Source organism: Amphiura filiformis, chromosome 13 (assembly GCF_039555335.1).
Source record: "Amphiura filiformis chromosome 13, Afil_fr2py, whole genome shotgun sequence".
Lineage (NCBI taxonomy): Eukaryota > Metazoa > Echinodermata > Ophiuroidea > Amphilepidida > Amphiuridae > Amphiura > Amphiura filiformis.
Genome location: NC_092640.1, coordinates 34682329 through 34970686, shown reverse-complemented (window position 1 = coordinate 34970686; position 288358 = coordinate 34682329). Strand labels below are relative to the sequence as shown.

The window sequence follows — 288358 nt, the reverse complement described above, 5'->3', positions numbered from 1 at the left end:
TGTGCGTATGTTGAAATATAATTCTCAAGTGCTATCAGCAGACTCAAGCTGGACATTGTAGCTGCTTTCTTTATTGAATAACGACCGGCCCTATGTTTTAGCTTTTGGGGCCCTGGGGCCCATATTATGTGACGCATGGGGTCTCATATATACATATAATGCTAAAGACCTATTAGTGTACCAAATCTGAACTCTGTAGCTCCTTTATTTGCTGAGAAACGACCGGCCCTTTGTTTTAACATTTGGGCCTCTGGGGCCCCTAGACTTAATTAAACATCTGGGGCCAAAATGGGCAAAAGGCAATTTTCAACTTAGGGCCCATACATGTGCCACATATGAGATCTAGTGCCCTTGTAGTTTTATAGCTAGCCTTGTCAATCTGTTGCCCCTTATTTTAACATTTGGGGCCCTGGGGCCCATAATATATAACATGTGAGGCTTATGTATACTTGTATATATAGAGTACCACTGGATCTATCAGTGAACCAACTCAGGGCCCTGAGGCTGCTTCATTTAATGAGAAACAGCATGCTTTGTATTTTTACATTTGGGCCCCTGGGGCCCGTGACCTTTGACCTCTGGGGCCAAGATGTGCAAATGATAAATCTACGGGGTAGGGCCCATAAGTGTACCACATATGGGCCTTGGGGCCCTTGTAGTTTTAGCGCTAGCCCTGTCAATCTGTTGCCCCTTATTTTACCATTTGGGGCCCTGGGGCCCATAATATATGACATGTGGGGCTCATGTATACTTGTATATATAGAGTACCCCTGGGGCTATCATTGTACCAACTCAGGGCCCTGAGGCTGCTTCATTTGATGAGAAACGGCAAGCTTTGTATTTTTACATTTGGGCCCCTGGGGCCCGTGACCTTTGACCTCTGGGGCCAAGATGGGCAAAGGATAAATCTATGGGGTAGGGCCCATAAGTGTGCCACATATGGGCCCTGTGGCCCTAGTAGTTTTAGCGCTAGCCTTGACAGAATGATGTGTTTGATGGAGGAGGAAAAGGAGAAGGAGAAGAAACCATAGAATGGCAATATACCCGTTCATGCTTCGCATGCGGGTATAAGGAGGAGAACTAGAAGGCTATATATTTGTACACAAATACGGCTATACCCGCATGTACCCAAACTTACAGTCCTTATTTGCTGAGGACTTAAAATAAAGAAATTGTAAAAAGTCGCCCAATTGGGCAGAAAATGTGTAAAAAGTGAAAGTCCAAGTCACAAGCTTTAATTGAATGTAGGTTGCACTGTCGTAGCACTTAAATAAAGAAATTGTAAAAATAGGAGTCGTCTCTCTTATTCTCCATAGGGTGCTGTTGTCAGTCTCTCTTACTCACAGTGAGGCTATGCAATATGATTCAGGGAAACTATTCCAGAGGGAGTATGTAAATTAAATGGAACAGCCATTTCAGAGGGAGTATGTAAATTATACGGAACAGCCTTTTGGGGGCCATTTCAGAGGGAGTATGTAAATTAAATGGAACAGCCAATGGGTATGTAATTTAACTGGAACAGCCTCAACGCTTCACGCTGGTATTTCCAATTATGATAATACGATCTGTCTGTTTAGTCCTACGTGTGTGGGGTGGATGGGCGTGTGGGTGTTAGTAACAATATACTTCTCAGGTGCTATCTGTGTACATATTCTGAGCCCGGAAGCTGCTTTCTTTGATGAGAAACGGCCGGCCCTTTGTTTTAACATTTGGGGCCCTGGGGCCCAATATATATGACTTATGGGGCTCATGTACATATGTTAAAGTATGATTCTCAAGTGCTATCAGTAGACTCAAGCTGGGCATTGTAGCTGCTTTATTTACTGAGTAACGGCTGGCCCTATGTTTTAGCGTTTGGGGCCCTGGGGCCCATATTATGTGACATATGGGGATTATATATACATATGACAATATAATACTAAAGACCTATCTGTGTACCAAATCTGAACCCTGTAGCTGCTTTATTTACTGAGTAATGGCTGGCCCTATGTTTTAGCATTTGGGGCCCTGGGGCCCATATTATGTGGTATATGGGGCGCATATGTACATATAACAATGAAATTCTCAGGTGCAATCTGTGTACAAACTCTGAGCCCTAAAGCTGCTTTAACTGATGAGAAACGGCCGGCCCTTTGTTTTAACATGTGGGGCCCTGGGGCCCATATTTTTTTACTTATGAGGCTCATGTACATATGTTGAAGTATAATTCTCAAGTGCTATCAGTAAACTCAAGCTGGGCATTGTAGCTGCTTTATTTACTGAGTAACGGCCGGCCCTATGTTTTAGCGTTTGGGGCCTTGGGGCCCATATTATGTGACATATGGGTTATACATACATTTGACAATACAATACTAAAGACCTACCTGTGTACCAAATCTGAACCCTGTAGCTACTTTATTTGCTGAGAAACGGCCGGCCCTTTGTTTTAACATTTTGGCCCCTGGGGCCCCTAGCCTTGTAAATCTGGGGCCAAAACGGGCAAAAGGCACATCTACAACTTAGGGCCCATACATATGCCATGTATGAGCCCTAGTGATCTTGTACTTTTAGAGCTAGGCTTGTCAATCTGTTGCACCATATTGTAACATTTGGGCCCCTGGGGCCCATAATATATAACATATGGGGCTCTTGTATATTTGTAAATATAGAGTGCCCCTAGGGCTATCAGTGTACCAACTGAGGGCCCTGAGGCTGCTTCATTTGATGAGAAACGGCGTGCTTTGTATTTTCACATTTGGGCCCCTGGGGCCCGTGACCTTTGACCTCTGGGGCCAAGATGGGCAAAAGGCACTTCTACGGGGTAGGGCCCATAAGTGTACCACATATGGGCCCCAGGGCCTTTGTAGTTTTAGCGCTAGCCTTGACAGAATGATGTGTTTGATGGAGAAGGAGAAGGAGAAGGAGAAGGAGAAGAAACCAAACTAGAAGGCTATATATTTGTACACAAATACGGCTATACCCGCATGTTATCGGTGTACCCAAACTTACAGTCCTTATTTGCTGAGGACTTAAAATAAAGAAATTGTAAAAAGTCGTCCAATTGGGCAGAAAATGTGTAAAAATGAAAGTCCAAGTCACAAGCTTTAGTTGAATGTAGGTCGCACTGTCGTAGCACTTAAAATAAAGAAATTGTAAAAAGTCCCCTCCCAGGGAGTCGTCTCTCTTACTCTCCATAGGTTGCTGTTGTCAGTCTCTCTTACTCGCAGTGAGGACATGCAATATGATTAGGGGAAACTATTCCAGAGGGAGTATGTAAATTAAATGGAACAGCCCTTTCAGAGGGAGTATGTAAATTAAACGGAACAGCCTTTTTTGGGGACATTTCAGAGGGAGTATGTAAATTAAATGGAACAGTCAATGGGTATGTAATTTAACTGGAACAGCCTTAACGCTTCACGCTGGTATTTCCAATTGTGATATAATACGATCTGTCTGTTTAGTCCTACGTGTGTGGGGTGGATGGGTGTGTGGGTGTTAGTAACAATTATTCTCAGATGCTATCTGTGTACAAATTCTGAGCCCGGAAGCTGCTTTCTTTGATGAGAAACGGCCCGCCCTTTGTTTTAACATTTGAGGCCCTGGGGCCCATAATATTTGACTTATTAGGCCCATGTACATAATTATGTTGAAGTATAATTCTCAAGTGCTATCAGTAGACTCAAGCTGGGCACTGTAGCTGCTTTATTTACTGAGTAACAGCCGGCCCTATGTTTTAGCGTTTGGGGCCCTGGGCCCAGATTATGTGACATATGGGGCTTATATGTACATATAACTATATAATTCTCAGGTGCAATCTGTGTACAAACTCTGAGCCCTGAAGCTGCTTTTTATTTGATGAGAAACTGCCGGCCCTTTGTTTTGACATTTGGGGCCCTAGGGCCCATAATATTTGACTTATGGGGCTCATGTTCATATGTTAAAGTATAATTCTCAAGTACTATCAGAAAACTCAAGCTGGGCATTGTAGCTGCTTTATTTACTGAGTAACGGCCGGCCCTATGTTTTAGCTTTTGGGGCCCTGGGGCCCATATTATGTGACATATGGGGGTTATATATACATATGACAAGATAAAATACTAAAGACCTATCTGTGTACCAAATCTGAACCCTGTAGCTACTTTATTTGCTGAGAAACGGCCGGCCCTTTGTTTTAACATTTAGGCCCCTGAGGCCCCTAGCCTTGTACATATGTGGCCAAAGGCACATCTACAACTTAGGGCCCATACATATGCCACATATGAGCCCTAGTCATCTTATACTTATAGAGCTGGGCTTGTCAATCTGTTGCACCATATTTTAACATTTGGGCCCCTGGGGCCCATAATATATAACATATGGGGCTCTTGTATATTTGTAAATATAGAGTACCCCTAGGGCTACCAGTGTATAAAATCAGGGCCCTGAGGCTGTTTCATTTGATGAGAAACGGCGTGCTTTGTATTTTCACATTTGGGCCCCTGGGGCCCGTGACCTTTGACCTCTGGGGCCAAGATGGGCAAAAGGCACTTCTACGGGGTAGGGCCCATAAGTGTACCACATATGGGACCTGGGGCCCTTGTAGTTTTAGCGCTAGCCTTGACAGAATGTTGTGTTTGATGGGAGAAGGAGGAGGAGGAGGAGGAGGAGGAGAAGAAACCATAGGATGGCAATATACCCGTCCATGCTTCGCATGCGGGTATAAGGATAACAATATACCCGTCCATGCTTCGCATGCGGGTATAAGAAACCATAGGATGGCAATATACCCGTCCATGCTTCGCATGCGGGTATAAGAAGCAAATAAAGCCGATTCCAGCAAGCAAATTAAGCAAAGATTTAAAATCTTGTCACTTTACCCCAAAGAATTTTTATTAGGTTTTTATTTTTTTACTTCAATACTTACAGGATCCCCATGGATTTCAATTTCCCAAAAGTTCCGTCCAAGAATGCTTCCAATTTGTTAAATGACAAATCGCTGAAATAATATTGTTAAACCACGTTCGTCAAAAACAATAAATGATCTAACCCTGTAGATATCATTTTTCATTTTATGAAGTACTACCCTTTCTCCTACCCTAGCTGCATAGACGGTCAATACAAACACTTCCAACTGCAATCGCAGGTCCCGGGTTCAACCATCTCCAAATTCTACCAACTGATCGATCTTTCAAACTCTGATACTTCCATTTCGCCTTTATAGACGAGTCAATTTAAGTACCAAAATGGGCGCACCTTCAGTCTCAACCACACCCATTACGCCTGTTGGATGTCAATTCACGTGAGAGATATATGTAGCATTGATAACAGCCATCCTGATGTTGCTTGGGAATTCCAGCGTGGCAAGTTCGTCATGGCCAAGCCCCAGCGAAAATTCTCCCTGATCGCCATTCATGGGTCATCAGCAGGGGGACAATTGGATTGATACAGAACGCCGATGCTCTTTTGGGAAGTAACAGGGCAGAACTTGTCCGTGTCATTTCTGAATGTGAGTCATCTATGGTCGGGAAAATAGAACGATATCCAAACAAACCATCATGAGCAAACTGCTACCCAGAATCTATTTACTAAACTGCTGAATGCACTGACAAATGTAATCGAGGGCATGGTTGAAGAAGAAAGCAAGGACCTACTGAGATTGCATTCAAAGGACATAATAGACCAGGAGTTGATCGCGTGCCTCACCACTATACAATCCAAGGGTCAATAGCAGTATGCAACGTTTGTTGACGAGCATCTCAGGGCAATCATAAAGCTAATAACAGCCACCATTACCAGCTAGGAACGACTGAGGTAGTACTGTTTAATGAACAAGCAAAAAGTTCAAAAGCAGGGCAAAGATCAATCTTGTCAAAAGTGAATCCATCCTCTTCGCAAGGCTATATGTTGCATGTCAGGTAAGAGACGGTGACTTGGACATTTTTGTAGCCATGAAAATCACCCAGTTCCACCATCTCTCTTTTTCCATGGGCAAATACGCTAACCAGGACTCCGGTGACTCCCATACGACGACTAAACATTCCAAGTGGGACCCCAATATAAGGGCCCTAAAGGGTGACGGACTGTCTCTACTGGGTGAGGGCTCTCGTCATCCATACGTATACTTAGAGACAGCCCGTCACCCATTTCACACTTTTAACGTTTTCACTCTATACCCCATAATTTCCCTCATCCGTGTTTTTTTTCTGGTGGTGGTGGTGGGGGGGGGGAGGCAAGAGTTTCTGACTAGGGGCTTGCCCCCATGCCCCCACCCCCGCGCCGCCACTGTGTATGAGGAATAAAACTTACAGGAAACGAAGCTGTTCCAAACCAGTAAAGGTATCTACAGGTATTTCTGTCAGTTGGTTGTTCCTCAAAGACCTGAAATGAGTGATAAATTAAAAACAACATAAATGAATGATACTATGTAGCAGTCGTTTTGAGTGCTTCTGTATCAAGTTGCTGACTAATATTAACACGATTTATTATTTGAGAAGAGAGTCTTATTATTCGTCAACCTTGCACATCTGAGGATCCAAAAAAAATTAATAATGAGGACTCGGGAAAATAATAATATAAATATGACAAATGTACAATATATAATAAGATAGGAAGTTAATCTACATGACCAAATTACTACTCACAACCACTGTAGATTATCAAGTCCATAGAATGATTCATTAGCAATATTAGACACATCGTTATCGCTGAGAGACCTGTTGTTGAATAATTTAGAAACGTAAATATGTAACAAGTGGGACCCAGTTACATAAACATCATGTAATGATTTTGTCATTTTGTAGGAGACGCAAAAAACAACAACACACCAACAAACAAACAAACAAACAAACAAACAAACAAAACAAACGGTCAAAATTAAACAGGATTTACATCGAAAATTCTGAAGTAGAGAAATTACATTTTCATGTAAAATGTCCAATTTTGTCTTTGTAATACACGGTTTCGGCTCAACCATTTGCAGGCTATCATGCTACTAACAAAGGTGCATAAAACTGAATTTTGATGATTTTTATGATTTTCTGAATGAGTAAATCACTGAATGGCCAACTGAATTAACCCTTATTTAGCAAAGGGGAAGGGATAAATCACATACAACACCCGTAGACGGTTAAAGCGCTTGAAATGTCCATCATCAATTCTTGGTAGTCGTCCGTTTGTAAGTTTCCTGCAATAAAGAAGAGTAATAAGCCCAATCGTCATTGTAACTTCCAGTGTTTGAGAGCAGTTTGGGACACTTTGACCTCTGACATATCGGGGATATTGCTGCAATTATTAATAATCAACTTATTATTGTAATAATGTTATCATTACCAATAGTAAAATAACTAATTTATACAATAAACAAGTTTTTTGTGTTCATTTGTATTCTTGTAAAACATTTTTAAATTATATTTTGTACGCACAAAAAACAATTTTTCTGAATTTTTCCGATAGATCAGAGGACAAAGTGTCCCAAAACAGCAAAAACTGTCCCACAATGCATTGCAAACTTCCAATGCCGATTTGGCTTATTATATAGTGTAAATCACCCCACTCCACGCCATACATAAATTCTCCCAGTCACATTTCCCCAATATGAAATTTAAAAAAAGTTAAATTTTAATTTTACTTCTTTTAAAGTTTTGCAGAGGCGGGGTTCGAACTCACGGCGCACCACGCCGCTTTGGATATGCTCTATGAGCCTAGCGCCTTAGACCACTCGGCCACTTGTCTTGATGGAATCTATTATGAAACTTATTTGAAGATATAATCGCAACTTCAATATAGACCTACCACGTGACAAGCAAAAGCAGAAAACGTATCATATTTTGGAATTTTATTTGCCTAAAAACATTAATAGCGCTCAATTGTTGTTAATCCGACAATAAACATGATAAATACGCGTCTGTATGGACAATACATTATATCGATTTTGACATGTGCTCGCACGGTGTCAGTACATTTCCATGGTCAGTAAAATACTATAGCATGATAGAGGAACCTACCATTTTTCTTGTATACACGTTCGATGTTTTTATCAATTACATAAAAAATCCATTTTAGACCCCAAATGTTTCTTCAGGAAATAGAAGATTAAACGAAACAGTAATCTTTTGCCGGGTCTAATGTTATTTATACATAGAATTTTCAACGTTTTTTCTATCCTTATTCTTGCTCAATTAAAAAATATTTTGGCGTATATAAAATTGAAATAAAATTCTCTGCCTCATAAACGACCTCAAATGTGCCACAATTGGGTATCACGAATCGTTATATATGATGTGCAGTTAATATTCACATTTTCTTTTATACAGAGGATGCTTCAGTTTTGACAGGAAAAATATTTTCTTGAAAACCCTCTCACTCGGTTATTTCAAAACGGTAACCACGCTTCCCTAGAATAATTTAGCATTAAAATTTTTCTTATTCTAACAGCAAGCGTTTCTAGAATGCAGTATGGCGAAATGTGGTGTATGTTCTCAGGGGATAACATGTTCAAAAGAAAATTATACTGGCACGTCTTCTGCCATTTCTTCAACCGATTTTGTTACTGTTTGCAATATAAGGACCTCCAGAAGTACCCACACTTTTATACACTGACCTCTATACATGGATAGCGGACTCGCACGTAATAGGAGAGTCGCCGATTGAAAACCACTGACTATGGCTTCTTGCCCTCACCAATATGGTAGAAGGTCAGTGAGTACAATCACCTGGTATTTGTTCTTTTGTATTCCATGCATTTGCTGGGCGGGGAATTATTTTTACTCATCAATGAATTGATTTTTTTTCCCGGGGGGTTCTTCCTGGTTGAAGGTATACGGGGATGTGCCACGGTTTTGGGGTACCTTTTCGGCGATTTTGGTATATCGATGGGTGGGTTTTCAGTGGATACCAATGCGCCCAATTGGGCGCATTTGGGCAAAAATGCCATTAAAGCGCCCAATTATGGCAAATTTGTGTGCTTTTTGGGTGCTTTTTCTTGAAAATTGGTATACTGATGGGTAGCAAAAACAGCAAAAAGTAGGTATAGAGAAAGTCGGCATCCGAAAGTCTGCGTGGCACACCCCGTACAAAATTTTTCGAAGAACCCCCCCGGGTTTTTTTGCCCACACCAATATGGCGGACAAGTGGTTTCACTTTTTCGGCCACCGCTCGCTATCCATGTATAGAGGACAGTGCTTTAATACAGTGAAATGTATTATACATAACGGTGGTGTTTAAATTTTAAACTGCTTTTAATGTTTGGATATCTGTAATTGTATCTTACAGGGTGTGAGATTTGTAAGCCATGTGTGTCAAAACCAAATTCCAGTTTCCATTGCATATCGTGACGAGATTGATTCCGTCATACTCGCAGTTAGACACGTCTGGACACCGTCTTGTCTCTAGAAATTTAATAAGATTATAAAATAAGGTTAGCAACTATTTTAAACTGTTGGATTTGGTAGTTCACAGCATCGTGTGAATGGTAGTGCGCTTTGGAAAAAATTGCACTGATCATTTCATAGCGAGTGTGTAGAATAATTCAAATATCACAGACATACTTTAGGTCCTGTGGTTCATGAGTTATGTTGTAAAGAGGGCTGAAACAACAACACTAGAGAGAATGCGATTTCCAAACGTAGACATCGGACGTACGTTGATCTATTCAAAACCACTCTCCTGTATCGAAGCGAGGTCACGTATTTAGCTATTTTTGAAGATATTCCACGTGCGAAATCGACGTAGATACATCGTTGAAAATGCACAAAATTTGTCCATTTCACAATATGTTAAAGACAGTCAAAGATAATGAACATACGAAGGAAAGTCTAATTATTATTATGATTCTTGTTGTGTGTAACAAATCATTATAATAAAGGTACAGCGATGTGTTAAAAATGGACTAAATTTAAACGCAATATTAATACGCAGAGATTGTCCATTGAAATGTGTGTGATACTTTGCGTATAAAAAATTAGCTTGCGATTTGACATTTTGGACTCAACGTAGCATTAAAACGTACGTTCCACCATGGTTCCACGTGGAAATAGGCTGATTTTACCTCGAGTCTAGGTAAATGAAACGTAGAGAACGAGTGTTTCTCTACGAATGTTATAGTCAAAATATCATGTGTTTTTGTACAGTTGAGGGCTGGTGAAATAAGTTTGTGTATCCCCGAGGTGGTGAAGTATTATAGGGGTGGGGTGGGTCAAATATTGGTTGGCGGGTCAAAGGGGGAAGCATTTTTTCGCAGGTCGAAAGCTGGGTGGGGGAGGATACGGAAATTTTGGCTCAGATATTTTAGGACATTAGGAGCACGTTCAAATATGCACAATTCCTGATCGGTTATTTATGTATTTATTTATTTATTTATTTATTTATTTATTTATTTATTATTTATTTATTTATTTATTTATTTATTTACATATTATTAATATTATTATTATTATTATTATTATTATTATTATTATTATTATTATTATTATTATTATTATTATTATTATTATTATTATTTTATCGCCCTGCACTACAACGTTCACGCGGTACCTGTGCATTGAACCATAGATGTCAAAGAAAGGGTGTTCACTCGCACCTATAAGATTAGTATTTTTGAAAAGAGCTGTATTGTATTCAATCTATGTTTGCAGACATACACAGGTGATTAGTGCAACCTGCTTGTGTTGGCATGGTTGGGCGATCTATTCAAACATTGTATTAATCTATTGCCATTATTACGTCACTTCTTAACCTGCATTCTTTTATCGATAGGCTCCAAACAAAGGATTTGAACCGGTGTCCTTCACCGTAGTTATGGCGGAGTGCAGTTCAACAAAAGCATGATTGCAATCTACCACGACATTTCGGCTCACACACATAAGAAATGCACTACGATAAAATAGGTTGATGAAAACAGAGCAACAGAGCATTTATGCCCAAAATTGAAAAGCTGTATAATTTATAAACAATATACACTACACATAAAAAATACTACTACAAGAGATTTTCAACATATACGAATCCAAACAATCAAGTACCAACATGCACAGTTGTGTCCTTATATCACTTTTGGGTTTATAGCAAAATGTTTTCAAGCCTCTATCGTGATTGGCAGCTGCATAAGACATCTCTTTGATAGCTGATAATGCCCATCTATTCATGGAGCTATTCAGTATCGAAGTTACGTAATGTTACTATGTCAACCAAAATAGCGTGATCCGGTAACCAAGAGAATTACGTAACCACTTCGATGCTGAATTAAATAGATGGAGTAGAAATAGATTACGTAACGCATTGAAACCTTGTGCCGATTTGAAATCTGACAAGCTATTCATCGAAAGGTACCTTTTGTTTGGGACAAAGGGCTTCCGCTATTAAATCGGTAAGCTGACCCGACAGTGTATTAACGCTTTACCTAGCAGGCTACTGTCAATAAGTGACCAAACGAAAGGCGCGTGAAAGCGACGTCTGGAACGAAAAGTACCTTTTGTTATAATAACACACAAGGATGTGATTGAGTAGCCGTAAGCACAAAAAGCACACATTGGCCGCTGAGTACAGTTCGTGATCACCCCACTGACTTCAGGTGCTTCATTTAAATAAATTGAATGCGCTTGCTGAATGATTACACATCAAGCATTCAAGGCTGCCATTTATGTCTATAGTACTGTATAATGGTAATAGCTATACGTATACATGTAACAAATAATAAGTATACCGGTATAGGCCTATATAAAAGTTGTTTCACAAATTGACATTTTATTTTATTTAAGAAGGAGAATGTCATAAACAGTGGCGTACTGAAGGGGGGGCTCTTCTGTGAGAGGTCTTGGGAAGGGATGAGGAGGAAGAGGTGAAAGAGGGGATATGAAGAACGAGAGGGGGGGATGGAGGAAGAGAGAAAGAGGAAGAAATGAAGAGAAATAAATAAATAGAAGTAAATAAATAGAAAGGTAAGGTAAGAAAAATGATAGGAATGAGAGGGGACAAAAAGTAAGAGGGGATGGAGAAGGGAAGGGAGATAAGAAGAGGGAGTGATACTTCAAGGAAAGATTAAATACAGAGAAAAGAAAAAGGAATGACAAAATGTAGGCATTATAATAATTATTATAGAAACTAAACACAGCCCCCCCCCCCCATAGGCCTAACGCTAACAGCACTATAGGCAGCCATTCGATGATGTCAATGCCTTTATGCGTTACGTATTTAAAACGCCCAGTCAGATGTATTTTACACCTGCCAAGCACAAGTCACCCAATTTCGAAAATTGGACGTTGAATGTACACTCTCATGAATATTGATTGGCAACATTTTCCAATATGTCAGCGCTCAAATCGGACACAATAGAACAATAGACCATTCAGTGCGTTGCATCTATTCACCAAGTGGCTATTAACTGATGAGTACTGTCATTATGCTAATATGAAATCATTGTTTATCAAAAAAGGCGAGGGACTCGTCTGTCGATATGCTCAAACAAACCGCTACACTGTTCAATGGCTTTCTTGTACTATATGAAATATGGTGGGCGATTTGAAATGCACGTGCTCTGAGCAAACTACGATGCGTAAGCACACTGCAGGGCAAAGAAAAATGGAAAATATCATAATTCGCGCGCATACTGCCGGGCAATGACGTCACATGTCAAGTGGTCTATACCCGATCAATGTTGGAGTTGCCTATAGCCTATATGTTTAAAATTCAATATGGCTACCGAACTGTCATGTGGTCCAGTGGATTAGTGCGCTGGACTTGAGTATTCTGTATAGCAGCGGCGTGGGTTTTTTTTTTAAATTTAATATTAGGGAAATGAGACTGGGCGAATTTATGTATGACGTAGAGAGGATTAAGATCCCTTTATTGATCCCTGAACCCACCGACTACCCCTGGCTGATTTCATGCAAAACAAATCACCAGATGACTGACTATAGGACATAGCGCCACAACACGAGCGTTGGTAAAGTATGTGGCCTCACTGCAATACATAGCTACGTAAAAACGTACGTGTTAACGTACGTAAGAACGTACGTCCTACGTCTACGTTTGGAAAATCGCATTCTCTCTACTACTTTTGTAAAACGTACATAACTCATTAACAACAATAAATCAAGAAAGTATATGATTTGTAGAATGAACTTTTATTGCAAAACATGAAAGTGTTATTTTTCAAAAATATATTGATTTAATAAGGAAAATCGATTTTTTTTTTGGCTGCTTCGACCAACAATACGTCGTGTTAGCTAGATTAGCTAGGTGTTACAAACGAATTTTTTAATCATTTAAATTTCCTACCACATTCCGATTCATCGTCTCCATAGATACAATCATCATGACCATCACATACCATTTCCATAGCAACACAAGATGGTTGAACTTGTACTGACCGCCTCTTACACAAATGCATCCCTGGACACACTATATAAGCTAAAAGCAAAACATACACAGGATTTTGAGACCTTTAAACACTAAAATTTAAGTTTTTTTTCCGAAGGAAGATTATTTCGAAATTGATATTTTAAAGTTAGGAAGCGTGAGACTCTAGTTTAGTCGCTTGCAAGAAATGTGTATGTCAAGCTCTTAAATAGTGTGTACTGTGTGTATGCAGTGTTAGTAGTGAAGACTCACTGATTGTACAACCGAGAACTTGAATTATTCGAGTCAGCGATTGGTTGCTTTATATTATAAGCAGCTTAAAAATTGCAGGTTCTTTGTAATGTTGATGAAAAATGTGTAAATGTCATAGGCGTAGATCACGGGGGATGGGGGGGGGGGGTAAATCCCACAATATTTGCGTTGCCATTGGGGTTGGTCCATACAATCATCCCCCCAGTGTTGACGCCTGTATGTGGGTTTCTGACCAAATTTACCTCATATTTTGGCCATTTAAGCCCCAAAAGTGAAAACTTTTGCGCGCCGAATCCTTTTGCACCATATTTCATCATTTTAGCTTCAATATGCCAATTTTTTTTCACACGCTTCGCGCGCATTTGTACCATATACTTATTTGGTCGCAAAAAGGTGATTGATTCACTATACGTCAAGAAATATTTTCCAACCCCATCCTCCCAATGTCAAAAAGAAATCTACGCCACTGGTAAATGTATTGAAAAACACTAAATGAATCAAGTTATGTCTGTTTAAAGCGATTAACATGGCTATCATTTAGTGGATTTAATCGAACTACTTGAGGTCTCAGGATATAATTATACAGTAGTTTTAAAAACGTCCCTACGAATCTATAATTTTCGCGTTATAATTTATATGCCCCTCTGAACACCTTGTGTATGTCATATCCCGGCACTGTCCAGGATAAACAGTGTCCGGGATTATACTAAACCACTATGACATGCATTAGCTCGAGATACTGTATCTGAAATTCAGGTTTAAATTTACTACCTGACATCTTCTTACTGTCTTTCAGCTAGAGCACCATGTGTCGAAAATCGTGGGACAAAACAGAACAAAAGACAGTTCGTATTGCGTAAGCTGTCGATTCATGACTTCGTCAACGCAACATCGATGTCCAACGTTTTTATTCATCATGCAACCTCATTATTTAATAATTTGTGGCCGTATACTACGAATGAGCCGTAAAGTCGGCAAATTGTATTCTGACTTACAGTGTAATATATGCGTGAAGGTCGTATTCATAGGTGCCTCAATATGGTGCGACAAGTATCTCATTTGAACACTGTGTAAACCAATCAATAATCCTATTGCTGAAGAGGATAATAAGCTTCTACCTATTTCTATAGAATCCTTAAATAACTCTAGTATTTGTTTGCTTTGGCTAAATCCTGTTCAAGTGGTGGGTTACAAAGAATTGTATTTTGTCTAGGTGTGTATAACCAACAATTAACAATGAAAGGATATTGGGGATGATTTGGAATAAAACAAAATTGACCAGGCCGACTTTACGGCTGATTCGTCGTGTCCGGTCACATTTGGCCTGAAAACCTCCTTCACTGAAGCATGTCCTTTTCAAGGACTGTTCTTGTTTAACAGTCGGGAAGGATAAGTGGCAGATACACACACTACACAAAAGTATTGTAACAAAAGTATTGCAACATTGCTGAAAAAAGTAGAATTCCGCAAACTGTAGTTGAACATTGATCCAATATCCTGTTGATTTCACATGACGTACTGGATAGAAATGTTCTTTGCTGAAATAAGTAAAATTAGCCTAATATAAATGAGATGGAAGGTGTCATTTATGGTTACATCATGCGCCTAATCCAATGCATACAATGGCGGAAAGACGGAAATCCATTTGAATGCAGAGACGAAGAAACTTTAGTCCACAAAATGTCCCGATGCCTTTACAATTGTCTCTAAATCTAAATAGTTTAATTAGTTTCTGCAAGGTATCATGGGAAAATTGTGGTGGGAATGACCTTGAATCGCACCAAAAATATTGTCTTGTGTATTAATTACGTGTTTAAATTCCATTATGTCCTTTATGGAGTAACCACGTGACCTTATTATTGCGATTGTTGACATTCCTGAGTCTCACAATCCTTGCAAGACGTCAGCCATCTTTGAATTTAATTTTCATCCAATCACTACTTCCGTGCAAGTTTCTTTGTTCTTTGTCTCTGCCGTCAATTGATTCCCATCTTTCCGCCATTGCAAGCACCGGAATAGGCACATGATGTCACGGCAAGTGACACCTTCTACCCCATTCAATAGCCTAACTTTACTTATTTCATGCAAAGAACATTTCTATCCAGTACGTCATGTGAAATCGTCATGATATTGGATCAATGTTCAACTATAGTTTGCGGAATTCTCAGTTTTTTCAGCAATGTTGCAAAACCTTTGTGTAGTGAGTGGGTGTAGGTAAAGCGAGGCCTATACAGTGTTTGAATCTGTGCTTTCCCACAAGATCTGACCAGTTTATGTTTTCAACCCTATGTAAAATTTGAGTTACCAATTGGTTACAATTTTACACCTACCGGAATCTATTTTGTAGCAACCAAAGTAAACTACATTAATCAAAGAAACGTACTTTACCTGGCGAAAATATCGAAAATGATTCTGCTGTCTAGCCATAATGTTTTTTTAATGTAAAGCTTATAACGTTTCAATTACCATGAAACCTTTAAAAAAAAAACAATTTTTGAACCGAAGAAAGGGTGGATAAATAATATTAATCAAACGAATCTTGAAGACAGGGAGGGAATACATAAAGTACCAGAGACCAGAATACCTTTGTCAGCACCTGCAATTATTTGCAAAGAAGCAGTATTTAAACGTACTGTTTCTGGTGCTGGAGTTCCCATTGGGTGGGTGCTCATTATTGCCAACTTGCTTGTCAGCAATTTTTTACACCATATGTTGCTATTTAGTGCGCAGGTTGGCTTTGACATTAATAAAGAAACAACAATTATTGCAATAGACCTTTTCATATCGTGTGAATCGGGATCGGAAATATTCGCAAAATAATAACATGGACGCGAGCATCTTTACACGCCCGCGTAAATACACATAAACGCTCCTCAACTGCGTGCATTGACGCAGCGCACAACTGGCGTAAGTGCGCCCCCAAGAACTGCGGATGATGACCCGTTTTTAAAAACTGGGTGATCATTTCGGGAATATCTTTAACATTTATTTGAAAAAAAAAACCAACCCCCAAAAAAAACAGGATACCACAATGTCGTTCGTCTTCTTCGGTAAATGTACACTGTATAATGCCATCACACAGTCCGTCCCTTTGAATGCAAAATTGTCCTTTGCCACCACAACTATGTTCATCATTCATGCACTCATCTGTCAATAAACATGATAAATCCATTTAAGTGAATGAATAAGCAAGCGAAAGAAACTAATTTATGAAATATATTCTAATAATACTGCCCCACACTATAAGCAAGCTGCACCACTGACCTCTAATATGGAAAGTGGGCGGCGACCGAAAAGGTGAAACCACTTGGCCGCCACTTTTTCATTTCACGTCAAAAATTCCCCACCCAACTCTGTATAAAGGTATATATTGAAATTGAAATTAAAACTACCTAGGTAACGAAACATCCAAGATAGTGCAATCCTACCCTTATTCGAATTGTTTTATGAAAACAAACATTTTGACACCTCTTTTGGCAAAATCGGAGCAATTTGATGTTTTTGACCCTCATAGAGAACAAAAACGTGACCTTTGACCTTTTCGGTTATAACTCAAGAACGGTACATCCTACAGTTTAAACACAATTTGAGCAAGTTTGAAATTTGACCCTGTGTAAAGTTCGATGACCTTTTCCCGCCAAAGGCTACTCCGGTTCAATTGTTATCAGACATTTTTATGTAGCCCATGATGCCAACTACCTATGGTAAAAGTGCAGCTTTTCCCCCACCAAGTGGTACCTCCCAACCCTCCGAGCTCACACATTTATATGTCAGCGCTCTAATCGGACACAACAGAACAATAAACCATGCAGTCCGTTGGACTCAGCATAATGTGAATTTTCTATAGAACTACGATCCAGATCTTGATGCCTATTCTTCGATACTCTGTGGTGCGATTGCAACGTACGTTTAGTTAAAAATAGTTTTGACCCATCGCTATGGTAATTTCTACTTCTACAGTGAATTCGAATTTAATTTAATATTTCCGAGTTCCGACTGATTTTCCTTGATTGCATCACAAACGTGAAAAGAGTCAGTAACATTATTAGGCTTGTGTGCAACTCTGTGATAGATGCTATGGTTTCTCCCACAAAATACATCAATAAAATGCAGTAGGTGCTCTGTTAATGCCGGTCAGTAATCAATCTGCCTTCAAAACTGCATTCTTATTCAGTGGGCGTTGCCTAACTTGTAAACAAACAATCTAATTATAATTGGACAATCATCGTCTATCAGGCCGTAGACAACCCTAACTGTAAGTTGGATATCCACCACAATAGAATAGCTTCTGGCATTTATTTATCTTTTTAACTCCTAAAAAATGGTCACTGACCTTAGTCAATGGACTAAATCTACAGAACTTATCCATGGCAAATCATGGCAAACTCTTTGAGCTGTGTGAAGGAACAAGAATATTTATTAGAAAGTTATTGTTGGGCCACTCGAGTGACCACCGAGTAATGGGTTATTCCAGTTGAAATCCACACTACCCCTGTGGAAGATTTTGTAAATATCTTCCACAGGGGGAGTATGTTTTTCAAATGTAATTGGTCAGAGTTAATCATTTTGAAACCCATACTCCCCCTGTATTATGGCTTTACCTATATCTTCCACAACTGGAATGAGTATTTCAAATAGAAGTTACCCAACTGTCTATTCTATTCAAAACTCATACTCCCTCTATGGAAGACTTTAGCTAAATCTTCCACAGGGGTAGTGTGGATTTTAAATGGAATAGCCCAATGCTCTAAATCAACGTATCATTTCCGCAAGTAAAAAGGCATGGAAAAAAATAATAGCAAAACTTACATTCTAAATGATGTGTTTGGAAATGCAGAACAAAACCGCCATAATTTCCAGAAAGGTCGGTTTGAAAGAAGAGCCACACTTTTCTTGATAATGACGTCATTGACAACAACATCCTTTCTCCAGTAAGACGAGCAAGTAGAGAATCTGTATGTATCGGTGAATGATGTTCTCCGATCTCCAGATAATCGACATTATTTTCTAACTGTAATTCAATTATCAGTATTGTGATGTAACTGCTGAATCCATTATAAATATAAGTACATCGAGTATCATCATAATAGTTAGGTAATGGAAGGAGAATGTTTGCATGTGATGTTAAGTTGTAGATTTGAGTCGAGGTAAGGTCGTGATCTTCTGACCACACGTCTCCACATTTATCAACTGCCAATTCGAATACAAATACAGTGTAAGTATTTTATACGCCGGATAGAACTACATTGACAGAAACAATCACTAATACAACAAGAAAACCAGGTTTTAAACAAGCAAAAGTGACAATGAATTGATGATTATACCAAACAAGGTCTTCAAAAAAAAAAAAAAAAACACCCAACACTGCCCTCGCTGGCTAAAAGCTGACATTTTTACCCCTGTACAACTAAAAATGTGTTGTTTTACCCAAAAATGAGGTTTTTGTATAATAACTCGGTAACGATAGGTCGTAGATTGCACAAACTATTCATTTTTGAAATCCGCCGGTGGCGGCGCTAGAAGTTGGTCGAAAATATTCGGTAAGAAATAGTTCCCCTCGTCTCTGTTCATGGTGTTTCGCCCTCATTTCCTGATGCCCAATATTTTCGACCAGCTTCCAGCGCCGTCACCGGCAGCAACTTCAGGAAAGAAGAAGAAGCAAGGTTGCCAATCTGATGAAGTGCTGCGTAGCAGCATGAAACTGTAACAAGGTATGTCACCAAAAATTGGATTTGATAGTATGAATTTCCACCAAATAGTATTTATGAACAATCCAGATGAACCTAATGTAACATACTGGAATAGCCTTCCTGGCAACATGAAATGCATTGCTAGCAAAAACTAAGGGTATTTCAGATGTAAGGTAGCTACTAGCAGATCAGGTAGTTCAATCGGTAATAGCTTCGGAGAGGATGCAAAAAATCTTCATGTGACTCCGTTTATCTATGAATTTTTAACATTATATTGTTACCTCCAGTGTTAACGATAAAATGAACTTGTACTATAAACCTTGAATATAATATATCTGCGTTCCTGAATGATGCTAAATTGTTTTTAAAGGGTGTCTTTAGCAATCACAACATTATGCCTTATATGTTAGAAAAATAATCATCAAGCACGAATCACATGGTTTTATTTAAAACAAACTCTTTCAAATTTCTTGACGTCACTACAGCACAAGTATCGATACAGCCGAGTGGGCAATTCTAACAAAAGGAGCTGGTTCCCGTAGTATTCCTCATTCAAACCAATTCAATGCATGACCTCGGAGTTACCTGCATGACTTTGGCGGGCAATTTTGAAACAGTCATGGTTGCACGTGTACGTTGTTTTCGATTTTCTTGTTCCGTTTCGCGCTGATTTTCGTGTTGCCAATATCGCTTATCATGCGAATTATTAGCCCGCCCAATGGGTGCAATGTGACATTACTCAAGTATCGAAACATGGCGACTTCCACTGATGACTTTAATTAATTAATTACACTAATTAGCAAATGTGTTTGATTCTAACAACACCGTCAATGTAACTAGAAAGGCAAGTACTACAATATGTCCTTTTAAAAGATCGTCCGGCTGTTTCCTTTAAGTAAGAGTTAATAATAATGGCAATAAATCCGTCGTATGAAACTGAACACAGCGCAATCCAGCCTCATATACTAAAGTATATCATGTAAATGTATTATGTGATGCAAATGTTGACCAGTAAAAAAATCCCAGACCGTACGATCCGTTTATAGGCTCCTCCGCTGTTACATTGTAAATCAATATTCGCTTCGAACGCTGAAAAGACCCGCATGAGCCAGAATTTTACCAACATAATTTGTCTTTCTCAGGAAGAACACGAATAAAAAAATTGCAACCAGTATCAACTTGTAATGTATTAATTATTTTCTTTCCATGGAGTTAAACTTGTTCGAACAATATGCCCTTTAAGGTGTGTCTTGGGCCTAAGTGGTCACTAATATTCTGTAAATCCTAAATATATTATGTATTGCGCTGTATGTGATTTTCTGTGGCTTAGGGGAATCGGGTGATATATTTTTGCCTTTTCTATTCCTGCTCCCTTCTCCTCTTCTCTCCTCTCCTATCCCCTTATACTGGTTTCATACTTTCTGCTGCTTGCCGCTGAGTGGCGTGATGCTTCATTGTGCCGCTTGTACTTTTCTGCAACTGAGCGGTAGCGGCATGACTATGAAAGCCAATGTTGACGCTCAGCACCGCCAAAAATCGTTTCCTGTTCTCATACGTCAGAGCGGCGCCGCTCCCGAATTGACTTGAATTCAACTTCAAGTGAACGATATATGAGTTTGCCGCTGGTCACCGCTAGCGTATCTGGTGCGACTGCGCATCCTCCTGAGAGTTGCCAAGCTGTAACCGGCAGGAGAGTATGAAACCAGTGTTATGTTCTTTAACATGTGTAAACTTATTTTTGAACTCACGTTCTCTAAGTTTTACTTTTATTATTAAACTGTCAGGTCCACTGCTCAGTGCCAGAAGTGGGCAAGTGCAATAGCTGCCATGTGTAACTGCTATGTGTAGATTAGTACAATGTACTGTGTGTAAATTGCCAAATGTTCACAGCGCAGCTAGTTCACTTACATTTTAGTCACCATTTTTAACCAATATTTTTTGGTCATTCCGAAATTAGAAGTAACTCAGAAAATTGCTTACAACATGCATTGCGATTATCCTTGAAATTAGCACATTTGAAACTGGTCATGTATGGATCGCATAATTGTTGATGATGTAAACACACATATGACATTGACGTGTTGTCCGGGGACGACCACATATTGCACGGCTTCGGATATGAAGGACACACATATTTGTCTCTGTCAAAATCTATTAAAGAAACGAAAACAAATATGATTCGACTGCTTAGTGCCAAAGTGGGTAATTGCAATAGCTGCCATGTGTAGATAAATACAATATACTGTGTGTAAATTGTCAGGTGTTCACAGGGCAGCTATTACACTTAAACTCGTCTTGTACTGAAAAATCGTTCTTATCATGCACTGCGCACAGAAATAATCCGAACACTTGAAAAAACTTTGGCCTATACAAGGAGAAAGAATTCCAAAAAAGCGCAACAAAGCTAAAGAGACAACAATTTTTCTTTATTTGAACAAATAAGATTGTCTTCTCTGTACTTTTCACAACTTTTATTTTATTTTACATTTCTTTCAGTTTTCTCTAGTTTTTTTTGTTTCAGTTCGTTTGATTCCATCTTTTGCTGACCACCGTTATTGTCTACAACGGCTGTGCAACAACGTCGCATGCTCTCGATTAGAATCGCATTGTATTCAATCAGTACAGCAGTACAGTGTCATAATGTACAGGATGAGACTGAACTATATGAAGTTTTGATAGTAGAAAACAGCTCAAAATAGGTCAAGATCAATCATTTGTCAGTTATAGTGGTCAAAATGTTTCCGAAATAACGAAGCATACTAAAAGGTGAGAACGAATCGAACCCACGACCTTCCTTCCGATCTCTAGACGGACGCCTTATCCATTAGGCCACCAGCTCCCACTGACAAATGATGGTTAAAACTGGGTCTAATGTAAGTAGTCGAGGTATATACAATAAACACAAACAAATATTACGCAAGTACACAAGTGAAGGAGATAATTACTGATGCTTAATCGTTTCCCCAGTATAATGTAAGTAAAGTAGGTAATGGGGATACGCATCATTTACAAGAACAAATAAACACAATCATGACAATGGGGAACGATTTCTCGATACAAGAGGAAACTGAATATAAATTATTTAATAAGAAAGAATGAACAGTTTACCAACCCAAAGTGTTGCAATTAAACATGACAACAAATGAACACAAATCCCGACCGGCACACAATCCAACTTGAAAAAAAAGCAAGGGAATGTACCGGCATGGGAAACGAACCCACGACCTTCCGATCTCTAGACGGACGCCTTATCCATTAGGCTACCAGCTCCTACTGGTAAATGGTGGTTAAAACTGGGTCTAATGTAAGCAGTCGAGGTATACAATACACAAAAACAAATATTACGCAAGTGCACAAGTGAAGGAGATCATTACTGATGCTTAATCGTTTCCCCAGTATAATATAAGTAAAGTAAGTAATGGGGATACACATCCTGCACAAGAACAAATAAACACAATGAAGAACGATTGATCGCTACGAGAGGAAACTGCATATATTTAATAAGAAAGAATGAACAATTTATCAACCCAAAGTGTTGCAATTAAACATGACAACAAATGAACACAGATCCCGACCGGGACAGCCCAAAAAAAAAAAAAAAAAGCAAGGTTTTAAGGTCCATCAAAATATCTGTTGTCACCACAGCTTACTTACCTGACAAATTGATCTGTATCCAAAATGACATTTCAACAGGTTGTATTTCTCCGACCGTTTGGAATGCAGAATCTGAATCTTTATAATTATATACACCTATTAAGACACTGGATGATTCCATTAGATGAACAGAATGGGGTAGTATTGCATCGTGGAACATATGTATAGCATCTAAGATTGTACCATAGCCCGGTAACGAAAGTCCAAGTTTCAGCCATTCAGGACCACGATATCCAAGAAAATAAAGGTTAATTGTATTATTCGAAAACACATTTTCAGCATAAATTGTCCATGTGCAAAGTCCTGAAATATGTTCCAGATATATTTTTGGATAAAATGGAGAAGTGAGGTTTAATGTTTCTTCAACTTCGATGTACGTGCTGACAGGAGTGTGTGCACATACTTGCCAGACCTCTGGAAAAAAGAATATAAAATAAAATATGTATCAAAGCCTCTTTAAGGTTTTATGAATGTTGATGTTTGATAATAATACATGGGACCAGTGTTGTTAGCGCGCGTCTACAGTATTAGAGTCACGCGGTAGCCATGTTCAGTAAGTTTTAAAAATAAACGACTGGTAAAGAATACTAAACAGATGCTCCACGAGAATATATTTACACGAAACACTAGGTACGCTGGGTACAAAATATATCCAAAACTATGTTAAATGTTATTTACTGTCCCAAGTGTAATCATTAACAACTTAATTCAAAAAGTGACACCACAATTTTTTCACAATTCTTTTGTTCTTTCCGGACGACGCATCCATTCATATAATAAACACTGCACTGTCTAATTTGTATGACCGCTGATTAGTAATAATATTGGTTACAACGGGTTACACATTTTCAAAATCGCTTAAACATAATTGTAAGTAGAAATCTCATTCTCGATTTGCCTGAAGATTCAGGCTTAAAGATTCAAGTGTCCTCATTCGTCACGATATAGGCCCCAATTTCAATTTCAAAACGTACGTGGAATCTATTCAAAATCACTCTCTTGTTTTTGAATCTTGAATAGATTCCACGTACGTTCGATGCTATGTTTGGAAATCGCAATCTCTCTATTGTGATTTCCAAACGTACGTATCGAACGCCTGTGCAATCTATTCACAGGAGAGTGATTTTGAATAGATTACACGGGCGTTCGATGCGTACGTTTGGAAATTGCAATTTCTCTTATATTGTTTTCTGACGTATGCCCATAAGGCCGATGTACTCTCTGCGTCCACTATCGTCCTCATCTGCTAACACTCTGTCCCCACTCCCTAGTTTGTCCCCTCACTGCGTCATCATCCCTATATCTTTGTGTCAAAACTTGCCGTGATAGTACCATTAATCCTCTCATTTTTCAAAAGCTACGCATGGCGATTTTGTTCGAGATAGGCCGAGCGACTCAGGCTAAGCATACCATTTACACGATATGAGATACCATAGCCCTCCCTGCCATAGAGCCTGCCGCTATTCTACGATTTGCGCATGATCAGTACCACATATTGTGTTACTATTATAGAAAATTCGATTTGTTTTCAGGTAAAACGCAGGTTTTGTTTCCAGTACACTAACTCGAAAAGCAATTCACTAATTAGCGGGCCTTGCTGTTTGCTGTGGATATCTTTAACTGCATTTTATAAGTAAAGATTTTGAAATCCAAAGTAAAAATTGTGATATTTTCAACTGTTTGAGAAATGAATTATACAAAGGAACCCGTGTAAGATCCAGCTGCTGTATCTATAATACAATGTACATTTATCGACTTTCTTTATCTGCGTCAATAATAGAATATCGATTCAATCGAATTGAATACATGTCTCCATTTTGAGTTTGTACTACACCTCTGAGCGACAAAGCGATCGATTTCTAGCCAATCAGATACGGTAGGCCTCCTTTTCTTGCGTTCGGTGAAATACCAATCGCCCGTCGCGTCGCTCACTAACGGAGTATTAAGTTTATATTTATAACACTGGCTGTTGACACTGTGCCCCTCTCCCTAGCCATGTCAACCTACCAGTGCAATTGGCTTCATCTGACGCATCTATGCATAGTTGATATCCATCACAAAGTTGTGACTTATCCAGACAGCCGTAGCTATTGACACAGTTGAATTCGTCTGCCACACACAAGACTAAAAATAAAAAAGAACTCAATCAGCAAGAATAATTATTCGGGAACAAAGAGGTCTGTTCATTTTTTCCAATATCTTTTATTTACAAATCAGCCCACAACAGCAGATTTGCTTGGCTGGAAAATATACGATAGCGCTTCTTCCATGCAATAGTTGAGCCACTTTCTTAACTAAGGGGCTGTGCAATAATTATGAGTCGGGAATAGGTCAAATGTTCAAATGGCGTTGCAAACATTGCATGCCCCCTCTCGGGCTGCCAAAAAATCTCTGCCCCTCAATTGTATCTTCCTGCATGGGCTCATCCAAAGTCCCTAATGCGGAGGTAAACATTGTGTGGATACATGCCTTTTCCGGCTACAAGGATGGTAAAATTTCATAAGGCAAATATCAAAATGACAGATCATAAAAGATTTGCGATCGGGCCGACGATTTAGATTTAATGTATTTTCTACTACTTACCACACAAAGTACATGAATATTACAGCACAAGAACTTATATTTAAAAAAAAGTGCCTTAACTACATATTCTACATAACACCTGAACACAATACATCTTTTGCACCTCTTGTAAGATTAGGGTTAAACATACCGTAAAATACACTGGCTGTTAGTTGAACCAAGAATCCATAACCATTCTTCTGGTCATTTGTTTCCATGTTTAACCATGCTGATTTAGTATTCAAAGTAATAGAATTTGGCCTTACGTTGTATCCGGTAATCTCCATCATCATTGACTCTGTTGTAGTGAAATTACCTTGTCCTATTCTTATAAAGTCATCGTTTATATCCAAGAATACGAATGTCATCACTAAGTAATTTTCGGTGGAATGCACCATCCAAACACAGCCCAAATTATTTGGATATTGATTCGGAAAAAATGGAGAGGAAATAGTGGCAATCATTCCATTCATAAGATAAGTTGGTAAGTCTGTATCACAGAATTCTAAAACACAATAATAATGTATAAAAATAGACGTAGTATAATTATGACAAGAGCACGTGTTTCATACTGCCACGCCGCCGGCTTGCCGCTCTGACGACGATTTTACGTCAAACGCAATACAAACGCCAGCGGTGAGCCGCAGCGGCAAGCCGCATCACTCCTCAAGTCAGTTCGGGAGCGTTACCGCTCTACGTATTATATAACAGGACACGATTTGTGACCAAGGAACACAGAGCTGCAACATTTCAGGGTCATGCCGCACAGTGTCATCGCCCCGATATCTCCATGGCAGAAATTGCCATGATGGTAGGCTGAATCCACTAAATTCTTCAACAGCCACGCATGACCATTTTGTTCCGCCCTGTTTAATAGCTTTGAGACTATGGGCCGAGGGATCTCCGACTTAAGCTATTGACAATAGCCTGGTCACTAACCTATGTAGATATCAGTGAGTCTGCTACTTCATCTGCTTTAGACTACCTCCTACTTTAGTCTGCACTGGTCTAGTACCGTGTTATGGTCTATAACCCTGCAGGGTTGACTGACACTGACAAATGCGGGCAGCGGTTTTTTTTTTGTTCTGCACACATAAAATTCGAATTGTTGTCAGTTTTTGATTTCAAAACGCACGGATGTTCAATACGAACGCTTACGGCTATCATGTTCTTTCAACACATATATTCAAGTGCAAGCCTTAAAATTGGTTTCTTTAGAAACCAAAAATAACGGGAGATATTCATCATTTTCTACCCCGGTATCCACAGATTTATCATCTGAATATCAAATAGCAGATACACCACCCTACGCTAGTGCGCAACTCGGCTACCCAATTGCCCTAGCCCACCTGAAAAGGACAAGAGCGCGAGCAGTTACTTCAAATTATCTCATTTCAATCGTTCAGGAATTCTATAGAGACGGCGAGACACTGCTTATTTTATTGTCTCCTCAACAATGTAGAATTTTGTTCTGTTTGGTCATTACTAACAATAGGGTAGTTATCATTGAATAGGAGAGAATAGAAATGCCAACTCTATTAGTATTATTGTTATCGGCGGCGTTATAATAGATACACATGTATTGATTTAGTTTTCCTGCCTGTATAATATTTACCTGATGACACTCAGCGGTATACCATTTGGTGACTGCCGCTTGCAAAAAATGCAAGCGTCGATGAACATGATGAAAGTGCCACTCAACGGTAAGCATTATGCAGTATGAACCAGCATGACACTAATTGCGCATGCGTTTCACTGGCTGTAAATCGTTTTTTAAAAGTAAATCCGGATGTGCTTTTTAAAGGATCATCACTGATTTGCTTAACCAGAATAACGTTCATATTTTGTCATTTTGATAGCAAAATATATATGGGCTACTAATAAGCCATGCATATGGCAAATATGAAAGAAATCTGATGAAGAAAAATTGTAATATTAAAGGTGAACCTCATTGAAAATAAAGTTATATATCAATGGAAAGCTTATGATGTCAGGAAGCAGAAAAGAATATTTTTTATTTGCATAGCGTACTAGGCTAGACATAATCTCCATGCAAAGATTGGATATTGGCACCCCCCCCTAAATTACAAAACGAAATCGTTCAAATTGGGCGCTTTCGTTGATGACGTCAGCCCAGGGACACACAGTTACTTCCGGGTTTGATTGTAAACACAATGTCCGTGTATTACTGTGGCATGCATCGGGCCAATGCACGAATTCAGTCATTGTCAACTTACTTTACATGAAAACTATCTTCAATAAAATAAGAATAACATGAAGGAAATATCATGATCAAATTAAGAATGAAGTTCCTGAATAAAGTGTGTGGATTTAAAAATGGGAAAAGTGCTGGCCGGGGTGATTTTCAAGCCATCCACGATATGCATAGGGAATATTACAGTAAAGCACGAAGAGCGAAGATTCGCCGAAGAACCGGAATGAAAACAGATTACAAAAAATAACTGCTAGTGCTACCAGTACAGATCGTCACACCAAGTTGAGATGAACTTATCACAATGAGAAAATGAAGGAATAGAATAAGGTACATGTACAGGATTTTTAATTATTTCTTAGCTTTACAACCAGTCATGGCCGGTCATGTATGATAGGCGAACTCGTATAGATACATACGGGATGAGCTCAGTGACTGCACTGAGTCTCACTACGCCGAGTGTTCAGTATCCGCGACTGTACTGAACTTGCAGACAAAATGACCGATTTGATATTCACATTCTGATATTTCCAACTTATTGCTACTTCATCAGCAAAATTTATTCCTGTAAATGTTCCAAATATAAGGGAACGATTGATCAAATCTGCTGAAACACCGTGCATATCCGTCCCTGCAATTCAGCAGGAATTTACGCATCGTGTTCGGTAATCCATAAAACATGAATGTTTCACTTTTTCAGTACCGTACACTGATTGTACTGAATTATCATTAAAGAATCATGACACAAGTGACAATATTTTAATTTTATTCAGATTTCAGAATTCCATCAAATACTAAGCCTAAATTGTATTTATTTTATAATAAAGTATCTGCCCGAGTATCTGTTTCTTTCAATCGCGATGCGATTGTGTGGAAAGAATGTATTACCGCAATACGCTAAATATGAAAACCTTTTATGGGCTGGATTTGATGAAATCGGAGGTTTTTTTATTAATTTTTTAATTACTGCAAGACGATATTTTTTAAATCAGACATTTTAAAATGAATCAAGAATATATAGGGAATGTCACAAACAACTATTTAATTTGTTATTCGATCATGTTTATTCAGTCCATGACATGAACGGTAGTAGCATTTGCGCATGGGATTGATCCCAGCGCGAAATTCAAACTCAATTACCCAGTTATACCCAGCCAGTTATGACTGATTTTGTCAAAAATGTACGGACAATTTATGTGTTGACAATAATTTTATTATTTCTAATATATACTCGTATAGAAGGAACCAGCAATTTGAAGATTCCTCTAATTTCAAGCTTTATTGTGAAAATCAGACTTGCCGGGCAGCTTGCAAAGTACAGGAAGCAAGTCTTGTTTACATGTTTCCGAGTAGGATCACGTGACTGCGAACCCTGAGCTTACGTCACGAGCATTCCCAAGGTCATAGACGATTGATTTGGGTGCTTTTTGAGAGAAAAAAAAAAGACCAAAAATTCAATCATTTTTTTAATTTTTTAGCTTTATTAGCCATCAACAAAATCGGAAAAAATAATTTTTAATATCCTGACATCATAAGCTTTCCATTGATATATAACTTTATTTTCAATGAGGTTCACCTTTAAACAGGAATGTAGTGATAAAAGTTTTTTTAACGCTGTATGAAAAATATACGGTTGACGAATTGTGCATAACCACATTGTTGTTAAATTCGGAAAGAAGTAGATGCCAAGGTTTATGTACGGGTCCACTTGATCGAACATAAAGACACTTGATGTAGGGTTTAAGTGCTAATCATGTTGGAGAAGGAGGAAACTTAGAGGGCCATGGACTATGCTAATCTTTTGCCCACCGCCTTAATCGTTGCCCAGTACACTCATGGGTCTGCTTACCACACTCTCTCTCGTCAGAAATATGAACACATTGGCGGAATCCATCACACATGAAATCAGAACTCATATAAGCGACGTCACGAAAACATTCGAAGGATAGTGGTGGTGCATTATCTATATCAGATTATAAAACACCATAATAAACGCATACCAAAAAGTAATAACCCCCTTTATTAAGAAATAAAACTCAAAATCTATGCATCAATTTAAAAACTGAAATAGCAACAACAAACCCAGGTTAATTCTGCAAATTTTGATACCCAATTTGTAGCCATGGTGACTCCTTGAATGAAAAAGATGCATTTTCAAAAGTTGCACTAAAAAGCTACTCAAGTCAGTGTACCATTACCTTCTACATGACTGGTCAATGATAACTCGCAGTGACCAGTGACGACCAGGCACTCTGGCAACAAAAGCAACATTTTCAATGGGTTTAGGTGCAACTTTTGAATAGGGATCTTTTTCATTCAAAGGGTCACCATGTCAACAAATTGTGGGCAACTAAGACAAATGTGGCATCAAAATTTGCAAAACAAAACTGGGTTTCTTTTGACTATTTCAATTTTGATGCATAGATTTTGAGTTATTGTTTCATAATAAAGGGGGGAGTAGATGTTTATATTGCTATAAGGAGTTAGATGCCGTTGCATTTGTCACAGATTCCTGGTCACTTAGAAAAGAATAGTCATGTTACCATGGTTACCTGTCACTCTAAGTTGCCAGTAATTTCTCTTGACAGCTTATAAATTCCCAAAGAAATCGTACCCCTGTCCCTGATATTACCAGGTTATCAGTATTTACAACCACTTTATAAGAGCTGAATTTATAGGCCTACTCGATCGCTTTTGCATTTTTGAACTAAAAACAAATAAACAAACAAACAAACAAACAAACAAACAAGCATAGTAATAAAAACGTACTTTTTGCATATCTGATAATCGTAAAAGCAAAATTGTCGGCAGTGTTGGCCCAACATGTAATACAATGCCACATGATCCACATATTAGAACTAAGCAGATTCATTTCCTTTGATACGTGGTCATCAGATTGGAGTACAAAAACACTGGTTTTGTCAGCCACCCTATCTCCCATTCCTACAGTTAACGAGCTATTTATCTTGAGAAAAACATGGGAGAGTTGAATGGAATAGTAACCATCAGATGAAGACGCAAAATACCAGGAACATTTCCACCAGTTGTTTTCCATTTGTAGTCCAAAGCTGGTAATATTGGCAGATTGACCCGGAAACATTTCAATTGACCTGTTACACAATTCTAACAATACTTATATTAGTAAATACCTGAAACACGTATAAGTAACCCCTCCTTAATGAGCGACCATTGTTGATTATTCCAAAACGGTTGACCGTATGCCAAGTTTTATGATATGCATTCGAAGCGTAATTGAATTCTAAGCATTATGACACCTCATTTGTTGCAATGATCCCTATATTGATGTCACATTGCCTTGTATTCAGTATCCATGGAAGGAAATGTTTTCGTTGGATTATTCTCCTTGTTTCGTGAATTTAGAGGAGGTCAAAACATGTGATAGTCAATGAAAATGTTATTATGCACATCAGTGGTCATTGTTTACTTTTATATATTAGGGACCGTTCACAAACACTTGTGGGGGGGCCTCATGCAAAAAAATTTCATCGTGAAAATTTTTGCCCCCCCCCCTTTACAGATCTCAAAAATTTCAGGGTCAACCCCATAGAAAAGCATTTAAACTCAATTTTCCCATGAAAATTGTGGTCATTTTTCAGCCTCCCACCTTTGTTTCCAATGGACGTTTTATTGTGAAATGTCAATGTACTAGGAATACATTCCACATAGCCCCCGCATGAAAAGTATTTGATTATCTTTGTAATCATTCAAAAAGCATTGTGTGTGTGAATCCGAACTAGGTGCTATTACATTTGTATGAGCCTTTTTATTTCAAATGTAAAGTCTATGGGGGTGACGATTAGATATGGACGGCAATATTGAAAAACCCTCATTTTGGGCCATTTTAGACACTAAAATGCCCACAAAAAAGAATAACACTTAGTTCGGATGTAAAATTCACACACAATGCTACCTGAGTGAGTACAAACAAAATGAAATACATTTCATTCGGGGGCTATAGCAAAAACAAAAAATGTCCTATGCCTTAATGGGTATGGAACAAATTCAATTGACCTGTTACACAATTCTAACAATACTTATATTAGTAAATACCTGAAACACGTATAAGTAACCCCCCCCCCCCCTTAATGAGCGACCATTGTTGATTATTCCAAAACGGTTGACCGTATGCCAAGTTTTATGATATGCATTCGAAGCGTAATTGAATTCTAAGCATTATGACACCTCATTTGTTGCAATGATCCCTATATTGATGTCACATTGCCTTGTATTCAGTATCCATGGAAGGAAATGTTTTCGTTGGATTATTCTCCTTGTTTCGTGAATTTAGAGGAGGTCAAAACATGTGATAGTCAATGAAAATGTTATTATGCACATCAGTGGTCATTGTTTACTTTTACATATTAGGGACCGTTCACAAACACTTGTGGGGGGGGGCCTCATGCAAAAAAATTTCATCGTGAAAAGTTTTGCCCCCCCCCCTTTACAGATCTCAAACATTTCAGGGTCAACCCCATAGAAAAGCATTTAAACTCAATTTTCCCATGAAAATTGTGGTCATTTTTCAGCCCCCCCACCTTTGTTTCCAATGGACATTTTATTGTGAAATTTCAATGTACTAGGAATACATTCCACATAGCCCCCGCATGAAAAGTATTTGATTATCTTTGTAATCATTCAAAAAGCATTGTGTGTGTGAATCCGAACTAGGTGCTATTACATTTGTATGAGCCTTTTTATTTCAAATGTAAAGTCTATGGGGGTGACGATTAGATAAGGACGGCAATATTGAAAAACCCTTATTTTGGGCCATTTTAGACACTAAAATGCCCACAAAAAAGAATAACACTTAGTTCGGATGTAAAATTCACACACAATGCTACCTGAGTGAGTACAAACAAAATGAAATACATTTCATTCGGGGGCTATAGCAAAAACAAAAAATGTCCTATACCTTAATGGGTATGGAACAAAGGTGCCTAGCAAACACAAAACGTTTTCGACATCATTCGCAAAAGGTTATAAAAGGTTGTCAGAAAATGTTTAAATGTCGGGTTATATAAAGGGTATATTAAGGATATAATACGTTTTCATAACATTTAAAAACATTCTAAACAGAATGTTATTTTGGGGTTGAAAACATATTTTGCGAAAAATGTTTGCCCAAAATATTTGCAATAACGTTTTAAAAACGTTTTCATGACCTTTATATAACCCGACATTGAAATGTTATTAAAACGTTTTGAATAAAACATTTTAAGAACATTTCTGTGTTTGCTGAGTGCAAATATTTTAACATAATGTTATTTAAGTGTTGAGAAAATATTTGGCAAAAATGGTTTGCGAAAATAGTTTAGAATTTTTAAAAACATTAAAACAATATTGTTGTAGTGTGTTTTCATATAAAACGTTTTAAAACGTTTTCATGACCTTTATATAACCCGACATTTTAATGTTAATAAAACGTTTTTACCTAAACCAAAAGCCAAAATATAACTTATTTATAACGTTTTTAAAACGTTTTTGTGTTTGCTGGGTGCCCCCTAAGAGGGTCAAAACTTTTAAGGCCCCCTTTTTTTGCATCAGGCCCCCTAACAAGTGTTTGTGAACGGTCCCTTAAAACATGACAAGTTCCATTTTTTTGGGATCAAGAAGGTAACAAGAAGTGGAAAACCAAGGGTTACATTGTACATCTGTTGCAATTGTAGGCCATTTAGAACCTTGTTGGTTAGACAAAAATATTGAAATCTCAATGTTTCAATTTGACATTACGTGAATATTGATCACTGATGTGAATAATGACAATTGTTATTGATTATCACATGTTTTGATCCCTCTAAATGCATGACAGAAAAAAGGATAATCCAATGAGAGCTGAACAGAATACAAGACAATAAGATTTTACTGCAAATTGCAAATCTTGGACTATGTTCATTTAAATATACGCTGCCACATCAATCAGGGAATTTTGATTATTATCGGGAATTGCCTGTCACACATGATCGCACACAAGGTCGTAGGCAAACGGTCGGACCTCATCTGCCCAGAACATATTGACCCATGTCAGCATACCGCCATATCCTTCCCGACATGCTTAGTAGCCAAGTCTGTAGAAGAGTGGATCCACACACTAGGTACACATATATACATTTGGCTACATTTTATTAAATTTATTAAACATGGTAACAAATATTCTCTAGCAAATCGGTTATACGATGGAACTGGTAGACCTATTACAAATTCGGGATATTAAATATCTTCCTGACCAGCCAGATCTGCGCATGGTCAAAGACGAGGATAGACGAGTATCAGACCGACGCAAACTGACGATTGTGACCTATAATCCCCGACATTGCCCTTATGAACTCACATCCTCCTGCATCAATATTGGGACCATTCCAACGAATGAGATGTCATAATGCGAAGAAATAAATTCTGCATCGACTGCATATCCCAAATTTGGCATACAATCAACCGTTTTAGAAAAATGATCATTTATTACGGGGGCAGGTAATTAATTATTAGTAATTAGGTGTGTATAAAGAAACATATTTATTCGTAGTATAGTAAATAAAATAAAAAGAAACATACTAATTAAATAAATAAATGATAAATAAATAAATAAATAAATAAACAAAAAAATAAATATCAAATATCAAATAAATTAATATAAATAAACGAATTTAGGATTACAAGAAAGTTAAAAGTTTAAATATTATTATTTATTTTATTTAGTGCTATAAATAATAAAAAGAGAATAACGGGTGTCGAATTGGTCAAGGCTTTTGCAGGGGTCAAGAATTCATAATTACTTAAATGCCAAACGCAGGTCAGACACTTTAATATTGTGCATCACATATAAAAGTTGACGATATTAAGTGAGTAAGATATTTACCATTAAGAACTGCTTGATGAATTTCACAGAAAAACTCGGATGGATCCGGACTTTTACATCCTATTAAATGCAACTTGGATGAATACTGATAAAACTTACGATAGGCAAGACATATCTCATCAAACCTTTCCAACAAAATTTGTGGATATATCAATTTGTTGTTAACAGAAGACGAATCTGATAAAAAAACAACAACAGAAAAAAGCTAAAAGCTGAGTTATTCAATCAGTCTAAGAAGAACATATCAACCCAGGTCACGAGCTGGAAAACCAAACTTAGGTGTAAGGTTTGACAAGGCAATATATAAAAATAAAATTGATGCATGCAATGTGGAAGCCCTGTCAGAGGAACCTATTATTTGATGTAATGGCACTCTCCCTACAAGGGTTCATGTCCAGTTCTATAAGCCAACGGGAAAAACCCGACTTAAAACCCGAGAATTTAAAAAAAATAAATTTGCTAAAATCATGTAAAATCAGCCGTTTTCAAAAATTTATACATTTTGGCTGAACATTTCTTCAGATATTGGTAACATTTTAGGGTAATTTTAGCCTCCACAAAAACAATAAAACAAAAGAAAAACAAGCAAGAAAACAAACGAAACAAACAAAAAAACACACACAACAAAACAAAACAAAAAAAGCCCACCCATCCGACCAACCCTATTTGAAAGGTCCGACCACCCGTGGAACAGGGTTTTTGTTCGTCGCCTCATGCCGGAGCTGCTTAAAAGCGCAGTTTTTTGGATTTGTTGCTTTTGGCACAGACAAATTTAAGTATGGAACGTAAAGTAAAAAAAAAAGTGTGTTTCCTGTAGCGCGCGCATTACGTTTTTGACGGCTTATTTTGCGCATTAGAATTTCTTACAAAGAGAAAAAAACCCACAACCGGGGAAATCGCAAAAAATAATATAAAACACTACTGGAGTAAAACATTTACGCATCACATAACAAACGAGCGTAGTGAAAAACTACGGGAGAAAACATCACACGTTTTTTTAAAATACCCTTTTTAATCTGCAGCAGGTTGAAAAGGGAAAAGGGATCATAAATATTCTTGAATATGAAGAAATATGGCACAGGTCGGAAGGGAGTGTCTGGCTTGTGGATTTTAGGAAGGAAATACATTTGTGGAGTTTCAGCAGATTAATTTTTTAAGAATGGTTTGATTTCAGGATCAATGTCAGACTGATCAACTGCTAAATCAGTTTAAATAATACAGAAAGTGTCGTTAAAATTTACAATAAGTATCATAATTATTATATTCTCACCCAATCCGCATGTTGTCCATCGAACATTTAAGTTACTATCCGATGATGTATATGACGCAACTGCAATATACCTTATATTTCTATTAAGGCACGAATGAGCAGGGGAAGTCACTACAAGGTATTGTTGGTAGAAAACCGAAATCTTTGTTTCATTCCAGGATATTGAAACAGTTCGGACATCCGTATGGCTGATATTATATACATTTCCAACGGTCATCAACCAGCCGCAAGCGATTAAAACAGTTATATTATCATAAGAAGGGGGAATACCTTAATGTTAAAAAACCAAACCAAACCAAAAAAAATGGAGTTATAATCAAGGACATAATTTAAAAGATTAGTTCAATTTGCCGTTAGTTGCGTCTGAAACATTAAACTAATTCCCTTTTTGGGAATGATAAGACCTTTCGGCGTTCCCAAATCTTCTTCTTTCTAGCAATTTCGTTACATAAAATAATAGATTGGTTTCGAAGTGCCATTCTTTAAGAACTCTTAAGCTACACAATCCTATAGCTGATACTTGGACCACCCTCCAAAGTCTGCCATTACATGTTTATAATTAACAACAAACCGGGAAGTTCCTCATTCAATTAATAGAATTCCCTCATATTCACTTGGCCTTTTCAACATTACCTTTTTACATTAACACTGTCTGGGGCAGTAGCGAGCGAGCGGGGTCAGAGGGGGGGGGTAAAGATAAAACCATTTTCATCCTAATAATGGCCGAAAATAGTGTAAAATATCAACTTTTTGCGCGCTACGCGGGCACTTAGTACTCCCAATAAAGCCATTTTTGAAGCTCGAAGACATACAGTCTCTATGTATTGTATGATGCAAGTGTAATTTATTTCGTCTGTGCCCCCACCTAAAAAGCTGGCTACGCCCCTGGTCTGAGGAATTTGTCTAAAATTCCCAAAATTATCTCTTTTCCATTTAGATACTGGGGAATTCCTAATCCATAGGTAGTCCTGGCTGACTTTAATTGAAAAAGGGGTTCCCATCTTTCATGAAATGTAAACAAAGATCAAATTTCGTACGCGTTCGACTATTAAATATTTCCATCGTAATAATTATACGTCGTTTCGTTCAAAATCTCGGATTTTGTCACACATGCAGCACCTAAAGCCATGACTTTTGCAGGTTATATTAGTTTACTATATGTGACCGTTCACGGCGAATGAGCCGTAAATTCCTCCCCGGTCAATTTTGTTTTATTTCGTGTTTAAAAATAAACATCATAAACTTAAAAATGGTATATCAGTTGACTTCAAATGATATCCAGCAGCTGGGCTATGATTTATTTCACTTTGCTCCTTCAACAAAATTCTAGCTTTTTTCGTTTCTACATGTGTCTCTTTTTCCACATTGCTGGCATTAAATATCAAACATAATTCAGAATTGGCGATCATTTCAAATCATCCCCAAGTCAACGAGGTTTAAGAAAGTTCTCTCATTGTTAATTGTTGGTTATGCATACCTATACAAAATACAGTGCCTGGTAAGCCACCACTTGAACAGGATTTCAGCCAAAGCAAACAAAGACCAGAGCTATTAAAAGTTCTATAGCCATCTAAGGTAGAAGCTTATTATCCACTTCAACAATATGATTATTGATTAGTATTTGACTATCGAAATAAGACGGATGTCGGGCCAGCTTAAGTGACCGATGAATACGAACTTCGTACACATTTTACACCGTAGCTCAGAATACAATTTACGGAATTTACGGCTCATTTGAGCTGCCGGGTCACATATAGCAGTATATAGTACATTACAATCGTGTACAAAACAGAGTTTTGAAAAACATTGAGGGCGTCTTCCTTAGCATGGCTTTAAGTGTACGGATACTTTTTGTGCGCAGTAAATTATATTATCTACTTGATATTCTTACTTATTAGGCCTATTGGTAGCAGATCAGAGAAACCATTATCAGTTCCAGGGAGTTCAATTGGTGACAAAGCTATGTATGCCTCAGAGTTTCCTTGAATGCTAAATGTAATACTTCTAGTTCCATTTTCTAGGGTCAAAAATGGCACATATGCCTTTAACAATGGTGTAATATTCCACAGTGCAAAATAATAACCGTCCATCAGATCCACGCTTTGCGTAGTTATGTCGTTACAATTATCATATGCTGGGGAGTAATGATAGTTATATTAATGATGATGATAATAATAATAATAATAATAATAATAATAATACAAAGTACTTTATAGCGCATTACAACAAGAAAGCTCTCAATGCGCTTTACAAACATCTTTTAAAAACATCTTAAAAATACAACAAAAAGCATGCAAGGGAATATATACTTGATAACAACAACTTTAAAAAAACCACAAACTTACTCAAAATGCAAAGTATAATATTTAAGCATGAAAGGCAAAATATATACGTATAATCATATAACACGAAATGAGAATTATTAAGCATGCAAGGCAAAATATACATAGCATGCCTAACAATAAAATATTGATAAAACACATACAGTAAAAAGCAACATAAAAGCAAGTAACTATTTCAAAATCAGTTTCAACAACATAATATACATAAAGAAACGGTAGAAGCAGACGACAAGGAAACTACAATCAGTCTGTGGTGAACAAATGTGTTTTCAGCGTGGATTTGAACCGGTCGATGGAATTAGAGTCCCGAATGTGTAATGGCAGACTGTTCCAGAGTCTGGGGCTGCAACCGAAAACGCCCGATCACCGTAAGTCTTAGTATTACACTTAGGAACGACAAGAAGTTTTTACGAGCTTGAGCGAAGATTGATCTTTGGTTGATATGGCACAAGAAGTTCGAGTAAATAAACAAGTGCGTGAATGAGATGTTTGGCGGAGGCACGATCCAAGTACTTTCTAATTTGTCCAATGGAGCAAAGAGAGTATGATGCCGACTTGCAAACATTGTTCACGTGTTCACAAATTGTAAGATGTTTGTCAAACGTGACACCAAGTCTACGAACCGAATCTGCCAGGGCGATATGACTATGCCCTACTTTCACATTCTCAAGAGGAACACTAGAGGTAAATCTCGAACTAATGTGCAAAACCTTAGTTTTCGAATCGTTTAGCTTGAGCGTGTTTACTAGATTCCACGCTTTGACATCCTGAAGACAACATTCTAGATTTGAAACAGTTTGAGATCTCTGCGGAGAATGGAAGGAGCAGTACAGTTGTGTGTCATCCGCATACGACAAACAGTTGATACCGAGATTTGTGATAACGTCTTCTAATAGGGCTGTATACATAATGAATATTGACGCCCCCCATAACAGATCCCTGGGGCACCCCATACTATAAACTGTGCCTACGCGATATGTGCGAATCTACCACGGCCTGCTCGCGTTCAAATATATAAGACTCGAACCATTTGACAGCACTTCCTGTGATACCATATCTACTTTGCAAGCGATTAAGCAAAATACCATGGTCTTTAAGTATCAAATGCGACTGACAGATCTAGCAGCACCAGGATCGCTTCTTTATGACAGTCAAGTGCACACAACAAGTCATTCTGGGTTCGCAGGAGTGTGGTTTCTGTACTGCAATGTGGTCTGTATGCAGACTGATGTTTCGCGTAGCGACGGTTATCATTCATGTACTTATGAGTTGTTCAGCGGCAGCACGTTCAACTAGACAAGAAAGACAAGTTGGAACTCGGTCTATAGTGCGACAGCACCTCGGAATCCGGCACATTCCCCTGTTTCAACGAAAGGTTGATGATCCTTGTAATAGCAAGCAACAGTTCATCAATGCAGCGTTTGAGTAGCCAAGTAGACAATGGGTCCAACGAGAAGGATTTCGTAATATACATTTCATCTTGTCAAAACCAAAAGTTATTTACTGACCTGACAGTTTCGACCATCTTGGACGATGATCATCTTCAGAGTGATGTTTTCTCTCCCCCTTCTGTTTACCAACAGAGGGCGCACCAGCGCCCAGAAGTGGGTCGTATACGTGGCTAAGATAATGGGCCCCCTTGTCTCTGTTCATTGTGTTCGGTGCTCTCTTCCGTATCCAGATGGCTTCTCTTATACGGCGGGCTCCCGAATTACATTCCTTTTCAAGTACTTGAGCATCTTTCCAGTTAATCACATGATTTTGTTGAACGGCATGGTCCGCGATAGCAGATTTGGACTGTTCGCTAGCCGACTGTTTTCTTGATTGACGAGTAAATGTTCCTTTACTATGGGCTACTTTCTCAGTTTCTTTTTTATGCTCTTTCAATCTTGTTTCAAAACGCCGCCCAGTTTCTCCTACATAAGTATTATCACAGTTTGCACAAGGAATTTCATATATGCAGTCCGTGGTACTCATGGGGTCTCTTTTGTCCTTTGGATGCACCAACATTTTTCGTAAAGTGGTGTGTGGACGTACTGCAGTGGCTATGCCGTGTTTTCTGAAAATGTGAGTGTCTGTTTCTGTCATTTTTTCAACATAAGGTATGATCACAAGTCCTGTGCTTCTTTCCGTGGAATTTTTGTTCTTACTTTGCTTTTTAGCTTGTTTACATTCCATCTTGCGCTTGACATGGTTAAAAGTCCACTCGGGATAGCCACATTGCTTGAGTGCGTGCTTGATTTTTCCTTCTTCTTGTTCTTTGTCCTCCTTTTCTGATACAACACTGTTCATCCTGTCCAAAAGTGTGCGGACCACGCCCAGTTTATGATGAACGGGGTGATGAGAAGCAAAATTTAAATACTGGTCTGTATGTGTGGCTTTCCTGTAGACCAGTAGCTTAACAGAACCATCAGGTTTGCGCACAATCAACGTGTCTAAAAACGGTATGGATCTTTCTTGCTCTTTCTCGAATGTGAATTTGATACTGTCCGTGGGGTCCGTTTGATTGAGGTGTGTGGTGAGATTTTCAACTTGATCTTCCTTGACAATTTCTAAAATATCATCCACGTAACGTTTCCAGAGGCGCGGCTTACAGTCTAAAGGCGCTGTGGCTATCGCTTGCTGCTCCAGAAATTCCAAATACCAAGTTCGCGACCACTGGGGAAACCGGGCTACCCATAGCCGCACCAAATCGCTGCTTTCCACGAAACAGAAAATATGTGGTGGCAAGTACAAACTTCAGAAGATCAATAATGTCATCCTCCGCGAGTAGAGTCCGTTTGTGCAGAGTCTTATCCTGTTGTAATCTAGCTTTGATGACATTAAGCGATTCGTCGATAGGCGAATTGGTAAAAAGGGAGACGACGTCATGCGAGTTGAAAATTTCTCCTTCCTCTATCATGACTTCTGCTAGACTTTCCGCTAAACCCTTTGAATTGGTGACATGATGTTCAGTTCCTCCCACCAAAGGCGACAGAATGTCCGCTAAGGCTCTCGATGTTTGATAGCCTATGGTCCCTGTATAGTCTACTATCGGTCTCACTTTATTACCGTGTTTGTGTATTTTTGGCGTGCCATAGATACGCGGTATATTCTCCGCCATAGGAAACAGAAGATCATACTGATATTTTTCAATCTTCTTTTCTTTTTTTAACTTAGTAAGTATGGCTACCAGTTCATTTTTGTAGCGTTGAGTGGGATCAGAAGGCAACAGTTCGTATGTGCGCTCATCCGATAACATTGAATGAATTTTGTCCTCATATTCAGCTGTATCCATAAGCACCGTAGCCTTGCCTTTGTCTGCTGGCAGTACAAGTATGGATTCTTCCTTCTTAAGATCTTGGATTGCACGCCTTTCCTCTGCTGAAATGTTCGATTTCGGGGGGCGAGCATTGCGTAAAACACCAGCAATTTCGGATCTGAGAACCGTGGCTTCATTGTTGGAAAGCTTATGACACGCTTGTTCAGTCGCTACAATGTATTCCTCGTATGGGATCTTGTTCGGCGCCGGCGAGAAATTCAATCCTTTCGCCAATACACTTTCCTGTGGTTTGGTAAGCTTATGCTTCGATAAATTAATTACCCATTTCTTGAGCTGTTCGCCGTTTAATTCAACATTGTCTGGTGTATTTCGCCGTCCTTTCGAAGTCGGAGTAAGTTGTAATTTTTCCAACTTTTGTTGATGCCGCCATTTTGTTTTGCAAAACTCAGTTTCTGTTTTGCGAGTCACGTGATCGGTCACCTGACCAAACAATGTTTCCGGAAACCGGGAATTTAATTTGGTCTCAAATTTCGTTTTCTGATCTTTAAAACTGTTAATTTTATTGGTGGTGACTCTGATTCTTTCGCGAACAAGCTGTTGTCGTGCGTTGTTTACTATATCTCGTGCTCTAGCGGTGTTGATGGGACATTTTAATCGTAGGCTCGGCGGTGTGATATTCAATTCCTTGCATCGTAATGTAAAGACGAGATGGTTACGATGTTTGGCGATTTTCATGCCAATATTTTCATAATCACGTACAGTCTTGACATAGTTCTGTCCATAATTTCACGTATATTCTTGAAGAGGTTCATTAAAAAATTTTGATTTTGTGATGATTTTTCAGAGTGATGTTTTTTCCACCTTCTGTTTACCAACATCTCTGTTGGTAAACAGAAGGTGGAGAGAAAACATCACTCTGAAGGTGATCATCGTCCAAGATGGTCGAAACTGTCAGGTCAGTAAATAACTTTTGGTTTTGACAAGATGAAATGTATATTATGAGTTTCAACAAACCTAATGAACCTCTTCAAGAAGAGAAGGATTTCGGTTACATGTCAAATATCAGCTTTCTGATATCATCAGAGAGCTCGTCATATTCATACAACTTTGTGGCGCACATAGCTTCTGGAGATGATGGAAGAATATCAGAGCAAGGAGTGTCCAAATCAGACCTGATCTTTGCGATCTTAATGGTGAAATAATCACCAAAGTCATTAGCAACTGCAACTCGATCACCCGAAGGTAAGACTGCGTTGGTCTTGAAGGCGCATATCTTATCAATGGTGCGGAAGAGCAGGGGCGTAGCCAGCTTTCTTGGACAGAGGGGCAAAAAAAATTTCAGGGGCACAGCTGAAAAAAATTGCAGTTGCAACATGAAATGTTTGTTTTTAGAGAGACTGTATATGTTTTCAAGCTTCCAAAAAGGCTTTATTGGGGCGATATGATCGAGACGAAAATTGCTTTATTGTGACAATATATTTGTATTTTACACTATTTTGCCTCATGACATTTTTTGTCAGGGGGGCAGTCTTCCAGCAAATAATAATAATACTAATAATAATAGTAATAATAATAGTAATAATAATAGTCGTGATCAATTTTCATCACGATGATGATGATGATGATGATTATGATGATGATGATTTATAGCGACTGATAGATCGGGAATGCAAAACAGCACATACATAACTTGACATTGCTTACATAAATTGACCAAGCTCCATTCTATGTCCATAACTACATTGCTCATTGTTGACCTCCTCGCTGAAAATTGGTTTTAAGAAAATACAATAGTAAATTAGTCAGCCAGTTTGGTTCCACTCGGTTTGGTTTGTAGTACTTCCACACAAACAGTATGCCAATGGCAATTTATAGTCTTGTCAACGAAGTTTGAGAAGTTGCGTCCGGAAAATGACTGATTCTGGGTTAAGCGTTTAGCGTTGTTGTACACCACAACAATATTATTATTACAATGTGACTATTTTTTATCACACACAAGCGGCATTTAATAATGAGGAAATTTTTCTGGGCAAATTTGGATGATCTAGTCCGGCTGCAAACTATTGTTTTATTTGGTTAGATGGTTTTGCCAGTTAAAGTGTTCAAGCATCATTAATTGATCTCGTACACTGGTATGTAATGTGTTGTTTGTACTATTTACGACTTGAGTGCTGTTTATCAGGGACAGTCTGTATAGCTTAGTGGTAGAGCGCTCGCCCGACATGCGACAAGTCCCCGCACAGACAGGTATGTCCGGAGTTTTTACTCTGGTATATCTGCCTATGCATGTTATGTTTCCATTTGTAAATTCATGTTTAAATGTGCTAGTGTGCGATGCGTAATTCTTCTTTCCCCTGTATATTGATATATTAAGAATAACGATTAAGCATCATTAATTTGATCTCGTGCGCTAGTTTGTATTGTTTGAATGTTTCCATGTTCCAGTGTATGGTGCGTAAGCCTCTTTTCAGTTTGTTTTTCTTCACTGATTATTAATCTATAGGTGGTACAAAATGAGATTATGGGGGGGGGGGGGGTAGAATTGTAACACCCGGGCAATTCAAGATTTCCAAGGTCAAAGATTATACAGGGGTCCTCTGTTCCTCTGATCCCAAGGATTCAGAAAAAGTATAGTTTCCCGTATAGTTTGCCCACCTCCGAGTTATTGTTTCGGAGTTATAAGCCAAAAGGTCGAATGTTAACTTTGAAGAGGCACATGGGGCTGAAAGAGATAAAAATGTTCCAATTTTGATGATAATTGTTGGCACTGTTATCTCAATCGAATAAAGAATATTTATAACCAACTATAATGACTCGTTACCTCGGTAACCATTCAGAGAAGTACCAGTAGGTCAACATCAGTACGACTCCATTCACAATGACCTATTTTGATGTGTTACCTGTCCACAAGTCACTCCAGGTAGTTCAAGCTATTCTTTGTTCGAGCTGATGTACAGAAAGACTCATTTGAGACCATTTTCATCAAAATTGGAGCATTTTTCTATTTTACCCCTGTGGAGTTTTCTATTTAACCTTCGACCTATTTGCTCATAACTCTACAACGATAAATCGTAGGTGTATAATGTGAAACTATATATTTTCTGAATCCTTATGACAAGAGGTATAATTTGACATAATGTTTGAACCAAATTGGACAAGATTTTAATTTTGATCCCTGTATAAACTTTGACCTTGGATATCTCGAATTGCCCAGTGTGACAATTTGTTACCCCCCGTAATCTGATTTTGTTCCACCCGTAGAACAATAATCCAGAAACAAAAACACTTTAACTGGCAAAACCAACCTACCTTGGTCTGCCACCGGACTAATCATGATGATACATGTAGCCACGATAAAGGTATGCCACCTAAATTTACATCCGGGTTAAAATTGTTCATGAATATGAAGTAGCCGATTTCATTAACCAATTGAAAGCCTTGTTTGAAGTCTTGCTGGATGGAAGTGTTAGATAATCAAAAAGACCTGATTCGTTATCATTGGCAGACTATTTCTGTTAGGGAGTGGAACCAAACTGGCTGTTGAGGAGACTTGATAGTCATTATACACTAAATAGCGAGAACCAGTCAGCGCATCGGCAAAACATAGTAAAAACCACGGGATCGTTTACTTAGAGAATAAACGATAGGAATTTTTATTTTGACTATCCTCTACCGTGTGATAGACGACAGGCAGGTCCAATATTTTTATCGTAATGGATACCGGCGCAGCTCATTCTTAGTCAGTTAAATATTATTTTAATAATAGTATTACTGTAAACTATTTTTTAAAGCAAAAATTAAGTTACCGTCATAAAAACTCCCCTTTTTCTAATATGAACGAAACTTGTTTACAACTTCACATCTTTTGTTTCGCGTACTGCTATCGCGTGTGAGTATTCCGCACTGCGTCTACGCATACAACGAGATACATTCGCGCACCTCTACGAGCGTGTTACGCGTTATCAACACTCATGATGACGTGGGGTCGTCTACAGCCTGATAGACGACACCCAAAATCATGCGATTGTCCAATCAGATTATGCGTCTACGTAAAAGACCACTCCCACTGACTAAGAATGGCTGGTTTACTCGACATGAAATAGGTTAAGTACGTGACCATAATCTGGATTTATTCTTGCAGAAGTTCACATTCCAGCTTTAGCTCTAGCTCTAGCCAGTGTGTGCAGCAATCCCAACAATTCTCCATTTCTGTTGGTGGAATCATGGTATATGGACTTGCAGTGTGTTATTCTTTCATTAATACACTGGAATGTAACCACCATAGTGACTTATATATATGTTTATGTTTGTAATATGACATGGAAATAAATTTGATTTCATTTGATTTCTTTTGATCTTTGCTGACTCTTGTATTGACGTCATCCCTTACTATAAGGCAGTTATGAGCTGGAACTTACTTGATGGTATTGTACAGTAGCATATTGTGTTTTTCTGACTCTTTCGCATCAGACACATTAAGTTGGGCTAAGAGAGTACTAACAGCTGTAACATTTTCAAATAAGGCTTAGTATTAATTGAAATGGTCAATTTGTAACCCGAGTTCAAGTTTAGGACTCTTTTTTTTGTATAAGATCGTATATTACTAGATGCTACGTCGTCATGGAGAAACGCGTGAAAGAAGTGTACTGAGATTTTCCTTACTTTTTCATTTATTTATTCCAGTTAACGTTGCATAAAACATTCAAATCACATAATCCCTCCCAAGCCAAAAAAATAAAAAAATAAAAAAATCGAATGTGTATTTAGTTGGTATATGTTTATAATAGTTATAATAATAATATTAATGTTGTAAATTTATAATGCGCAAACACCAAATTAATAGCGGTCAAGCCGCTACACAAATTTTCCTTACACTAGAAAATATAATAAACAACAAAAATCAATATAGGTGAATAAAAATATGGTGATGCACATCAAGAGTAGTAATATGCTGATTGAATATTTTAGTCGGCTTCTTAACGTGTATCTGCCTCTTGTTCACTTTCTTCAATCCTTTTACTTCCAGGGACAACTGCACGTATTGTTATGGGGGAATTTGATATTGTGTCCCCACCCATCCCAAAATGAGAAGGAGACATGGCCCCCTTTCCACCGGGATTGACGCCATGCAATGGCGAATGAAGTAGAATTTATTTCATCAATTCTTCTTACCCGTTCTTTTATTTAAATCTTCGCACTCCAGTGTCTTATTTAAAACATTGACACGGCAACCAACGCCAAATCCAGGACATTCAATATTACATTTTGTATCGAGGAATTGTATTTCATCGTAACTATTCGGCACAGAAAGATAGGCTTTGTTGTGTAGATTTTGACACGTGATGGCTGCATTATGCCAGGAATTTTGACTTCGAGCAATCCAATAATCATTTTTCAGATTTCTATTCATCCAAATATAACAACTTTTGTTGAGGCATAAAGGCATGCGAGCTATAAAAGGTATAATAAAAGTAATGTTAGCAGCATGTAGACTGATATTGGACTCTGTCATATGGACATAAGCTTTAAAAAGTTACCTTTTCAGAGTCTGAATAGAGCAGCGACGTAGCTTGCGACCCGGCTTGCGACGCCATTACGGCGTCTTCATTCAGTCTGCTGCAGCGATTCACTTTGCTTTCAGGCCCTGCGGGGCTCTTTTAAATTGAAACTCCGTTAGTTGCAAGTCTTTATTATGGACTTGCGGACTTGATCTTTTTAAAGCCCGTACTGAGGTGAACCCCCATGAATATTTTATTTTTTATAAAACTTGACACCCCAGCCCGTCAGGGTTTATACAGTTTAGCAAGCCCGCCAGGGCTGAGGCCAGAGACGTACATTTCTTATTATATGTGACCCGGCAGCACAAACGAGCCGTAAATTCCCTAAATTGTATTCTGTGTTACGGTGTAAAATGTGTACGAAGGTCGTATTCATCGATAACTTAAGCTGGCCCGACATCCGTCTTATTTTGATAGTCAACAACTAATCAATAATCCTATTGTTGAAGTGGATAATAAGCTTCTACCTTAGATGGCCGGCTATAGAACTTTTAATAGCTCTGGTCTTTGTTTGCTTTTGCTAAATCCTGTTCAAGTGGTGGGTTACCAGGCATTGTATTTTGTACAGGTATGCATAACCAACAATTAACAATGAGAGAACTTTCTTAAACCTCGTTGACTTGGGGATGATTTGAAATGACCGCCAATTATGACTGTTTGATATATATTGCCAGCAATGTGGAAAAAGAGACACATGTAAAAACGTAAAAAGCTATAATTTTGTTGAAGGAGCAAAGTTTAACAAACCATAACCCCGCTTCTGGATATCGTTTGAAGTCAAATGATATACCATTTTAAGTTTATGATGTTTATTTTTAAACACGAAATAAAACAAAATTGACCGGGGAGGAATTTACGGCTCATTCGCCGTGGACGGTCACATATTTGAATCATAATTGTTATTATCTTACAATTATTGAAATAGCAGCGTGTAAAATTCTCGTCTGATGTATCCATACATGTTGGGAAGCCATCGCATTGCTGATGTTTGCTAATACACATTGTACCGTCATCACAAAATATCCCATCTGAACAATGATGACTAGAAATATGATGATCTGAAAAAGAAGGGAAAAACATTTATAGTTTGTTTTCATTTTCATGAAGGCAAAACTGAAAAGCAGTGAATACAGCAGATGCTAATTTCTTCAAATTGCAGATTTTTGGGGTCATTTTCCAAAGCGCCCTCCGTTTTTATTCGCCGCGTAACAGTTAATTGTTAATAGCATAATGATGTAATGTATCAATTCTTTGGAGATATTCAGGGCCTGGTTTTAGGGGAAGAGACAGCAGATATGGTTTGGATATATCTCGACCATCTTATTTTGCGTGTGAAAGGGGCAGGTTCATGAAAAATTCAAACCGATATAGGGGTCATAATAATATATCCATGATACCCCTCCCGAATTTAATGACACCCCTTATAACAGTGCAACCCCGAATGATCGTATTAAGACACTCCGCGGGTTAACATGGGGACGGTACGACGGATTGTATTTAATCAATCTTACCTTCAAATTGAGAAGCGTTGAATATATTGATCAAAAGATAGAATCGATGGTGTTTTCTCTGGTATCCTGAGCTAAATCCCATCCACATTGATGTCGTAGTTAAACTAATCGTCTTTGGTGCTAAATCAATGTGCTTTGGAAATTTATATGTGGTATTAGTAGTAGCATTGGAAAAATTTCCCAAGATAAATGTGTCAAATTCGTCAAGAAATAGGTCAACAATCGTAAGAAGAAAAACGTTTTTGTCAGTAGAATCCTGAGATGTAAAGACCCAAGAGCAATGCGTAGTGTATGATGCATAGTGTCGCGGAAAGTGCGGAGATGATAGTACATATACGCCATTCTTTGGCATTGCTATTTTCCTCTGAAAGCATGAAACTAAATTAAACACACGGCATTCGGTAAAGAATCGAGAGCTAAAGGAAGGAAGAAAGACTAAATAGAATGTGACCATTCAGAATAATTATTTCAAAAGTAAAGATAGCTTAATATTGATATTTACCTATATCACAGTCCATTTCATCTGTGTAATCTTTACAAGATTTGTGACCATCGCATAACATTCTCTCACCTAATCTTATCTTTCCCATCTGACAAGAAAATGCTGGTGATACTTCTAAAAATAGAAAGAAAGTTGTTCATAGTTGTCATGTTGATGTTTTCCCCATTCTTTTTCATTTTTAACTTTGATGTCATCTCTTCATCTTCATGTTTTCTTCATGTGTATCAGGCCTCCTTGAAACAGTATTACATGTTCAGGGTTTTGCTATAGTACAGTGTATGCATCGTAAATTTCGGTTTTGTTTTCAAGCATTCATGTACGCTATCCACCAAAAATATTTGAGTATCTAACACTTCACTAAAGAAAATCTGGTGAAAATAGATCCCAGAACGATTGAATTACTTGATGTTACATTATCATTTCTTTTCAATAGATTCATCCCATTCTCTTGAATTGGCCTATTGAAATATGTTATTCTTTTAACGATTGATGATAGAAATCAATCTAAATAGATTGAAAAATAGATTGAAATGTTTTTGTTTTCACTCTAACTCTCTTTGTAAACTGATTTCACTATCTAATCAAGTGTTACTCCTAATGTACTGCCAAATGACATGTGTTGCATTGTTTGTAATGAGATTTCAAACTGTTTTATAATGAACATTTTCAATCTTTTTTCAACTGCAGAAGATTGAAAAACAATGAAAATCAATCCTTTCTACTGAAAATTCAATCGAAAAAGATTTGCCCCTAACTTTAATCACTAATAGATTGTAAAAGATTTATAATCACTCCTTTTGATTGAAAAAAAAATTGCACAAATGTTTCCCCGAAATATTTTCCAATCACGTTTTTAAAACGTAGTCATGATCTTTATACGTATAACCCAACATTTAAAGCCCTATTATAACATTTTCATACAAAATAGATTTGCATTTCTTTGCCATTAGTTTTTACTGTCAGATATATTTTCCTTTTTTTTTTGAGCCGAACAACTACAGTAAAGCAAAGAAAATTGGAATTTACTACCAGCACATATGTCGCCAATACGTACCACTCCTTCGGTCACGTTATGGTACGACCCTTTGTTGTGTAGATCACCGTCCCGCACTCTGTGTACGTACTGTGTGTTATGAACATCGTGTATGTGTTCGACTAATAATTCCATCGCAAATTATTCAAAATCTCGGATTTTGACAAAACTACAGCACCTAGAGTCTTGATTTTTGCAGGGTATATTGGTTTAGTAAAGTACAATATAATCGTGTAAAAAATGAATTTTAAAAAATCAGTGAGGGCGTCCCTCCTCAGCAAATGTTATAATATGGCTTTAAGTTGAAGAACATTGTTGTGTTTGCTGGGATGTTTCTATCACCAATTCGTGTTTGTTCCGTTCTATATTTTGAATACCCACTTATCTAAAAGGCCCATGCAAAGTTTCTATTGAAGACGTTACTTCATGCATAAATATTGAAATCATTACAACCTGGACACACAAAACCTATACAGAACACAAGACACTCATCACGAGAAACATCAACTCAATAGAGAGATTGCCATTTCCAAACGTAGGTATCGGACGTACGTCGTTCTATTCAAACACTCTCCTGTATCTAAGCAAGGTCACGTATTTAACCAGTTTTGAAGATTTCCCACGTGCGAAATCAACGTAGATACATCGTTGAAAATGCACAAAATTTGTCCATTTCACAATATTTAAAAAAAGACAGTCAAGGATAATCAACATACGAAGGAAAGTCTAATTATTATTATTATCCTTTTTGTTTGTAACAAATCATTATAATAAAGGTACAGCGATGTGTTAAAAATTGACTAAATTTATACGCGATGTCCATACGCAGAGATTGCCCGTTGAAATGTGTGTGATACTTTGCGTATAAAAAATGACATTGCGAATTCACATTTTGGTCACCAACGTCGTATAAAACGCAGGTGTTACGGAGAAATAAGCTGATTTTACGACATGTCAAAGTTCATGCAACGCGCTTAATTTTCAGGATGAAAAAGTCTCATTTGAAAGTAAAGTCATGATATATGGATGTAGTGATCCTTAATCTACCAAAACATAAAATGACAAATATCGTCCCCTTTATGCATCTATGTGAGAAAACGGGAACAATTTCAGCGTAAATGTGAATAATTAGCAAATTAGCAAGCCAATACGTTGGTACGCGTGAATTGCATTCTGTCCCGACGGAAACAGGAAGTGTTTCGCCGTGGTACTGACAACCAGCTCGCCCCTGTACCCTTTTATACCGGTCATTCATACTAATTAATCTTAAATAACATTACATATCACTGCGCTCATTATCATTCTTGACAAGATAGCTCATGCTGTATTTATTTCGCTTAATTATTTCTTTATTTTTAGGAATATCATGCACATTTTCACATATTTATGATTTGTCTTTGTTTTATTTTTATGTACTGGGATGAAGTCTTCCGAATTTTATCCCGATTTCGTTCTATGACTACCTAAAACTCCCGTGTCGTGTAAAATATCGATCAAGTTATATCAAAAATTCATCAACAATGAGAAAACTCGGGGGGATGATGCTGTTGATCGGGTTACGGACCTTTAAGTCAAAATTTTAGTCAAAATCAAAAGCGTGTTGTTTGAATTAGGCAGAGACTCGGTAGCCTGCGGTTACTTTTCAATCACTATGTCCTCTATCGACCTAGATAAGATATTATAGTCTTTGTTCCAGCCGCCTTGTTCTCCTTCGTGACGAATGAGCACAATCCAGTTTGGAACCGAGACTAGCAATATTTAACACCGTATTAACGTACATAAAAACGTACGTTAAAACGTACGGTCCACGTGCTGCGCATGGAACATCGCAATCTCTCTAATGACTCGATGAGAACCTGCGAAATCAGTGCTATTATATTGAAAACCATGTACCACTGAGGCATACCATGCGCGTATTTTTTTTTTTTTTGGGGGGGGCTTTGGGGCGCCATTTCGGGGTCAAAGTAGGGGCGGCAAAAATGAAGGGGCGGCGGAAGAAGAAGGGGCAGCAAAAACAGGGGCGGCAAAAACGAAGGGGCGGCAAAACGAATTATCAAAGAAAAAAGGGCGCCAAAAATTGAAAAAGCATAAAAATTTTGAAAAAAGGTTGCTTTTGGGACGCTAGCGCCTAAAATCTTTTTTTTTTTTTTTTTTTTTTTACTTTTTCAAACGACCGTGAAAAAAATTGGGTCAACCTTTTCGGGCTGTTAAGGAAGGGGCGCAAAATTGTTTCTTCTTCAGCCCCCCGGGGGTGGGGCGGCCACGGTACGCCACTGCATACTGTCCATTTGTCTGCATCATATCAGTGCATGAAGCATCTTTCTGATATTAGAAAGTTTGTGGAAAAGTCACTTTATGGAGGTAAAAGAATAAGAAATAGTAATTCCATAGTATTCCTTTTAATATAAACAAACCCAAGGAAACTAATAGTAATCGTTGTAAGTTATTGAAAGTTTCATTCAACTTTATGGCTTCTATACCCTTACTTGTCACAATCAAGTAATAACACATGAGTTCAATGGGTCCCCAGTCAACTTGCTATGTGCGTATTCCCAAATACTTTTAGCGGAGAGTGCAAGTATAGAGTTTTCTTATAATTGGCTCCTTCCAACCGTTGATGGCGTTTTAGCTCAGTTAACTCCGATTAGGACAGAATTAGCGAAGCGGCAATATGACAGCGAGGACGATTGTGTAACTAAAAACTGAAAGCGAGGACGATTGTATAGTCTGGCTTCGCTAATTCCGGTCTGATTGGAGATAATCGAGTCAAAACGCCATCAATGTCTAGAAGGGGTCAACCTACAACATTATGACAGTGATATAGTACCTTGTGTAATTCGTTCAATTTTCATCCAAATGCCATCTACAATTGGGTGCGTACGAAACAACAACTCGACTTTTTCTTCAATCAGTTGCTGATCTTCATTCGGGTCGGATCTAGTTTTAAACCATATCCAGATTTGTGACGCATTCAGTGATAAAGGTTGGTTATAAGAAAAGTCAACATCTCGACTAGCTATTTCTGCCAGATAGGACAGTTTTGAAAAGCTGGATCCACTACCGAATATTAACGACACTCCAAAAGTGATGCTGAATTTGATGGGAGATACAAGAAACACCCCGTCATCTGAGGATGTTATTATCCACTTCGCATCTGCTCTTGTTGTCCTAGGAAATAGATGCGTAGTCAAATTATGCGTAGTTCCTTTTGGTACTGTCAAGACTTGTATGTCGGTATAAGCTGAATTAAATGTAACCATGGTTTATAGAAAATCGTGACATCACGTAAATTACACATTAAGATAACGTAACGGAGGGGGAAATGTCCGAAGAAGTGATTAAGTGAATTGATATGCAATAATCAACTACTGTCAAGGGGAGCACAATTTTGCGAAGACAATTTAATTTTCTTAAAAAATAATAAACATTATACAATTTCTGTAGAACAGAAACAGTGCGAGGCATCAATTCCAATTTTTTTAAAGAAAAGTTAGAGTGAATAAAATACTCATCCGTGTGCAACGTCGTTTTTGGTGTTTATTCTAAGAATAAACTTTTCTTTAAAACTATTAGAGGTAAAGACATGATTTATTCACCAATAATAGGAAACATATTGTCCTATTACAGCCTGCAATAAGAAATGATTTAAATGTCTCCAAGTATTTTTTTATATTTAAAGTTGGCTCCATGATGAAGAATTCATCTAGAAGTATTAGAGTACCTCTTAAATTAAACACTTTGAAAGAACAATCTGAAGTCACGGTCGGTTATTTTTGTTTTCTGTTTGTTTCCGCTATGATGGAGGTTTCCTGACTGACTTACCACAGTCCCTTTCATCGGATTCGTCAAAACAATTGTTAAAAGTATCACACACTTGATGTGGATATAAGCATACTTGTCCTTTTACAACTTTTTCACACTGGAAATCTTCCCCACAAATATCTATCATAAATAAAGAAGATGATGATTGAATAATAATAATAATAATAATAATAATAATAGTAATAATAATAATAATAATAATAATAATAATAATAATAATAATAATAATAATAATAATAATAACACTTATAATATAATAATAATAATAATAATAACACTTATAATATAAGAATAATAATAATAATAATAATAACACTGCCATCAGCCCAGACCTCAACCCGATTGAACACTTGTGGGACCAGCTTGGTCATGCTGTGCATGCCAGAGTAGCCAATGCAACCACATTGAATGACCTGCGACGAATCCTGGTTGAAGAATGGAATGCCATCCCACAGGAATGTGTAACAAGGCTGATGAACAGCACGAGGAGTAGGTGCCTGGCTGTTGTGGCTGCGTATGGTTTTTCCACCCGCTATTGAGGTTACTGACTGGTGTTGTTAGAAAGCACAGAATAATGGTCAATTTGGCACATTCTGTTTGAGACAAAGAGCTTTCAATAGTCGTAGAGTAGCAATAGATGATGTAATGCTTTGTTCCTTTGATGCCGATTAGAAATTGCGACAGGCTATTCATAAAAGTGGTACCATTGTTTCAAACAAAGAGTTCCGCCATTAAATTGGTCACTGATCCGGCATCATATTAACGCTTTACACAACAGGCGAGTATAAATAAAGTGACCACAATACAGTCGTGTGTAAGGGCAGTCATGTGTAAAGTGGTACCATTGTACTCACGTATCCCAAAATGTGCGCTTGTGCGGGCCTGAAGTCTATAAAGGAGGCTTAAGTTGTCGATATAATTTTTTTTTTATCACCCACCTGACTTCAGGCGCTTTATTTAAATAAATTGAATGCTCCAGCTGATCGATTACACATCAGAATGTGAAGGCTGCCGGGTCCACATTTCTATAGTACTCTATATTAAATGGTAATCGCTGCATATATGTAAGTATAAGTATAGGCCTATAAAGGTTTTTTTCAAATGTCCATTTAATTTTATTTTAAGAATGAGATTGGCATAGAAATATCGGCGTACCCAAAGGGGGTGGGGGAGGGGCAGCTTCTCCCTGTGAGAAGTCTTGAGAGGGGATGAGGGAGGAAGAGGGTATAGGAGGGATATGGAGAATGAACAGGGAGAGTGAGAGAGGACAAAAAGAAAGAAAGAGAGAGAATGAGAGCGAGGGAGTGATAAAGTTAGTGTAGGCCTGGTAAAGAATAAGTACAGAGAAAGAAAAGAAATGAAAATAAATGTAATAATAATTATTATAGAAACTTAACACATAACAGCACTAAGCAGCCATTCGATGACATCAATGCCGTTGTGCGTTACGTAATTAAAGAGCCCAGTCAGATGTATTTCGCACCTGCCAAGCACAAGTCACCCAATTTCGAAAACTGGACGTTGAATGTACACTCTCATGAATATTGATTGGCAACATTTTCCAATATGTCAGCGCTCTAATAAGACACAATAGAACAATGAACGTTGCAGCCCGTTGGTTTGAGACCCCACTACATTCACAAGACGCGTACTCAGCCGTAAAAAGGGGAATTGTTTGAAATGTGGTGTCATTGTAAAGGGGAATAAGGTAGCTATCCATTGATATGCAACACGATATGAACATATCACAAATAATTCAAGATATAGATGCTTGAAAACACTTTCCAAACTTTCGTTGAGGAGTTTATAAAAAACAAAAGGAACTGTTTTGGGGTCACTATGTTTGAAAAAAATCATTGTAATTAACGAAAGCTGTAGCTTCGGAAATGCTCAAAAATATCATTTTGCCGGATTTAAGGAATAATTCATAATTAAAAGAGTAAATGAGATATTTCAATTTTTCTTTTTGTTACATACTGTAGCTGCAAACAAATGGGCTCAAATTTGTTTGCAAAGGTGGTTTCTAGAAAAGGATAAATTTATTTTGTTGCAAGAACCCTTAAATCCACAAAAGGCACGATATAATAAAATAATAAAATAAATAGGAAGGCTTGAAAATTGTACCAAAACTATTCTTTTAGTTTCTATTCATCAACACTTTATCCAAACCCAAATTGAATTAAATCGAATAAGTAATACTTGCACATTTAAAAAAACTGTTTTTGTCAAAAAGTCAAAAAGTGGTTTTGCAACAAAGCTCTTCATATATCGTCAGTCTGCTACGCTAATTGCCTAAGACATTTTTTGTAATTTTGAGAACAAAGTACAAAATATGGTTCAAACATCTACAAATATCTATTCACCAATCTTTGCACAAGAACAAATGATAATGATACAAACGAAAGGGAATAATCCAAAACGATTAGGGTGATTACGTAACTGATGCATGTTTGAACCACATTTTGTTCTTTGTTCTCAAATTTAAAAAAATTACATAGGCAATTAGGGACCGTTCACAAACACTTGTTAGGGGGGCTGATGCAAAAAGGGAGGCCCTTAAAAGTTTTGACCCTCCTAAGGGGGCCCCTGAAAAATAAAACCACAAATTTTCCTGGGAAAATTGAGTTTATATGCTTTTCTATGGGGTTGACCCATAATTTTCATGTCAAAAAAGGGGGGCTTTAATTTTTGAGGTCTGAAAAGGGGAGGGGCCCGACAAATTTTCGAGATGAATTTTTGTTGCACCAGGCCCCCTCTAACAAGTGTTTGTGAACGGTCCTTTAGCGTAGCAGGCTGACGATATACCTTCCATCATTGCTCTTCGAATGGCTAACACGAATCCGTTGTCAACTGTCTCATGTTGAAATATGCCATAGCGACTCGATGCAATTACAAACATTATCCACATGCTCTCACTGCTACCCGTTATACCAATACCAACTGCTTTTGGATAATCACCACGTATAGGTGTTCCAAATTGTCCAGTAATACCGTACGCAACTGTAGAAAATGCTGGCAATGTCCCATAACCTATTCCTATAGTGTCCTCGTATGATATGTTAGTTACTATTGGATGCACAATAAACATGCCACCATCATTTGAAGAAATTATTTGATAGCACAAAGGAAGGCGAACATCATTCAAGTCATCGATGGAATACACATTTGGAAAGTTTGGTGATGACATGGAAAGCTTATCATCTTCGACAATTGTTAGTGACCCATACGACTGGCAGATATCTAAAGATAAGTAAGAGAAGTCCCGGAGAGAAGTCAAACACATTTTTTGTTAGGGGTACAGACTTGATTTTTGAGCTTGGTGCTCATTGTTAAAGGTCACTTCGAGACTTACTGTCTACAAGCTGTTATGGCAGCGCGGAGGTTGTCACGTGCGTATTTATAAATACGTATTTATAATATAGTCGAAGCATACTGATTACAAACACATGTATTTTGTAAGTTACAAATTTATTGTCCGATTAAGTCAGAGCGGTGACAACCCACTGACAAACGCCCCCAAAAAGACACGAAAAGGCTAGGTTCAATACATATAATTCTCCATAACACAGGTTTTAGTGAGGAAAAGGTCATTTCAAGAACGATTTTCATACACGGAACTGTCACAGTGAAAAGATATAATCAATTACTAGAAGAAGGATGAATCTCCAAATGACCAAAATTTCAATATATGACATGAGACTTTTTTCTTTTAAAGCACTGAAGTGTAAGTATAATTTTATAGGGCGCCCTTCTTTTTTAAGAACGAGTTGGAGCCCACTGGTTGGGTGGCAAAATCGATATGTGCAGCGGGTGAATTTGGGGGAACTTTTCATCAAAACTGTAAAATAATGGTAGAAAACATGTCATTTCTGCATGTTATTCTGAAATTTGTATATTTCTGACTATACAGCTTGGTACTTTTCAGTGATTTTTAAGCACCTCTTTCAGATACTATGCAGGAAAACAGTCCCTCTCTTTTTTTCAAGCACTGCCCAGCTCAATTTAGTAGTATTTAAACCCCCCAGGGGAGGGGACAATTACGGAAAGACGCCTCTTTTTGGATTTCGCAGCTCCGAAAGACCCCATATATTTGACCAAAATAGAGCTCCGAAAGACCCTTGATTTTGATAATTTCAGCTCTAAAAGACTCCAAAATTGCTTATTCTTTATATTTCTGGGTTTTTTTCCCATGCGATTTTCAACCAGGAAACCAAGAAAGACCCTTGATTTTGACTGTTCGCAGTTCTAGAAGTCCACATTTTGCCTGTTCGCAGCTCCAAAAGACCCCTTTTTACCGGTACGCCGTCAGCTCTCAAAGATCTACCACCTCAAAATTCGGGGGAACATACCCACGGAATTGTTTTGATGTGCCCCCCCCCCAGGATTTAACCACTAAGACTAACCATGGGACTATTTTCTTGTATTTTATCATGACACATATTATTATAAATACAAACTATGTGGAGAGCAACTCATCAAGTACCGTTTGTGTCCCTTATCCCCTGAATTTGCCTCTTTTTGATGGCGTCTCTTGTTGTGTATCAGGTTTGATATTTAGAGTGCTATTTTGTGATATTTTATAACTTTTGTATACTCAATTTCACAACCTCCAGTCAGAGGCACTATTATTGAAGACCGAATTAAAAAGACTAGTTTGCGTCTGACGTCAGTGCAAAGGCGCGACGTGATTGGTCGCTGACCTGCGCAGTACGGCATTTTTGGTCTGGTTGACAGAACGTCATACGCAAACTGGTGTTTTTAATTCGGTCTTCAATTATAACTATGCAGTATTCTGCGTTGACCATTATGTAGACCGCAATAATAATAATAATAATAATAATAATAATAATAATAATAATAATAATAATAATAATAATAATAATAATAATAATAATAATAATAATAAATAATAATAATAATAATAATAATAATAATAATAATAATAATAATAATAATACAGATTTAATATAGCGCCTAATACAATGCCTCTAGGCGCTTTACACAACCAGAAAGAGATTAAAATATCTTTAACTACAAACAAAGAAAATTTCAGGGCCTAACCAACACATTTAAAAAAAATAATAAACAAAATTTAAAAAACAAATACAATATAAACAAACTGAAAAATCTTAATCCACGCCGCTCCCCATGTGCCAAATAAAGAAAACGAATATCAAAGAGCACATAAGCAATTACAATTGTAAAATACACAATTTAAAATTATAGAATTGCACAACAACCCCAAAACAGCACATCTAGCACACCTCCGCATGAAAACAATCAATTGGAAGCAATTTTAACACAGATTTAAAAAAAAATCTTTTTCAACAGTAAGATAACAAAGCAGGCTTGAACAGGCTAAAGAATATTATTGTAACATGTAAGAAATCGCAATTGTGTCATTTGATGTCAATGCTTGTAGAATGCAATTGACACATTTGGATTGTTTATTAACACAAAAATATTTGCCATTTAGATTGAGGAAAAAATGATCTTACCGAGGATGTCACAATTTTTCTCATAGGTTCCACCGAACGGACAGGAGCAGTTATAACCCATAATTTCCATACGTAAGGCCACTGTATCACCATCCTCAATAGGGTAAATACGCAGAAAGCGCGTAACAATAGTGTAAGGTAAGGCGATGTCGGCTGTAAAATGATTACGATTGTCCTCCAATATCTATATCACATATCAATCAAATAAGTTTTGTTATTGGCACGTAATTATTCAAGCAAACATAAAGGGCATATCTATTGCAAAAACAAGTTTAACTCCACTCGAAGAGAATAATTATTACATTACAAGTTGACACTCGTTGCAATTATTTTATTCGTATTTCTCCTGAAAAAGAGAAATTGTGTTTGTAAAATGCTGCCTCGTACACAAATGTACGGTCCTTCCCCCGTTCGAAGCAAAATTGATTTCCATGGCAGGATACTGGTGACGTCACAGTAAATGAAGAGTCATGTTACATAAACATGAGCCCTGGATATGAGCTCTTTTGACATTCAGTCATGTGTATAATATGCGACCTTGTACCACAAGAAATCGGGAAGGTTCAAACAAAAGGCCATTGAAATTGTTTATTTGCATAATAAATACAATATGGATATACATCACGCTCAAATTCTAAGCTCGCCCGGTAAAATTGGTCTAAAATATTTTTTATTGTTTAGTCCAAATATTTCTCAACAACTCGATATACATATGAACTGTACTATCACAATTTACTAATATATATAAAAAGAAGCGGCCGATTTTATCCGTATGTTTAAAAACCATTAAATTTGTAACACTTTATTAGACTTTTTTTCTGAGAACAACAACAGTATGCATTGAGAGCATTAACAGTCCCTTCTCTCAATGCAGGCACATCTCATTTCATGATGTCAACTTTTTTCTAGGTCAAATCTGTCTCGTTCGAAGGAACTCACCGCTTAAGTTGGTTTTTGCCGAAATATCAATTTTAAACGTCTTATTTTCTCAAAAAAAGGAGTCATTTTCATTGTCATCATGATATTAGCTTGCCAATGACATGATGTCGTCCGAGCAATATATATTTGATTTGACACTAATTTGACATGTTGTGTGGGTGTCTATTTTACCTTGATTGAGCTGTTTTCCATGATCGGTTCCAAGAAACTGTTATTTGATCCAAAATACACTTGATGTCGTTTACTAATTTGTGTTTGGATCCCAGTAACTATTACATCAGAAGCAAGGTCTACCTGTATCCACTGATCTGTATTTGTCTGATTAGCTTCCCAATAGCTCCGATTACCAAGCCTACAGTACTGAGGACGCTTATTTTTCATATAACTTGAAGCGGTTATTTGGTCATCTTGTATCCGTCCATCTGCGAGTCCAAGTGGGACGCTTCTTCCAGACTTAACTACACAAAAGAAGTAAACACAACATAAACAAGAAAGTCCTCACTCGAATGACCCGTCATGAATCTAAACCTGGTAATGGTATGACAATGGTCGATATTAACGTGTGCATTAACTTGTCAGTTTCAACTTAATACCACACTTGCACAATGCACCCACAAGCTATAAATTGACACAGATTTATACCAATAGATGAAATTTGGTGCAAGGCCGTGTGTCCTGACCTCGCCACCCTTAGCTTTACATGACAAATATTAGGAATTTTTACACCAATCGAGTTTCTAATTGGATTATCTCGACAATCATCAACCCTAAACTAGCAAAAGTATACATTTTTGGAAAGCTGAAGGCATAAGCAATTCAAATATACACATTACAACTCATTTTACAGGGTGACCTGTAAGTTATACAGGGTGGAATAAAAAAGATTTTGATAAAAAATGGGACACTTAATGCATTGCTTATTACCAACTTACAGTAATAAACTGGAAGTAAACAACATTCATTTGGTTAGAGGATATGGAGAGCCAACTGACTTCGGAAGGAACCAAAATCACAGCTGTTTGGTAATCTCGTAATATATGGTGTCCCAAAGTATGTTAGATTGTTTTACAATTCATTAGAATTCAACATATTTTGAACTGAAACATTTTGCCCCTAACCCATACAGAAAATATAAGTCCATATTTAGATTTCTCATCAAATTTCCCTTCAGAAAATCTATACTTTTACTATGATAGGATAAGTAATTAAAATTTTACAGTAACTTTTAGATTTTGAAGACATCTGCATTACTTACTACAGTGTTTAATATGACAACGGGTAGTTTTGTATGGAAAAGTTTGTATTTTCTAGACTAAACCAATCATAAATGATTAAAAACAATTAGTAGAATTGTTTAGCTGTAAGGTCATGAGTCTTTTAGATGCTAAATAGAGTCCAAATCCATTTTACAGCCTTTATAGAAGCAGATTATGCACTAAAATATCAATCCCATAGAGTTTGTGTGTATCACATCCCCCACCTCCACATCCCCCACCTCCGCCACCCTGCCCATTCTTAATTCTATGAAGCACAGTGCCAGTATTAAAAAAGCTTAAGGGGGTACTACACCCATTGCATTTTTTTTTGCATTTTTTGCATTTTGTGAAGAAATGAGAAAAAGAAATTGGACAAAGTGGTATGCAAAATGAAGGGGCAAATCTTCTCGTTCAGTTGGTGGCATCAGTATCAATGAAGCGTACATGCTTCTAATGATATAAGCCAAAAGGTGGTACATCACTGATGTTTTAAATTCACTTCATTTTGGAAAGCTTACTATCAACGGATTTCGTTAAAATTTTGGATATGTGTTGCTAACACATTAGGGAAATAATGTTGATATGTAAAATGGGAATAAGTGGTCCCTGATTTCTTTTATGACTTCATGAACTTGGTGCTCCACAACTATCACAAAACGAACCGGTTAAAATGCTTCTATTTTCAATGTTGAGCTATATTTTGTATTTTGAACTTGCGACACTATTTCACTGAAACTTAATTAAGCCATAGGTAACAGGTTACCACAACCACACTACAGCAATGTTGAAAAAGATTGTATTTTTTGTCACCTATACCACCATATTAGGTAGTTTTCCGTAAGCTTCATTTTTGTGATTTTGGTAACTATTTTATATTTATTTGCCCAATCCATCTCAACTAGGCAATCTAAATTGTACTCACCATTTACATCCCAAGGTATTTTAGTATATCCACCTCACACATTTCCATTATATATCCAGTAACAGACAAAATATCAAAATTGATGCCTCATTATGACATGTATGATATCACAGACTATCACATGTATTCAAAATTGATGCCTGAATTTGACCTGAACCAATTGACCTATAACCTGACCTTTGATGACCTTGTAGCCTTTTTTAATCTCTTTTCCTAACAACACATTATAGAAGATAAATACATGGTGTAGTATTAAATTGTCTATGTGGAAGAGATTAGGCCTATTTAATTTATTCAGTGTTATAATCAGTGAGTACATTTCTATAGATGGTATAATAAAGGATTTAATGTATTCTATTCATGTACCCTACTTGAACATGTTGAAAAGAATAAATTATGGTTTGTTATGAAACACGCATCTGAGTTACTAGGATACATGTAAACAAAAAATATATAGGGCTAAAATGACTTACTATACAATGGTTTAAAAGCACCTTTCTTTTTCTTTTTTTTCTTCTTTTTTTTATTTCACATGATCCGTGCATATATCGCCTAGCTATAAATGAAAAAATATTTTTTTAGACCAATCAAACCAATATACGGGTGTAGTACGCCCTTAAGTATTTCTTTTTACAGGGTTGAAAGTTCATTTTATTTAGAAATAAAATGAGACCACAAGCATGACAATAACTTGACAGAGTTATCATCATTTAATTTAGGTGGCGAGTTCAAGACACACGACCGCAAATCAAAAGTTGCAAATTGAAAGGATCCCGCTGAGGTACATTTCAGAGCATAACCACGTCATTACCCAAAACGATCGCTAAATAATATCGATCGTACCAGTCAAGACGATCTATCCTTTTGCTAAGAATATTGTGGTTACTCGTGCGTCTCAAATGAACAATTACATAAACCGCGCTCTGCACATGCTGTACGGGCACTTGGGATAGTCGACAGGGGCTCATAACGAGCAAGCAAGCTGGCAATTTTGCGCGATTGTTTTGATTTGGATTTTGAAAATTTTAAATACTGGTATCATTCTTTGTCAATTTAGAACTTTTGGTAGCAAATGTGGTATAAAACTGGAGCTAACAAGATCTGCATACGACCGCATCAATCAATTTTTTTAAGTTATCATAATGATCACGTTTAGCTCTATGACGTATCATTGGCGTAATTGGAGTGAGGAATTTGTGCTGTGTTTACTAAAGACAGTAAAGAACTTCGTAAAATCATACACATCAACCACTATACAGTCATCAAGAAAAAGCGCAAGACTCTATCCAGTAGCGTAGCCAGCGGGGTGGCAGGAGGGCAGAGTGCCCCCCTGACAAAAAATGAAAGACATAGGGCCTGCACTTTGGCTCGACATTTGAAAGGGGTGTGAATTCATTTTTGGATACGCCCCTATTATAATTAGGTAATACTCGAACACATTCCCTATATGTATATACATGTACCACATGTAGTAAATCTGTCTGCTTTATCTGTATTGTGCCTTTCTTAAGCAAATAGTTAAACACGATTTCATCAAACATTATAACAATAGCTCTTTTACAGTGTGCAATCATCCCGGGCAATAATTGGGCAATAATAGAGGATGTGCGTGAAATTATTGATTAGCTCCATACAAAGAATTTGAACCGGTGTCCTTCACCGTAATCATGGCGCAATGCAGTGCATTCAATCAAACGTTGTCGTCAACCTATTTGATCCTATACGCTGGCGAAGTTACGTAATAATCGGATTAACTACCATAGCAATAGGTGAAAACAATTTTTGAATATACCGCGCTGCACTGATACGTTCACGCGGTACCTCTGCATTGAACCATATCATGCTGATCACTTGCACCTGTAAGATTAGTAACTTTGAAAAGACCAGTATTGTATTCAATCTATGATTGCAGACATACACAGGTGATGAGTGTAAACGTGGTGTAAACTGCTTGTAGTGCAGCGCGGTATGTTCAAATTTGTTTTCACCTATTGCTATGGTAGTTAATCCGATTAATTACGTAACTTCGCCAGCGTATAGTGCATTTGTTATGTGTGTGAGACGAGCTGTCGCGGTAGATTGCAATAGCTTGTAATCATGCTTTTGTTGAATGAATTTGAGTACTCCGCCATATTTACGGTATGAACGTCATAATCTAGGTGATTATTTGCATTGGATGTCTTGAATACGCTGGCGAAGTTGTGTAATAATCGGATTAATGCTATAACAGTAGGTGAATACAAGTTTTGAATATCTCGCGTTGCAAAGCCCCATTCAGTGATCCCAGCGAAAGTGAAAAAAAAATCAAATTGTTACTTTTATAAATTTTTTTAATGAAAAAAATGGCAAAAAACCCAAGAAAACGGCAGTATCGACGAAGTTGAAGCCCCATTCAAATAGGCCTACATGTAGCTAATTTATATATACTGTCAGTATATAAATTAAATCAGTTCAATTCACGCCGAGTGTCCATGACTGGTTTGACTCTGCTTCAGCGGTCATGAAAGAATTCAAAAGATAACCTCTGCCCCAACAATCCCAAGCAATTGTCTGAAACTGCTCTTCGGATGATGATAGTCATATAATGATCAAAAGATTATTACTGACTATATCATTGTACAAAATCTGAATTTTGATGATTTTTACGATCGTCCAGATGAAAAAATCACTGAATGGGCCGTTAGTTCCCTCCACTCCTTACCCTGGCAATATGAATCAAAGAAAAATAAAGAAAAATTAAATAAAACAAGAAAAGAAAAAAAGACAAAGAAAAAGAAACAATAAAAGAAAAACAAATATGAAAAGTTCGAACAATATTTGGTTTATAAAATTAATGTGACCGTGATGAGGCTCGAACTCACCACCTTCCGATTTAAAGTTCGAAGCGCTCGTGTACCAAATTCTGACGCCTTACCAAGTGAGCTGTGCTCCTGAGATACGAAATAAAAATAAAATAATACACTGTATACCTGCTTGTGTCGGTAATTGATTTGCTCAAATTCCATAATGGTACAGTGCAACAGAGCAAAAATGCCCAAAATTTAAAAGCTATATAATTTATGAACAATATACACTACACATAAAAATACTAATACAAGGGAATTTCAACATAAGAATCCAAACAATTAAGTACCAACATGCACAGCTTTGTCCTTATATCACATTTGGGTTTTAACAAAATGTTATCAAACCTCTACTGTGATTGGCAGCTGCACAAGGCATCTCTTTGATAGCTGATAATGGCCATCCATTCAGCAAGTGGCTACTAACTGACCTTGACAGGCTTGAATGAGCACTGTCATCTGCTACAAAACCATCACACTCTAGGACCTGGTCGCCTATATTAATTTACTAGTCAACATTTGCATAGGAACCGCATAGTCGGAGGCAAGGTTCATTATTGATTGGAGATTATATACGTATTTATTACTAATAGACAAGTAATATATATATATCGTGTGTTTGCGATTTATTCCGTAATCAATAAGTATGATGAACAAACGCATTTCTGGCAGAAGCACTCACAGCGTAGTGGTATTCGATCTCGACTATTAAATAAAAGGTTGTGGGTTCGAACCCTGGTAGAATTTTAATTGGAATAAATTTGTTTTTCTTTTGTTAAGGGCTGGGGTATGAACGTTTGGACAGTATTTATTTTGGGACATCAGAGCACATCAGACATATCGAATTGCATTCTGAATACGAAGAATGTCATTCTGATATCAAATAATTTTGATTTTTGAAATTCGCAATTTAATACACATTTTATGGCAAATCATTAAAATTGATATTTTGATATTTAACAGTACTTGAAGTAAACTTTATAAATCTGATGATTTATACTTAAAGTGTATGTAGGTGGGATGAAAAGCCGACGATCAATTGAAAATTTTGACCTTTCGTATTGAAGATATGGATTTTTTTCCCAAAACACCAAACTTTTGGGAAAAAATCCATATCTTCAATATGAAAGGTCAAAATTTTCAATTGACCGTCGGCTTTTCCTCCTGCTACATACACTTTAAGAATATATCATTAGATTTATATAATTTACTTCGAGGACTGTTATATATCAAAAATTTGAAAAATATCAATTTTTTATAATTTGTCATAAAATTTGTATTATATTGTGATTTTCAAAAAATGAAAATTATTTGATATCATAAAGACATGCTTCGTATTCAGAATGCAATTCGATAGGTCTGAGGTGCTCTCATGTCTACAAAAAATACTGTCGAAACGCAATAAACGCTCATTTTAGATCCCTTAAGTAAGAGGTAATAATTATGGCAATAAATCCGCCGTATAAAACTGAACACAGCTCAATCCAGCCTCATATAGGCCTGTATCATGTAAATGTATTATGTGATGCAAATGTTGACTAGGAAAAAAAATATCGCGACCTGGTCACTATTCGCTACTTGCACGGTTCCGCCATTATGCACTATGTGCGGGGAGAGCCTCGAACTGGCAGCATACATGAAAGGAAGAATTATGTAACCTTACACAGAACGTTATGACTAGTTCAATTCCCATTCATGTATGCTGCCAGTTCGAGGCTCTCCCCGCACATAGTGCATAATGGCGGAACCGTGCAAGTAGCGAATAATGCTACAGGGAGCACAGTACTTTGACAATGGAGTGAAAGACTATTATTATTGATTAGGCGCGGATTCTAAAAGTACAGCTCCTATGCGTGTGTAGCAAAAAATTGGAATAGAATGTTTGGAATCATGTAACTAAAATACTAAATGCATTCTGCAAAATGTGCTCTTACCAATTTATAAAGCATTTCATTAGCTTTAATTTGACATATTGTTTGACATGTTTGGAATTGTGGTAAATCATTAAATAAAATATTTATTAATTAATCAATTATGTCAATTAATAAAAATTTAATGCAAATATGCATATTTTCTCTGACAGAATTGTAGGATTTGACAAGAGCCATCTTTCTTGTAAGTTTGATTCTTATAACATACCGGTATCGTATTGCGTCCCGTTATAGTTGCAGAAAAATACGCGTGCAGGACACACATACGCACCCCCCCCCCCCCACACACACACCCAGAGGATCGTACCGCTTTACAATCGTATAACATTCATTGGCGCTAGTAGTAGTAAATTCCAATTTTCTTTGCTTTACCTCACTTGTTCTGCTCAAAATTAAAAGGGGACATATCTGACAGTAAAAGCTTACATTTTATGGAAATTATGTTTAAATTTGCTTAAACAGCACAAAACAGATAAAGCAGACTAATGTACTATACATAGGCCTATACATGTATGGTATGCCTAGAACTGTTTAAGAATATATCATTAGATTTATGATATTTACTTCGAGGACTGTTATATATCAAAAATGTGAAAAATATCAAATTTTATTAATAATTTGTCATAAAATTTGTATTATATCGTGAATTCCAAACAATGAAATTTATTTGATATCAGAAAGACATTCTTCGTATTCAGAATGCGTTTTCTTTGTCTTTTTTTTTTTTTTTCTTGTTTTTTTTTTTTTCTTTATTTTTCTTTGATTTATATTGCCAGGGTAAGGAGAGTAGGGAACTAAAGGCCCATTCAGTGATTTTTTGATTTTTTTTTCATCCCGACGATCGTAAAAATCATCAAAATTCAGATTTTGGATACTATACTGCGGAACTCAGTCTTCAATGATAGTTAGTAATTTTTATATTTTGGACATTATTATGACTATCATTTGAGGACTGAGTTCTTATGATCCGAGGAGCAGTTTCAGATAATTGCCTGGGATTATTGGGGCAGAGGTTATCTTCTGAATTCCTTCATGACCACTGAAGCATAGTCGAACCTGTCAAGGACACTCGGCGTGAATTGAAAGACCATGTCACTCGCCACAAAAGAATGTCAAAGGTCATAAAAGGCCTATGGCTGATTTTGTACGTTTCGTCATTGTCATAGATGTGCTAACATAGCTTGCTAGTGTAGTGGTTCAGCCGAAAGCCGTGTGTCTAAGACAAAAAAAATAATGCATTTACGTGAGTCTGTAATTTATATACCGGTACTGACAGTATATAAATTAGCTACATGTATTTGAATGGGGCTTCAACTTCGTCAATACTGTCGTTTTCCTGTTTTGTTTTTTGCCATTTGTTTTCATTAAAAATTTATACACGTAACAATTTGATTTTTTTTTTTCACTTTCGCTGGGATCACTGAATGGGACTTTGTAGCGCGGATTATTCAAAACTTGTTTTTACCTACTGCTATATAGTATTAATCCGATTATTACATAACTTTGCCAGCGTATTCAAGACATAGGTTATGTAAGGGATAAACTGTACATGGGTATAGGGTATAGAGGCCCTGCATGCTTTTATCGATTGGCTCCAAACAAAGGATTTGAACCGGTGTCCTTCACCGTAATCACGGCGCAGTCCATTCAATCAAATGTCGTCAGTGTGCGAGACGAACGATGTATAAATCTGGAGGTCACATCATCACTTATCATGCTTATTGTAAAAAGTTTGTCCAATGCATATACTGTGTGTATTGTTCCCAGGTATTGTCAATGCAGTCAAGCAAACAGGTATTATATTTTGAAAAGGCCGCTATAGTATATTCACAGGGGTGTCTTGAATGGCCAATCATATGGGACATAATCAAATTGCAGTGACTGCTTCCTTTGTTACCACATGTCAGTCATCTTGTGATTATTGGACCATGTAAACCTGCAAAAAACGAGCCAAAGTGCAGGCCCTATGAAAAAAGTGCCCCTCTGACAAAAAATGAAAGAGAAAATCTGAAGGGAAAAGAAAAAGAAAAGGGGCAAGGAGCCCCTTTTCCACAAAACATCACCCCAAAACTAGTGTAAAATACAATTTTTTGCACGCTGCGCTCGCACATTGTCACTACAAAGCCCTTTTTATCCCGATCATGGGCGAAAATAGTGCAAAATACAATTTTGTCGCGCTACGCGCGCACATCGTCACGATAAGCCTTATTTGGAAGCTCGAAGAGTACAGTCTCTCCAAAAAACAAAAACGGTATATGTATTGTATGATGCAACTGCAATTTATTTTCGTCTGTGCCCCAAAAATTATTTTGCCACCTCTGACCAAGAAAGCTGGCTACGCTCCTGCAAGACTCACTATTTCCCGCGTTATTATTAATATTATTATTATTCATGGCCTCATGAAGACCTCAAAGTGTCCCACAGCTAAGATCGTACCGAGATGCAAACATGAAACTTGATCCACTTTTAAATATGCTAAGGAGCTCTTAGGCCAGTTAGAATAGTTATGATTGTAAATAGGTCAAATCGTGGTATCCTGTGAATAGTAACGACATCTTGCGAAAATTGTTGCAATGATTTTGATACGGGCTTGACGAAGAATTGAATTATAATTTACATTTTTGAAGGTCTTGTGGTTCTTAAAGGGCAGGTCTATTGCAAAAACATAATTATTACATTACAAGTTGACACTCGTTGCAATTTTTTTATGCGTATTTCTCCTGAAAAAAGAGAAAATGTGTGGGTAAAGCGAAATTAATTTTCACGGCAGCGGGCTATGACGTAAGTAAATGAAGCGGACAATATATCATGCTCTCATCATACAATCACAATCACTTTGACAAGTTTGACATTAGCAACAATGAGTTGTACTATTATTTACCATATTAAACAATGCTGCATAACAATATGTAGACTATTGTTCTCATTTGGGAAACAAAGCGCACACAGTATTGTTACTATACGTTTGCTTTGTAATATTTCATCCAACTGAAACTATAATAACTATAGCATTGCAATATCGCAAAGGGAAATCAGATACATGAGTTTGTGGACTTTTAATTTAAAACACGGTTTATATGCTAGTCTCAGATTGATCACGGTGAAATTCTAAACTCAAATTATTTTTTTATTTTTTAGCCCAAATATTTCTCATATTGATATACATATGAATTCTAATATCACAATTTACTAATGTATAAAAAAAGAAGCGGCTGATTGTATCCATATGTTTAAAAACCATTAAATTTGTAATACTTAATTCAGAGGTTTTTTTTTCTGTGAACAACAACAGTATACGTTCTGTCCATTGAGAATGTTTATAGTTCCTTCTCGCAAGGCAGGCACAGCCATTTCATGACGTCAACTTTTTTCTAGGTCAAATCTGTCTCGTTCGAAGGAACTCATTGCTTCAGTTGGTTTTTGCGGAATATCAATTTTAAACGTCTTATTTTCTCAAAAAAAAGAGTCATTTTCATTGTTCTCATAATATTACCTTGCCAATGATATGATTTTGTCCGAGCAATATACCTGACCTTTAAGTTATGATTTAAAGAAACATCTTCATAAAACAACACATAGGGCCTATGTCAAGAGCCACAATACATTAAGCAAGTTTTGAAAGTCCATGTTTTGCATTCCGTTCAAATCGTCAAGGTGTAACTTTTCATTAATCCCCAATCTAGACATCAAAAATTTATTATGACTACTCGACACGCCTTATACATCCAATTTAATTAATTTTATACATTTACCAAATTCGCACGTAGGTCCTCTGTAGCATGATGTACAAATACAAGCATTATCATCAACACAAGTTCCTCCGTTATTACAAGATGATGTACACACGCCTAATGTAGCCAGAAAAAAAAGAGAAAAATTACATGTCAAGTAAAAAAACCCACTGAACTCCAAAATTGGTGTTCTGTTAGAAAATAACTAAAGTCAGCTTGTAAGAAAATTTACAGTTTTTGTCAGAGAAGAACAGCAGTTGTTTACATTTTGAGAGCGTGCAGAGCGTGCAGAGCGTAAACACGGAAGTCCGGTTCTGATTGGCTGATTCAATTGTCTGACAATCATAACAACAGACTGACAAACTGATTGGCCGCTCTTGAAGGGAACACAAAGCTCCGCGTAGGTCACTCATTACGGGACTACCGTTCTTCTCTGAAACCCAGTGTAGTTGCCTACAGCTAGTCACATATTAAAATGTTGTCTATGAAAACATCTTGCGCGTGACTGATATGTCACGCGATAACGTGTAACTAAGCATGTTCTTATAATCTGAGGCAGAATTAAAAAGACTATTTTGCGCCTGACGTCACTGTCAATCAAACTCCCCACGGCCCTTCATTTTGTAGATTTTCTACGGTGCGCACGCGTCCCGGGCACGCGTCCCGGGCACGCGTTCATTCATACGTGCAGAATCTTCAATACTAGCTAAATAATCGACCTCGCTCCTTCATTGGAGAGTGAATTTGAATAGATAGGCGGTGCATCGTATTGTGAATAGCAAGAATTGTACAAATAATAGGCTCGCAAAATATACTTTACCTTCGGTTGTAACGTTTAGATGAAGAAGACTAACGACACACAGCAATAACTGGTCCTTCATGACTGATGCATGTGAAGAAACCGAATACTAAATCTATATGCTTACAGAAAATAAATTGAAAAAGCACAGAACAAATTAGGTATGGGTGGGAGCACAAATAGGCTGCGATCTTGCGGGCGGCTCCGCCTTAATCGTGCTATCCTTTTTTAAATTATGCTGCGCTATTGGGCTGCGACAGTTCCTAGATTGGCTGCAACCTGGGCGGTAAATGTATTTTGAAAGCCGCAGCTCAAAGCCAGAGCAGGGCCAGGCATTTGGTGTTAAGTCGCATGAGGCACAGTGTCATGGCTCCGATATCTTCGTGGCAGAAATTGCCATGATGATATGTTGAATCCACAGCCACGCATGGCCATTTTGTTCCGACCTGTTTAATAGAAGACGCATAATGGGCCGAGGGACATCCGACTGAGGCTATTGACAATAGCCTGGTGACTGACCTGATGTCAGTGAGCATGGTATACGTCATGACGTTATCTGCTTTTAGACTGCCTCCACCAGTGGCCTACGCTGCGCTATAGTACCGTGTATCTTCTGTGACCCGAGTGTTTACGAATGAGGGTAGCTGTAATTTTTTTCGGCACATATAAAATCAGAATTTTTGTCAGTTTTTGAGTTCAAAACGCACGGTTCTTTCTCAATACGCAACCTAACGACTATCATATTCTTTCAACACATATATTCAAGTGCATGCCTTGAAATTGGCTTCTTTGCAATCATCATTTTCTACGCCGGTATCCAAAGATTTATAGTCTGAATATCAAATCGTGCATAGCACATACACGTGTATCGATCTCGGGTATTGATTTTAGTTTCTCTGCTGTACAATGTAATTATTTACTAGGCGATGTCGGTGTGCGAGGAGAGCTGCTCAAGCAAGCACTTATATTCACGCTCTACAAAACTAGAGGATTACAGGGTCGTCCGGGTGACCTGCTCCCTATATTGGCTGCTGCGTCACACTGAGCACTTACCTCGGGTGTTTTTTCCTCTTCAGGCACTTCGGAATTTTCACGTGGAATTTCGGAACGTGGCTTGTTAGAAGTACTGCAAAAAAACTTGAGGAAAAAAATGCTAAAAAATACATCTATTGCAGAAAAGGAAAAAATGTTTCCGTTGTTCTGCGGGAAAGCTAGGGACGCACATACGTTAGTAAAAATATCTTTCACGTTGGCTCACACTGAATTCCGTATGTATATCCTAACTCGTCGCATCACTGCAAGCTACTAATATTCACAAGACTATAATTTTGGGTATAATTTATCTTATAACGCTATTTTGTTTGCTTATTTCTAAAAATACTTCCATTACCATGATTACCATGATGCTTTGTCCCATGTTATATAAATAAACTCCTCCGAGTGAATATCTACATTATTATCGACTTGCGAATACACGCTATTGACGGCAACAGAAAATAATTGCAGCATGTCATCCTTCAATTTCTACATCCGCGATCATATATCTTGAAAATTGTTTTATCAAATGAGCTGTTTTTTTTTTCCAATTTGTTGTTGCAAATGATAACTGGGTCAAAACTGATAAATCGGCAGTACTTGGCAAAAATCCTGTCGCACACATTGAATTCTAATTTTCATGAATTCTTCGATTGTATAATCAAACAGCTAGACTACACTCAGAAAAACGGTAATGTTTTTTTCTTAATTTTTTATAAACCACGGCAGGTTGAGGGATTTATTGTCAAATCACTGTGTCCCAGATGAAATATTTTTGATATTTAATGTTGCTCATTCTTAACCAGACGTGCATTCAGTTGAAATATGGCTCGTATTTGAAGTAACGATCTATAGTTTGATCAGCTCGTAATAGGCGGGAAATATTAGCAGATTAGGCTTTTACCACTACGCCCAAAAGTAGACCCATTAAGAGTGCTATTAGTTGACCTGTCTAGCCTAAATTTTGTGTGTTAAAGAAAGTAAACAAAGTATAGGACTTGAATTAATAATTCGTGATGCTTCTGGCGAGATGTCACAAGAAAATTCTCAAAATAAAATATTCTGCTATTAATCAGCGATGTTATAAGGCCTGTCGATTACGAGCTGATCAAAGTATACTGATACAAAGCAGCGAAAATTTAAATGCCATGTCCTACTTTGAATTATTAAAAATATCAGGCCTAGGCCTGACCCTAGACTTTTTTCTTATTTTTTTGCAAAAAAATTCAAAAAATTCAAAAAGAAATTCATAAACAAAAAAGTTCCAAGGCCTTTATCAAAATGCAATTTATAGCTTAAAATGTGTGTCAAACAATCGCCGACCGACCTACCCTAATTTTTTTATGTTACGCCAATCAAACAATTTTTTAGGCCATAGTGGTGGTAAACACTGACATTGAATCAATGTGTCCTTAAATATACGGTTTATCATGCAAGTTATATGATAGTAATGTTTTCAGGTCCATATGATTTATGTATTTGAGAAAGAATCCTAGGAAATCAGACCGAATGGTTAAGAAATGTAACATACGTTACCATAAAGTGTAGAATTAAAACAAAAAAGTGACTATAAACTGTTAAGCAAGTTATAGCTGCAGGTGTACTTGATCAACTTTATTAATATTATTTCGTTAATGCATTTCCAACATACTTGTCGGGCATTTTGAAGTTAAAATGTAACCTACGAGACAGAAACATACTTTACCATTAATTTTAACACCCTATCAAAATTTACTAAAACCGCGCCCGATTACCCGTGTATTGTTTTCTTATAACGTCACCATGCATTATAAGTACTTAGGAAAGCGGCATTACAGAAAATAGGTTCAATGAAAAGTATCCTAATTGTAACGTAAGTTTCATCGAAATTTTCAATTCTTTTTCAACTCTTTTTTAAGGCAGTCGAATCCCCATTTACAAAAATTTCTTTTTGAACTAAAGGGCGACATTGCATTGTTATATGCCAAAACAATTAGTTTACATTGTATGCATTGTCAACAAAAGAGCTCGCAGTTTTCCATTCAATCTAATGGTAACGTATGTTTCGTGACTTACTTCTTTGAAGTTTGTTTGAATTTTGCATATTAAATAAAGGCATCAAAACAGTAATATGTTTTATAACCTTTCGTAATGTAATTTACATATATAGAAAACACATGGACATTATTGAAATTGATGTAAAAATACAATTCACAAGATTTGATATTTCATATTCATTCACATTTTAGTTCGTGAATCAAGAACATTACATTACATCAAGAAAATATACAAACACAATACATATGGAGGAAAAGGCTGGAAAACCAAAAAGGCCTAAAAGTAAGCCTTTCCCTAAAATCAAATGAAATTAGCAAAACAATGCAACTTTACAAAACATTTTCCAGAATGAAACTTTGAAGGACTGGCTTTGATTTCTGAATAAAAAGGAGTAGTTTAGAGATACTTTATTTTTGCCGATTTTTCAATTCCAAGTATTGCCAATTTATCGGTTTTGACCCAACTAAGAGATTGTAGGATTCTGAAATCTAAGGGTATTTCAGCGTCAACCCTGGAAAACGCGGACATAAGGGACGCATTATTTGATTCTCAGCGGGATTTTGTTTGTAAAATGTTTTAATATATTATCGAAAATGTCATAGATTTTCAAAATTGTTTTTTTTTTTTTGTTTTTTCTTTGAAGTTTTGCAGGCATGCAGTTTTCATTTTGTTAAGAAAAAAATAACAGTTTTGAAGTTATGATTCATTCTCAGGTGGGCATGGGAGTTTGGATTTATTTTTTGGCCGACGAAGGCGGCAATTGTTTTTAATCCTTTTCTTTTCTTTTCAATTTTAATGTATACCTTTATACAGATACAGAGTTGGATAGGGGAATTGTTTTCTTTTTACTCATAAGTGGACGAAATTTTAATCTTCAACCCCCGGAAATCAAATGGTGCGCCTCTAACCGACCCGCAATTGCAGATCATATTTGCAAGTTCGAAAAGTATCCTTCAAGAAATAAAAAGGCATCAATACGAGACAAAACAATATCGATGAGAGGCAGGATTTTAGGCATGTTTGTAGACGAATGCCATGTTGTTCCTGTATGGTTAGGTTTCATTTACTCTTTTGTTAAGCAGGCTTGTACCCTCTCCTCATTGACAAAAGAGTCCAGTTATAACATATTTCAGAGAAAGAAATAAGAATGTACCCAAGAAAATCCCAATTAATTATATAAGAAAATAACAACGGGACCACTTTTTCGTTTTGAATCGTACAAATTAGCCCACCAAAAAGCAATTTTAGTTGGTTAAGTCCACTTTTCCTGTAAGCGAATATATTTAGGAAAAGATCTACCCCCCCCCGCAAAAAATCTGGACTACGAGTCAAGATTAAATTGTTTCTTAAATTGTAGGCTTACTCATATAATGAGTAAACATTTAATCAATATTGAGCTCCATTTGACTCATTTGTCGCTCTCTTCCCTTTTTACTCAGCATTGAGTAATTTTTACTATTTTTATTTAGAGTGTAGTCAAATACTATATTAACAATTAAAAACATTTTATTTTAAGGGGTTGTTTGGAATGACAGGTGAGTCAGGGGTCAAAAACAAAATTTTTACCTTTTTGACCTCAGCACATGTGTATGTATGATCTGCCATACAAAAATTAAAAAACAATACCTCAAAGTATCATTTTTTAATGTTTTTTGTCATAATCACGCTTTTCTACAAATTTCATCTGTTTGTACCGGGGGCGTGTCTGTTGCCAGGTAGGCCTACATGACAGCATAGACACACGTTACAACCTTGAATAATAATACAGAATTGTGACGTTATATTCTTCTTAACCTTAGAACCTTAATCTTAGAACTGCCTATTATTTCAATTGTTATACTGTTCTGGTTGGTTTATTGCATATACTGTATAGAAATTATTCAATATGACGTCGAGCATGACAGAGTCATCTGCATTCAAATAAAATTCAGGTACCCGTAAGGTACCACGGAGCAATTCGCACGATAATACAATAAAACAGATGAAAGGTATGAATGGTTGTGGAATCGAATTGCAGACCTGTCCCTCTGTCACCTTAGAACTGCATCTCGTAGGCAATGGTAGGTAATAAACCAACCGGAACGGTATAACAATTGAAATAACAGCATGTCTTGGTCTCAATTCAAGATGTGCAATTTGGACACACCTACTCGTTGGCTGATTTATACTTCAACAGTTCCTCAAAGCTATATCAGAAAAGCCACTATCTCATTGTTCATTGGCCCGCAGTATGCGCTCGCCCCAGGGCACTCTACTTTAGAATTGATGGGTATATGTGCCTACAAGCGTCGCGAAGTAGGCGCATATCAGTACAAAACGTTGGGGTTTTTTTTTAAAAAAAAAGGGTCATTATGTACAATCAAAATGAAAAAGGGGTCATTGGGTATAATATTTTGAAAACTGAAGGTGCCTGGTCATCGGGTATAGTCGGCTTCAAAAGAGGGGCATATATTGACAGGCACATACCGTCACCTCTAAAGTTGATGCCCCCCCCGGGTGCTGGCATTATATTTTGTTCATGGCTCGGCTTTTAAAACTCCCACACGTCACAATAAGGCTATTGAAAAGTGTATAGAATAGCTAATGATAGACCGGTCCCTGCGATTAGTCGCGGACCCGAGCGACAATATAGTAAACACATCGAGTTTATAACACAAGTGACAGAAGTCGTGAATTTCATTGAACTTCTACCAGCAAAATATGGAATAATACTAACACAAGACACCAATCGAGATGATGATACCAGCCATAATGGAAGGCTTGTATTTGACCTTCTTATGAATCCAATTTCGTGGCGAGAAAAAAAAAGGTAATGTATATTTCAAGAAATTTGGGTTCAAAAATTCCGTATCAGCTCGTATCATCAATTCCGTAAATATGGCGTATAGAGGCACAACTTGACAATAAACTGAACTATTTAAACGTAAAGGACGCACTGTATACACATAAATTTGTGTTTCCTTGCTGGCGGAATAGTTGCAAAACTCTTGATTTTGTCAAAAAAGTTGGACAATTTATGAATTATGATTGGCAAAATAGCGAAAGGAAATAGACTTTTCCAACCATGTAAAACTACACTGGGTTGTTGACATGGTCGACATACATTAAGGCATATGCATGTTCCTAAAGTAGGAGGTAAATACTATAATTAATTGTTTAAAGTGCTCAACATACCAGCAAAAGGTCATAGGGTCATCAGAGTACAGGGACTTTGTGAAATACTGGGTAAAAAAAAAAGTGCGTGAGCCGATAGGCAACATCAAATATAAAAGCCGATTTACATAATTTCCCATGACCTTACAGAAGTGATCGTGCTCAAATATAAAACTATAGAGTTTGGTCCTTGATATGCACCATCAATTGTGTACTTGTGATCAATATTGCTAGGCAAACAATCACAGCAAACATGCCAAAATCCTCCCATTTCTCCTCCATTTACACACATATAAACCCATCCCTTAACACATTGTTTTGATGTCAACATTATTGAAATTATTGAATTAAATAATATTGTAAAATGGACTTAAATCAATAATTACACAAAAGTTGGGCCCTTATGTTATGTACCCCCAAATATTATTCCATAATAATCATTAAAAGTTATATATTTTGTCATCAAACATTAATTTTCACTTGTTTTGATATTTATCTCCATTAGTTTGTGCATGGAATATTCTAGAAGGCTAATGATTAAAGTGATCAAGAAATTCATATATCTAGTAATGTGGAGAAAGTTCTAGACCATTTGGAGAACACTAGCAGAGTAGCTAGGGTAGTGAAAGTATAGTCATCAGGACTTTGGACTGAGATTGTGGTAAACCAGGGGTTTACCTTGGATAGACAGGATCGTGGACATTGCAGGATCTTGGATCAGGAACTGAGACCATCAACGGAATCTCATCAGAAAGTCAGCCAATCAAGATCTCCAGGCTTAGCTAAGTATCCATAGCATAAAGAAAGCTTTATTGTAAATTAAGTAATTGTTGTAATATTGTATAACACTTACACTTACACTTAGATTTGATGGGTTAAAATTATAGGTTTAAGCCTTTTAGTTCCCCATATCCATTCTTGCTCCAAAACTTGTCAATTTTGCCCTTGAATTGGTTTGTTGTCTTAACATTCACTACTTCTTTAGGAAGTTTATTCCATGTATCTTCCACTCTCTGGGAGAAGAAAAACTTCCTCAGGTTCAGGCCTTTGTGCAGCTGCTTCTTGAAGAGCTTAAAGTTGTGTCCTCTGGTGTCTGTGTTGTGTGACTTGGTGAAGAGCTCCTCTGGTCTGATATCTTCTAGGCCGTTCAAGATTTTGAATACCTCTATCAGGTCTACTCTTAATCTTCTGACCTCTAGCGGGTAAAGATTAAATTCTTCAAGCATTTCTTGATATGGTTTGTCTCTTAAACTTGGTACAAGTTTAGTAGCTCTTCTTTGCACCTTTTCGATTTCTTTGATATCATTGATTTGGTAAGGACTCCATGCCTGGACACAATACTCTACATGTGGACGAACATAAGCTCTATACAGGATGGAGAAACTCTCTTTATCAATGTACTTGAATGTTCTCTTGATGATTCTCAGACTCGTCATGGCCTTGTTGGCAGCCTTTGTACACTGCATTGATGGTTTGCAGTCATCTGTGATGTAAACACCCAGATCCTTCTCCTCTTTGGCCACCACAATTTCATCATTTCCAAGGACATAGGATCTCTCAGGGTTATCATTTCCCAGGTGCATGCATTTACATTTTGATGCATTGAAACGAAGGAGCCATGTATCTGACCAGTCCTTGAGTTGGTTGTATAGCATCACTTCCTTCAAAGCTGTCTTTCTTTACCCTGTTGTACAGCTTGGTGTCGTCAGCAAACATTTTAGTTGTTGACGTAACTACCTCTGGCAAATCATTGACGTACAATACAAAGAATATTGGCCCTAACACTGACATTTGCGGTACGCCACTCATGACATCAGCCCAGTCTGACAATTCTTTTCTCACTCCAACCTGTTGTTTCCAGTCTAAGATCTTGCCAGAAATCCCATAAGCTCTCAGTTTGGAGATAAGCCGTCTATGAGGAACTGTGTCGAATCCCTTTGCGTAGTCAAGATATATGACATGTAGTCCAAATCCTTCATCCAAGCTTCCTGTGATGTCTTCTAGAGTGGTGAGTAAGTTGGTCATGCATGATCTTCCACTTCTGAACCCGTGCTGATCTTCTTAGAGCAGATTGTGTTGGTTGACATGGTTGAGAATGGCATCTCTCAGTAGCGACTCCATGATTTTGCAAGGAACGCTGGTAAGGCTCACTGGTCTGTAGTTGCAAGCCTGGTTTTTTTTACCCTTTCTTGAATATTGGTGAAACTCTTGCCAGTTTCCAGTCGTCTGGGATACAGCCTTCCTCAAGCGATTTCTTAAAGATCCTGAACAGAGGGACAGCCATTTCATTCTTGCATTCTTTGAGAACGTTAGCATGTACTTGATCTATACCTGGTGACTTATCTTGCTTCAACTTATCCAGCTTCTTCACTACATCATCAAGAGAAACTCTGCTCCACTGAGCTCTTCCATGTCTGGCTTACGGTCTGATAGAGTTGGTGGTTCCCCATCAGGTTCTTGTGTGAAGACACTCTGAAAGAAGTTGTTCAAAACATCAGCTGTTTCTTTGTCAGTCTTTGTAAGATTACCCTGCTCGTTCTTCAATTGGGAGACTCCTGACTTGACCTTTTGTTTAGCACGAACATAGCTGTAGAAGGCTTTCGGTTTCTTCTTAAAATCTCTCATGATTTTCTTCTCATAATCTACCTGGGCTCTTCTAACTTTCTCCTTGGTTATGTTACTCTGCTTCCTATACGCCTCATAATCTTTGCACTGCTGTGTCTTTCTGTATCGCTGATACATGTTGTATTTCTTCCGAATTTACCGCTTTACTCCAGACTTCAACCATTGCGGCTTCTTGCTTTTCTTCTTCTTTAGGGGAACATGTTCTTGTATGGTTGTTTCATACACTTCTTTGAAGATGTTCCATGCTTCATTGCAATTCTTATCATTAAACTCTTCTTCCCAATTCACATTCTTGAAGTGGTTCTTGACCTTAACATTTTGGGTAGTTAAATGACGTGGTCTCATTGTCAACTCCTTGGAAGTTAGACTTTGTTTCATACTCCCAGAATAGGCCATCATGATCGCTGTTTCCGAGCGGTGTAGATGCTCAATGTTGTTTACCATCTGCTCGTCTCTGGAGAAGACAAGATCAAGCATTGATGGTTTCTGGGTACCTCTATTTCTTGTAGGCTTTTCGACATGTTGCACTAGATATAGATCTTGTGTTGTGTCAAAGAACTTCTGTGCCTCTTCAGTGTCCCCACCACTCTCTATCTTGCCTTGCTTCCAGTTAATTTCAGAGAAATTGTAGTCACCCATGAGTAGAAGGTGAGTAGCATTCTTAACTTTTGCAGCATGTTCAAGTTGCTCGCATAGCTTGCGGTTGTTCTCATCTGTACTGTTAGGACTTCTGTAGTATAGCCCAACTAACACTTTCTCATTCTTCTCTAACTCAATCAAACACCACACTGAGCTGTTGAAGTCATTGGAATTGTTGATCTCGTGACAAGCAACCGCTGACAGTGACTCATGGATGTACAGAATGACACCGCCTCCTCTACCGCTTGGTGAATCTTTGTCAAGTCTAAACATAACATAGCTGTCAAAGGCAACTTCGCTGTCCCTTATTGTGCTGTTACACCAGGACCCTGTTACACCAATCACATCTGGTTTTAGATCATCAATGGTTGCCTCAAGCTCAGTTCTCTTATTCATCACGCTCTGGGTATTGGTACAGTAGCAAGTAATCTTCCTGGTACTCCTTGAAGCATTACAAGGTGTTCCGTCTTCATTACCATTCACTTTCTTTGTAGGTCTGTTATCTTCTTGTCTACCGTTAGCAGCTATCTCTTCATCTCTTGATGTGTCACATCTTTTGTCATGTCTCTTATTTTGATTTTCATGTCTATTGTTAGCAGCTGTCATCTCCTCTCCAGATGTATGTCTCTTGTTGGCTTCTTGTATTCTTTTGGCATCCCGGGGGGGCACTTCAATATGAAATGGATATAGGTGTAGGGCTGGCGCTTTCGCACTAAGGGGCATTCGGTGAGAGCAAAATGTAAAAAATATGGGGTCATTGGGTGAGAGCATGATTTTTGGCATTCAGTGAGAGCAAAATGTGAAAAATATGGGGTCATTGGGTGAGAACATGACCTTTTTTTTAAATGGAATCTTTGGGTGAGAGCCGAAAAAGCGCCACAGAAACCTCGAAAATCGAGTATCTAGGTCTAAATGGCTTCAAATTTCTTTGTTTTTTTCAAAATAAGTAACAAAATCAGTGATTAAATGAAAGTTGCTGTTCAAATTGGACTTGTAAGGGTCTTTGGGTGACAGATCAAATGGAAAAATAGGGGGTCTTCGGGTGACAGAGCATGTGTTCGTAAAAAATATGGGGTCTTTGGGTGACAGCGACGCTGAAAAGGGGGTCTTAACAGCCCTACATACGCGTCACCTCCAAAGTTGGAGTGCCCCCCCCCCCCGGGTTGGCATCCTCCTCCTCGTCTCCAGTTGTGCTGTGTCTCTTGTAATCTTCTTGCCTAGTGTTAGCAGCTTTCTCTTCATCTCCAGTTGTTTTATGTCTCTTATGAATTTCTTGTCTCCTGTTGGCTGCTTCTTCTTTTTCTCCAATTGTATCATGTCTTTGGTCTTTCTGTTTACTCACATGTCTCTTGTAAACATCATGTCTATTACTGGCGGCTTCATCTTCGTCTCCAGTTGTGTTGAGTCTCTGGTGGTCTTTTTGTCTACTGTGACTGTCTACTCCTTTCTCCTCCTCTCCAGTTTTGCTGTGTCTCTTGTCAAGTTGCTTATCTACTTCACATGATCCATAATTTGTAGACTTATCCACTACCTCATCTCTTGGTCTATGACCTATAGACACACTATCGACTTCCTCTTCGTCCGGTCCACATTTTAAAGACCTATCATCTACTTCCTCACTTGATCTACAACTTGCAGACTCACTAGCACTCTCATGTCTATAACTAGACAATTCATCTTCGCATGGTCTATGAATAGACCCATCATCTACTTCCTCACTTGATCTACAACTTGCAGACTCACTAGCACTCTCATGTCTATAACTAGACAATTCATCTTCACATGGTCTATGAATAGACCCATCATCTACTTCCTCACTTGATCTACAACTTGCAGACTCACTAGCACTCTCATGTCTATATAAGGATTGATTGATAGCCATACTGCACTAATTGATGTGCTATGTAATAAACAGTGTGTTTGGTGTTGCGTGAACCCGAAGCAGGTGATTTTGGCCTGGGTGATTTTAGTGACCATAACATTAGTCAAGTTCATTGTTTATTATTATTTTTGTTGTTGATGCTATTCTTATTGCTATTGTCATTTCAAAATCGGAATATGTTAATTTACTGTGTAATTCGTTCAATTTATCGCCAGGAAGTTGATAAATTTCTGAAATTCGCGATATACGGTAATACAAATTTTATTGCAGATGATTAAAAATTGATATTTTGACACTTAACAACCCTTTATTATTGATGTTAATGGTGTTCTCTAACAATTTTGAGGGATTTCCCCTAGCCAACATCACCCTGAATTTTGCGGACCAAGTTGAACATGGTGAACTGCTGTAGAATCGTCATAACAAATTGAAATGGCATGGTATATAAGATATGAGTGTGTTGGTTTTTAATTAATTAGAAAGAAATAGAAGTGTCCATAAGAATGCAGGTGGTCAGATTACATTTATTGCACATATTATAACCATTTTATTCATTAAATATCGATACCAGTGGGACCAAAATATATAATATATACAGACATTTTATTATATTGTATATCATTGATATGCCTAAATATTGAAGCCAGTAAAAAGGATATAATGTACATGTACATGAACAATTATACCTAAGCCAATTTAAACAATCTATCCTTCATCAAAATCATCATACTAACCAATGTGTGTAAATATGTTTTTATATAAAAGTAAAGAAAAAAGACTTGAGAATTCTGATTCTTTACAACTCTGTCTATTGGATTGTCACTGACAAGCAGATCCAAGCTAGTCTTGCACATGACCAGGCAATCCAGGGATACATTATTTCCCAGCCAAAAATGCAGATATATATGGCAAATAATCTATGAGAGAGACTATTTTCCAATCCATGAACATCTCACAAACATGGCAGAATCAGAGATCTCCTTGTCTAATCTCTTTGCTTAAAATTACCAGTTAAAATATTGTGCCAAGGAAACAAAACCATCTTAAAATATATGTACAAGGTGTCCCATAAAAAGGTTACATGTAGAAAATGAACCGCATTTTGTGATGGCTCAACATAACAATGTCATCTTGTCAGATATTATTTGTTTATCCTTCTTCTAATTTTCTGCCAAGTTTCAACTCTGTATCAAAAAAGCAATTCAACTTATGAACGCAAGATGACAGGGGTGTCAAGAGTAGCTAACCATTAAAATATCGTACAACGAAAGTTGAACATAAGCACACCTTTGTTTTCATATTTTTTCTTTATTACTTTTTAAAATATTTTTCTCTTATTTTTTCATGGTTCACGTTATTGCACAAAAGAAACATATTGAAAAAATAAATATCGCACATATCAGTTTGCGACCTTCTAGACTTTTGGTAGGAAGATGGTCATTAGAGAAGAACCCGTTTTTGCTTAATGTGTTTCTGCACGCTGCATCTTCTTTCATCAACATTACATATAGTGAAATTAATAACAATCTTTTGCATTTAGGATTTGTTGAGGTGAAATCGCTGCTGTGTTTTATGGTGTAAGAATATTGTACATTTCTGACTGAACTCTTGCATTAAAACTGAACGAGTTTTATTCTCTGTTCATTAGAATAAAACACTGCATGCATCAGCCATGCTATGGCGGGGCCTACTCAAATGCCCCGCTAAAAGCACAGTGGCTGTGATGGTGGTAACGAACCTCGTGTTGCATTATGTCACGTAAACAGCTTGCTCAGGAATGCGTGGATTGCGGCTAAATACACAAGTTGTGAGCTTGACATTCTCAGGGGTACTAGTAGAGGGTACATTGATTATGTCATGAAAAGAACATTTATATTTGTTAACATTAACTTAGATTATTTTCAAAAATCTACATGTAACCTTTTGTTGGGACACCCGGTATATTATGACAATAGGCATTCCACTAATAATAAACATTCTTAAAGATCAGGGCAAGCAATATGAACCTTCACAATTCAGACAATTATTGAATACATGAATTCAAAACTCACCCAAGTCCATGGGAAGTGATTTTGAGAAAAAAACCTGTGTATCATTTTAATTCCTTCAGTTAGATTCACCTGGTCAATATGGTAAGTTATACGTGCAGATGAGTGGGTTAAACTGTATTAGGTATGACGATTAGCATTTCAGGGACTTCGTGGGGGTTCATTTGAAATGCTGGACTTGGGTGGTTTTTTTAATCATATACAAAGACAACAATGGTGGAATGAGATTACCACTAGTAAGATAATACAAAATAAAGCACACATGTATGTATAATGTTGATAAGCATACTGCCATCTAATATAAACCACAAACTTTCCTTGATTAAACCCATTTTTTTCAAAAGTCACTCTCCAGCAATGAATGTGTTATAAGTGGACTTTTATACATACTGGATTTCAATCAATGTGTTACAAGACTCAAATCGTGGACTTGGGTGGTTCTTTTCATGCTATTTTTCACATGCTCAATAGACACAGAGGATGCATTTTAGTTGACCTTTCCTACATATACCAGGCCTATGTATAGCAACAAGTTCCCATGCTTAACTCAATTTGGCCAAAGTATGGACTTGGGTGGGTTTTGTATTCATATATTCAATTTAAATTTCTACTTGTTACCTACCCTCTAATATTAAAGGGTGTATCAAGCATTATGTTTGTCCACTTTATGTTATATTTGTGCCAATATGACTCGCAAAATAGTTTCTAGTACATAAGTACCAAACTTTGATATTTATTTTAGAATTCTATTGTCATATATCAAAATAATGTATGTTCAGTCTTTATTCCTTTTCATTTCATTTCAATGTGTTCTTCTTTTTATCCTGCATTCCTTGATATATGTAACTATACCGTGTGTCGAAAGTCCGTTCCGCCTATATTCCGACTTCCCATGGAGCGTATCATCAATATGGAAGTACCCCCTCTGTTTATTTGCCTTTGGGCTACTAGCTACAATGAATCCAAAGGCGCATTGCAAAGAAAAAAAATTGCATATTTAAGCGTTTCCGTACTGTTTTCCTAAGCCTTTTTAGAGCGTTTTATTAAAAAGGCGCCCCATGAATTCGTGCCAAAAATTGCTTGCCCCCCCTTTCGGCTCGCCAAAAATTTCTTGCCCCCCCCCCAATTTTACCCTCCCAGGGCTCATAATTATTGCACAGCCCCTAATAGTACAAGCCTTAGGGGGCAAAGAAAATGATTGATGAAGATAAACGGGAGATAAGGGCAATTCCAATTTAAATATATACACCACCTATGGAAGACATGACCATAATCTTCCACACAGGGGGTGTTGATTTCAAATGGAGTTACCCATTCAGGTAACCCTATTTTAATGTCACACTCCTTGTGTGGGAGATTAAATTGATGTCTCTCATAGGGGTGCATGGATTTTAACTGAAACAGCCCAATTGTCTATTACATTTCTTGCATTATGTTTTTAGACTATCATTGTTAATTTGCCCCACTTCTGGTTTTGTTACATATAATGTAGTGGAAAGGGTAAATCCCATAACAAAAATACAGTCCAACCGCTTTTATCCGGCCATGATGGGATCAAGCATTGGCCGGATAAGTAAAAAATCCAGATAAGTAAATTATGTCGTCGTTGGGCACGAAAAACCTATGTGCTTGTGGCCCCTAAAACAAAACTGCCAATAGGTTACATAGGTTTTGCTTTAAACATGTTCCGGGGCCAATGACACATGAGGTTTTTCTTGCCCAACGACACTGTGTAATTCTGCATGGAATATCTGAAGTGCTCAAAGATAAATCTCTATATAGGGTAATAAATTAACAATGAAAGAGTGAGTTATGCAACATAGATATACTTCTTCAGAGCATTAAGTTAAGAAGTTTGTTAAGCATAAAATGTTTTCCTATGAAGATCACACCACCAGATTACAGAGAGATCCATATATATAAATGAAAAATAACTGAAAGATATCCGGATAGAGGAGGTTGGACTGTAGTTAGGGCTTTATCAAGGGTACTATGTTCGCTTAAATAAATAATATAGTTAGAGAATAAACGATAGAATTTTTATTTTGCCTATCCTCTACCGTGTGATAGACGACAGGCAGGTCCAATATTTTGAGTAGTGGATGCCGGCGCAGCCGGTATCCACTACGATAAAAATATTGGACCTGCCTGTCGTCTATCATAGGTAGAGGATAGGCAAAATAAAAATTCCTATCGTTTATTCTCATTCTTAGTCAGTTAAATATTATTTTAATAACTGTAAACAAATTTTTAAAGCAAAAACTAAGTTACCGTCATAAAACTCCCTCATTATAAAATGAACGAAACTTGTTTACAGCTTCACGTATTCTGTTGCGCGTATTGCTGGCGCGTTCGCGTATTCCGCACTAGTCTACGCATCTCAACACGCGTGTTACGCATTATCAAGACGCATGATGACGTGGGGTCGTCTACGGCCCGATAGACGGCACCCGAAATCATGCGATTGTCCAATCAGAAATGTGTCTACGAACTAGACCACTCCCACTGACTAAGAATTTCTCATATAAAGCAAAATAACTTCATTATATTGTTAATTATAATGAAGTATGAATCGAACCTTTTTGTTTAGCCCTATAAATGTAGCTTTAAACAAAACTATTTATGATAAACCCAAAGTTGACCCAGATTGTCTTCTTCTGGATTGACATGTGGTCACCATTGCATACATGGGCAAATATAACCACAGACGTCCCTGAGTTTTAATAGTAGCTGGTGAATAAAAGGTGTAGCGGGCAGATCAAAAGAAAATATGTGAAATGGTTGCCCCAAAAATGTTTTTGTCCTCGCCAAAACTAGTGGTGAAACAGCACGCATTGCCAAAAAGAGAAATTGATAGCAACACTTTGCTTTCATATTGTGTGTGTGTTGTTTTTATATTTACACTAAAAATTATTCGGCACTAGCGGGTTCAGTAGTCGGCGTATTAACGGTTTTTCGCTGGCTGCCATGGCTTCTGGACCTCTCTGATTACACGTGGTAGATTCAAACCAACCCACAAGTAGATGTAGGGAATGATGATTCTTGACCAATAAAATAGGGCATGTATAGTCGCTACTGCTCTGCATGGGAAACAAGTTTGTAACTTGTAAAAATTACCTCATGTTTTCACCGAGCCCAGATATTTGAAGTGGTCGATCTGTTCTACTTCTTCTCCATCTATTGTGATGTTGTACTCTTTTTCTACTGCCTCTGCGGCAAGAAGTTTTGTTTTCTTCACGTTGAGTTTGAGATTCATGTCTTTGCCAGTTACATCTATTGCTGTTGCCAATTATTCTATGTCCTCTACTGATGTTTCAAGGAATGCGGTGTCGTCTGCATAACGAAGGTTTGAGATTGGTATGCCTCCTACTCATGTCTCTGGTTCCTCGTCCTTTCCTGTAAGCAGCTTGTTCTTCTGGTAGTTCTTGCTCCTGTTTTGCTTTCAGACGATGTATAATGATCATAAAGAGAACTTTGCTGGTATGACTGATGAGTGCGATGGTCCTGTAGTTGGAACATTGATCGGGGTCCCCAGACTTGAATAACATCACAAACTCTTGTTTTTCCAGTCTTCTGGCCATTCACAGCTTGTCATTATGCGTGTGCATAGTTGGTGTAAAGCTTCTAGTTCATACCGCCCTGTGGATTTTATTAGCTCGGCAGGTACTCCGTCAAGACCTGGTGATCTCCCAGTCTTGAGTTGGCTGACTGCATGCTCAACTTCAGATATGAGAGGTGGTTTCTCTACCTCTTCAACCGGTGTTTTTGGCATGGAAAGTGGTACTTCTTTATCTGGTTTTTCAAACAGTTTTCCACCATATTCTTTCCATCTGTTCATGATATCCTCTGACTCACTGAGGACTTTCCCTTCTATATCCTTGATGCATGCTTGCTGTGTTGGAGTGGACTTGACTTGGTTTTGTATGTTACCCAGACGGATTCAGGTTTAGTTTCACTTGATGTGTTTTGGTTCATCGCTTCATTTCTGAATTGTTGTTCGGATTCATGCTTGAACTTGGCCTTGATGGTGGGGTCATTCAGCCTCTTAACATTCAGTTTGCCTGATCTTCTCTTTGGTTTGGAGCATGTTGGCTTCACTCGCATCTTTGCTGCTAGTAGTATGTGATCTGTATCACAGTCAGCCCAGGGCATGTCTTTGCATCCAAGACATTCGATTTCCACCTTCTTTTCATCATGACGTAGTCAATCTGATTTCTGTAACGGTCGCTAGGTGATTTCCATGTGTACAGGTTTCTTTTGTGATGTTTGAAGCAGGTATTCATGATGGCTAGGTTGTTGACGCAGCAGAATTCAGCAAGCCTTTCCCCTCGTTTCTGTCTCCTATGCCAAACTTTCCAATTCCACATTTCTTGTCCTCGCCTTCTCCAACCTTTCTTAATCTTGTCCAAAACCGATTGCATCTGTTCATAAAACTCTTCAATGCTTGCATCTCCATGACTGGATGTTGGGGCATAAGCCCGCAGGATGGTTATTGGTTTGGGCTTAGCAAGAAGTCTTACAGTGATGAGTCGATCGGAGATGGGATTGTAGCTCGCAAATGCCTTGCATGCCGCTCCTTTGAAGATTATAGCAACTCCATTTTCTTTCTTCCCACTTGGTTTTCCCGAGAACAAGATTTTTGTGTTTTTGTCTGGTTGAAAAGATCCGTCACCTTTCTATTTAGTCTCACTAAGGCCAAGAACATCTAGATGTAGTCTATCTGCCTCTTCAAGTAGCAGCTCCAGTTTTCCATCCTGATTCATATTTCTTACATTCCATGTTCCAATTTGGAAAACCTTTCCCTTCTTCCCCATCAGGTTGACATGAGACCGATTGGTAATGCTGCCGTCAAGCGCTACCCTTTCCGTTGAATTTGGGGTAACGCCGTCATCATTCGCACTCCTCTCAGGGTCAGCAACCTCTTCCTCAGTAGCATCTCGGATAGATGCCCTAAGGGTCCCAACACCCATCTGTTTAACACGTATTCTTTCTGATCTGCGATTCATAATGGTATTCTCGGGAAGATATTAAGACAGTGGGCTCCCGTTACCTTCTGCCTCAGTGCTGTCCGCTGACCGGGATTCCTATCCTGCCGATCTTGCCTTTGTTGGTGCTTTGAAACCATCTCCTTCAAGTAATATTGTCATGGCACTGTCATGTACAACTTGTGCTGCAGATAGAAACTCATAGTCTTTCCAGTCCCTGGATAGCCTCACAAAATAAACTCGTAGACATTACTGTGCATTGTGAAGTGTAACAACTAGGTTGTCTTTCCAGTCCCTGGATATCCACAAAATAAACTCGCAGATATCACTGTGCATTGTGAAGTATAACAACAAGGTAGTCTTTCCAGTCTCTCGATATCCTCACAAAATAAACTCATAGACATCACTTTGCATTTGTAAGTGTAACAACAAGGTACTCTTCCCAGTCTTTGAATATCCTTACAAAATAAATTCGTAGACATTACTTACCATTTTGAATTTTAACAACAAGGTAGTCTTTTCAGTCCCTGGATATCCGCACTAAATAAAACTCGTAGACATCACTGTGCATTGTGAAGTATAACAACAAGATAGTCTTTCCAGTCCCTGGATATCCTCACAAAATAAACTCGCAGACATCACTTTGCAATGTGAAGTATAATAACAAGGTAGTCTTTCCAGTCCTTAGATATCCTCACAAAATAAACTCATAGACATATCTGTGCTTTTTCAGTCCCTGGATATCCGCACTAAATAAAACTCGTAGACATCATTGTGCATTGTGAAGTATAACAACAAGGTAGTCTTTCGAGTCCCTGGATATCCTCACAAAATATATTCGTAGATTTTACTTTGCATTTTGAAGTTTAACAACAAGGTAGTCTTTCTAGTCCCTGGATATCCTCACAACATAAACTCGTAGACATCAATGTGCATTATTAAGTATAACAACAAGGTTGTCTTTCAGTCCATCGATATCCTCACAAAATAAACTCTTAGATATCTCTCGAAAACATATCCGAAATATATTTTATTATTTTTATATATCACTCTGCATTGTGAAGTGTGACAATAAGGTATCTTTCCAGTTCCTGGATATCCTCATAAAATAAACTTGGAGGACATCACTGTGCATTGTGAAGTACAACAACAAGTTAGTTTTTCTAATCTTTGGATATCCTCACAAAATAAACTCGTAGACATCACTGTGCATTGTGAATCTAACAACAAGGTAGTCAGTCACTGGATATCCTCACAAAATAAGATTCGTAGATATCAATGTTCATTGTGAAGTATAACAACAAGGTAGTCTTCCAGTCCTTGGATATCCTCACAAAATAAGCTCATAGACATTACTGTGCATTATTAAGTATAACAACAAGTTAGTCTTTCCAGTCCCTCGATATCCTCACAAAATAAACTCACAGATATCACTGTGCATTGTGAAGTATAACAACAAGGTATTCTTTCCAGTCTTTGGATATTCTCACAAAGTGTAACAACAAGGTAGTCAGTCTTTCCAGTCCCTGGATATCCTCACAAAATAAACTTGTAGACATCACTGTGCATTATGAAGGTAGTCAGTCCCTGAATATCCTCACAAAATAAATTCGTAGATATCACTCTGCATTGTGAAGTATAACAACAAGGTACTCCTTCCAGTCTTTGGATATCCTTACAAATTTGTTTTGTAGACATCACTGTGCATTGTGAAGTGTAACAACAAGGTAGTCCTTCCAGTCCCTGGATAGCCTCACAAAATAAACTCGTAGACATTACTGTGCATTGTGAAGTATAACAACAAGGTCGTCTTTCCAGTCCATGGATATCCTCACAAAATTAATTAGTAGACAGTACTGTGCATCATGAAGTTTGACAACAAGGTAGTCTTTCCAGTCCCTGGATAGCCTCACAAAATAAACTCGTAGACATTACTGTGCATTGTGAAGTATAACAACAAGATTGTCTTTCCAGTCCCCAGATATCTCGCAACATAAACTCGTAGACATTACTTCTCAATTTGAAGTGTAACAACAAGGTACTATTTCCAGTCTTTGGATATCCGTACAAATTTGTAGACATTACTGTGCATTGTGAAGTATAACAACAAGGTTGTCTTTCCAGTCCATGGATATCCTCACAAAATAAATTTGAATACATCACCCTGCATTGTGAAGTGTAACAACCAGGTAGTCTTTCCAGTCCATGGATATCCTCACAAAATTAACTAGTAGACAGTACAGTGCATCATGAAGTTTGACAACAAGGTAGTCTTTTCAGTCCTTGGATATCCTCACAAAATAAACTCGTTCGTGACATCACTGTGCGTTGTGAAGTATAACAAGGTAGTCCTTCCAGTCCCTGGATATCATCATCAGCATCAGTCTTCCGTGGATGGAATGGAGGAAGCATCTGAAGTATGCTGGGCCCAAACTTTTCAGGGTTTTATCAGTTGTTGAATCTCTGATGGTTGTATGCCAATATCTTGATGGTATCAGGGTAATGAAGTGGCCTAATGCCCCCATTTGGTTTCCCATCAGGAGGATTCCAGAAAATCAGTCGAGAGACAGTCGAGTAAATTGTGCGAATGCAGTGACCAGCAAAACACAAGCGACGTTGTTTGATTAGTGGTGACACAGTGGGGATGTCGCCATAGTGTCAGGAGGGTGAAAGTGCATAGGAACAATGCCGGAAACTACGTCACGCTATTGTTCGACCTAGGCTACATCATTTTTAACGCATGCCTGTTCGTCAATACAGCTTTAGTCTCCTCCGCCTTCGCAACACGGTACGTGGAGTGACTGGAATCACGCTGACGGCGGAGGAGAATACTAGCTGGTCAGACAGTTTAATTTTATCAAGCATATGATACCTGAAAAATCACCGTCATTTGATCGATTTACTACAGAATATATTGTATATTCAAAATATAATTTTAATATTGTAAACCTGTTAACTTATATATTTGTGTACTAAAGTATAAGGACACGTGAATAAAATCATGTCGAAGACAAAATGGCCGCTAATCCGCCTATTGTCTAGACCTAGGATACATCTTCCGGTTTGGTTATGTAACCTAGGATGCTTATCCCTTCGTATAGATCCCTGACAGTGTATGCTATGTTCAGCTTCAAATACTAAGTGTAATCAATTACGGTGTACATAATCGGATTTATAAAGGCATTTATAGGTAATATAAAAACTACCGTCCATGTGTACACACCTAATGGGATTCGAACCCCTATTGGAGATATAATTGACATCACAATGATGGGCATCCAACACATCAAATTTATACCAACGATGATACACATGCGAATCGCCATTTTGATATTTTTTTGTATGCTTAGAGAATTAGCGGCTTTTCCAGATTTCCATGCAGCTACAAAAATAGCAATGTATGCTATAGCGATTATCATACATGTGATAAAATTGACCACCGCATAAAGGCTTAAAGAAAAATACCACGACGGTTCTGAACCAGAGGAGATTTCTATTTCAAACGTTAGTACAAATATTTGGTTTGATGAAATTGTTTGTATGTTTTCGCTAAAATTTGAAGGGCTCATTGTAAATGGTAACCCAATACACACATCGGTAAGACCATAAAACTTACTGTCTGATGTACCAGCTAGCAATGATGACACTGAAGCTAATGCAATGGTAACCACCCAAATACAAAGGATCATCAATACACATTTTTTGCGTTTCATGTGATTGATACTAAAAGGGTACACGCACCGGTGATATCGATCAAATGTTATGGCAGAGAGCAGAAGTAAAGAGGTTTCACTAGATATTACAACTAAGAAATTTGCAAATCTGCACAAAGAACTTGAGCGCCATTTGTCTGAATAAACAAAAAATGTTTCACCATAGTATTTATCTACCCCACCCAAAAATATCATGTACACGCCCATAAGAAAGTCAGCTATGGCTAAATTAGAAATCAAAAGATTTCCGATTGTTCTCGTGTTGTTTTTCTGTTTTGATTTTAAACGTAAAACACACACGGTGACATTGCCTACAATAGTTGATATTCCAAATAGCCACAGAAATAGCCGTAGAGTAATATTTTTCATCAATCGTCCGCACATGAACAGCGGTTGTGTTGCAACGGAGACACACTTATCGACAGTCTTGTGGCAACATAATCTGTGGTCGTCGACGTACCTGCAAATAGAACATGTGTGCTGGATAATTCAACAAGAAAGGCCTACAAATCTTTATATCATGGTGGCCAGCATCCGACGGGGCAGTATACTCTTTTATTTCTCATAATCAATAATTCTTCTCATGTAAACTTTCAGTTTACGGTACTAAATATATTCTAAGTATGCAAGAAATGAATCTTTTGACAATTCTAGACCCTCGTCTTTCAATAAAAATATAATACTATTTTGGTATGCCTCATTTCCACAGTATAAAAAGTTGGTTTCGCTTTGAGGAGATAAATGCCACAGAGTTCTTTGGTGTCAATCAGGCCCGTACGCAGGTGGGAGGGGGGGATGCGGGGGGGATGCGACCCCACCTCCCCAAATTTGCAAAAGTATACAAAAAATCGGGTTTTTTACGGTATTTTGGTCAAAAAAGGTCCTAATTTGGGGGGAAAGTCCACTTTTCATAAAATCGCCCCTATGGAAAAAAAAGTCCACTTTTTCAAAACCAGCACCCCCCAAAAAAAAAATCCTGCGTACGGGCCTGGTGTCAATGATAAAAGTATGCGCATTTAGTAGTAAGTTGACAGGTAAGCTCGTCATTTGATTGATTTCAACCCATCTCCATTGCAACTATTCGGCGTAAAGACCATCCTCTTTAATAAGCCAAAGAATTAAGGTACCAGTTATGTTCACCCCTGTATAATTTATCCTAAACAAAGACATATAGTCATAATTCGAACCAGCAGCCACTAGCAGCATCTTTTAGCTGAAATTTAAGACCTCATTCGTTGAAATCGTTCAAGAAATAGAGACACGACGATCCAAAAGCCCAAGAAAGATGCAAATTCAAAAGTTGCAGTTTGCTCCATTGCATGCCTATTGAGTTGTACACAAAGCGTTGTCGAACAACCAATTTCAACAATTAAGGTCTTAAATAAGAGCCCAAGTATTGGCTGCTTGTTTTAATTTTGACATATTTGTCTTTGTTTAGGATATGCAGGGGTAAACATAACTGGTACCTTATATTTTTGGCTTACTGTATAGCAGCTTACGCTCTGGTAGTTCTGGGTGCAATGCTGAGTATAGCTGCGTGTGATTGACCATTTGCCTACTTTCACTAAACTACTGAACTGAAAAACTGTGGAATGTGTCCCATAGAATAAGATTCTTATAGTGTCTTACAGTGTATTGAGGTTAATTAAACCATCAAATCCTCCATCATCTACACGCACGTCGCGACTGTCATTGCCGTTGTCTTGCATAAGCAACCTGAAAACAGTCAAACAAAATAAATAAACAGGACAATATCATACACATTCAGAAAAATATGTTTTCTTTAACAAGTGATATAGGCTTGTCAGCATCGCTGATTGTTATGGCAATTATTTCGCTTCGTCAACAAACCCAACCTTTTTCGCAAGCATTCCGTACACGAGTGTGAATAGGATTGAGGCAATACATGTGTTACCTATGATCAGTGATAAATGATTAACACTCTCAACAAAATTGACTAAGCTCAGTGTCGTGTGCTGATCTGGTTACATAATATATACGAGATTTACGGCAATATCCTCTTTAAATAAATAAGAATGACTTTAGGCACTATTTACTTACATTAAGTGAAGGTTTGAGAGTCCTTGAAATGTATCTTCCGTGATATAATGTAGACCTGCGTTCTCCAGCAAACTAAATTACACATAAGACAAGGAAAACGTACTTACATGAATGTTCTTAAACAAATCCAAATAAAGGTGATGTTAACATACCTCAATGGCGTTTCGTGCTGTATCACAGCACTTTCTCAAATTGAATAACCAGCTTTTGACCGTTGACGTCGTCTGCTTCCTATTGGGAGCTGACGTAGATGTCAATTGTCAATAACTGATCATAGATATGCGGACGGAAGTAGTTGCCACAATCCCTGTTGAGTGTATTAGCCTGCCCCCTCTTAACTATCCATATTGATTCCTTTACATGTCTCCTTTTTTTTTATTTGTTCGGGTTTTGACAACCCTGGATAACCCAAGAAAGCCTCTATTGAAGCTTATTTCCATTGGGGTCCATTTGAACACCGGGACGGGTTGGGAACAGTCAGGGGTTAACACCCTACTCTTTTCGAAACTGGCTGCGAGATACATGTACAGGTATGGCTCTCTGTACACGGGACCGACGGTTTAACGTCCCCTCCGAAGGACGGAGTACTTTCATGATTCATTTACCCAATTCTAAATGAACCATGGGGAGAGCGGAAGTCTGAAATTAATCTACAGAAGTTGCCAATTAATTTCAGACTTTTTTTCCGAGTCAATATCCCAGCAAATCGCCACCGCCGGGAATCGAACCCAGGACCTCATGCACTAAAGGCAAGTACCCTAACCATTGCGCCACGCTCTCCCTTTTTTTGGTTTCAACAGATAAAGGACTCGATATCGATAAGAAAGATGGGGCAGGCTAATGCACTCAACAGGTATATTAACATCACCTTTATTTGGATCTGTTTATATATTTTCATATAATTTCAATGGACAATCCTGATGAATCTATTTGCGGAAGGAAAACGTACGTTTAATAAATAGTTACATTTGATTACAAAGGGGTGGGAAAACTATAACGCTGAGATTGAATGAATCAAACTGCGTCTGACGTCTTTGTCAATCAAACTCTCCACGACCTTTAATTGGTTAATAGCGCGTAAAAGGAAGGTTGGTATCCCTTCATCGGAGAAAAGGAATCGCATGAAATGGGGAAAAATTAATGGTACTTTGACATGGTAAAATCAACTTTTCTAGGCATTGTCGACATTATGCCTTCAGGAAAGAACATTTTACCGCCACGTACAGAAGTCCCTTAAAAAGCATGTTGGCATTTATAATTGCCATTAAGATGGAAGAGGAAGAACAAGAAAGAAGCAAATAAAGCAAGCCAATTTTTTTACTCGGACTTAAAATCAGAGTTCTTGTCACTTTACCCCCCCAAAGAGTTGACGTCTTTGCTATATGATTACAATGAACATGTATAGGATTTTTTTACTTTAATACTTACAGGATTCCCAAGGATTTCAATTTCCCGAAAGTTCCGTCTAAGAATGCTTCCAATTTGTTGAATGACAAATCACTGAAATAATATTGTTAAACCACTTTGTCAAAAACAATAAATTAATTATAAGATATAACCCTACAGAACCCTGCAGATCTCATTTTATAAAGTACTACCCTTTCTCGATCTCCTACCCTTGCTGCATAGACGATCAATACAAACACTTCCAACAGCAATCGCAGGTCCCGGATTCAACCATCTCCAAATTCTACCAACTGATCGATTTTTCAAACTCTTAAACTTCCATCACCCCTTAAATTTAAGTACCAAAATGGGCGCACCTTCAGTCTCAACCACACCCATTACGCCTGTTGGATGTAAATTCACGTGAGAGATATGTGTCGCCTTGACACCCATCCTGATGCTGCTTGGGAATCCAGCGTGGCAAGTTCGTCATGGCCAAGTCCCAGCGAAAATTCTCCCTGATCGCCATTGACCATGGTCATAAGCAGAATAACAGCGTGATTGGATTGATACAAAATGCCGATGCTCTTTTGGGAAGTAACAGGGCAGAACTTGTCCGTGTCATTTCTGAATGTGAGTCATCCATGGTCGGGAAAATAGATCAAACCATCATTTGCTAAACTGCTGAATGCACTGACAAATGTAATCGAGGGCATGGTTAGCCTGTTTGAAGAAGAAAGCAAGGACCTACTGAGATTGCATTGAAAGTACATAGACCAGGAGTTGATTACGTGCCTCACCACTATACAATCCAAGGGTCAAGAGCAGTATGCAACGTTTGTTGACGAGAATCTCAGGCCAATAACAGCCACCATTTCCAGCTAGGAACAAGATAGTACAGTTTAATGAACAAGCAAAAATTTCAAAAGCAGGGGCACAGACAATCTTCTCAAAAGTGAATCCATCCTCTTCGCAAGGCTATATGTTGCATGTCAGATAAGAGACGGTGACTTGGACATTTTTTCATCCATGAAAATCGCCAATAACCACCATCTCTCTTTTCATATGAGCAAATACGCTTACCAGGACTCCTGTGACTCCCATACGACGACTAAACATTCCAAGTGGGACCCCAATATAAGGGCCCCACAGGGCAAGAAAGAGCAACCTTAAGGGTGACGAATTGTCTCTATTATGTGACTGGATCTCGTCATCCATACTTATACTTAGAGACAACCCGTCACCCATTTCACACTTTTTAATGTTTTTACTCTTTACCCCATAATTTCCCTCATCCTTGTTTTTTTTCTTTTGGTGGTGGTGGTTGTGGGGGGGCAAGAGTTCTGACTGGGAGCATACCAACATGCCCCCCCCCCCCCGTGGCGCCGCCACTGTGTATGAGTAATAAAACTTACAGGAGACGGAGCTGTTCCAAACCAGTAAAGGTATCTACAGGTATTTCTGTCAGTTGGTTGTTCCTCAAAGACCTAAAATGAGTGATAAATTAAAAACAACATGAATGAATGTTAATACGTATCAAGTCTGTATCAAGTTGCTGACTAATATTAACACGATTTATTATTTGAGAAGAGAGTCTTATTATTCGTCAACCTTGCACATCTGAGGAACCAAAAAAATAATACTGAGGACTCGGGAAAATAATATATAGGCTAAACATGACAAATGTAAAATATATAATAAGATTGGAAGCTAATCTACATGATCAAATGCCTACTCACAACCACTGTAGATTATCAAGTCCATAGAATGATTCATTAGCAATATTAGTGACATCATTATCGCTGAGAGACCTGTTTTTGAATAATTTAAAAATGTAAAAATGTAACAAGTGGGGCCCAGTTACATAAACCTCTTATACGATTTGTCATTTTGTAGGAGAAGCAAAAAAAAAACAAAACAAAAAAAACAACAACACACCAACAAACAAACAAACCAAAGAAACGGTCAAAATTAAACAGGATTTACATCAAAAATTCTTAAATTCTTAATGTCCTATTTTGTCTTTGTAATACACGGTTTCGGCTCAACCATTTGCAGGCTATGTTAGCATATCTATGCTACTAACAAAGGTGCAATAAAACTGAATCTTTATGATTTTTATGATTTTCTGAATGAGCAAATCACTGAATGGTCAACTGAATTAACCCTTATTTAGCAAAGGGGAAGGGATAAATCACATACAACACCCGTAGACGGTTAAAGCGCTTGAAATATCCATCATCAATTCTTGGTAGTCGTCCGTTTGTAAGTTTCCTGTAATAAAGAAGATTAATAAGCCCAATCGCCATTGTAACTTCCGGTTTTTGAGAGCAGTTTGGGACACTTTGACCTCTGACATATCGGGGAAATTGCTGCAATTATTATTAATAAACTTATACACCGGTACAGCGTACAGACCTGGCGACATCTTACGCGCGAAGTTTCTTTTGTGTACGCTCGCGCTGTTTGCGCTATTTTTGAGTTTGCTCACGCGGTACCTGACTTAGCGTCGATCCCCTGAGGCAACATGCCATGTTTCCGCGGTGTTATTGTAATATTGTTATCATTACCAATATTAAAATAATTAATATATACAACAAACAAGTTTTTTTGGTTCATATTTATTCTTGTAAAACATTTTTAAATTATATTTTGTACGCACAAAAACCAATTTTTCTGAATTTTCCCAATAGGTCAGAGGGCAAAGTGTCTCAAACAGCAAAAACTGTCCCACAATGCATTGTAAACTTCCGATTTGGCTAGTGTAAATAAAACGCTTAATCTTTGTCTGCAAAGTGTCAGTGTGTTTATTATTTTGATTTGTCCAAACATACCTCTCCACCCACGTGTCGACTGATGAAGACAAATTTCAAATTGTCTTTAAAAATTATCATGACCATAATATTTGGAATCAGCATGAAAATTCATTTTAATGAGTACAAACAAGCCTAGTAGGCCTATTCTTTGAACAAGTTCATTTGGAATGTTGGATTGAACTGTAAACATGGTTCGTTTTGAACAATTCCAGTGCAAAATGATGTTGATCTACTCACATTTTCAGTGACGTTTCACCACTACACTAGTGGTTTCTTCAGACTGCAACTCATCACATCTTGACTGCTTCCTTTTATAGTCAACAGTAGACGTTGAGGGCGTGATGAGTTGGTCAAAAATGTTAGATCGGAGCGATGCTTTAGTTACTGAGGAAGCGGACAAGGAAAACGAGGAGAAAAATATTCGTGAAGCCTTGTCGTGCTGCGGATACCCCGATTGGTCAATAAAGAAAGTAAAACAAGACAGAGCTACTCCTAAAACAAAGCCTACCTCTAAGCAAAAAGATGACGGTTAAAAGTCAAAAGGCATGGTGGTAGTTCCTTATATAGAGGGCCTTACTGAGCGAGTCTCGCGAGTTTTTAAAAAACATAGCTTCGCAACTGCTATGAAACCACACCATACAATACGTAGCATGCTCGTTCATCCCAAGGACAAACTCCTACCTCAACAAAAAGCGGAGGCGATTTACAAAATCCCCTGCGGAGACTGTGCTAGTTCATTGGAGAAACCGGCCGTCCCTTCGGAGTCCGCTTGAAGAGGTGGAGAAGCTTGAAAGCAAACCATATACTCGAGCTAGCCGAAAATCATCTATCACAGACATTCACAAGTCAGCTATCACCGACCACGTAGCTTCTTCTAATCATTCCATCAATTGGGAGGACTCAAAAGTTATCGACAGGGAAGACCACCAGATGGCTCAAAGAGGCTATCTGGAAAAGGAAAAGACACTCTAAACAAGGACGAGGGGGCCTATTCACTCAACAACATCTTTGACCAACTCATCACGCCCTCAACGGCTACTGTTGACTATAAAAGGAAGCAGTCAAGATGTGATGAGTTGCAGTCTGAAGAAACCACTAGTGTAGTGGTGAAACATCACTGAAAATGTGAGTAGATCAACATCATTTTGCACTGGAATTGTTCAAAACGAACCATGTTTACAAGCCTAGTATCGTTTCAGTGATTCCTGAGATACCTCTTGATATTCTGAGAAAATATCTCAAAACTTGGGATGTTTTTCTTTTTAACGATTGATTATTGACCATTATAACGCCTTAATATTCATCATGCTTATACGAATGTAGTAATATAAATGATTCCCCGAGATTTCCTAATCTATACTTCCGTTATGTTGACATTGTTTTATTTTCTACTATTTCACCTGCCAAATATTCATTTTTATTATGAGCTTGCCTCAAAAAGTTCATAACACTCGGATATTGAATAATTAAAGAAATTGTTAACTTATGGGCAGTAATGGACTTTTACATACGCCCCACGCCAATGGCGTGTACTTTTTGCTGTCAGGCCTGTAACTTAATAAAAGCATGGAAGCAAGGGGGTGACACTAAATTCACGGTTGTTCTATCAAACACGCAAACGAATGACAAATCCCGTTGGTTTGCTATATGGAAAATGAGGCCAGTTATCGATCCATTATGAACCATTATGAATAATTCATATTCGACCCCATGATCAAGTTGGCGAATACTGACGCCGTTAGTTTTACGAACTTTGTCTGTTCAATGAGAGTATAGCGCGCCCCAATACATCTGGGCACAAAACACTCGAAAACGATCCGGTTTAATGAAATGGCGGACAGGCATTTCCCATCAGGCATCGTGATATGTTTTTCAAAGAAAGTCTACTAAATTAATTTGGAAATGACTGTTTGCAATAGTAATGTCGAAATAAGGAATTGCTGTCGGTAATACGAAGGAAATGCGTGACAGGTGTAAGGTATGAAGTACATGTAGAATTTAGAAGTATAGAAAATATTTGACATCACATCTGACCTTCCAGTTTGGCGCCATTTTGAATGTGTGTTTCTATTCGTTTCCTTGCCTGATAATAATTATCAATCTGCAATTATCAGACATATTGGTACTTGGCTTCCGGAGTGCATAAGTATTTTTAAATGTATATAAAGAATTTCACATCATAGTGCCATTTCAGCTATGCATACACAACACCAAAATGAACCAACTTCTGATTGGTCACAGTCTGCGTGTTCCGGAAATCGAATAAATCAATGTCCTTGAACATTTTAAGATCCATTGTTCAGTCTAAACGCAGGACAACCGATCTTTTGTTCTGCTTAGTCGCGCTAAAAGTCGATCGATACATGTTAAAATCAACACAATTCCGAGATACACCTTTTTGCTATGAAATTTATTTTCTCGGTCAAATATAAAGCAAAATTTTTTTTCTTCAGTAATGTCAAATAAAAACATAGTGCTTGGATGAACATTTTTTTTAAAATCCTGGTGTTAAAATTAAGCATCAAATTGTGTCTTTTAGTGTGATATTTTTGATTTTTATAGGCCTTTAGTTCGCCCGTGAGCTTTTTACAGAATTCATTTTTAGCGTCTCAAACTAATATAGTTTGCTAAAGAAAGATATTTCCCACCTCTGTAAAGCACATCGTGTGGGTCTATATATTATAGTTTTGTCAGAATTTCCGTTTTTATTTTACCCTTTTCCCCTTCATGCTTCGAAAATGTCAAACTTAGTACTTTACCTCGAGAGCAACCAGCAGAAATAATCGATATTTCAATTGTTGTCAACCCAGGTCCCTTTTCCATTGAAAACCAGGATTGCCTGACCAGCGATTTGGTAGCCCAAATCCCCAATTCTGGTAAATGAGGTGGATTTTGGAAATTTGCTCCCATGATAGCCTGCAATTTCAATTTATAGGGGCTATGGATTCCATGATTATGAAAACCATTTTGTCTGTTTGTTTGTTTGTTTATTTATTTACCTAGGATGAGGTCCATGGGAAAATCCACTGTCCAAACCTAGAAAAATTCGCGTGTTATTAGAGGGGATTTTAATTTTCTGTCCCTCCTATCTCCGGTGAATTTTGAATGACCCCCCCCATCGCGGGTTGGCATTTTCATTACACCCTTCAGACTTGCGTTCGGGTTTGTGTAGGCCTATTTGTCATAATTTAGCGCTATAGGACCTACTTTCTAAATGTATAGCTATAGCCGTGCTATATAAATATTATAAGGTACCGATATGTAATATTATGTAGGCCTATGGGGGTGGGTGGGTACTCAACACATTTTAACCATGACTTACAATGCAAGGCTCATTGTTACCATAAATGATTTTTCCTTTAGGTCATTATAATAGGTTGTTATAAACTTCCGTGTTTAACCTTGTATTGTTTTGCCTGCTTCATTATGACTTTCGGTGGGTTTAAGCAATTTCAAACAAACACAAACAAAAGGCACTATACCGAAACACCAGGTAATTTCTTTGCTATATTGAAGTTCTGGCAAAACTGTATCCAGGCCGGGCACCCAGAGATATCGATTCACAATGCTAGTATTTCACGCGTGGATTTGAAATTTTCTCAGCTGGTAGTCAAAAAGTATGGAATCAAAACGGAAATTCTGACAAAACTGTGATATATCGCTCACGGTGATGTGCGTTAGAAAGTTGGGAAAAATCATTCTTTAGCGAACTATATTACTTTGAAAAGCTAAAAGGTTGATCCAAAAAAAAGGCTCGCGGGCAGAGTTGAAGCCTATCAAAATCGAAAATCTTACACTAAATGACTGAATTTCACGACTAAGTTTAACACTAAGATTTGAAAAAAAATACAGTATCAAGCATTACAGTTTTCCTGACATTTACTGAAAAAATGAAAATTATTGCTTTTCATTTGGCCGAGAAAAAAAATTTTACACTGAAAAGGTGTAACTCAAAATTTTGTTCATTTGAATACCAAATTCGATCGTTTGTATTGCCTTATTAAATGACTGAGTGAGCCTTGCAGAACAATAACAATCGGTTGTCCTGCGTTTAGACTGTGTTGCTTTGACATAGCTGGATGACAGTGTGTACATGCAATTATATATCATTGTGAATTAACATGTCTTTTAAATGCAGACGAACTGTGTTTGCTTCAAATGTATTCGATAAAATTCCATATTATTGGGATAGGATTCTATGATGCAGCCGGGTGCGGCCACGCGTTGCCACCAACTAGCTTTAGCTGTAGTTTCAGTCGCTGGAGCTCCGCACTTCAGACGATAAAAAGGCATGTAAATCTCAAAGTGTATACACTTGATATATTTAATATTTGGCCTTTCTTTTATAACGAAACGGTATACGAAATATACCAGCTTATAGTTAATAAAGAAAGGTGATTATACGTATTCACTTATCAAATTGGCATGGATGCATGCCCCGTCTGCATAACATGACTACCGCCCACAATAAGCCAGGGCACAAATTTGAATAACAATACGCTATTTACATATCAATGCGCCTCATGCTAATGAGTTCCCTTTACCGACATTTAATTGACATTGTTATTCATGAGGATTTACTTTGACCCGTCTCCTCTGCAGCCAATTTGGTTTCGCTCCATCGAAATCAAGCTGGTCACGGAGGAGACTACCCTCCTTTGTGTTTGTTCATTTGTGTATGGAGAGCCCTTCTTGGAGTCCGTTTGGACTTAGGCTACACTCTCAGCTAGAGTCCGACGCTGCATTGCACTAGAAATACCTTTTCTATGAAATCGCTATAGAGCCAACCGGGAACACGTATTCGTTTTGAAAATATAGCATTAAAATTAGTATCACCCTTGTGGCCCCCGTGCAGTGGAAACCTCAATTCTTTCATTAAGGGGTACTACACCCCTGGCCAATTTTGTGCCTATTTTTGCATTTTTCTCAAAAATTATAGCGCATTGGTGACAATTAAGATATGCATGTTGTAGGGCAAGGACTACAACTATTGCTCTGAAAATTCAGCAACTCAAGTCAAGTAGTTATTGATTTATTGATCAAATACTGGTTTTCCCTCATTTTTGACTGCAACTCCACAACTGCTATATGTGCCGAAATAAAATTTCCAGTGCAGTAGTTGTAGTCCTTGCCCCTATAATATACATATCTTACTTGTCACCAATGCACTATAATTTTTGAGAAAAATGCAAAAATAGGCACAAAATTGGACAGGGGTGTAGTACCCCCTTAAAAGAAAATGAAAATTAAAAAAAACACGGATCTACCTGTGCACCTATAAAATGGGCACAGCAATTTGTCTCAAATATGAATGAATTTTAAGAAACATACGGGATATGATGAACATTGACCTGACGCCATGATAGTAGGATCTATTAGTCGTTTTATATACAATGTATATACCGTGTTGTCATAATACCAATATTTGTCATAATATATAACGAGTAATATTTAGTATTGTAAATATGCAGTTCATATGCACAAACGAACACTGATCTTTATGATATTCAGGTTGTTGTACATCTCATATAACATGTCATGTAGAAGGTCATATGTGTTGACCTTCTCCTATTGTATTTGTTCATCTGTGTATGGAGAGGATTAACGCCATTAAAACTCCATTAGTATTAGGGCGTAGTTCAGTGAACTCACCAGATTGCTATTCCAAGTACTTTGATAATACAGATAATATGTATTAATGGGTCGAGGCGATTGCATTGAAAAACCTAATAAATTATTCATAACAGTTACGTAATCGATCGATAGTGCGGACACTTTTCATTTGCAAACCACCAAAATTCGTGAAACCACGTGAATAGAGTGCCCTCTCAAGAATAGGTTCTCTGTGTAATGACCTTCCGTGCAAGCACCCTATAGGATTTTCTCTGGTGACGTGATCATCGGTCATTGATGGCCTACATCTTTTTCTTCCATTTTGCCCAATTTGCCCAACTTTGATGACTTTTTTCTCAGAGTTGGCAGTCTTTGGCACTGAAACGAGTTAACTAGTTACGATTATACACATATAAACTATTAAATTAAACAGGTTTTATGTACGGGACTCAACCGGAACATTGTGCATTATTAAAGAACATTTTACATCTATTTTTCATCGAAAAAGTCACCAAAATCTTACCTTATTTGCTAAAGCTGAAACTCAGCAAAAAACCGGCCGATTTTGACGACCTTTTCGATGTTTTAAAGGACATTTTCTACACAATACGATCAAGAAAACAGTTTGACTGTAGATCCCAAAACAAAGCTACTATACATGTTCAGAGCATCAGTAAAATTCCAGAATCTTACTTCCGGGTAGCGTTTGTTTGTTCGTGGGTGGGTTTGTTATATTTTTTTTTCCAGTAATGATTTCGCCAAGCATCGATCGCGGTAAATGGATTATACATGAAAGGAGGTACCATTGATAGCTTTTCTTTTCATGCGTAAATAGATAAGCGGATTAAAACTTGGCCGATCGAAGTCGTTGTGGTTCCTTCTCATCTCTTTCTTCCATGATAAAAGTACACGCTCGACTAGCGTGTGGCATTTGGACGCTCATAGATCACTCTATTTTGCAATTTTGGCCTAAAAAGTGCCATTTTTTGCGCTCTTCACGCAACTTTGTTCCGTTTTTGTAGCATACAGTATATGTATTATATTAAATTTGAAACTGGTTTTTCATGTTTGAATTTTCGTTATTGCATCTTACAGGGTGTGTGATTTGTAAGCCACGTGTGTCAAAACCACATTCCAGTTTCCATTGCATATCGTGATGAGATTGATTCCGTCATACTCGCAGTTACATACGTCTGGACACCGTCTTGTCTCTAGAAATTTAATAAGATTATAAAATTAAGAACGATACAAAAATTTAACAAATTATACCTACAAAGAAAGGCTAAATTATCTAGTTGGGTCTATTGCCATTTGGTCTTATACCATTTCGTCTAATTCCCGTTTAGTCTATATTCAATTGGTCTATTACCAAAAAGGCTAATTGCCACTTAGTCTAATAATCATAGTCTAATGTCCATTCAGTCTAATAGTGTTTGGTCTAATAATCGGTATGTCTACTAACCATATAGTCTAATAACCATGTGGTCTTATATTTCTTTAATAACAATTTGGTCTAATAACAGTTTGGTCTAATAACCATTCGGTCTAATACTCTTATGGTCTAATAACCAGTTAGTCTAATACCATTTCGTATATTTATTACCAAACTAAATGCTTGTAAGACTAAATGGTTTGTAGACCAAATGAGTATTAGACCAACTGGCTATTAGACCTATTGGTTATAGACCAAATGGGTATTAGACTAAGTGGTTTTAGACTTATTGGTTATTAGACTAAATGGATATCGGACCAAATGGTTATCGGACCAAATGCTTAAAGGACGAAATGATTATTGGACGTAGTGGATATAGACCTAATGGGTTTAAACGAAATGGATGTAGACGAAATGGATATGATACCAAATGGTATTAGACCAAATGGCAAATCCCCGCTAGTTGTAACAAAAGGTTTTTTAATCATTTAAAATTCCTACCACATTCCGATTCATCGTCTCCATAGATACAGTCATCATGACCATCACATACCATTTCCATAGCAACACAAGATGGTTGAACTTGTACTGACAGCCTCTTACACAAATGTATCCCTGGACACACGACATAAGCTAAAAGCAAAACATACCAAAATTTAAGTTCTTCTTCCGAAGGAAGATTATTTCGAAATTGATACTACCGTCCTAAAGCTCCTAAAAGCGTGAGATAATAATTTGTGGCCGTACACTACGAATGAGCCTCAATTTGGTGCGACAAGTATCTCATTTGAACCCTGGTTAAACCAATCAATAACCGTATTGCTGAAGAGGATAATAAGCTTCTACCTATTTCTATAGAATCCTTAAATAACTCTAGTCTTTGTTTGCTTTGGCTAAATCCTGTTCAAGTGGTGGGTTACAAAAAATTGTATTTTGTCTAGGTATGTATAACCAACAATTAACAATGAGAGGATATTGGGGATGATTTGATATGACCGCCAATTATGACTGTTTGATATTTATTACACATGACTTGTATAGAACCGAAAAAAGGTACAATTTTCTTGATATCGTTTGAAGTCAAATGATATGCCATCTTAAAGCTTATGATATTTTTTTTCTAAACACGGATTAAAACAAAATTGACCGGAGCCGACTTTACGGCCGAATCGTCGTGTCCGGTCACATTTGGCCTGAAAACCTCCTTCACTGAATCATGTCCTTTTTAAGAACTTATTTAACACGGGAAGGATAAGTGGTAGATACACACACTACACAACAGTATTGTAACATATTGCTATGTAGAATTCCGCAAACTGTAGATGATCATTGATCCAATATCCTGCCGATTTCACATGACGTACTGGATAGAAATAAGTAAGTGCGCGCCCAAGAACTGCGTATGATGACCCGTTTTTAAAACTGGGTGATCACTTCGGAAAACTTGGACATGAAAAGGTCTATAGAATATCTTTAACATTTATTGGAAAAAACAAACAAACAAAAAACACACAAAAAAAACCAACAGGATACCACAATGTCGTTCGTCTTCTTCGGTAAATGTACACTGTATAATGCCATCACACAGTCCATCCCTTTGAATGCAAAATTGTCCTTTGCCACGACAACTATGTTCATCATTCATACACTCATCTGTCAGTAAACATGATAAATCCATTTAAGTGAATGAATAAGCAAGCGAAAGAAAATATTTTATGAAATATATTCTAATAATAAGCCTCGTATTAATTATTATCATATAATTCATGCTTAAATATGATTGGAATTACTTTGTGCTTTACTGTCTCAGCATAAATCTACAGAACTTATCCATGGCAAATCACGGCAAACTCTTTGAGCTGTGTGAAGGATCAAGAATATTTATTAGAAAGTTATTGTTGGGCCACTCGAGTGACCACCGAGTAATGCTCTAAATCAACGTATCATTTTCGCAAGTAAAAAGGCATGGAACAAATAATTGCAAAACTTACATTCAAAATAATGTGCTTGTAAATGCAGAACAAAACCGCCATAATTTCCAGAAAGGTCCGTTTGAAAGAAGAGCCACATTTTCCTTGATAATGACGTCATTGACAACAACATCCTTTCTCCAGTAAGACGAGCAAGTAGAGAATCTGTATGTATCGGTGAATGATGTTCTCCGATCTCCAGATAATCGACATTATTTTCTAATTGTAATTCAATTATAAGTATTGTGATGTACCTGCTGAATCCATAATAAATATAAGTGCATCGAGTATCATCATAATAGTTAGGTAATGGTAGGAGTATGTTTGCATTTGATGTTAAGTTGAAGATTTGATTCGAGGTAAGATCAACGCCTTTATTATCACTGCGAGACAACCCGTCCGCTTGTCTACATTTATCCCCTGCCAATTCGAATACAAATACAGTGTAAGTATTCTATACGCCGGAAGAAAACCAGGTTTTAAACAAGCAAAAGCGACAATGAATTGATGTCCAAACAAGACAAAGTCTTCGTAAAAAAACTGCCCTCGCTGGCTTCTATGGGACATTTTTACCCCTGTACAACTAAAAATGTGTTGTTTTTACCCACAAATGAGGTTTTTGTATAATAACTCGGTCACTATAGGTCGTAGATAGCACAAATTATTCATCTTTGAAATCCGCCGGTGGCGGCGCTGGAAGCTGGTCGAAAATATTCGGTAAGAAAAAGTTCCCCTCGTCACTGTTCATGGTGTTTCACCCTCATTTCCTGATACAAATATTTTCGACGACCAGCTTCCAGCCCGCCACCGGCAGCAACATCAGGAAAGAAGAAGAAGCAAGGTTGCCAGTCTTGCCGGTATTTATGAACAATCCAGATGAACCTAATACAACATACTGGAATAGCCATCCTGGCAACATGAAAGGCATTGCTAGCAACAAATAAGGGTATTTCAGATGTAAGGTAGCACTAGCAGATCAAGTAGTTCAATCTCCATGTGACTCCGTTTATCTAGGAAATTTTAACATTATATTGTTACCTCCAGTGTTAACGATAAAATGAATTTTTCTATAAACCTTGAATATAATATATCTGCGTTCCTGAATGATGATAAATTGTTTTTAAAGGTCATATATATTGCTCGGACAACATCATATCATTGGCAAGCTAATATTTTGAGGACAATGAAAATGACTCCTTTTTGAGAAAATAAGACGTTTAAAATTGATATTCCGCATAAATCAACTGTAAGCGGTGAGTTCCTTCGAACGAGGCAGATTTGACCTGGAAAAAAGTTGACGTCATGAAATGAAATGTGCCCGCTTTTAAAGAATGGACTGTAAACACTCTTAATGTACAGAACGTATACTGTTGTTGGTCTCAGAAAAAAACTCTAATTAAGTATTACAAATTTCATGGTTTTTAAACATATGGATAACATCAGCTGCTTCTTTATTATATATTAGTAAATTGTGATATTACAATTCATATGTGTATCAACATCATGAAAAATATTTGGACTAAAAAATAAAAAAATATTTTGAGCTTAGAATTTGAGCGTGATCAATCTGAGACTAGCATATTCAGGTCTCAGTGATCAATATTGTATTTATTATGCAAATAATCAATTTTAATGGGCCAGTAGCTAACCCTTTGTTGACCATTGAAGGTCGCGCATTTATACATGAATCATAGATCATCTGGATGATCTATACATGAATGAACATGAAAAGATATCTAGGCCATTATATTATCGTGAACATAGGGGAACGGCGGGTAATGTCTTACGTTGTTTTAATTTGTAGTAATAGGTTTAAATGAAAAAATGTTCGGGATTACCCCACTCTCCCCTATAGTGTCCGCTTCATTTACTTACGTCATTCAGTCCGCTGCCTTGAAAATACGTTTCGAACGGGGAAAGCAACCGTACGAGGTCGAACTATACCAACACAATTTCTCTTTGTCCAGGAGAAATACGCCTAAAAGTGGCAACGAGTGCCAACTTGTAATGTAATAATTATTCTCTTCGAATGGAGTTAAACTTGTTTTTGCAATAGATATGCCCTTTAAAGGGTACCTTTGGCAATCACAACATTATGCCTTATATGTTAGAAAAATAATCATCAAGCACGAATCACATGGTTTTATTTAAAAATATATATTGTGCTGTATGTGATTTTGTATGTTTTAGGGGAATCGGGTAATATATTTTTGCCTTTCCTATTCCTGCGCCGTTCTCCTCTTCTCTCCTCTCCTATCCCCTTATACTGGTTTCATACTTTCTGCTGCTTGCCGCTGAGTGGCGTGACGCTTCGTTGTGCCGCTTGTACTTTTCTGCAACTGAGCGACACGCAGCTGATCAGCAGCGGCATGACTATGAAAGCTTATGTTGACGCTCAGCACCGCCAAAAATCGTGTCCTCCAAGTGATCGATATATGACTGTTTGACGTTGGTCACCGCTAGCCTTTCTGGTGAGACTGCGCAGTGAATAAAAATCCTCTTGAGAGTTTAAAATGTGCAAACCTATTTTTGAACTCAGGTTCTCTAAGTTTTACTTTTATATTTAAACTGTCAGGTCCACTGCTCAGTGCCAGAAGTGGGCAAGTGCAATAGCTGCCATATGTAACTGCCATGTGTAGATGATGTAAATTACCAAATGTTCACAGCGCAGCTATTTCACTTACATTTTAGTCATCATTTTTAACCAATATTTTTTGGTCATTCCGAAATTAGAAAAATGCTTACAACATGCATTGTGAAGATCCTTGAGATTAACACATTTGTAACCGGTCAAGTATGGATCGCATACTTGTTGATGATGTAAACACACATATGACATTGTCGTGTTGTCCCAGGACATCACATTACACAGCTTCGGATATGAAGGACACACATATCGGTCTCTGTCAAAATCTATTAAAGAAACGAAAACAAATATGATTCGATTGCTCAGTACCAGAAGTGGGTAATTGCAATAGCTGCCATGTGTAGATAAATATACTGTGTGTAAATTGCCAAGGGTTCACAGGACAGCTATTGCACTTAAACACTTCTGGTACTGAACAATCGAATTGGTCTAATCATACACTGCGCACAAAAAGTATCCTTTATGAATTGTATCATTACTCGTTGACTGCCGATAAAGCGCCGGCCAGTTAAAGTACATGCCCTGTCACACCACTCCACACCATACATAAATTCTCCCAGTCACATTTCCCAAATATGAAATTAAAAAAAGTCAAATTTTAATTTACTTCTTTTAAAGTTTGGCAGAGGCGGGGTTCGAACTCACGGCGCAACGCTTAGTACTCTATGAGCCTAGCGCCTTAGACCACTCGCCCACTTGTCTTGTTGTTATTCATTTGAAACTTATTTAAAAATATAATCGCTACCACGTGACAAGCAAAGACAGAAAACGTATTATATTTTGGAATTTTATCATTAATGTGTATTATAATAGAGCTACCATTATTTATATTATATTGTTGAATTCTCAAGCGCATCATTTCGAATTGGGTTTTTATTCCTAAAGCCCGATACTGACTCCACCTGTACATTTTAATTTCATCGCGGGATGCTGAGATGTTTGAAAAGCATCGCAGCATCGCATACCGCTGCGAAGTGGAGTCAGGATCGGGCTTAATTCGAACCACCAGCATCCATGGTTCGATGTAGAGAGTCTTTCCTATTCAGAGGAAATATTGCAATTACACACTTTATTGCCTTTTAACAATAACCAATGACACTAGCACGTAATTCCAGTCAAGCACCAATCTTTAATCCTATTGTTGAAGAGGATAATAAGCTTATACTTATGTATAGCATTCGTAAAAAAGCTTAAGTCTTTGTTTGCTTTGGTTAAGTACTGTTCAAGTGGTGGATTAACCAACAATTAACAATGAGAGGACATTCCTGAACCTCGTTCAGTTGGCGATGATTTGAAGTGACCGCCAATTATGACCATTTGATATTTAATAGGGGCCTACCAGCAATGTGGAAAAATAAGATATAATGTAGTGCCAAAATAATGTACCCTTTTACGGAAGGAGCAAAGTTTAACAAGTTACAACTCCGCTTCTGCAGTACGAATGTCAGCGGCGAATGTCAGGTTATTATTTCCCAGTCTTGAAAAAAAAATTGCAGGCAGAGGTGGGAATCGATCTCGGTACCTCCCGGTTAAAAAGCAGTGTGCAAAACCACTAAGCCAACTAAATATCTGTCGTGAGATGCTTGACATTAATTTTTGATATTGCTGAATGGAACAAATCGCGGAATTAAATCAGTAATAAAAGAAGTAGATTCTTATTTAGCGGCCAAATTGGATAAAAGGGGAAATATTTGTCCGTGCTCTAAAGAAAATATAGGTTATAAAATTATCAAATAAATTTAAATTAAAAATTGAGACTTTGTATTTATTTATTTCACAAGGCGGCATTTTCACAAACAAACACTGTATACGCTAAAAACTCGACCCTCATTACTAGATGATGGCATAGCTCAGTGTTAGAGCATCAGACTGGTAATGTCAATATCGTTGGTTCGAATCCGCCTGCCAGCAATGGTTATTATGATTTTAATGCTACGCTACAATTTGTTCAATTTTTTTTCATTTATTTATTTATTTATTCATTCATTCATTCATTCATTCATTCATTCATTCATTCATTCATTCATTCATTCATTCATTCATTCATTCATTTATTTATTTAAATAATTTGATATATTTGAAAGGGGTATTTGAGCAATTTGAAATTTTTACCCCCGTATAATCCTATGGGGTCATTTTGAACCCACCCCCTCCCAAATTGTTTAAATCATACATAATGATCAGTACGTCAATCATGAGTGAACACTGGTTGGTCACTGCATTTATTTGGGAATGGGTAGGCACTGCAGCTTGATTCACCATCCACAACATGATAATGTGTGCACATGCTACATTATATACACTTGTATGCCTATGTTGTTGTTGGTGTATAAGTAATGGGCCTTGCAATTGAAATGCCTCAAGCTTTTAATCCGATATGCAGATTATTTATTTGTTTTCATGAATTGGAAGACATTCTTTGATGTATTACTGAGCTCAATGATCTGAAATTACTGGAGTGTGAGGTCAGCATAGTATTTTATTAACAGAAAGTATAGAGGCCCTGCATGAAATTATCGATTGGCTCCAAACAAAGGATTTGAGGCGGTGTCCTTCACCGTAGTTATGGCGGAGTGCAGTCCATTCAATCAAATGTTGTCATCAACCTATTTGATTGCAATCATGCTTTTGTTGAATGCATTTGAGTAGTCCGCCATATTTACGGGATGATATGTCACATGCAAGGTCTCTATTCTCCAAATTTCCTAATGTATGTGAGAATGATACAATAATGACATGATGAACATAGTCATTGATGCATCAGTTTTAAAATAGACTAGGCGGTTACCATATTTGGCGGTTCTCGGCTGGGCGCGATTACCAGGCTGATGGTGACATGTCCATATGACAGTTTTACTAATTTGACCTCAGATGACCCCTAGATGCCTTGAAAAGTCGGTCCTAAATTTATCGCTAGAGCGTCGCGGTGCGCGCCACGGTACATGCCCATACGCGGCGTATTAGTAGATGACCCCTGGGTGACATTGGATGACCCCAAAATGATCTAAACTTATAACTCTAAATGTTGACTGTACCCACCAAGTTTCATGCCCATATATGAGTTTTTACTAATTTGACCTCAGATGACCCGTGGTGACCTTGGATGACCCCAAAATGACCTTCAAAAAATGTTGTTTTAAATGTTGACTGTACCTACCAAGTTTCATGCCCATACGACACTTTTTAGTAATTTGACCTCAGATGACCCCTGGGAGCGGACCCCGGTGTCAGATGACTTTAAAACGAACATAAACATCTTCTTGACAGGACAGAACTACACCCACCCACCGAGTTTGAGCCCCTGTACGACCTAGTTTCATGCCCATGACAGTTTTAGTCATTTTACCTCAAATGACCCCTGGGGGGGGCCCAGGATCGGATGACTTAACGAACATGAACATCTTCTTGCCAGGACAGAACTACACCCACCCACCGAGTTTGAGTCCCGTAGGACCTAGTTTCATGCCCATATGGCAGTTTTTAGTCATTTGACCTCAAATGACCCCTTGGAGGGGGCCCCGGGGTCGGATGACTTAACGAACATAAACTTCTTCTTGCCAGGACAGAACTACACCCAACCACCGAGTTTGAGCCCCGTACGACCTACGACGGCCTCACATTAGCAGTCACAGACAAAACCTAAATCTACAGAATATATCCATTACTCGTCTCGAAAGAGCTCAAAATAAATAACTTAGAAAATTTTCTTGATGTCCTTTAACATGTTTCCATAGTTAACCATCGTTAGCCATGGATATCTATGCTGTAGAACTGACCGGTGACTAAGTCCGATTTATTGGGACGTTTATCGACCATCAACGAGTAATGTGAATGTATTGAATTTAATGCGATCTCTATACTAGAAGCAAATATTAATGCAAGCATTTTAATGAACGAAGGGCCAATTTTAAAACCAACAATTTGGCCTGTACAAGGAGAAAAAAAATAAAAAAGCGCAACAAAGAGACAACACATTTTCTTTTTTTAAAAAGTAAGTTTTTCCTCTCTGTACTTTTCACTCTAGTTCCTTTTGTTTCAGTTCGTTTGCTTCCATCTTTTGCTGACCACCATGCGCGTATTTTTTTTTTTGGGGGGGGGGGCTTTGGGGGCGCCAGTCTCCCGGGGTCAATGCAGGGGGCGGCCAAATCGAAGGGGCGGCGGAAAAAAGAAGGGGCGGCAAAAAGAGGGGCGGCGGAAGAAGAAGGGGCGGCAACGGTACGCCACTGACCACCATTACGTCGTCGCATGCTATCGATTAGAATCGCATTGTATTCAATACAGCACAAATGTGCAAGATGAGACTGGACTATAAGTTTTGATAGTAGAAAACAGCCAAGAATAGGTCAAGGTCAATTATAGTGATCAAAATGTTTCCTAAATAACGAAGCATCCCAAAAGGTGAGAACTATTCCTTATTTGAGTTCACTTTACATGACGAACAATTCGAGACCATTTTCACTGAAATCGGAGCACTTTTTGTTTTTGATTCCTGTGTGCCTCCCCCAAATGAGTACCCTCATCCATTTTGACCTTTCTGTTTATAACTAAAATGTACATATAACTACAAATAGGTCGAACTATACTATTTCTGAATCGTTATGACCAGAGGAAATCTGAGCAATTTTGAAATTTCAACCCTAATGTATGAAATTTGAGCCCTGTTGACCCCTAGGGACGCTTTTTGAATTTGTTTACATATTTAAGTGAAAGTAATACATTTATAATTGAAAGGGAGACACTGCTGCAGTGTCGGGGAGCTGAAAATTACCTTTGCCAACACCTGCAACCCCGGTTGCAAAGAATCAGTGATGTTTCTAGTGTTGGATTTCCCTTTGGGTGCTCTCAGGAGGATACATGTTTACTGCTGAATATTGTATAAAGAGCATAGGAGGTGTTTCATGGCTTTGATAGGTTAGGGTTAATACTGGTCTCTCTCTCAAGAGCACCTTGTGAGTTATGTGCCGGCTGGACTTGTTCCTTAAACTGCTGGAGAACAGTGCGGTTAGACCATGTGTTGTATTCTGGTAGGTTTAGTCTTAGTTCCAAGGTGATCTGCCATGTCTCACTTTACTATAGCCTTTATTCAGTGTCCACTCAGTATCCTTCATCTAATCCAGCTATGGTTCAAATAGTTTGGAACCACCTATTCCAATGGCGGATGAAGAGTACAACTCTCAACGGCTAAAGAGCGGATGAGAATGATTATGTTTATTCCAACGGTCAACAGGATGGTGTTGAACATGTCACCATAGGTCAAACAACTTCACCAACGTGTTCCGGGCCAGGGGCGTGCAACTATATATGTGGATGTCGGCTGCTGTTGCCTCCAGAAATGTGTTGTTCAGGGCTGATCACCCGTTCAGTTGCCAGACACGGACTAAAATAAGTCTGGCAAACTAATGGTTACGAAAACTACAAACAAATATCCAAATACTAGATGGAAGGTAGCTGGGCAGACGTCTTCTTCTGACTCTATGACGGACCAGCGAGAACCTGGTACACCATCACGGACTGTTGGTCCCGATATGTCTCGTCTATCTACCTTCAAACCACTTTTATATAGTATCCACCTACAATTGTCGGTGTGCAAGAACATCGTCTTATTACATCATCCCCCACTGACGAATTATGGTCAGACGACAAGAACTGGGTACTTATTTACAGATCTACCACAGACCAGAGGCAGGGAGGTGTTGGACTTGATGTCAAGGCACATCCACAGATGTCTTCAGAGCGTGCAGACCATCAATCAAAGAATACTAACAGCTTCTTTTAACGGGAACCCCCAGCTTACGGTTACAATTATTTATGCCCCAACTGAATCAGCAACCTCAGGAGAAAAGGACAGTTTCTATGATCCTCTCGAAGACCATCTTGAAAAGATGAAGAGGCACAACATCCACCTCGTCATTGGTGATTTCAATGCCAGAATTGGCCAAGATAGCCATGTATCTCATCCAGCTGTGGTTGGTCCTCATTGTTTTTACGACACAACAAATGACAATGGAGAGAGACTAGTGAATTTATGCCAGGAATTCAAGCTCCGTCCTTCACAATCAAGATTTCCCCAACCCAAAAGTCCTTGTCAACAGCAAGTGGGTTAATTCCTTGCAATTGCATAGCTTTTAACTCTGTAGAGCTGGATTCAGACCATCGAATACTCAGCATACGACTGCACAACAGTCTCCGAACCACCAAAGGTAAACCTTGTAAGAGGCCTAAGTACAACTGGAAGAAGTTGCTTCATGCTCCTACTAAGAACCGTTTCCAGATTGAACTTTCAAACAGATTCCAGGTCCTCCAGTGTGACGACAACAACAACGAGTCACCAATTTCTGAGAGGTATGTTTGAGAAAGTAGTAGAAGAAGTCGCGGAAAAGGTTGTTGGAAAATGTAGCCCTTGTGGAATGCTAAGCTGGGTGACAGATAAGACCCTCAAGTTGAGATCAGAAAGAGATGCAGCCAAGAAGACATATCTACTTGTTAGAACTCACCACGCCAGAGAAGTGTGGGAAAGCTCAACACCCAGCTCAATGAGTCATATAGTGCTGATGAACTTGCCTCTACACACATGGAAGACCTGCAAGTAGCAAATGAAAATGACAATTGCAACACCACATGGAAAATAATCCATGACATCTCGGGGAAGAAGAAGAGATCAAATCCCAAAGTGAAGAAGAGAGATGGGACAATCCCCTCAAGTGACAAAGAACTACTTGCTGAGTGGAAGGACTACTTCTGTGCCTTGCTGAACAATGACAATGGACCACCAACATCTGATCTCCCACCACCCGTCGACCAGGACTTGCCTATTTGTGCTGATCCCCCTACCCTGGAAGAGACAAGAAAAGCCATTCAAGCAATGAAAACAAACAAAGCTGCTGGACTGGACTGTGCGATTACCACTGAGGCACTCCAGGGTGGTGGTGAAGCTATGTTATACATCATCCATAAATTATGCGTAGAAGTTTTTACAAAGCTTACGCCACCGGAACAGTGGATTACCAATGTTATTGTTCCCCTTCCAAAGAAAGGAGACCTCAGCCTCATGAACAACTATAGAGGAATTACACTGATGTCAGTTGCAGCTAAGGTGTACAATAGGATCCTACTGAATAGAATTAGGGACCATGTTGATACTGTAATAAGAAGTAACCAGGCCGGATTTAGACCAGGCAGAAGCAAACAGTGCACAGCAAACGCATATCCACCGTAGAATCATGGAGGCTTTCCATAGTTACCAACTTCCACTAACTATAACATTCATTGACTTCAAGAAAGCCTTTGATTCAATCAACAGGAAGATGATGTTTTCTGTTTTGCGGCACTATGGTATCCAGAGAGCATCGTAAAGGAAATACGTGTACTGCATACAAACTCGCAAAGTGCCGTATTGGTAGATGGCAACATCTCGGATGCTGCTTCCTAGTGACTACTGGAGTATTGCAGGGGGATGTTCTAGCCCCATTCCTATTCATTGTTCTCATCGACCATTTTAATGACGATGGCTACCGAGGGGACTAACAGTGGTGTTGAAACACACCCGCGTCGCTCCAGGCGTTATCCTGCCATGGTTTTGAACGACTTGGATTTCGCTGATGATATTGCCTTACTTGAATCTTCCATCCCGTGCGCACAGGCACAGCTGAACAGAACAGCGGCTGCAGCAGAAAGCCTGGGTCTCATCATCAGTGTTCCCAAAACTGAGTACATGTTAATCAACTTCAATCCTCAGCCACCACTCCAAGTATACGGAGAACCCATCAAGTATATCACCGATTTTAAATATCTTGGTTCCATGATGGGCTCTAGCACCAGTGACCTCTGCCGACGGAAGGCGCTTGCTTGGTATGCATTTTGGAAACTGGAGCATCTGTGGAGAAGTCCAACAATCACTGTTGCAACAAAAGTCAAGCTGTTTCACACCACTTGTATTACAATATTGCTCTATGGCTGCGAGTCCTGGGTGATATCTACTGACATGGAAAATAAGATCAACGCTTTTGGTACATCATGTTACAGGATAATGCTGAACATCAAGCGCACTGACCATGTTAGTAATGGGGCGAAAAACACTTTTTTTCTCGGATCGACTTGAAAGTCTCGGAGAATTTTACTGGGGTACATACTAGTATTGTGCTGAAATATCAGTAAGATCGAAGCATGTTTCACCCAGGCAGTAGATTTTCACAAAATCCGTACTTTTTTGCTATTTCGTACTGTATAACTCTACATGTATATAGAGAAATCAGCAAAAACAATCTAGGAAAAGTAGGCATTCAGATGTCATCCTAACCATTATTAAACACTTCGGGTAGTTTGTTTGGACCCTCTAGAACATCACCAAATAGCAAGCAGTCTCCAATTGTTTACCATTTTTACTAAAGACACGTATGTAAGTTAAATATTAATGAGTTGCTATATTAAGGGGTAGGGGTAGCATTATTGAGCATTTCCCCAGTTCTACTCAGTCAGATTTCCCAGATGTGGTATTGTTGCATAGATATGAACTGCAGCATTGCCAAAAATAAATGATATATGATTTTCGGCTATCCATGTTTTGACCAGAGGTCAAAAGGTCTCACAGCCTTGAAAATTACTACAAATTAGGCGTCACATGACCCTTTAACCCCCTGGTCAAGTCAGAGCTGCACTCATAGAAATTGTTCGTTGGCATTACTCAGTAAGTTGGTGTAAGTCGTTGCGTCAACTTTCCGAGCAATGCCAACGCGTACAACGATATCATTATGTTGGTCGCACTCATTTGCACTTACTTTATTGAGTTGTTACAACTCAGAAAATGAAACTAGGTTAGCATAATTTTCTAGAGGTGTGCTATAGTATACAAAATTTTGCACTGATTACAAAAATAAATATTTGAATACTGCTAATTGTGCAGAAAATGATCCAATTACGTGAATTAAGTAACAAAGTACCAAATTGGAATAACTCAAAACAATAAGTACCAGTAACTTAATATGAACGAGTTACACCAACTTACATGTTGAGTTACAATAACTCACCTAATTGGTTCTTTGAACCTTGTTTATATTTCTAAGTTCCTTGAACTTGCATTCAGAAGTTGGCATTACTTAAAAAGTAGACGCAACGACTTACATCAACTTTTTAAGTAATGCCAACAAAGTTGATTAGTTGACGGAACTTTTGAGCTTTTCAGCATTTTTAAGTTCGGATAACTAAAATGAATTTGTTTTGGCAACTTTTACACTATTTTTGAGTTGTCCAAACTTACTCCTTTTGAATTGCGCCAACAAGGCGAACAAGTCATTTCTATGAGTGGGCTCTAAAATCATATCTCATGTATTGTTTGTACTTTTGCAGTTCATATCTACCCAACAAGACCAATATTGTGAAATTTGACTCATTTAACTGGGGAAATGCTCCATAATGCTATCCCTACCCCTTAATTTAGCAACTCAAATATCATCAATATTTAACTAAATACATGTCTTTAGCAAAAATAATGGAGACTGCTTGCTATTTGGTGATGTTCTGGAGGGTCTAAACAAACTACCCAAATTGTTTAATATTGGCTATGATGTCATCTCAACGCCTACTTTTCTCAGGTTGTTTCTACTGATTTCTCTAAATAGAGTTATACAGTAAGAAATAGCAAATAAGTAGGGATTTTGTGAAAATCTACTGCCTGGGCGAAACATGCTCTGATCTTACTGATATTTGAGCACAATAGTAGTATGTAAACTAGTAAAATTCTCCGAGAGCTCCAAGTCGATCCGAGAAAAAAGGTGTTTTTCGCCCACCCTAGTCTATACCATCACCAACACTGTGCCTCTTATCAACTTTGTCAGATCACGACAACTACGATTCCTGGGACATATCCTGAGGATGCAGGAAGATCAACCATGCAGAAGATATGCTCTCTACACCCCATTACATGGTAAAGGAAGACCTGGAAAGCAAAGAACATCCTACTTGCAAAAACTGTTGGGAGAATTCGACAATTTTCTACTGCCAGATGCCATTGCCACTTTGGCTTCAGATCATAGTACATGGATAAACATTCGCCTGCTTCGGAGCCGAATGAAATGAATGGGTTAGGTCAAATGATATGCAAAGGTCATTAAAATCAGAAGCCGCCGCCTAACAGTTCTAGTTCTTCTTCTGCTTGTTTGCACAAAAAAGTCAATAAGATTATTTTTACCAAGTTTAAGCCCAATTGGACAATCTTAAACACTTGACCACGGTATGACCTTTGACTTTGATTGATTGTTTTATGTTCCCTTCATTGAGATTGATTTGCACCAAATTAAACCTCAATCGGACCAACTTTAAACCTTGATGCACATTTTACCTTTGACCTCGGATGACCGCAGATTGATTTTTGTCTTGTCGAGGATAGTTTGCACCACATTAAACCACAATCGACCAAATTTAGACCCCATAATATAACCTTTGATCTCGGATGACCTCGGATTGATTGTTTCATGTTCCCTTCGTATCAAGGATTATTTGCACCAAAATAAGCCTAATTGAACTCATTCCTGCTACTGACCCTTGTGTGACCTTTGACCCCAAGCTCTAAACTTAGATAGGAGTAACACTTTAAAGAATTTCACAACATGGCCTCTAATAACCCCTACATGTCGTTTGAACCCAAGTTGTGTATAACTTGCATGAAGCTTGGGCCAACGGTTATTCTGACCAAGTTGGATGGTCATAGCATGTAAGTTAGAGTAGGAATAGCATTTTGGAGAATTCCACAAAAATGAGCCTTTCCTACCTTTTGACCCCATATCTGGGGATAAGGTATATTAAGCTAGGGTCAGTGCTTCTTGTGACCAAGTTTGATATTAAATTGGACCGATTTAGCCCATGTTTATTGGTCGATCTATGAGTTTTAAAATATTGGACGAGACGTAGTTGAGTCTAATATTTAAAACTCATAGCGAGACCAATAAATATTGGGCGTAAAGCATCAATTTTATTTAAAAAATGTTTTGGATCCAATATTTTCACACACTTGGATTCATCAAAACGTAATAATGGTAAAAATCTGATACTAGTAGCATTTTAAAAGAAGTTTGACAAGAATCGGAAGAAGAAAAGGCAAATGCTACCCGTTTCACGAGGTACACGACGGACCAAAAAATAAATTGAACTGTTTTAAGTTCCATTAAAATATCTGTTGTCACCACAACCAGGGCCGTAGCTAGAGGGGGGGGGGGGTACGGCAAATGTAGTAAATGGTATGTGTTATTGTCGGCAAATTGCAAGAGTTATTTAATATATTAATGTGTTACGAAATTGTGCTGTTGTTACGTAATAGACCTATGACCTATTGTTAATGTTATAGTAGTTAGTAGTTTAAAAATTGTGTCGAAAAAATTTATGACTCCTTTCCGTATCCCCCCACAAACCCCCCATCCCCCACCCCCACCCCACCCACTTTTTAGATTTTCAAGGCCGTCCTCGCCAAAAAAAATTGGGGTCTACAACCGAATCAGATTGGTCTGGCGACGCCCCTGACCACAGCTTACTTACCTGACAAATTGGACTGTTTTAAGGTCCATTTACCCACTGAGCACTATCTGCCGATGTAACATTGCGTCTGATTGGTCAATTACATGTTATCTTCACTTTAATCACCAATCAGAATGGACCTTTGCAAATAATTCACCCCATTTTTTTGTGTGGTGAAATTATTCTAACAATGTTGCTGATTGGTCCAGTTGATAATGAAAACTTCTTTTTGACCAATCGGCAGGTAGTTCTCATGGGGTTAAAATATCTGTTGTCACCACAATACTTACCTGACAAATTGATCTGTATCCAAAATGACATTTCAACAGGTTGTATTTCTCCGACCGTTTGGAATACAGAATCTGTATCTTTATGATCATATAGACCTATTACGACACTGGATGATTCCATTAGATGAACAGAATTGGGCAGTGTTCCACCGTGGAACATATGTATAGCATCTAGGACCGTGGTACCATAGGCCGGTAACGAAAGTCCAATTTTCAGCCATTCAGGACCACGATATCCAAGAAAATAAAGGTTAATAGTTTTATTCAAAAACGTATTTTCAGCATAAATTGTCCATGTGCAAAGTCCTGAAATATGTTCCAGATATTTTTTTGGATAAAATGGAGAAGTGAGGTTTAATGTTTCATCAACTTCGATGTACGCGCTGACAGGAGTGTGCGCACATACTTGCCAGACACCTGAAAAAAGAATAAAAAACAAAATACGTATTAAAGCATCTTTAAGCACATTTACAAATGTTAATGTTTGATATATCCGGTGTTGTACAGTATTAGAGTCATGCGGTAGCAAGTTTTAAAAATAAACGACTGGTAAAGAAGACTAAACAGATGCTCCGAGAGAATAATACACGAAACACTAAAACACTTGATTTCTATTGTTCTGTGATATTTTTCACTGATGTCAATATTTTTGATTATTATTGATAACGATATTAATATTTTTTTTAAATTATTGTTGAAATTGATATAAATATTTTTGATTATTATTGATGTTGATAATAACATTTTTTTTAAATTATTAATTGATATTGAATTATTAAGGCTTTGAAAGTTACCAGTATCTGTAGGCCTATTGGCAAAATAAGATGGCAAAATTAAATAGAAAACAGAGAACAAAATTGATAGTCATAATTACCCTGGCCATAATTTTGCACTGGATAATACTATAACCGTGGGTTTTTGGGCGCCCTCTACGGAGGGGGCACCATATAGGCATGACTTTGTGAAAAGTTTCTAATTTCACTCTTGCTAGATTTACTCCGCAATTGTTTTGCTAAAATTATGCCCGGCTCAGAAATAAAAACACAATATGCTTGGATTTTATTTTATTATTGTTTTCTGATATGCACGGGATAAAATGGTGTGCGTATATTCTTTGTTTAAAATTAATGGACTTCTAAAAACACCAAATAAACCGTGACCTTTGTACGGCGTAAACCAGTTTACCGCCTCTTTAAACCCGATAGACGGTGAAATTTGACCATTCTAATTATGTATGTTTTGAACATGTTTGCACATGAACTAGTTGTTTACAGTGTGAAGAATCTACAACATGCTCATCTGTCAAGGCACAGTTCTTTAACCCCAATACATTTGTACATTCATTGAATGACCTTTGAAAATGTGAGTACAAAAACTCATACTCTGCAACTTAAGGTCAAATTTTGCACTATGATTGTTTAATTGAGGTTATTGATTATATGCCACTCGATGAGGCCATTGTGGTCCATAGTGATTGCAGTAGCAACAGGACCGTGACCTTTGCACACCTAATCCTTAAACCAACCCCAATCAATTATAATTGACCAACACAACCAACACAACCACTGACCAATCATGAAATCACTAATTGGTTTATGTGCTTGACTGCTAACTGATTGTGACCAAAGATATTAGAACACAGCTCAGTATCTTTGTGGTGACTATCTCTGATAAAAAACATTAATTAACGAAGTTCAATTCTGGTCGGCAGAGAAAGGAATAAATTCAGAAGACATGATTGTGTGGACCATGCTTGAAGGCCACGAGTGTACCAGATTTGCCAACCCCGCGATATGGTAGCACAATTAGGCGACCTTTGACTTGTGGTTCACCGTTGTTCACCCAGGTGGGTGTCGGGCAGCTTAAAGCAATAATGTACGATTTAGGCCTACGTCATTTTGTAAGTGTTTACCCAAAATGCTAAATGAAATAATATTTATAGTAATATGCCTAACTGCTGTGAAGGGTTCCTAGCATAAAAATGGGCTGTGCCCGTTTCATGAAGAATAACGATCGATCTTACCCTTGATTTAACAGGCCTGTCAATTTCTTGGAATTGTTTGATATGAAAGGGTATGATTTTTTTGTATTAGTTTAAGTATTTCCTAGCCTCTCTTAGCCACATGGTTGGTGGGCTACAAAAGACACAGAGTATACCTTAGGATAAACTGGCATGAGTGCGCCGACCCCAAGTTTTCAACATTTCAGGATTGTTTCTGGACGGAGGTCGGGTGAAAAACGAAATTACGTTTACATGACTTTGTCGAAATTCGTCGTGTGACAAGAATGAGTGTATAGATTACTAGGGGGGAAGCTTACTTATTTGTGTCTTGTATACTATCCATCATAATTTACCCTAGGTCCTGCATAACGAAATTCAACAATATTCAATATCCAAAGCAATACCCTCACTACAATAGGCCCCCAAAACAGAACTCCCACCCATCATAATCGCAAATTGACACGAACGCTTCATTCCATAAAGTATTTCTCTTGTATTTGATCATCTTCTACTCTTCCCTAGAAAAAATCATTATAATACCAAATCTAATCACCATGGAATTCACCATATCACGTCCAGCTCACATTGGGCGCCCATTCCTTTTTTAAAGGAATTTTTATTTAACATTTGAAAACGCTTTTTAGGACAAGCTATTGATGATAGTAAACCAAATTGTTTTCTCTGCGTTCACTATCGTCCACGTCTGCTAACACGCTGTCCCCTCTCCCTAGCCATGTCAACCTACCAGTGCAATTGGCTTCATCTGACGCATCTATGCATAGTTGATATCCATCACAAAGTTGTGACTTATCCAGACAACCGTAGCTATTGACACAGTTGAATTCGTCTGCCACACACATGACTAAAAATGAAAAGAACTCAATCAGCAAGAATAATTACTGGGAAACAAAGAGGTCTGTTCACATTTTCTAATATATTTTATTTACAGTCCACAACAGCAGATTTGCTTGGCTTAAAAATAATACGATATAGCGCCTTTTCCAGCCAATAGCGCTTTTACCCTCCCGCCAAGACTCATAATTATTACATAGCCCCTAATAGTTAGGTCAAAAACTTCAATTTGGTGACCACTCTCTGGCTAGTAAGGTTTGACAATTGATTCGACTTCTATGGACCATTTAGAAAAAAAATAGCCCCATGTCCCTCGCGAAAATCCCGGCATTTTTTGCCAGAGGCCAAAATCCAAAATGGCCGCCGCCACCATTTTCAAAATTTAAGTTTTGAACAAGAACACTTATAATCATGCACAAAGACACTTTTTAGGATATGTCGAGTACAAGGATCCTGATTCTGAGATTAGTTTGACATTACGGCATCATTTTCACCGGGAAATGCCGGGATTTTCGAGAGGGACATGGGGGGCTATTTTTTGTTCTAAATGGTCCATAGCTTACTATCCAGAGAGTGGTCACCAAATTGAGGTTTTTGACCTAACTACTAATGCGGAGGTAAACATTGTGTGGTCACATCTTGTTTTGCCTTGTCGGGCTACAAGGATTGTAAAAATTCATAAGGCAAATGTCAAAATGACGTATCATAAAAGGTGTGCGATCGGGCCGACGTTTAGATTTAGATTTAATGTGTTTTTTCTAGCACTTACAACATAAAGTACATGAACATAAATATCATAATTTATAACATGACAGCACAACGACTTATATTTAAAATGAGTGCCTTAACTACATATTCTACATAACACCTGGTCACAATACATCTTTTACACAGTCGCGTTGCCAACGGGGGGGGGCAGGGGGAAGAGTGCCCCCTGACAAAAATGAAAGAAAAAAGTGCCCCTCTGATCACCCCGATCATGGGCCAAAATATTGTAAAATACCAAATTTACAGAGCATATATTTATATACATGCATCTTGAATAGCATTATATTATATATAGTTTAAGCCTGTTGAAGTTACACATATATGTGGCCGATTGGTAATAATACCTGGTTGAAAATGCTCATTCAGTTCTCTTTTATTCATCATTTACATTACAAGCAATTCGATGTGATACTGCATTTAAAAATTATTCTTTCTTTTTGACCAAAACGTTCTCGCGAGTAATTCAGACCCAATGACGCAAACCCAGGCATTAACGATGTTTTTAATAACCACACCCTAAATAAACAAATACATTTTTCTATTTTTTTACTCATCGTAAAGCCCTATATCTTACATGTTTTTATGTGAAATATAAAGTTAATACAACATTCCGTTCCAGAGTTATTGAGTAAAAACGGAAAACAGACGCAATATTTAGGATAAGACAATCCAGGAAAAAACTAATTTGCCTGTATTTTGGTATATCTCTGCCCCCGCTCCCCCAATTCAATGTTAGACCAAGCCATGATGTCAACAGGTCCGTGAGACCCTCCAAAGATGGGGAGTGGGGAAGGGTGAGATATAGGAGGGCGTCTGTACTGCCCATATTTTGCATGTATGTTTCACTCGCCTCTCCAAGTTTGATAGGGCACGGATTTCAATTGTTTAGTTCAAGTGTACCAACTATTTTTTTCCTGGATTGTAGAAGACATTTACGTATGTATGACGCAACTGCATTTTTTTTCATATGTGCCCCTAAAATTGTATTTTCCCCCTCCTGACCATGCTGACCAAGAAAGCTGGCTACGCCCCTGCTTTTACACCTCTTGTAAGATTAGGGTTAAGCATACCGTGAAATTCACTGGTTGTTAGTTGAACCAAGAATCCATAATCATTCTTCTGGTCATTTGTTTCCATGTTTAACCATGCTGTTTTCGCATTCAAAGTAATTGAATTTGGCCTTACTTTGTAGCCGGTAATCTCCATTATCATTGACTCTGTTGTGGTAAAATTACCTTGTCCTATTCTTATAAAGTCATCGTTTATATCCAAGAATACGAATGTCATCACTAAGTAATTTTCGGCGGAATGTACCATCCAAACACAGTCCAAATTATTTGGATATTGATTCGGATAGAATGGAGAGGAAATATTGGTAAGAATTCCATTCATAAGAAAAGTTGGTAAGTCTGAATCACAGAAATCTAAAACACAATAATAACGCATAAAAGTAAAACGATAACATAGTATAATTGAAGACCTGAGCGCAAGAAGACCGTAAGTCCACTTGGCCCCTCAACATGTATGTCACACTAAAGTTGCGTACAGTTTTGTATAGTTTGGTAATGTTTTATACATGTTCAGGGGCCAAAACAAATCTTTCACAACCTTTCATGATGTTTTCACAGTGGAACATGTATTAAACATTATAAAACCATAAGAAACTATACGTAATTTTAGTGTATACATGTTGAGGGGCCAAGTGGACTCGTAAAATTCTTATATTTCAAAAACGGTGTGATCAATTGTTAAAATTCAAAATGTATAATTATGATAGTTGAATTTTTCTTCAACTACGCCAGTTATTTAGCTATGTTTAGTTATGGCGTTAAAATACCCAAACAATTAAGTTTCCGACGATACAGTTCCATATGAAAAGGTTTGACTACAAAACAGATTCTCTTATAAATGCATCTACGCACAGTTTCCACCTCGATACACCCGAATCATAGACCAATTAAAGGTCTATGCCCGAATACACAGATATGTCCAGCAAAGCGAATCTAGTCTCCACGCAGTCTGTGTTATACTACACGGTTGAGTACATAGCATCATAGGATCTGTGATAGATCTACTGGAAAATAGACATCTGTGATTGGTTTTAGCCAAAACCTCAATTGTTCCCTTTATCCAATCAGAAATATTTTTGTATCGAAAGAAAGCTAACACTTCCACCTAAAAACACCTTTTTTAGATTAGGTCAACAGATAACCCAATTCAATGTTATAGCAAGGCGAATGTGGTAAATCTGTTACAAACTACCTATCCAAGCAAATTTTTGACCAAAATGTAGTCAAAACCCTAAGTGTTCCTTACAATATTTTTCAAATTTTATGTCATTAAATGAAATAGCACATTTCCATTGGCAATATACTAGCTTCATTTGAATGAACAATGGCCAATTCTCTTTAAATTGCAAATCTTGTGCAAACAGTTACTGATTTCGCCTGTTTTGTCATACGGTTGTAAATTCAACGAACTATGACTTTGCTAAAGAGCGCTTACAAATTAACATGTTTCAGGGATACTCTGTATACTGTAACGCAGTGGCAAGCCGATTACTCCTCAAGTCCACTCGGGAGCGTTGCCGCTCGCTCTGACTTATTATAGAACAGGACATGATTTTGTGGCCAAGGAGCACAGAGCGACAACATTTCAGAGTCATGCCGCTGCAGAGGCATGACTGCCGCTGCAGCTGCAGCAAAATATGGTTCAAGCATGCATTAAAACATATTTATTCACCAATCTTTGTACAAGAATAAATGATAATGATACAAATGAAAGGGACTAATCCGAAATAATTAGGGTGATTACGTAACTGATGCATGCTTGAACCACATTTTGTTCTTTGTTCTCAAAATTAGAAAAAATTAATTAGGCAATTAGCGTAGCAGGCTGGCGATATGGCAAATATGAAAGAAATCTGATTAAGAAAAAGTCCAATATTTTGATAAAAGTTTACTTGCACTGTATGAAAAGTATGGCTGACGAATTCGGCAACTGTGGTTGCTGTTGAATTCGGAAACCGTGGTCAGTATCAGAACAAAAGCATCTATACTAAGCATTGTGTACGAGTCCGCTCGATCGAACATGAACGAGACACTCGAGGTAGTATTATTTTTTCGTATTCAGACACGTGATAACCATGCAAATGCGTAAGTTGCAATCCAATATCCCCTTCATCCTTTTTCAAGACTTGAGTTATGACTTGCAATGCAACCTGAAGTGCTTAATGTTTCATTTTGATTCTTCCATTAACTGTAATACGTCTCTTTTGTTACCCCCACCTCATTCCGGGACCTCATTGTGATCAGCACCTCAACCATATCACCAAGGAAGTGTTACTCCCTGGACAGTACCTATAGGGTCTGTGCTCCCTGCTATCACTACTGTACTTTCGGGCTCGCCAAGTCCGAGGACCACAGACACACGCACAGACTGTGGCTACCAAAGACCGTGCGTATCATGTTGACCGACCAGCCGTTCAACATACGCATAGTCTGGGCAGTGGCCATGATGGAATTGCCGAGCCTAAAGTGTAGTGATGGAGTTCAATCTTGTTTAAGAGGGAGGAAACATAGAGGACCGTGGACAATGCCTAGTCCACCCATGCGTCTGCTTACCACACTCTCTCTCGTCAGAAATATGAACACATTGTCGGAAGCCATCGCACATGAAATTAGAACTCATATAAGCGACGTCACGAAAACACTCGAAGGATAGTGGTGGTGCATTATCTATATCAGATTATAAAACACCATAATCAATAACCATAATATATTGCTATAAGGTGTTGTTAAAATGTTAGATGCAATTGCATTTTTCACAGATTCCTGGTCAATAGTCATGTTACCATGGTTACCTGTCACTCTATTAAAATTGTCGTAGATTCCTCTTGGCAGCTTATAAATTCCCAAAGGAATTCTACCCTTGTCCATGATATAACCAGGTTATCAATATTTACAACCACTAAATAAAAGATGATTTAAAAACAAACAAACAAACAAACAACATAGTAACAAAAACATACTTTTTGCGTATCTGATAATCATAAAAGCAAAATTGTCGTCAGTGTTGGTCCAACATGAAACACAATGCCACATGAGCCACATATTAGAATTACGCAGAGTCATTTCCTTTGATACGTGGTAATCAGATTGGAGTACAAAAACACTGGTTTTGTCAGCCACCCTATCTCCCATGCCTACAGTTAACGAGCTATTTTTCTTGAGAAAAACACTGGCGAGTTGAATGGAATAGTAACCATCAGATGAAGACGCAAAATACCAGGAACATTTCCACCAGTTGTTTTCCATTTGTAGAACAAAGCTGGTAATATTGGCAGATTGACCCGGAAACATTTCAATTGACCTGTGACACAATTCTAACAATACTTATATTAGTAAATACCTGAAACATCTACCTACATGTAATCCCCCCTTAATGAGCGCCCCATTGTTAATTATTCCAAAACGGTTGATCATTTGCCAAATTTGGGATATGCATTCGAAGCATAATCGAATTCTAAGCATTATGACACATCATTTCTTGCAATGATCCCAATATTGATGTCACAGCATACATTTAAATGAAAGTAACCCAAGATGTGAAAATCCTATTGCCTTGTATTCAAATTTGGCATACGTTTTGGAATAATGATCATTTATTAAGGGGGGGGGTAAATACTTATTGGTAGGTGTTTATAAAGAAACATATTTATTCGTAGCATAGTATATAAAATAAAAAGAAACATACTAAATAAATAAATAAAAAGATAAATAAATAAATAAACAAATAAATGAACAATAAATAAATAAATAAATAAATAAATAAATAAATAAATAAATAAATAAATAAATAAATAAATAAATAAATAATTATAAACAAATTTAGGATTACAGGAAATTTACAAAATATTTAGTGCTGTAAATGATAAAAAGACAATAACGGATGTCGAATTGGTCAAAACTTTTGCAGGGGTCAAGAATTCAAAATTACTTAAACGCCAAAATCAGGTCAGATACTTTAATATGTGCACCACATAAGTTGACGATATCCAGAGTGTAAGATCTTTACCATTAAGAACTGCTTCATGTATTTCACAGAAAAACTCGGATGGATCCGGATTTTTACATCCTATTAAATGCAATTTCGATGAATACTGATAAAACTTGCGATAGGCAAGACATAGCTCATCAAACCTTTCCAACAAAATTTGTGGATATATCAATTGGTTGTTACCAGAAGACGAATCTGATAAAAAACACAAAAAAAAACACACAAAAAACAAACAGATAAAATCTAAAGGAAATCAAGAACCCGCAAAATATAATTAAGAGTTATTTTATTAAACCAATCTATGAAGAAGGAACATATAAACCCAGGTCACGAGCTAGGAATCCCAACTCAGGTGTAGGGTTTGACAAGACAACATCAAAAAGGCAAAAATAAATTACACAAAAACATGGCAATATATAAAAAATAAAATTGATGCATGCAACGTGGACACCCAGTCAGAGGCACCTAAATTTTTAATATAAGGACACTTGCTTTTTTTAGCTTAAGTCATGTAAAATCAGCCGTTTTCCAAAATTTATAAATTTTGCCTGAATATTTTTGGAAAACCTGTTTGCATTTTTTTTTTCAGATTTTGGTAACATTTTAGCCTCCACAAAAACAAAAAAACAACGGCCCTAATTGAAAGGTCCGCCCGCCCGTAGAACAGGGTTGTTTTCGTTGCCTCATGCATAAAGCATAAATACATAAAGCACATTTTTTTGGATAGGTTACTTTTGGCACCGACACATTTAAATATTATTTTCAATAATTATTTTATTTATTTTTCAACCGACTTACCCGGGTGGAAAATTAATAAAATAATTAAATGGCCGAAGCTAACGTTAAATACGGCGCCTCTGCCTAATGTGTTTTCAGGAGTGGCGGAAAAAACATTGCCTAAAATTGGACAATTCTCCCCTAAAATAACGGAATTGCCAGGGACTTTTTATTTTAACTGGGACAGTTATGTTATTTTGAATGATGTAATTGGTTTCAGAAAATAGATACGTTATATATACTAGTTTATATAATACAGAGAGTGTCGCCAAAGTTTACAATAAGTATCATAATTATTATAATTATTCAGGTTGCTCACCAAATCCACATGTTGTCCATCGAACATTTAAGTTACCATCCGATAATATAGGCTTATATGATGCAACTGCAATATACTTTATAGTTCTATTAAAACTACATATCTGAGAAAATAGTACATAAACAAAATCGAGGAAAAGAGAGTCAGCATTTTGTACTCATATTTTGAAGTTTCATGAAAATGAAAATGGTGATGAAAAATTATCATATCTCCCCCCTGAGCAAGATACAAGACCCCCTTCCTAAAATTGGCTTCTGCTAACCCCTGACAAATTTGAAAATATTGAATTTTGCACACGTTTCAATATATAATAGACAGAGATAAAAAAGAGTTTATCGCGTCTGATGTCACTGTCAATTACGATCCTTGATTGGTTAACACAGGTTAATAGCGCGTAAAAGGAAGACCGATCTATCTGGTGCTGATCGGAGAAAAGGAATAGCAGCAAATGGCGAAAAATTACGTACTTTTACAAGGCAAAAAGCAGCTTTTCTAGGCATTGTTGACATGGTGCCTTCGCGAAAGAAAGTTTCCTACTATAAAGACTTAACTTTTGAGATGGTTTGCATGACTGTTTGAAGGTGCAAAATTAACAATAGGGCGCCCGGTTACACCGCCTCTTTCAGCAAGTCATCATCACGACACTTGTAAACAAACCGTGCTCAAGTTTGATTGACAGATATGACGTCAGACGCGATAAATTCTTTTTATCTCTGTCTTTCATTATAACACAATGGTTTATCTCTTTTTCTGTTATGTAATGTTACCTATATTACATATTTTCACAATATAAAAATGGAAGAAAACTTTTGGAATGTTCCATTTTCAGCATGAGGGGTGAGACTATTTTCTTGTATTTTTAAAATGTTGAAAATGCCCAATTTTCTTCAATTTTTGAGGGAAAATAAAAGCTTTATCTTTTTTTTCTTTTCTTTTTTGTCATAACCTACCTCGCTATTGATGTTTGCAAAAATGTATTGTAAATCATGGAGCCTTCTTTAGTATTTTACTTACATGTCCACCAATTTTGGGCACTTTTGACAATTAGTCAGATGAAGCATTTCTGTTACTTACACTTCTACTTGGTCACACAAACATGTGATATTTGCAAGGGTTAGTCCATTATTTCAAAGGGGTGTATCAAGGTTTTTGCTATATTCCACTGTGTAAAATGGCTGATATTGAGCAGATAATAGCTGTAAAGGGCTGGCTAAATGGCCATATCTCTACAGTATGATGCTAATTTGGAGAGTTGCATTAACTATATAGGTCAAATCTGACAAATATGGATAATAATAAGCAACGAATGACCTAAAAAATGTTTTTGTTTTTTTAATATCCAGGTATCCATGTTCAAAATGTTCAAAATGCCTTAGTTCCTAATTTAAATTTGTGTGTTTTAGGAAAATAATTAATTTTTTTATTAAACATTATCACTATTTATTGCTGTTTGCACAAATATGCGGTCCAAATCATTGAGACTACCATGGCATCTGACTTACATGGCCACCAATTCAGTGCATTTTTAACAGTTAGTCAAATAAAGCATTTGTGTTTCTCCATGTGTTACTTACATTTACTGTCACTGCATGGTAATGATTTCAACTAAAATACTTTTAACACTCGATAACATATGTCTACCCAGCAAACACAAAAACGTTTTAAAAACGTTTTTAATAAGTTATACAGGGTGAGTCAAAAAAAGTGCAATAGAGCAAAGAATCGATATTTATGTAAGAACCACGTTGAACTTTCCAATTATTGAAAGTTTCTATAAATGCCACACTCAATACGCACCCGTTGTGAAAAAATAAAGTCAATCACATCTACCGTTTAATTTTTATGAGCCCTTTTGCTACGATACCCAATTTCATTATTTGTCCACGAGGTACCATGTATTTTGAATGAGAGCACATAATCATGATAATGCACGATAATGCACGATAAAGGCACCAGCTCTGAAACTGACTTTAACTTAAATAAGGTTGATTTTTGCGTATTTCAATTTCTTTTTTCTGTTCAAACAAACTTTCTAACATTGCTTTAAGTCCTTCATACCTCACTCGACTTCAACTCCAGTTTTTTTTTAAATCCCAACTTCCTGGATATTTTATAATTCACTCCACATTTCATTTCGACATTGAAAAAATCCGCCTACAAATGTGTATGTTTTTGATAGAGAATAAACATCTTTAAAGTAAAGGTAAAATGAAAATAACAATAAATAATGTTTCTTTTCCTTAAACAAGACCAAGGAAAATAACAATTTGGGTGCTCCATTTTATTTCAATGCCAATGAGGTTAAGAAAATAGCAATTGTTCCAAATCTACCTTACACAGAGTGGGCTGACATTCAAATTTTAGATGCTTCTTGGACAAATATTAAAATTGGGTATCGCTATAAAATGTGTCATTAAAACCAAACGGTAAATGCTAATTCCTTGGTTTTTTCACACAAGGTCACTAATGGATGTATCATTTATAAAATGTTTTAAAACCTAAAAGGTTCAAGTCGGTTCTTAAATAAAAATGGATTCTTTTCTCTATTGCACTTTTTTTGACTCACCCTGTACTTTGGCTTTTGGTTTACATAAAAACGTTTTAATAACATTAAAATGTCGGGTTATATAAAGGTCATGAAAACGTTTTAAAACGTTTTGTATGAAAACACACTACAACAATATTTTTAAAATGTTTTCAAAAATGTTATTGTAAACTATTTGTGCAAACATTTTTTGCCAAATATTTTGTCAACACTTAAATAACATTATGTTAAAATATTTGCACTCAGCAAACACAAAAATGTGCTTAAAATGTTCTTTTCAAAACGTTTTAATAACATTTAAATCTCGGGTTATATAAAGGTTATGAAAACGTTTTTAAAACGTTATTGCAAATATTTTGGGCAAACTTTTTTCGCAAAATATTTTTTCAACCCCACAATAACATTCTGTTTAGAATGTTTTGTATCAAGTTTTTAAAAATGTTTTTGAAATGTTATTAAAACGTTTTATACCCTTTATATAACCCGACATTTAAACGTTTTCTCTAAAACATTTTTTGTTTCCTGAGCAGTAGATTATCAAAATATGATTTTTAATGTTATGAAAACGTTTTATACCCTTAATATACCCTTTATATAACCCGACATTTAAACGTTTTCTGACAACCTTTTATAACCTTTTGCGAATGATGTCGAAAACGTTTTGTGTTTGCTGGGTAGCCTATATAGTGACACGGGCAGGTGATCTTTGCCAAGATTGTTCCATTGGGGTGTTTGTAGAAAACTTGCCATATTTTACTGTTTCATTAACATTGAAGGGATAATACATACATGGTCTACCAAAATACTTACTAAAATGTTTAAACAAAACACGATCTAGATACCTTGCAAGAACTCCATTAGCCACATTATGGCTTATGGAGTTATGCTCCACACTGAGAAATGCCAACTTCTTTGCATTACCAAATGCCGCAAGCCAGTGAAGTTCAATGCTACATTGCTTTGAAGCAGGTACGTTGCTTAATGAAAGTATATAAAGGTATCTTCATTCATATTGCCTTGTATCTATGGTGAGTGGAAAATCGCTCACTAGCATTTGAGTTTAGGCCAGCTGTGGTGAGCGAGAATGATCGCTCTCCTCAAACAAAATTTACCATTTGCACCTTGTGACTGTGACTAAGGATTGTGAAGTTTGAAATTAAATCAAAATGCTGGCCTTACTATATTTAGCAATGCTACGTTGCGTGTGATACCATCACACTTCATCAGGCAACTGACCCGCTGGACTGGTCATGTGACAGACGGTTATGAATCGGATTGATGGCTCTGTCCCATGCGGTGCCACTGTTCCTCCCTGTCTAAAATGGTTGCATCCTCGATGTTCGGCGGTGCTACTGTTCCTCCCTGTCTAAAATGGTTGCATCCTCGATGTTTATGGAATTACTATTTTCTTTGAGTTGTAAATAAACAGCGGCGTTTTGTGCTTGTTTGGTTTCACCCACATAGGATTCAGTGCAGTCTGAATACATAAGCCTGCACACACAAGTCCATACACAAGATTAGAGGATTTCTCTTTGGGTTGTTTTCAGCTAGTCCCTATAGCCGTCTGTCACATGACCAGTCCAGCGGGTCAGTTGCCTGATGAAGTGTGGTGGTAGCACACGCAACGTAGCATTGCTAAAATAGTAAGTCCAGTATTTGGATTTAATTCCAAACTTCATGTTAATTCAACTGGATGACTGAAAACATTCATCAATTTGTGACTAAAGGATTATTACTGATTTGGAGTTCGGAATCTTTGTATTCATCTGTGTGAATATTTCTGTTGTGTAAATTTTCTCCATTTTTAGTTTCTAGAATGACCACCATCTATAAAAATGGAATAACTTAGATGTCAAAATACATTTGATTGTCATACAAAGCATTTGTAAAGGAGACACAAACAGTGGCGACGCTAGTCTTTAGGGGCGAGGCAACTGGGGCACAGTGTCATCGCCCCGATATCGTCATGGTAGAAATCGCCATGGTAGGTTGAATCCACAGCCACCCATGGCCATTTTATTCGGACCTTATGAGATGCATAATTAGCGAAGTGACCTGACTAAGGCTACTGATAATAGCCGGGGTAATTGATTTCTCGCTGTGTGAGTAAGCTTGTATACGACATTGCGGTCAATAGTCATACTGCCTCCACTTGAGTAGTGAGTGCAGCTATAGCCTGCTGCGCGCTGTAGTCCATACAGGACCAACTCAATATGGTCAGATTTTGAGTTCAAAGCGCACGGCCAATTTTCAAAGGGCACGCTAACGACTATCATATCTGTTCAACACGTATTTTCAAGTGTATGAGACCACATCTGGTTTCTTGAGACGAAATCATTTACGGGAGATATTCATCATTTTCTAACCCGGTATCCGAAGATTTTCGTCTAAATATCAAATCGTGCATAGCACATTCACGTGTATCGATCCCGGGTATTGATTTTAGTATCTCTGCAGTACCAAGTAATTATTAGCCAGGCGATGTCGGTGTGTGGTGATATTTAAAAAATCTCACGACCGCTCTGGTAAAATGACCCCCTGCCTCCCTAGGCCTTTCCAACAACAATAAAGCTAGAAAATTGGTATTTTCAAGATGATCAAAAAACCATTCACAGTCTCACAAATATACTATGCAGGTGTTATGTTGATATATTATTCTTAAGAAAGAAAAAATACAAAAAATCTAACTGGTTTATTCCATTTTTAGGAGGGGTGTTTTCCTACAAATCAAAATTATTTGATATCAGAAGGACATTCCTTGTATTCAAAATGCAATTCGATGTGCTCTCAGGTCCCACAAAAATTATGTGAAACCGTCTCTATCCAAGCCTAAAATTAGTTTACCTGTGAAAATTTAAAATAAAAAGATATGGAAGTTTTTATTATTAGGATATAAAAACACATTATTCACTTCTTCTCAAAAAAGTTAAAAGTAGGAAAACACCCCTCCCCAAAATGGAACAAACCAATCAGATTTGTTACTTGTTCTCTCATATTCGTTAAGAGTAATAATCAATTGTTAACACATGCAGAGTATATTTTTGATTGAGAATGGTTTTCTATATCTTTGATCATCGTGAAAAGACCAACTTTTGATGTTATTTGTCCATCACATGCAAACTTCAAGATGTTCTAGAGTGACACCCCTGTATAATGGAGTAACCCGCACATCAAAATACCTTTGATGCTCATATTAGACATTATAAAGGAGAAACAAATTATTTTTTTTTATTAAACCAAAATATGTGAAAATAAGGTATGAAGGTTTTTATTTTTTGTATCAAAGAGTGGGTAAAAAACGCATTTTCACTTTTTTTTCACTTTTTTTTTTATGTGAAAGCGTCTCTATCCGAGTCTTAAACTAGTTTACCTGTGAAAATTAAATATAAAAAGATATGGAAGTTTTTATTATTAGGGTATAAAAACACATTATTCACTTTTTCTCAAAAAAGTGAAAAGTAGGAAAACACCCCTCCTAAAAATGGAACAAACCAGTTAGATTTGTATTTTTTCTTTCATAACCGTTAAGAATAATATATCAACATAACACCTGCAGAGTATATTTTTGACTGTGAATGGTTTTCTTTGATCATCTTGAAAATACCAATTTTCTAGCTTCTTTGTTGTTGGAAAGGGGAGGCAGGGGGTCATTTTAGGGGGGTCTTGTATCTCGTACCAGAGCGGTCGTGAGGTTTTTTAAATATCACCACACACCAACATCGCCTGGCTAATAATTACTTGGTAATGCAGAGATACTAAAATCAATACCCGGGATCGATACACGTGAATGTGCTATGCACTATTTTATATTTAGACGAAAATCTTTGCATACCTGGGTAGATAATGATGAATATCTCCCGTAAATGATTTCGTCTAGAGAAACCAGATTTGGTTCCTTGCACTTGAATACATATGTTCAGCGGATATGACAGTCGTTAGCTAGCGTCTTGAGAAAGAAGCTTGCGTCTTGAACTCAAAAATTCTGATTTTATACGTGCCGAACTATAGTGCAGTGTAGGCAATCGTGGAGGTAGTCTAAAAGCAGATGAACTATGGCGTATACCATGCTCACTTACACACAGCGAGGTCAGTCACCGGGCTATTGTCAGTAGCCTTAGTCAGATGTCGGAACAAAATGGCCATGTGTGGCGGTGGATTCAACCTACCATGACGATTTCTGCCATGAAGATATCGGAGTGATGACACTGTGCAGCAGTGTGCATAACTTGGGACACTTACCGTCCTCGGTATGTCTAGATCTAGCTCTTCTTCTACAATGCTCGGATGAGCGGGTGAAGTGACTACAAGGTATTGCTGGTAGAAAACCGAAATCATTGTTTCATTCCAGGATATTGAAACAGTTCGGACATCCGTATGGCTGATATTATATACATTTCCAATGTAGATCGACGTGCCACAAACGATATCAGCAGATATATTATCATAAGAAGGGGGAATATCTTAATGTTAAAAAACAAAACCAAACCAAATAAATGGAGTTATAATCAAACACATGATTAAAAAGATTAGTTCAAGTTGCGTCTGAAACGTTAAACAAATTCCCTTTTTAGGAATGATCAGACCTTTCTAGCACTTTCGATACGTAAAATAAGTAATTGGTGTCGAAGTGCCCTTCTTGTGAACAGTTATGTAGCTACACAATTCTATAGCTCATATTTGGACCACCCTCAAAAGTCTGCCCCAAATAATATGTTTACGTTTACTTATTCGCCATAGAAGTGATGTAATAATCGGATTAACTACCATAGCAATAGATGAATACAATTTTTGAATATATCGCCCTGATGGTGCTCCTATAGAAAGGAGGGATTTATGACCGGTAATAGGCTTATCGGACACGTCGGACCAAAGTATGGTCGGACATAGCGCTATTGCCGACTAATGTGGACGCGCTAAGGGATTAGCGGAAAATTATTATTATTATTATTATTATTATTATTAGTGTTATTATTATTATTATTATTATTATTATTATTTTAGTTTGACAAAGTAGTCCCATGTTACATTTGACTTATTTTATTCATGTCTGCCCTATATGATGGACATCTTTAAAAAAAAAAAGGAAAAAAATCACAAAAAATAATAATGACTGCCCTCATTATGCTATCATTTTCTTCGGAGGGGGTCCAAAATTTACAAAAAGCCGGCTTCAATAAAATTGCGACTTCTCCTATTATTGACCCCCCCCCCCAACCCACCGTTTACACCTCCCCCGGACAGGCATCAGTCTTTTCGAATAAAATAAACACACTATCTGTAGTCATCTTGTGACTCCCTACATTTTTGTCATCACATTTTATTTATGACACCCCATATTTTCCTTTCCGTATATTTGGGACCCCCTCTTAATCATCTTATAAAATCCAATTGCATGCTTATCTCATCTACATCCAGGGCTATACTGCCAAACTGCCCCACCCCTGAACCCTCTGGAGGGTTTACATTTGCCCTCCCCTAGAAACTCGTGTAGGTCGTCCCAATAAGGATGGTAAATTGTTCCAGCGCTGTTCCTGTCAATCCAATTGACCCCCCTGTTGCGTTTATTTATATTAACATTTGCCGCTGCAGCAATGATGATATCACGCAGTAAATTACTCTCCTAAACATTTTGCGCGAGTGATATACTCACAGTTATATCCGACAGCCCAATAGTGCTGTCCACACGTAATTACTATTACAGGACGCAACGTTCTGATCGGTCTTAACCCTGCTCATCTTCGGCTTTAAATAGTCGGATTTAAGGCACATTATGTCCGATAGAGTTATATCCGATGCTCGTTCACACTGCCACTTATATCCGATACTATTACCGACGTAAGTCCTGTAATAAGTGATTTAACTCCGACTGTGTGAACACGACTATATGCATAGGTACCGCGTGAACGTTGTAGTGCGGGGCTATATTCAAAAATTATATTCATCTATTGCTATGGTAATTAATCCTGTTACATCATTATATTAAGAGCTCATACCCTAATATTCACATTTGGCAAGATATGATGCAATTTGAGCATATATTACTTTTTAACATTAGCACTGCCTTGGGGATTTTTCTAAGATTCCCAAAATTATGTCATTTCCATTTAGATTCTGGGGAATTTCCAATTCATAAGTAGTCCGGGCTGACTTTGTTGAGAGGAAATTCCCATCTTTCATGAATGGATTTCTTTTATCCCCCTTTTTATGGTCTAAATTTTTTTATCCCCCTTCCATGGGGGGGGAAATTTCTTGAAGTCTAGTAAATCCAGCACCTTTTGGCGACAAAATAGGTTTATGGTACAAATGCGCGCGAAAAAATTTGCCATATTGAAGCTAAACTGGTGAAATATGGTACAAAACTGGAATGAATTCGCGTGAAGCGCAAAAAAATTTGGCACTTTTCACGCTGAAATTGCCAAATTTGGTTAATTTGGTCAGAAAAGGGTTAATTTGGTCAGAAACCCATATAAAGGCATCAACATGGGGGGATTTTATGGACCATCCTCCCTATCAAAATATTGGGGGGGGGAGATTTATCCCCCCCCATCCCCCGAGATCTACGCCTATGGTCATTAACTCATTAGCTAAAAATTACCGTTTGGAGTTATTACTCATTGTAGTCATAGTGTTACACCAAAATTGTAAAGCGCGCACATTTTGTTGATTTGAAGCTTGAGAGTACACAATAATGAATACTTAACATTCATGCGCGCGGAGCGAGCAAAAAGTTTGGAATGTGCATGCCTTCTCATACATTTTACCCCGGACTTTTACCCTCAAATTTGTTTGATTCAGCCCCCCTATTAAGGACTGATTTTTTGATCCCCCATATTTTCCAACCCCCTCACCAAAGTATTTATGAACACTCCCTAATATTTCCATCGTAATAGTTAAGCGTCGTTTCACACGATTTATTCAAAATTTCGGATTTTGTCACAACTATATCACCTAAAGCCTTGTTTTTGGCAAGTTATATTAGGTTCATATTTGTACATTACAATCGTGAACAAAAACAGAATTTTGAAAAACATTGAGGGCGTCCTCCTCAGCATGGCTTTAAGTGTACGGATACTTTTTGGGCGCAGTAAATTATCTAAGTTTGACATTCTTACGTATTATTGCTAGCGGATCAGAGAAATCAGTTAGAGGGAGTTCAATGGGCGACAAAGCTATGTATGCATCGGCAATTCCTTGAATGCTAAATGTAATACTTCTAGTTCCACTTTCAAGGGTCAAAAATGGCACATACGCCTTTAACAATGGTCCAGTATTCCAGAATAAAGAATGTATAGATGCTGTAGAAGTAGTCCACAGTGATGCAAGATAATAATCCCGCAGCTGATCCACGCTTTGCGTAGTTATGTCGTTACAATTATCATATGCTGGAGAATAATGATAGTAATATTAATGATGACGATAAAATAATAATAATGATGATGATGATGATGATGATGATGATGATGATGATGATGATGATGATGCTACTACTACTACTACTAATAATAATAATAATACTAATAATATCAATTCAGATGATTTTCACCACACATGCACATATAGACCATGTTAAACTGAGCTAAGTACCACTTGGAGAACCAGAAATTCTCATATATTGTATCTGGACCAGTTTGCATGGGGAACAAGAATTTGTTGGGTAAAAAGCCCGTAACCTGAGAACTTTTCCGTTAGGGCGCTTTTTTCAAAATGGCCGCCAAAATCCAATATATATGGTTAAATTAGTCACTTTAGGGGCATATTTAACCAGATTTTGGATTTTTATTGATAGCAATAATGTACTACTAAGTCAGGTTATTAATATGAAGGTAACAGGAGGTCTCAGCTGGGGCGCTTTTTTCAAAATGGCCGCCAAAATCAATGAAAAGCATATATATTGTTAAATTAGTCACTTAAATGGTATACTTCATCAGATTTTGGATGTTGTTTTTGATAGCGGTAAAGCGTTACTAGGTCAGATTATTAATGCGAAGGTAATAGGATGTCACAGGCAGGGGTCCTTTTTTCAAAATGGCCGACAAAATTGAAGAAAAGTATGATATCAACGAAAAAGCGTTAATGTTACTTCAGTTGAAAAAAAGTAATAGCTGTCTTTGACTTTTTGAATTTATAATGAAGTACGTCAGGGTGGTAAAGGTAGATTCTGATATAAAATGGCGGCAATGATGACTACCAGAATTGCCTTTATGTATTAAATTGTTGACAATGGGTGGAACGAAAACATGGAACCTAAGTGGGTTGAAACGGTAATGCCTGAGGACGTCCAAGAACTATTGGTAGGGAATGACTATGAAGATTTTTCAGAAAAATAGCGATTTGAGTGATCTTGAGGATTAAAACAAAAAGAAATGCATCAGTAAAATACGGACAATTTATAACACTGTAAGCAACACTTTTGCGGCATTCTAGTGTACAAGTTGCTTTTTGGGGTCTTCTTTAATACATAAAGGTAATTCTGGTAGTCATCATTGCAGCCATTTTAGAATCAATCAGAATCTATCTTTACCACCCTGAAGTACTTCATTATAAGTTCAAAAAGTTAAACACAACTATTACTTTTTTTCAACTTAAGTAACTTTTCATAACGCTTTTTGTTGATATCATACTTTCCTGTTCAATTTTGTCGGCCATTTTGAAAAAAGCACCTTCGCCTGTGACATCCTATTACCTCCACATTAATAATCTGACCTAGTAATGCTTTACCGCTATCAATAACAACATCCAAAATCTGATGAAGTATACCATTTAAGCGACTAATTTAACAATATATGCTTTTCATTGATTTTGGCGGCCATTTTGAAAAAAGCGCCCACAGCTGTGACCTCCTGTTACCTTCATATTAATAACCTGATTTAGTAGTACATTATTGCTATCAATAAAAATCCAAAATCTGGTTAAATATGCCCCTAAAGTGACTAATTTAACCATATATATGTTTTCCATTGATTTTGGCGGCCATTTAAAAAAAAGCGCCCTCAGCTGTGACCTCCTGTTACCTTCGTATTAATAACCTGACTTAGTAGTACATTATTGCTATCAATAAAAATCCAAAATCTGGTTAAATATGCCCTAAAGTAACCAATTTAACCATATATATTGGATTTGGGCGACCATTTTGAAAAAAGCGCCCTTACGGAAAAGTTCTCAGGTTACGGGCTTTTTACCCAACAAATTATTGTTCCCCATGCAAAACTGGTCCAGATAAACCATATGAGAATTTCTGGTTCTCCAAGTGGTACTTAGCTCAGTTTTAACCTGGTCTAATACATAACTTGACACTGCTTACATAAATTGACCAAACTCCATTCTATGTCCATAACCACATTGCTCATTATCGACCTCATCGCTGAAAATTGGTTTAAGAAAATACAATAGTAAACTAGACTTAGCTGTGGTCTAAGACCACAAACACAGCCGTGTTGTAACCCCTTAATGACCTTTGACCCCAAAATCTACGAAAACCCCACAGGCATTGCCTTGTGTCAATGCATGTGTGCACATAGTATCATTCTGCCATGTATTTGTGACAGAAGGGACATTTTGAATGTTTTTCGTCTTGGACCGGAAGTGACCCCTTAATGACCTTTGACCCAAATAAAAAAACAAACCACATATACATTAGGTAAGCATAATTCATGTGTGTAAATACCGTCAATCTCCTATGTTTTTCTTAGCTAATAAAATTTTTTGAAGGAATTTGGTTTTATACCGGAAGTGGCCCCTTAATGACCTTTGACCTCAAATCTTTGTATGATTCATAGACACTGGGTAATAACAATGTATGTGTGCAAGTTGTGTCACCGTCCTACGTAATTTGTGGGAGAAGTAGCATTTTAAATCTATTTCGTTTTATACCGGAAGTGACCCCTTAATGACCTTTGACTTCAAACAAAAAAATACCACATATACATAAGGTAAACATAATTCATGTGTGCACATACCGCCACTCTCCTATGTTTTTCGTAGCTTATAAATTTTTTTGAAGAAATTTGGTTTTATACCGGAAGTGACCCCTTAATGACCTTTGACCTCAAATCTGTGTATGATTCATAGACACTGGGTAACAACAATGCATGTGTGCAAGTTGTGTCACCGTCCTATGTAATTTGTGGGAGAAGTAGCATTTTGAAGGTATTTCGTTTTATACCGGAAGTGACCCCTTAATGACATTTGACCCCAAATAAAAAAATACCACATATACATTAGATTAACATAATTCATGTGTGCACATACCGTCACTCTCCTATTTTTTTTCTTAGCTAATAAATTGTTTTGAAGGAATTTGATTTTATACCGGAAATGGCCCCTTAATGACCTTTGACCTCAAATCTGTGTATGATTTATAGACACTAGGTAATAACAATGCATGTGTGCAAGTGGCGTTACTGTCCTGCGAAATTTGTGGGAGAAGTAGCATTTTGAGTTGAAATCACGTTTTTGACCTCTGTGACCCCAAGTGACTTTTGACCCCACGAGTTTCATGTGACATGTAGGGGCATGGTCAGTGATGGTTCTGACCGAGTTAGGTCAAAATCGGTGTAAGCATGTCAGTGCTAGAGCAAATGTAATTGTCGACAGAAGAAGAAGAAGAAACTAGACTTAGCTGTGGTCTAAGACCACGAACACAGCCGTGTTGTGACCCCTTAATGACCTTTGACCTTAAAATCTACGAAAACCCCATAGGCAGTGGCTTATGTCAATGCATGTGTGCACATAATATCACTCTGCCATGTTATTTGTGAGGGGACATTTTGAATGTTTTTCTTCATGGACCGGAAGTGACCCTTAATGACCTTTGACCACAAATAAAAAATACCACATATACATTAGGTAAATTTAATTCATGTGTGCACATAACGTCACTCTCCTATGCGTTTCTTAGCTTATAAAATTGTTTGAAGATACTTGGTTTTATACCAGAAGTGACCCCTTAATGACCTTTGACCCAATCAAAAAACTACGTCATTTACATTAGGTAAATATAATTCATGTGTGCATATACCCTCATCCTCCAATGTTTTTCTAAGCTAATAATTTTTTTTAAAGGAATTTGGTTTTATACCGGAAATGACCCCTTAATGACCTTTGACATCAAATCTGTGTATGATTTATAGACACTGGGTAATAACAATCCATGTGTGCAAGTAGCGTTACTGTCCTACGAAATTTGTGGGAGAAGTAGCATTTTGAGTTGAAATCACGTTTTTGACCTCTGTGACCCCTACGTGACCTTTGACCCCACCAGTTTCATGTGACATGTACACGTCAACGGCTGTGTAATTATTTGATATTTATAGTCTCCTCAGCAGCCAGTTTGGTTCCACTACGTCCACACAGACAGTCTGCCAATGGCAACTTATAACGCCGTTTCTAATTGGCTAAAAAGGCGACTTAAAAAGTCTATTCAACGAAGATAAAGAAGTTGCGTCCGGAAACTTGACTGACTCTAGGTTGCACTTCCGGCCTCAATCATCTGTGCGAGCAGCAAGCTCTGAGCATAATCAATTGCCAAAAAACCACCGGTAGGCCTATAGCGTTGTTGTACAGCACAATAATATCAGTTTTACCACGCACAAGCAGCATTTTTATATAAAAAAACTGGTTCTGGCCCATTTGGATGATACATGTAGCCATGAAGTTTAAAAGGTATGCCCCCTAAGCTTACGTCCGCTTAAAATTGCTCATGAATATGAAGCAGCCGATTTCATTAACCAATTGAAAGCCTTGTTTGAAGTCTTGCTGGATGACTTCATGGGAAATGTGTTAGATAATCAAAAAGACCTCGTTCGTTATCAGACTGTTTGTGTGGACAGTATGCTTCGACGACTATATTTATAAATACGTATTTATAAATACGCACGTGACCACGTCCGCGCTGCTATAACAGCTTGTAGACAGTAAGTCTCGAAGTGACCTTCTACATAGCGGGTGGTCTTCCTTTATATTTGAATGCAAAGGCGACAAACAACGCGAGACAAAATTGTCTATTTTGTTTAACTTTGTGATTATATTGCAAATGTTTCCGTCGATGAATATTTTTTAACTTCGGCAAATACTTTCAAAATGTTGTTTTTTATAATCCCCCATGTGTAATAATTTTGCTATTCAATTAATACTTAAATTTGATGATATTTATCTAAAGAGTTCCTATGGCATGAGGATTTGGTCACGCTTGCTGGTCTTTGTATGTCGTGCCCATAGGTCACGTGCGTATTTATAAATACGTATTTAAAAATATAGTTGGCTGATGATTATAGTCTTAAAGCTGCTTTATTTACAGATAAAACGGACGGCCCTTTGTTTTACAATTTAGGGCCCTGTGCCTATAATGCACTTTTCTCCTTCATTTTTTGTCGGTGGGACTCTGTCCCCTGGTTACGCTACTACCTGGGGCCATACTAATTGCCCTAGTGAGCTCATATACATACAATATGGTACAATACCCAAGTGCTATAAGTATACCAATTTAGAGCGCTGCTTTATTTACTGACAAACGGTTGGCCTTTTGTTTTAACATTTGTGCCCCTGAGGCTCCTAGTATTAAACATCTGTGGCCAAAATGAGCAAAAGGTACATCTACGGGTGAGGAACATACATGTGCCACATATATGCCCTAGCCATAGCCATAGATAAATGTAGATAAGATCGCTAACCATTAAAAAGCCCACACTGAACAAACACTTTACTAAATGAGGGGACCTAACTAAAACATCACCGGAATACCACGAAAATGGTAATTTACTTTATCATGTACGGATAAATAAAGTTAAATAAATTACATATTTTAGCACATTCAACATAATTGTGTACCACCGTTTTAGCATGATAGTATTGCTGAATAATAAAGACAAGCACATATTATCTAAATCTACTGTCTGTCCAATTAACTTGAAGACCCGGGTTTTATGATTTATTTCGAAAAGCTATAGAAAAGACACCACAATTGCGAATAAAGTAGAATTTATTTCATCAAATCTTTTTACCTGTTCTTTGATTTAAATCTTCGCACTCCAGTGTCTTATTTAAAACATTGACTCGGCAACCAAAACCAAATCCAGGACATTCAATATTACATTTTGTATCGAGGAATTGTATTTCATCGTAACTATTCGGCACAGAAAGATAGGCTTTGTTGTGTAGATCTTGACACATGACTGCTGCATTATGCCAGGAAAGCGCGGTGTCATCGTTGTTTTGATTTCGATCCATCCAAAAATACAAATCGTTTTTTAGATTTCTATTCATCCAAATATAACAACTTGTGTTGAGGCATAAAGGCATGCGAGCTATAAAAGATATAATGAAAATAATGTTCAGTAATTTCAGTCATTACTATTGATTTAATTTTTCTTATTTAGCTATATGTTCAGTCTGTTAGTTATCTATTCAGTGGACCTGTGTTAACTTAACTCAGAGCGTGTTTATAGTGAGCCAGATTATCCGGTATTTAGCGTATAAGTACATCTTATACGGTATTGGTCGCCACTATAAACAGACCAATAGCGCTATTTGCCGCACATATTATACGGAACTGATATCCTTCGATATCGATGGATATTGCAGTATATTTATTCCGTATACGGCCACTATAAACAGACAGGGTTTAACGATACCGTTATTCAAGGAAGTGGAGCAGGGTTATATAACTCTCCGAGCTCAAATTTGTCACTGTAATAACATATCACCTATAAAATATGGTACGGTACTGTGGCAAAATGTTAAAAAATAGGCCGGTATCGTTTCGACGGCAAACTGTTTGAAATTGGCACCATATCCGTGTCTCCCACATTGCATTGCGGTGACCTCGAACACGCTGAGTTCAACCACCTCGGATTCAGAATAGCGCTATTGGTTGCCACTATAAACAGCCGAGATAACGGATAAGTCACATTCCATCCTAATCCCATATGCGTATAAGGATACCGTATAAATACCGTACACCACTATAAACACGCTCTATGAGACCAACCAAACCAGCGAAACACAGAAAGTGGCCCAATCACATTTTGAAAAAAATTTACCCCTGGTATGAAAGCAAGGTGAATCGCAGTCGCCTCCTCACGCTTGCTGGTCTACTGCAGCGATTCACCTTGCTTTCAGGCCTTGCGGGGCTCTTCTAAACTAGAACTGTATTAGTTGCAAGTCTATACTATGATAATGCCAATAATCTTTTTTAAGCACTTACTGAGGTGATCCCTATACAATTTAAACAAAACGTGACATCCAAGCCGCAGGATTTATAAAGTTTAGCAAGCCCCGCAGGGCAGATGCCAGAGACGTCAATTTCTTATTATATTTGAATTATAATTATAACTGTTATTATCTTACAGTTATCGAAATAGCAGCGTGTAATATTTTCGTCTGATTTATCCATACATGTCGGGAAGCCATCGCATTGCTGATGTTTGCTAATACACTTTGTACCGTCATCACAAAATATCCCATCTGAACAATGATGACTAGAAATATGTTGATCTGAAAAGAAGAAGAGAAAAACATTTATAGTTTGTTTTCATTTTCATGACGGTAAAACCGAAAAACAGTGAATATACGATCAGAGGTTAGTAACCTTACTGAATGTTTGACAGCAGATGCTAATCACGGCTGTTTGATGGGATCATTTATTAGTTTTTCAAACAAAACATCATGTACAACCAAAGTGTGGGCTTAAACAGCTAAAGTGATATCATGCTAATGTATTCAGATGATTTTGAGTCATTCTCAACTTTAATTTCCCCTCTTTTGCAAAATTATTCACTTTTATAGTATTTTTTAAAGCTGTTTTTGATATAAAATGTATCTATTAATGACAAAATTGGTGGCGCTATTTAGTTACTGGAAATTACTTTTTAAAGTTTTTAATACAAATAATTCCTTTTATTGTTGATAGAATATGTTTATAAAATTTCCTTGTTGCTTGTTTCACATATTCCAACTGTTTTAATGGCAATATTAATCACCAAGCCCTCGCAAATAAAGAAATATGATTTGGGATAAATAGCGCCATCTATAGTTTGCATTTAGTTAATAATGAAGCCAATTCTATATACATCAAACAACCGTGTAATTGCTCCAAATTACAGATGTTTGGGATCATTTTGCAAAGGTTCCTCCGCCCGTAGAACAAGGGTTTTTTTCGTCGCGTAACGGTTAATTGTTAATAGCATAATAATGCAATGTATCAATTCTTTGGAGATATTCAGGCCCTGGTTTTAGGGGAAGAGACAGCAGAAATGGTTTGGATATATCTCGGCCATCTTATTTTGCGTGTGAAAGGGGCGGGTACATAAAAATCCGAGATAAAGATATCCCATGAGAACCCTTCCGAATTTAATGACACCCCTTATTACAGTGCAACCTCGAATGATCGTATTAAGACACTCCACGGGTTTACATGGGGATGGTACGACGGGTTGTATTTAGTCAACCTTACGGGAGCACACCACTAAATCAATGCGCCATTTGTGCAACCCTACTGAGTTCCGGTAAAATACAGAAAGTTTTTGAGGTATAATGGGCTGCTCTTTGGACTAATAATCAGAAAGAGTAGCAAATTATAGCTTAAATAAAAGTGTAAAAGCCTGTGCATGAATTTGAATCACTAAAAAGTCGCATTTTATAATTATCGAGAAAATAGGTCCGCGTATTAAAAATGGGCAGAAACGGGTTTACAGTCATGAGAGCATGTCAAAAACAATGAGGGCGCTGTTTAGCGGCTCCTACCGGGAAAACGAGACGGAAGACTACCCATACATTGAAACATATGTTAAACTTTCATCGATTTGCAATCGACTGGTTATCCTTAAATTTCTCAGAAAGCGCCGAAAAGGCAATTATTTAGTGGTGTGCGCCCTTCGAAGGGCCTAGGAGTAAAACCGTGCTTTTCAGAGATTCAGCCAAAATTGAAATGGCTTTTGATTAAATTGCAGTTTTTCGATTTAAATAGATAGTTTATATGTTAGTGAATATATTTAATGCGTTTTAGATGCAAGTCGCGCTAAGATTATTCCCCCAGAGGCCTTCAAAGTTCAAGAAATTGCCACAAATTGTGTGAAAACAAGATTTCTTGGATTTAAAGCAATTTGAGCTTAAGGTGACAAATCGGTGCGTGCCTTTTAAATTTGCCAAATCTTGGTTTTATATGGGCGGGGGGGGGGGTGATTGTTATAAATCATTAACAGTAGACTCATGCAATTGTGAAACGTGATTTAGTCTCATTTAAAACCGAATTTCATCAGATGGAAGGTCAAAAACTATCTAGAGAATTGGAATTTAATGCAAATATAGAAGAGTAAGCATGAATGGTCAAAATGTTGAAAATTTGCCTATTTTCGGAATCCACCATGTAACTTTGAAAGGGAATTTCTCTTGAAGTGAATGTCACAGAGCAATTCTGTTTCGAGCGTTTTACTCAAAACATTTTATATTTCAAGAAAAAGATAAAAGAATTAAATTTTATGAACATCAGAAACCCTTGAAGGAGCACACCACTAAATCAATGCGCCATTTGTGCAACCCTACTGAGTTCGGTAAAATACAGAAAGTTTTTGAGGTATAATGGGCTGCTCTTTGGACTAATAATCAGAAAGAGTAGCAAATTATAGCTTAAATAAAAGTGTAAAGCCTGTGCATGAATTTGAATCACTAAAAAAAGTCGCATTTTTATAATTATCGAGAAAATAGGTCCGGGTATTAAAAATGGGCAGAAACGGGTTTACAGTCATGAGGGCATGTCAAAAACAGTGAGGGCGCTGTTTAGCGGCTCCTACCGGGAAAACGAGACGGAAGACTACCCATACATTGAAACATATGTTAAACTTTCATCGATTTGCAATCGACTGGTTATCCTTAAATTTCTCAGAAAGCGCCGAAAAGGCCTCAAAACGAGCAAATAAAACTGGTGTTTTTACACGTATTTCAATGGGGCAATTATTTAGTGGTGTGCGCCCTTACCTTGAAATTGAGAAGCGTTGAATATGTTGATCAAAAGATAGAATCTATGGTGTTTTCTCTGGTATCCTGAACTAAATCCCAACCACATTGATGTCGAAGTTAAACTAATCGTCTTTGGTGCTAAATCAATGTGCTTTGGAAATTTATATGTGATATTAGTTGTAGCATTGGCAAAAATTCCCAAGATAAATGTATCAAATTCGTCAAGCAATAGGTCAACAATCGTAAGAAGAAAAACGTTTTTGTCAGTAGAATCCTGAGATGTAAAGACCCAAGAGCAATGCGTAGTGTATGATGCATAGTGTTGCGGAAAGTGCGGAGATGAAAGTACATAAACACCATTCTTTGGCATTACTATTCTCCTCTGAAAGCATGAAACTGAATTAAACATACGGCATTAGGTAAAGGCAACACTTTGGAGTGATTGCTACAATAAGCTATACATATTCAGTAATATTTCTTATGGCTATTATTTTTCATGAAGTTGGGCAGCTGTGGCGGAATAATTATAATTGGTAGTGAGTGAGCAGATTACAAATAAGAATTTCAAGGGTTATACATGTTTATAGGGGGACTGTATTCAATTTTCCCCCTCCTCCGCTGATTATGATGGCCAGTGGTTAAGGGTAGACTAACCGATTTCATTATCTTAATCAATATATTATTGAAAAATAACACTGATGTTTCGCGAAAGTTCATTCTACAAATCATATGCTTTAAAAACTTGCTTGATTTATTGTTTTAATGAGTTTGACAAAATTGTTGTTGTTTCAGCCCTCTTTACAGCATAACTCAAGATCCACAGAACCTTTAAGGGATCTGGAATGAGCGCTTTGAGAGTCTAGACCGTATTTTTTATGAGAGCATATCAGACATATCGAATTGCATTGATTTCTGAATATGAAGAATGTCTTTGTGATATCAAATAATTTTCATTTTTTGAAATTCATGATATAATACAAATTTTATGACAAATTATTAAAATTTGATATTTTTCACATGTCCTCGAAGTAAATTATATAAATCTAATGATATATTCTTAAAGTGCATGTAGCTGGGAGGAAAAGCCGACATCAATTGAAATTTTAGACCTTTCATATTGAAGATATGGATTTTTTTCTCAAAAAGACCTAATTTGTTTTGGTGTTTTGGGAAAAAAAATCCATATCTTCAATACGAAAGGTCAACATTTTCAATTGATCGTCGGCTTTTCATCCCACCTTCATACACTTTAAGTATAAATCATCAGATTTATAAAGTTTACTTCGAGTGTTGTTATTTTATTTTAAGAAAGAAAGAAAAACACAGAAAGAAAAACACAGAAGACACGTAGAAAGAAAAAACGAAAGCAAGAAACATTAAAAAAATCGAGAGTTAAATGAAGGAAGAAAGACTAAATAAAATGTACCCATTCAGGATAATAATTGCAAAAGTGAAGACAGCTTAATTCTGATATTTACTTATATCACAGTCCATTTCATCTGTGTAATCTTTACAAGATTTGTGACCATCGCATAACATTCTCTCACTTAACCTTATCTTTCCCATCTGACAAGAAAAGACTGGTAACAAATCTAAAAAATAAGAAAGTTACTCATAGTTTTCTATAATGTTGATGTTTTTTTTTCTTTTTCATTTAATCTTTGTTGTCATTTCATCATCTTCAATGTTTTCTTTATTTGTATCAGTCCGCCTACAAATAGTATTACATGTTCAGGGTTTTGTTATGTACAGCGTATGCATGCTTGCAAATTTCAATTTTGTTTTCGGGTATTCATATATTATATCCACCAAAAGTACAGCCTATCTTAACAAAAATGTGCAAGTAAAAGCGCCCTCTTTGGCAATTAGAAAATACTGTTGTGACACGATGCTTACATCCACGTCAAAGGCGAAGTCTTAGCCTGCAAATGCTGTTTGTTCTGTTCAATTCGCTTGTTTAAATCTCGAGATATGTTTAGTTAACAAAAAAAGGGTAAAATCAAAACTATGCTACATTTACTAGGGAATAGGTCATATTTAAGGTTTGGCCTAGCCCAGTGGTCATTTGGGTGAAGTATAGTTAGAATCTGTCAATGCCTGGCGGAGCTAGAGCATTTTGAAAAGAAATTGGTTGCCAGAAGAAGAAGAAGAACTGTCAAAAGACAGAACAAGCCGACGTTAGACGCCGGCTTGTAAAAAGTAAATATTTCACATTCTGCTGTAAAATTAAATACATGTACATGTCAATGATTTTTTCATGATAAATACTGTTCTCTTTGTCACTCGAGGCATGTTAAAAGGCAAACAAATATTACACACTCTGTGTAAAATTAAAATCATGTCAACGAAATATTACATATCCTATACATTTGAAATTTTACTAAGCAATTGACACACAATCATTCCTAATCATACAAATGAAAATTCTTTTATGAACTGTACTGTACAGATAGATGTAAGAATCATGTCACAACAATATTTTCTAATTGCCAAAGATGGCGCTTTCCACTTGCACTTTTTTGGAGACAGGCTGCATTTGGGTATCTCACACTTCTAATCTCAACTTGATAAAGAAAATCTGGTAAAAAAGATCACAGAACAATTATATTACTTGATGTTACTTTATTCTTTCCTTTCAATACATTCATTCCAGCAAACACACAACGTTTTACAGAAAATTGGAAGTGTCATCCAACTTTATGACTTCTATACCCTTACTTGTCACAATCAATAACATGTCAGTTCAACGTTTTCCCCAGCTAGTCAACTTGCTAATGTGCATATCCCCATATACTTTTAGCGGAGTGTGAAAGTACAGAGTTTTCTTGTAATTGGCTCCATCCAGCCGTTGATGGCGTTTTGGCTCAGTTATCTTCAATCAGGACGGAATTAGCGACGCGGAAAAGTGAAATCGAAGACCATTACGTAGCTACAAACTGAAAGCGATGACGATTGCGTAGTCTGGCTTCGCCAATTCTGGTTGTATTGGAGTTAGACGAGTCAAAATGCCATCAACGGCTTGGAGGGGCCAATTACCCATAACATTATGACAGTTATATATAGTACCTTGTGTAATTCGTTCAATTTTCATCCAAATGCCATCTACAATTGGGTGCGTACGAAACAACAACTCGACTTTTTCTTCAACAAGTTGCTGATCTTCATTCGGGTCGGATCTAGTTTTAAACCATATCCAGATTTGTGACGCATTCAGTGATAAAGGTTGGTTATAAGAAAAGTCAACATCTTGACTAGCTATTTCTGCCAGATAGGACAGTTTTGAAAAGCTGGATCCACTACCGAATATTAACGACACGCCAAAAGTGATGCTGAATTTGATGGGAGATACAAGAAACGCCCCGTCATCTGAGGATGTTATTATCCACTTTGCATCTGCTCTCGTTGTCCTAGGAAATAGGTGCGTAGTCAAATTGTGTGTAGTTCCTTTTGGTACTGTCAAGACTTGTATGTCGGTATAAGCTGAATCAAATGTAATTACGGTTAGATAATCGTGATATCACATAAATTACATATAAATATAACGGAAAAGAGAGTGCAAGGAGAGGGGAAATGTGTGGAAAAGGGATTACGTGAATTGAAATGCAATAATCAGCGACTTTCAAGGGAGCACAATTTTGCGACGGTAATATTATTTTCATAATAATAAACATTGTACAATGTCTGTTGAACAGAAACCGTGCGAGACATCAGTTCCAAAATTTTGTTTTGCGAAGATAATTTTATTTCACAATTTCTGTTGAACAGAAACCGTACGAGGCATCAGTTCCAAATTTTGTAGAAAAGATAGGGTGAATAAAATACTCATCCGTGTGCAACGTCGTTTTTGGTGTGTAATCTAAGAATATATATTTTCTTTTAGAGGTAAAGACATGTTTTTCACCAATAATAGGAAACATATTGTCATATTGCAGTCTATAATATGAAAAAATACTTTCCTACATTTAAAAATGCCAGCAAGTAGTTTTTATTTTTATTTTCTATATTTTGAAGTTGGCTCCATGATTTCATCAAGAAGTATTAGAGTAGCTTTTAAATTAAACACATAGACAGAACATTCTTAACTTAGGGTCGGTTATTTTTGTATTCTGTTTGTTTCCGCTATGATAGAAGTTTCCTGACTGACTTACCACAATCCCTTTCGTCGGATTCGTCAAAACAATTGTTAAAAGTATCACACACTTGATGTGGATATAAGCATACTTGTCCTTTTACAACTTTTTCACACTGGAAATCTTCCCCACAAATATCTATCATAAACAAAGAAGAAGATGATGATTGAATAATAATAATAATAATAATAATAATAATAATAATAATAATAATAATAATAATAATAATAATAATAAAATATTAACATCAATATCATCAACAACAATAATGAAATATATAAGAAATCAATTTTCATCACAAAAGAAACCAATACATAAGAAATTAAATCTACCTAATACAGCCTGTCTAAAAAAAATTGTGCAAGTAAAAACGCCCTCTTTGGCAATTAGAAAATACTGTTATGCCATGATGCTTATATCAACGTTAAGGGCGCAGTCTTAGCTCTTAAATGCCATTTGTTCTGTTCAATTTGCTTGTTTTAATCCCGAGATATGTTTAGTTAACAACGAAAGGGTAAAACCACAATTGTGCCACTTTTACTAGGGAAGAGGGCTCTACATGTAAATCAATGATAGCTGATGTTGATGCGTCTAATGCACTCCCCCTTTGGGCTCGTGAATTAGACGCATCAACATCAGCGTCTGATTTCTCTCCCAACAAGTAATACGCGTTCATTAACCTATAAGTGTGCAATATTTGCCTGTCTTTTAACATGTCTTGAGTGACAAAGAGAACAGTATTTACCATGATAAAATCATTAACCATGTTAACATACAGATGTATTTAATTTTACAGCAGGATGTGAAATATTTATTTATCTTTTTAATATGTTTTAAGTGGAAAAAGAGAATCATTTATACCTGTATCATGATAAGAGACCGATCGTTATTTACGGCAGGGGGGGGGGGAAATGGGCGTTTTGGAAAAAATATCGACAAAAAAATTCGCGTTCCCCCCTCGCGTCCGTTCAAAATTTACGGATTCCCCCCTTGTTTTCCCGAATTTCTCCATTTAAAACTTAACAATACCCCCTGCTGGTTCAACAAAAAAAATTCGCATTCCCCCTCAATACCCCAAAAAAATTCGGGTTCCTCCCTCAAAATGCCCATTCCTCCCTGTCGTAAATAACGATCGCTCCCTAAAGCATTCCTATGACTTCACTCTGAATGAAGGAACTCTTGATCAATTTGATGCTATCATTGATTTACATGTAGGCCTACAGCCCTCTTCCCTAATAAAAGTGGCACAATTGTGATTTTACCCTTTCGTTGTTAACTAAACATACCCCGAGATTAAGGTTACACGAAGAAACGTATAAAAAACGTATAAATACGTATAAAGTTGTTCTCTAAAACAGAGTTTTCTCAGTAATCAAATATCGCAGCAAGTGAAATGTTGGTGCATTGGATGTAGCTTAACATTTTTCTTGTGTGTTTATACAAATTTTTAGAATAAATTTGAAAATAATTCGTTTAAAACCGTTTTACGCACCATGTTCACAAGCTCAAAAACGCGTTCCATGACGTTTTTTTCAAATGTGCGCCCCGTATAAAACTACGCCGAGTGATCGTTTTCCTCTTTTTTGTATTGTACTACAAATCGATTAAAGAAATAATGTTGCCATGGGGAAGAACCAAATACAGTACCGATTAAATTTTAAAAGCCCGTTTTTGGGGAACATTTTCGAGAATCTTGCCTGAGAAAAAACTGTTTTGTGAAATTATCGATATCTTGATTACGGGACGTTAAAGGCTTAATGTACGATTTCCTTCAAATTTTAAATTTGTCATTATATACTCAAAATGCTGAAATAATACTAGTAATAATGATCGGGAATGGTTTCTGTCCATTTTAAGCTGAAATAACGAGGTAACGTGAAAGAAACACTGCTTGTTATTTTGGCCGTTTAACACGCAGTTCTACGGGCGGACATAAAGTCATAATTTCTTGAATTTCTTGAATTATGACTTTATGTCGAACTTTGCTCTGTTTACCTACAAACACAACAAATTTGGCTGATTCCATTTAGGTGCAAGTTGTGACATGTGTAAACATGACAAATATGCCAAAAAATCAGGTTTGAAAAAAATTAACCAAATTCATATTATAAGATCGTACATTATGACTTTAATTTAGACATCTGAATACCTACATTATTTCTCAACATTCTGCCAATTGCTATCCCATTTGATTTTCACTCCAAATTGAAGCTAGTATTGCAAAAAACGAGTTTTTCCTCCATCAGTTCGTTCAAAATTTCAGCGCCGACATGCGTGCTTATTCTAAGAGCCATTGTGCGGACGCGATTGTAATCAAGTAATTGCATCCAATTATAGTTACATATCCCCTTCGAGAATGAGTAATTGCGTAAGCCGATGTATGGCCGAGTGGATAGAGCGTTGGACTGGGAATCTGTTATGAACCATTTTTGTGGGTTCGAGTCCCCGTGTGGCTGAATTTATTATTCTTTTTTATTCTCTTTTCCCATTTTTACTTCCTTTCTTTCCTCTTTTCTTTCTCCTTTTCTTTTTTCATTTTTTTTTTTCATTTCTTTCTTTCTTTCTTTTTTTCGTTCTTTTCTTTCTCTCTCTTTCTTGCTCTTTTTCTCTATTTCTTTATTCTTTCTTGCTCCTTTCTTTTTAGTTTTATTTGTTTGATTCGCTGACTGTAGTGAATCGTGATTAATTGTTTTTCACTTTATGTAATTCAAAAATTTGTAGGCATGCTAAGTATTTGTTGTTGAATATTCTTCCCAAATTCGATTTGTAAATAATTGCTTTTTGATATTGTTGTTGATGTTATTGTTGTACCGTATTACATTGTAATCAGGGGAATAGTAGCATTGATTTATTTCATCAAAGATATCAAGGCTATAAATTCAAAATCAACACATTTTCCAGGGCGTAGCTTGACGAAGTGCCCCAATCAATTTTCAAATTTATAAAATCCTTATGAAAATTGCCGAAAACGGCTTGTGCCCCCCGGCATCCGACCCGGCATGTCGCCTCTCATGACCCCCCCCCCCCACCCCGACTCACGAGCTCCGAGCACGAGCTAAGCCAAGTTTCATAGCCTTTTCATGTCTTGACCGTGGATCGATATTCTATTGTAAGTAGGCCTACGTCCCGGTACGCTTGTTCATTTTCTGCATGGCTGTTTCTGTTATGAACTTCCGCCCATCTGAAATCCAGCGCATGAAAAACTGTCGGCTAACCTTAATCTACCAAAAAACGTTTCAAAACGTAAAAAGCGGCCAAAGTTTAAAAAATCTTTCCTGTGTGGCTTTTCACCCTTTTTTAAACTTGGTCCCATTTAGTAAAGTAGTATTAACATGAAGAATGAGTCCTAATTTTTACATGCAACAATGTACTCTTATAGGTTTAAGACTGTTCGAAAGCGGTGCAATATGACGTAGGCTACCGTATGTATTATCAAAAACATTTCAAGGTTTATGTTTTATTATATTGCGTGATCATAAAGAGTAGTAGAGTATTATATATACTTAGCAAATTGACTGTGTGTCAACCTGCTACATATAGGCCCTACATCTGTACATAAGGCGCAGAATCGCACATGACGATGAAGAATTTAACAAAGTGAGTATTTGCTACAAAATACATTATAACGTCTATACGGAAAAAAACTTCAATTACGCACGAACATTAATTCATTTGCTCTACAAAATAAACATTGACAACTAAGAAAACCAACAAGTAGCCTATACGAAGTCATCTATTGTGCACCCCGGCATCCGACCCGGCATGTCGCCTCTCATGACACCCCCCCCACCCCGACTCACGAGCTCCGAGCACGAGCTAAGCCAAGTTTCATAGCCTTAGATGACTTCGTATGGGTCTTTAAAAACTTTCATAAATGGGACCAAGTTTAAAAAAGGGTGAAAAGCCACACAGGAAAGATTTTTAAACTTTGGCCGCTTTTTACGTTTTGAAACGTTTTTGGTAGATATTAATTCTTTTTTGAGGTAAAAAATATTGCGCGCTAAGTGGTTCTTTGTAGCCATGCGAGGTGAACTAGTTGGATATCCATGTTTCGCGGTTAATGGTGCTTGTAGCCCTGCGGGGCAAACTAGTTGGATATCCATATTTCGGGGTGAGTGGTTTTTGAAGCTCCGAGGGCAAACTAGTTGGATATCCATATTTCGCGGTTAGCGGTTCTTTGTAGACCCTGCGGGGCAAACTAGTTGGATATCCATATTTCGCGGTTAGCGGTTCTTTGGAGCTTTGCGGGGCAAACTAGTTGGATATCCATATTTCGCGGTTTGTGGTTCTAGTGGTTTTAACGACCCGTAACCACCCCAGTCAGCTGCATACCGCATCCAGCTATTTTAATTATCAAAATACTAGTTTTTTAATGCTATGGGGTAACAGAATTATTAAAAAAATTAATAGCTGAACCCAATAGTTCAGCCAAGGACTGGAAACGACATATTGATGACTTTATATAGAGTGTATTCAATAAACCCAAGGCGGAACGAGAGTTGCTAAGTAACCGCTATCCGAACCATAAACACACGCATGATCAGACAACGAGTATTCAATTTCCTCATAGCATCCCACGTTGTACACACGTCAGTCGAATTTGGCGGTGTTGGTTTGTTAGCCCTCCAAGTTATAACATCGTTCACTTTGTGTTGAACATTGTATGTGGGCCTCGCTGTAATAACATAAAGATCAGTATGATCAGTGTGGTATCACAGAGCAGACCCTTGAGAGGGTCTGCTCATTTGGCTCATTTGCATGGCAGTCGGACCCGTCATTGTATTGCTAAGTAACCGCTATCCGAACCATAAACACACGCATGATCAGACAACGAGTATTCAATTTCCTCATAGCATCCCACGTTGTACACACGTCAGTCGAATTTGGCGGTGTTGGAGTGTTAGCCCTCCAAGTTATAACATCGTTCACTTTGTGTTGAACATTGTATGTGGGCCTCGCTGTAATAACATAAAGATCAGTATGATCAGTGTGGTATCACAGAGCAGACCCTTGAGAGGGTCTGCTCATTTGGCTCATTTGCATGGCAGTCGGACCCGTCATTGTATTTGTTCATGTGTGTATGGAGAGCCACTCTTGGAGCCCATGGGACTTAGGCTAGGTCCTCAGGTAGAGTCAGACGCTGTATGTACTAGAAACGCCCATTCTTGATTCTGCGTTCATTCAATGTTAAAGTCATAATGTACGATCTTATAATATGAATTTGGTTATTTTTTTTCAAACCTGATTTTATGGCATATTTGTAATGTATACACATGTCACAACTTGCATTTAAATGGAATCAGCCAAATTTGTTGTGTTTGTAGGTAAACAGAGCAAAGTTCGACATAAAGTCATAATTCAAGAATTATGACTTTATATCCTCCTATAGAACTGCGTGTTAAACGGCCAAAATAACAAACAGTATTTACCTCGTTATTTCAGTTCAAAATGGACAGAAGCCATTCCCGATAATTAGGGCCTATTACTGGTATTATTTCAGCATTTTGAATATATAATGACAAATTAAAAATTTGAAGAAATCGTACATTAACCCTTTAACATTAAATTTGTATTGCCCGGCGGCCCCGCGTAATGGAAAAACCTGAATTTGTTACATAAAAAGAAATGAAAATTAAAAAAAGCAAGGTTCCACCTGAGTACATATTAAATTGGTGTAGAAATTGTTTTCAAATATATATATGAATTTAGACAAACATACGGGATATAATGAACCTTTGCATGACGCCATGATGACATGATTTTATTAGTCGTTTTGTATATCATAATACCAGTATTTGTAATTTTATATTATATAGAACTAATATTTTGCATCATAAATGCGCAGTTCATATGCACAGACGATTACTAATCTTCAAGACTTCAAAATAACATGTTACTAAGCAGGTAATAGGTGCTGGCCTTGTCCTATTGTACTTGTTCATTTGTGTATGGAGAGCTCACTGACCTGTTAATAGAGGTCAATGGGATAGCTTCTTTATGGGGCACTTCTCCATCGGTTTCAGGGCGCAATTCATTGAACTCAGCGGGATTCTATTGCAAGTGCTTTTATATTATTACAAAACGGATCGTGGTTATTGCCTTGACAAATCTAATACATAATTCATACCAGGGATTAATAAATCCAGGGGTGCGGACATTTCATTGGTCGCAAACCACCGGGATTCGATACAAGTTTGCGTTGTAAATGAATGCGTGAATAAGAGTGTCATCCCTTGGCGCGATATTTGATTTCTGAAAATACTCAAGTTGCCGTTCAAAATGCCTAAAATCATCAAGATATTGCAATACTGTCTAAAGTGATGTAAAATTGTGGCAAATTTGTATGATTTATCGCACATAATTTCTGCGTAGCGTGGAGAATCATTTACATAGGATTTTGGAGAAAAAATGTGATAATTTTAGGGAAATATAGAATGGCGGAAGAAACAAATAAAACATTTTCCTGGAATGTGTAGACCATACTCTTTCTGTTCCTATTGATTTGGATACTGAAATAATTCTTAAAATGAAGCTGTTGGGTGATTTATGTTGGCGTTTCTAGAGTGTGTCATTATTGGCAAACATCTAGGGATATTGTTGAGAGGGCACTCGATTCACGAGATTTCTTTTGCAAGAACGCCAAAATAGCACGAATTTTGTTGATTTGCGACTGAAGAGTGTCCGCACTATAGATTTCTGCCATGCAAATTAGCTAGTGTCAGTGGGTAAGAAAGTGGCATCTTTTGAATCGTTAAGACAAGCCACATAATCTTATGTAAAACTCTGCTGGGTGTTTCGATCATGTATTATGCGTGTTTGGTCAAGTGAGGGTAATTTGTAAAGCATCAACTTGTGAACAAGTCATAGAGGGTTTGATCATGCTGATGATGTTGCCATTTTGGACGACTTCTGAGTGTTTAAAGCCCAAAATGAATGAATAAAATCGTGTATGAGATATTTGCGGGGATATTTGGGTGCATTGGGCACTTATGGGTTGGGTATAATAGATTTCTATGTATACAATTAACTCTGATATATTTTCGATGGAATATATATTTTCACTTGAAAAGTTAGTAGTTTTCCGAATTGCAATTTCTGAATATTATATAAAAGGTGAGAATAAGACTATAAATGTAAGAGTATGTGATAATTTTGATTGTTAATAAATGCGAAACGCCGGCGGTAGACATCAGCAATATCAGGGATTGCCGCGATTCTTGCAGTAGCTTTTATGAATAGAATACAATAGTGGATACAATAGCGGATACAATAGCGGAACAATAGAGCTCTCTTACGGGCAAATAAACCTCGTCGCGTTTTGCTAAATTTCACTTCTTCTATTTCATGAACTAACCGTTATTTTTTAAACTTGTGGCAAAACTTCGACCGAAGTTTTTAATACAAGCAAATTGAACAGAACAAACGGCCCCGGGGGGCACTTCAATATGAAATGGATATAGGTGTAGGGCTGGCACTTTCGCACTAGGGGCATTCGGTGAGAGCAAAATGTAACAAATATGGGGTCATTGGGTGAGAGCATTATTTTTGGTATTCGGTCAGAGCAAAATGTAAATAATATGGGGTCATTGGGTGAGAACATGACTTTTTTTTAATTGAAATTTTTGTGTGAGAGCCGAAACAGCGCCACAAAAACCTCGAAAATCGCGTTTCTAGTTCGAAATGGCTTCAAATTTCATTGTTTTTCAAAATAAGTAACAAAATCAGTGATAAATGAAAGTTGCTGTTCAAATTGAACTTGTAAGGGTCTTTGGGTGACAGATCAAATGGAAAAATAGGGGTCTTCGGGTGACAGAGCATGTGTTCGTAAAAATATGGGGTCTTTGGGTGACAGCGATGCTGAAAAAGGGGTATTAACAGCCCTACATACGCGTCACCTCCAAAGTTGAGTACCCACCCCCCCGGGGCAAACGGCATTTCAGATGTAAGACTTCGCCCTTGACGTTGAGGGCGCTTTTCCCTTGCACAATTTGTTTGAGACATGAAAATAAAATTATCGTTAAGTGGCGGTCTTTTCAAATCATAAGCTCTTGCATGTATTTTATGAATTAAACTGTGTGTGGTCTGTGGCTGTTATTCTATAGACACAATGGGAGAATGCAAGCTTCAATTATCCTAGTCAATAGGACTATGACTCTTTTCATTAAATGCAATGGAAAGATATCTCTAGAGGTGAATTTTATTGTATTAATTTAGTTTATTTGTAATCCAGTGCTTGATGGTGCGTTTACATTTCCACGTGATTCCCTCTGTACAAATGTAATCTACCAAAAAACGTTTCAAAACGTAAAAAGTTAAAAAAGTCTTTCCTGCGTGGCTTTTCACCCTTTTTAAAACTTGGTCCCATTTAGTTGAGTCGTAATAATATTCAGAACGGGTCATAATTTTTACATTCAACAATTTGCACTTATCGTGTTAAGACTGTTCGAAAGCGGTGCAATATGCAGTAGGTTATGTATTTATATCAAAAACATTTGAAGGTTTATGTTGCATTATATTGTGTGCTGAGTTCACATAGAAGTATACGGTATACGGTATTCGCTATACGAAATACGCTCATTCGTTCAGGCTGAGTTCATATAGGAGTATACTATGTGAACTCAGCCTGATTGAATGAGCGTATTTCGTATAGCGAATAGCGAGTATATCAGTTTACCCATTTTCTTCGTCTTATCAAATGCTTGTAACTTTACTTCTTGAGGTCACATTGCATTCAATGAGGTGTCATAATGTGCAGAATTAGATAGTGCATCTATTAAAAAAATGAATTTGCCCACATATGGTATAGGTTTTTAAAATTTGGACGGTATACGCTGCACTAAAATCGAACACGCGCGATTCCCACTACACTATACTATACGCAGGTATACGGCCTTTTCGAATAGCTCTTATGTGACCCGGTACTATGAAATTACCTTGCTCGATTTAATCTATACGCGTGCACCTGCAAAACGTGCATCGTATACCCGAATAGTATACTTCTATGCGATCGTAGCCTTATGTGACCCGGTACTATGAAATTGCCTTGCTCGATTTAACTATATACGCGTGTACCTGCAAAACGTGCACCGTATACCCGAATAGTATACTTCTATGTGAACGCAGCCTAAAGAGTAGTAGAGTATTATATGTACTTAGCATATCGACTGTCTGTCAACCTGCTGCGTGTAGGCCCTACATCTGTACATAAGGCTGAGTTCACATAGAAGTATACGGTATACTGATATTCGCTATACGAAATACGCTCATTCGATCAGGCTGAGTTCATATAGGAGTATACTATGTGAACTCAGCCTGATCGAATGAGCGTATTTCGTATAGCGAATAGCCAGTATGTCAGTTACCCATTTTCTTCGTCTTATCAAATGCTTGTAACTTTACTTCTTGAGGTCACATTGCATTCAATGAGGTGTCATAATGTGCAGAATTAGATAGTGCATCTATTAAAAAAATTAATTTACCCACATATGGTTTAGGTTTTTAAAATTAGGACGGTATACGCTGCACTAAAATCGAACACGCACGATTCCCACTATACTATACTATACGCAGGTATACGGCCTTTTCGAATAGCTCTTATGTGACCCGGTACTATGAAATTACCTTGCTCGATTTAAGCTATACGCGTGCACCTACAAAACGTGCATCGTATACCCGAATAGTATACTTCTATGCGATCGTAGCCTTATGTGACCCGGTACTATGAAATTGCCTTGCTCGATTTAAGCTATACGGGTGCAGGCTGCAAAACGTGCACCGTATACCCGAATAGTATACTTCTATGTGAACGCAGCCTAAGGCGCAGAATCCCACATGACGATGAAGAATTTAACAAAGTGAGTATATGCTATTTTTTCTTAAATCAAAATACATTATAACGTCTATACGGAAAAACTCCAATCACGCACGAACATTAAGGGCTGGGGTATGAACGTTTGGACAGTATTTATTTTGGGACATTAGAGCACATCAGACATATCGAATTGCATTCTGAATACGAAGAATGTCATTCTGATATCAAATAATTTTGATTTTTTGAAATTCGCAATTTAATACACATTTTATGGCAAATCATTAAAATTGATATTTTTGATATTTAACAGTACTTGAAGTAAATTTTATAAATCTGATGATTTATACTTAAAGTGTATGTAGGTGGGATGAAAAGCCGACGATCAATTGAAAATTTTGACCTTTCGTATTGAAGATATGGATTTTTTTCCCAAAACACCAAAAAAAATTAGGTCTTTTGGGAAAAAATCCATATCTTCAATATGAAAGGTCAAAATTTTCAACTGACCGTCGGCTTTTCCTCCCTGCTACATACACTTTAAGAATATATCAGTAGATTTATATAATTTACTTCGAGGACTGTTATATATCAAAAATTTGAAAAATATCAAATTTTTATAATTTGTCATAAAATTTGTATTATATTGTGATTTTAAAACTGAAAATTATTTGATATCAGAAAGACATGTTTCTGAGGTGCTCTCATGTCCCACAAAAAATACTGTCGAAACGCCATAAACGCTCATTTTGGATCCCTTAATTCATTACTCTACGAAATAAACACTGACAACTAAGAAAACCAACAAGTATATATGATTTTGTATGGGTCTTTAGAAACTTTCATCAATGGGACCAAGTTTAAAAAAGGATGAAAAGCCACACAGGAATGATTTCTTAAACTTTGGCTCCTTTTTACGTTTTGAAACGTTTTTTTGTAAATATTGATGCTTTTCTGAGTTGGATATCCATATTGCGGGGTTAGTGGTTCTTTATAGCCATACGGGGCGAACTAGTTGGATATCCATATTTCACGGTTAGTGGTTCTTTGAAGCCCTGCGGGGTAAACTAGTTCGATATCCACATTTCGCGGGGGGGGGGGCGTTGTAAAACAATTTAGCCCGCGAAAGGGGGTCATAAAAATTGACTCCGGTCACCGACATATTCAAGAAAAAACCCCTTCCAAAGAAAATGATAGCCCATAATGCAAAATGGCCGCTACAGTAGCAATATACGGTAGAAATATGGGTCGTTACTAGGGATGCCGCGTCGACGACGATGAAATATTGAAAAGCCCAACAACACAAGCCGTATATACCTTCCATCATTGCTTCTCTTTGAATGGCTAACACGAATCCGTTGTCAACTGTCTCATGCTGAAATATACCATAGCGACTCGATGCAATTACAAATATTATCCACATGCTCTCACTGTTACCCGTTATACCAATACCAACTGCTTTTGGATAATCACCACGTATAGGTGTTCCAAATTGTCCAGTAATACCGTACGCAACTGTAGAAAATGCTGGCAATGTCCCATAACCTATTCCTATAGTGTCCTCGTATGATATGTTAGTTACTATTGGATGCACAATAAACATGCCACCATCATTTGACGAAATTATTTGATAACAGAAAGGAAGGCGAACATCATTCAAGTCATCGATGGAATACACATTTGGATAGATTGGTGATGACATGGAAAACTTATCATCTTCGACAATTGTTAGTAACCCATACGAATGGCAGATATCTAAAGGTAAGTAAGAGAAGTCCCAGAGAGAAGTTAAACACATTTTTGTTGACACATTTGGATTGTTTATTAACACAAAAATATTTGCCAAGTTTACTCCTATGTAAATATGAGCATTTAGATTGAAGAAAAACTGATCTTACCGAGGATGTCACAATTGTTCTCATAGGTTCCACCGAACGGACAGGAGCAGTTATAACCCATAATTTCCATACGTAATGCCACTATATCACCATCCTCAATAGGGTAAATACGCAGAAATCGCGTGACAATAGCATAAGGTAATGCAATGTCGGCTGTAAAATGATCACGATTGTCCTCCAATATCTATATCACAATATCAATCAAATAAGTTGTTTTATTGTCACGTAATTATTCAAGCAAACTTAACAATTGTATTACAAGCTCATTTGTGAAACAGTCGCGAACCGCTTACATTTGGTTTTATGTGCCATCACTTCACTTACTATGTTACTAAGTTATAAAAACCTAAAATGTCGAATGACAACACTCCTACGTAACTATTATGCCATTTTGAATGAGACACACAAAACACTGTTGTTTGATAGCATGTAAAACTGAGTCTTTTTTAAGAAAAGTTGAACAATGATGGCGCTATTCATCTGAAATCTTGTTTGCATCTTTACAAGGGGTAGACACTTGTAAAATGGTATTAGAACATCAGCAAATAGACCAATAAATGACAACGAATTTAAAAAAAAACCTTTTTATCACGAAATGTAAGGTACAACTCATATTATTTGGCTAATTTAAATTTAAAATATATGAAAATAACGCTCTCAATTTGCACACAAATGTACAGTTTATAGAATTAAATTTACCACAAAAAATCAGAAAAAGATGAATAATTTGATATAGAAACGAAAATCTATGTTAAAAAATGCTACAAAATATATGTGTGTATATATATAGTTTATTAGTGTGATAGATGTTGGTATTATTCAGGTGTAGAATTGAACATTATAATAATGTTTTGTTATAAAAATTAATAAATGATCACATCAAACAACCGTGAAAAAAACCCAGTTCAAAATGAACCGGGAAATGTATTAGAGAAACAGAACATTACGAGGCTCCCCTATGTTTCAGATGGACATTTTATTTTTGAAAAAAAAAAACACATACGTTTTAATGACATACAATACAGAAAAAAGTATTTTGTATAGCCCCTCGTGAAAAATTAGTGCATTGTATATAATGTACTTGCTCAATTAGCATTTTGTGAAATTTAAAATTTTATTACAAACTTGAATGGGGCTCTTTCTAACGGATCTTTCATTTTGCGTATGGAAAGTCTATGGAGATTTACCACATACAATTGTGTCACAAAATTTGCATCGAATGGTACTTAAGGGATGGGGATATGAACGTTTGGACAGTATTTATTGTGGGATATTAGAGCACACCAGACATATTGAATTGCATTCTGAATACGAAGAATGTCTTTCTGATATCAAATAATTTTTATTTTTTGAAATTCACGATATAATACAAATTTTATGACAAATAATCAAAATTTGATATTTTTCACATTATTCTTATATTCTTAAAGTGTATGTAGCTGGGAGGAAAAGCCGACGATCAATTGAAAATTTTCACCTTTCATATTGAAGATACGGATTTTTTTCCTCAAAAGACCTAATTTTTTCTGGTGTTTTGGGACAAAATCCACATCTTCAATACGAAAGGTCAAAATTTGCAATTAATCGTCGGATTTTCATCCCACCTACACACACTTTAAGTATATATCATCATATAAGTTTACTTCGAGTACTTTTGTATCATTTGCCATAAAATGTGTATTACATCGGCAATTTCAAAGAATCAAAATTATTTGATAATAGAAGGACATTCTTCGTATTCAGAATGCATTTCGATATGTCTGATGTGGTCCAATGTCCCACAATAAATACTGTCCAAACGTTCATTCCAAAGCAAGTATGAATATAATTAATACTTCTGAAGGGGAGGCTATAGCCAAACAGGATATGTCCTATAGCTTAGTAATTTCGAAACAAAGATGATATATTGGCTTAAAGGGTGCGATGCTGAGGATTGGTGAGATACAACTCGGTGTCTCTACTAAGATACTAGTAAAGTAGTATTTTAGAGAAAACTTAAGGGCTGGGGTATGAACGTTTGGACAGTATTTATTGTGGGATATTAGAGCACATCAGATATATCGAATTGCATTCTGAATATGAAGAATGTCATTCTGATATCAAATAATTTTGATTTTTTGAAATTCGCAATTTAATACACATTTTATGGCAAATCATTAAAATTGATATTTTTGATATTTAACAGTACTTGAAGTAAACTTTATAAATCTGATGATTTATACTTAAAGTGTATGTAGGGATGAAAAGCCTACGATCAATTGAAAATTTTGACCTTTCGTATTAAAGATATGGATTTTTTTCAAAAAAAAAACAAAAAAAAAGGTAAAAAAAAAAAAAAAATCCATATCTTCAATATAAAAGGTCAAAATTTTCAATTGATCGTCGGCTTTTCCTCCCAGCTACATACACTTTAAGAATATATCATTAGATTTACAAAATTTATTTCGAGGACTGTTATATATCAAAAATTTGAAAAATATAAAATTTTGATAATTTGTCATAAAATTTGTATTATATCGTGAATTTCAAAAAATGAAAATTATTTGATATCAGAAAGACATGCTGCGTATTCAGAATGCAATTCGATACGTCTGAGGTGCTCTCATGTCCCACAAAAAATACTGTCAAAACGCAATAAACGCTCATTTTAGATCCCTTAAAAGCATTCTGCAAATGATTTTAAAATGCTCATATTGAGCCCTTTTGTGTAATTTTGTATAGCGACATAATAATTGATATTTAACAGTACTTGAAGTAAACTTTATAAATCTGATGATTTATACCTAAAGTGTATGTAGGGATGAAAAGCCTACGATCAATTGAAAATTTTGACCTTTCGTATTAAAGATATGGATTTTTTTCCCAAAAACCAAAAAAAAAAGGTCTTTTTGGGAAAAAATCCATATCTTCAATATGAAAGGTCAAAATTTTCAATTGACCGTCGGCTTTTCCTCCCTGCTACATACACTTTAAAAATATGTCATTAGATTTATATAATTTACTTCGAGGACTGTTATATATCACAAATTTGAAAAATATCAAATTTTTATAATTTGTCATAAAATTTGTATTATATTGTGATTTTCAAAAAATGAAAATTATTTGATATCAGAAAGACATGTTTCGTATTCAGAATGCAATTCGATAGGTCTGAGGTGCTCTCATGTCCCACAAAAAATACTGTCGAAACGCAATAAACGCTCATTTTAGATCCCTTAAAAGCATTCTGCAAATGATTTTAAAATGCTCATATTGAGCCCTTTTGTGTAATTTTGTGTAGCGACATCTATAAATTGATGAATGGACGCTAAAGAGAGGGAGAGATAATTGACTACGCAAACAATTGGACACTAATTTGACATGTTGTGTGGGTGTCTATTTTACCTTGATTGAGCTGTTTTCCATGATCGGTTCCAGGAAACTGTTATTTGATCCAAAATACACTCGAAGGCGTTTACCGATTTGTGTTTGGATCCCAGTAACAATTACATCAGAAGCAAGGTCTATCTGTATCCACTGATCTGTATCTGTCTGATTAGCTTCCCAATAGCTCTGATTATCGAGCCTACAGTACTGAGGAGGCCTATTTTCCATGTAACTTGATGCGGTTATTTGGTCATCTTGTATCCGTCCATCTGCGAGTCCAAGTGGGACACTTCTTCCAGACTTAACTACACAAATGAAGTAAACACAACAGAAAAAAGGAAGTCCTCCATTGACCCGTCATAAATCTAAACCGGGTAATGGTATGACAATATGATTGATATTATCGTGCGCATTATATAACTTGTTAGCTTCAACTTGATACCACATTTGCTACTAAATGCTTTAAATTGACAAAGATTTATACCAATACAATAAGGTGATTGCACGGAAAGTCATTAGTTCAAATCGTCCTCCAGAAGAGATGCATATCTATGTAGTACAATACCAATCACCTGTTAAAGTGGTATTGATTCTTTTGTACTCCATGCATTTGCATGTCTTCAGGAGGACGATTTGAACTAATAACCTTTCGTGCAATTGAATACCTTAGTGGAAGAAGGGCCCAACTCCAAAAATATACAAAAATGAGTTTGACCCAGCATTTTATTGCCAGCAGACTGTTCTCCTTGTGTGTGAAAGATGAGCCAAAATACACCCTCTAAATAGGCTTCCACATACACTTAATCATGGTTTTCATGGAACAAAGGCCCAAGTCCATGGAGTTGGGCCCTTCTTCCACAAATATTGGGTTAAAGAGGAATTTTGTTCATCTATGAAATCTGCCTTTCACTACAATAAACTTGCTAACATATTACATACTTCTATTTCGTCGGGTGTATTACATAGTGACGTATGTTGATTTTTGTCATTTTTATGAAAATTGGCCAATGTATTTTAAATAGTGAGTAGTATAATATTACCAAGATTTGAAGCTCAAGTTTGCATAATTAATTAGATAATTAATTATGCAAATGACGGATGTTGATATATTACATTACCCGACGTTTTACATAGTGGCGTATCTAAACATCCGTCACTATGTAAAAACATTATTTTTCAATTTGAACGTACGTAATTCAATATTGTTCATTGAAACCTACATGATTTCTTGACGGATGTTGATAACTGGGTATAAACCAAAAACTTTTACGTAGAGCAGATATTCAATGGATCATTATTTTAGTAAAATATCACTTTTAATACATTTTTAATGGTTCGAGTTGATTCGACAATTATTTAGAGACATTATTTTAAAGCTTTACAATATAAAAGGGATGATTAAGTAATAAAAAATGAAAATATGATCCTTTTTAATGAGTAGGTTATTAAAAGATGATCAAAATATGTTCAGGGGCGTTTAGGGGCGGCTCCAAATTTACAGATAATACAGTGTAAATTGGTAAAAACTGAATACAATCATTGGCGTTTTGTAAAAAGAAGTTACAGCTTGTGTGATTAGCTATATCATGAGAGTGAGTACTAGTAAGATCAGGAGTAAATACTCAAATACAATATGCCATGTATGTCGTGGGCACTCGTGACGAGTCGGTTTTATCATGAAAAAAGCGTTTAATAATAAGCGTAAAAAACCGACGGATGCTTCGAAGTCCTTCCTTGATCCGAAGTGTATGCGCAAGACATAGTGACGGATGTGTGACGGATGTCCATAGATCAACACGAGAGACAGATTAGCGTGCGCGATATTAGCTGATATTGGCGCAAGACATAGTGACGGATGTGTGACGGATGTTAGGGTGCAACGTTTTCACGTTTTTACATACTGACGTATAACTTTGTAATCATTAACTGATTTAATAGCGAATAATTCTTCATGTGATAGATGTTTCAAGATACTCTAGATACTAGTTTTTTAAAATACAGCAACTTTTGGAGGATTTAACTTGACAGTGTTCTGCTATGGTTGATCACAAATCGGCGTACTCTTTGATCGCGTCTAACTCAAAAACTTTTTCCTGGCGAAGTTTAACATCCGTCACTATGTAATACACCCGACGATTTGTGCAATTAATGGATAATTACCAAATTTCTGTAGCTATTTATAACAAATCTGCTTACAGAAATGGCACTTGCAGTATATTAGTGGAAGAAGGGCCCAACTCCATCTCATATTAAGACCTGTACTGTTGCCATGGAAACATCATATATAATTTCGAATGTTTTAATACTGTATGTTCATATATTTAAGGTCCCCTGAAGATGAAAACATTCTGTCTATAAAACTTTTCAGGAGGAGGAGGGGCGACAAAACCATGAATCTAGACATTGGGATGTATTTTCTAGATCACGTCTACGACTCGCTGCTAAACCAATCAAGAACCTGAGGGAATGATACTACCAAGTCCCACGGCGGGAAGTGCAGTGAGCCTGGACATCTGTGATCAAGATGACATAACCTGTCATCGAAAGCTCAGAAAGTGAGTACTATTTTACTGGATATGCCTACCAAAAAATCATTAATAAACTTTTCCAAATATTAAGTTTTTTCTTAATATCTCAAAAACAGTTTTGATGGAGTTGGGCCCTTCTTCCACTCAGGTATTCAATTGCCCTATAAATATGATAAACGAAATTTGGTGCAAATTAAAAGTTACAAATTAAAAGGAGCACGCAGAGGTACATTGCAGAGCGTGAGCACGTCATTACCCAAGACGACCGCTAGATTAGACTGATAATATCGATCGTACTAGTCAAGACGATCTATCGCTTCTGCTTCTAAGAATATTTTGGTTACTCATGCGTCTCAAATGAACAATTTAATAAACCGCGCTCTGTATATGCTGCACAGTGTCGACATCCAGTATTATAAATATAAACTTAATACTCCGTTGGTGAGAGACGGGCGATTGGTATTTCACCGAACGCAAGAAAAGGAGTCCTATCTGATTGGATAGAAATCGATCGCTAGATCGCTCAGTGCTGGAGTACAAACTCAAAATGGAGAGATGTATTCAATTCGATTGAAATCAATATTCTATTATTGACGCAGAAAAGGAAAGTGGTAGAGTGTGTCGATAACGTACATTGTATTATAGATACAGCACCTGGATCTTACACGGCTTCCTTTATATAATTCATTTCTCAAACAGTTGAATATATCACAATTTTGACTTTTGATTTCAAAATCGTTACTTATAAAATGCAGTAAAATATATCCACAGCAAACAGCATTCCCCGCTAATTAGTGTATTGCATTTCGAGTTAGTGTATTAGAAACAAAACCTGTGTTTTACCTGACAACAAATCGAATTTTCTTGAATGGCAACACCATATGTGGTACTGATCATGCGCAAATCGTAGAATAGAAACTCTGCGGCAGGCTCTGTGGTATCTCATATCGTGTAAATGGTATGCTTAGCCTGAGTCGCTCGGCCTATCTCGAACAAAATCGCCATGTGTAGCTTTTGAAAAACGAGAGGATTCGCCGTACTATCACGGCAATTTTTATCAAGAAAAAGCGCAAGACTCACTATTTCCCGAGTTATTATTATTATTCATGGCCCTCATGAAGACCTCAAAGTGGCACACAGCTAAGATCGTAATGAGATGCAAACATGAAACTTTAACCACTTTTTATTAATGCTAAGGAGCTCTTAGGCCAGTTAGAAAAGTGAATAGTAACGAGCTCTGACGAAAATTGTTGCAACGATTTTGATACGGGCTTGACGAAAATTGAATTATAATTAACATTTTTGAAGGTCTTGTTGTTCTTAAGTTATGATTCAAAGAAACATCTTCATAAAACGACACATATCTTAAGAGCCACAATACATTAAGCAATGTTTGAAAGTCCATGTGTGGCATTCCGTTCCAATCGGACAAGAGGTGTAACTTTTCATTAATCCCCAATCCAGACATCAAAAATTGACCATGACTAATCGACACGCTTTATAATTATATACAATCAATTTGATTAATTTCATATATTTACCCAATTCGCACGAAGGTCCTCTGTAGCATGATGTGCAAATACAAGCATTATCATCAACACAAGTTCCTCCGTTATTACAAGATAATGTACACACGCCTAATGTAGCCAGAAAAATGAGACAAATTACATGTCAAGAAAAAAAACCCACTGAACTCCAAAATTGGTGTCCTGCTAGAAAATAACTAATGTCAGCTTGTATGAAGCGAGAATGGTACAATAAGGTTTGACTGCAAAAGCGATTTTCTTAAAAATGCAAATGCAAATGATATTCAATTATGTAATCATTTCTACCACTTCGAATACCCTCATTGTTTAAAACTACCTACATGTATCATAAGAGCACCGTCCAACTGGTCCATGGTTCAACTCTATTCAATCACTTTTGTAACACCTAGACAAAAGTGGCCCAAGCGGTTTTAAGACTAGGTTACACAATTGGCCATATCTGCACTTGTATACCATCGATTTTATTGCAACAAAGCTTATCTGGTGGCGAAAGAAATTATCTTGATAGACATATAAATATCAAACCAAAAAATAAGCGGCATACCTGTGTCATTCTATTTTCAAAATTTTATTGTTACACCCTGTATGACTTTGCTAAAGAGCGCTTACAAATTGATAAGTAGGCGCCCAAAATATACTTTACCTTCGGTTTTAATGTTTAGATGAAGAAGACAAACAACACACAGCAATAACTGGTCCTTCATGACTAATGCATGTGAAGAAACCGAATACTAAATCTATACAGAAAATAAATTTAAAAAGCATAGAACTATTTAGGTATGGCTGCACAAATAGGCTTCCGCTTTAGTCGTGCTACCTTTTTTTTAAAATTATGGCTGCGCTATTGGGCTGCGATAGTTCCTATAGGTTGGCTGAAACCTGACCAGTTAATGTAAAGTCTGCACAAAAAGTAACCCAGCTGTTATAAATACGCCAATAGATTCAGAACTGATAATTGTTTTCACAATATTTCAACATAGCGAGAAGGATGATTTATTTACACGCATTTTGATACCCCCATTCGTCAAATGTCGTTCAATATTAACAACACAGTAGTGCTTTTACAGAAAAATACCCGAATTTAAAAGTTGCAGTTTACAGCGATCAATGGTTATAATGCCAGCACTGTAAACACGTAAAGCCCGCCATTATCTTCGCGCTTACTTCAAATCAATACAAATAACTGCAACTTTTAAATTGGGTTATTTTTCTTTCAAAACACTGCCGTATTGTTAATATTGATAGCTTTGATAAACAAAGCAAGAAATGGAAGAAAATAGCAAGGAAAGGAGAGAAGGGCACTCCCAAACACATTTTTACTCTTCGCTCTTACTTCGTGTGAAAGGAAACTGGAATTCCAATCTCAAGATTATATGTGACCCGGCAGCACAAATGAGCCGTAAATTCCCTAAATTGTATTCTGAGTTACGGTGTAAAATGTGTACGAAGGTCGTATGCATCGGTAACTTAAGCTAACCCGACATCGATCTCATTTTGATCGTGAAACATAAATCAATTATCCTATTGTTGAAGTGGATAATAAGCTGCTACCTTAGATGGCTATAGAACTTTTAATAGCTCTGGTCTTTGTTTGCTTTTGCTAAATCCTGTTCAAGTGGTGGGTTACCAGGCATTGTATTTTGTATAGGTTGACTTAGGGTTGATTTGAAATGACCGCCAATTTTGACTGTTTGATATTTATTGCCAGCAATGTGGCAAAAGAGACACATGTAGAAACGAAAAAAGCTATAATTTTGTTGAAGGAACAAACCATAACCCCGCTTCTGGATATCGTTTGAAGTCAAATGATATACCATTTTTAATTTTATAATGTTTATTTGTTAAACACGAAATAAAACAAAATTGACCGGGGGAGGAATTTACGGCTCATTCGCCGTTAACGGTCACATATCTGCTTAGGTAAGCAATGTGGTTTGCATAACAAAATAATACCCACCAATGTCACCCGTAGTGATCAACCGTTATAACCATTATTCCTATGGTTTGTGCCCGGGGTTTGTGGTTTCTCTGGGTTTAACTATCTGCACAATAAGGCGTTGATCCAATTCATTGGGTGTTGAATATAGGTCGCCAGGTAAGGTGGTAAGTTTGCGCAGCCGAACGCAGGTAGTAGGGCCAATCTGAGCCAGAGCGGGTGGTCTTACTTGAGCAGCGAAATGGCTTTCGTGCCTTATTCAGCTTGTCACTTTCTTTACATTATCTCGTTCCGAATGCACCACACATTCCAATTAGACGGTAAGTTTATTCCATTTATCTTTTTAGTTTTCGTTTTTGATTTCGGATCTCATTGTTAATTTGAAGTGACCAAGCTTTGAAGTGATTCCAGTCTTTGGTGGCTCACTGAAAAGTTGGAGGAAGTGTCAGACGATGGTGACCGACGCACACCGTCATCATCCCTATATCTTCGTGTTAAAAATTGCCGTGGTAGTACGATGAATCCTCACGTTTTTCAACAACTACGCATGGTGATTTTGTTCGAGATAGGCCATGCGACTCAGGCTATGCATACAATTTGAGATTTTGAGAGCCGGCCACACTGTTTCTATTCTATGTTTTACGATTTTCGCATGATCAGTATATGGCTGGCCGTAACCGCCACAACGTGGAGCTGCTACGCGTAGCTTACTTTTCGCTTCGCGGAGCTAAATTGACCAATCATGTTAGATCTTTTCATTACGGGGAGCCAGTTGATGCATCATCGTTCCAGAGAGAGAAAACTCTTGCCAAAATTAATGTTTACTATGTGGATTTTAAATGAATCGAATGTAAATAAACCACAAACAGTTGTACAGGATCAATACCATTGTTTGATTAGTGTATAGTCAATGTTACCTTGCATGCATGTGTCATGTGTGTGGCGTGTTTGTTTGTTTGTCTACTGTGTCAGGCCAGGATCACTGACACCCACGGTACTGGTACTGTCATACTATCACGGTGATCATATTGTTGAATGTTGTTGACTTTAAAATAATCATGATGCAGTCATGTCTACAGTAGAATTCACCACGACCTTTGAAGGACTTAAACCCCATTAAAAGCTATTAAACCAAGATAACACTCAATGAAAACAGCTCAACTATGTTACATCAGATCTTCTCTGGTTAAATACACACTGCACTTGTGTCTGTTTTACCTGTGCAATGAACAATGAGCTGGTATTATAGTTTCAGTTGGGTGAATGATTATAAAGCGAACGCAAGGTAACAATACTGTCTGGGCTTTTGTTTACGAAATGAGACAATAGTCTGCTTATTGTTAACCAGCGTTCTTGAAAATGAGAAGCATAATGGTTTGCAGACTTAACACGGTTTAGAAATAATTTGTTCATATTTTTGGTGTTATCTGTCGTTTACATATCCTTCCTAAAACACAAAAGTACCAATATATCCAAACACCTAAATTAGCTAAAACTTTAGGAAATGTTACAAAACTATATTTTCTAGAATTTCAGAGAATACTTTAAATATTGGCTGGTTATTTTTTACACAGTGACGTCATATAGGCAATGGCATAATACTTCTAACATACACTAGGTCACGCGTCAATGGTGAGCGCACCGAGTATTGTGTATAGGAAAACGGGCAGTACCGTAACTACAGTATGTATGGCCTACTACTAGTATATAAAGTAAATCCGAACTGGTTTGCTGAAGGTCGAATTCCGCAGGCCACGCCGCGCAAGATGTACAAATCAGCTCCCGGCGATACACTGCAGATCGCAGAATTGTGTGCATGGTTTACCACCACTCTGCCTAGCTATATAGTTGTGTACAATACTGTATGAGTTTCTTGTGAGTGCATGTCCATCTTAATAATAAGTCGGTTCGTACTTTTCATAAATTACTTTTTGAATCATAACTATCGTGACCGAGGATATCTTGCAACTACGTGAAGCTCGTCTGGCAAATTCTTAATGACTAAATTCGCTTCACGTAATGAGTAAGTCGTACTTGATTGGTCAGTTTTACCTCCGAGTAATGAAAACTCTAACATGATTGGTCAATTTGGCTCCACGGAGCAAAAAGTCAGCTACGCGTAGCAGCTCCACGTTGTGGCGGTTGCGGCCTACCATATCAGTATCCCATATGATATTTCTATTGTAAGAAAATTTTATTTGTTGTCACGTAAATCACAGGTTTCGTTTAAATTAACTACCTGGAAATTAAATTAACTAATTAGTGAGGACCGGTATTTTGCTGTGGATATGTTTAACTGCAATTTTGATGTAAAACATTTGAAATCCGCTGTAAAAATTTTGATAATATTCAACTCTTTGAGAAAATTATTTTATAAAGGAATGCTGGCAAAACCAATGTACATTATTGACACACTATTACTCTCTTTATCTTCGTCAATAATAGAATAATCGATTTCAATCGAATTGAATACATGAGTTTGTAGTTGACTACTGAGCGACCTAAGCGATCGATTGCTAGCCAATCAGATAGAAATACCACTCGCCTGTCGCTCACTACCACTCGCCCGTCGCTCACCAACGGAGTATTAAATTTATATTTATCGTATAGGACGTCGACACTGTGCGACGTCATTTTAATGCGGTAATAGCCAATATCGTAAGCAAAACAGACAATATGACGGCAACACTGCCTGGACGTCGGACGCAATTTATTTTTCCCCGACCCGAGGTGCGTTTTTAGCTCTATTGGTCCAGTTACAGAAAAAAGTGCACAAAATATATTTCCCAGTGCAATATATACATTTTCAAATGAAAATTTAATTTTGAATTCAAAATGAATGTGACAAAAATTGACTACGCCGGGCATTGAACTGGGACCGCGTGGATCCCAGGCGAGCCTGCAGACCAGCACACCCCGTATACCCATTGTACACACACGTGAATTTTTAGTATATATCATAACAAAGTGCGTTATTCATGCAAAAAATTCAAAAACAGTACTTACAATGAGGTTCACTGTCGAACCTCAACGGATTTAGACTGATAGAATATTGCTTGATAACATACATACACTTTTGGAATTATTTAAGACATTTTCGTGTTTACGTGTTAAACGAATGACGACGTCAAAATTCAGTCAATAGAGAGATTGCGAAATTTACGTGAAACGTGATACGGGAACACGCACCCCATGCTACATTAGTCGAAAATCAGTTAGTATGCCCTCTAGAGGGTGAAATCCATTGTGAATTGGTCATATGATTATTTACGGGGATGAAACGGGCGATGGATTGATGTCCCCCGAAAGAGCTATATAACTTAGTCGCGCGTGTGGTGGTATGCGAAGGAGATACTATCGTTCACGAAACTGAACAGGTGGTGCATGCTTAACCTCTCTTCGAATATTGAGAAATTAAAACCAAATACGCGAGGACAGCTGCCCAAGCACGCACTTATATTCGCGGGGTCTCCCTGTCAGTCCGAAACACCGTCCGTCAATCCGATCCACCGTCAGTCCGAAAATCGATTCAGAAGATATGTGTATTTTGGAAAAATAATTCAAAAAAATCTTTGAAATAACTCACACAATATCAGAAAGACCAAAATTCCACACGTTTCCAATATTTTTACATTATTTTGTGTGAACGTAACCAGACCCAGTTAACAAGTGTAGCACAACCCCCCCCCCTTTGTGTTTGAAATTTGCTGGGTTTAGATATTTTATTGCTATGGTAAAAAGTGCTTCTCTCTCACTGACAAACATCTGTCTTTGTGCAATTTTCTGTGAATATCTTGAGAACATATTTGAACCTTAATCTGAAATTTGGAGGTTGATAATGAAATAAAAAGGTATTAGCAGGTATAGGCGTTCATTGTGTGTCCCATTGCGATCGAATTTAGAATAAAAGGAGCCGGGGAAAAGTGCTTCTCATTCGCCTACAAATACCTGTTGACCTCCAATTTTCTGTGAAGTTGTTGTTGTGAACATATTTGAACCTAAATCTGAAATATGGAGGTTTATAGTTAAATAAAAAAGGTATTGTTTTCGACTTGGTTTCTGTGACGAATTGAACAGGTTTTGTGTACAAAACGTATAGCATGCATCTAGTGTTGAGTGCCCCATTGCATTAAGGGGTCGAGCTGTATTGTTTCAAATATCTCCGATATGAGAGAAATTTGCCATGTTTGATGTGAATTTTTGCCTAGCAATATTGATCATAGGTTCAAATTTGATGGTACATATCGTCGGTCGCAACACATAGTGGCGTACGTGCAGGAGAAACGCAAAATACATTTCCGAGAAAAACGCGTTTGAATGATAGGCTACTAATAACATAGTCAGTACTCCTTCAATATCATCTCTCAGTGGACCGATTACATTTGAAATTGAAGTTAAAGGATTAAACTATTATACTGTAACTTAAATAGTTAAAAAGGAATAACTTTTACATGATATATTTAGCTTTAAACTTATACGCCACTATGTGAAACGGAAGATTTGGGGGTTTCGGCGGATTTTTGAAGCGTAAGTCGCACGTACGCCATTATGTGAAACGGAAGATTTGGGGGTTTCAGCAGGTTTTTGAAGCGTAAGTCGCACGTACGCCACTATGTGAAACGGAAGATTTTGGGTTCTCGGCTGGTTTCTGAAGCGTACGCCACATTATTGACGGATGATGTGCCTAAATGTCATCAAATCCGATTTTCGCTGTTTCACATAATGGCGTATGTTGATCGTACGTCAGTTTGTGAAACGGAAGATATTGGATTCTTACGGGATTGTTAACGTAAGTCAATTAAGTAATTAATGTTATTTATTAATTAAGTATTGTTGAGCTTTCTTACTTGGTATACTTGAAGAACTTGATATATAAAACCGTTGGGCCAAATTTCATAAAATTGACCAAAATCACCGTACGCCACTATGTGTTGCGACCGACGATATCAATGACCAAACTCTCTAGTTTTATATTTGAGCCTGATCACTTGTGTAAGGTCTTAGGAAATTATGTAAACAGGCGTGTATATTTGATGTTACATTATTGCTCACGCACTTTCTAGTGGCAACGAAGATTTCATGAATTGACTTTGCATCGATTTCGCCAGAAGTTCGCCTTAATATGTTGCACACTCTATATAAATAATTACGGTACTTACTTTCAACTTGAGGGTAAGGCATGTGTCTTAATTGGTATCGTTTGTGCACACAATTCATCGTAATTTTGCAACCTTGTAAACGCCTATTTCTTATTGCAATTTTGTCCATCAAAATTTTAAAAATGTCCCACTTTTTTAACGAAAAAGACTTCTACACCCATTCCGTTAGCGAAGAAACCCAAATTTGTGTGTATTTAGTAATGCATCCTATTCAAAACGTCCACTTTAGTGCTGAGTTTTGCCTTTATATGTCATATCTACAGAATTGATGTTATGGAATTTTTAGCATAAATTCATTGATTTTATTTTTTTACTCACCGCCTTGCCTCGAAATTTCACACATAAGAAGGCCAAACACAAGCGTTGCACAGTGGTTACTATGTTTCTTCCGATTGGTGTCTTGAATTAGTATAAATCCACATTTTCCTGGTAACAGTCCATTGCAATACTTCATAACTAAAAACATGTGTCACTCTGAGCAGCTCTGGATTCAGTGTCGATATATTTATCATCATTTCAAGGGGTCTCAATGTAGGTTGTCAATATACGCTTAATGTATAAAACCGAACTTAGTCTCTGGTCGCGATACTGCCCAGATCATTTTTCTACTGCCAAAATATGTTCTAAAAGCCTTCTAAACATTGATCGCTTCGGCTAACGACTAAAATTTACAGGGACCGGCTTATTCTATACACTGTTCAATAGCCTTATTGTGATCTGGAGCTAGCATTTTTTCATAAATATCGCTTTCAGCCTCTATTGGACTATAAACCATTCGATAAAGTAGGCGGGGCATACATCGGAAAAAACGACAACCAATTTTTTATATTCCAACATGTATAATTATTTCTAGAGTAATTTAGTGAGAGTTATTAGTAGAATTTAGTGTCGAGTTATTAGTAGAATTAGAGTTAGACCCGAATGGGGTAGGCCTATTTGGGGTAGCCGGGGTATGTGTGTGTTTTAAGTCGACGGAGTGTGGATTTATTGATGTGGGTGCTGTAGGGGTGTGTGGGATGTGCGTGTGTGAGTATTAAGGGTTGCAAGGTGGAATGTGTGCATAGGTGAGGAGTTGGAAGTCAGAATTGGGATTCAGAGAGTCAGGGGTTAGATAAGGTTTGGGGCTAGGTTTAGGTTTAGGATTAAAACTTAGGTTACAGGTTAAGGCGACGTTTAGGGTTATGGTTGGGGTTAGGTTTAGGATATATTTGTGTCTTATCATTAATTGTGAACAAAAAGAAAGAAAGAAAAACAATAAAAGATGCATTTCAGCATATACCTTCATATTACATAAATGTCTCATTCAGTCAAACATTTTACCTCAATCACCCTAAGAAAATAATACCACAAGGCAAGAGCAAAAATTAGGAAAATGTACATTTTCGGCAGGCATAATTGATGACGTTTTAACGTGAAATGTGTACAATATTTCAAAACCAAATTGTTTTTGTATAGGACAACGGATCAAGTTTTAATATGCCACAAATGGCCATATTAAAAGATAAGCGCACCCTAAAACAAGCAACCTGCCCTACACACCATCACATGTTACCACACACTATAGGCCTACATGCTACCACACAGAGAATGCTGCAGTATTTTAAAACGTAGTTTATAAACTCTGCAAAGTAAATCACAACTCGCCAATACTATATTCCACAAATATGGACATTAATGTATTCGGATCACTGAGGTGTGTCCAATTTAAACATTGGAACTGATTTCTATAAAGCTTAACAATATCAATTGTGACGTGTCATGTCAAAAGGAGACACTTTTGGGCAGGATCGTAATGGAGATATAGCCAAAAATCTTCCTGGGGTGATTTTTTCCCAATTTGGGTTTGTTGCGAATTTGTGATGTTATTAATGTTAAAAATATTGTCTGATAGTTTCAGACCAGAATATAACTGTCATCTTGTAATTTTTGAGACAATTTTCAAGGTAATTCCTACTCTCAACATTGTCAATAATATTTTTAAAGGCCGATATCTCAATTTCCAATTTTATAATACCATAACTTACAAACTCAATATCTTCGCTTAGGAATGTCCGATTTCATTGGGGAAAACGGTATTGTGGAGCAAAATATCTCTATATTTCAGATATGTAAAAACCTCAAAATTGATAACCTGCCCAAAAGTGTCTCCTTTTGACATGACACGTCACAATTGTTATACCTTTACGGTTAAGCTCGGTTGGTTTATTCAGGGATGAGACATGGGACAGCTTTAAGGTGATAGAGGCACAGGTGTGTAGTTCGATTCCAAAACCACTAACTACCATTCATACCCATCACCTGTTTTTATCTGTATTATCATTCGAATTGCCCGTGGTACCTTATACGATGTCAATATTTTATATTGATGATGAGGTTGACATGAGTGACATTATATTGTATACCCTCTGTTGCTTTAGACTTGACCAAGTCTTTTGACATGGTTAGAACAGTAAAATTAATTTGCAGAGAAAATTCATGATGTAATAGGCTGTATATGCCTAAGCCTAAATTACTAAGTTATAAGAGGTGTGCGACATATTATCATTATCATTATCAAGATATCATAGGCCTATTATTTTGTATTTAACATAGGCCCTACTTTACAGTTAACATGGTACTTTATGAAGTAGTATTAATGAATCATCAAAATTCAAAATTAAATTCATGTAGGCCTATATACCAAAATTATTAACTTCAAAATCTTCCAAACAGGACATAAAAGGTATAATTTACGAGGATACTATTTTGGTGCCACACTCTACATGCATGTAATCTAAGACCAATTGTAGGATATTGAGTTTGGATCTATGATTTGTTCAGTTTCTTGTGAGTACACAATTTTTGGTCCTACATGTATGTAATCTAACAGTATGGAAAATGGTGCCAGGTGCAATGCTAGCCATTTACATGTAAACATTAAAGAAACCACCATGAGTTAATATCAGCACATTTATATTTTTTGCAAGCTGGATTTGACCAGGGATATGAGACAACACAAGGGGGGGGGCATATAAAGCAATTATTGAATAGGCCTATATTGTATGCTTTCCCACATGTGACTTATAGAACCAAAGCCTTGGGCCAAGGCTACTATAATTGCTTTAAGCAATGCATTATGTAAAGCCACAAAATTTATTATTCAAGGTCTGACCGTCTGTTAATGACCTGGCAACAAACACGCCCACGGTACAAATAGTTGTAGCTTGTAAACATGGTAAAAGATACTGTTTATCGCAAAAAACATTAAAAATGATACTTTAAGGTATTGTTTTGTTAATTGTTGTATGGCACATCATACATACACATGTGCTGAGGTCAAAAAGGTATCAATTTTGTTTTTGACCCCTGACTCACCTGTCATTCAAAACAACCCCTTAAGATAGCTTGCCGTCGTTTTATCTTTTCAGTTTCTGTTTCCGTATCCGTAATAGTTTTTGTAAGTCATTGTTATTCTGAAGTGGTAGTCTCCCAGGTATGACCAATCTTTTATTCTAGCCTTTTGTTAGTTACTGAAAATTTGAAGCTCGTGAATTTCAGTTTTCGTTTTGGTAAGTTATATTGATTTTTTACATAAAGCCTTGAGATGTGCGGTTGGGTGCCAATCTAGACAAAAAGAAGAGTCTAAATTTTACGGTCCTAAATTCGCGGTAAATTGTACGGCTTCAATTGCCTTGTGTTTGGTGTATATTCACTTACGCCTGGACGTAAGTGCCTCGTAAAAAAAGTCTTGCATTGAAATATATACTAACCATGTTGCCAAGTTATAAGCAAAAGTCTTTCATATTGGCGATGAAACGAGCGTCTAAAATATCCCAATGAGGCGCGTACAAGTGGTGATTTGGTAATCATGTTTTATATTGAAATGCAATACAAAAGAATTTGCATTGGAGCAAAGATAATGTATTCTATTCATGGCAAGCTAATCTGATAATTGGTTGGGCCTATATGCAAGACTCGGGTTTATTTTAAATGTTTATTTTTGCAGAGCTTATTTTCAGTCATGGATCATACTGATAAATTTCGCGAGGGGGAGGGAGGGAGGGGGAGATACTTAAGTTGAGACTGAACAAGCGAGAGTAGGAGGGGGTGAGGAAGAAAGAGAGGAGAGGGAGAGACGGAAATACTAGAAAGAGAAGAACTCGAGAGGAGAGAGTAGGGACCGGGGGACGGGGAGGGAGTGGGGAGACTGATCATGGGGGGGCAGGAGGAAGCAAAATAGGGAGATAGACATTGATACGAGGGAAGAGCGACACTGTGGCCCTGCACAAGTGCATTGGGGTGCGATATGCTCATAAGCGGGCCTTTTGTGATTTTAGGGCTTATTTGCAACGTTTTTACAGAAAAAGTGGACTTTGTCATTCGGATTGGCATGCATTTTGTCAAATCAATGTAGATCAATTTACCAAGAGGGCGCTAGGCCATTAAAACACTGGTGTTAACATAATTTTTTTCTCTCCCGATTTTATTGACATAAGCAATCACCTCTATTGAACTTAAGCTGATTGGTACTTCAGAGTTAATAATGAAATCAGATTACAGTAACTTACTGAATCCCTTGCGTTTTCGTATCTGAACAAAAGACTTACGGAAACTGAAAAGATAAAAAGACCCTTGATATCGATAATTTTACTGGGCTAGGATTTTCCGTAGCTTCTGCTTCTGCTTCATGCACAATAAAACCTGGCCTTGTAATTTTCTCTGAATGTCTCAAAAACTTTTAAAATCTGGAAGGGCACCTTTCAAGAAAAAGTGAGTTTAGAGATCTGTTTTCGCCACCGTTTTCATACCGAATTGAATAGGTTTGTGTATGGAGCGTATTCCATTACGTTTGGGAATTGGAAAGAACCTTCTGATAAATCATGCATGACTCAATTACAAATCTCTACATCCCTTTCTTCTTGTCTATTGATATTTGAATAGTGTTTATCCAGGGTGTGTTTATCTTTCCCTAATAGATAGCGCCCTGATCGATTCTTCCTGCATATCAATATGCTTCATTTACATTACATTACAGAGATCGGACACTAATCCCTACCATAACAAACCATGTATAGACTCTACATGCAAATACAGGTGATATAACAGGTCTATATTACAGGATTAGATTAGTAAACTATGATCTATTTGCAAGTATTATATTGATTGAGCAGGAAAGATTTGATACTATTTTTTTGTATAGTAGTCTAGTTGCCGGCGTGCGTTATTTCTTTCTGCAACCATAATGGGCCACAATGCGATAACACATACCGTCGTTTTATCTTTTCAGTTTCTGTTTCCGTAACCGTAATAGTTTTTGTAAGTCATTATTATTCTGAAGTGGTAGTCTCCCAGGTGTGGCCAATCTTTTATTCTAGCCTTTTGTTAGTTACTGAAAATTTGAAGCTCGTGAATTTCAGTTTTCGTTTTGGTAAGTTATATAGATTTTTTACATAAAACCTTGAGATGTGCGGTTGGGTGCTAATCTAGACAAAAGAAGAGTCTAAATTTTACGGTCCTAAATTCGCGGTAAATTGTACGGCTTCAATTGACTTGTGTTTAGGTATATGCACTTACGCCTAGACGTAAGTGGCTCGTAAAAATTGTCTTGCATTGAAATAATAAACTAACCATTTGCCAAGTTATAAGCAAAGGTTTTTCATATTGGCGATGAAACGAACGTCTAAAATAGTCAAATATCTCCCAATGAGGCGCGTACAAGTGGTGATTTGGTAATCATGTTTTATATTGAAATACAACAAAAGAATTGCATTGGAGCAAAGATAATGTATTCTATTCATTCGTATCACTGGCAAGCTAATCTGATAATTGGTTGGGTCTATATGCAAGGCTCGGGTTTATTTTAAATGTTTATTTTTGCAGAGCTTATTTTCAGTCATGGATCATACTGATAAATTTCGCAAGGGACGGAGAGGGAGGGAGGGAGGGAGGGAGGAGGGGAGGGAGAGAGGGAAATACTTGAGACTGAACAAGTGAGAGTGGGAGGGGTGAGGAAGAAAGAGAGGAGAGGGAGAGACTGAAAGACTAGAAAGAGAAGAACTCGAGAGGAGACAGTAGGGACTGGGGAGGGAGGTGGGAGACTGATCATGGGGGGGGGCAAGAGGAAGCAAAATAGGGAGATAGACATTGATGGAAGGGCGACACTGTGGCCATGCACACGTGCTTTGGGTTTCGACAGGCTCATAAGCGGACCTTTTGTGATTTTAGGGCTTATTTGCAACGTTTTTACAGAAAAAAGTGGACTTTGTCATTCGGATTGGCATGCATTTTGTCAAATTAATATAGATTTGCCAATGTTAAAGACGAGAGGGCGCTAGGCCATTAAAAACACTGGTGTTAACATAATCTGTTCTCTCCCGATTTTATTGACATAAGCAATCACCTCTATTGAAATAAGCTGATGGGTACTTCAGAGTTAACAATGAAGTCAGATTACAGTAACTTACTGAATCCCTTGCGTTTTCGTATCTGAACAAAAGACTTACGGAAACTGAAAAGATAAAAAGACCCATAGTACATACATGTAATTAATAGGCCTATGAGGCTAGATATAACACGAGTTTATTACCATTATTATTTGCTCTTACTTAAGGGATCTAAAAGGAGCGTTTATTGTGTTTCGACAGTATTTTTTGTGGGACATGAGAGCACCTCAGACCTATCGAATTGCATTCTGAATACGAAGCACGTCTTTCTGATATCAAATAATTTTCATTTTTTGAAAATCACAATATAATATAAATTTTATGACAAATTATAAAAAATTGATATTTTTCAAATTTTGATATATAACAGTCCTCGAAGTAAATTATATAAATCTAATGATATATTTTAAAGTGTATGTAGCAGGAGGAATGCCGACGGTCAATTGAAAATTTTGACCTTTCATATTGAAGATATAGATTTTTTTCCCAAAAAGACCTATTTTTTTTTGGTGTTTTAGGAAAAAAAATCCATATCTTCAATATGAAAGGTCAAAATTTTCAATTGATCGTCGGCTTTTCATCCCACCTACATATACATGAAGTATAAATCATCAGATTTATAAAGTTTACTTCAAGTACTGTTAAATATCAAAAATATCAATTTTAATGATTTGCCATAAAATGTGTATTAAATTGCGAATTTCAAAAATCAAAATTATTTGATATCAGAATGACTTTCTTCGTATTCAGAATGCAATTCGATATGTCTGATGTGCTCTAATGTCCCAAAATAAATACTGTCCAAACGTTCATACCCCAGCCCTTAATAAAATAAAAGAAATCGATAGAATTAAAATTCTATAACGGTTTACCTGGGGTTCGAACCCACAACCTTTGTATCCATAGTCTAATGCCTACACGACTGTGCTATGATTCGTTGTGCCAGAAAGGTGTTTGTTTATGATACTTATTGATTACGGAATAAACTGCATACACACAATATACTATTACTAGTATAATAAATACGAATATAATCCTAACCCTAACCCTAATCCCTCCTAACCCTAACCCTTACCCTAACCCTAACCCTAACCCCTAACCCTAACCCTAACCCTAACCCCTAACCCTAACCCCTAACCCTAACCATAAGACCCTAACCCTAAGACCCTAACCCTGACAATAATGAACCTTGCCTCGGACTATGCGGTTAGTGATATATTGCGGCCCATTATGGTTGCAGAAAGAAATTATTTATGTCCTCTTTTGCACAAATACTGTATTTTTGTGGGACCTGAATTTCAAATTTGTATGATGATGACATAGACTCGCTTGCCAGTCCTATATACGCCGTACCTATGTATATTGAGGACTGGCTTACGCCATTTTGGATGTCAATGGGAAATACACACTTAACGATTTGCGCCGGTTAGAAACTTGAAAAAGAATCTTTAAAATTTCATCAATGTATATACATGTGGTACCAACTGTATTGTGCTTGATAATTTAAGACTCGGTTGAAACAAAATTAAGGATCGAAAGCATTTAAGTGTCCAAAAAGGCAAAATTATCGTCAAAGTTCTGCCGAAATCGGCACCCTTGCGAAGGGTTCAGAATTCGAATCGGGAACGAAAATATCCGATCTTTGCGATCAAAAACACAAAATTACAACTTTAAACATACTATTGGCAAAAGACATTATTACCAAACAATATAGAATAGAAAATTTGACATCATTTTCTCAAAATAATGAAGAATTTGCTCACAAAACATCGAAAAAGTACGCAATCCAATTCCCGTTCAAACGCGTGGGAAACTGAAAGTGCATAATCGTGACTAATGATGACATGTATGATGCAAACTCATAGGTGTTGTGCGTTTGGCAAGTTGGGAGGGGTGGGGGTTCAAAATGACCCCATAGGATTATAAAATTGCTCAAATACCTCTTTCAAATATATCAAATTATTTACATAAATAAACAAAAACAAATAACTAAATAACTAAATAACTAAATAACTAAATAACTAAATAACTAAATAACTAAATAACTAAATAAATAAATAAATAAATAAATAAAAAAAAATTGACCAAATTTTAGCGTAGCATTAAAATCATAAATATAACCATTGCTGGCAGGAGGACTCGAACCAACGATATTGATATCAGCAGTCTGATGCTCTACCATTGAGCTAAATGACAGCATCTAGTGATGAGCGTCGAGTTTTTAGCTTATACAGTGTTTGTCTGTGATAATGTCGCCTCGTGAAAGAAAGAAATATAAAATCTCAATTTGTAATTTAAATTTATTTGATAATTTTCTAACCTATATTTTCTTTCGAGCAGGGACAAATATTTCCCCTTTTATCTAATTTGACCGCTATATAAGAATCTATTTCTTTTATTACTGATTTAATTCCGCGATTTGTTCCATGAAGCAATATCAAAGATTAATGTCAAACATCTCACAACAGATATTTAGTTGGTCTAGTGGTCTTTCACAGTGCTGTTTAACCGGGAGGTACCGAGATCGATTCCCACCTCTGCCTGCAATTTTTTTTAAAGACTGGGAAATAATAACCTGACATTCGCCGCTGACATTCGTACTTCAGTAGCGGAGTTATAACTTGTTAAACTTTGCTCCTTCCGTAAAAGGGTACATTATTTTGGCACTACATTATTTCTTTTTTTTTTTTTTCACATTGCTGGTATTAAATATCAAATGGTCATAATTGGCGGTCACTTCAAATCATCCCCAACTGAACTAGGTTCAGGAATTTCCTCTCATTGTTAACTGTTGGTTAACCCACCACTTGAGAATAAAGGACTATGATAGGTGCAACAGGATTACCTACGGGATTATCTCAAGGATATAATTCTGTTCTCCATCCTTTTCTTACATCTTCTCTGATATGTGCTAGTGTCAATGGTTATTGTTAAAAGGCAATAAGGTGTGTAATTGCAATATTTCCTCTGAATAGGAAAGACTCTCTACATCGAGTTATGTATGCTGGTGGTTCGCAATACTGTTATTTAAGAGAAGGTATCTTCCAAATCCAAATTCAAATGCGCTTGCATCTTAGCTGTCGTGTGGCCGATTGCGATGATTTAAAGAGGGGGTTCAAGTTGATAATCAAAATTTCAAGGAATTTTTAAAATAATTTAATAGCTTTTAATTTAACCCAAAAAATGTGTTGTTTACAGCACTGCTAAGCGTTCAGTTACAGTTACGTAATCCAATTAAACTGTGCTTAAAAACAGGGGGTTAAGGCATTCACAACAGGCAGACTGATATAGGGAGCAGATCACCGGGACGACCCTGTAATCCTTTAGTTTTGTAAAGCGTGAATATGGGTAAACCCGTCAGTCCGAAACACCGTCAATCCGAACCCCTGTCAGTCCGAAAATCTAATTGAAAAAAAACATCAACACTAACCCTAGCCCTAACCCTAAGCATAACCCTAACCCTAACCCTAACTTCACACAAATCAGTAATTTTATCTCCCGTTTTATTCGCTGACAGACCGTCGTTTTATCTTTTCAGTTTCTGTTTCCGTATTCGTAATAGTTTTTGTAAGTCATTGTTATTCTGAAGTGGTAGTCTCCCAGGTATGACCAATCTTTTATTCTAGCCTTTTGTTAGTTACTGAAAATTTGAAGCTCGTGAATTTCAGTTTTCGTTTTGGTAAGTTATATTGATTTTTACATAAAACCTTGAGATGTGCGGTTGGGTGCCAATCTAGACAAAAGAAGAGTCTAAATTTTACGGTCCTAAATTCGCGGTAAATTGTACGGCTTCAATTGACTTGTGTTTGGTGTATATGTACTTACGCCTAGACGTAAGTGGATCGTAAAAATCGTCTTGCATTGAAATATATACTGACCATGTTGCCAAGTTATAAGCAATGAGTCTTTCATATTGGCGATGAAACGAGCGTCTAAAATAGTCAAATATCTCCCAATGTGGCGCGTACAAGTGGTGATTTGGTAATCATGTTTTATATTGAAATGCAATACAAAAGAATTTGCATTGGAGCAAAGATAATGTATTCTATTCATGGCAAGCTAATCTGATAATTGGTTGGGCCTATATGCAAGACTCGGGTTTATTTTAAATGTTTATTTTTGCAGAGCTTATTTTCAGTCATGGATCATAGTACTGATAAATTTCGCGAGGGGGAGGGAGGGAGATACTTAAGTTGAGACTGAACAAGGGAGAGTTGGAGGGGGTGAGGAAGAAAGAGAGGAGAGGGAGAGACGGAAAGGCTAGAAAGAGAAAGCTCGAGAGGAGAGAGTAGGGACCGGGGAGGGAGTGGGGAGCCTGATCATGGGGGGGGGCAGGAGGAAGCAAAATAGGGAGATAGACATTAATACGAGGGAAGGGCGACACTGTGGCCCTGCACAAGTGCAATGGGGCGCGACAGGCTCATAAGCGGACCTTTTGTGATTGAAGGGCTTATTTTCAACGTTTTTACAGAAAAAAGTGGACCTTTTCATTCGGATTTGCATTTTGTCATAATAATGTGAATCAATTTATCACTGTCAAACACGAGAGGGCGCTAGACCATTAAAACAGCGGTCGGACACCAGTGTTCAATACTATTTTATCTCCAGCCTTTATGGGCTTTATTGACACAGGAATTACCTCTATTGAAATAAGCTGATTGGCACTTCAGAGTTAACAATGAAGTCAGATTACAGTAAACTTACTGAATCCCTTGCGTTTTCGTATCTGAACAATAGAGTTACGGAAACTGAAAAGATAAAAAGACCCATACTTTCCATGCCGCTTTCACCTGCGAGTCTGCGATAGGAAATGAACAAAAGGAAAATCCAAAATCGCTGTGTTTAAAATGTACCAAGCGTACGATATCTTATTTGCATAACAAGGAAGAGTTGTGGCGTAGAAGCAAAGAACGTATCTTACACTTCCCATAATGCATTTCTTCCATTTCAATTGTCGTATTGATTTGCTATGTTGTGCCACATGCATGACATGGGTCGATAGTGAATCATTCCTGATACCGCCACACACCGTCGACGTCCTATACGATAAATATAAATTTAATACTCCGTTGGTGAGCGACGGGCGAGTGGTAGTGAGCGACAGGCGAGTGGTATTTCACTGAACGCAAGAAAAGGAGTTCTATCTGATTGGCTAGCAATCGATCGCTTAGGTCGCTCAGTAGTCAACTACAAACTCATGCATTCAATTCGATTGAAATCGATTATTCTATTATTGACGAAGATAAAGAGCGTGATAGTGTGTCAATAATGTACATTGTATTGCACCTGGTTTTACCAGCATTCCTTTATAAAATAATTTTCTCAAAGAGTTGAATATTATCAAATTTTTACAGCGGATTTCAAATGTTTTACATCAAAATTGCAGTTAAACATATCCACAGCAAAATACCGGTCCTCACTAATTAGTACATTTAATTTCCAGTTAGTACATTTAAACGAAACCTGTGATTTACGTGACAACAAATAAAATTTTCTTACAATAGAAATATCATATGGGATACTGATATGGTAGGCCGCAACCGCCACAACGTGGAGCTGCTACGCGTAGCTGACTTTTTGTTCCGTGGAGCCAAATTGACCAATCATGTTAGAGTTTTTCATTACTCGGAGGTAAAACTGACCAATCAAGTACGACTTACTCATTACGTGAAGCGAATTTAGTCATTAAGAATTTGCCAGACGAGCTTCACGTAGTTGCAAGATATCCTCGGTCACGATAGTTATGATTCAAAAAGTAATTTATGAAAAGTACGAACCGACTTATTATTAAGATGGACATGCACTCACAAGAAACTCATACAGTATTGTACACAACTATATAGCTAGGCAGAGTGGTGGTAAACCATGCACACAATTCTGCGATCTGCAGTGTATCGCCGGGAGCTGACTTGTACATCTTGCGCGGCGTGGCCTGCCGAATTCGACCTTCAGCAAACCAGTTCGGATTTACTTTATATACTAGTAGTAGGCCATACATACTGTAGTTACGGTACTGCCCGTTTTCCTATACACAATACTCAGTGCGCTCACCATTGACGCGTGACCTAGTGTATGTTAGAAGTATTATGCCATTGCCTATATGACGTCACTGTGTAAAAAATAACCAGTCAATATTTAAAGTATTCTCTGAAATTCTAGAAAATATAGTTTTGTAACATTTCCTAAATTTTAGCTAATTTAGGTGTTTGGAAATATTGGTACTTTTGTGTTTTAGGAAGGATATGTAAACGACAGATAACACCAAAAAATATGAACAAATTATTTCTAAACCGTGTTAAGTCTGCAAACCATTATGCTTCTCATTTTCAAGAACGCTGGTTAACAATAAGCAGACTATTGTCTCATTTCGTAAACAAAAGCCCAGACAGTATTGTTACCTTGCGTTCGCTTTATAATCATTCACCCAACTGAAACTATAATACCAGCTCATTGTTCATTGCACAGGTAAAACAGACACAAGTGCAGTGTGTATTTAACCAGAGAAGATCTGATGTAACATAGTTGAGCTGTTTTCATTGAGTGTTATCTTGGTTTAATAGCTTTTAATGGGGTTTAAGTCCTTCAAAGGTCGTGGTGAATTCTACTGTAGACATGACTGCATCATGATTATTTTAAAGTCAACAACATTCAACAATATGATCACCGTGATAGTATGACAGTATCAGTACCGTGGGTGTCAGTGATCCTGGCCTGACACAGACAAACAAACAAACACGCCACACACATGGCACATGCATGCAAGGTAACATTGACTATAAACTAATCAAACAATGGTATTGATCCTGTACAACTGTTTGTGGTTTATTTACATTCGATTCATTTAAAATCCACATATAGTAAACATTAATTTTGGCAAGAGTTTTCTCTCTCTGGAACGATGATGCATCAACTGGCTCCGCGTAATGAAAAGATCTAACATGATTGGTCAATTTAGCTCCGCGAAGCGAAAAGTAAGCTACGCGTAGCAGCTCCACGTTGTGGCGGTTACGGCCAGCCATATACTGATCATGCGAAAATCGTAAAACATAGAATAGAAACAGTGTGGCCGGCTCTCAAAATCTCAAATTGTATGCATAGCCTGAGTCGCACGGCCTATCTCGAACAAAATAGCTCAAAATCACCATGCGTAGTTGTTGAAAAACGTGAGGATTTATCGTACTACCACGGCAATTTTTAACACGAAGATATAGGGATGATGACGGTGTGCGCCACTGGAAATATACCTCAGGCTCAGTGAATATAACACATCCAGATCTTGCAAAATATATTTATTTCTTGATAGCGACCTATGTTAAGAAAGTCTATTCCCAATATGAAAACAAAGGACACCTGTACATAAGCAATGGGAGCGTCATTGTTGAAATGAGGGGATGTATTATGTTGAAAAGGATAAGATATCTTTTCTGGGTTTTGAGTTGAAAAATTTAGCCAATACCATGTTTTATTCTCTGCTTCTTGATAAACATGGGGAAAAATTCCCTTATTTACTGCATACCAAATATGGTCTGAACCCTTTTGAATAGTTTTACAAGATTTTGCGCGGACGGGAGCTTTGTGCACGCGAGCGAAGCAAGTTTCTAAACCAGGCTGTCAGATTTTAATTTTTTCGATTTTCTTTAAAATGCTGCCACCATTTGGGGTAAATTTTACAGCATATTTTATCTATATTACACCAAATCTAAGTTGTAAAAACTGGAGAAATTCGTTGAAATTTAAGCAAGATACGACAAAAAATACAAAAAAACAAACAAAAGAAAAAAAAAAAAAGAAAAAAAAAAGCGAAAACGATTTTGACTATATTTACATCTACTAACGGTAATTTTTGGTGTTCGCCATTCAAAATAAAAACGACTTTAACAATAGGAAATGTACTTCGCAACCGGCAGGCTGATATTGGCTGGTGCGTCACACTGAGCACTTACCTAAGGTGTTTTTTCCTTCTTCTCACAGACGTGATGGTTCTCAGGCACATCGGAATTTTCACGTGGAATTCCGGAACGTGGTTTGTTAGAAGTGCTGCAAAAAACTTGAGAAAAAAATGCTAAAAAGAAATACATCTATCCATATATTGAAATTAAGAGGTCGCATCACTTTATTTATTCTTGTGATTTTGAAAAAAATATAATGAAAATAAAAGCACAGGGCACTTTGTGTCTTGTGGAAAGATTTTGTTTGCTTATTTCTAAAAATATGTCCATTACCATGTTTTGTCCCATGTGATATAAATAAACACAGAGCGAATATCCACACATACTAAAAGTAACTTTGCATTATTGCCGACTTGCGAATACTCACTACTGACGCCAACTGCGAATAATTGCAAACACCACTCAAGGAGTAATAATGAGCAAAGAATACTTTAACTGGCAAATACATCTAACCTTGCCCTGTCATCCTTCAATCAATTTTACATCCGAGACCATATCTTCGAAACTGTTTTATCAAATGAGCTCTGCCACTACTACCATCAATAATTGATGTTGGGAGTGAAACTAGTCGTCAGGGGGAGGGTAAATACCAGTAATTGGGGTAGATTGTAACTACCAGTAAACTATACATTGTGAATAAATATATCTTCAATAAAATACCATGCTTTTAATGGATTTTAACTGTAATTTACTAAATATTGGTAAATGGTAAAACACAGAAAAGGTAAAATGACAGATTGTTATGGGGGTTATAGACATGATGAGTTAGTAAGCGGAAAATGTTGAATGTCAGGTCAAGGTCATCCAAGGTGAATTGAGTATAGATTGTCAGATTGTGGAAACCATCAAGGTCATATCAAGGTTAAAGTTACTGATAATAGATAGTTGGATTGTCATGAAACTTGGTTGATATGAAATCCCTTAAGCAGTAAACATTCTTAAAGGTTGTCTGAGTATAGACTGTTGTATTGTTGTAAAACACAGAGGATGTGATTTCAATTAAAGCCATTTGTTCAGGTATGAATTAAAATATGTAGACCTATTTAGCACACATTTTTCAATTCCGCTTTCAGCATGAAAATTTGGAGTATTTCCTAGTATGTCATTGGTGGTATTTACCAATAAATGCCAATATTTCGTACCCGGTATAGTTGTACCAAACATTCAAACTTACTAGCATTCAAAATATTTGCAATGTAAAATTATGAAACATGATCTGCATCCATGGCGTTGTCTTTTTAAAGACATTTCTTGTTTGCAAATGATAACTAAGAGATGTGGCTAAGAGATGTGGCTCATTCAACACTGAATGATTCTTTGAAACACATTTTGAAATTTGTGACGTGTCATGTCAAAAGGAGACACTTTTGGGCAGGATCATAAATGGAGAAATAGCCAAAAATCTACCCGGTGGTAATTATTTCACAAGTTGGGTTTGTTGTGAATTTGTGATGTTAATAATGTTAAAAAAATTGTCTGATAGTTTCAGACCGGAATATAACTGGCATCTTGTATTTTTGAAACATTTTTTCAAGGTAATTCCTACTCTCAACATTGTCAATAATATTTTCAAAGGCCGATATCTCAATTTCCAATTTTATAATACCATAACTTACGAACTCAATATCTTCGCTTAGGAATGTCCGATTTCATTGGGGAAAACGGCATTGTGGAGCAAAATATCTCTATATTTAAGATATGTAAGAATCTCATAATTGATAACCTGCCCAAAAGTGTCTCCTTTTGACATGACACGTCACATATTATCTCGGTCGTCACATTAGTTTTTCTGTCTGGCACACCCAGTAACCGGGAAGCCCGGAACGCGAGTATTTTTTCCGTAACAACATTTATTTATTACTGTAGCCTCTCAAATAAATGTGAGTCCAGTTGATCAGTTTTATGTTTAATTCAATATCTATTAAACCTGGATGAATGACAACCTTCACAAACGTAACATTACACTAAATTATTCGTCTGATAACAAGGATTTTAATATATATATATATATATATATATATATATATATATATATATATATTGTGCTATCTATGACTACAGAGTTATTCTACAAAAACTTCATGTTTGGGTTAAAATGGCACTTTTTTTCGTTTTTTTTTTTGTCGTGTCTTGCTTAGATTTTGACAAAATTGGTGGCAAATTGTTAGCTGACAGGAATCATAAGAAGAGTAGTTTTGCATATCTACTGTGTTAACCTACTGATATAGAGGTTAGAAATGTCAAATGCCATTGGCTGTCCATAGGGCACTGTTGATCGTTGACTTCCATTGCACATAATAAGTAACTAGATTTAGCTGTGGTCTAAGACCACGAACACAGCCGTGTTGTAACCCCCAATGACCTTTGACCCCAAAATATATGAAAACCCCATAGACATTGGCTAATGTCAATGCATGGGTGCACGTGGCATCACTTTGCTATGTTATTTGTGGCAGAAGGGGCATTTTGAAGGTTTTTCGTCTCAGGCCGGAAGTAACCCCTTAATGACCATTGACCCGAAATAAAAAAATACCACATATGAATTGGGTAACCACAATTCATGTGTGAACATACCGTTACTGTCCTATGTTTTTCTTAGCAAATAAAACATTTTGAAGGTTTTTCGTTTTATACCGGAAGTGACCCCTTAATGACCTTTGACCCCAAATCTGTGAGGAACCCATAGACACTGGGTAATAACAATTCATGTGTGCAAGTGGTGTCACTGTCCTACGTAATTTGTGGGAGAAGAAGCATTTTAAAGGTATTTCGTTTTATACCGGAAGTGGCCCCTTAATGACCTTTTGACCCTAAATTAAAAATACCACATATACACAGGGTAACTACAATTCATGTGTGAACATACCGTTACTGTCCTATGTTTTTCTTAGCAAATAAAACATTTTGAAGGTTTTTCGTTTTATACCGGAAGTGACCCCTTAATGACCTTTGACCCCAAATATGTGAGGAACCCACAGACACTGGGTAATAACAATTCATGTGTGCAAGTGGTGTCACTGTCCTACGTAATTTGTGGGAGAAGAAACATTTTAAAGGGTATTTCGTTTTATACCGGAAGTGGCCCCTTAATGACCTTTGACCCTAAATTAAAAAATACCACATATACACAGGGTAACTACAATTCATGTGTGAACATACCGTTACTGTCCTATGTTTTTCTTAGTAAATAAAAAAAATTTGAAGTTTTTTCGTTTTATACCGGAAGTGACCCCTTAATGACCTTTGACTCCAAATCTGTGAGGACCCCATAGACACAAGATAATAACAATGCATGTGTGCAAGTGGTGTCACTGTCCTACGTAATCTGTGAGAGAAGAAGCATTTTGAGTTGAAATCACGTTTTTGACCCCTATAACCCCTCCGTGACCTTTGACCCCACGAGTTTCATATGACATGTAGGGGCATGGTCAATGATGGTTGTGACCAACTTAGGTCAAAATCGGTGTAAGCATGTAAGTGCTAGAGCAAATGTAGTGGTCGGCAGAAGAAAGAACTAGACTTAGCTGTGGTCTAAGACCACGAACACAGCCGTGTTGTGACCCCTTAATGACCTTTGACCCCAAAATATATAAAAACGCCCATAGACAGTGGCTAATGTCAATGTATGGGTGCACGTGGCACCACTTTGCAATGTTATTTGTGGCAGAAGGGGGCATTTTGAAGGTTTTTCGTCTCAGACCGGAAATGACCCTCAATGACCTTTGACCCCAAATAAAAATACCACATATGAATTGGGTAACCACAATTCATGTGTGAACATACCGTTACTGTCCTATGTTTTTCTTAGCAAATAAAAAATTTTGAAGGTTTTTCGTTTTATACCGGAAGTGACCCCTTAATGACATTTGACCCTAAATCTGAGAGGACCACATAGACACTGAGTAATAACAATGCATGTGTGCAAGTGGTGTTACTGTCCTACGTAATTTGTGGGAGAAGAAGCATTTTAAAGGTATTTCGTTTTATACCGGAAGTGGCCCCTTAATGACCTTTGACCCTAAATAAAAAAATACCACATATACACAGGGTAACTACAATTTATGTGTGAACATACCGTTACTGTCCTATGTTTTTCTTAGTAAATAAAAAAAATTTGAAGTTTTTTCGTTTTATACCGGAAGTGACCCCTTAATGACCTTTGACTCCAAATCTGTGAGGACCCCATAGACACAAGATAATAACAATGCATGTGTGCAAGTGGTGTCACTGTCCTACGTAATCTGTGAGAGAAGAAGCATTTTGAGTTGAAATCACGTTTTTGACCCCTATAACCCCTCCGTGACCTTTGACCCCACGAGTTTCATATGACATGTAGGGGCATGGTCAATGATGGTTGTGACCAACTTAGGTCAAAATCGGTGTAAGCATGTAAGTGCTAGAGCAAATGTAGTGGTCGGCAGAAGAAAGAACTAGACTTAGCTGTGGTCTAAGACCACGAACACAGCCGTGTTGTGACCCCTTAATGACCTTTGACCCCAAAATATATAAAAACGCCCATAGACAGTGGCTAATGTCAATGTATGGGTGCACGTGGCACCACTTTGCAATGTTATTTGTGGCAGAAGGGGGCATTTTGAAGGTTTTTCGTCTCAGACCGGAAATGACCCCTCAATGACCTTTGACCCCAAATAAAAATACCACATATGAATTGGGTAACCACAATTCATGTGTGAACATACCGTTAGTGTCCTATGTTTTTCTTAGCAAATAAAAAATTTTGAAGGTTTTTCGTTTTATACCGGAAGTGACCCCTTAATGACCTTTGACCCCAAATCTGTGAGGACCCCATAGACACTGGGTAATAACAATGCATGTGTGCAAGTGGTGTTACTGTCCTACGTAATTTGTGGGAGAAGAAGCATTTTAAAGGTATTTCGTTTTATACCGGAAGTGACCCCTTAATGACCTTTGACCCTAAATAAAAAATACCACATATACACAGGGTAACTACAATTTATGTGTGAACATACCGTTACTGTCCTATGTTTTTCTTAGCAAATAAAAAATTTTGAAGGTTTTACGTTTTATACCGGAAGTGACCCCTTAATGACCTTTGACCCTAAATCTGTGAGGACCCCATAGACACTGGATAATAACAATGCATGTGTGCAAGTGGTGTCACTGTCCTACGTAATCTGTGAGAGAAGAAGCATTTTGAGTTGAAATCACGTTTTTGACCCCTATGACCCCTGCGTGACCTTTGACCCCACGAGTTTCATATGACATGTAGGGGCATGGTCAATGATGGTTGTGACCAAGTTAGGTCAAAATCGGTGTAAGCATGTAAGTGCTAGAGCAAATGTAGTGGTCGGCAGAAGAAAGAACTAGACTTAGCTGTGGTCTAAGACCACGAACACAGCCGTGTTTTGACGCCTTAATGACCTTTGACCTCAAAATATATAAAACGCCCATAGACATTGGCTAATGTCAATGTATGGGTGCAAGTGGCACCACTTTGCTATGTTATTTGTGGCAGAAAGGGGCATTTTGAAGGTTTTTCGTCTCAGACCGGAAGTGACCCCTTAATGACCTTTGACCCCAAATGAAAAAATACCACATGTTCAATAGGTAAACACAATTCACGTGTGAATATACCATCACCCTCCAATGTTTTTCTTAGCAAATAAAAAATTTTGAAGGTTTTTCGTTTTATACCGGAAGTGACCCCTTAATGACCTTTGATTCCAAATTTGAGAGGACCCCATAGACACTGAGTAATAACAATGCATGTGTGAAAGTGGCGTCACTGTCATACGTAATTTGTGGGAGAAGAAGCATTTTAAAGGAATTTCGTTTTATACCGGAAGTAGCCCCTTTAATGACATTTGACCCTAAATAAAAAAATACCACATATGCACAGAGTAACTATAATTTATTTGTGAACATACCGTTACTGTCCTATGTTTTTCTTAGCAAATAAAAAATTTTGAAGGTTTTTCGTTTTATACCGGAAGTGACCCCTTAATGACCTTTGACCCCAAATCTGTGAGGACCCCATAGACACTGGATAATAACAATGCATGTGTGCAAGTGGTGTCACTCTCCTCCTTAATCTGTGAGAGAAGAAGCATTTTGAGTTGAAATCACCTTTTTGACCCCTATGACCCCTGCTTGACCTTTGACCCCACGAGTTTCATATGACATGTAGGGGCATGGTCAATGATGGTTGTGACCAAGTTAGGTTAAAATCGGTACAAGCATGTAAGTGCTAGAGCAAATGTAGTGGTCGGCAGAAGAAAGAAGAAAGAAGAAAGAAAGAAGAAAGAACCTAAAAGAAAAAAGACACAGCCGTGACTAACGTCACGGCTGTGTAACTAGAGTCAACAGAATCTGAGTACAAGCCGACCTGTTGACCTTTGACCCCTATAACTTGACCCTTGGGTCACGGATGGGGTCAACTGCTCTTGCATTGTGCTTAGGATGTCATAAGAAATATTCCTGGTGAATTTTAGCTTAATCGGAACTTATACATGGATTTTGATTTTTTTAAATTTTTGATTGACCTTTTGACCCCCTTAATGACCTTTGACCTAAAAAAAAAAAAAAAACCTTATGTACACCAACAAAATGCATTGTTCCAATTTTAATTAAAAAATTCTATTATGTTTAGTTGTTGAGATAAAAATTCTTGAAGTTATTTAGCTAAAAACAGAAAGTGACCCCTTAATGACCTTTGACCCCCAAAATAAAAATACCATGCATACATCAGGTAACACTGATTCATGTATGATGGTTATATTACTCTGGTCTGTTTACATTTTGAGATAAAATTTTTTTTGAATATTTCGGTTTTTGACCGGAAGTAACCCCTTAATGACCTTTGACCCCAAAACTGTAGGCATCCTAAAGACCCTGGCTAGTAGCGATGCATGTGTGCTAAAGGCGACTCTCTGCTATATAATTTGTAAAGACAGTGATTTTTTGAATATTTTTAGCTTTCAGACCGGAAATGACCCCCTTAATGACCTTTGACCTCAATTCTTTTTAGCAAGTTTTAAGCACTGCCACATGTTGATTCATATGCATGAGTCACATGATCATTGCATGTAATTTGTGGAAGGAGTAGCATTTTTGTGAAATCACATTTTGACCATTATAGCTAGGTCAAAGGTCACAGCAAGGTCAAAGTCAAATGGAAGGTTTGGCCTAGCCCAGTTGTCTTTTGGGTGAAGTTTGGTTGAAATCTGTCAATCTCTTGCGGAGCTAGATGCAGTTGATTGGTTGCCAGAAGAAAGAAAGAACTAGAGTCAACAGACGCTGAGTACAAGCCGCCGCAGTTGACCTTTGACCCCTAAACTTGGACCTTTGGGGTCATAAATATTATTATACTTTTAACATGTTTAGAATGTCGTAAGAATAATTCCTGTTGAATTTGAGCTCGATTGGACCAATTTTGACCTTTGACCCCTATAACTTGACCCTTGGGTCACGGATGGGGTCAACTGCTCTTGCATTGTGCTTAGGATGTCATAAGAAAGATTCCTGGTGAATTTCAGCTTAATCGCAACTTATACATGGAATTTGATTTTTTTAAATTTTTGATTGACCTTTTGACCCCCTTAATGACCTTTGACCTCAATGGAAAAAAACCTTATGTGCATCGACAAAATGCATTGTTCCAATTTTAATTACCAAATTCTAACATGTTTAGTTCTTGAGATAAAAATTCTTAAAGTTATTCAGCTAAAAACAGGAAGTGACCCCTTAATGACCTTTGACCCCCAAAATAAAAATACCATGCATACATCAGGGAACACTGATTCATGTGTGATGGTTATATTATTCTGGTCTGTTTATCTTTTGAGATAAAATTTTTTTGAACATTTTTGATAATTTTGGTTTTTGACCGGAAGTAACCCCTTAATGACATTTGACCCCAAAACTGTAGACATCCTAAGGACCCTGGCTAATAGCAATGCATGTGTGTTAATGGCGACTCTCTGCTATGTAATTTGTACAGACAGTGATTTTTTGAATATTTTTACAAATTTTTCAGATTTTGACCGAAATGACCCCTTAATGACCTTTGACCTCAATTCTTTTTGATAGGTTTTAAGCACTGCCACATGTTGATTCATATGCATGAGTCACATGATCATTGCATGTAATTTGTGAAAGGAGTAGCATTTTTTGTGAAATCAACATTTTGGGTCATAAGGTCAAGGTCAAAGGTCACAGCCAGGTCAAAGTCAAATGGAAGGTTTTGCCTAACCCATTGGTCATTTGGGTCAAATATGGTTGAAATCTGTCAATGCCTGGCGGAGCTAGAGCATTTTGATTGGTTGCCAGAAGAAAGAAAGAAAGAAGAAGAAGAAAGAAAGAATTGGAAGAAGACAGAACAAGCCGACATTCGTCGTCGGCTTGTAAAGAACTAGATCTGGGAACAGATCTGAACCTAGCCGGGCGTTCCGGGCCGGAAATGCTAATCTTTGACCTTTGATCCTATTTACATATAACTTGAGACAGAAAGGTACAATCACAATGGTGCATCACTGTAGCATGTAGGGGCTTTATCCGTCTCCCATAGGCTGAGATACAGCTACTTTTCCATAATTTTAAACATTTTTTTGCAAATTTGACGTTTTGACCTCCTTAATGTCCTTTGAAAAAAAAAAAAAAAAAACCGCATATACACCGAGAAAATCCATTGTTACAGTTTAAATTAAAAAAATCTACTATGCTTAGTTATGGAGATAAAAATTCTTGAAGTTATTTAGCTTAAAACCGGAAATGACGTCTAAATGACCTTTGACCAAAAAAAAATAAAAATACCGTGCATACATCGGGTATTACTAATGCATATATGAAGTTTATGTCACTCTGGTCTGGTTACGTTTTGAGATTTAAAAAAATGAACATATTTGATGATTTTTGGTTTTTGACCGGAAGCGACCTCTTAATGACCTTTGACCCCAAAACTGTAGACACCCCAAAGACCCTGGTTGGTAACAATACATGTGTGCTAATGACAACACTCTGCTATGTAATTTGTAAAAACAGTGATTTTTTGAATATTTTTAGCTTTCAGACCGGAAATGACCCCTTAATGACCTTTGACCCAAATTCTGTGAACAATTATTAGGCACTGGATATAGCCGATGCATATGTGTAAGTGACATCATCGTACTATGTAATTTGTGGCAGAAGAAGCATTTTGAAGATATTTGGTTTTATACCGGAAATGACCCTTAATGACCTTTGACCCCAAATTTGTGAACATCATATAGACACTGGATATAGCCGATGCATATGTGCAAGTGACGTCATTGTAGGATGTAACATGTAGGAGAAGAAGCATTTTGAAATTTGTTGCCAGAAGAAGAAGAAGAACTAGATATGGTTACAGATCTGTATCTAGCCGGGGACTGAAATGTCAGTCTTAACTTAAAGTTTGACCTTTGACCTGATATTGTGGACATCTAACACCGTTAATGGAGCTTCACTGTAGCATGTAGGGGCTTTATCCGTCTTCCATATGCTGATATACAGCTACTTTTCTGTAATTTTAAACTTTTTTTTATTTTTTTCGTTTTGACCTCCTTAATGACCTTTGACCCCAATATAAAAAAAAAAAAATTATATACACCGAGAAAATGCATTGTTACAGTTTAAATTAAAAAATCAACTATGCTTAGTTATGGAGATAAAAATTTTGAAGTTATTTAGCTTAAAACCGGAAATGACGTCTAAATGACCTTTGACCAAAAAAAATAAAAATACTGTGCATACATCGGGTAACACTAATGCATATATGAAGTTTATGTCACTCTGGTTTGGTTACGTTTTGAGATGAACATATTTGATGATTTTTGGTTTTTGACCGGAAGCGACCCCTTAATGACCTTTGACCCCGAAACTGTAGACACCCCAAAGACCCTGGTTGGTAGCAATGCATGTGTGCTAATGACAACACTCTGCTATGTAATTTGTAAAAACAGTGATTTTTTTAATATTTTTAGCTTTCAGACCGGAAATGACCCCCTTAATGACCTTTGACCCAAATTCTGTGAATAAGTTATAGGCACTGGATATAGCCGATGCATATGTGTAAGTGACATCATCGTACTATGTAATTTGTGGCAGAAGAAGCATTTTAGAGTAAAAATTGCGTGCTTGCCATTGTGGGCAGGTCAAAGGTCAAATGGAGTCCAATGTCATGTCACATGTGGGGACATGGTCAGTGGTGATTGTGACCAAGTATGGTCAAAATCAGTCAAAGCATAACAGAGCTGGGGCGAAACGGGGCAAGTCACGCAAAATGTCACGTGTTGCCAGAAGAAGAAAGATCCGATAGCATCCCAAGACCTAGCCGGTGTCCCGGCTAGGTAAAGAAGAAAGATCCGATAGGATCACAGGACCTAGCCGGATCCCCGGCTAGGTATAGAATTGGAAGAAGACAGAACAAGCCGACGTTCTGTCGTCGGCTTGTAAAGAAAGAAAGAAAGAACCTGTAAGAAGATACAGCCGTGACTAACGTCACGGCTGTGTAAAGAAAGAAGAAAGAACCTGTAAGAAAAAAGACACAGCCGTGACTAACGTCACGGCTGTGTAAAGAGTCCATTTCAGATGGAAAGTACTATACTCTTCTTGATTCTTAAGTCAAGACAAACAATTTTGAGATTGATATGATGAATCCCCCAGGAAGTGAATGACAGAATGGTCTATTAATAGATTGTATGTATAAAAGTGGAAGCTTGAGTTTGCTCCTTGCAGAATGTCATGAGAGGTTGTAAACTCTCTATCAATGTGTTGGTCTTCGTGCTTCAAAAAAGAAGTACACCAGTTTTCATAGCCAATAATGTGCTATTTTAATACAGCAACGAAGGAGATTTTGAGTACACGAATGTACTGTTCCTCATCAAAGGATTAAAGTTCTTCTGTCGAATTGCTGGTGTCTGGTTTATAAAACTACATATCTGTCAAATACAGTGGATCAGTGCAGGAAGAAGCCTATTTCCCGGAGAAAGAGTGATTGGTGAAAGAAGCACCAGTTTTGGAGAAAGCAGCGCAAGGAGATAAATGTTTGGAGAAAGCAGAGCAAGGAGTTGAGTTTGGAGAAAGCAGCACCATTTTTGTGTGATTTTAAATGCAACTGAACAATGGACTTCGCTGATTTTCGCAGGACAAATGAATAAGGATATAAACATCAGCCTTTCAGAACATTGCAAGAACTCTATGATCACCTACAATGCTAGACAAAATAGGTTGGAATGAAAAATAGAATGTGCACCTTGTAATGGTCATATTATCGTTATTTCTAGAGTGATGAAATGGCACTTTCTTTAGTGTCAAGTCTAAACATTATCCTCACCCCCGATACCCCCCCCCTGCCCCACCAATCAATGTTGGGTACTACTGAGTGCACATGAACAAAATGTCAGGATTCAACATTGATCGGGGAGAAACGGGGGCTCATTTGCAACACCGTACTAAATTCATTCCAACTCTTTTGTCCAGGGTTGTAGAAAAGGACTGCTGGTTTTAAGTACTGAGTAGTTAAATTGTGATTGTGTGATTATTTTGTATGTGCATTTGTTGTCATATATTGTACCAATCGTATTTTACTTTCAATTAAAGACTTAGATTTTGTTAGCTTAATCAAACAGTGTATTCGTGTTGTGCATTCGTGTGAATTTGGGTAAAACGTGATTTTGGCCTTGAGTCAGTACGACTCGTAACAAAATTGGGGGCTCGTCCGGGAAATACACTGTGAAAAGAAAAGTTGACATTATTTTACTGAGTTTTAAATGGGAAAATATAGTACGGCAGAGTTCAATGCAGAAGAGTTTCTTAAACCTATAGATTGGGAGAAGTTTGATGAGTTGAAGAAGCCCGATTTATTAGCATTTGCCGAACATTATGACTTAAAAGTAAAACAAGCTACAAGAAAGAAGGAGATTTTGAGTACACGAATGTGCTCTTCCTCACCAAAGGATTACAGTTCTTCTGTCAAATTGCTGGAGTCTGGTTTATAAAACAACATATCTGTCACAAACAGTGAAGCAGCGCAGAAAAAAGCCTGTTTCCTGGAGAAAGAAACACCATTTTTGGAGAAAGCAGCGCAAGGAGATAAATGTTTGGAGAAAGCAGCGCAAGGAGTTGAGTTTGGAGAAAGCAGCACCATTTTTGTGTGAGGATTTTATACACAAGGATATATAAATGCAACTGTACAAAGGACTTCGCTGATTTTTGCAGGACAAGTGAATAAGGATACATACATCAGCCTTCCAGAACATTGCAAGAACTCTATGATCACCTAGAAGAGGACTGCTGGTTAAGCACTGAGTAGTTAAAATTGTGATTGTTTGATTATTTTGTATGTGCATTTGTTGTCATATATTGTACCAATCATATTTTACTTTCAATTAAAGACTTAGATTTTGTTAGCTTAATCAAACAGTGTATTTGTGTTGTGCATTCGTGTGAATCTGGAGTTATGTGAGCAAAGGAATTCCTCGAGTTTGGGTAAAAGGTGATTTTGGCCTTGAGTCAGTACGACTCGTAACAATGTGTACACTATGTAACTTGAGTGCCCCCTGAACAACACTGACATAAACAACGCTGCAAATACCTGATTATAAAGATAAGTTCAATATTTTATTCAGAAAATATACATCTAATAGTATACACAAATGTTCTTGTAAAGTGCGAGAAAGATGCATCCACCACTATGGGTCTATAACATTTTGACATGTATGATAGGCTAATAAACAAATATGGACTGGCATGAGGGGCACAGCTTAAATTATAAGCCCAAGGTGATCTCAAAATCCATGCTATGATTCGAGCGCAGCCGAGGTTCATAGCATGGTTTTAAGATCACCGCGGGCCTATAATTTTAACCATGACCCGAATAAAGCAGTCAAAATTTGTTTTATATACCTCATAATACCTTATATTTTCACATTTGGCCATAACGTTTCTTCTTGTATTTACTCCTGTTTACTTTCCGTGTTTTTTTGTACCAGTACCAATGCAATGCAGTCATCTGCGGGTTAAAAACATTGCGACCCAACCAACTTTGCCCGGAAGTAATATCAATCTTTTACACGGACTGATTATCAACACCCAATACGCTCATTAAATTGATGTACGTGAATGTTGCGATTGAGTAGAGTTTGATCGGGACACACACCAGTCAATAGTTCTTTTCATGATCGAGCATAGTTCATTTTGTTGAAATTCTCTCAAATACATGGCATAGTTAAAACAATGCCCCCACTTTTACCAATCAGACGACAGGAATCTATATATGAGGTATATAAATTATATATATATTATAGGTCAACATTCTGTATGTTTTGCTGCCAGTTCCTGTATTAATCTGACATGTCTGCATCCTTTATTATAGCCCGATAGAAAGTAGAATGTATTTTACACGAGCTGGCAGAACAATGCTTGCAACATTTTGAACTAAAGGGTTCACCAGTTTTAAGTTCCCGCAAGACTTTTTAAAAATAAATCTGAACAGGTTTTTCAGCAGATCCAATTTACAATGACATACAATGTTTCGTTCGGTCACAATGGTACATTAGCTAAGAAAAGATGCAGTATTACTTCGATCTGTTAAGGGCTGGGGTATGAACGTTTGGACAGTATTTATTGTGGGACATTAGAGCACATCATTCATATTGAATTGCATTCTGAATACGAAGAATGTCCTGATATCAAATAATTTAGATTTTGTGAAATTTCCAATGTAATACACATTATGGCAAATGATTAAAAATTGATATTTTTGATATTTAACAGTACTCGAAGTAAACTTTATAAATCTGATGATTTATACGTATTGAAGTTATGGATTTTTTCCCCAAAACACCAAAAAAAATTTGGTCTTTTTGGGAAAAAAATCCATATCTTCAATATGAAAGGTCAAAATTTTCAATTGATCGTCGGCTTTTCCTTCCAGCTACATACACTTTCAGAATATATCATTAGATTGATAAAATTTACTTTGAGGACTGTTATATATCAAAAATGTAAAAAATATCAAATTCTAATAATTTGTCATAAAATTTGTATTATATCGTGAATTTCAAAAAATGAAAATTATTTGATATCAAGACATTCTTCGTATTCAGAATGAAATTCGATATGTCTGCTCTCGTGTCCCACAAAAAATACTGTCGAAATGCTCAAAACGCTCATTCCAGATCCCTTAAACTCTCACAAAGCATGCAGAATGTAATCTAGTTCTTATAGAATATTCTGCATGTGTTGTGAGAGTTGAATGAACAAAAGTGCAACTTTAAACACAGCATCGTCTTTTTTAACATAATGAGCCATGCCATTGAAGCCAGAACGCAATGTGTGACACAGAAAAGGGGACCAGGTGTGTGAAACAAAATATGTGACCCCTCAGCACAACTGAGCCCTGAAGTCACCAATCATCATTTTTGAGATATTCAACCAAAATATTCTGCTTGAAATTAGCTTTAAAATGATGTATATCATATATATAGTACTTGACATTTAAGTAGTGAAAAATCAATAAAACAGTCAATAAATCCTTTGTTTCCTATTGTTTATTGTTAAGTTCAATGGAGCATATCTCAATAGTGGCACTGGCGACATCCGGGCTCAGTTGTGGAGGATGGTCACATATGCTATCAATAACGTTTACAATTAATACGATTTGAAATTACTTGGTATTAGTTGGCTCCGAAGATGGCACTCTATACTAGAGTTCCGAAAGCTCGGCCCTCTGAAAAGGATTTCTCTAGGGAAAGATCAAACCTTACTCAACGTTTATATTCTTTAAATTGTGCCAACAACTTTTTAATCTATTTTAAAAATTCTTGGGGGAACTTAGACCTAATAATGGTATCTTAGATTTACACAGCCGTGACGTTAGTCACGGCTGTGTCTTTTTCTTACAGGTTCTTTTTACACAGCCGTGACGTTAGTCACGGCTGTGTCTTTTTCTTACAGGTTCTTTCTTTCTTTCTTTCTTCTTCTTCTTCTTCTTTCTGCCGACCACTACATTTGCTCTAGCACTTACATGCTTACACCTATTTTAACCTAACTTGGTCACAACCATCATTGACCATGCCCCTACATGTCATATGAAACTCGTGGGGTCAAAGGTCACGCAGGGGTCATAGGAGTCAAAACGTGATTTTAACTCAAAATGCTTCTTCTCTCACAGATTACGTAGGACAGTGACACCACTCGCACACATGCATTGTTATTATCTTGTGTCTATGGGGTCCTCCCAAATTTGGGGTCAAAGGTCATTAAGGGGTCACTTCCGGTATAAAACGAAAAACCTTCAATTTTTTTTATTTGCTAAGAAAAACATAGGACAGTATCGGTATGTTCACACATAAACTGTAGTTACCCTGTGTATATGTGGTATTTTTTAATTTAGGGTCAAAGGTCATTAAGGGCCACTTCCGGTATAAAACGAAATACCTTTAAAATGCTTCTTCTCCCACAAATTACGAGGACAGTGACACCACTTGCACACATGAATTGTTATTACCCAGTGTCTATGGGGTCCTCACAGATTTGGGGTCAAAGGTCATTAAGGGGTCACTTCCGGTATAAAACAAAAACCTTCAAAAATGTTTATTTGCTAAGAAAAACATAGGACAGTAACGGTATGTTAATACATGAATTGTTGTTACCCAATTCATATGTGGTATTTTTTTATTTCGGGTCAAAGGTCATTAAGGGGTCACTTCCGGCCTGAGACGAAAAACCTTCAAAATGCCCCTTCTGCCACAAATAACATAGCAAAGTGATGCCACGTGCACCCATGCATTGACATTAGCCAATGTCTATGGGGTTTTCATATATTTTGGGGTCAAAGGTCATTGGGGGTTACAACACGGCTGTGTTTGTGGTCTTAGACCACAGCTAAGTCTAGTTCTTCTTCTTTCTGCCGACCACTACATTTGCTCTAGCACTTACATGCTTACACCGATTTTGACCTAACTTGGTCACAACCATCATTGACCATGTCCCTACATGTCATATGAAACTCGTGGGGTCAAAGGTCACGCAGAGGTCATAGGGGTCAAAAACGTGATTTCAACTCAAAATGCTTCTTCTCTCACAGATTACGTAGGACAGTGACACCACTTGCACAAATGTATTGTTATTATCCAGTGTCTATGGGGTCCTCACAGATTTGGGGTCAAAGGTCATTAAGGGGTCACTTCCGGTATAAAACGAAAAACCTTCAAAATTTTTTATTTGCTAAGAAAAACATAGGACAGTAACGGTATGTTCACACATAAATTGTAGTTACCCTGTGTATATGTGGTATTTTTTTATTTAGGGTCAAAGGTCATTAAGGGCCACTTCCGGTATAAAACGAAATACCTTTAAAATGCTTCTTCTCCCACAAATTACGTAGGACAGTGACAACACTTGCACACATGCATTGTTATTACCCAGTGTCTATAGGGTCCTCACAGATTTGGGGTCAAAGGTCATTAAGGGGTCACTTCCGGTATAAAACGAAAAACCTTCAAAAAATTTTATTTGCTAAGAAAAACATAGGAGAGTAACGAGTATGTTCACACATGAATTGTGGTTACCCAATTCATATGTGGTATTTTTTATTTGGGGTCAAAAGGTCATTAAGGGGTCACTTCCGGTCTGAGACGAAAAATGCCCTTCTGTCACAAATAACATAGCAAAGTGGTGCCACGTGCACCCATATATTGACATTAGCAAATGTCTATGTGCGTTTTTATATATATTGGGGTCAAAAGTCATTAAGGGGTCACAACACGGCTGTGTTCGTGGTCTTAGACCACAGCTAAGTCTAGTTCTTTCTTTCTTCTTCTTCTGCCGACCACTACATTTGCTCTAGCACTTACATGCTTACACCGATTTTGACCTAACTTGGTCACAACCATCACTGACCATGCCCCTACATGTCATATGAAACTCGTGGGGTCAAAGGTCACGCAGGGGTCATAGGGGTCAAAAACGTGATTTCAACTCAAAATGCTTCTTCTCTCACAGATTACGTAGGAGAGTGACACCACTTGCACACATGCATTGTTATTATCTAGTGTCTATGGGGTCCTCACAGATTTGGGGTCAAAGGTCATTAAGGGGTCACTTCCGGTATAAAACGAAAAACCTTCAAAAAATTTTATTTGCTAAGAAAAACATAGGACAGTAACGGTATGTTCACAAATAAATTGTAGTTACTCTGTGCATATGTGGTATTTTTTTATTTAGGGTCAAATGTCATTAAGGGGCTACTTCCGGTATAAAACGAAATTCCTTTAAAATGCTTCTTCTCCCACAAATTACGTATGACAGTGACGCCACTTGCACACATGCATTGTTATTACCCAGTGTCTATGGGGTCCTCACAAATTTGGAATCAAAGGTCATTAAGGGGTCACTTCCGGTATAAAACGAAAAACCTTCAAAATTTTTTATTTGCTAAGAAAAACATTGGAGGGTGATGGTATATTCACACGTGAATTGTGTTTACCTATTGTACATGTGGTATTTTTTTTCATTTGGGGTCAAAGGTCATTAAGGGGTCACTTCCGGTCTGAGACGAAAACCTTCAAAATGCCCCCCTTTCTGCCACAAATAACATAGCAAAGTGGTGCCACTTGGACCCATACATTGACATTAGCCAATGTCTATGGGCGTTTTATATATTTTGAGGTCAAAGGTCATTATAAGGCGTCAAAACACGGCTGTGTTCGTGGTCTTAGACCACAGCTAAGTCTAGTTAAGCTTTATTCTTCATTCAAGGTAAACAATGGATCCTGATAAATGAAGAGTATTCTGAAATAAACTTAAAAATTGGCAACTTTTCCAGTAAGTACAGCTTTTTAAGTACAAGTATTATGGTCAGTTGTCCACGTGGGTACAACTTTCATGTGACTTGCTTCCATGAAATGAGCTTAAAGCCACAAGTAAGAGTTTCGAGGCGTTCCAATTTGTTGAGTTGCTGTTCTTTGTTTGAAGACACCTGTATATAGTCAGTGGTATATCCTTGCGAATGGGGACATTATAATAATATGCTGTAGGCCCTACTCTGTATTCAATGCTGTCCCCATTCACAAATGACATACCACAGGTGTCTACAAACATCTACTCAACAGTTGGAAAGTCGTGGCGCTCCCAACTTGTGACTTTATGCTCATTTTGTGGGAGCAGGTCACAAAATTAACAACATGGTGTTTATAAGTACATCATAAAGTGGAAGTGAAGTACAAGTTGATAGAGGATGGTCCAATCCACAGCCTCTCTCCCACTTTTTCATCTCCAAAATCTAGATTTTAGTATCAGTGGGAAGCCTATATTTTTCTCATTTACCCTGTGAAAAATTAGGGCTGAAATATGTGTTGTTTAGATTCTGTGAGCCAAAATGTGTCCAAAGTGGGTCTATTCACACAGTACGTATTTCTATGTAGCATTCAATGTCACAATTTGACTGTCGTGTCAATGTGAACAATATATGATACATTTTTAATCCTTCAATACAAATTTGACCAATAAATAGCCAAATGTGGCATAATTGATACAAACACTGCAGACCCATGATTTGTTAGAAAACATCTGAAACCAAATTAAGTAGAAAACTATGTCAGAATTTGACACATTTTTTGGCATAAAAGAATAAGCTTGAATGGAAGAGAAGTAGAAAACTTGTGGAAGAGCAATGCATGAAATAATAAAAACATGGCTTGAAAAAAAAAAAGATCTATTTAACACAAGAATATTTTTACAAAAGTTAAAAGTAAGTAAAAAATATGAAGCAATCAAGTTGAAAATGTGTAAAAAAGTTGAAAATTATTGCAACTTTTTTTGTCAGCCTCAAAAATGGAATCCGTCCATCAAAATGCATGAACATGTACAACAGGTTGAATTGCTAATACCTATGTACAATTTTAACTATCACCCCTCACCAAGTCGCTTTTGGAATCAACAAAGCAAAGCAAAGCAATTCAATCTGACAATCTGCGGCATAAAAATATCAAGTTTAAACCCAAATTCATCTGTTATTATGTTGACATCAAAACATGTGCATTATCTAGAATTGTCAGTTACTTCTGTACCAATTCGCCATAGAAGTAGTGATGTAACAGAATTAATTACCACAGTGATGGTTCTACACTATTTCTGAATGTAGTGTCATGCACTATTAGATTATACTCAAGTCATCAACTGAAATAAATATAGAGCAAATCTTGTCTTCTACCGTCCACCCGTTTACTTGTGACCCCTAACATACGGAATATTGATCAGCTGCTATGATCGTGTACAGCTTTACTCCAACTGAATGTTGCCACAGGTGCTAGAAGATCAGATTGTAAAATATAGTACTGTATTTGACCTAACTAATTCCCATCTTCCCTTAAAGCAATGTGTGATTTGCATAAAAAATAAGATTCCTATTTCAATGTTAGTTTTTACTGATAGCTACTGATCGCATTGCCCGTTTTAATTTCACGCCAAACAAATGAGGTAAAACGAAGAAAATTTGTATTTCATTCCAGCGCCTACAATGCGTGTATTTTAGCTTGCCGGTTATAATTATCATGATTATCGGGAGCTTCACGCAGCTGATGGGATTCAAACAAGACGTATAAGACGAATAGCGATATACACACAGTTTATGCGTCAAGTCGACGTACAGCGCCTACAATGCGTGTATAATCTCGCCAATCGTATTATTTTTCATGATTATTGCCGAGCTACAGCCTACACGCAGCTGATGGGATGTACAAACAAGACGTACTTTAATAGCTTATATGCATACAGTTTATACGGCACGTCACTTATTCAATGATTCACTATACACACGCAGGCGACATATTTATTCAGCACTCGTCGGTGAGCTCAGAATAAAACCGGGTTGACCAGGTTTTATTATAAATGTTAAATTTTACTGTAATTAAAGCACTTCAAGCTTAGTCTTTCACATGGCATTTATGTACACCAATTGCCATTACAATGGTGCAAAAAGTAGACATTCAAAAAAATTGAGGGCGTTATTGTGGAGCAAATCACACATTATGGCTTTAATTCTATACGAGAGGCAGCACTATTAGAAGGAAATAAGAGCCAAAATGGGGAATCTATACACATACACATGAAATTAAGAATACAGTGTATAATCATCATTGATGGAATAAGATATGACCAATTGAGTCTTCCACCGTCATCTCAAAACCAGGTTCTATGCCCAAAGTGTGTGTTGTGTGCACATACCTTTCATACGCATGCTTAATTACTTCATATGCTTTCTTAGAAAGCGCAAAAAACAAAAATGCACTTTTTACGCATGCGTCCGCAGGGTGAGCCTCATTTTGATAGTAAGATGACAGTTCTGTGCCAATATTACAAGTATAATTGAAAAAGCGGTACTTATTTATAGAGAGGAACTAATTAGGTCAAATACAATAGTTACATAATCATTCACTTGGATATATTTTATATATTAATCTACAATAAAAATTCCTTTAAAAGGAATAGGGTGGGCAAATGAAAAATTGTCAAGAGAAATGAAAGAATGAGTAAGTCAAGTTCACAATAAATAAAAATTCCTTTAAAAGGAATAGGGCGAGCAAATGAATTGTCAAGATAAAGGTGTAGTTCCATATTGATAAGTCCAAGTAAAATAAAAAACATGTTTCACGTCCAGGTTTTTGAAAAAAAGGAGTAGGAGGGGCCTTTTTATTTTGTATCGCAGAATCGATGTAAATACCCATATTTAGAGCTATTTTAGCGTGCACAATAATGCCTGCAAAGAGGAGGAGGCCTCTTTTTATTTGTTGTTCTGAGGGGTAGGCCCCCTCTAATGATCTCGAAACCTTCCAAATTGTTTCTTGTATATTGAGAAGGCTATAGAAAGCATCTCAACTCCCTAGACATAATTTTTTTAAAGTTATAACTGAATTGCAAAATATAAAAATATAATTGAAGAAACCTCCAAAAAGGAGGGAGGGGACGTGAAACATGTTTATTTTTGTATTTGGCCTAATGCAGTATTACTTGATTATCACTTGTCATCATTAGCAGAGGAGTGAAATTTTGATTGAAAGAATTAAACTAAGGGACGCACCATTTGATACTGAGAGGGGGGTAGGAAGTTGGGGTCGGGGAAAGTTTTTTATTTTTATAGTTGGTGGGGAAAGTTTTTTTTTGCTCATGAAGTGGGTGAAGTTTTTTTTTTTTTTTTTTGAAAAACTTCCTACCCCACCCTGAGAATCTAATGGTGCATCCCTAAGAAGGTTTGTGTTTGAAGTTATATAAATAACTAACTAAGAGCAATCGAATTAGGACAACAAAATAAAAAAATAAAAACCCACACCATAGGACTGTACGGTAAAACATGTACCAACAGGCTACTTTTTAGTCACCCACCTTTGTAGGACTACACAACAAAATAGCCCTCCACCATAGGACTTTGCGGTAAAATATTTAGAGGAGTATGCCAATTAAGGCCAAGTAAAAAAAAATGTATATGTCCGGACTTTTTCAAAAATTGGTGAGGGAGGTCCTTATTATTTGTTATCGTGTTATTGTTTTACCATTCATTTCTGTGTAAAATTGCAATGGCAAATGTTTGTCAACACATCATAAAATCGGAGAGGCCCCTAATATTTTTGTTATTTCCCCAAAGCCCTACCCCTAGCTTGAAGAAAGTGTTTGCAATGTGTTTATAAATGATAACCAAGAACTTCTAAACATGTCATTTCATCACAACAATTTGATAAACAAAGTAAGGAAGCAAATAGGAAAAATAACTAAAATATTTGAAAATCTCCAAAAATCGGAGAGGGCGGGGACGATATACACGTTATTTATTTTACTTGGCCTAAACAATGAATCACCACTCATGACTCGAGGTCAAAACCATTATGTAAATAAGATAATGTTTGCATGCGATGTCAAACAAGGAAATGTTGACATAAATTAATTGACTGTTTGGTTTTCACGATGCTATTAATTTAGCCCAAAGATTAGGAAAACTAGCAAAACTGGTGAACTGGTACTGTTCAAATAAAAACATCTGCAAATCTTGCTGCAATTTCCAAATAGTATTTCTATTACTTAAATAATTATTTTTGTTATTTCTTTTAATACAAACACATTACTGCCTATGACGACTTTATCGTATTACTTACATATCAAAATCAAGTAATAATTACAAAACTCGCCAGTAAACTATCACCTCTGTGGGTGTTTGGGATATAACCGCACGAATATTTTCTCAACACTGCGGCATGTGAAAAAGTAGGTCAATAGTCAGAGAATACAGGGTGGGTGCGGCACGCCGCACCCAAAAAAAAAATATCTTCACTGTATGATTTTCGTAAAATGTTGCTTACTGGTAGAAAGCTTGCAGTGGCAATTCCATTTGTAATCCATACACCCCTACGGAAGACATAACCTTAGTTTTCCACACAGTAAATGTGAATTACAAATGAGGTTACCTGAATAGGTGACCCCATTTGAAATCAATACCCCCTATGTGACAGATTACGTTCATGTCCTCCATGGAGGGTTATATGGATTCATATGGGGGGTTATGGATTTATGGGGGTGTATGGATTTCAACTGGAATAGCCCAGCATAATAAGGCACTGTTATTAAGTTTCAAACACATTGAGATGATTTGACACACCATGTGACACCATACAATTGAATGGTAGGAAATTATAATCAAGTGCATGTCAACTTTTTTACATTAAGCCCCTATCCCAGAGCCATTTTCTAATCTGCAAATTCTGATTTTTGAACACAGCATTTTTGGTGCTTTTTTCCAAATTGAACGCTCTGAATGTTCACCTGTGTCTAAACTTGTACTTGTATTTTGTTGTTTCTTTTGATAATTTGATTGCATAAAATATAACAGCATATGCATTGCCAATATACGAATATGCATTTTGTTGCAGAAATGTATCTTCAATTTGTTAGAAAAGCAAAAAACACATTCGTTTTCTGATATGACTCTTCATGGCTCTAGCCTAAGACACGTTTTATGCAAAATTTATAACCTCACACTGTATACAAATATGATCATATTTTTATGTTCGCTTTTAGCCAAAAATGAAGCCCTATATGAGCTATATGTACAGTCTCTCTTTACGGTTGAATTCTTTCATTCACACACATTTTTTGATTGAATTTTAAGATGTCCCAACCTCAGTCAGACACAACATTCCCCCATGAATCCAAATGCTTCATCCCCACATTTCTAAAATAATAAATCTTTGCAGCTGTGTGGCAAGTTTTGTGATTGCTTATGCAGAGAGTCATAGACTCACAATCACCAAACTGTAGGGATGAGACTATACAATGATCAGCTCGTAATAGACAAGAATTATTCGGTTTTAATTACTGCGCAGTCAATAAAGACCCAACTAACGCCCACATTAATTCACACATGCGTGCGACAGTCACCCAATATGCAAAGCGCAATTCGCGTAAGTGTTGCACACAACTGTGTGTACGCAATTCTACATCAATCTACGATGTTATGAGTCCCGCCTACTACGAGCTGATCATAGTACACAAAGTCCTGTGGGAACCTACACATATGTGATCAAGATGACAGAACCCGTCATGGAAAGCTCAGAAAAGTGAGTAAAAAACATTGGATTTGTCTTTCAAATAATCCCAATCATCTGATCTTTAGTACTATAATTTTGACACTTTTATGGCTTGGTGATAAACTCACTAAAGATGTGTTATTTTACAATTAGGTGTAGTATTTATAATTTTCTGAAGCATGCATTTCATTGTCTTATAATGAAATAAGTCGGAAAATTGGGTCATAGGAGCTATACCGTAGAATTCCATCTACAAGCCTCTTTTCTCTTTTTAAATATTTTCATTCACACACAAAAATGGACTGAATTTAAGATATTTCCACCCTCACACCCATTAATAACCCAGAAAATTAAATGCATCATCCTCACTTTAAATTTGGCAGATCATGCTATGCAAATTTACTAGTCGAGTTTACACCTTTAAATTGGCAAATTTACTAGTCGAGTTTACACTATTAAGTAGGAAAATATTTGTGCAAATAAGTACGTATTATCTAACAATAAGGTGCATTGGGTCGACAAAAAACAACAACCCAGGCAGACAGACTTTTCACGTATGGTCGGTCCGGATTTTTAATTTTTAGGCTTAAAGTCAATCTTAAATATCACCGAAAGCTAAAAAATATAGCAAAAATTAGATTTTTTTTGCAAAAACTTTTGCAAAAATTTCAGTCAATTTCACATGATTTTTACATGACTTCAGCGAAATAAAAAACAAAATCTTCCAAACGTAAAATATAAGTCAGCCGGGCCGGTAAAACGGGTTTTTTTTTTCGTCTCCTTGTATCTATATTATATTTATAATTCTGAAGCATGCATTTCAGTGGTATTATAATAAATTGGTCAAAATGATGAAATTTGACATAGATATATCTTATAAAAGCCAAAAATAATTGTACATAAAAGGATGAAAACACAAACTATAATCAGAAGTCTAAAATGTAGAAAAAAAAGTGCAAAATCTTCAATATCATCATCTTTACAAAGAAAGAACAAAATAATATGTCTGAAATCAGGTACTGGTCTGAGAATTCCCATCTCTGTAAAATAACTTGAACTGGCCTATAAAAATTGTCAATGCCCACACCCATTTATAGTCAGCCTACACAACTGTCAACAGTTGTTGTTGATATGTAATTAAATGCGTTTTTTGATTTTTCACATCCAAAAAATACATTTATACATAACATGTGGTAGATGCTACTAGTTATCATACTTGTGCGTATAAAATGAATACCGAAGAATTGCTTCTACAAGCATATATGCCTCTACATGAGTGTTGGTTTTTTTTTGACGGAAGAAACGAAATCCATGCACCGTCCACAAAAACATTTGGAGTACGTTTGAGTAAGTATATTACTGATACAGGTGGCTGTACAAACATGTAATGTATTGTAATGTTTTTGTGGAGCGTGTCTGCCTTTTGTCTCTTTTGTCAGAAACCACTCATTTAGAAGGATATGCTTGTAGATGGAATTCTACGGTATGTTGATGCAATTTCACAGCTGAACACAGTTGCTCAAATTGCACAGTAACTTCACAACTGGACTTAATCCCACACTCACAGTAAAACCACACACGAAAAGTCTTGAGTGAGCAGTTAGGTTTAAAACTAAAATGCTCACTAAAGGTCCGTCCTTACTATGCCGCAATTGCTTGCGGATATATCAATTACTTTTTGCCGCAACTCGTCCCATTCCCAAGATAAAATGTATTTAACTTTATTGCGATACCGCAACGCACCAAACTGCAAAGCAATTATGGCGTAGTATGAATGGACCTTAATTTACAGGTTGAATTGTGTGATCATGATGTCAAGATATAAATTGGGCTATTTCAGTTAAAATCCATACACCCACTATAGAAGACAAGACCTTAATCTCCCACACAGGGAGTGTGAATTTCAAATGGAGTTACCTGAATTCAGTGACTCCATTTGAAATCTACACCCCCTTGTGTGGAAGATTAAGGTTATGTCTTCCATATAGGCGGTGTTTGATTTTCAACTGAATAGCCCATTGACGTCTATATTGAGATTTACAACACACACACACACACCCACGCACCCCCCCAACACCCCCACACACCATTTCATCCAAAAGGATGTCCAAAGCCCTATTCTGAACCACAAAATTATACAGCTGCAGTGCAATGAGAACAATGAGGGAGTAAAGAAGGGATGAAGTCCACATTTGGATAAGTGACTTGAATAAAAACTATTCAAAATTGGAACAAAATGTATTGGACGGACACACATAAAATGTTGGAACTAATGCTGGTTTCAAACTGTTGTGCCGCTTGCTGCTTTACAACAATTTTTACGTCAAACGTAATCAGCCTAGCAAGGCACAGCGTCATCATTCCTATATCTTTGTGTCAAAAATTGCTGTGATAGTACGGCAAATCCACTCGTTCTTCATAGTTCGAGATAGGCCGAGTGACTCAGGCTAAGCATATCACTTACACGATATGAGATACTGCAGCGTTTCCATTCCATACATGTTTTTGCATGCTCAGTACCCCATATGGCATTGCCATTACAAGAAAATTTGATTTGTTGTCAGGCAAAACGCGGGTTTTGTTTTCAATACACTAACTGGAAATTCAATACACTCAGCTGCGATTGCTGTTTTCTTTAAACACATAAAGGGTTCACAAAAATAACTCCCCCCTTAAAATTACGAAACATTTCTTAGCATAACTTGACATACTTTTCGTTGATTTGAAAAATTTAAAACCTGTGAATAAAGGAATCATTTTCCTACCCTCCCAAAGTTTTTTTTTTTTTTTTTTAATCTGTTTGTTTTGGCCGAAAATAATCACATTTTCCAAAAATGATGCTTTCAGAAAATGTTGCACTTTTCCACATCCCATACATGTAATGTACAAAAACATTCTCGATATCAATGTTTAGATTGATTTTAATGGTGTTTTTGTTTTCTTTATTTTTCATGCATACGATAACCCAGTCACCCATGCAATCATCTTGCAATTTAAAACAATGATTCATTGACATGTACAGGGTATTTCTAGAAAGTTTTATTGAGCCGGTGTTTCAAAAATGATAAAATCAATTTTAAGAATTACAGAATTATAAAACATTTCTTTGCATAACTTGACATTCATTTTGTTGATTTCAAAAATTTAAAAACCTGTGAATAAAGGCATCTTTTTGCTACCCTACCAAAGTTATCCCTTCACAAATTCCTTTGGTTTTGGTAAAAAATAATCAAATTTTTCAAAAATGATGTAATGTACAAAACTTTCTCGATATCAATGTTTGATTGTTTTGTTTTCCTTTACCTTTATGTCTCTGATCCCTTAGTCACCCATGCAACCATCATGTAATGCAAAATAATGATTCGTTGAAGCTAATTTTGATATAAATGAGGATGATGACAAGTGCAACTTTTTCTAAAAGCATCATTTTTGGAAAATGTGATTATTTTTGGCCAAAACAAAAAGATTTTTAGAAGAAAAAACCTTGGGAGGGTAGAAACACGATTCCTTAATTTACAGGTTTTTAAATTTTTCAAATCAACGAAATGCAAGTCAAGTTATGCAAAGAAATGTTTTGTAATTTTAGGGGGGGAGTTATTTTTTGTGAACCCTTTATATTTAACTGCATTTTCACCGTAACGTTTTTAAATCGTACATTAATAATGTGATATATTCAATTATCATTATGAACAACAGCATAGCCCATTCAGCTCAGACCACGCTGCTGTCAGCACTGGCTATAGAATATTAAATCACAAGTCTATAATACAATGCACCATAGTGAGACACTATACAACTTTCTTTATCTGCGTCAATAATAGAATATTGATTTAAATGGAATTGAATACATCTCTACATCTGAGTTTGTACCATATCACTGAGCTGCAAGTGGCATGCAGTATGAAACCAGCATAAATGACATCAGCCTGCCTTTTTGTGCATGGTTAACCTGTGAGTCCACACATACTATTGGTTGAAAGCAACAAAGTCAAAAGTGCATAAGAATATCCAGGCACTTAATAGTCTTGGTCCCAGCCAGCTTGTGCTCCTTTGTCACTGAAAAAAACGTCTGACTCTAATTAAGTATGCCTTTTCTGATTGGCCGAAATTTCAACCCAGTTATGAACCGGGTTGATATGCATGCATACCATGCATGTGCAGAATTTCAAAAGCCCAGAAATGGATGTCATTCATCGAAGTAACCATAGGTCAACTGCAAGAGTCCAAGTCTTCCAGCTACAGTATATCAACCCAGTGTCTGGATTGCATGCAACTATGCATACTGAAATTTTGATCGGGAAGTATTTCGTTTTTGTGTACAAATTGTGAATTTGTTTCCGTTTTGTCAAAATATGTCACTGATTTAAGAAGCTATAGCTTATATATTTTCTGTTCAAGTTTGAAACTAATAAGAAGGATTGTAGGAGCTTTTTTGCACAATTTCCACCTCCTGTTTTTTATTTCAGCCAGTAAAGCGTTGTCACATTGGAAAACCATTTCCGATCAGCGAGGTTGTTGCCAGACGCTTTGTTCAGCAACGAAGGAGTACAATTCGGCTGGGACGGAGACAAGGCGTTTACATCAACCATCTTGCCTTGACACATTGAATTACATAACACATCAATCCCTCTTACAACAAGACTTTGCATTGCACAATGCGTACGTATGAGTGGAAGCAACACTCCATGAATCATGGAAATACAATAATAAATACTTATCCATTTATACCCAAGTATATTACATGTACTGGCAACAAATTTGGTGAGGTCAAAGTTCATCCTTTACATTTGCACTAAAAAAAAAAAGCAAAGATAAGAACACGTAAGTTATAGGTAATAGAAATGAAAATAAGCGAATTTTTTATTTCATGGCTTATTTCTTCAAATGCTGTTTCTTAGGTATTTAGAGTCAAAGGCTGTTTCTTAGTGAGATAGGTATAGAGTAAAAGCAAGTGAATTACAGTAAAAACTTGATAGTTAGCATATGTGCTTACTATCTAGCGCTTTTTAAAACATGAAATTGTACCAAAATCTGGCGCTTTACCAACTGAGCTAATGGGGTTGAGACATGCATTTGCAGGTTTACTTGTTCATGTATAACTATGTGTATCGATGATTTGCTCAAAACCCTTTAATTTTAGTGGACAGGGCTCTTCATGTTTGCATGTTTTAAAAGCTCTTGATAGTAAGCACAGATGCTAACTATCGAGTTTTTACGGTAATTAAAATATAGTAACTCAATTGTCAAAAATGTCTTCTTTGGGCCCTATGGAGCTGATCAGATCACATATGTGACATGATCAAGGGGAATGAGTCACATGTTGGCAATTTTCAATTAGAAGTTTTTTACATCATTTTCTGCCAGTTTACAAATGCTACATTTTGATGCAAACTCCATCAAAATCGGACATTTGGTTACCGAGTTATGAGCAATTTATCAATGGCTGAAAACAATATAAAACAAAAGAATTTGAACACTGTTTTTGCCAATATCTCAAAAACAATATTAGCGACATCCGACTCATTCCCCTTGATCATGTCACAAATGATAATGAGAAATGACAGCAAGAAATGATGTCTTTCAAGTAAGTACACTACTATGTGTTAACTACAAGTCTTCCAGCTTACCCAATTCAATGAAATGTCGAGAAAATAACCAAACTTACCTTTAATTTATTGGGGAATTTTTGTTGTAAATATGGTACTAATGCATTAGGTGCTTTATTCCATATTTGCTCTCCATACCAGTTCTGGAAAACAAAAACAATGATGATGAACAATTAGGCCAAAAAAACTTGTTTGCTTGAGCTCCACTGACCGACCCAAAATTGGCCAAAATCAGGGTTGGCCCTTTTAAATTTTTTTTTTAGTTTTTAGTTTATAATTTTAATGTTTTTTATTGCTTTTTCTGTGTCTAAATTTCATTTCAAAACTAAATTTGGCCAACAACATTAAGAAGAAAATAATTACTGTAAACTCATATCATTTATAACTTTCCGTTCATGCATCAATGTTTCCAATAAACTTGGCGTCTTATGCCTGTAAGTATGCAGTTGTTCTAATTGAATAAATTTCTATGGTGTATCTTGCATATTGAAGGTCTGAAGTATTGATGTATCTTTGCACATGACCAATGTTCATTGCCTACAGGCCTATACAGTAGTGAGTAAAAAAAAAAAAATCGACCAACCGACCCACCCCAAAAATCCCACTGGAGCGCTCCTTAACAAGTAGATTAGTAAATTATGTGGTGCCTGTATGTATCCCCACCGAAAGGGTGGTTCCATAACCACAATGATAAAAAACAGTCCAAAAATATGAAGGACCCCTGAATATCACTTTAAGAGGCTTTTGTGGCTCGTTAAAAAATGTGGGCAAAATCAATGTGACATCATTGCCCAGCAGTATGCACACGAATTATGGCAATTTCCATTGTTGTTTGCCCTGCAGTGTGTGTACCCACCGTAGTTTGCTCAGGGCATGTGCATTGCAAATCGCCCGCCACATTTCATATAGTACAAGAAAGCCATTGAACAGTGTAGCGGTTTGTTCAAGCATATCGATAGACCAGTCCCCATGCAGTTACATGTTGACTGCTATTGACTGCAGTCTATATTCATTCAATGTTGATAGCATACCTGTGAATACCCTGGTGTGTCTGTCCCTTTATATAGTCTCACTGACGGATAACCCTGTATACTGGCTTGGTTACATGTTGTCTGCCATTGACTGCAATCTACTTTGCCTGCACGGACATAGCCTTGTAATGTCTGTAAAATAAGAAGTTAACCTTGTAAACCAGAGAAGCACAAAATTTCACACTCTTCTGATGATGACAATGTTTCATCACATATTTAAACCCAGGGCTGTAGTAACCGGGGCTGGCCGGGAGACCATGGACGCTTGCTGTTTGAGAAATTTTTTTATATTTTCTTTATAACTTTATTCCAATTTGGATGCATATTATTTGTATTATTTGCATATTTGTCTACCTGCACAACCAAACAATCAACAACTATTTAGGCCTTCGTCCACAATAGTTAACATCTATTTCATAACCATGTTTAGTGCAGCTATATGACTCAAGTTTGGCTGCAATGGGAGTTAGAACTGTTCATGCAGAAACTTCAACCAAAAACTTAACATACAGCTTGTCAGCTACACACGCAACCACCACCTCTTGTATATACCCTAAATGTTTTTGACGCCAACTCAACTGTGGAGCTCTGGAAGTTGGATCATGCTCCATAGTTTGTAGTAGTATGTGTGTAAATATGCAAAACTGTAGTTTGCATGCATATGTGGACACAACACACACATGCCATCTCCATACATTTACAGTGTATACATCCATACTGCCAGAATTCAGAACTGGTTAGTGGGCGACAACTCTCTAGTCTGAAGGTTACCTAGTCCGAAGGCTCCTTAGCCCATAGGTTGGCTAGTCCGAATACGTAATTTACCATTCGCTAGTCCGAATTCTGACAAAAGTTCGCTAGTTCGAATACTGGGTTCTCTAATCTGAGGGTTCTCTAGTCCGAATATAGAATAAGGCTCACTAACCCTTACCCTAAACCCTAACCCTTATTCTATATTCGGACTAGAGAACCTTTGGATCAGCAAACTTAATTTGGTTTTCGGGCTAGTGATCCTCCGGACTAGAGAACCTTTGGACTAGCGACACTTCGGACTAGAGAGAAGTCATGGGTTCGTGCCTCCTTGAACAATGTACAGATGACAGAAAAACATGTCAATCAAGGTTTTTCTTTATTACCTTTGCTATTTGTTCAAACTGTGGCATATATTGTTGACATGGTCCGCACCACGGTGAATAGAAATCCAATATCCAAGGCTCCGTACTTCTCAACACTTTACTTCTAAAGTTGTTCTGTGTGATGACCTCAACCACAGATGGAAGGAATGAAAAGGCCCAGCCTAGAAGGGAGTTAGCATCTCTGTTCCACCCTCGATAGTCACTGTATTGAAGTAAAAAATCTTGATGAGTGTCATATCACATTAGTTTCATTTCTTAAAACATAATACAGGGTGTCCCAAAAGCCATTAGCACAGGTATGCCTATTTAAAGGCATCCCAGTATCAATACATTGAAGTCAATGTCTATTTTCTGTTGTTTTTTTTTTTTTGGTATCTACATGATTCTCATTACCTGACCCAGAATTTAGTTTGACCAATTTACGAAGCACAGTGACCTGGTGTCTCTTCTTATTATAACCAACTCGTTATTAACTGTCATACAGGGTGTCCCAAAAGTGATTAGCACAGGAATTAGCGACATCTACCTCTTTGACTGTGTAGATTCACATAAGTGACATGATCAATGGAAAAGGGTCTAGTTTTACTAGTATTGATTTTGAGTTATTACCAAATTTAAGAAAGTGTACAAATTCTTTTGTGTCTTATTGTTTTCAACAACTAATAAATTGCCCATAATCATATCTAATTGTGTGATTGTAATGGGGTTTGAATCAACAAGAAGCATGTTGAAACTATACGGTCCACAACTTAATAAGTTCCCCCTAATTAATTTTAAAAATAAATTGACAAATATTTGACGAAATGCAAGTGTTTAAAAAGGTATGGTTAGCCTTATTTGTTTTACACATATGGACCAAATTATAGCGTTACACATCAATTGCGTTCAGTCACAATAATTCATTATGTAAATAAAGAGACCGTTTTAAAGAGTGTTAAAAGTTGCATCTGAGTCCATAGGAGTCAGCTCTCAAACAACACAGTCGGCCAGGTCTATTCATGTGTGTTTGTTAAAGAAAATCTGACTGCTATGGACTCAGGTGCCACTTTTAAAACGGCCTCTTTTCTCACAAAATTAACCATTTTGACTGAACGCAAACAATGTGTGACGCTATAAATTGGTCCACATGTGTAAAACAAATAGGGCTATGCATACCATTTTACATTTTGTAAAATATTTTTCGATTTATTTTAAAAAGTATTAGGGGGAACTTAAAAGTTGTGGACCCTATACCTACTATAAAAACTTTGAAAAAAATTGAAAATTGCCGATATATTTTGATATTTCATATGACAAAATTATAATATGGATTTACCTGGCCCCAGCTATACCAGCCATCCCGCTTGGGAATAACCTTATGGTAGGATAGCTGTGAACACTAATTTCCTGACACAAATTGGAATGCTCCACACAGTCGACAGAACCAATGTTGGCTGAACCATTTAACATCTGGGGAAAAAAACCAAGTATGACATATCGATGAAACTCATTGACAAGACAAATATTTAATAACAGATAGCAGGGTTATTACTTCATTAATCATAATCACTATATTATAAGGCCAAAAAAAAATATTGTTGTGTTGCCCTCAAGTGGAAAAATGGGAAATTTGGGTAGGACGGTCGGATTATTATTTTTTTTCTTTTTTTCTTTTTTTTAAACCTTCAGTTTTTAAAAATCCCCTCAAATATTAAATAATGCTTGTTCAATTAGGGGACATTTGTCAATTTTGACTTCTGGATACCTGTTAGACAACAATTAAAGACTAGTCTTACAATAAAATATTAATTTTAAGTGAAAAACATTGAGTTTTTGAACAAATCTGTAAAACTCATCATTCAAAAAAAAAAAAAAAAAAAAATTGTGACCCTGATTTTTCAAGATTTAGGGTAGGACGGTTGAGGGCAACACAACAATTTTTTTTTTTGCCTAACTAGACAGCTTATAGCCCTTTTCACAGCTTTTTGCAGAATATTCAAAAACGATCTAAGTGTTTTTGAGAAAAGGTACTTGGAGGCCATTTGACCCTGACCCTTTTCTGAAATATGGAACAGATTTCAAGGTGGTGGTCCTATTGGACTATTCAAGATGAAATCCATACACCCCCTATGGAAGACACAAGCATAATCTTCCACAGAGGGAGTGTGAATTACAAATGGGACTACCTGAATGGGTGAAATCTGAACCCCTGAACCCCGATACAGCACAGTGTTCGAAATATGCCTCAAAAAGTTACAGGCCAGCAGGGCTTGACCTTAAAAAGTTACCGGCCAGCCGGACCAGCAACTGAGATGCCAGTCAGAAAAGTTACCGGCCAATCCCAAAAGTTACAGGCCAATGGCCGGCTGACCGGCCCTATTTCGAACGCTGATAAAGCACCACTGCACCTTACCATCTATGCACTCATGCTACCTGGCAAAGTCCTCCCTTAACATGTTGGCACTTCATGATCACTAAATTTTCCAGTTGGCACTTCAAATAAACTAGTTGAGAAGGCCTGACCTATACGAAACATATTTCACGTTATGGAGCTACGAGAAAAAAATGCGCTTTCACTTGACACCAAAATCTGCATTTTGATGGGGTGAGGTTAGGAGGGTGAGGCTGTCAATCGAGTCACACATTTAAGGGGTACTACACCCCTGCCCAATTCTGTGCCTATTTTTGCATTTTTCTGAACAATTATAGCGCATTGGGGACAAGTAAGATATGTATATTATAGGGGCAAGGCTGCAACTACTGCACTGGAAATTTTATTTCAGCACAGACAACAGTTGTGGAGTTACAGTCAAAAATGAGGGAAAACCAATATTTGATCAATAAATCAATAACAGTAGTTATAGTCCTTGCTCCTATAATATACATATCTTACTTGTCACCAATGTACTATATTTTTGAGAAAAATGCAAAAATAGGCACAAAATTGGTCAGGGGTGTAGTACCCCCTTAAAGTGAAGTAATCTTTTTACAAAGAAACAAAACAAATTAGTTCTTACTTTAGCTAACTTCCTCCATTCGGGCGCTAGAGCTTGACATGGACCACACCAGGGAGCATAGAAATCCACCAGCCATATGTCATTCTTCTTTCTCTTCCTCACCAACGAATCAAATAGAGTTTTATCCAATGTCACTACTTTTGGATTTAACGTGTCCTGTTAGTGGAGTGGAGAAAAAATGGTGTTATTTCAATGGAATTTATGGCATAGTCAAAAATGCTAATTCCCCAAATGGTGTAAACGCCCAGCAGCTCATTAGCATAATTTGTGATACTACTGGTATCACATATTGTGGTATTACCTTCATGTTAGCCTAGAACAGGGTGTCCACTTGGCCCCTTAACATGAATACACTAAAGTTACATATTCTGTCGGTCCGTGTCACGTCACTTCCGGTTGATGATGTTCGAGTGAAAACAAGTCCCTGATTCGATTTTTGTTGACGATTTCTGTCATTGGTGTTATGTAAATTTCGATCGCAAATAGTCAGTGGAATCAAACAACCGTTTCTAAGTCTTAAGAGTGAAAGAAACTTACTTGATTTACCGCTTATATACTGACAAACTTAAAATTAAATTCCATGGTCGAGTGTCGCTTTTTTTCCGAAATTGAATGCCACTCCAGCAACATCGCTATGTAGCCTCCTTCACAGCCGGTTTCTGTTGTTCACAACAAACCGTGCGCCACATGCAGTTTGGGCCCGAGACTAGAGATAGCCCGGATGTTCGACAGACAGAATAGTTTCTTAGGGTTTTATAATGTTTAATACATGTTCCGGGGTGAAAACATCATGAAAGTTTGTGAAAGATTTGTTTTGGCCCCTGAACATGTATAAAACATTACCAAACTATACAAAACTATATGCAACTTTAGTGTATACATGTTGAGGGGCCAAGTGGACTTACGGTCTTCTTGTGCTCAGGTCTTTATTATAGACAATACTACCAAAACAAAATACAACATAGAAGCTACCATAGTTATAGATGAATGTTATGAAAGGTCATAAAACTACCAATCCTGGGCACTTCAAGAGGACCCAATGAAGAATAAGATGTCAATAAACACCAAAAACTGATGGGTACCAAACATTTTGATACAGCCTGTATCAAGAGAGGAATAAAGCTGTATGGAATGAAGTCTTGACAAAAGGCTTACATGAAGAATAGAATTTGATTATGGTTATGACATACACTACAATATCCCTATTGGGCCGGCCTGCACAGGTACACGGTGGCCAAGATACATGTATTTGGCTGGTACTGTGCAGTACTAAAATAAGGGAGTACCAGTGTAGTACCAGTGCAGTACCACTGCTGATGAGTCCTGTGCAGTAGCAGCATTGGTACTGTGTGGGTACTCTGTGTGTAACAGTCAGGTATCTTGGCAATGGCGTACCTGTGCAGGCAGCCACAATAGGAATTTTGTAGTGAATATGGGCATCATCAGTGAGCTGGATGCAGTGCCAAATCCAAGTGCACTGTCTTTTCTTTACACGTTCCGCATAATTTGGCCAAACACTGTTATGGTCGCGGGCTATTGCTGAGCATGCAAGACAGTAGACACCCATCCAACTTTTAAGTAGACATCTGCTATTATTTCCCCTAAAATTCACAACTTTCAGGCTGTATTTATACACTTTTCATTGATGCATCATATAAATTAGTACATATTTCCTTGGCAAAAATGTTTCCAGATTTTATTGATTTGAATCTTAGGATATTTTGTTTTCAATACCTTAATTTACAAGCAGCCCCCACATAACATATAATCGCCTACTAACGTGGACGCCATTTAGGACTATGCAAACATGCTCGTCTGAATCCATACTCAATCGACATACCAAGGACGTTTTCAGCCATTTTGTTTGTGTAATTTTGTGTGTATGAAATTTAACCGAACAACTGCAAACGTTATATCTCACGTACGATATAGGATGTATTTTGCAAATACATTATCCATGCAATTGCGGTTGTTTGCAGACCTCCTTAAACTGTGCACGGTCCTCCATTGTAGAGTGGTCCACGGCTTAAATGCGAAAAATAGAGTGCATGTCCTCGTTTGCTGGCAAACACTTGTGCTATAAAGCACACACACATCTACCCCACACAAATCTTACCTGAATAAAATTCATAATATCAGCAGCTCTATGGAAGCCAGTATTCATATGTGGTTTGGTCTGGTTATACATAATGGTTGTAGGGTATGACCTCACATTCTGCTGGTTACACAGTGCATTATGGGTAGTACAATCAACTGTACCAAAGTTGATATTTGGCATACTTTGGGAGACTGCACGAAGCTCTGGGATTAATTGACGACACGGAGGACAATGCTAGGAGAAAGAGAGACGAAAGAAACAGATAAGAGTAAATTAATGATCATGGATTTCTTTAAAAAGATCATGCTCATCGTAGGTTTTCACAGAGAAGATGTAAGGAAGAGGAAGTTGATCCAGCTATCCTCAAACAAACTATGTGTGAGACCGCTCATTCAAAGTAAATGATGAATCACCCTATTTAGCCGCTTAACAATAGAATACTACAATGGGGTTTGAACCCGAACGGGTGTGATACGCAACTACTTTTAGGGATAGGACATTGACTGCATGTCATCGTACCATGCATACCATTAATGCAGGCCCTGTCATCCAGTCAGATTTCGGATAAAATATGACTGAAGTTCCATGACAAATTACAATTTTCGTCGCTTGTTATCACTTTCAGCTTCTATCATTTGTGATAGAGAATGTTGTCAATTATCAGAATATCTTTATTTTTACAGGAAATGACCGGAAAATACATAAAAACTTGAAAATAGAAATGATCAACAATCATCACTTCTCTAAAAAATCCTAAAAAATTCTTCTTTAGAAATGTGTAATATTAACAAAAAAAGGCGGATTTTTGGGGAAATTTTACAACACTCGATTTCTTTCTTGTATTATCCACATGTGGTATCCCATCCAAGCAGGAGGTCCTTAATACACGCGTTTCATACTTTTTAACAAACTCTTTATAGAAACATTCGAAAATATTTCCAATTCTGAACTGCAAATCGGTCGACCGTGAGTGGTTTCACACATCATATCAAAGGCTACTGCAAGTAGATATCTAACTACTTGAGAATAAAGGACTCTGAATAGGTGCAACCGGATTACCTACGGGATTATCTCAAGTATTTAATTCCATTAACCCTCCTCTTCCTTACATCTTCTCTGGTTTAACAGAGACTTTTAAAGAACAGTACATACACATAGACTTTTGAATGTCAAAATGGTAGTGTATTCTAAAAGATATGTATACTGGGCTATTCCAATTAAAATACATACACCCCCTATGGAAGACATGACCTTCATCTTCCACATGGGGAGTGAGAATATCAAATGGGTATACCTGAATGGGTGACTCCATTTGAGTCCCTGTGTGGGAGTTTAAGGTCATGTCTTCCATAGGAGTGTATGGGTTTCAACTGGAATAGCCTAATAGAAATTAATTTGAAGGTCCTATTGCCTGGTATATGATGATGCCAGTTCAATATAATAAACACATCACAAGAAATAAGTCCCCCTCTCAACATTTTGTCATAATATCGTAAGGTAAAATTTTGTACCAATAAAACTAACTTAGAAATAATTATACGACTGTTTACTAAGTGGTGATGTGTGAAAATAACAGATGTCTGTAACTTCATGGCTGAATGAGCCCACATGGAAGACAAAAACTGTCCTTTTCAAAAGGAACAAAATCCAATCAAATCCACAGGTCAGTAGGGACAAGGAATGGGACAGGCCACCTTACAACCCACTGTGCTGAGCTCTGAACCAAGAAGGAGATTTGCATGGCTGAATGATCATGAATTGATTACACAATAGAGTAAATGTTTCGCTTGGTGGGGATTTTAAACTGCACTCATGATCAACCACATGTGTTTTTTCATCAGTAACAAGCCATGAATCAACGTTTGTGACTTTTGAATAGGGCAGTTCTTGTCTTCCATTTGTGCTCATTCAGCCATCAAGTCATGAAAATCTTTCATTTCACACAACACTCAGTAAACAGTCATATACCGTATTTCGTCAAATAAACGCCCCCGGGGGCGTTACATTTTCCCAAGGGGGGAGGGGCGTTTATTCAAGGTCAATTTTAGAACGATAATTCCCGTTAAAATCATTAGGTAAACTAAAAACACATGCTAAAATGACGAAATATGAACTAGAAACACTGACTTCTGGCTTACTTCCGGGTTTCTGATCCAGATTTTCGCCAATTATTGACGCTATTATAGACCATGTGCGCAACTTGGTAAGCTTACAACACAAGATAGCATGGAAATATCGGCATTTTGAAACATCTTGGTTGAAAAAAAGTGGTGGGGGGGCGTTTATTTGAGGGGGGGGCGACTTTTTGATGAAATACGGTAATTACTTCTAAGTTAGTTTCTTTGATGTGTTTAGATGCTGACTGCAGTTTGTGGTAATTCACCCAAAGAGACAGGGTTGCTGGATAAACAAATACTTACTGGAGAAAAGAAATCCACAAACCACGTTTCACCACCATTTATGACCCTCTCAGGGAAGTCTGCTGGACTCAGCATGTGAAGCTTGGAATACCGGCTCTGTCTACCAAATGCAGCAATATCTTGAGCAAATAAACGACCTGTAAAAGACCATTCAATTCCGATGCTAGTTAATTGCACACCAGTAACTAATGAAAGTCCTAATTAATCAAGGTCAAGAAATACTCAAAAGATTTCTCTAATCATATTGTTTAATTTGTCATAATTTAGCCCCGATTTGAAAAATGCATTTGGAATTACAAAATCATCCACAACTTTTCCAATATTTTTGAATGAAAACTGCTGCACTGGCATGGTCAAAACTGTTAAAATTTGTGACGTGATGATCCTGGTAAGTTTGTTTAGACTCTCTTTGATGTTTTAACTTAATGTTGTTAAAATTGTTTGCTGTGACCTGTGATTCAAGATGCCATTCTCACAGATTTCTTTTGTTGGGTGCCAATAGGGCTGTGAATGTGGTCCAGGAAGCTGTTCCATATCAGTGCATTTTTGCTGTTGTGTCAGTTGGACAACTGCCTGGTTACTGACATGTGTTTAGAGTAGAGTATCCAGGCAATCCTGTGTGTAATTTTGGTTAATTGTGACAGGATTTTAAGATATGACCTTGTGAAAAATTATATGTTTCTTTTTTGGCTCGGTGTATAATGGGAGAGAGTGGATAATTGAATAGGAATTTAACCTCCACTGGGGGTTGAACCAGAGTCAAAGATCTTAACATACTGCACTTGTTACAAAATGTGTCCATTTCAAGGTGTACTAACAGATTATGATAAATAGTATTTAGTCATGTTGTACTGATTGTTAGGGTTTTTTTAAGTTGGGCAGTCCTTTCAGCTATGTCAATGATATTTTTCTACATATAACTCACCATCAGAGGAGGCTTAAAGGCATTCCTACAATGCACTACGATTGGGAAATTTGATCAATATAACCTAATCTTAAAGGCAAAATCCCCATTACCACACACACAAAATGGTAATTTTAACATTGCAGCCAACGAGCTAATAGTAGAGACTTATCAAATTAAATTGGATTTTCTTACAGAAAACATTCTTAATGTCCCACTGCATTAATTATATTCATAAGTTTCAATGTTTTGAATGTTAAATAAAAGGATGAAAACACCAGACATTTACACACAATCATAATGAAAGGTATGGTCAACTGGGCCACATGTACAAAAGCCAGACATACCAAGGTCAGAAACCCCATTGGGTTATGGGAATGTCTTTATACATCCTCTGACTCACCATGATGCAGTTCATACTCGCCACCTTCCCTGAATAGGGCTACTTTGGGTAGATTATGGCTCAGGTACAACTGGTCACACACCGCACCATTCTCTGTGCAGTTGAATTTGCCAACCTGTAATGAAATCATCATAAATATTACTATTTAACCCTAACTTCCTGAAGGCATCATAAATATTACTATTTAACCCTAACTTCCTGGAGGCATTTTGGCAAAGGAGAAGGAAACAAGCAAGGAAGCAAAACATTTGTCCCAGTGAACTTTGTGCAATTTTAACTACATTGGAACATGGCGGCCTAGTTGTATCGATTCTAACTCATAATCGGCAGGGTTGTTGGTTCGAACCCTGAGGGGCCATCTGTTGTACACGTCTCTCAACCTCTTTTGTCTCTCTCCACCAAGGTATATAAAGGGGTACCGGCTTATGCTGGGTAGGTAAAGTCCGGCAAAGCCCGCAGAGCTGGTATAGTAATTGCTCGTGGGCAACTCAACTCAAACCTCCACATGGTGTCAGATGGGTAACGCTAATTTGGGCAATGGGGAACAGGCGTCACGGTGGAAGTAAAGATTTTGGCATAGTCGGAGATCATGTTTAGTTTTGGCCACGGTCTAGCCACTTCTTCTGTTGATTCGGCCTGCTGTGGCTCTGAGAAGACACCGTTTGGTTTTTGAATTAAGAGCAAGTAAAGATTTAGGAAATTAACGCACAAGCATCTGTCTAGAAACATGTACAGCACAACTTAACCAAGGTGCAGTGAAGCATATAAAGTATTCATGGTTTTGTATGGAAACAAAGGTATTGTTCATGAGAGAATTGTACAGCTGGTGGTGCACATAGCCATAGCAGCTGATAGCGCCAACCCTCTTCAAACAAAAGCAAAAGCTGGGAAGGTAAACCGACTAGTTGTGCAGCAGGAGTGGTAGACCCCCACAGCATTATTCACTAAAGAGTCTGGCAACACTTCAAAAAAAGAGATGGACACTCTGGCCTGTAAAATACAGGTATGAACCTGTACTTTTAATCCCCTAATTTTACACTGAACGACAATGGGTACAGAGGGGGTACTTTCATGGACATGACATTCATCTGTATTATTATATCTTACCTTGAATCCATTTAGTAAATGAGGCAGTTTTCTTAATTCTAGATTTTGCTCCTCAGTGTCTTTGGTGAAATAAGTTAACATTGGTGTAAAACTGGCCCTTGTCTTCAGATCATTCCTTGATGTCTAGAAAAGTAGATAAGAAAACAGATCATGATCAGAAAAGGTACAACAATTGAGTTTATTTTTCTTCCAACATTAAACAATCTTGAATTAGACATTTATGGTCCATTTGCTACATGTGTAGTTTCTTACCTAAAAATGTGATTGTGATCAAGCTAAATAAGTCTGATGCCAGTCAAACTTAAAATTTGGTTTTCAATTTCATTACATGAGCCATTTTGCTGAAAACCCCATCATAATTAGAAATCTCATCCCAGAGATATGGCTATTTTAGTGTTGCTCAGAACAATAAAATACAAAGGAAGTTTAATACTATTATTGACCATATCTCAAAATCAATATTTCAGACATCTGACTCATTTTGCTTGTTCACATCACAAATGTCCTAAACCGTAACTTTACCCCTTTTCTGACTAATTGCCTTTTGGACAAACAGGCTCTTCCCCTTATTCTCCCTTTTTTTTGGTTGTTTTTATTTTTCAGTATTTATTTTACCTGAAACTCTTCGGCTCCAATTACTGTAATATCTGGAAGAATTTTCAGCACCTCACTAGCTATATGCTTAGGTTCATCTATATCGAATTCCTGTAGAAAAGAAAATAACAATGATCACTCTCCAGTTTCTTTTCACTCGAAGCGACCCTACAACTGGTGGTTCCTAGCTATTCCAGTATTTTAGTATATCATAATACTAATCACAGAGTGTCCGTCCGTCCGTCCACGCGCAATCGCGTTCGCGCGGTGTGATATCGTGTCCGCGCGGTGCAATATCACATGCTCGCGTTGTGCTAACAAGTGCATCTCATCGGACCAATAGGCCTATTTTAAAGACATGATTAACATAAAAATCATCAGTTATGGTAATGCTTATATAACCCGTTTGCGTTCACATTTCTACCGATTGAATTGACGGCCTACATCCAGACACTACTAGAATTTCGGGGTATTTTGGGGTCCTCCAATGTGGTAGCAGGACAGGGCTTGGAAGAGGCGAACGATGAGTTTTCAGATTATGGGTTCCAAAGTAAACGTCACAGCTACAAAACAGAGTTGATAGTTGTGTCTTAATCATATCATAGTAGTTTGAAAGGTCAGGACAAGTATTATGGCTAACGAGTGTACCACCCAACCCGAGAACCGCAAAATCTAGTTCAATATACTTTCAACATCAAGTAGTCTATGTTGAATAATTCTCTCTCTCACCATTAAAACCAATGGGAAGCAATCTCCTTGGTTATTACATAGACTATCTGCACATTCAGGTGGCCTATTTTCATCTTTTGATCTAATGTATGATCATATAAATTTGCAGCTTAACCTTTGACCCACATGCTAAGGTTTGCTGACCCTTGACCTATCACAAGCATCCAATCTCTTTACAAAAAGCGGAGTCACTCCTGGCAGTTGGGAAGTTTTCAGCCTAAAATTTGTGTGAACATGGCCATGCTTGCGTATAGCTTCAATAGTGATTTTCTGGAATGTCAGATAACCTATCATTAACAGTTGCTATGCTCGATCATATTTAGTTTCAGATCTTCTATTACTGGTTACAATTGAATACCTGAGTGGAAGAAGGGCCCAACTCCATAAAAACTGAGATATTAAGAAAAAACTTAATATTTGGAAAAGTTTTATAGACAGAATGTTTTCATCTTCAGGGGACCTTTAATACATGAATATACAATATTACATACATTCAAAATTATATATGATGTTTCCATGGCAACGGTACAGGTCTTAATACGAGCTGGAGTTGGGCCCTTCTTCCACTAATATACTTGCAAGTGCCAGTTCCGTAAGCAGATGTGTTATAAATAGTTACAGAAATTAGGTAATTATCCATTAATTGCACAAGTAGAAGCATGTAATATGTTAATAAGAAAGTTTATTGTAGTGAAAAGCAGATTTCATGGATGAACAAAATTCCTCTTTAATCCAATATTTGTGGAAGAAGGGCACAACTCCATGGAGTTGGGCCTTTCTTCCATGAAAACCATGATTAAGTTTACGTGGAAGACTATTTAGAGAGTGAATTTTGGCTCATCTTTCACACACAAGGAAGAACAGTCTGCTGGCAATAAAATGATGGGTCTAACTCATTTTTGTAAAAAATTGGAGTTGGGCCCTTCTTCCACTCAGGTATTCAATTGTAATGCAATTATGATATACGATACTCACATCTTGATCCAAGTCTACCATAGTCTGCCCATCCTACGTTGGAGAGATAGGCAACGTGACACAACAAACAAGTGGCTTATCCTATAGTATAGTATAGTACACTGTATATTAGTATTCCAGAATCTTTGATCTTACCTTTCCTCCTTTAGGTGTGACTTTCTTCCCTTGTGGGTAATACTTAATAGTGCTGTCTTCAATCCCCAGCTTCTCACACAATTTGGATGATGCTACACAGTCTATGGAACCAATATTCACCACTCCTTTCTATAGGTGAAGAAATAATAATAATAATAATAGATTTCTTAAGGGAAGGGGTATGAGCGTTTGGACAGTATTTATTGTGGGACATTAGAGCACATCAGACATATATCAAATTGCATTCTGAATACGAAGAATGACCTTCTGATATCAAATAATTTTGATTTTTTGAAATTCGCAACGTAATACACATTTTATGGCAAATCATTAAAATTGATATTTTTGATATTTAACAGTACTCGAAGTAAACTTTATAAATCTGATTATTTATACTTGAAGTGTATGTAGGTGGGATGAAAAGCCGATGATCAATTGAAAATTTTGACCTTTCATATTGAAGATGTGGATTTTTTTCCAAAAACACAAAAAAAAATAGGTCTTTTTGGGAAAAAAATCCATAACTTCAATATGTAAGGTCAATTTTCAATTGATCGTCGGCTTTTCCTCCCAGCTACATACACTTTAAGAATATATCAGATTTATAAAATTGACTTCGAGGACTGTTATATATCAAAAAATTTAAAAATATCAAATTTTAATAATTTGTCATAAAATTTGTATTATATCGTGAATTTCAAAAAATGAAAATTATTTGGTATCAGAAAGACATGCTTCGTATTCAGAATGCAATTTGATACGTCTGAGGTGCTCTCATGTTGCACAAAAAATACTGTCGAAACGCTCAAAACGCTCATTCCGGATCCCTTAAGGGGAGACGAGGTATTGTTGGTCGAAGCAACCTAAAAATCTATTTTCATTATCTAGATCAATATATTATTGAAAATTAACACCTTGATGTTTTGCAAAAGTTCATTCTACAAATCGTATACTCTGCAAACTTGCTTAATTTATTGTTTTTTAATCAGTTATGTACGTTTTACAAAAGTGTTGTTGTTTCAGCCCTCTTCACAACGTAACTCAGGAACCGCAGCACCTATAAAAGTATATCTGTGATATTTTAATTCTTCTACACGCTCGCTATGAATTGAGCAATGCAATTTTTGCCAAAGCTCACTACCATTCGTAAGATGCTATGAACTACCAAATCACAACAATTTAAAATGATTAATAACCTTAAACACTAAATGAAGCACTGTGCATGGTACAACACAACAAAGAACAAATTAAAGGGATACTAAAAAGATTAAAAATTCTTAATTAATATAAAAAGTTGTTAAAAATAGGGACGACAGAAATAGGCAGTCTGAAAATGTGGGTAGTGAACATAGTGCAATATGATCAAGTTTGCTTGCAACTGGATTTGAATATTCATGTGGGACCATTTTTTAAATTTTCAGCCTATTTTTTAATTATGTACTACAAGTTGACCTCAAATGACCCTTAACTCTGACACATGACTCATGCTGCCACAAGGTCTTCCTTTCAGATGACCAAAGGTAAAATCATGTCAAGATAATGAAAACAAACACACATTCTCGAACAATTCAGTAGAACCTGACCAAACCCAAACAAAATAAAAACTTCACACGACTCTGTCCAGAAATCATGCCGAATTCAATATGCCACCCCCATAAAACATTACAATAGATTAATCTTACAATAATACATGTTTGTACAGCCACCTGTATCAGTAATATAGTTGCTCAAACTCCAAAATTATGTTTTTGTGGAGGTCATCAGCATTTTGTCTCTTTTGTCAAAAAAACACTCATTTAGAGGCATGCTTGTTGATGGAATTAAAGTTGATATGGACCAAAGTTAAACCTGACACAATCCCCAACTAAACCTGGACCAAAAATTGGACAAGATCCCACCCCACCAGGGATCCAGTCAAACTCAACCAGGCCCCTTTTACAATTGCAATTAAATGTACAGAAATACAAACTTCAGGATGCGCTTAATTGTTTTTATTTTTAATTATTCTTTGGGATGCTCAAAGTGCATACTTTTCCGATTTCAAACTTACCAGTATAGCAGCTAATTTGAATTGATCCTCCCCATCTAAGCAGCCAAGCTTGTTAGCTACTTCATTGGTATCTTCCGCTGTACCTATTCAAATTTAACAAAGGGAGAAATATACACATACATAATAAACAAAATTATTATGTTCCTATTGTACCAACATTCAAGGCACGTGCATTCAGGCCTGTGAAATGGCTTTAAAAAAAAAGCGGAAAATTTACCAACCAGTGGGTTTCGAAAAAAATCAGAAAATTTACCTACCAAACTACAGTACAAATTCAATGCTATTCCGCACGTATTTCACCAGCAATAAATTGAAGATTATAAGCTTCCATTTCATGGCCTAAATGTGAGTGTCGCTCGACAAAATTATATTTTATGGTAGCCATGATGTATCTTCTCTTAATTCCATATGATTTTTATGCAATCAAATGTGAAACTTCTGATGGATGGTTCGGATTGAAAATCGCTTACGAACAATCACGTATTTCGTATTCCCCACAGGTACCACGACAACATTTTTAACTCATTCCGATGGGTGCAGTTCCCAAACAAACATATTAAACAATGAGTAAGAACGAGGAATCAATGAATATCGCGATGATGTTATATATGACCTGCGTTTCATGACCTGGGTATGGGCCGTGTTCATGACCTTTCAAGCATCGTTAATCTCATTTCTCAGTCGTTTTTATTGTGACACACATGTAATGCTATCAGAAGTACACAGACATATTTTTGAAAAGCGGAAATTGAAATCGGTCAGAAAAATGAAAAAAGCGGATTTCCGCTCTGTAGCGGAGATTTCACAGGCCTGTGCATTGACTTGTGCAATTTTAGGCAAAAAAAATACAATTTTTAACCTAATTCATATAAGAGGAGAAAAAAACACACATTTCTTCTATGTTTTAGTAAAATTGTCACACATAAAAAGTCAGAAAATGCGAGCAATATAAAGACATCCACATTCAAGGCAAATGAGTAAATACTACATGATGCAAAAGTGTATGAACTCTGTGCAAGGTAAGCGGGTGCAAAAAGACACTTTCAATATGCTCCGCCTACTTTTGTGACGTCTTTTCTGATTGGTTACATGTGTATAACTTTTTATATAACTCATACACATTCTTGTAATTTGATTGACAAACTCCTGTTGATTATTTTTGCTATTTAGCGCTCATGGTGACCACCTTGACTCGCCAATTATAGGTGCGAGTGTTGCTTATTAAAAGGGCATTTCGTGATCCACAGCATCATCCCCCCCCCCCCACTTTTCTCCAAAAAAGTTGAGATTTTTATTCCACATATACAGGAAACCTCTGGCTAATAATGTCTCTGTACAAAATATTTTTGCAGATTAATTCGTTTAGCAAAAATATCGTGAAATTTTAATTACATTCTGGTATACCAGAACAAAATTACAACACATTGTCTATATGGAACAGTGTAATACACAAAATCGTGTAATACACAAAATCATGCATAACTCGCAAACACAAACTCGGAATCAACTGAAATTTTGGGAATAAGCTTTGTTCATGGATATCTACTGAAAGATGTCATAAAATGAGGATGCTAGGATCACGAAAGCCTCCTTTAATAAATATAGTTTAGATATTATTTTGCTTTTTTCTTGTGATTTATAAAATTCAGTGGAAGAAAAAAGGAATTTATATACGAGTTATATAAAAAATACTGAATGTTTTTATTTGTTCAATGGAAAGAATATATTAATTCGGTGAAAGCCTTATTGAATGGAATATATAGTCCTTATTTCACCTCATGAAAATATTCCTACCATTGCAGTCATAAACATTCAATATTTGTATACTATAAACCTACCATCAGGAGCACCGCAAAAAGAAATTACCCAAGGTTGAAATTTGGCTTTTTCTTCCAGAAGCTTCTCTTTAAAATTTCCTGTAAAACAGAGAAAGAAGAACAAAAACATTTCTTTTATTATACAAAGCCATATTGTAACATTTGCTGATGGAGGACGTCCTCAATATCTTTTAAAATTCTGTTTTTACACAACTGTAGTGTACTTCAGTAAACTAAGATGCCCTGCGAAAATCAAGACTTTAGCTGCTGTAGTTTTGTCAAAATCCGCGATTTTGAATTAAACTGGTGGTTTAATAAGATGGCTTATAATCACGATAGAAATGTTAGTCAAACGCATATGCGATGTTCATAACACAGTACGGAAGGTACATGGCAATCGGGACGTTCATACTGTATCAAATGATTGTATCGTAGCACGACAGACAGAGTCACACGCATTGGCGCTGGTTTTAAATTCAATTTTCTTTGCTTGACCTCAGTTGTTCGGCTCAAAATTAAAAGGGGACATATCTGACAGAAAAAGCTAACCTTTTAAGGAAAAGAAATACTAATCTATTTTTATGGAAATGTTACAATATGGCTTTAAAGTCACATTGGCTTTAGATTCAAATGCATAAATTCCATTTCATACTACAACATGACAAAGACATTGACCCAAAACCTACAGACTGCATTTCATAAATATAATTTTGTTTTCTTTTATGATTGTTTTTGTTTGAAAAACAGAAACAATGACTTGCTAGATAACATATTGAGATTTCTGTAACACATGTACATTGCTATACAATAAACCATTATTGTATACAACGGGAAGTTTCTTAGACAATTTGTTGAGCGTGGTTAGTAATTCTACAATGGCCCACCCTTTTAAAAAAGCTTCTTTTTTGGAGACTTTCTTGGGCAATCCTAAATCTCAATTCAGCATTAGTTGTACATTATAGTATACATGTATTGTTCCATAATGGGCAATTCCACACCACCCCTGTGGAAGATTTTGGAAATATCTTCCACAGGGGGAGTATGGATTTCAAATGGAATGAACACATTAGGCAGCACCATTTGAAACTCACTCTCCTTCAGTGGAAGATTCAGATTGAATCTTTCTCAGAGGGTGTATAAAATTCAAATGGAGCTGTCTAATGTGTTCATTCCATTTGAAATTTATACTCCCCCTGTGGAAGATATTTCCAAAAACTTCCACAGGGGTAGTGTGGATTTTAAATTAAATAGTCCAATCCATGCAACAAAATGATCCAGCTGTTGAATGCCACATTGTTTATTCACAAAACAAGAAGGCTAAAAAATATGTGATCATTTATATGCAAACTGCGTGACACATTCGGTATGGAACTAACCTGTCCACATGGCATGTACTTCAACACCTTTGACAAGGCGTAATGCATGTTTCACAAGGGTGTCCAACTTTCTGGTTCCTTTGAATTCTTCATTCTGAAAAAGATGGAGTGAAAGATATGATTATATAGTGAAAATCATCACCCCAAGTTCTGAATATGCTAATCGCTGGTAATTTCTTCTTGAATCAGCTGATATTGATCCCAATGCCGAACTGTACTATAAGAAAAGTAACCATGATAACACCAGCTCTGTACCTTAGAAAGATATTGACCATACATGTAATTCCTTCTGAATCTTCTTTTTAGCCTGGTAAACACCTTGATTTGGGGCTAAAATTATGTAGAATTGCAAATTGGTTTGGTGAACATAGTGTAAAATTAAACATTTTCACACATAAATGTCTAGGTAAAACCATGACATGGAGAAAGAATGTTGGTACATGTACTTTGTTTGGTATGTGTGGCATATCGAGAATCAGTTGCCAAGCAGGCAAAGTACAAAAACTTCATCAGTTTGAGTATGCTGTCACAAAACTGGGAAATCCTAGGCTAGTTTTACACAAATGGTAATTTTCTGTTTAAAAAAATTATCAAATACTTGATGCCAATTCAATCAAAAATCATCCCACATCATTTGGAATTGCCGATTTGAAATCATTTTAGCACATCAGATGGTCAATGCACTGCCAATCAACCAAAAATGTATAATACTGCTGCACTGTTATGTAGCATCAATACTAAATTGATTTAATTTCATAATGTGCATCATTTTGATGACATCCAACATAAACAGAAATGAAAAAATACCAATTACAAACACCTGCTTAATTACATGTGACATTTCAGATGCAAAATTTGATATATATCTTTATGCCTTTTGTGTTATTTTGTCCTGCTTTGGACGGTGCAACATCTGTTTTCTCTGCCCACGGCAAATTGTGTTGTTTTAAATGCATTTTTGTTTGGCTTTATTTAATTGATTACATCAATAATTGTTTAATTTTTCCTTCTACCACTAGGCCTGTTTTCTGGTGTCTCCGGGTGTTTTGCGGCCTGGTGCTTGTGTTGTTTTTGCCCTTTCCCCCGTACAACACTACAAAAGCATGTTTGGTGGATGTTGTGATTTACATTTCATTTTTCTCTGAATTATGCTGTGTTGTAAATAATCTTGCTTGATTTTATCTTGTCTTGCTCTATTTGGGCTTTTTTTTAAATTTGTAGTATATCTTGTAGTTAAGATTTTTCTGTTTGTAAAGTGCATTGAGAAACTGTTTTGTTTGTAACACGCTCTATAAGTGTATATTATGTATATTATTATTATTAATTATTATATTTCATAAGTGAAACAGCACCCCAAATTCTTATCATTTTCCTTATTCTTTCTATTTTAATCTATATCTTGGTAAGCATGCACTTTGCTGCAAAGTCCCCCCTTTTGATGTGCTGCATCAAATATGGAATTTTCAACATTAATGTAGCCTTTGTAATAGACAAGAATATTATCATAATTATTCTATTTTATTATAAGCAGTTTTAACAATATGTTTTTAACAATAACAATAAGTATTTGTGGAAGAAATGAGTGATTAACCCTTTAAATTAGTGAATATTGAAAATATTTCATTATGTGTATACATTGTACGAACGTAATTTTCAAAAGTTTCTATAGCATATCAAGTCTATTTTACTGACTGAGTTTTGTTTATTTACTTCATTTATCTTTTGTTAGTTTTTGTTATTTATTTATTTATTTTTATTTATTTTGTTAACATTATTTTTTACTTTTTTTATCCATTTTGTTTGGGTTTGAGTCAAGGAGGGCAAAAACAGGGAATTAAAACACACACTCCGCAGTGGATTTTAAAATATTTGCAAGCACTGAGACATAAATGTATTTTTAGCCTATAAGCCATTGACCATTTCATTGGATTGTTATCATAGGCACTATTATCTGTTCCACCTCCAGTGACACCTCATGCCACAGGTAGCGTGAGGACAAAAAATCAAAGGGTCCAATTTAATATTTCTGGACCCTTTGTTACCTGCAAAACTAACATTTAAGTGGTCCAATGAGAATTTAAGGAGTCCATCTCAGTCAATGCATTTTAAGGCGCGCGAGTGCGACCGCGCGCATAGAGCTCACCTTAAATCACTTTACCGAGTGCGATTTATAGCGCACCTTGTTTCCAAGCAGTGCACTTACTGTAAAAATGTTGCTTTATGCCATAAAAGTTCGTCCATTTTCGCCAAAGTGCAGAATTCAGCAGCATTGCAAGCTTTAATAGGCGAGTGGAAAAGTCATACTTTACTCAATAAAAACTGACATTTCATTTCAAATGAGTTCAAGTTTAGGCCAAATATCATTATATTTATCGAATTACTGTAATATTTTGGCTATAAAACATAATTCAAGGTCAAATTTTAGTCACTTTTTCTTCGACTCACGCCGGCAGTTCACTGAGTCTTGTTTATATTTAAACTGACCTAATCTGAACAACAGAGGGCAGGCAACATTTTGGATTTTTTTTGCATTTCTTATTTTCGGGCGTTTTTAAAGCTTCTTGTGCCATTTTTCGGGGAAATCTCGCTTTTCAAAATTTAGGATCTCGTTTTTACTTCAAAAATTGCGTTTTTTGCCGGCCTAGTTATAATTTTTTGTTGGACATGGTATATTTTTTCTGACTTTGCTGGAAGCTTATTTCAAGTGGTCATGGTTAGTCGGGATTATGCACTTTCAGTTTCTCTCGCGTTTGAACGGGATTGGATTGCGTACTTTTTCGATGTCTAGTGAGTAAATTTCTTCAATATTTTGAGAAAATGATGTCAAATTTTCTATTCTATATTGTTTGGTAATATGTCTTTTGCCAATAGTATGTCTAAAGTTGTAATTTTGTGTTTTTGATCGCAAAGATCGGATATTTTCGTTTCCGATTCGAATTCAGAACCCTTCGCAAGGGTGCCGATTTCGGCAGAACTTTGACGATAATTTTGCCTTATTGGACACTAAAATGCATTCGATCTTTAATTTTGTTTCAACCGAGTCTTAAATTAGCAAGCACAATAAGGTTGGTACCACTTTTATATACATTGATAAAATTTTTAAGATTTTTTTTCAAGTTTCTAACCGGCGCAAATTGTTAAGTGTGTATTTCCCATTGACATCCAAAATGGCGTAAGCCAGTCCTTAATATACATAGGTGCGGCGATATAGGACTGGCAAGCAAGTCTAGTCATGGTGGATTTTACTGCGGAGGATCCAGTTTTTCAACGGAGACAGACAATATGCACGAGGTGTTTCTTACCAAAATTTACAAAAATTTCACCGATCCTATGCACACGATTCGTCAGTTCTGTGCACGTGATGTCATGCAGTGGGTGCGTGGGGCAGTGCTGGGAAATTTGCATAAAATGCTTCTTATCTGAATATCAAGTGCAATAATTCAAATAGCACACCTAAACTTCTTACCGAGTGCAAATGATAGCACACCTAAAATCCTTACCGAGTGCAATTAACAGCACACATGTAGCTCGCCTGACTATTTCCAGGAGTGCGATTTGTAGCACACCTGCTTTTTTTCAAAATTCATTGACTGCCATCTGTCCGAAATTCTAAGCTTTATAGGGGGGACTACTGATTTACGCCTCCGTGCATAGTAAAATTAAGGAGTCCAAACATTTTTTTTCGGACCCTTTGGTCACTTTCAACTTGTGATTTAAGGAGTCCAAAATGGACGAAATAAAAAATAAGGAGACCCCTGCCTCATGCATATTTTCCTGGGTAGGATTAGGCAAATTATCACTGGAGGGGCATGACAAATAGTATTGCAGCTCTGTTATATTTAAATGTTTATACCTATTTCAATACATTCAAAGGTCCAGGGGAATTAATGAGGTGGAGTGGAACACACAATAGCGGTGTATATAATGACTCATTTTGTACATGTATCTGTATGGCACATTGACTAACCGCTGGATATATCTTGAGTGTTGGGAACCTCATGACTCCCTGTGCTACACACACCGGGTTGTCTTACACATTGACTTACCGCTGGATATATCTTGAGTGTTGGGAACCTCATGACTCCCTGCGCTGTACACACAGGGTTGTCATCCCAGCAGTTCACTGCTCCTATTCTGATTACGCCTTCAACTTCTTTGGCAAACTCTCTCCACTGAAAATAACAATCAATAATCATCATTAATTCATCTTGTATGCTTGTGTGTTGTTTGTACTAGTAACCCTGACTTCTCATATCCTTTAATAAGTACCAGACTTGAGTCCTGGACAGTCTGTTAGCTCATCAGTGGTTAGAGCACTCGCCCTATAAATGAGAGGTCTGGGGTTCAAGTCCCCACACAGGCAGGTATGGCTGGAGTTTTTACAATGGTTTATCTGCCTATGCATGTTATATTTTCCCATGTAAATCAATAGTCAATCAATTAATCAGTCACACTATACAGTAAATAAGGCGATTAACTCATTCACTCACTCCGTAACTCACTCACTCACTTTCATTAGCTCGCTCACTCTCACCCACCCACCCACCCATTCAACCACTTAAAGGAGTATTTCGTGATCTTAGCATCCTCTTTTTATGACATTTTTCAGTACATATCCACGAAAAAAGCATATTCCCAAAATTTCAGTTGATTCCGATTTTGCGTTTGCGAGTTATGCATGATTATGTGTATTACGCTGCTCCATAGACAATGCGTTGTAATTTCGTTCTGGTGCACCAGAACGAAATTCAAATTTCGCGATATCTTTGCTAAACGAATTAATCTGCAAGAAATATTTTGTACATAAACATTATGTAGTCAGAGTATTACAGTGATATAAAAATCTCAACTTTTTTTGAGAAAAGTGGGGGGATGAGGCTGTGGATCACAAAATGCCCTTTTAAGTCTCTCCATCAAGCAATAAATATTCAATCAATCACATGTTCAACATCAAATCTAGTACATGTACATTAATCAGTGGCGGCACCACGGGGGGCAGCAAATGTCCCCAGTCAGAACCCTTTCCCCTGTTTCCCCCAGTAAAAACCAAAAATTACGAAAAATACCACGTTTTTTTGCGCTTATGAGTTATGCATGATTAAGTGTATTACACTGCTCCATAGACACATGCGTTGTAATTTCGTTCTGGTGCACCAGAACGAAATTCAAATTCCACGATATCTTTGCTAAACGAATTAATCTGCAAGAAATATTTTGTACATAAACATTATGTAGTCAGAGTATTACAGTGATATAAAAATCTCAACTTTTTTTGAGAAAAGTGGGGGGATGAGGCTGTGGATCACGAAATGCCCTTTTAAGTCTCTCCATCAAGCAATAAATATTCAATCAATCACATGTTCAACATCAAATCTAGTACATGTACATTAATCAGTGGCGGCACCACGGGGGCAGCAAATGTCCCCAGTCAGAACCCTTTCCCCTGTTTCCCCCAGTAAAAACCCAAAATTACGAAAAATACCACTTTTTGCAGCAATTTTTAAAATTTGTTGACTTGCCCCCTGAAATTCTCTTTGTCCCTCAATGCCCCCGAAAAAAAAATTCCTGGCGCCGCCACTGAGTGTTATGCTAGGTAAATCTGCAATACTGTAAAAGTGGAAATTTTCACGGTACATTAATTTTCGCTCGCAACACATCTACCGCGAAAATAAAAACACACAAATATGTTCATTTAATGTACAGGGTGTCCCAGAAAAAATTACCAGGCGAATAAATTTGGACGTAAGTCAAAAAGTAGACATCGGAATCCAAAAATCTAAAAATCAGCGTGTAGCCCATTTTATTTTACATCTTATATGCTAATTTTACTGGAATTAGTTGACTGATTGCGAAGAAATGGCCGATTACATAACGCGTGCATCAATTCACTTCATTCCAAGTTTGAAAGAAAGATCCTTCAACACAATTCGTTCTTTTCGTTCTTTTTAAACAATCTGTTTCTTGCAAAACATTTAATTAGGTTTTGTTCAAATTTGAAAACCTGCACATCGTGCACGTTATTGAAAATGAAAGCTTGCATGTAAGATGATGCTCGGTACTTGTAAATATCCTTTTCCGTTAATGTTGATATAAATGTTGCATACAGATTTATTGCATAAGTATTGCAGCTGGCTTTAAAAATTTCTCACACATTAATGTTTTTGGAATGTTTCCAAGTAATTGTAATGCAAAGTTAAAATATTTTAAAACTTCAACATTAATGTTGCATTATATCAAAAATCACACGTAAAGTTGTAAGCACTTGATCATTGTATCCTTGGCGCAAATGTTCTTTGGAAAGTTAAAATATAACATATTTGCATATGCAACCTAAAGCATTAAAGTTGGAAAGCTTCCAATTGCAGAAATGAAAGTTTTCCCGGACAAACTGTTATTCATCTTCAGCGAAAGCATGAATAACTCTGTCGGATTATAAAGTAGATAATGTGGACTAAACTTAATGAGATACACAAACTTTAGGAAGCGGCGAGCGAGTATGAAAAAAGGACATGTTGATTGAACTTGGAATGAACTGCATTGATGCGCGCATTATGTAATCATTCATTTCTTCGCAATCAGTCAACCGAATCAAATAAAATTTTTGTATGTGATGCACAATAAAATGGGTTATGCGCTACATTTTGAATTTTTTGAATCCGATGTCTATTTCTCGACTTACGTTCAATTTTATTCACTCAGTAATTTTTTCTGGGACACCCTGTATAGGTCTATGCCAGAAAACTCTAAATCACAAAATTACAAACAAGCAATGTACATGTAGTTCAAAATCGCAAAGCGTGAAAAATTACACACACGAAAAATTACCACTTCTGCAATATTGGATTGGCACTCATGGAGGGCAAATACATGTAGGGTACCTCCGGCATTTGTCGGCAACAGCCCAAAGTTGTGTCTTTCACCTTCAGCATAACGAAGGTATGCGCGAGTAGCACTTAGCGAACGTTGGGGCACCATGAAAAACAAGCATACACTTTAAAGTCATTCAGTGATCCCAGCAAAAGTAAATCATTTATTTTTGAAACGAAAACTTTGGCAAAAGACGAAGAAAAGGGCAGTAATGACAAAGTTGAAACCCCATTCAAATACATGTAGCTAATTTATATTCTGTCAGTACATGTATATAAGTTACAGATTCATGTAAAGGCCTTATTTTGTCTTAAATACACAGCTTTCGGCTGAACCACTAGCAGGCTAGGTAAGCACATCTATGACAATGACAAAGGTACCAAAATCTGAATTTTGATGATTTTTACGATCCTCCGGGCGGATGAGCAAATCACTGAATGGGCCTTTAAATCAAAGTTTATATAGCGCAGTGTCAAAAGAATCTATAGTAATCCCAACACTCCCTGTGTGGAAGAGTGAGGTCACATCTTCCATAGGTGGTGTACAGATTTCAACTGGAATCACCCAATACAACACTTACTGTGGGTGCCAAGTCATGGCAATGATGGCAACGTGGTGAGTAGAAATTGACAAACCATACGTCCTCACCAAATACTGATTGCTCTGTACACAACAAAACATCAAGAAACAATGTTACTTTCTAAAACACATTTTGCTGTTATTGCTAATAGTGTACCGTATTTCCTCGAATAGTTGCTCCCTTTCATATAAACGCCCCCAGCAGTTTTTGTGATGAAATAACCTTCAAACTACCGCCCCCCTCTGAACAAAGGACCCAATTCTTTTTCTTTTTTTTTCCATTTTTATTCACCTGTACTTGGGCCTGGTGGAAAGGAAAAAAGAACATACAGGCATGCTCCACCAGACCCCATCTTAATTACGGTAACCAAGAAAGATACAAAGTTTTGACTGCAATATTACGAATTACACCTGAAAAGTTCATGAAAACAGTGTGTAAAATTGTATAAACATAAATTTTTCAATGGTCGGGACTGTAAACCCATAAGTGAACCGGAAGTCATTTATCCTATGTTCATAGTTCGTCATTTCAGCGTGAGTTTTAAGCTTACCTAATGATTCTAAAAATGGCCTCTTATAAACCCCCCCCCCCCTTTGGAAAATGCAACGCCCCCGGATGTATTTAATTGTTACATGATCAAGGGAATGAGTCACATGTCGACCCTGGTCGAAAATGAGTTTTACACATGTTTCTAAAGAGGACATTTAGAGCTTTCAGAAACTGAAAACCCCATGCTGATACGACTTTTCTTTGTGAAGTTACGTCAATTTATCAATCGCTGAAAACAATATAAAACAAAAGAATTTTAACACTTTTTGCCAATATCTCAAAATCAATATTAATTAGCGACATCCGACTTGTTTCCCTTGATCGTGTCACAATTAAGGAAATACGGTATGTACCACATACAATGGGATACATTTACAGGGCAGACAAAGAAAAATAGAATATTAAATTTTGTTTTCTTTAAAACATTCAGGGACTTACTAAATTAGTTTTTCAGTGGGCATAAAAAATTGGTTCATCTTCATCAGAACCCCTCGTACGCGTTGGCCCATGGTTTGGGCTCAGTTTATGATTTTAAATGGCAAAACAACATGTAGGTTGAGGGTGGAACATTTGGGGTACCTTAAATGGCTTACTCTTCTTTTTTTAATCTGACTTGTGGCTTACCAAAATCTGTCTTGCTGAGGGTGACAATTTCAGGATCCTCATCATAAAGACCTGTAAAATACAAAAAACAAAACAGATCATTCATTTAACAGTACTATTTAGTTGCATTACAATTCTGTTATGCAATCAATTGGGAATGTTCAACAAAACTACACAATCTACAACAAATCAAAAGGTTTCTCTGACAATGCCAAATGCTACATTATGTATATGAAAACAAACTGCCGAACCAACAATTTCATCACCAAAATTGTTTACTTGTTTTAATCTGATCATAACTTTATAAAATTAATTATTATGTTTAGTATGGCAAGTTCATTGCTTTTTAAACTAAAGATCACATCAGTTAATTAATGAAGGTACATTATATTGTAAGAGGATCCCTCCCTCTTCTCTCACCATCTACACATCCTCACAATATTACATGTGTATATGACACAATCTAGTCTATGGACTCCAAAGGAGACATTTTTGACAATTGAGTTACTATAATTATTACCATACAACATTAGGCTATCATAAACTCAAAACATCAAAGGCCTAGCATACTTGGTTCTGAAGTTTTGTGTTATCTTATTTTCTTATGTATTTTATTGTTTTTCACTCCATACTTTTGCCTTTATCTCAATTTCAAATTTGCCGCCTTTGGCTTGAATCAGAGTGTGTCACATCTAGGTATAACCTGTAGCATTACCGGTACCAGTTTTCTAACCTGTACTTACATGTGTACTATATCCTCTGCAAATATGCAAGCTCTCAAAATGTATACACCCCTTACTCTCTGCCCTGCGCACTTACCAAATTCAGTCTTGTAGAATTGCCAGCTTTCATATCGATTCCATTGTCCCTGACCCTGGTCCTTCAGTCCTTCTTCTCCAAAACGGTCATATTTTTTCCTCAAATCATCATCTTTTAGTACTTCATAGGCACGGTTGATCTCAACAAACTTGTCGTGGGCTTTTGGATCATCCTAAACATTAAATTTGAGAGCAAAGTTTTAAACCATAAAAAGCAAATGATCACACAGGAAAAGTTTCGCTGATGTGAGGCGTTTTCACTTTGCTCATTCATGCCCCTTGCCAATGGTCCTTAATTGTTTAAACTTATAAATGTTGATATTTCTCTTGCAATTTTAATACTAAAAGTACCATTTAAAATGACTGATTCCATTAGCGACGAAAAATAAAGCACTCTTTAACGGACGGGCATACTTTTCATGACAGATGATTGGTTGGGTTTTTTTCTCCTGGAAGTTAAAATGACCGAAACATATCACCTGAAGCGGTCAGTCAAAATTAGTAAGTTTCAGCCAAAACCAGGAGTGTCTATTCTTCCATTATTTGCCCCCAAAGGGGAGGGAATAATTTTGCCCTTTGGGGAAGAATTTTGTGTTTTGAAAAAAAAGAGAGAAAAAAAAAGGAAAAGAATATCAACAGAATTAAAAAAAGAACTAATTTGGGGAAATTTTGGGGAACAGTAAATAACTGAAGCATGTCTTATTATGTTTATGGTCATGTTTGGAATGAAATAGATGGTCACTGACTGGCAGTGTCTGACTGTAGGGTAGGTGAATTCATCAAGTGTCATTTAGGGAAGATACAACAGGTACATAGCATTTGCAAACATGTAGCAGCCCCTTGGCTTTTTTTAATTACCTATTCCCATCCCTAAAATAATTATTTTGAGGGAAACTAGGGGATGCTTTAGTTCAAAACAGGGAAGTGTTGGGTCAGTAATTCTTCCCTGTGCAATGGTGATTAGTGATCATACTATATACACACGTAGTAATACACACAAAGATTAAGGAAGCTGGTTCCTGATTTGCATTATTTCATGCAAAATTAATTTTCTTTTCAGATTGGATACCTATCTGGGGAAGCATTTGGGATTCTAAGGGAAGACAGAACCACCAATTAGCTAAATATTAACCCTAACACCTAAAAATCTTACAAGGAAAACCATTCTGCATGCATACATTCCACGTGATGGACTGATGGCATTGCGCAATCACCCTAAGTCATTTATCATTATGGGCACCAAGTCGCTAGCCGGGCAAGCGACTCCCTCGTGGCATGAAGTCGGTGATCGTGTGTGTGGCACCTGAGGGGTCCCAGGGTCAATTCCCGGGGGTGCCAAGTGAAATCTTTCTTCATCTTCTCTCCTTTTTTGTTTCTTCTCTGCCTTCCGATATGTTCCTTGTTAGGGTTAAAACTTGTTCAAGAACCATTAGTCCTTAAAAACATCAACTTTTTTGAGAAAAGTAGGGGATGAGGGCGGTGAGGCTGTGGTTCACGAAATGCCCCTTCAATGAAAATATATGAATTAGGATTGTGAACATTCAACATTGTGCCTGTCAGTCTTGCCTCATCATTTTTCTTACTTTTGTTATTTCTTTTTTTTTTTTTTTTGAAGGGGGAGAGTAATGGAACTAATGGGTTGTTAATTTTTCTTGGGATTATACCAAATGCTACATAAAAACCTTAGCTATTATTTTCAGAAAGTTCTTGTTTAATCTTACCGGATTTTTATCTGGATGCATGCTCAGTGCCAGTTTCTTGAATGCCCTCCTGATGTCTTTATGGCTTGCATCACGTTCAATATCAAGAAGTTCATAGAAATCCTTTTTGCTCACAATTACTGGCACTAGAATAGCCAGCAATATAAAGGAAGTCCATAGTGTTCCTTTAATGATGTTCCTCCAGGAAAGAAAGACTTGGTGATGTTTCATCTTCAGGTGATTTGCCTTTCAAGTTTGATGTTATTTAAAGCTTTAAAATCTGCACCTGGAAACTAGAGTAAAAACATTTCATTTTAACATATTTGTGAGCTTATACTGCTTTGGCAAATACTTAATACTCAAATCGCCATGCACAATTTGATTTCCATCAACATATTATTTAGCAACATTTTTGATGCAATCGCTTGTCGTGATCAGCTGTGTGTTTACTTCTGAACTTCCATTGCTTTTCACAATGTCATTTACTTAAAGGAGTATTTCGTGATCCTAGCATCCTCTATTTATGTCATTTTTCATTAGATATCCACGAAAAAACCTATTCCCAAAATTTCAGTTGATTCCGATTTTATGTTCATGAAGTTATGCATGATTATGTGTATTACACTGCTCCATAGACAATGCGTTGTAATTTCGTTCTGGTGCACCAGAACGAAATTCAAATTTCACGATATCTTTGCTAAACTAATTAATCTGCAAGAAATATTTTGTACATGTATAAACATTATGAAGCCAGAGGTTTCCAGTGATATAAAAATCTCAACAAATTTTGAAATTTGGTTGAAAGTTATTTCGATAAGTCAACTGCATCTTTTGAGCAAGATTTGCCTATTTTGGACAGTCTAAAATTTTGCTGAAGTGTAATTTAAAGCAACATTTTTGATGCAATCGCCTGTCGTGATCGGCTGTGTTTACTTCTGAACTTCCATTGCTTTACACGGTGTCATGCTTCAGTGAATCCGACTAGATTTTGAATGCAATGGTCTTTAGCCTAGAATGTGAAGCTATCGATGAGCAAATTCTTGGCTAAGACCTCTCGAGCAATGCATGAATGTGGCCTGTGTTCATCATTGTGTTTGATTGAGCACGAGCATAGATCATCTGGATCTGGATCATTTATACTCCAATTAAGCAGTGAATTCTGCATCACACTAGACCACACATCATGTACTATCTATTTTATGACTGTATATAGTGAAATGCCCTGAGCCTACGGGTGTCTCCCTATCTTTTTTTTGTTTTTACCTTTTTTGTGTGTGTATGAAACTTTCATCAAATGTAATGACTTCGGTGATGCAATTTTGCGTCGCCATCGACTGACGAACAGACATTGACCCAGGAGAGTTTGTTGACACCTTCGACACATGACTTGTTTACTTGAGTATTTGCACAAGGCGCACATTCCTGATTATTTTGCGTATTTTCGGACTTTCATAAATGAAACTCAAATTATTCCTTTTGTTTTTTAATTGACGCCAATTGCATATTAATTGTCCCATTACTTTTCAACCATGGTAGGTGCTCAAGAGGTGTACACACACATATCCTGAGCTCTCATTTGATTGACTTGTTGTTGCTGAAAATCTATTGTGTTGCTGTTAAATTTTATATCATCATCTTGGACTTATCACCAGGAATCTCTACATATAATTTTTATTGCTGATTTTGATATATTTGTGGAGATTTTAATGAATTTAGTTTGAAATTCTGTGCTGTCTTCATATATATTCTACATATTAAGTTGTCTTCATGTCTACCAGCTACATCCTGTATTGATCCAAATTTACAAGGAGTAACAATTGGTTATTGATTGACAATGGCATCTTCCTTTCATCAGACAATGCACTCAGCATGGAGTATTATGCATAGAACCCTGGCAAACTTTAACCTATCTTTTGCTGGTTTTTCTCAAGATGACATTTTTGGAGATTCAAAATGGATTATTGAACCCAAGTCTATTTCAACCACTGTATCAATTAACCCAGAATATTTTGACTCTGTTATAAGAGAACTGACATCACTGTATCCATCACCAGAAGACAAGGGCAAGCAACATGGTCTCATCTTTAGATGCTGTGAACTAGCTGTCACCATCACTTGCTATCCTACAAGGAACACTATGTCTGTGCAAGGAATCCAGCATTCTACATGGGTATCCTCTGTTCTTCAAAGCCACATTAGTAACTTACTGGACACTCACACCAGCAATGTATCAAATGTCTCTGAAACTTGTGACTCTGATGATGAAATTTCATTCGCAGCAGGTGTACCTGTTACTTCCACACCTGTTAGATATCAACAGATATGTAAGTCAGTTGGCACCCAAACTGATCAGCAGCTTGTTACCATGACAACATCAACTCAGACTACTCATCAGCATGAACTCAATACAACAGGAACTCAGACTAGTCATGCCTCATCTCCAATTTGTGAAACCATTTCAACTCCTGTAACATCAACCCCTACCACTCAACATATTATGATAGATATTCCTGAACCAACTCATGTACAACTTAATGTGACAACTTTTGATATTCCAACCATACCTACCAGTAACCCATTTAGTGTTCTTGAAGTTGAAGATGTGTCCTTAGCAGATTGTGTTGAATCTGATCTTCCCCCTCTGCCCCTTCCATGGATTAGAAAAGATCAGAAGAAACCCAAGAAACCTACAGCGACCAAATCAGTGAAAGCTAAACCACCATCATCACCACCTCCATCATCTGCAACACCTGCACCCCCTCTGACAGCCTCGGCTCCCCCTCAGTCACCCCAGAAGAGAACAATTCTGATTGTTGGGGATTCGATTCCCAAGGATCTTTCTGGTCGCAGGATGTCTCGAAGATTCAAAGTCATCAACAGGTGCATTCCAGGGACTACCCTCACTATCTGGTCTAAATTACTGCCAACATTCATCAAGGAATACAAGCCTTCTTCTATCATTATTCATTGTGGGACTAATAATGTAAACTCTCGTACACCTTCTGAGTGTATACATCTACTGTGTGACATTGTGTGCAATATTCCTGTGGGAATTCATGTTGCAATCTCATCTCTTACTCGTCAAGAACTTCGCTCTCGAAATGTATGGATTACCGACTTCAACAAGAGACTGGCAATTCTATGCCATAGCAATGGATGGACATATATTGATAATAATAACATTTCACTCAAAGACTTAGCCGATGACAAGCTCCATCTTAGGAAACAAGGATTGACTATTCTTGCACAGAACTATATACAGTTTATTAGGGATTTTCATGTCAACAGAAATCAGACTGTGAAGTAAATAATATTAATTCCATGTACAAAACAAAGGATACTGCAAAAGGTAAAGTTTCTGATAATATATTCAATGTTGAGCATACATTGAATCCTGATTGTATAATATATGCAAAGTGAATGTAATATTGATAATGTTTCAACAAGTTTTGATGATAATAATAGAGACTTGAACTCAAGTGGGTTTGGAAAAATTAAACCCAATCAATACATGTATGGGTCTGCATGTACAGGTAATAAGTCATCTTGTGGTACATGTCATAGTAAAATTGTTAAGAAAAAGACGATTAATTTTGTAACATGTAGTAATTGCACACTTGACTTTCACATTCATTGTATTGATAGATCCCAGGTAGATTCATGTAATAACTGGGTCTGTGCTTGCTGCTTCTTTAAAAATTGCAATAATCAAATTCCTTTTGGTGAATATTTTATGAGGAATTCTCAGAATTTGAATGTGTGTGGTAAATGTGTTTGTAAAATTAAGACCTGTGATTATAAAGTATGTAAAAACTGTGATCTTCACTTTCATGTGAAATGTATTGAAAACAATTCTGATTACACATGTAACTGGTTTTGTGACAATTGCTTTTTCAGAATAGCCAATGATGAGCTTCCCTTCAAGGATAGATTTATTGATTTTAATTGTTCTTTATCAAAAGGTTTTAAAATAGGACATGTTAATATTCAAAGTCTTAAGCTATAAAGTAGATCATATAAGAATTTTACTTAATGACAACAATTTTGATGTGTTATGTCTCACTGAAACTTGGTTGGATAAAAATATTAGTGATAATGAGATACAAATTGATGGTTATAACATAAGTAGGCTTGATAGAACCCATATGCAACATGGTGGTATGTTATGTTATGTTAAAGATGGTATTATTTTTAAAGAAAATTCCAATTTGCATAATTGTTCATATGATGTTGAAGCTTTATGGATAGAGCTAAATTTGCCTCATACCAAGCCTATCCTTCTGGGTACTGTTTATAGGCCACCTGATTCTAAAGCTGAATACTTGGACAAGTTGGATTCAATCTTTCAAAATAATACCTCCCTTTATGATGATGTTGTTGTAGTAGGAGATTTTAATTAAGTAAGAAAATTAACTCACGTAAAATTAATAATCTTTCTTCACATTGTAATATGCTTCAGCTTATCAATGATTATACTAGAATAACTGAGACAACTAAATCTAAACTAGACTTAATTTTTGTATCAAAACCTGATTTATAAGGTATATTCATCTGGTGTTCACAGCCTAGGACTTTCTGATCACTCTCTTACATACTTAATTCGTAAAAATAAAAAAGTAAAGGTACCTCCTAAGATCATAAAATCTAGATGTTTTAAAAACTTCAATGAGCACAAATTTATTGACACAGTTAAGAAAACTAATTGGGATAAGATACTTATGTGTAATGATGTGGACAATGCCTATAAAAGTTTTCAAGACATGTTTGACCAAATTTGCAATTTGCATTGTCCTGTGAAAGAAAAAAGGATAAAGGGATCACTTCCTGAGTGGATTACAAGTGAATATATAAAGCTTTCTAAAGATAGGGATCATTACTATTCAAAAGCACATAAATCCAATAATCCCCATGATTGGGCAATGGCTAGAAAATTAAGAAATGATGTAAATAAACTTAATAAAACATTAAAGAAGAACTATTGCAATGATGCTATCAATAATAATATTAATGATTCAAAGAAATTATGGGGTACTATAAGGAAATTGATTCCTAAAAATAAGTCTTCTGCTACTAATGTTCAGACTAAGGATGGCTTTACTTGTAATGATGCTGAAACAGCCAATCAGTTTAATAGTTATTTTACTTCTATTGGTAATACGTTGGCTAATAAGTTTAATAATGATGATTGTAATAATGTTTTGTCTAATACTGGGGATTACATGTATGAAGACTTTCAATTTGATATCATAACTCCAGACTTCATCTTTGATCAAATTTGTAACTTTGCAAACAATAAGTCTTCAGGTATTGATAACTTCAGTATTAAACTCTTGAAGATAGCTACACCAGTAATTTGTCACCCCCTTGCATATATTTGTAACCTTTCCATGTTCACATCTACCTTCCCAAGTGAATGGAAGAAAGCAAAGGTTACTCCTATATTCAAGAGTGGTGATAAAAATGATGTCAGCAACTTTAGGCCCATTTCAGTTCTTCCCTGCATTTCAAAGATTTTGGAACGTGCTGTACATGATCAATTGTATAATTATCTCACATGTAATAATATTTTGAATCCATGTCAATCAGGTTTTAGGAAGAATCACAGTACTAATACTGCTCTTTTAGATGTAACAGATCATATTCTCAATAATATAAACAATGGTAAAGTTACAGGTTCAATTTTCTTAGATTTAAAGAAGGCATTTGACACGGTGAACCATGACCTTCTTATTTCTAAACTTAAATCATATGGTATTAAAGGAAATGCAATTAATTGGTTTCACTCGTATCTTAGTGGTAGATCTCAGGCAGTAAATATAAACTCTACCCTTTCAGATTTTAAGGAAATTGGTATCGGTGTTCCTCAAGGTTCAATCTTGGGACCGTTATTATTCATTGTATTTGTTAACTCTCTGCCTGAGTCTGTAAATTCTAACTGTAAGTGTGTAATGTATGCTGATGATACAACTCTTTTACTTAGTTCATCTGATCCCAATATTCTGCAAAATGATCTTAGTGCTAACCTGAATAACATTGCTGATTGGTTCCAGGCCAACAATTTAACTCTTAACATAAAGAAAACTAAACTGATGTTATTTGGAACAAGACAAGCTCTTCATAAGTTTAACAATGTTTCTCTTGTCTATGGAAATGAACAAATTGAAAGAGTGGAAAAGTTTAAATATTTAGGAGTTACCTTTGATTCACATCTATCATGGAATGAACATGTAAATTATTTATCTTCTAACATATCCAAGCGTATAGGAGTTATTCAGAGAGTAAAGCAATACCTTCCATGGAAAACTGTCAAAATGCTTTTCAGCAAGCCCTTGTCTTTCCTCATTTTGACTACTGCAGTTCTGTTTGGTCCAATTTCAGTGCCTGTCACAAAAATGAGCTCCAAATTTTGCATAATAGGCTAGCTCGTGTTTTGCTCTCTGCAGACATTAGAACTTCAGTAGACAATATGATGAGGGACCTAGACTGGGTTAAACTTGGCTGTAGATGGGAGCATCAATTACTTATTTTAACTTTTAAATGTCTCACACAAATTGCTCCTAATTATCTTTCATCTCATTTTACTTTCACTCATTCTACACATTCCAAATGTACAAGGGGTCAATCTCAAAACAGTTTGGTTGTTCCAATATGGAAAACCTCTTCTGGAAAGAAAACTTTCCTTTACAGATCTTCAGTTGCTTGGAACAATCTTCCTCCAAATCTTCGTATCAATTTTAATTCAATGAGTTTGGGTGGATTCAAAAATGCAATTGGTCTGCTGTAAGTTTTGTATTTATATTTTGAGCTCAACATTGCTGCATTTTGTTTTGTATCATGCATGTTTGGTTCTTTCATTTTGTATAATATATATATTTCTTATTTTGTTATTATCATGTTCATGTATTATGTATATATAATTTTAATCAGGTCTTCCAGGGAGACCAGTACATTTGTATTGATGGAATTTCCTGAATAAATAACGAATAAATAAATTACTTCTCTTCCTCGTTATTGTGGATGCGTCTGCATTTGTGGTATGCATTATGCAGCGGAAGGTAGACGCATTTCTGCAATGGGGACGGAGAGATGCGGTGATTATGTCGACGCACTTTTGCATCACACTTTTACGTCGCTGTTCCCTGATTGGTCGGTGCTGTTGCGGGGTCGACTGGCATGTGAGAGGAGCGTGCTTGCGTGGGCCAGTCTACCGCTGCACCTTCACTTATGATTTGGAGCTTGTTGAGTTAATACCTTTGTTTCTGTGCAAAGACGGATTGACTATTTGTTGCGACACATGACTTTCAATATAAGCGGCAGTCTCTGTATGGTTTAGTCCGAATAATCAGACCCAGAACAAAATATTAATTTCTGACATGATCCTGTTCTGGGTCTGAACTGTTTCCATATGAAATCTTGATGGCAAATTGGACAATAGAAGCACATGGTTCTACGTGACAGCTTTTTAATCCCTATTCATGTTACATGAATCACGCTATTGTGGACCATCCTTCTGATACTTGAGTATTTGGACAAGCGGAACGGTCTTTTGTCTACCTCTCTGTTTGTAAACAAACCAGGAGGTCGAAATTGTCCTCCTCGCCGAATACGAAAGTCAGCGTAATAGACAAGTACGGCACTATCATGACTATTAGGATTTGTGTTAATTAATAAATCGTGTTACTTGTATCAAGTACTTCCATTGTCGTTTTGCTCCATGTTTTCAGTTCTCTGAGTTATTTATCTGGGAAATCTAGTCGGGATTATGCATTTTCAGTTTCTCACACGTTTGAACGGGAATTGGATTGCGTACTTTTTCGATGTCTAGTGAGCAAATTTCTTCAATATTTTGAGAAAATGTTGTCAAATTTTCTTTTCTATATTGTTTGGTAATAATGTCTTTTAAAAATTGCCAATAGTATGTTTGAAGTTGTAATTTTGTGTTTTTGATCGCAAAGATCGGATATTTTCGTTCGATTCAATTCTGAACCCTTCGCAAGGGTGCCGATTTCGCAGAACTCTGACGATAATTTTGCCTTTTTGGATTCTTTTATGCATTCGATCCTTAATTTTGTTTAAACCGAGTCTTAAATTAGCAAGCACAATAAGGTTGGTACCACTTTTATATACATTGATAAAATTTTTAAAATTTTTTTTCAAGTTTCTAACCGGCGCAAATCGTTAAGTATGTATTTCCCATTGACATCCAAAATGGCGTAAGCCAGTCCTTAAATATACATAGGTACGGCGTGTATAGGACTGGCAAGCAAGTCTAGGGAAATCATGCATCATCCATATACCACACTAGTTCACCACGTAAACTTATGGCTCAAAATTCGGACCGCTCGCCAATAAGTTTACTGCTTTCTGTGTTTTGAAATTTGTTGACGTTTTAACGATCCCGATTCCCGGTCGCTTATTTTAGCTGTGTCACGTCACATGCATGACGCTGGTGGGTACCAACCAAACTTCAGAAAAAAAAAACCTCGATCGCCGATAACGATGTGATATGGGACTTACATAGGATTACACAGAGATATTTCTTGCCAAAATTTGACCATTTCTAGGCAAGTTGGCCCTACTTTGTCTGCGTTATATGAAAAAGGACAGTAAAAGTAAGTATAAGTGCAACGCTTTTGATGTTTTGATGTTTTTGGAGACTGGGAGGGATCAGAACAAAAAAATGATGGGAGCCTATTCTTGACTGTGTAATATTCCTGGTCGTGCGCCATGAGTTGGGATACCTAATATGGCGGTGGAGTAACACTTTTCCACCTTAAGTGATGTTTATGATGTCATATAAATTTCCATAATACTTGTCTTACAATAATAAATTTGGTGTCATTTTAATAATCTATACTCTTTTCATAGCAATAAATAAAATTGGTTCATATTGTTTCAGTTTTAATTAGGATTAATTAATTAATGAATTGGTGATTGCGGTGGTGGCTACTGGCTAGGGAGCCGGTGGCTAGGGAGCCATTTTCACACTTTTAAAAGTTAATTTTAAGAGGCAGTCTCCCTTATTATGTACGGATTTGCGATACAAAAAAAAATAGAATTGTCTCTAAAAAATAATTTTGGTACATATTAGCACCAACAACTCACATGTAAAATATGAGTGTGCACAGCGCCCTTGTTCAACTTGAAAAAATTCTTGAAATTTCAGCCTCTCTGAGCCTTACTTGCAAATGGTAAACTTTGGAGATGCATAACATCGTGCGCCATCATCATCCCAACCTGCATTTTGCATTTTTTAAAGTACCAAATGGTTACATTACAAAAACCAAGAAAAAAAATTGGGATCTTGATGGCGCACAAAATCATCAAATCCCATGATTTGATGAAAAGCGCCCTCGTGCAAACTTCAAAGCATCATAACGGGCTGCGCCATCAAGATCCCAAGTCCGAACAAGTTTGAAATTAAAGACCTCCATGGCAAGTTTCATTTTTCAGCAAAAATTTTTTGGGATTTCATTGGCGCACCGAGTTAACAGAGGTCAAAGGTCAAAATTTCCTATTTTCGCACAGTATATTTGCACGCCTGTATTATTGCACGCCAACGTCACCTGACTCTCCGAATAGCATTTCATCAAAGAAGAGTTAATTCTCTGCAAGAACTGAAAAAATTAGCTTGGGATCTCTTGATCTTCATATTTTTCTGATTTTTGAAAATGGACTTAGCCTCATTTTGGAGGTCAATTTGACCTCTTTTTTCCCACTAAGCTGCACAATGTGGGCTTTTACTGCATCACAAAAGATCGCCAACAAGATCCCAATTTTATTTTTCATCGTCTAGCTTCTTTGGCGACCAGTAGACAAAAACAAGCAACAGCTAATTGGGATCATGTGGGCGCACTAATATAAAAGAGGTCAAAGGTCAAGCTTTGTGCCAAAGTGATGCATATTTGCCTATGTGCAGCACGAAAGTGGAACTTTGACCCATAATAAAAATGTAATAAGCGCCAACAAGATCCCATCTTACTTTTTGGATGATTGGATAAAGGGGCTTATGTATAACTGATAACAAGTAAAAAAAAAAGTGGGATCATGTGGGCGCACTAATTCAATAGAGGTCAAAGTTCATACTTTGTGCCGAATTGGCATTACTTTACCTATGTGCAGCACAAAAGTACAACTTTGACCCGCAATAAAAAGGCGCGCCAACAAGATCCCATCTTACTTTTTGGATGATTGGATAAAGGGGCTTATGTATAACTGATAACAAGTAAAAAAAAGTGGGATCATGTGGGCACTAATTCAATAGAGGTCAAAGTTCATACTTCATACAAAATTAACCGATTTTTCGCCTATATTTGCCGAATTCGGCAACCTTTCACTCAAATTTTGCAAAATATGACTAAGTATTTTGACAAAATTTTTTTTACTCTCACCAACTACCATGATGGAATCAGCACCATTTGAAATGCACTCACACAAGTTTCTATGAGACATGTCTGGTGATCCACATTGAAAAAAAATTCGGCACAAAGTATGAACTTTGACCTCTATTGAATTAGTGCGCCACATGATCCCTTTTTTTTTTTTTACTTGTTATTAGTTATACATAAGCCCCTTTATCCAATCATCCAAAAGTAAGATGGGATCTTGTTGGCCAAATTTTATTATGGGTCAAAGTTCCACTTTTGTGCTGCACATAGGCAAAGTAATGCCAATTCGGCACAAAGTATGAACTTTGACCTCTATTGAATTAGTGCGCCCACATGATTCCACTTTGTTTTTACTTGTTATCAGTTATACATAAGCCCCTTTATCCTATCATCCAAAAAGTAAGATGGGATCTTGTTGGCGCACATTTTTATTGCGGGTCAAAATTCCACTTTCGTGCTGCACATAGGCAAATATGCATCACTTTGGCACAAAGCTTGACCTTTGACCTCTTTTATATTAGTGCGCCCACATGATCCCAATTAGCTGTTGCTTGTTTTTTATCTACTGGTCGCCAAAGAAGCTAGACGATGAAAAATAAAATTGGGATCTTGTTGGCGCATCTTTTTGTGATGCAGTAAAAAGCCCACATTGTGCAGCGAGTTGGAAAAAGAGGTCAAATTTTCAAAAAGTCCATTTTCAAAAAATCAGAAAAATATGAAGATCAAGAGATCCCAAGCTAATTTTTTCAGTTCTTGCAGAGAATTACCTCTTCTTTGATGAAATGCTATTCGGAGAGTCAGGTGACGTTGGTAGCGATAATACAGGCATGCAAATATGTGCGAAAATAGGACATTTTGACCTTTGACCTCTGTTAACTTGGTGCGCCAACGAAATCCCAAAAAATTTTTGCTGAAAATGAAACTTGCCATGGAGGTCTTTAATTTCAAACTTGTTCGGACTTGGGATCTTGATGGCGCAGCCCGTTATGATGCTTTAAAGTTTGCACGAGGGCGCTTTTCATCAAATCATTGGATTTGCTGATTTTGTGCGCCATAAAGATCCCAATTTTTTTCTTGGTTTTTGTAATGTAACCATTTGGTACTTTAAAAAAATGCAAAATGCAGGTTGGGATGATGATGGCGCACGATGTTATGCACCCCCAAAGTTTACCATTTGCAAGTAAGGCTCAGAGAGGCTGAAATTTCAAGAATTTTTTAAGCTGAACGAGGCGCTGTGCACGCTCATATTTTACATGTGAGTTGTTGGTGCTAATATGTACCAAAATTATTTTTTAGAGACAATTCTATTTTTTTTTTGTATCACAACCCCCCTTATTCATGTACATAATAAGGGAGACTGGCTCTTAAAGAAATGGGATGGTCCATGTGTCATGAAAACACAATTTCTGGATTAACAGACCCCAAATATGTAAAAAGACACCAAAATGAAATGAAAAGCTTTAAAATAAGAAATTAACATCATTTTATTAAAAAAACAAATTTTTTGAGACCCCCCCATAAACTGAAAATGGTATTTTGGCCAGCACCAGCTCATTTCTTGGCCGATTTTCATTAAAAAGGTGTCAAAATGCTCAGGAAAACAAGGCTCATCAAGTAAGATGTTACTTAGCTGCAAGATGAAAGCCAGGCATTGTAATTTTCAAAATTTCCATGTGTTACCGAAAGGGGTCCCAACTCACGGCGCAAGACCACCTTCAACCAGTTGCCGTGCGGTAACAGTCTTATACGATGGACAGATAGTATCAGTTTGTGAATGAGGACATCGTATAAGTTCCTTGTACTAATACTAGATACAGACTTTAAGGTACATATTTCGAGGTGCATAACAGACACCAAATTTGTGTCATAACAAACACCAAATTGGTGTCGATGACCTGACATGCATGCATTCTTTTGTGATGGTCTTTCAATTTGTGCCGAGTGTCCTTGGCAGACTTGACTATGCTTCAGTGGTCATGAAAGGATTCAATAGATAACCTCTGCCCCACTAATCCCCAGCTATTGTCTGAAATTGCACCTCGGAAGATATATTATAACAACTCAGTCCCTCAAATGATAGTCATATAACGACCAAAAGATAAATGACTGACTATCATTGAGGACTGAGTTCCGCAGTCTATACTAATACCACACCCTGAGTGAGAAAATCATTACAATATAATATTTTAATTTTGGTAGCAATATTATAAATACATCAATAGGCCTATATACTTTATCATACGATTTTTATCATTAACATGATTAAAATGGCAGTGACAGTGACCAGTATAATTCATGATTTTTTTAATAAACAATGCTATGAGTACTTGAGTAGATAGTACGCAAAAAAAAATCAATAAGCTTTCATTTTTACAACGAAGTGCAAAATTCGGAAGCTTGCTAAAAGAAAACAACAGAATTGATCCCCATAATTTCACGCAACAGTCCATTGATTTTGATTCGATGTTTTGTAATAACAATAACATGGCCCATAAACCCCGTCTTAACAAATACTATTCATTTTTTTTCCTAAATATATTGAATTCCTGTAAAAAATTCTTACCGGTGCCGGAGGCTGTGGGCTGGAACGCTGCACTGTACCGGTGAATTGGAAATCGCCACGTTACGCAAAACATACCGGAAGTGTTTTGTGTCAGACCAAAATAGACCTCACTCCGGAGGCGATGTTCACCCTTTGTGTATAAAACTACTACGTGGTAAGACTGATGTACTAAAGAATGTAATGAATAGCGATGTTGTCAAAAGTTTTCAAACAAGAAGAGTCCTAAAAAAGAACAGACTCCTAATTGGACATAGTGCACAATACGTCCACGGCGAATTCACCGTGACCTTTCCAGCCATAAACCCGCTTATTGAAGATTAAACCGATATATGCAGTACTAAACCATTATATAGTAATCTATTGTCCAATGCAAATTTGTGGAAACCAGACAACTCGCCCCAAATACAACTCGCCCCAACGCTGGACCAACTCGCCCCAACGGACAACTCGCCCCAGTAGTAACACACACTGGCCCCACATACAAACTCGTATTACAAAACGTTCAAACCTGACTCGTAGCCTATTATTATTATAATAGCTTATAATGCCATCCTTTCATATTATAATAAAGTAGTCTTCGTAAGATAATCCCGGAAGATACCGGTAATCCCTTCAAGAGGTGAGCTCTTACAGGAAGTTTTAAAGGACTGCCGACTCTACGATTTACCGTTATATTGATCGTAGGCCTATAGATAGAGGATACAGCACATACAGCAGGCAGTGCATTCAGCTCCGATGGACATGATCAGCTGACTCATCGCATGTGCGAGCCGGGCGTCGAGTCAGGCAGGAGCGAAATTATTTATTTATTTATTTATTTATTTATTTATTTATTTATTTATTTATTTATTTATTTATTTATTTATTTATTTATTTATTTATTTATTTATTTATTTTTTATTTATACATTAGGCCAAATAAAAAAATTAATTCGTTTCGCGTCCACCTCCCTCCTCACTTTCTTGGATCAGTCCATATTTTTTTTATTTTTCAATTTTCATATTAAATTGTAAGTTTTTAATACTTTAGTATAATGCTAATGCTGATAAACAAGTTTATTAGTCAGCATGATTCACTTGCAAGTGTTTTTGTGGAACTCTAAGGGGTCTAACCCCTCATAATCTTAAAATAAAAAGGGCCTCATCGTTTCCCTGGCAGATGCTGAAAGCTGATAGCAATCCGGGATAGCAATGTCAATTCGTGAAAACTGCTGTATTTTGTCAATTTAGGAAAAAAAAAAAAAAAAAAAAACCTCCCTCCCTCCTCACTTTCCAAAAAGGTGTGGACGTGAAACGAATTTTTAATTTTATGTGGCCTTAATTAATTTATTTATTAGTTTATTTATTTATTTAGGCCTATTTATTTATGCAGCCATTTGTTCGGGTTTGAAGGGAGGTGGGATAGTATTGACGCATGGACCTTATAGGTTCGTGGGCAGTTGATCCCTCGTTGAAGGTTTTAACCTATTTTAAAGCTTGTGCCTAACCCAGTGAGGTCAGGTTAACTTGTAACCGAGCTTAGATCTTAAGGGCGTAAACCACCAAATAACTTCTCCATTGAAAAGCACGTAAAAATCACCTTTTTTAAACGGCGTTTTCTACCAGGCGTGACAATATTTTTCACTTTTTAACGTCATCCCTGTATTAATTAAGGACTGAAATTTTATTTAAGCTTCAATTTTGGGGAACTTTATAGAATCAGTTTTTTATTAAAAATGTTGAAAAGCGACGCCGCTATTTCAACGCCAAAACTAGCATTAAAACTTGTTCCGTTAGCAGTAATTCGGACAGGGCCTACTTTTCTTGTGAAATCGATTTGTATAATTTCATATCTATTTTAGTCATTAATAGGTTAGCATCTTTCATTTAAATCAGAACATGCCAACCTCACGAAGAACATGGTCCCTAAGGACACCACATTGTCTCATGTAGGCATATACGTTTAACCGGAACTCATCACCATTGCACCTTTCGCGCAGTGATTTAGTGTAATACGCCCTTAAGTAAGCCTATCAATATCTAAATTAGCCCACGTGAGGGCAGTACTATAGAAATATTTCGTGCAAAGTAATTGCATTCAATAGTGATTGAGGTCAATCGCAAGAATATTATAAAACATCAGACTGTAAGACGAACAGTCAAAATATAAACTAAAAGAAAGCAGAACAGTCAAATGATCGAATCAAGTATTTCTAGCACTCGGGAAAGGCCTAACTTCATACCAAATCCAGAAACACCTATAGTATCGTAATATCGTTTAAAAACGACAGTTTTCCTTCTACCAAAAACAAAGTTTATGTTTTTGATCCATCACACATAGAACGGCTCTTTTTAAGAGCCACCGAAAGTTCTAAAAAGTAAGTTTACTTTTATATAGGTTTGTGAAAGGGACAGCTTTTACCCTTCAAAAGTGATAAGTTTATCGCACGAGATATTACGGAAAGTATTCTCCGTAAAATGAACGGCTCTTTTCAGAGCCACTATAAGTTCAAAAAGAAAGTCGGTTGACCAGTGAGTCTTCTGAGGAGTAGAAATTATTTATAATTTTTACTTAATGCATAGGTCAGAAATAGACCTTAACAGTGCTACTGATGATGAGATCCCTTGAGGATCGAAACAGGCTTGTCTAGCTAACTGTATGCTTTTATCCAAGCCGGTCGGCATGGATATTTTATCTATAAGTAATAATTATTACTTATAATAAGAATAATTTATGATGTTTTTAAGTTTAAAAACATGCAGACCATACATATATTTTAAAGTGACGATGTGTTTACGCACTAAGTATAGGTTTCTCTATTTTGGTAATGGCGTTCTAAATTTAAGATATTCAAAGTTCTGAATGTCGTAGTAATAAACCGCAGCATAAAAGGTTTTTATATATGAATGGTAAGCCTACCATTGTAAATGATGCTAAGGGGGCGCAACACTAAATAAGCGTCCCATAGGATAACGTGTGATTTTGGCCTACTTCGAGCGCCATTCCTGGCGTCCCTGCAATACTTGACAAAATAAATTTGGTACCAAATTAAAGCTCTGTTTCTGTAGATTCCAAAACTTTTGTCGGCATATATCGATGACCGTTGACTTTTTTCGCTATTTCGCGGTGCAAAAAATATGGCCTAAAAATATACTAAATTCACCACTCACATTTCAAAATCGGAAGTTGTCTGCATCCGCCACAGAGAATTGCTTTTGAGATAAAATGTCCGGTTTTTCTGCATGTTATCATTGAAGACACTTGTCGAATTCATATGAGCTGATATTGAGTGATTTAAAGTGAACATGTCGGTAGATATGGTCGCTACAATCTCATACCCACTATGGACTATATTAGCCGAATTTCGTTCTTACATAAAATGCGTAGTGATTTAGTGTTGCGCCCCCCTAAGATGTTAGCCGATTCTACGCAGATAAACGAGAAACGGCGAGAAAAACAGCATCGTCTCTGATTGGCCAGTTAGCGAGCTCCGCGATTAGCCAATCTAACCGTCCAATCAGGCATCCCGGTTTACCGACCAATGAGAGTGCAGCAGATATATGATAAATAGCGATGTTTTCAGTAAGAAACGTCATTCTGTAGCGGGTCCTAGTCAGGACTCGTTATCAAATTCAGAGTCCAGTAGGACTCGCAGTCACCATCGTCAAGATTAAAACCTAGTCAGGTTTTCATCATTCGGTATCAAGTCCTAGTCTGCACTTGATATCAAACTCGAGTCCAAGAGAGGACTCACAGTCTTAATAATAAATAATTGCTTTCGTGCCTTACGGGGCCCTTCTATATTGGGCCTGCGGCCTTGATGTTTTTTGAAACCTAGTCAGGTTTCATGCATTCAGTATCGAGTCCAAGTCTGGACTTGATATCATACTCGAGTCCAAGAAAGGACTCTATAGTGTCTAAAAAAGAGACAGAAAAGGTTTTCGAACCGCAGAATGAACGGCTCTTTTCAGAGCCACCAAAACTTCACAAAAGACCGATATGATTGCTATAATCTTTTAATATTCATAGTTTTGAATGTTATAAATGATCTTTCAATATTCATAGTTTTGAATGTTATAAACCTAAAAGTATGACTTTGGTTATGTATAGATATTTCTTTTTAGAAACTAAGATAAGGTTTCACTATATAGGCTGTTAGTATATAATTTAGAATTTCTCAGCAGAAGACTTTCTAATTTTTAAAGCACGGTTAAAGTTTTATAACAAGGTTATTACTGGAAGCAGGTACCCTCTGTGCCCTTTATTAAATGAATTACGGGCCCTGGAAGAAACCTGCCTCCAGTCCAAAATCAAAACCATAAAGGGGTAAATTATAAAAGAAAATATCCAAAATATGTCTCACCTTGTGAAACTAATTTCCACGAATCTTGATACAAAACAAAAACACGACTTTCTTCAACATGTCTAAGGAAAGTATACGTATTTCACAAAATATACCACTTATCTTCTTAATTAGAATAGTAGTATAGCTATATATGGTCATGTTGAACACTTTAGTTTGATTCCGTGAAATCAAACCGCACGAATATCCTCTCGGATCTCTCATGCAAGTGTGCATACATTAATATGCATCATAACTTGGATCCATGTCTCGGTTATCTAAATTAAGAAACCGAATACTACTCATATCTCTCGAAACTTAGTAGTATTACTTCAGACATGCATATAAAATTGTATTTATTAAAATAAACCATCCAAATATTTAAGGCTCTAAAGCCTATTTTGTTTCGAAATCCTTCAAAATTTTCAAATTCTTTCCAAATTTCCAAAATAATCTTCTACTCAACCAATTGAACACTTCACTGTCTTTTAGTAAAAATGTCTGCGTCAGCAGACTAAAAATTGTACATTAACACTAAAAACAGCAAGGCCGCAGGGCCGGCAGGCCCGAGGCCGGCGACTCCCATACGTCGACTAAACACTCCAAGTGAGTTTGTTTTATATAGGCCCCGCAGGGCTAGAAAGATCGGTAAACCGCTAAAGCCCTAATACAATCTCTTGCCTCTAGAGCTTTTTCAAAGTTCCCACTCATAACGGTAATCAACTTGATTCTATCCAATTTAGGACAAGCTAAAAACCGTTGCTAGAAAGCATACAGCTACTCTCTAAATTAGAAAGACTTAAAATTTAAATCTTAGTTGAGACTTGTAAATTTTTAAGTCTTTAAGATTTATTTTAAGCGGGGTTAGATTTAAATTTTCTTTGGGATCGGGAAAAAGAAAATCTATTTTTAAATCTTTCAAAAGACTTAAACATGAAGCCAATCGAGCCAATCACAACGCGATGGTGCGTGCACGTGATCAAATCGAAACGTTTTCCTGGACTGCTGGACCGCCATCTTTCTTTTGCGATTTCGTGTGGTGGCGAGCGAATGAATGAAGTGACATGGACGAATTTGTTTTGCAGAATGGCATCCCAGATGTATTATTGCCAAATTCAGTGACTATAACTTCCATTAAAAAGCTTACATTGTTGTGCACGAAGGGCCAATGTGAACATTATCTTCAATCGCCGAGGTAGTAGTCTGTGCTTCTGCTGTATAAGCTTACCTATACACATGATATACAACTGGGATTCAATTTCTGCATTTGACACATATCACAATTACTAGTATTATGATATTATGTTTGGATGTCATTCAATGTGTTTATTATGGAGCTGTAATAAAAGAAATCAATGTTTGCCTGAATAAATTGCACATTTCGAGTCTGTGTTGGTTTTTTTTCTGAATCCCAACTCCTTTGCAAATTTTAAATCTCAAGAAGATTTATTTATAAGTAAATCTTGAAAAGATTTAAATTTAAAACTGAAAAGATTTAAATTTCAAGTCTAAGAGATTTATATTTTAAGTCTTTTGTGGTTTTAAAATTTTAAGTCTTAACAAAGACTTAGTTTAAATCCCAAAGGGTTCGTCACTAATAACAGTCTCTGTTAGATTTAAAAGTAAGTCTTTTAGATTTAAAAATAAGACTTTGTAATTTAGAGAGTAGCAAGACGTGTATTGCCAGCTGTATGCAGGCTGTTAAGCAATAACACGTTTCTGGAATCTTTTCCTTCGTCAGTTGCACTGTATATGTAGGTCTAGATGTTTCTTATGACCCATGCTTAGAATTCAATGATAAATTCGAAATGTCGAATCTATGTACTTTTTCTGTACATTAATAAAAGACAGTACAAAAATCCATCTCGGATCTCTCGTACGTGCGAAAGCTATTTTAAGCTTATAATATTTATATACGACTACCATCTCTGGTCTTTCGTACCATATTAATAAAAAGCCCACATTCATAACACTTGGCCTATAAACACTTAGTTTGATTCCGTGAAATCAAACCGCACGAATATCCTCTCGGATCTCTCATGCAAGTGTGCATACATTAATATACAACATAGAATCCGAACTTGGATCCATGTCTCGGTTATCTAAATTAAGACAACCGGTGGGCTCTTATTGAGTACAAATACCATTTCTGGACTTTTGTACGATTTTGATGGATAACAACATCCAATCTTGTTGAATTCATTTTAACTGAAGCTCGAATTAAAGCTTTCTTTATATTTCAAAAAAATCACATTCCAACTGAAACTAAAATCAAGCCCATGTTACTCCAATGAAGTCAGAATGTGATGTGCAACTCTCTCATGTGTAGTGCGACCATGGCCTATGTGTAAACACTTCAGCCAATCCAAATATCGACCACACCATGCACGCACAAGTCACGTGCAAAGCATAAATATCCATTAAGGATCTCTCATGCTATTCAGACTATTGTATAGTTACTATAACAATAGTATAATAAATGGAAATAAATAACAGCCTTCTTAATTAGGCATATTGTCTGGCGTTTTTTATGACTTGATAGAAAAACAGTCACCGCCTTAAATATCGTGGGAATGATAAACTTTTTGAGAAAATTCAAAATTTGGCTTTCCATTTAACTTAATGGTGCCATTTAAAATTTAAAATTTCTTAGCATAGGCTCAAAATTCGTGCCTATACCTCGGTCAGCTAACTTGCCTCCCTTAATTAAAAGAAATAACGGGCCCATGGTCAGAACCTGAATCCAGTCCAAAATCAAAACCACAAAAGGGTATAAATATAAAAGAAAATATCCGAAATATGTCTCACCTTGTGAAACTTATAAAAACCTGATACATATATTATATATATCAAAACACTACTTTCTTCAACGTGTCTAAGGAAACTGTACGTGTTTCCCAAAATATACTACTCTTTTCTTCTGAATTAGAATAGTAGTATAGCTTTATATGGTCATGTTGAAGAAATCTAATACTACTCATATCTCTCGAAACTTAGTAGTATTACTTCAGACATGCATATAAAATTGTCTTTATTTAAATAAACCATCTAAATATTTCAGGCTTTAAAGCCTATTTTGCTATACTACTATTCTAATTCTATTTATTAATTCTATTTATACTACTATTCTAAAATGAGCAAAAAACGCTAAGATCGCCAAAATTTCCCACAATTTCTGCTAAGTAAGCTTATAATCTGAAAAAAGAGGAGAGATTCTGCAAATAATGTGCAAATAATGTGAAATAATGTGCGATTTACCGCCTTTTCCCTTGTGACATGGGGGCTTCTTACTTGCAGATGATTTTACATGCAGAACTCAAACATGTGATTAAACCATTGGGCTATTCCAGTTAAAATCCATACACCCCTATGGAAGACATGCCCTTAATCTTCCACACAGGGAGTGTGAATTTCAAATGAAGTTACCTGAATAGGCGATTCCATTTGATATCTACACCCCTGTGTGCGCGATTGAGGTCATGACCTCCATCTAGGGGGTGTATGCATGTCAAATGGAATAGCCCATTGGCTGCAAGAGTGTGGCAGTCAAATTACACATTGAGTATGTACAGCACACAGATGTGGAGCAAAATTACCCCCCCCCTACGGATTTTTTATTTTTTTTAAGGTGAGTGATTTCAAATGTAAAATCATGATCTGAAACGAGCTAAATATTGAAATCCTTCAAATCATACAAAAGAAGAAATGTTGGGCTATTCCATTTGAATTCCATACTCCCCACCCGGCAAAGACATCTTCCACACAGGGAGCGTGAATATCAAATGGAGTTGCCTGAATGGGTGACTACATTTGATATCCACACTCCTCCGTGCAAGATTGACGTCATGAACTCCATCTAGAGGGTGTAAGGATTTTAACTGGAACAGCCCATTGGCTGCATTTCACACATTGGACATATGCAGGTAAGGTGCTGTATCATTGTGTAAGCACATTGTGTACTTTGGATCTGTGGAGCAAATTTGATTTAAATTTCCCTTTTTTTTTTTTTTTTTTTTTAAGTCAAAGTAGGCCTACGTAAGTAATATGTGCGTTCTCGAAAAGAAACTTTAATGTGCGATCAATTCTATTTTTTTGACGACAGAGGAAAAAAGCACTTGAAATTCCGGAAAAAATCATTTAAAGTTTGAATTCTCCCATTGAACCCTGTGGTAAAGCCACATTTTGGAACTCAAATTGGGCAATATCCTATTATAATTGACTGCCTTCAAATTGCAGGGGTTGAAAGTATGGGCAATTTCGCAAACACAAAACGCGACCCGTAATTCTCGGGGTCTTAATCAAATTGAGAGCAGACTACTTGACCCGGGGACTTGTCAAGCAATCGATCGTAGCCTACACCAGTGTGTAAAGCACGCGCCGCGGGCCCGGGGACTTGTCAAGCAAGGTACGCCGTCGGTGTGTTCTGGCACTTTCGCCGAGTTCCGCGTGTTTAATCACGGTACCATTGATTGAACATGATCACACCCGGCGTTTTGCCAAATATTTTTTCAGTCCTTTTAATAGTTTCATTTTGTCAAAGAAGATCCTCTGATTTAATATGTTTATAGGACTGCAAGTTTTAAACATCTCAAAGTGTGATCTCAAACTTATTTTGAGGCTTTTTTTATTTTTAACTGAGTCGCTAAAATAAAAAAAATTTTATTATTATTATTATTATTATTATTATTTTAATAATGTTTTGTTTTGTCATATTATATACTTTGAGTAGGCCATTTTATGGTGGATTCTTTACGGTGTATCTCGGCAAGGCATTTATAATTGGAAAAACGTGCAAAGAACGACGCGATCGACGGCAGTTTGACCAGTGTCATGGTAGTGGAATTCGACAGGTTTCGCTGTAATCGAAATCCTGGCGTCAATTCTGCTCAATTTTACAACTTTTAGACTTGACATACCCAAGAATATTAATTGGTACATGTATGCTGTTTCTATTTACTACTTTGGTATTATGAAACAATTAATTTCTACTGAGTGTGTGTATTCTACTGATGTTTCTGAATACCGATTGACATTTATTTATGTGCGAATTTCCGTTCGTGCGCTTTAGTGTACTAATAAGTTGTCACATTTGACCAACATTTTCAGCAATAATCATCACAAAATATTGCCAATTGACGTTCATTTAGTTGTTGATATACCATTGTTCTATCCCTGTAGCAGTGTGATAAAACCTTCTTACGTATGCTAGAGAAGATATTCTCTGCGTACTTATCATTGGGGTGAGTTGTACGTGGGGCCAGTTTGTATACGTGGGGCGAGTTGTCCGTTGGGGCGAGTTGTCCGTTGGGGCGAGTTGTCCGTTGGGGCGAGTTGTATTTGGGGCGAGTAATTTATTACCACCTGATAATATTGATCCAATGAGCGACCGAAACGACTAATCCAATCGATAACGACTCTATTCTGTCGGTCCGTGTCACGTCACTTCCGGTTGATGATGTTCAAGTGAAAACAAGTCCCTGATTCGATTTTTGTTGATGATTTCTGTCATTGGTGTTATGTAAATTTCGATCGCAAATAGTCAGTGGAATCAAACAACCGTTTCTAAGTTTTAAGAGTGAAAGAAACTTACTTGATTTACCGTTTATATACTGACAAACTTAAAATTAAATTCCATGGTCGAGTGTCGTTTTTTTCCGAAATTGAGGGGCTCAATATAAAAACGACCTATCCCACATTTTGGTAAAAATAGAGGGCGCTGGTGAAAAATGTAAAGGTCACCAAAGGTCATTATTACAAACATGAAACATCATGAATGTAACTTGGTAAAATTGTAAAATCAACGTTTTAAGATGTGAAATTGTTATGTATTGTATTGAAAATTCGCACACAAAAGTCCAGTTTTCTCAAAATAACCCAAATGTGGGATAGGTCGTTTTTATATTGAGCCCCTCAATTGAATGCCACTCCAGCAACATCGCTATGTAGCCTCCTTCACCGGTTTCTGTGGTTCACAACAAACCGTGCGCCACATGCAGTTTGGGCCCGAGACTAGAGATAGCCCGGATGTTCGACCGACAGAATAGACGAACGGGGCCCCACTGACCAAGTTTTGGGATATTTTTCACTGGTTTGCAGCTGTTTGCTGTCATTTACTCATCAAGGCGGAGTACCGTTATTATAAGGACTATGCCAATTATTTACAGATTGACATATAGAGAATAAGCCATAATTGATTGACAGAAAGTACTACGGACGGTTTTATGACGCCAATCTTCAAAATACAATAAAAAAATGGCTGCCCGGTGAAGTAAAATGTGCATTGGAATAACACGGCGAGTTTGGATAGATGATAGGATTTCTTTTTAATAAAAATGTATGTTCCCCCTTTATTACGGTAAAGCTTGTACCGGGTTGAAGATTCAGATATTTGGAAAAGAATAAGTAATTGAAACAGAGAGAAAGTACTGAAAATCATAGCTTTTATACTTTTTGATATATGATACTAACTAGTTCATCTCCAATAGCCACGATACAGCGCTACCAGTAGGGTTCAATTGCCTTATTGTGAGTGCCCCTGTGTTGTGTGCATACATGTAGTTAACAATAACTGCATGATAAGCATTTTTTATTCTGCAGTAACATCCCGGGGCGGGGTCACTCACTACTTGAGCAAACGTTATTTTGAGTCTATGACCCTCAAAATGACCCCAGATATAACCCCATGGATACAGGGGTCAACTATTAATCATGCTCCGATTTCACTCATTAGCATATCAAACTATCCGCCTGGTCATGCTGGTCGTAGGGACCACAAATACATAGGCCTACATTTTGTCGATGCACGACCTGTGGTTAAAAGAAATTAGAAAATATATTTTCTAAAAATTAAAATGCATACTTTGAAATTAGTCTTGGTACAAGAAATGTCCTGAAACGCATTTTGTTCATGTTGTTGGCCCTTATTTCCAAAAATTGACCAAATATTACCATTTGACTTTAATTTTCAGATAGAACTTAAATAAAGGATTTGGATTTATATGGTTCATTTGGTAAAACATGATAATATTTTATAATTCAAAAACAAATTAGTGTTGTATTTTTTTAGAATCGTGATTAATCACGTGTCGGTCGGTACGGTATTTTATTCATGATTTCATCTTCTGACTCGACGACTGAGTGAGAATGATTTATATAATATACGGTACACCAACATTTAAATTAAAATAACTTGTTGTTTCAATTTTATGAATGATCTCATAAATCGTTCAATAAGTATTACCTGCATTTAGGCATCGGACTGCAACTTTTACGCAGTATGTTTTGTTGGACATGAGAGCACATCAGATATATCAAATTACATTCTGAATACGAGTAATATAACTTCTTCTGATATCAAATAATTTAGAATTTTTGAAATTCGCGATATAATACAAATTTTATGGCTCTCAGTGCTTTCAGGTTCCATAAAAATGCTGTGCCGATTCCTTAAAGCCATAAATTGAAATTGAAATTGAAAATGTACAAAACGTGTTTAAAACATTATAATTTAAAAAACATTATGTTTAAAACATTGTATTAACTTTTTCACTTGTTACAAGAAGTTGAGTAAAATGTTACTATTATAGTTGAATACTTTTTTAGACAATTATACCTGTATATTTAAACAAACACGATCATGTTAACAGCGTATAAGTATGTGTAATTCAGTTTAGGGTAACCAGTCCATGTTTCAAGGCGAAAATCTAAGTATAACAAATTTCTTGTATTTTATTGTCGTATTTTTTTACTCGAACACTTTTGCATAATTTTATTTTCTGATGTATTATGACACCGTAAACGCTAATACTCATTTGAGAATAAAATAAACGTGTTTCTTATGATTGTGTGTTTGTAATAAATTTAAGTGAATTTAAATTCTTGAAAACGTTTTGAAAATGTTTTGAAAAGTTTTGTATAGTAATTACAATCCAAGAATTTTACATATTTTGGCAAATTCCAGTTAAAATCCATACACCCCCTATATGGAAGACATGACCTTAATCTTCTACGCAGGGGATGTAAATTTCAAACGGAGTTACCTGATTGGGGAACTCCATTTGAAATTTGCACCCGTTTTGAAGATTAATGTCATGATTTCAATGTGACGGATATCAACTGGAATAGCCAAATAACGCCCTCCTAGTCCAGTGGCCGCACTGGTTTAATCTCGTGATCATTCTCTGTGGTCAGTAATTTGACTGGACCAAAAAGTCGACAAAGTCGGCACGTTGTATATGCGTGTATCTAGTACAGTGTGCTCTATCATTTACTGTGGGAGGTATCTTTCTGGTTAGGTTTAAATTTGGCCCAATAAACTCATACTCTGTCATGCAAAGGCTCAATAAACCCATGCTCTCCTCTGGGGGTCCGGAGAAAACGCCAGAAATCTCATAGGTCTTACCCATTTTGACATCCTATTGCGGAGAGGTCTCCTTACACACATAATTTAAGGTCCCATCTTTCGTGAAAAAAATGGACAGAGCTCCGCCTACCGACAGCCCCATTGAGGAATTGTCAGTGGAAACTATTCCACGTGGTGAAAGTTAAAAAAAACAAAAACAAATAAAAGTAAATAAAACAAAAACAGACAAACACTAAAACAATAACGTTTGAAAAGAAGATATTAAACATATTCACAGGTTTCACTCTCAACATTATTCCCATGTCAGAAAGAACAAGGATTATGGCAAAGGATGTTTTGGAATTTTATACCATGTGTTACGAGCCATATTGTCACAAGGCCAAATACACCTTTTCCCAGTTCTCACACGAATGCACAACTCTGGCACACACACTGGTTGATTAAGTTAACAAAATCTGTATCTTTAATGAAAAGTATAATATTATAGATAATAATTTTGCACATACACATAAATGCTCACACTTTATAATCGCACTAATAATAGGTATATCACCTCAAAAATAAGGGCAGCAGAAACACGTTATTTAATGTTTCTACATGAATGACCTTTATTAAAGCATCAAAAATCAAAAAACCGAATTGAAATCGGTCAATGCATTGTGACGTAGTGTCAATTTTAAGATGTTCTTAAATGGAATGCAAATCTGCCACAAATTGCTATAATGACAAAATTGGCACATTTCGAGATTTTGAAGGTTTATTTGGACACTTGCTTGAAAAAGCAACGTTAATTTAAGTATCACAGGTTAATTGCCTATCTTTTTCAACTTCGTCAAAGAAAACAAAATTTAAAAATCTATCATTGAATAATTATAATAAATTAACCAAATATACTATTTTAGCAATTCCGGCCAATCTGCAGAAAAATAAAAGTGGAAAAAATGACTAAGTTCAGCTAATTAATATGCAAAATTGATGCCAAAAGAAAACCGTACATGATATCAGGGTGCGGTTTTTTCACTAAACATATGTATACAAAGTTCTTTCAATTGATAACAAAAAATACACAAAAAGTAATCAATTATGCAAATTAGCTTATTACAGCTAATTATGTATTCATGATATTATTATGTAAATTAGGCATGAGTAATTTTTTTTTCAATATTTAATGAAAGTCTTTTCATTCATCATGAATTTGTTAAGTATGAACCTGTTATGATGTTGAGTAAAGAATCTGCAGTTAATTAATTTAATATAATACAAAAAATACAAACTTTGACATTTTGACGGTGTCTGGAATTGAATTTTCATTTTTTCTGTAAATATGGTATGTGTCACCATTGCTCAAAGCCAAATCCGAAAAGTTAGAATAAAAATTCATTTGCAATGAGACTTTAAATTAACATTTTGTTATCTGGATTAACATGGGAAGAAAAACGGTAAAAGGAATAGCCCCTCTACTATACAGCGTATACAAAAATGGTGTGGCCTTGGACACACACAATGGCTTAGAGCTATTGTGGTTTGGAATATTACTCCCTTTAAACTCACTTAAAAAATGTTTTGTTTCAAATCGTTTTCCTCAAGTGTGCCATTCGTTGTCGACGGAAATAATTTACATGCTTAGAAAGATTAGTATTTCAGCTAAATGATGGTAGATCTTGATTTTTCAAAAGGCCTATATTTATTGATTTATGAGGGATCTTCAACAATCCATAAAAACAGGTAGTAGCTCTTAAACGAAGCAATATTTATTTAAAAAAAACCCGATGGTAGTCACAGAAAGGTTTCACACACCATATATCAAAAATTCAAACAATTGTGATAAATAGCACATATGAGGAAATTAATTTTTCGGCATGGATGTTTGCCAAAATTGAACAACTTTCATGCGCGCGCTTTTCAATTTACTGTTATGCTTGCATGCACAGTGTGGCAGAAGTATTGTGCAGCCACTGTGACATGCCTACTAATAATTACTACTTATCCGGCAGTCTTCTTCAAATTGATTACAAAGTTTTCATACACTCTTAGATAGCGCAAGCCAATCATAGCAATCGTAAGAAAAATCCAAACCATGCATTGATTGTGTATATTGTGCACTCCGCGTACTACGCGCTGTGCTTGCACACGCGTTCTCGTCGCGTAGGCTTGATTTTTGGGCGGGTTGATGCATTTATATTTGGTTCTTTTTTCCAATATTTTTAGTGATATTTTTTTTATAAAAACAGCAAAAATCACGTGTTTTTGGTTAATGAACGCGTATTAATTGTTGCTCGAGAAATTAGACAAAATAATGCACTTGTGCTGATGTAGATGCGTCTAATGCACTCGCCCCTTCGGGGCTCGTGCATTAGCCGCATCAACATCAGCGCATCAACATCAACATCAGCATCAACATCAGAATTAACATCAACATCAGCATCAACATCAGCCGCATCAACATCAACATCTAATGCACTCGCCTCTTCGGGACTCGTGCATTAGCCGCATCAACATCAATGCGCGTGCATTATGTTGTCTAATTTCACTCCCAACAAGTAATACGCGTTCATTAACCTATAAATGTTGCACAGTTCTGTTGCACTCAATGTTCCGAACGACTGATGTATAACCCTGATTCAAACTTGTATGGCAAGATCACTGTTCAGCGAGGTCCACTGTAGACTTGAATAATTATTTACATATTCTTTGCGTATAAGATCCTCGCACGGCTCGCGCTCGCAGTGTGTGACCAGACCATCAGGCTCCTCCTGCCCATTCATTTTCCAAAATGGTGCTGTTTTCACCAAACACTCATCCAGGAAACAGGTTTTTTTCCTGCGCTGGTCCATTTTGTTGATAGATATGTTGTTTTATAAATCAGACTCCAGCAAGTCGACAGAAGACTATTATCCCCTTGTAGTAGATGAGTACTTTTGTTTACTCGAATTTATTGCTGTATTAATAGCCCATTATTGGCAACATGCAAAACGCAAAATTACTGGTTCACTTCTCTTTGAAGGTACATAGAAAACCAACATATTAGAGGCTACCACCACTTTCTTGATACAATTTGCCATTCTTAAACACTTGAGAACGTTCCTGAAATCTTATTGGTTCTTATCCAGCTTTACCCGTGCGATATGACACCATATCACACGGGACAGCGCGTGTGCGTCAACGCGATACGCGTACTCGCTATTTGGACCAATCGGCAACCAGCAACAACGGGACTGATCGATTTTAAGCAATAGGTAATTCCTTGCAAAATGTAAGATTTAATTTGATTACAATTTGTATGATATTTTTATTTGAATTGAAGTGTTTAAGAATGAGAATAAAGGTATTGTTTTTAGCCGCTGTCGTGCATCTATCGTCTCATATAACACGGGCGACATCATTATTTTTGGCGTAAAACAACTCGGCTTCGTCTCGTTGTTTTACTTAAAATAATGATGTCGCCCGTGTTATATGAGACGATAGATTTTTAAAAAAATAACTGTTCAAAATAAATGACTCAAGGCACATCACACAGGGAAGATGTTAGAATTTTAATATCACTATAAAAAATAATATTAAGGCATGGGGTATGGGCGAATTTGAAGTACATGTATCTGGAGGACCCAATACACACATATTGTACATGGAAAACACTGTGACAATACGAAGTGTATTGTGAAGACCGTGCTTGGAAGAGTATGCTGTATGCTAGCATACGTATGGTCACGGTGTATCCCATTGTCAAAATACCACGTACTTTAGTACCTTTAGTACTTAATAGCGCCTTCTGTTGGTCATAATTCACTTTAAAACGTATTTTCAACGTTAGTTAGAGACAGCCCGTCACCTTTAAGGTTACTCATTGTTGTTTGTTGATGCTGGGGCCCAGACTGAGTATCAACCAAAAACATCAAGGCCGCAAGGCCGGCAAGCCTGAGGCCGGAGACTCCCATACGACGACTAAACACTCCAAGTGGGACCCCAATATAAGGGCCCGGCAGGGCAAGAAAGCAAGAGTAACCTTAAGGATGACGAACTGATAACGAAAATTCTGTTATATTTACGGACAGCTCGTCACCCATTTCATAGGCCTACTTTTACACTTTTTTACCCCATAATTTCCCTCATTGTTCAGGTCCTGCCCTCTATCGGGGGCTAATTTATAGTTTAAGCTTGTTTGCTATTGTTTTTGGAGCAACATTGTTTCTTTATAAGCCTGCGGGGCAACCTTGAACAATATTGTCTTAGCAATATTATCAATATTCTGCTTTTTATATTCTATGGGGTCGCGTATTACCTCAAATATTTCTTCACTACGTTGAAAATACGTAATTATGACAAACAGAGGGCGTTATTACTGTACTAAAGTACGTGGTATTTTGACAACGGTATATACATTTTTGGATGGTCATTTCGGGGTCACCTGGGGTCAAATTAATTAAAATGTTGGATGAACATGAAGCTATTAGTGGGTACAGTCAACATTTGGAGTCAAATTTGTTAGAAGGCCATTTCGTGATCACCAGAGGTCAAATTAGTAAAAACTGTCGGACGGGCATGGAACTTGGTGGGTACAGTCAATATTTAGAGCCAAATGTTTGGATGGTCATTTTGGGGTCACCTGAGGTCAAATTAATTAAAACTTTTGGATGAGCATGAAACTATTAGTGGGTACAGTCAAGAATTAGAATCAATTTTCGGAAGGTCATTTCGGGATCACCTGAGGTCATCCAGGGTCATCTGAGGTCAAATTAGTAAAAACTGTCATATGGGCATGAAACCTGATGGGTCAGTCAACATTTAGAGCCAAATTTGGAAGTCATTACAGGGTCATCAGAGGTCAAGTTAGTAACAACTGTCGTTCGGGCATGAAACTTGGTGGGTACAGTCAACATTTAGAGCCACATTTTAGGAGTAGCATTTCGGAGTCACCAGGGGTCATCTGAGCTCAAATTTGTAATAACCTTCTTGTGGGCATGAAATTTGGTTGGTACATTCAACATTTAGATTTTGGATTGTAATTTCGGGGTCAGCAGAGGTCAAATTAGTAAAA

General features: G+C 37.0%; 2 protein-coding genes across 2 annotated transcripts; both read right to left on the bottom strand.

Annotated features, from left to right (window-relative positions):
• Positions 1-40757: 40757 nt before the first annotated feature.
• LOC140167607 (uncharacterized) lies at positions 40758-42164 on the bottom strand. The gene has a single exon (XM_072190906.1). It carries the CDS (start codon positions 42162-42164, stop codon positions 40758-40760), a length of 1407 nt encoding a protein of 468 aa, XP_072047007.1.
• Positions 42165-123962: 81798 nt separating this feature from the next.
• On the bottom strand, positions 123963-270746 carry LOC140167606 (dnaJ homolog subfamily C member 10-like). Its single transcript, XM_072190905.1, has 25 exons — positions 270641-270746; positions 257711-257982; positions 255991-256162; positions 255193-255243; positions 254020-254102; positions 250619-250744; positions 246573-246666; positions 245218-245295; positions 243380-243462; positions 241330-241458; positions 239512-239601; positions 238897-239019; positions 237790-237904; positions 236483-236619; positions 234081-234296; positions 231965-232120; positions 230284-230417; positions 228969-229170; positions 227833-227964; positions 226861-226944; positions 168716-168899; positions 168135-168572; positions 126356-126472; positions 125964-125971; positions 123963-124025 (listed from the first exon to the last, which is right to left on the bottom strand). Exons 2-25 carry the CDS (start codon positions 257918-257920, stop codon positions 123963-123965), a joined length of 3225 nt encoding a protein of 1074 aa, XP_072047006.1. The 5' UTR covers positions 257921-257982; positions 270641-270746.
• Positions 270747-288358: the final 17612 nt, after the last annotated feature.

What these genes read in the sequence shown, in the direction of transcription:
- LOC140167607 (XM_072190906.1), bottom strand. Translation starts at nt 42,164, where the DNA reads ATGAAAATCGCCAAACATCGTAACCATCTCGTCTTTACATTACGATGC.
- LOC140167606 (XM_072190905.1), bottom strand. Translation starts at nt 257,920, where the DNA reads ATGAAACATCACCAAGTCTTTCTTTCCTGGAGGAACATCATTAAAGGA. An exon ending in CGAGTATGAACTGCATCATG is followed by an intron (nt 236,620 to 237,789) that starts GTGAGTCAGAGG and finishes GGTCTTTTACAG; the next exon opens with GTCGTTTATTTGCTCAAGAT. An exon ending in GAACAATTGTGACATCCTCG is followed by an intron (nt 168,573 to 168,715) that starts GTAAGATCAGTT and finishes ACTTACCTTTAG; the next exon opens with ATATCTGCCATTCGTATGGG.